The 253,683-nt window shown below is 46.9% G+C and overlaps 1 protein-coding gene and 1 long non-coding RNA gene across 2 annotated transcripts; both read left to right on the top strand.

Annotated features, from left to right (window-relative positions):
• Nucleotides 1-25,507: 25,507 nt before the first annotated feature.
• On the top strand, nt 25,508-246,313 carry LOC307208946. The gene is made up of 3 exons (XR_013835271.1): nt 25,508-25,638; nt 210,671-210,957; nt 246,056-246,313. It is a non-coding gene; the product is annotated as an uncharacterized lncRNA (long non-coding RNA).
• LOC307204011 (hemojuvelin-like) lies at nt 152,384-161,935 on the top strand. The gene is made up of 4 exons (XM_079955313.1): nt 152,384-152,905; nt 153,445-153,611; nt 156,555-157,057; nt 159,394-161,935. The coding sequence occupies exons 2-4, from the start codon at nt 153,518-153,520 to the stop codon at nt 160,009-160,011; spliced, it is 1,215 nt and encodes a 404-aa protein (XP_079811439.1). The 5' UTR covers nt 152,384-152,905; nt 153,445-153,517; the 3' UTR covers nt 160,012-161,935.
• Nucleotides 246,314-253,683: the final 7,370 nt, after the last annotated feature.

Below are 253,683 nucleotides of genomic sequence, written 5' to 3'. Positions count from 1 at the left end.
CCATAACTGAATATTTATGGCAGCAGCGACTGGTTGCCGTTCCTTGATTAAACTGAAAACCCTTCACTCACTTTATATAAATGTTTACTTGTCGGGGACTAAAAATTGTCTTTAAACAAACTTGAAATCAAATTACGGTAGGATTTTTTTTTTTTTTAATGGGGTGGGGGTCGTGTTTCGAAAAGGGACTGGTGGAAAAGAGTGAGTTCGATTATGTGCATGCAAACTGGCCACTGAGCTGCAGTTTATTTCAGTCACGCCGGCTTGATAGAGCCTACACATTCAGGTGCAGTCTACATCTGAACAAATTCCCAGGCCCCACAAATGGCCCAGAGATGCATTCTAAATAAAAGCACATATTCTACTCATGTAAAAACACCAGGCAGGCCCCACAAATAACCCAGAGATGCATTTTAAATAAAAGGACACATTCTACTCATGTCAAAACACGCCGATTCCTTGACTGTCTGCGGGCCGGATTGAGAAGGCGATTCGGCCGGATCCAGCCCCCGGGCCTTCGTTTGCCTACCCATGCACTAAGTAATATAACCACACAATAAAATTCAAAACAGCAACCATTAATTGATTGCGCCCTTATTCAAAATACCATTTAAAGCTATAGGTTCCCAGAAAAAACTAACTTATAGGCACGAGTGTGTGACACACAGATATAAATATATGCTGGGATCTAATCTTCTAGCTAAAAAAAAGAATCTACAGGAAAGAAAATTGTGTGGAAATTGTTTTTACGCATTCTTACTAATGAAACGATAAGGGCGAAGGAAAATCATAGCATAAAATATTTGCATATATGAGTACATGCACAAGCACCTACGGTAACGAATTTGTATGAGAATCAATAGCCGTTACCAAGAATTGACAACATTGTGACAACTCAGAACCACAGATACAAACAAACTTGATTCAAGAAAATAGCTCTGAAAGCGATAAATTAAAGAATGAATCTAGCATCAGAACAGTGTAATTTGTACATTTACCGGTACATTTGTAGGCCTTTGAGAAATATGTGGAATAGAAAAAGGTAATCAAGGACTATTAATGACAGAGAAACTATAGGGTGTTGATGACAAACATAATTTATTCTAAATATTATTTCAGATTCCCTCCTTTCCTTTCCTCTATTTTCTGTTGCATCTGTCTTCTTTCTCCCTGCCAGCTGGTCCCCATCGCATTTTCTTGTAATAAAATAATCAAATTAAAACACAATGAAGCCACAATTAAAATGACACTTGAAACCCATCAGACAATACAGTGGTACCTTGGTTCTCAAACGCCAAAACCCTGGAAGTAAGCGTTCTGATTTTTGAACGTTTTTCGGAAGCTGAACGTCAGATGTGGCTGTTGGCTATTGTTTCTGGGGCGCCTGCACCAATCAGAAAATGTGCCTTGGTTTTTGAACATATTGGAAGTCAAACGGACTTCTGGAACAGATTAAGTTTGGCGCTTTTGTTTTTGCTATTTATTTTGCGTTTTTGTTTTTGAGGCTTCTTCGGTTAATTTGTATTTGTGACTGTGTGGAACCCAGTTCAGCTATTGATTGATTGATTGTGTGACTGCGGAAATGGATAAAAGCCCCCCATCCAAACAATGACTATAATCAGTGCAGGCCAATTCTGAATCCACACGTCCTTCCACAGTGGGGACGTTGGTTTCTGGGCGGGAGTTGATCACGGTGTGGATTTGCCAAGCGTGCCTTCCTCTTAGCACGTTTCTCCCTTGCGTCCTGAGTTCGAGTGTCTTCAAAGCCCATGACACCTTTGGTCAAGGCTGTTCTCCAACTGGAGCGCTCGCAGGCCAGTGTTTCCCAGTTGTCAGTGTTTATACTACATTTTTTAAAGATTTGCCTTGAGACAGTCTTTAAACCTCCTTTGTTGACCACCAGCATTACGCTTTCCATTTTTAAGTTTGGAATAGAGTACCGGTAGTTGCTTTGGAAGACGAGAATCAGGGGCTTATTTATGACGAATTAAAAAAAAATTTGAGATACACCTTCCCCAAAAAGCCGGAAGCCTTCCTTTTAGGGATGGTTGGGAAGGAGATTAGGCAAGAGGACCAAACCATGTTCCAATACGCAACGGTAGCCGCCAGGATATTGCTAGTGAAAAACTGGAAAACCCCTAATATTCCAACCATCAGAGACTGGCAATCCAAATTATTTGAGTATATAGAGCTAGCAAGGATGACACAGAAGATCAGGCATCAGAAAAATGGAAAATTTATTAATGACTGGAGTAAATTCCTTACATATATGGAAACAAATTTAGGAAACATTAAAATCACAGTAGGCGATATATAAAGTCTGAGAGGTGTAAACAAAGGAGATAAAAAACACCCCGCAGGAAGATAGTGTGGGACTACAACTCAAGCCGTTTCTGAAGGGAAGTCAATCACTGTTAGGGGATGGGTGGGTGTTCTTTTTTTTTTCCCTCTTCTTTTTCTTTTTTGTATTTGTTGGAGGGTTTGCACCTGTGTCTTCGTTACTTTTTGTCTGTTTTTTGTATGTATTGTAATATTGCTGCTAGGAATCTGTTTCGAAAATGTAAAACCAATAAAATTTTTTTTTTTAAAAAAAGGAAGACGAGAATCAGGCATCTGCACAACATGACCAGTCCAGCGAAGTTGACTGCTTCTTCCAGTACACTGGTATTAGTTCACCTGTCTTCCCAAGTGATGTGTAAAATTTTTGGGAGACACCATTGATGAAATCTTTCGAGGAGTTGGAGATGATATTTATAAGTGGTCCATGTTTCACAAGCAGACAGTAAGATTGGTAGCTTTGTAAACAAGCGTTTTGGTTTCCCTGCGAATGTCCCAGTCAAATTGGGAGTTTCCTGTATAAGTATTCTTAGAAAGTCATTGGGGAGAAGAGGGCATTGCCCTGCCATCTTCAACCTGCCCTCTGCCAGCTCCTCACTTACCTGTTCATGGCCAGTCTAGGAGTGGCCCCTCCATTTCTCCTCTGTAGCCTCCATGCTGCCCTTGCAGATTCAGGAAGGAGAAAACCGGAATTAGTTAGCTGTGGTGCGCCTCATTGCCTCTGGTGCCCCCTGCTGCTGGGCTCCCTGCCTTCTGCCCTGTTAGTCCCAGAGGGCACAGCAGCCACCTTTCAAATCACCCCCCATCATTCTGCCTGGACACCAAGGACCAGTGCTGAGGGCCTTTTGGCAGTTCCTTCCCTGTAAGAAGCAAAGCTACAGGGAACCAGGCAGAGGGCCTTCTCGGTAGTGGCGCCCGCACTGTGAAACGCCCTCCCACGAGATGTCAAAGAGATAAACAACTACCTGACATTTAGAAGACATCTGAAGGCAGCCCTGTTCAGGGAAGTTTTTAATGTATGACATTTTAATGTTTTTTAATCTTTGTTGGAAGCCGCCCAGAGTGGCTGGGGAAACCTGGCCAGATGCGCGGGGTACAAATAATAAAAGAGTCCCATGGACTGCACGAAGATCAAACCTCTCCATTCTGAAGGAAATCAGCCCTGACTGCTCACTGGAAGGACAGATCCTGAAGCTGAGGCTCCCAGACTTTGGCCACCTCATGAGAAGAGATGACTCCCTGGAAAAGACCTTGATGCTGGGAAAGATGGAGGGCACAAGGAGAAGGGGATGACAGAGGACGAGATGGTGGGACAGTGTTCTCCAAGATACAAACATGAGTCTGACCAAACTGCGGGAGGCAGTGGAAGACAGGAGTGCCTGGTGTGCTCTGGTCCAGGGGGTCATGAGGAGTCAGACACGACTAAACGACTAAACAACAACAACAACATTACAGTGGTGCCTCGCAAGACGAAATTAATCCGTTCCGTGAGGCTCTTCGTATAGCGGTTTTTTCATCTTGCGAAGCAAGCCCATTGACAGCTTAGAGGATTAGCGCTATTAGCGGTTTAGCGGCTTTTAGCGATCAGCTGTTAAGCGGCTTATCAGCGGATCAGCTGATCAGCGGATCAGCTGATAAGCGGCTTAACAGCTTAGGAAAAGGGGGAAAAAAGGGAAAAAAACCCACAGGAACTCGCAAGACATTTTCGTCTTGCGAAGCAAGCCCATAGGGAAATTCGTTTTGCGAAGCGCCTCCAAAACGGAAAACCCTTTTGTTCTTCTTCCAGTGACTTCCGGTGACTGGGAACCAGAGCTGGAGAAGGTGTTGCTGCTCATCGGGGCCCCTGGGTGGCCACCATGAGGACAGGGTACAGGGCTAGATGGGCTCTTTGGCCTCATTCCACAAGGCACTGCTTGGGTTCTTATGCGGGAAAGCGTGTTACAGGCCGGCTTTGAGCTCCCGCAGCTCCACAGTCAAGTGGGGTATGACTGATGCTTGTCTGAGCTGATTAGGAAGGCTCGTCTGACAGAACATTTGTTGGTTTAATTGCCTGCAGGAAGATTAATCTGACTCTGAAGGAGACATTGACTTGAAATATTGTTATTTGCTTGTTTTCTCTCACAAATCTCACTTGGAAGAGATTTAGGTCCCCCCCCCTCCCCGAGCTTAATCTCCAGGTCACAGGTGGGCAACTCCTTGTCTGCATCCAGGTGGCTGACGTGATGGAGGAAGCTTTCGGAGGACTAAATCAGAAAAGATCAAAACCAGGCTTTCCCAACCTGGTGCCTTCCAGTTGTTTTGGTCTAGAGACTGATCTAAATCTTGAGAGTGATGGGTTTTGAGGACTGCTGGTACCAAGCGATGCACACATCAATTCTTGCAGTTCCCACATCTATAAGGTACTGATCTGTTATCAATAATTATGTTCCAAATCATCGTGTTCTAAATAATAGTTGCAAAATTGCAATCGGAATGCAGCTGCAATATATTGATCAGCGTTCAGAAAACCAAGAAGATATATCACCCTTATTGTGAACATTGGCTGCTCCTAATAGAGCCCATAAGGCTTGCAGTTGCACCAAGCCGTCCTGGGATGGGATGGTCCTTTCTGAAGAATCAAGGGGGGACCACGAACTGCAACACAAGAAACACAGCCATCCTGGGTAGCAGCCACTGAAAGTTTTGCCTTCTATGAATTTGTACAAGTAGCCAGGCATCATCACACTCAGAATGTACATATGTCGAGATGCTGAAAACTCTGCATTAAAGATTCCTGCAGAGTCTCCAGTCTTCTAGAATATCAACAGATGCACCTTTTCCTTTTTTAAAAAAGAACACTTGGCAAATGCATTCATCACCATCATGGTTTTACACACTGCCATTGGCGAAGCAGCCAGATGCCGGGAGGAAGGCTTCGGGGAAACGGTTCAGGTTCGAAAGGAGGAGCGGAAACGTGCCTCTGTTGCCCCACTCTAAAGTGCTTTGTATTTTTCTTAGAATCCTAGAATTGCAGATTTGGAAGGGGTCCCGGGGGTCATCTAGTCCAAAAGCTTTAAAGGCAGAGGACCAGCAGTGAAAGCCAAATTTGATTACTTTTTTTAAAAAAGAACTACCACGAAGAAGAAAAGCGTGCTGGAATCAAATAGTCTTTATTAACGAATGAAAACCAGCAAGGAAGGAGGCCATTTGTCATATGGCAGGATTTTTTTTAGACACCCCATATATGATTTTAAAATAAATAAATAAACGGCCTGCGATGCCCATAAGTGAACGCTGCAATTTCCTGTACGTGTAAGAGCAGAGCAAGAGTTTCCAGTTAACTGTTAATATTTCTAATGGCATTAATAGCGAATGTTTCAGAGGGGGAGGAAGGGAGAAGCCATATTTCAGGATTATAAAGAACCAGACAGTTGTTAGATTCCTTTTATAGGAGTGGGCTGGTTACAGATATCCTCTATTATGCGTACGGTTTCCTGGGGCAAGGCAGGGAGGGCGCAACTTTCATCCGCAATGAGCCAATTTCTCCTTCATGGTGGTGACATGCCGGTTTGAAAGCGAGATCCTGTACCGTTACGAAAACCAGAGCGAGCCCCCTTCCCATCTTTGGCATTAACTTCCTTGATCCATAATTTATGGGTTAGCAGTCGGATTGTCATTTCTGATGGAAAGTTGAATAAAGTGGAACAGATTAGATCACAGCTCTTACCTGTTGGGTTGAGCACAATGCGGTGTCGAGGACTGCCAGCCGACGGAGGAATTTTCCGAGGAAATAGGTAATCACTTGCTTTTCAACAGAACCGCCTTGTCCCTTCTCTTGTCTTCTGAGAAAGGCATTTGGATGAAATTTCTGCATAGAGAAAAAGCTTTGTTTCCCCTGCTCCAGAGGGAAGGACCCAAACGGATGGGTTCAAATGGCCAGGAAGGAGATTCTGACTCAACATCAGGAAGAATCTTAGAAATGAACAATTGGAAGGGACCCCAAGGGTCATCCAGTCTAACCCGCTGCCATGACACTGAGAGCGTAGTGTCGGAACACGCCTGGGGGGCACCCACAGCCCCAGGACTGAGACAAACCTCTCCGGGCGTCTTCCTTGTGGAGCATAGCACAGGACGTTCATAAATCTTCAGTCCTGGCACGTAGCAGGGACACATATCCAGAGATATGTGAACACTCAAACAGCAGAGTAAAGCAGGAACGCTGTGGCTTTGAGGTGTGGCATTCTAAGTCATTTATTAAGCGATGTATACAGGACAAAGCAATCATGGCATCCTCTCATATCTTCTCTGTTATGTACTGAAGTTTTCACCCTGGGCCAGCAGGGGGATACTGTAGATAGTTTTCACTCAGGTCCACATATGCAAATAAGGGATTGAAAGTGACGTTCAGTGATTGAATAGTTACAGAAAGTTGTTACTGTTGCATTGTAGTTGAGCTCTATATAAGCAAGCTGGCTGAACCCTTCAGCCAGTTCTGTTCTGGCCTGTGAATAAACAAGAGCTGTATGAAGAATCGCTGAGCCGTCTAATATGTTCACCCACAACTTAGCATTCTCCGAGAGACAGAACAAAGTATAAAAGTACAATACAGCGGAAGAGTAATAATAATAATAATAATAATAATAATAATAATAATAATTATTTATCTCTACCCAGCCCATCTGGTTGGGTTTCCCCAGCCACTCTGGGCAGCTTCCAACAAAGACCAAAAATACACTAAAATGTCACACATTAAAAACTTCCCTGAAGACTTCAGATGTGTTCTGAATGTCAGGTAGTTGTTTATCTCTTTGACATCTGCTGGGAGGGTGTTCCACAGGGCGGGCGCCACCACCGAGAAGGCCCTCTGCCTGGTTCCCTGTAGCTTTGCTTCTCGCAGGGAGGGAACCTCCAGAAGGCCCTCAGTGCTGGACCTCAGTGTCCAGGCAGAACGATGGGGGTGGAGACGCTCCTTCAGGTCTACTGGGCAGAGGCCGTTTAGGGCTTTCAAGGTCAAGACCAACACTTTGAATTGTGCTTGGAAACGTACTGGGAGGCAATGTAGGTCTTTCAAGACCGGTGTTATGTGGTCTCCAGCACCTCCAGCAATGGCAGAATGAATATGCTGATACGTAGTAGTGTCAGCAGGCTCAGAAACCCGTTCAGAGTCAGGGGCCGAACTAGGGTTCAAAAGGGAGCCAGGCCCAGCTGCTTTTGGGCAGGCAGCCCTGGCCTTTATTTGTCACCTGCGTCAAGTGTGTGCCCAGGAAACATCTCTTTCCGGGCAGATGTTCCACAGATGCTGTCTGGGGGGGGAATGGGTTCCTTTCCCCATCCGCAGTGGCCAGAGCAGATTGTTTTATGATTTTTACCAGGCATGGGCAAGTAAGGGAGTCCTGCTGATATGGACTCTGGGAGATGAGACGTTATTCATCATAATTAAGGTGCCCGAGCTGCTGGTCAGACGCCTGGCTAAGCGATTACACAACTGAGACATGAAGCTGTCTCTGCAGCTACTGAGACTCCAGAAATGGTTGGGATGCAGCGCCTGAATACATGAAGCCAGATGGGATGCAAGGATTGGAGCAGCGAGACTCAGGAGTGATGACGGAAGCCAGCTTAGGAGTACTGCAGGCTTGTCTTTCCGTGCAAAGGAAATTTAAGCATTAGCAGAGTGCATTCCCCTTTACACAATGGATAGCTGGTTGCAGGCTCGTGTGAGCCTCTCACTATTATATAATTCAATCTGTCTCAGATTGAATTGTACGTTCCTGGTAAGTTCTCTTGCACCCCTCTTAAAAGAATAAAGATGCCACCATCTTATTCAAAGATAATAAAAGAAGTTTACTCACACCAGTTCACAGTTGGATACTTGAAGGCAGAATTAGTCACAAATATGTACATGTGGATCTACCCCATATGGGGGAATCATCCCAGTGCTTCTTCCAGCTGAGAGCTAGCAGAGCAGTCCTAGCTAGAAGCTGGTCAAAGAAAGAAGGAAGTCAAAAAGAGGAAGGTGTGCTGCGTGACTCGTCGTACCGGAGTGGTATCTATTTATCTACTTGCACTTTGATGTGCTTTCGAACTGCTAGGTTGGCAGGAGCAGGGACCGAGCAACGGGAGCTCACCCCGTCATTGCGGGGATTCGAACCGCTGACCTTCTGATCGGCAAGTCCTAGGCTCTGTGGTTTAACCGACAGCGCCACCTGCGGCCCCTAATTGGATACTAGACCCAAGATTTTAAAGAAATGTGGACTAAAGTTGCTTCTGGGGCCCCTCTGGGATTAGGGACCCTGAAATTTAAGCCTTGTTAGTTGCAAAGGAGATCTGCTCTGGAGTAAGGGACATTGTCAAAGTTCAAGGACCCCCTCCAGCCGAGAGAATGTATCTCCAGGAGGACATGGAGCTGTGCCAGTGAGGGGCAATGGTCTTTGGGGATGGGGGGCGGCAGAGTATGGTCAAGGGAAAGTCCTGGGGGGGGGGGGGCGCAAGAGGAGATGCCTAGCTCCTGCACACAGGGTGTGCCTTACAGTCAGTGCCAGATTTACGTATAAGCTAAGCAAGCTATAGCTTAGGGCCCACTCTCTTGGGGCCCCCCCAAAAAATTAAAAGAAAAAAAAACCTTGGATGTACATTTCCAAAATATAGGATAAAAAACAAATGAAATAAAACCTACATGCAGCAACAGTGTTTTGTGTTGTGCGGGCTCCTAGGATGTAAGTCATGGGCCCCGCCTGCTAGCCTGCTCCCTAAAATATCACTGGTTTGCTCCTTTCTATATAAAGGGTGTCTACATAAAATATGTATTTTATGATAAAAGACATATTTTGTTATGTGCAAATGGCTCTAGATACCTATTAGGTCCATAAATTACCATATAGGCAAACTCCGGCCCTCCAGATGTTTGGGACTACAATTCCCACCATCCCTGATCACTGGTCCTGTCAGCTAGGGATGATGGGAATTGTAGTCCCAAACATCTGGAGGGCTGGAGTTTGCCTCTGCCTGAAGTATAGCATATATTCAACACAAGAAGAAGAAGAAGAGTTTGGATTTGATATCCCGCCTTTCACTCCCCTTCAGGAGTCTCAAAGCAGCTAACAATCTCCTTTCCCTTCCTTCCCCACAACAAACACTCTGTGAGGTGAGTGGGGCTGAGAGACTTCAGAGAAGTGTGACTGGCCCAAGGTCACCCAGCAGCTGCAGGTGGAGGAGCGGAGACGCGAACCCGGTTCCCTAGATTACGAGACTACCGCTCTGAACCACTACACCACACTGGTGACAATTTGTTGTTGACAAAGGACAGCTGTGGAAACTTTGTCAGGCTGCATCAAGAACAGGAGTCTCCTGTCTGTTTCCGGGATAAATGCGTGTCATTTGGATCAGGGCCCCGCTGGAAGTTTTGTCGTACAGACCTACGCGGGTAACTTTAAAGATGCATAAATTACGACCGCACGGTCCCCTCCTGTGGACTCGAAAAATCAATCTTTATCGCTGGATATCTTTATAGCTTTGCTTAATTTATTGCGGAGCTCGAAGAACATCGCACTGGAGACGAGGGTTTTCTGAGCCCAGCTTCCTCAAGCGAAGCAAGGACATGAGTTTATGCCACCGACTGACCTCACCCCCAGGAATTGCACCAGGGGGAGGAGGACAGAGGGAGAGGGGTGGGGGTAGGGCCTGGTCTTGCCCTCCGCTGCTGCTGCTGCTGCTGTTCCTCCTCCAGGTCAGAGGGAAATGGAGTAGTCAGGTCCTTCTGCCTGTGATTTTACTACGTGCCTCCCATCGACCTGGCTATTAACCTCATCATTTATTCTAATAAGGTTTTTTACGCCCACACTTTCTGGCAAGAGGCTAAGCCTTGCTGAATCGCAGGAGGCCAAAGAAATATGAACTGCGGGCAGCCGAAATCTGCTTTGTCTCCACTGCACCGAGGCCCTCCTGCCTCTTCCTGCTTCTGCAGCAAGCGGCTGCTGTTAAGTTGTGGGTGAACATATCAGACGGCACAGTGATTCTTCAAACAGCTCTTGTTTATTCAGAGGCCAGAACAGAACTGACTGAAGGGCTCACTCAGCCTGCTTATATAGAGCTCCAGTACAACGTTACTGTAGCAACTTTCTAAAACTATCCAATCACTGAATGTCACTTTCGATCCTTCATTTGCATAACTATCTACAGTATCTCCCTGCTGGCCCAGGGTGAGAACTTCAGTACATACCGGTAACAACTGCAACCATCTTGGACATCACTTCTGTGCTTCTCCCTTGCTGACACCCGGCCAAGTTGAGTTGAGTCTGAGCTAAGGTTACCAGATTCTTTTCAAAGAATCCGGGGATCCTTTTTTTTTTGAAAAGAGAAAAAATAATGTTATTTTTAAAAAATCTTTTTTAATAAAAAAATTAAGAAGTAATATCTTCTCTTTTTTTTTTTATAAAGATTTTTATTAATTTCCAATTTTTTAACAGAAACAAAAAACAACAAAAAACAGACAAACAAAAAACTCATATTTTCATAACCTTATTTTCATAACCCTCTTTTCCCGGACTTCCCCATACCTTTCCCTTTTTGCATCCTTAGTTTAGTACCATTATTCAGCAACCTATCTTGCCCAATTAAATATAAATTTGTCCTCTTTCTCTATTCCACCCTAAATTTTAAACCCAATTATCGCTGCAATTCTACGTCTTCTTTTCCCTCAGCATTTTAACACTCCTCAGTTTTATAATAATTCTTAAGATACATCTTAAATTTCTTCCAATCTCCTTCCACGGTCTCTTTCTCTTGGTCGCGGATTCTGCCGGTCATTTCTGCCAGTCCCATAAAGTCAATCACTTTCGCCTGCCATTCCTCCAGCGTGGGTAGCTCTTGTGTCTTCCAATACTTTGCTAGAAGAATCCTTGCTGCCGTAGTAGCGTACAAAAAGAAATTCTTATCCTTCTTCGGCACCAACTGGCCGACCATACCCAAGAGAAATGCCTCTGGTTTCTTGTTAAAGGTGCACTTAAGCACTTTCTTAATTTCATTATAAATCATTTCCCAGAAGGCCTTAATCTTTGGGCAGGTCCACCAAAGGTGGAAAAAGGTACCCTCAGTCTCTTTACATTTCCAGCATTTGTTATTGGGCAAATGATAAATCTTCGCAAGCTTGACTGGGGTCATGTACCACCTATAAATCATTTTCATAATGTTTTCTCGTAAGGCATTGCATGCCGCAAATTTAATACCTGTGGTCCATAACTGCTCCCAGTCAGCAAACATAATGTCATGACCTATGTCCTGTGCCCATTTAACCATAGCAGACTTCACTGTCTCATCTATTGTATTCCACTTCAACAGCAAGTTGTACATTCTTGATAAATTCTTAGTATTGGGTTCTAACAATTCTGTTTCCAATTTCGATTTCTCCACCTGGAAACCAATTTTCCTGTCTTGTTTGAAAGCCTCCATTATTTGAAAATAATGGAGCCAATCTCGTACCTTGGACTTTATTTTCTCATAACTTTGTAATTTAAATTCACCACCTTCTTGTTCTAAAATCTCAGAGTATTTCGGCCAATTGGTTGTCATATTAAGTTTCTTTACTTCCTTAGCCTCCATAGGTGAAAGCCACCTGGGAGTTCTGTTTTCCAATAAATCTTTATACCGTATCCATACATTATATAGTGCTTTCCTGACAATATGATTTTTGAAACCCTTATACACTTTAACCTTGTCATACCAGATATATGCATGCCAACCAAAATTATTATCAAATCCTTCCAAATCTAGAATGTCTGCATTTTCAAGAAGTAGCCAATCTTTTAACCAGCAGAAAGCTGCCGATTCATAGTAAAGTCTTAAGTCCGGCAGGGCAAACCCCCCTCTTTCTTTAGAGTCGGTAAGTATCTTAAACTTAATTCTGGGCTTTTTGCCCTGCCAGACAAATTTAGATATGTCTTTCTGCCACTTCTTGAAACAGTCCAGTTTATCAACAATTTGTAATGTCTGAAACAAAAATAACATTCTAGGCAATACATTCATTTTGATCACAGCAATTCGACCTAACAAGGAAAGCTTCAGGTTTGACCATATTTCTAAATCTTTCTTTATCTCAGTCCAGCACTTGTCATAGTTGTCCTTAAATAAGTTCACATTCTTAGATGTCATGTTAATCCCCAGGTATTTTACACTCTTTGCCACCACTAACCCAGTTTCCTCTTGGAATCTTTCCCTTTCAACATTTGTTAAGTTCTTTTCCAGTACCTTGGTTTTTTGTTTATTCAACTTAAATCCTGCGACCTGGCCAAATACTTGAATTAATTCCAAAGCTCTTTTGGTACTAGTGTCTGGCTCTTGCAAGGTCAGTACTAAATCATCTGCAAAAGCCTTTAATTTGTAATGTCTAGCTCCGACCTGAATCCCTTTTACCAGCTGATCTCCCCTAATCATATTTAACAGGACCTCCAGGACCGATATAAAAAGTAATGGGGATATTGGGCACCCCTGACGTGTCCCTTTTTCTATAGGTAATTCATCCATAACCACATTATTAACAATTAACTTCGCCTTTTGCTCAGAATAAATTGCACTTATACCATTTTCAAACCTTTGGCCTACCCCCATCCCATGGAGATTCTTTTTCATAAATTTCCAAGATATATTGTCAAAGGCTTTCTCCGCGTCCACAAAAATTAAAACTGCCTTCGTATTAATGTTCACTGTCAGCATTTCTATAATGTCAATTATATTCCTTACATTAGTAGATATATGCCTACCCGGGAGAAAGCCTGCCTGGTCTTTATGAATCTCCTCCACCAGCACCTTCTTTAATCTTTTTGCCAAAATGTCTGCAAAAATTTTGTAATCCACATTAAGTAGTGATATAGGGCGGTAGTTTTTGATCTGTTTTTTATCAACCTCAGTCTTTGGTATAAGTGTGATGAAGGCTTCTTTCCACGTCTCAGGTGCCCTTTTCCCCTCTAATATCTCGTTACAAACCTCCTTAAGTGGCTGGATTATCCAGTCTTTCAAGGCTTTGTAATATCTGGAGGTTAGTCCATCTGGCCCTGGAGATTTCCCCAGTTGCATGTTTTGAATGGCACCCTCAATTTCTTGTTCAGTTATTTTCTCATTTAAAAACGCCATACTTTGTTGCGAAATTTTTTGTAATCCATATTTCTTAAGAAATTCTTCAATGTCTCTTTCGTTTTCCGGCCCTTGTGCATACAATCTTCTGAAATAGCTCTGAAAACAGTTGCTGATCTCATTTGGTTTCGAAATATTCTTTCCATCTACCTCCAAGCTTGTAACTGTGTTCAATTTCAGTCTCTTCTTCAATTGCCATGACAGGAGTTTCCCACATTTATCTGCCGATTCAAATGTCTTTTGTCTCATTCGTTTAATTTTCCATTCAATCTCCTGGTTCATCAATTCCATATATTGCTTCTGGTACAATTTGATTTGTCTCAAGATCTCATGTGACTTTGGGTTAGATCTCAATTTCTTTTCACTGTCTTTTATCTTTTCCAAAATTTTATCTTTCTTCTCCTGTTGTTTCCTCCTTTTCAAGGAATTCTGCTGTATCAAGAAACCCCTCATCACGGCCTTGCTTGCGTCCCAGATCACTCGTTTCTCCACTTCTGTCCTTAGATTTATCTCAAAATAGTCCTTCAAAGTCTTTTGGGCCTTTTGGTACACCTCTGGGTCTTTAAATAGGGTGTCATTCATTCTCCATCTGAAGGAGCCAGCTGTTGTTGTTTTCATTTCCATCTTTACTGCATTATGGTCGGAGCATGTCTTTGGGCAGATTTCCACTTTCTTTATCTTAGGAGCCATCCCACTAGTAATCCATATTTGATCTATTCTTGTCCAGGTCATCTGTGATTCTGAAAAGAATGTTCCCTCCCTCTCGAGGGGGTTTCTTGTTCTCCAAATGTCGATCAGGTCCAAGTTGTCAGTCATTTCAAAAAAAGTCTTAGGTAGTCTCCCGTCCTTGGAGATCACCTGTCTTTGTGCTTTGTCCATATTTGTAGAGATGACCCCGTTCATATCGCCTAATAAGATCACCTTATAATCCAGATAGTTTGTTAATGTCTCATGTAATTTCTTATAAAATTCTGCCTTCCCTTCATTTGGTGCATAAATTCCAAATATCAAGATTTTTTCTCCTTGAATCTGTATCTCAATTGCCAAGATTCTGCCCTGTTCATCTTTGAAAATCTGTCTTGGAGCCAATTTCTCTTTTGCGTATATCACCACTCCTCTTTTCTTAACTTTATCTGATGAGATAAATTCTTGTCCCAATCTTTTATTTATAAGTAATCTTCTCTGTGCTCTTGTCACGTGAGTTTCTTGTAAACAAATCAGATCCAATTGTTCTTTCTTCAAAATGTAAAAGACCTCACACCTTTTTCTGGGAAGGTTCAGTCCATTACAGTTCCAAGTTAAAATTCTCAGAGACATTGTTGGTTAGTTACCTCCAACTGCACCCTGCAGCTGTTCTTCGTCCGTTGGTGATTTGAGTCCAAATGTCAAATTCCCCAAGTCTGTGTCTGCAGTTGAGTTGAGGACCCCTTTCACCAGGTCTTCTCCGTGTTTATGTAGGAACTGTTCTTTATCTTGTGCAGTTTTTATCTTGACTTTCTTTCCTCTGAAGTTGAAGGACAAACCCTGTGGAAATTCCCACCTGAAAGGTATGTTGTTCTTCTTCAGCAGGTCCACCAAAGTCTTGAACTGAGTTCTCACCTCCAAAATATATTTTGGGATATCCCTGTAGATTTGCACAGAGACGTTTTGAATCTGGAGTGTTTTCTGGTAATGCAAACTAAGTATCTTGTCTCTCTCCTCTTTCGACCTCAATGTAATCAGGCAATCCCTTGGAATCTTCCTGCCTTGCCTTCTACCCAATCTGAAGGCGGTTGTAATCTCAAATTCTGTTCCCTCTAGGTTTTCCTGCCAAAAGTCTGAAATTTCTTTTGTGAGAAAGTCCACTAGGTTGTCCCCTTCACTCTCAGGAACCAACCTAAGTCTTAAATTCTTCTCCTTACGCTGCATGTCCCATAAAGAGAGGGTCGCCTCATGCTGGTCAAGCCTCCTACAAACAGGAACTAAATTTTCCTGTGTGGATTCCGCGGTAGATTTAGCCTCTTCTGCAATTTTCCTTATTGTGGCGTTCTCCTCTACCAATTGTTGTATAATCTGTGTGTTAGACGTTACGCTCTTCGTGTTTAAATCCAATTTTGCCGTTAGGTCTGCCAGTTGCTTAGTATTTTCTGTACTCTGTTTGTTCAATCTTTCTAGAGATTCATTTATCTTCAATAATGCCTGCGTCACTGACTCCATGAATGCACTTATTCCCTTTTCCTGTCCACCTGGGCCTGTTGGCAATAGTCCTGATAAGGAGCCCCTTTTCTTATGTGCTGCTTTAGACTTGGATCTTGTTGCTATCTCATCTCCAGGGCCGCTCATGTCCCAAGGTCGTTCTCACAGGAACAGGTTTGAATGGAAAAATCCAGTGACTTTATTGTTAACAATCGTGTTGCAACTGTTACTTCCAGCCCTCTAGAGGGAGCTAAGATCTTCAATATAGCAAAGAAACAATGAATCCAAAAACCCTCAGAGGGAAAAGTTACTAAAAAACTTCTCTCAGTCTTTTTAGTTGCAACCGTATAATTTTTACAAAGTCTCAATAGATTGTATCAAATAAAGTCTCCTCTTTGCAATGTCTTTGACAGCTCCCTGTCAAAGTGTTTCACTCAGGCAGTCCGTTCCCAGAGACAGAGTCTGCGGTAGATTGTCCCTTAAAAAGTTTCCCTGCAGGTTTCCTTTCTTTTTCACCCCCCCCCCCGTTCCTGCTCCCTAGGGGGGGGGGCTTAAGTCAATGCTGGGGTTAATCCTTTTTTTAAAAAATTTTCCTTAAAAGATGTCAATTGCAGCTTGCCAAGTCCGTTGCTTTAACAGTCATGCAATCTGGGGAAGGCAGACTTCCTTTGTTTACCGTCCCCACTTTCGGCCAAATTTTTAAAGAAGTTAAATTTAAAGTCCCGAAAGGGTTGCCAATCCTACTCACGTGAATCTCTTTCAGTCCAAATAACAGGAAGAAGTCGGCGCTCTCCGCTAATGGTGATGCGGCTTCACTCCACGAGCTGGGTAGCGACTCTCAGCTCTGCGCTCCCCCGATGCTCCTCCGGAGTCTTTAAAAAGGCTCTTTCGCAGTAAAAGGGGGCGCAAACGATGCCCACCGAGTCTCCTTGCTCACAGGCTTCCGCGCCTGTGATTTTAGGGGTCCCCGCTTCGCCGTAGCGGTCAGACCCGAACTCGCGGAGCAGCTCTCTCTCCGGAGAACGGAGAGCGAGCCGCCATTAGCGCCGGCGCCAACCGGAAGTCAAGAAGTAATATCTTCTCTTCTGGGTCTCCTCCGTCACGTGGACTTCCTCTAGGCCCTGGCCTGATCTCTTGGAGTGCTGTCTGCTGTGGAGTAGGCTTGGGTTGGGCCTGGGATCGGCCACGTGTCCTTGCCCTCCTGGCGCTCTCCTACCTCTCTTCCTCAACTGCGGCGGTGGCAGCAGCGTGGCAAGGTCGGGGCAAGGTAGTCCAAGCGGGAGATACCTAGAGCATGCACCACTTTGGCGAGACAGTCTGTGGGCAGGGAGGGTCTTAGCCTGCGTACCAGATGGAGCTGGTAAACAGCTGCCCTGGACACAGAATTGACCTGCGCCTCCATGGACATCTGTGAGTCCAAAATGACTCCCAGGCTGCGCACCTGGTCCTTCAGGGGCACAGTGACCCCATTCAGGACCAGGGAGTCCTCCACACCTGCCCGCCTTCTGTCCCCCCAAAACAGTACTTCTGTCTTGTCAGGATTCATCCTCAATCTGTTAGCTGCCATCCATCCTCCAACCGCCTCCAGACACTCACACAGGACCTTCACCGCCTTCACTGGTTCCAATTTGAAAGAGAGGTAGAGCTGGGTATCATCTGCATACTGATGAACACCCAGCCCAAACCTCCTGATGATCTCTCCCAGCGGCTCCATATAGATGTTAAAAAGCATGGGGGAGAGGACAGAACCCTGAGGCACCCCACAAGTGAGAGCCCAGGGGTCTGAACACTCATCCCCCACCACCACTTTCTGAACACGGCCCAGGAGGAAGGAGCGGAACCACTGTATGACAGTGCCCCCAGCTCCCCTGTGTGTGTTCTTTTTTTTTGCAGGGTGGGGGAAAACGTGCTTCCAATGTTCTGATGTGTACGGGGTTTATGCAGCCTTAGAGTATTCAAGGAGGAAACCAGCTTTAAGAAATATGAAGGGCCATTGATCCTCTACTCCATTGATCCTGCATTTTTGCTCACTAAAATTTATCACTCCGTGTGAAGGACGGCAGCTGATCTAAAACTTCAAATGAAGCATTTGGCATGGAGGGTTGCCAAATTTACACCCACGACTGGTGTTGGGCTTTTAAATTTACTCGTATTGAGAAAATACACTTAGGTATAAACTCAAATATTGACCGGGAGTTCACATAGACATGGGGGAACATATCCCATCTACAGGGAGAAATATAATTAATGGGATCATTAATTGAAAGGTTCAGGCTGACTGTTCCGTACGAGTTTGCTTTGCAGTGCTGACAGCGAGGGAGAAAGCAAATGGATTTCACTGTATTCAGGGGGAAGGAAGAGAAAGAGGAAAGTTCTCAGAAAGGCAAATATTGCACAAAAGCCATGAAGGATGGGCTGGGTGGAAATCAGGGCCAGATTTAGGTTTGATGAGGCCCTCAGCTACTGGGACGCAGGTGGCGCTGTGGGTTAAAGCCTCAGCGCCTAGGACTTGCCGATCGAAAGGTCGGCGGTTCGAATCCCTGCGGCGGGGTGCGCTCCCGTTGCTCGGTCCCAGCGCCTGCCAACCTAGCAGTTCGAAAGCACCTCCGGGTGCAAGTAGATAAATAGGGACCGCTTACCAGCGGGAAGGTAAACAGCGTTTCCGTGTGCGGCTCTGGCTCGCCAGAGCAGCGATGTCACGCTGGCCACGTGACCCGGAAGTGTCTCCGGACAGCACTGGCCCCTGGCCTCTTAAGTGAGATGGGCGCACAACCCCAGAGTCTGTCAAGACTGGCCCGTACGGGCAGGGGTACCTTTACCTTTACCTTTACCTCAGCTACTGAAGGTAATGGGGCCCTTTATATGCCCAGCTGTCCTTTGTCTACAACAAATGGTCGCTGTTTTTTGTGTTGAATATATGCTATATGGTCACTTATGGACCTAATAGGTATCTAAAGCCATTTCCACTTAACAAAATACGTATTTTATCGAAGGAATTGTTGAACTGAAATACAGTTAAGAAGAAGAATATTAATAGTGAAATACAATTAAGAAGTACAATTAAGAAGGAACGCGGGTGGCGCTGTGGGTTAAACCACAGAGCCTAGGACTTGCCGATCAGAAGGTCGGCGGTTCGAATCCCCGCAATGATGGGGTGAGCTGCCGTTGCTCGGTCCCTGCTCCTGCCAACCTAGTAGTTCGAAAGCACGTCAAAGTGCAAGTAGATAAATAGGTACCGCTCTGGCGGGAAGGTCAACGGCGTTTCCGTGCGCTGCTCTGGTTCGCCAGAAGCGGCTTAGTCATGCTGGCCACATGACCCGGAAGCTGTACTCCGGCTCCCTCGGCCAATAAAGCGAGATGAGCGCCGCAACCCCAAAGTCGGCCACGACTGGACGTAACGGTCAGGGGTCCCTTTACCTTTACCTTTACAATTAAGAAGTAGTATACTGTATTTATAGTGAAATAATGATTAAGCTCAAACTTCAAATGATTTTTTATTCATAACAAAATAATGCAAACACATTGGCATTTGGCAATAACAAAAGTTCCTTTAGAAACACAATTTACAAAGACTCATAATCTAGTCTCTAGAAACTTGCTATAACATGAAATAATAATAGCAAACCAGTGATATTTTAGGGAGCAGGCTAGCAGGCAGGGCCCATGACTTACATCATAGGAGCCTACACAACACAAAACACTGTTGCTGTATGCAGGTTTTATTTGTTTTATATCTTATATTTTGGAAATGTACATCCAGTTGTTTTTCCCCCTTTAACTTTTTTTGGGGGGCCCCAAGAGAGTGGGGGCCCTAAGCTAGAGCTTGTCTAGCTTATACGTAAATGTGGCACTGCAAATATTGCACACCAGGCATGAAGGATGGGCTGGCGGGAAATAAACAAAGAACAAATAAATAAATCGGTGCTGGGGTGCCCCCACAATTGCCAGGCCTGGGGAGGTTGTGTGGATGCCTCTCCAGCTATGGCCGCTGGCTGCGGACCGCCTGAGATGTCACAAAAGGACATGGTGGCTGAGGGGAGAAGCTGACTCCACAATCTTCCTGTGAGAAATGAAATAGCTAATCCTAAATCTTTGGGGAAAGACCAATTTAGCTCAGTGTTGGTGCAGCTGCCTTGCATGCAAAAGGTCCCAGATTCAAATCCTGGTGCCACTGCTGGTCAGTGTAGACAGAAACTGAGCTATATGGATTTGTGGTCTGACAGCTTCTTATCATAGCTGTCAACGTTTCCCTTTTTTTAAAGGGAAAATCCCTTATTCCGAATAGGATTCCTCGCAAGAAAAGGGAAAAGTTGACAGCTATGCTTCCTATGTTTCTGTGACTGTCCTTCTAAAGCTGCTTTCCTTGCCCTTCGCTAACAAGCATTCGCACAAGACACAAGCAGATCCGCTTTTTAGCATCACACGTGAGGAAGGTATCCTATAGGGTTTATGTCCTCTAAAGAACCGCGCCTTCCTTCCCCATATGCGCCATTGGGGGTCAGAAATTATTGGCAGACTTTGGAGCAGGAGTCAGCAAACTTTTTCAGCAGGGGGCCGGTCCATTGTCCCTCAGACCTTGTGGGGGCCCGACTATATTTTGAAGAATAAAATAAAAATGAACGAATTCCTATGCCCCACAAATAACCCAGAGATGCATTTTTAAATAAAAGGAGACATTCTACTCATGTAAAAACACGCTGATTCCTGAACCATCCATGGGCTGGATTTAGAAGGCGATGGGGCCAGATCCGGCCCTCGGGACATAGTTTGCCTACCCATGCTTTGGAGCATGTTGAAGCATCTCTGCTGACAATGGGCTGGTAATGTGGAGACGCAGGATCCTTGTAAAATGCCTAGGCAAAAATTTGGACCCATTCACCCGGGCAATAAAGTGTTTGCCGCAGAATCCCCCCCTCCCCACGCCGGCGTTATTATTCCTCAGGCCCTCAGCCTTTCAAAAACAGATCACCGTTGCTGCGCTTAAAACTCCTGTTAGGAAACCAAATCAATTCCAAATGGCCCGAACAAGCGCAGGCTCTCGAGTAAATGAGACGTCACTGAAATGACAAGTGCCCATTAACGTCAGTGGTCACTACTAATCCGGGATAATAGAAATGTCAAATTCAATTTATTTTCAAGGAACGAACTATTTAAAGCTACCATGGACACATTCACCGTGATTTGGGTTTCTTTTGCTTTTTTCCCAAATCTCTCTCTCCAGAGCGGCGGTTCTCAGCCTGTGGGTCCCCAGATGTTGTTGGACTACAACTCCCATCATCCCTGAGCTCTGTCCTTGCTAGCCAGGGGTGATGGGAGTTGTAGTTCAGCAACATCTGGCGACCCACAGGTTGAGAAAGGCTGTTCCAGAGCAAACATGAGATGGGTTTTGAGCATGGGTAGGCAAACTAAGGCCCAGGGGCCGGATGGATCTGGCTTGTGGACAGTCCGGGAATCACTGCATGCATCAGCGTGGAGAAATTCACTTGCAGGTTTCTTCTCAAATAGCTCAACAGAGCAGAACAGCAGGATCCCCCATTGGATCTGGTCCCGACCCCTTTTACGGATGGAGGTTTTTGCCATTTGCAAACCCACCAGGCGGCAGACGGGGAGGATGTGCTAGATCAAATTAACGGCGCCATATTTTTTGGCCAAACTGCACGGCAGACTGATTCCTGCCTTTATCTCCCAGTTTCTTTCCTGTGAGCCTGGAAGAATTAATGCTGCCTAATAATGCATAAGGCAGCTTCTTTTCATCTCCCCGCAGATATACGGCCATTCAAATGCCTAATTTCCCCATAAAATTCCAGTGGCAGCTGACGAACAGGGGGCCAGCTTTGAATTAATCAGATGTCGAGAAAAAGGAGAGCTCGGGTGGGCGAGTATGGAGGTGTCTGCAGCGATGGTCTTGTCGCAAATCAGCTCACATCCATGCCATATACATTTAAAAGCATGTTGATTTCTCCCAAAGACCTCTGGGAACTGTAGTTCACTCCCCTGTTGTTGTTTAGTCGTTTAGTCGTGTCCGACTCTTCGTGACCCCCTGGACCAGAGCACGCCAGGCCCTCCTGTCTTCCACTGCCTCCTGCAGTTTGGTCAAACTCATGCTGGTAGACAGGCGAACTAATACCGGTGTACTGGAAGAAGCAAAGATTGCCAGTGTTGAAGCAATGATTCTTCAACATGAACTTTGTTGGACTGGTCATGTTGTGTGGATGCCTGATGAACATCTTCCAAAGCAACTACTCTATTCCGAAATGGAAAGCGTCAAGCTGGTGGTCAACAAAAGAGGTTTAAAGACTGTGTCAAGGGAAATCTTTTTAAAAAGTAGTATGAACACTGACAAATGGGAAACACTGGCCTGTGAGCGCTCCAGTTGGAGAACAGCCTTGACCAAAGGTGTCATGGGCTTTGAAGACACTCGAACTCAGGACGCAAAAGCAAAATGTGCTAAGAGGAAGGCACACTTGGCAAATCCACACCATGATGAGCTCCCGCCCGGAAACCAATGTCCCCACTGTGGAAGGATGTGTGGATCCAGAAATGGCCTCCACAGTCACTTACGGACTCATTGTTAAAACTGTGTTTATGGAAGACAATCTTATTCGGCTACGAGGGATCGCCGCCAAAGAAGAAGAAGATACTGCTGCAAATAAAACGTTTTAAGCGTGTTGTAAAGGGCAAAAGGACTGCGTTGGGACGCAGGTGGCGCTGTGGGTTAAAGCCTCAGCGCCTAGGGCTTGCCGATCGAAAGGTTGGCGGTTCGAATCCCTGCGGCGGGGTGCGCTCCCGCTGCTCGGTCCCAGCGCCTGCCAACCTAGCAGTTCGAAAGCACCTCCGGGTGCAAGTAGATAAATAGGGACCGCTTACCAGCGGGAAGGTAAACGGCGTTTCCGTGTGCGGCTCTGGCTCTGGCTCTGGCCAGAGCAGCGATGTCACGCTGGCCACGTGACCCGGAAGTGTCTCCGGACAGCGCTGGCCCCCGGCCTCTTAAGTGAGATGAGCGCACAACCCCAGAGTCTGTCAAGACTGGCCCGTATGGGCAGGGGTACCTTTACCTTTACTTTAAAGGGCAATATACAAATTTGATACTAAATGGCAATGGTGAGCTATGGCAAATTCAATATGTTTTTCACAGTTTTTAAAGCAAAGTGTTTTCACAGCGTTTTTTTATGTGTGTGTAGGTTTCACCATAGTCTCAAGTGTCCTCAGGAGCATTTTCATTAGAACATATACTATATAGGTAAAAATATACATCATCTTAGGTGTTAAACCTCTACCCAACCACCTTCGGCCACCTGAGCACTACATCATCATCATCATCATCATCATCATCATTATTATTTATATGCCGCCCTATACCTAGAGGTCTCAGCACACATCACCATCTCTCATCTGACCACAGTCCTTGAAATTCAACTTATTCAACCCATTTTTTTACTGTGTGTGTCAGAACTCTCCTTGTACCTTATCTGGAGTTGTTTTTCACTTTAACATCCAGCCATTCCTTTCCCCTTTCACTGATCCTTGCCTGTCTTGTTTATTGGGTCGCATTCTTGCATATGTGACACGGGCCTTCCTGATAATGAGTCTAACAATTGTCAATAGTCACCCACTTAAGCTGGAAAATTTTCATCTTATTGGACAAAAAACAGTGTAATTGGGGACCAAAACATCGTCCAGATCTACAGAAAGACCTAATAATAATAATAATAATAATAATAATAATAATATATTATTATTTATACCCCAGCCACCCTGGGCTGCTTCCAACAAAATATTAAAATACAGTGTTCTGTTAAACATTAAAAGCTTCCCTAAACAGGGCTGCCTTCAGATGTCTTCTAAAAGTCTGGTAGTTGTTCTTCTCTTTGACATCTGATGGGAGGGCGTTCCACAGGGCGGGTGCCACCACCGAGAAGGCCCTCTGCCTGGTTCCTACTACTTCGAGAAATTCAAACAAAATTGGAAAGGTTTTTAAAAGGCAGCTGCAATCAGTCCTAACAGAATGAATGGTGACGTTTTCATTTTGTTCTTTCCTCCCAATCTTGTTCATTCCTTATGCCACCTGCGAGTAAGATTTCCACGATAAATGTTAAAGTGTTGCATAACCGCAGCCCCCGCCGCCACGAAGAATCGTGGCCCATCTCCTGCAAAAGGGCAAGGCTGGCATTTTTATGATTCCCGTAACGTGCAGCTGCGGAAGGGAGGAAGGTCCCTGCCTTTGCATCTGGACTGAATAGGGAGAAACATTTCCATAATCACCACCTTCATAGCTGTTTATTATTGCTCACACACCCCATAAAGAAAGGTATTTCAGCATTAAAAAGGAAAATGCAGAAAAGAGAGCAGAAAACCCCGGGGAATACGTTCGAAGGCGCTATATACTGGTGCCAGGACATGATGGCAATTAAAGTAATTTTTGAAAAGAAACTTTATTCGTACAGAAAGAATTGCAGATCAATACGGCAGAGTTTCTTTTACGGGGAAAAGGTGTAATTGAAGATGCTAAACCCTCTCCCTGCTGCTTACCTTCCCGAAGCATCCCAGCCAACTTGGCTGCAGGGAATGGTACCCAACTGAGAAGGAACATCAGGGGGGAGATCGTAGGGAGATAAACTGTGCCAGGGCCTCCTGGTTCAGGCATGCAAATTTGTCTTTTTTTTCCAAAAATGGGAGGGAGAGAGAAGGTTCTGTGTCTCCATTTGCAGACTCTGTGGGCATGCAGAGAAGGGAAAGGGGGGCGCGCGCGCTAAGGGGCTCCTGCAGAACTTCATAAAAGTAGGAGGATCATTTAACTAAACACAAAACACAGCAACAGCAGCATGAAATCCAGTCTTTAAAAATTAAGGAGCACAGATTTTTATTTTATTTTAAAAAACACCCCCATCGTTTACCGCTTCACAGTAGGCTCTGAAAATGCCTAGGTGAATTGCGTTTCGGAATAGCTCAGTCGGTTAGAGGATAACACACCAAGAGAAACAACTATATGACTTTTAGAAGACATCTGAAGCACGCCCCGTTCAGGGAAGTTTTTAACGGTTGATGTTTTATTGTGTTTTTAATGTTCTGTTGGGGGCTGCGCAGAGTGGCTGGGGAAACCCAGTCAGATGGGCTGCATGTAATAATAATAATAATAATAATAATAATAATAATAATAATAGTAATAATAATAATAGTCGTCGCTGGTTTGATCCCTGTATGAGAAGACAGCTGCATATTCCTGCACTGCAGGGGGTAGAACCAGATGACCCTCTGGGTCCCTTCTAACTCTATAATTCTATGAATAAGAATGTCTTTGGCACCCGAATGGCATCACAGTTGGTGCCAGGCGACCCCCCCCCCTTTTAGGAGAGCATTCCATGAAGAAGATCTCATGGCCAAGAAGGGTGTTCTGAACAACCTCCAGAGGAGGAGAAGCCTCAGAGCATGGGTAGGAAAACTAAGGCCCGGGGGCCGGATCTGGCCCAGTTGCCTTCTGGATCCAGCCCACAGATGGTCCGGGAATTGCCGCGTGAATCGGCGTGGATCTGATCGTTCGGGCTGCGCCAGCGCGTGCGTTCAGCAGCGCCTCCTCCCTCCCTCCTCCTGGCTTCTCCCTGCCCTGCCTAGAGGTGTTGCAGGAACCCCCCCCCCAATCATTCAGTTTGTACAAACACAACACACACACTCACACATTACATTTCTGTTTCTGTTATAAATTCATAGTAAATCAACCGTACATTGGATTTACATCGGTCCACTTTTATTTTGCTCCATGAAGGAAGGACTATCAAAGGGGGATGGTTTGATACAGGACGGCCATAATCCCTTAACTGTACCAACACGTACTCAGGAGCCCTACCCAGTTGGCATGGCAACCTTGATGGTCCCAGACAGAAGACAAAGGACTTGCATATGGGAGTGGATTCAACATGGACTGGAACAAAGGATAATGATCCGATCTTCCCTCTGGGGGCAGGAAACTGCCAGCTCCCCTTTGTCCTCTGGAAATGACTCATGGGGAGGGGGAAAGGAGGAACCAGCCAGGTGACAAGATACTCAGGTTACCTCCACAACTCCTCCCTCAACCCCTCCTTGTTGTGATGTGTCAATGATGTAGTCATGATGTAGTTGTGATGTAGTTCTAGGGGTGTAGCTTGGGGGATTAGTAGCTAATAAAAGTTGGGGTCTTCTTTTGTTCGGGGCTTCCATTTTGCTTCATCTTGTGGGTGGGAGTCCTGTCGTGACAGTTTCCAATAAAGGCCAAGCCTACAGGCTGCTGTTTTGCTCCAAATTGTCCTGGTTGGTGTCTTTGTCTTTTGCCCAAGGGAGCCCTTGGATTCCTCCGTTAACAGAGGTGAGCAGAAGGGGGCTGGGCTTTCTTGGTAATAGCAGCAGCAGCGTTAGCGCTCAAGCGGCCGCCATTGCAAGCAGGCTCAATTCGGGCTTTGTTGCTGCCAGTCCCTCTCCAGAGCCCTTTCACGCACCACTCATTGTCCCCGTCAAGAGACAGACTGAATTAGGGATGGAAAGATTTAGCCATTGTATTTTTCTCAATTTCTCATTTTTCACGTTTCTGATTCAATTTTCCACATTTCTGCAGCAAATTGCAGATTTTTCTTTAAAAACCCCACAGAAATGTTCTTTTGCATTTTAGTGTGAATTTTTATGAGTTTTTGTCTAACATAAATATTTTTGCAAGCAATTTCTCCTAGTATAATGCATTCCTGTTTATTGTTTTCACTAATACATTCATTCTGACGCACACCTTTCCCTGAGAGATGCAGTTTTGTAAACACTGGTTGGTTGGAGAACCGAATCACTAAATTTGGTGAGCTGTGAATTTCCAAGGATAGCTGCGTTTCAGCTCTCGTATTGTTTCAGAAAGTGAAAACCTGCTAGATGTGCCCTTAAATGCAATGGTATCAAATCCCTCCCCCAGTCCTAATCGGAAGGGGGCTGTGGAGTTAAAAATGCAGCAACTGCTTCCTAAAACACGACAGTTTTTCACCAAGAGGTGATCATCACCGTAGGTGGCGATTGAAGCTTATTAAATTCAATTTGCCTCGTAACAAACTCGTCTGCAGCTGTCTGAAGCTGCTGGGTTCCATCCTGCTGGGATGCTTGAAAGCTCCGTTCCCTCAGATGTGTTGGCTGGTTTTGCCTCGTCCAGCTCCTTATTTCAAGCTGCGTTGGCCCTCTGGAAGGATCAGAGGCGGCTTTGAACTGAAAAGATTATGAGAAGTCAGTGGGGACAAATGAAGTCCTAGTCAAATGTACCTCTGGTTTCACCTCTATCCCCGTCTTCAAACGGGTGGGATATAAAAGCCCTCACCCAGCACAAGAGCAGCTTTTGATATCTGCCAAGTTATTGCAACAGTAAGTAACACCAAAGCATAGCCCTACCGTGGGAAAGGACCACAGAATAAGAGGGTTGAAAGGGGTCCCAAGAATCATCTTCTCCAAGAATCACAGCTGAAGAATTCCTGGCAAATGGCTATCCAACCTCCAAGGAAGGAGAGTCTACCACCTTCCAAGGTCATCCATTCCACTTTCAAACAGATCTTCCCGTCAGAAAGTTCTCGCCGATTTTTAACTTGGAATCTCCTTTCCTGAAACTTGAAGTCCAGACCCTGCCCTCTGGAGCAGTAGATAGCAGGTTTGCTCCATCTTCCATGTGACAGCCCTTGAGATACTTGAAAATATCTCAAGATATCTCCTGAGATATCTCCTCTTTTCCAGGCTTGAACATCCCCATCTCTCAAAACTGTTCCACATAAGGCTTAGTTTCCAGACCCTTGATCATCTTGGTCGCCCTCCTCTGCACATGTTCCAGCTTGTCAACATCCTTCTCAAATTGTGGTGCCCAGAATTGGACGCGGTATTCCAGGTGTGGTCTGACCAAGGCAGAAGAGAGTGGCACTATTACTTCCCTTGATCTGGACACTAGACTTCTGTTGATGCAGCCCAGAATAGCATTATCTTCCTTTTTCTGCTGCATCACCCGATTGACTCACTGTTGCCTCAGGCCAGGTGTCACGGTCCGGTTTACGGGTGGTCGAAGTCCTGGCGGAGGACGTCGGGACTGGGGGCAAGATGGCGGGGTGGGAGCAGGAACGAGAGTCTGGAAGCCAGGAGAAAGGAAGTCAAGAGTCTGAGGGTCAGAGAGCCTGGAGTCAAGAAGCCAGGGGTCCGAGGATCAAGAAGCAAGGAATCACAAAGTCAAGGGTCTGAGGAACAAGAAGCAGGGAATGAAGAAGTCAGGGGTCCGAGGATCAGGAAGCAAGGAGTCACAAAGTCAAGGGTCCAGGGATCAAGAAGCAGGAAGCCAAACGCAGCAAGGCAGGAAGCGTGTTACTGTGGCAAAGAGCTGAAAGGAAAATGCTGACCTTATATCCCTTCCCAGCTCTTGCCACCAGGTGCAGTGAGTTACCAAGCGGCCTCACCTGTGCGGCCACACCTTGCCTCTCCAGAACAAACTTAGGAAGGCCCCACTCCTGCAAAGACCTATTGGTCACAGGGCATGGCTCCTGCACGCACTCCTGACACCAGGCCTGTCCCAAACTTGTATTTTCTCCCTCTGACCACACCAGAATCTGCTCAGCAGCTATAATATTCATTTATTCAGACACCAAGGTCACACCTACCTGCACCGAATTGTCCATTGAATGGTGCTATTCCTTCCCTTGATCTGGACACTAGACTATATTCTGTGACTCTGGGATGAATCTAGCTGCCGGTGTGTCTTTTCCTAGAACCCATGGGGAACATTTCAGATTGCCCCCGCGTGGGCACTGGAAGAAGATTGTGTGGGTCTTTGGATGACGAATGGCCAGGTTTTCTTTTTTGAGGGGGGCGGATTCAAGCTACTGTGTAGTTCGGAATAAACAGCCCCCTTGTTGCCAGCAATGAGAAGCATTTGATGATGCTGACATCTTGCTCCTTTGCTGGGGCTGCCTGTTTCCCTCTGGGCCCCAGAAGGCTGGGAGATGGATGACTTGCCTTTCAGCAGAAAGAATAAAGCACATGGAGGAATGAAATTAAAAACAGCAACACCACCCCCTCACCTTTTTGGGATTATTGAAATAGACCTGCAGCTCCGATGGAAGCATTCGTTTAGTACACACAAAGGGTTGAACCGAAGAGCGTCTCTGCTGGAGAAATCTAGCTCAGCATCCTGCACCCACAGCAGCCAACCAGATAAAACAATAGAATAATAGAACTGCATCCAGACCAACCCCCTGCAATGCTAAAGAATCCCTGGCAGGTGGCTATCCAACCTCAGCTTAAAATCCTCTCATGCAAATCGCTGCCAAAAGGTGGAGAGCAGAATACAAGATCGGAAAAATGAGAAACAGAGGGAAACTAACAGGCAGATTTCACTCATCCCTAGTTACGTGGTTCACATGAACACTGTCATGGTCCGGTCTACGGGTGATTGAAGTCCTGGCTGAGGACATCGGGACTGGGGGCAAGATGGTGGGGTGGGAGCAGGAATGAGAGTCCAGAAGCCAGGGGTCCGAGGGTCAGGAAGGAGGGAGTCACAAAGTCAAGGGTCTGAGGGTCAGGAAGCAAGGAGTCAGAAAGTCAGGGGTCTGAGGATCAGGAAGCAAGAAGCCAAACACAGCAAGGCAGGAAACGTGTTGCTGTGGCAAAGAGCCGAAGGGAAATGCTGACCTTATATCCCTTCCGGCTCTTGCCACCAGGTGCTGTGACTTACGAATCGGCCTCACTTGTGCGGCCGCGCCTTGCCTCTCCAGAACAAACTTAGGAAGGCCCCAGTCCTGTGAAGCCCTACTGGTCACAGGGCCTGGCTCCTCCACGCGCACCTGACAAACTCATCCCAATATTTACAAAACCTTAAGCATTGACTCGCCGTGACCCAGTGATCTCTTGGCAGCTATGCCTCTCTCCATAATCAGTCACTGCTTCTGCGGTCTCTTTGAACCTGCAAAGAGGAAAGTCCCCTTTTCGAAGCCCCAGCACTCGTATCTCAATGCAGAATGGCCATGTGCCTTTATTAAAGCCATTTTCCCCAATACGAGAAGCGTGAGTTTTGAATCATGGGTGGGTATTGGTTGGTGGCTTGTTCCAGAGCGTGCAAACTACCGTATTTTTCACTCTATAACACGCACCCGACCATAACACGCACGTAGTTTTTAGAGGAGGAAAATCCGTAGGCATGCCACCCGTAGGCATTCCCTCCATAACACGCACAGACATTTCCCCTTACTTTCTAGGAGGAAAAAAGTGAGTGTTATGGTGCAAAAAATACAGTAAATAGGTCCTCTTTAAAATGCAATTTGCACCAAAATTCTTCCCCATCGTTAATAAGAAATAATTTCAACCAACATCAGAGTTGTGTGGGATTTGAACCCTTGTCTCTCGCCTTCCACAACAGGCTGCTAGCCCCTATGAATTGTGGGTCAACACGGGAAAAATATGGCCCAACTTTTCCACCGGCGGTTGTTTGCTGCTGCAGTGTGACTCCTTTTATTATTGCTGTGTTGTGAGGCTCTTTGCTTCGCACGCTGAGAATCCGTAAAAAGAGCAGAGGCCTGTTTGCGTCTGCGCCAGCTGCAAGTCCGGTCTAAGTGTGATAAATGGAAAAAGACACGAGGAACCATAGGCTCGAACCAGAATTGATCACCCATATCTGTCCCTGCTCCTCTCCCAAACCCTGCCCAGATGCTTCCTATTTATAACGAGTTCCGAGCGCAGAGGAAAATGGGCTTGTATGAATTCATTTCGCACGCACGCTGAGACAGATCTATTTGGGAAGCCACCACAACTGCGGCCGCCACCGCATTAAATCTGAGAATTCACAAGCTGCATTCGAGCTGTGGATAATTAGGCTCCCGACAACAGCCTGAGAACCAGGAGGCTGTTCCTGGATGCCAGCGAGTAAATCAGGAAAAAGCCCCCAGACATTGTGGAAACGGCGATGGCTGCAAGCCGCTTAACTCCCGAAGCTTCCAGCTGTAATGAGATTTCGGTCCCCAGTACAAGATCCCATTTTGCTGGTATCTAATACATTATCAGCGAAATAAGATGTATAAGGGTGGGAATGACGGGTGGTGAAAATGCTCCCCTGCTGAAGGCCGATTCCCCTCTCGTTTGCTGGAATCGCCCCAAATGACAACTTTGGGGATGGAGGGACATGGAACATATACAGATGTAGATATCTATATAACTGAGGGCTGGAAAAGGCGATGGGGCAGATGTCCAGGATTTGCAGAAGAAGCGGAATGACGTTAACCCTGTGTGCCCATATGGAAATGACTAATTGTGGCCGAATATTTGTCATGTGCCCCGTGGAGATCTCTTGGCAGAACTGGTAATGTTGGAGGCGGGAGGATAGCTAAAGTTCTAATTGGGGCAGGTGAATCTGCCAATTTCCTGTTTCTTTCACTAATATATGCATTTAGATGCACACTTTATGCATTTCCATGGATGTTACTTGGGTGGAGAACCGCATTACAAAATTCAGAGAAATGTAACTTGTGAGAGTTTGGGTACGTTTCATTCTAAGTATTGTTTTTGGGAAGTGCGAAGGTCGGCCTTTTGACATAAACTGAGCCATATTTGTCCCCCATTCCTTGTTCTGACCCACACACCATTCATGTTTTTATTCACCGAATGCTCTTCGTGGTTTCAGAAAAGGAGTCTGTCACAGACCTACTTGGAGATGGAACTCTCTGCATGCAAATGGGTGCTTAATAAATAATAATAATAATAATAATAATAATAATAATAATAATAATAATTTTATATGCCACCCATCTGACTGGGTCGCCCCAGCCACTCTGGGCAGCTTCCAACAAATTATAAAACCACACTAAAACACCAAACATCACAAGAAGAATGGATAATGGATAATGAAGATGATGGACTATGCGGAAATGGCAAGGCTGACTGGGAAGATCAGGCACCGAGAGGATAACAAATTTAATAGAGAATGCCATAACTTTATAGAATATATTAGGGAAGTTTTTAATGTGTGACATTTTAATGTATTTTTAATCTTTGTTGGAAGCCGCCCAGAGTGGCTGGGGAAACCCAGCCAGATGGGTAGGGTGCAAATAATAAATTGTTGTTGTTGTTGTTGTTGTTGTTGTTGTTATTATTTTAAAGACTGTAAAACACTGTAAAAATTTAAAAACGCTAGCAGGATTGATAAAGCACTTGTAATTTAAAACGACAAAGGATAAAATTGAAGTGTAATAATTTAGATAAATGCAATTAGATGCAGTAAAAAAGGAAGATCAATTTTGGAAGCCAAGGGAGGGGTGGGGGGGAAGTCTGGGGGTTCAGGGAACCCCATAAATGTACTGATATGGATTATGGTTTAATGTAAACGTGTGTGTGTGTGTGTGTGTGTGTGTGTGTGTGTGTAAAAAATTGTTGTTTTGAAACTTGAAAATAAAAATTAAAACAAAACGTTAAACAACTAGTACTGAGATCACCCAATTTAATTTAGCCAATTTTAAAAGAGTCACAAAGGAGTCACATTTCCATCTTTTGTATTTGCCTCAAATGCATAGCTGTCAACGTTTCTCTTTTTTTAAGGGAAATTCCCTTATTCCGGATAGGATTCCTCGCAAGAAAAGGGAAAAGTTGACAGCTATGCTCAAATGTCCCACTTTGAATCGGACACCCATAATTTCAGAAGCCACCTTGGCTTCTGATTGATTCCCAAGATGTCCTCTTTTGGCTCCTGGCAGAGCACGGCCCCAAAAGAGGCCCATTTTTTTGGCTGTGCTCTTGCACGAGTCGCGTGACTTGCACAGGAGTTCGGCCCCAAAAGACGCGCATCCCGATTTTCCTCCATGGACTGTTGGAGGGTCTGCTTGTGGAGAGGCTGTGTGGGGGGAGGCGGGTGCAGAAAATCAAAGACTGCCTTGGAAGAGAAGCTTGTCAAAGGGTTATAAAATGCAGCATCCTACGGAGAAAAAAGGTAGAGATTTCTCCCCTTCTCTTCTAATAGTATTTGTTTGTTTGGCAAATTTATGGACCTCTAAACATTAGCAAACGTCACGGCAGTCTACAAGAATGCAATAAATAAGACAGATAAAACACAGTTTTCCAAAAGGAATTTGAAACGGCCTGTGAGTCAACTCATTCCTCCAAGAAAAACCGGTGTGATAGCCTGGGACTTGGGCTCAGACTCGGAACCAGAGGAGACTCATTCCACACTGGATCCTTTGCCTCAGACATCATCTGAACCAAGTCTGGGGCCTGATCCCGAAGAGTCCCAGTCTGCACAGGTTCCTCTGCAACAAGCACCAGCTGGGCCAAGTCAGGGGCCTGAGCCTGCCCTGGCTCCAGATGCAGGGACCACCTCCTTGCCTCCAGCTGGGCCATCACTTACAGCTGCTCCACTATCGGTTGGGTCAGGAGAGGCTGAGGCGGCCTCTGGGTCTAGTAACCCACCGACGTCTCCCGAGCTGCAGAGACTGAGGTCTGAGAGAAGGAGAGACATGAGGACTCGCAGGAGGAGTGCTCACCTTCAGGCGAAACAGGGAGGTGAGTCACCGGGGGATCCGGAACGGCCGCTACCCCAACAGAGATGCTGGACCCTGCCCCAGGTTGCGGGAGCAACATTGCTGTATGCTAGATCCTGCCTGAGACCCTGTACCTGTCCTTGTCTGGTTTCCTGCCTCATGTCTTGCCTTGGCCCTTCGGACTGACTCCTAGCAGAACCTTCAGATTCTGGTCTGCTCCTGGACCGCATTCCACGGGTTATCCCCGGGCCCAGCACAACCGGTAGAAATATGAGAGTTTTCAGCATCTAACAATATGTGCAATATGTGTCAGAACCTCTCTAGCACATGGAAGCTGGCAAGTTTGCCACATCCTGGCGGTTATTGGCTTTTGGAGGTAGGCTTTTTCACTCAACACACCTGTGTTGCAGAAGACCCTCTCTACTGAAATACAAGAGGCCCCAAGACTGCTGGTTCAACTGCTGTTTTAACTGTTAATCTGGGTTTTTGTTTTTTTTAAATTGCATTTTATTTATTTGTTAACATTCTTATATTACATCGGTAAATGTTATGTTGTGGGTGAACATATCAGACGACACAGCGATTCTTCCCAAGCAGCTCTTTATTTGTAAGCTGGAACAGAACTGAACTGAGGAGCTCAGCCAGCCTGCTTATATAGAGGTCCAGAACAACGTAACTGTAGCAACTGAACATCACTTTCGATCCTTCATTTGCATACAAACTATCCAATCACTAAACGTCACTTTCGATCCTTCATTTGCATAACTATCTACAGTATCCCCCGGCTGGCCCAGGGTGAGAACTTCAGTACATAACAGTAAACATTGTCATATTACATTACAGCACATACTATAATATTATTTCCAACATGTATACAAAAATTACGGTATATATAAATTTTATATACAGTGGTGCCTCGCAAGATGAAATTAATCCGTTCCGCGAGTCTCTTCGTCTTGCGGTTTTTTCGTCTTGTGAAGCACGGCTATTAGCGGCTTAGCGGCTATTAACGGCTTAGTGGCTTTAAGAAAAAGGAAACAAACTTGCAAGAACTCGCAAGACGTTGCGGAACGACTCAAAAAATGGAAAACTCTTTCGTCTTGTGCGTTTTTCGTCTTGCGAGGTACCACTGTACCTAGAAAGAAAATGAAACAAAAAAAAAGAACATTCCTATATCAATATGTTCTCTTAGTCTTATTTCTCAACTCATTCTCACTCCAACGTCAATCAAATGCTAACATAGATAGTGAACCTTGACTGTTATGCTGTTTTAAGACTTATGTAGTATAAACACTGACAACTGGGAGTCACTTGTCTGCGAGCGCTCCAGTTGGAGAACAGCCTTGACCAAAGGTGTCATGGGCTTTGAAGACACTCGAACGCAGGACGAAAGGGAGAAATGTGCTAAGAGGAAGGCACGCTTGGCAAACCCTCACCATGATCAACTCCCGCCCGGAAACCAATGTCCCCACTGTGGAAGGACATGTGGATCCAGAATTGGCCTCCACGGTCACTTACAGACTCATTGTTAAAACCGTGTTTATGGAAGACAATCTTACGTGGCTACGAGGGATAGAAGAAGAAGCTGTTTTAAGAATCACCTGGTGGATCAGGCCCATCAAGTCCAGCATCCTGTTCTAACAGTGGCCGAACAGATGCGTGTGGGAAACCAGCAAGCACTATTTATGCACAACCTCATCTCCTGTGGTTTCTAGGCCACTGGCTTTAAGGGGCTTGCATGTTGCACATTCCAATTGGGGTTTTTTGTTATAACATTTTGATGGAATAGTTTTATTCTGCATTTTAATTACACATGGCTATGTTTTCTCTCATTTCATAAAATTTATGTGCAGCTTGATTGTAAAAATAAAATAAAAATCAGAGCAGTTTACTTCCGAGCAAGAGCCTCCTTCTGCAGGTGATGGGTGGGAGCCACGAAGCAGAAATGCTTCTGTGTTTTTTCTGGGTTGGGGAGTCAGGATGAGCTTAAGAACGTAATCTAAAAACCATTCTGCAAGCGCAAGGCCAGCCATCTCAGACCTGGTGCCTCGCAGATGTTTCAGACTACATTTCCCATCATGAATGTGCTGGCTGGGGATGATGGGAGTTGTAGTCCCACACTCCCAGAGGGTGCCACGCTGGGGAAGACTGTGCATTGCCCCCTCCATGGCAACCCTGCCGCTGCAACTGTGGCAGAGCCATGCGCTGGGTGCTCTCCTCCTTGCACTCCGGCATCTCATTCTGCCGGGGTACTGATCCCCTGCAGCCTTTCGTGATGGCTTTCTACAATTAGATTTTAGGAGGTGAAGTAAATGGAGGCAATCTGCCCCGAGTGTGATGAAGCTTAATGACAGCGCTGCAAGGAACACGGCTTCCTTCCGTTAATAGTCGCACCGGGCATAATGTGCTGCTTTTGCATGCGGCAAGAAGATGCTCTCTGAGCTGGTTTAATATACCTGCGAACCCTCCAGGCCACGACAGAGAAGCAACCAGGGGGGAAAATGCAAGAGTATTTTGGTGGGATGCGAAGAGAGATAATAAACTTGCATTAACATTCAGCAAACGTAGCTACGTGTATGTACAGCTCTGTAGTATTGCAAAGTGCTCTTTGGTGATGTAAAGCGCCCCTGGACGGTTAAGTCCAGTTGAAGGCGACTGTGGGGTTGCGGCCCTCATCTCGCTTTCAGGCCGAGGGAGCCGGCGTTTGTCCACAGACAGCTTTCTGGGTCATGTGGTCAGCAGGACTAAACCGCTTCTGGCACAACAGGACACTGTGACGGAAACCAGAGCACATGGAAACGCTGTTTACCTCCCTGCTGGAGCAGTACCTATTTATCTACTTGCACTGGTGTGCTTTTGAACTGCTAGGTTGGCAGAAGCTGGGACAGAGCAACAGGAGCTCACCCCATTGTGCGGATTTTAACTGCTGATCTTCTGATCGGCAAGCCCAAGAGGCTCAGTGGTTTAGACCACAGCGCCACCCACATCCCCTGCAAAACACTCACACAACCAACCAACCTTCCAGGATTTTGCCTAATCTGGCATTTGATGGGAACAAGAGCCTCAGCAATGGACTCTGATCTTTAGTGGCCACTCCCAGCAACTGAAATGTGTGCCACATCATCGCATGCTGCTGCTTTACCTCTGACACCCTGGCCCTTTGGCGGTGACTGCGCCAGGGCCTGTGTTTCCGCTGCAGGGCTTCTGCGACTGTGGATGTGCTTCCCGGTGCATCTGTGGCTGCAGCAGGCCCTGAAAGAGTCTCCGCGATGGAGGTGTAGCCCTGGCCCAGTCGCCACATGCAACGTTGCACCATCACATCATGATACTGGGTCACTTCCCACTGGGCGCCCACAGTCTGGGGCCAAAGCCAGCGATGCTGACTGCATGGATATAAGATTAGGGGGGCACCTGGCTTAGTAGCAGTACATGGAGAAAGGATCTAGGGGTCTCAGAGGACCACAGGCTTAACGCTGTTACCCTACAAAGTGGGTCTGGAAATACGCCGGTTCTCTTTAGTCATATAAAGACAACAGCGTCGTGGAAAGAATTCACAATTATTGTAGGCTGCAGAAAGAATAAATGATCCAGAGGAATTCTCCCATTTCTGGACCCTAACACTTTTATAACATTCTCTTTATGTGGTTAGCTTGGGAACGATCACTTTCAGCAACATGACTGGATAACAGAACGCGTGGACAGCTTGTGGCACTGTGGTCTAATCCACTGAGCTTCTTGGGCTTGCTGATCAGAAGGCTAACAGTTCGAATCCCCACGACGGGGTGAGCTCCCGTTGCTCTGTCCCAGCTCCTGCCAACCTAGCAGTTCGAAAGCACACAGTGCAAGTAGATAAATAGGTACCACTGTGGCGGGAAGGTAAACAGCGTTTCCGTGCACTCTGGCTTCCATCATGGTGTCCCATTGTGCCAGAACTGTGGATCCAGAACTGACCTCTATAGTCACTTACAGACTCTCTGTTAAGACCGTATTCATGGAAGGCCAGCTTACTCGGCTACGAGGGATCGCCAAAGAGAAGAAGCATGAGCCTACAACGTCCATTAAGCAGGGAGTGCGTAAGGTTTGGGGATGTGGTGCCCTCCCTAACAACATGAACACAGGAGGGATCACAGTGGTGTTGTGTCTCAGGGAAAGAGGTTTGGATCATTCAAATCCTTTTACATCACAGTCCCCTATAAATACATTTAAACACAGAGCAAAATATAATGCAATATGTCCTTCCATCCATTTTAGCTTTTTTATCTATCCAAAGGACAGAGGCTGGTCCGGTGTTTCCTGTAACTTCAAAGCCCTGTAACTTCAAAGTCCCTTGGGGAAAGCGCAGCAGCGAACGAGATGAAATGTCCAAATTATAGAAAGGACTTTTGTGTGTGATTGCTGGGAATATATAGGATATTGTTTTCTGCTCCCTGATTCCCCCAAACAATAGCAAGATTCAGGTGTGACCTTTCAACAGATTAGATTCTTTGGGATGAGGAGCAGTGGAAGTGAGTCCTGGCTTTTATTTTATTTTTTTAAGTTCAATCCAAGTGCACTCCTTCCCCTGCAACGCAGGAATCTCAGCTAAATCTCACCCATGACAGATGGCCATCCAACCTCTGCTTAGAAACCCCCAAGGAAGGAGAGTCCTCAACCTCCTGAGGGAGACCATTCCACTGTCAAATGGCTCCTACTGTCAGAAAGGTCTTTGTCATGTTTAGTCAGAATCTTCTCTCTTGCAACTTGAAGCCATTGGTTCGGGTCCTACGCTCCAGATCAGGAGAAAACAAGATTGTTCCATCTTCCATGGGGCTGCCCTTGAGATATTTGAAGATGGTTCTCATATCTCCTCTTCTCCAGGCTAAGCATACCTCAACTGTTCCTCATAAGGCTTGGTTTCCTGACCCTTGATCGTCTTGGTCGCTCTCTTCACACTTCCCAGCTTAGGATAGCATTAGCTTGTTTTGCCGCTGCATCACACTATTGACTCATGTTGCAACCTGGCTGTCATTACCTGGGACCCAGGTGAATGTCATGACTTAAGACTCACTGGAGTCAACAGAGCAGGGAGACATTTCTGAGCATACATTGCTCTTGTACATTTCTTTCACCGCACTAATATTTCTGCTTTGAATCAGTTTCTACTGAACAATAGCTTACTTTTTTGGCGATCCCTCGTAGTTGAGTAAGATTGTCTTCCATAAACACAGTTTTAACAAGGAGTCCGTAAGTGACTGCGGAGGCCAATTCTGGATCCACACATCCTTCCACAGTGGGGACATTGGTTTCTGGAGTTGATTAGTGTGCATTTGCCAAGCATGCCTTCCTCTTAGCACGTTTCTCCCTTGCATCCTGAGTTCGAGTGTCTTCAAAGCCCATGACACCTTTGGTAAAGGCTGTTCTCCAACTGGAGCGTTCGCAGACCAGTGTTTCCCAGTTGTCGGTGTTTATACTACATTTTTTAAGATTTGCCTTGAGAGAGTCTGTAAACCTCTTTTGTTGACCACCAGCATTACGCTTTCAACTTTTAAGTTTGGAAGAGAGTAGTTGATTTGGAAGACGATCATCGGGCATCCGCACAACATGACCAGTCCAACGAAGTCGATGTTGAAGAATCATTGCTTTGACACGGGTGATACTTGCTTCTTCCAGTACACTGGCATTAGTTTGCCTGTCTTCCCAAGTGATGTGCAAACTCATGCTGCAATCCTGTGCACACACCATACTTACTCTGAAGGAGGACTGGGCTACTAACATTCCTCCTGAAATGGCTGCCTTGTCACCCCCCCCCCAGCAAGGGCTATTTAGTGAGCACACTCTGCCCCGTGGAGATAACACACCAGCCTTTCCAGAAGTTTCTCTAGCAGTAAATGTGCACAGATGATAGCAGCCTGGTGATAAACTCCTCCTCTGGCTTTATGCACAACCACTTGTACAGTCTTCCCAAACCTGGCGCCTGCCAGGTGTCCTGGACTACAACTCCCATCAACCCTAGTTTCCGTTCAAAGCATACGGAGGGGGTCAGGTTTGGAAAGTCTGCTTTAGAATGTGCCCCAGGGTGAAGGCTCTGCTCAGAACTTATGAGGAGCATTTGGAAGCTGGGTCTGGGGAGGTCAATTCCCCAAACCGCCTGTGCATTTACACACCACAGATATATTCTCTCAACAGGACTCATGTGAAACAGAGATGCTAACCAGTTTGGAAACCACTTTCCTGGGCTGAGACCCTACCTGCCTGCAGACTGTCTCGCCAGAGTGGTGCATGCTCTAGTTATCTCCCGCTTGGACTACTGCCATGTGCTCTATGTGGGGCTACCTTTGAAGGTGACCCGGAAACTGCAATTAATCCAGAATGCGGCAGCTAGATTGGAGACTGGGAGTGGCCAGTCCTCTGGGGTGTTAGCCACCCCTCCCAGTTTGGTGTCATCTGCCTTGGGTTACAGACGCTTCAGGTTACAAACGCTTCAGCTTACAGACTACGCTAACCCAGAAATAGTACCTCGGGTTAAGAACTTTGCTTCAGGATGTGAACAGAAATTTCACAGCGGCAGTGGGAGGCCCCATAAGCTAAAGTGGTGCTTCAGGTTAAGAACAGTTTCAGGTTAAGAACTGACCTCCAGAACGAATTAAGTTCTTAACCCGAGGTACCAGTGTAATTTGTTTTTCTGACTGTGTGGAACCCAGTTCAGCTACTGATTGATTGATTGATCATTTGATTGTGTGACTGCAGAAATGGATAAAAGCCCCCCATCCAAACAATGACCGTCATCAGTGCAGGTAAGAAATAAAAATATTTTTTAAAAAAAATCATCTACAATACTGTCTTATTTATTTTATAGTACAGTACATTGATTATTGCTTTCATTTTATGGATCAGTGGTCTCGTTAGATAGTAAAATTCGTGTTAAATTGCTGTTTTATGGGTTGTTTTTAAAAGTCTGGAACGGATTAATCCGTTTTGCATTACTTTCTATGGGAAAGCTCACCTTGGTTTTGGAATGCTTTGGTTTTGGAACGGATTTCCAGAACAGATTAAGTGTGAGAATCAAGGTACCACTGTACCTAGACCAGGGCAGTCTAACTTTTCATACCAAGTGGGCTGCAAGAATACTTTGACCTGGAACCCACAAGCCATGCACAGGTAACAGTATTCCAGGTGTGTTCTGACCAAGGCAGAAGAGAGTGGCACTATTACTTCCCTTGATGCAGCCTAGAATAGCATTCGCTTTTTTTGCTGCTGCATCACACTGTGGACTCATGTTAAGTCTGTGGTCCACCAAGACCCCTAGATCCTTTTCACGTGTACTACTAGTAAGCCAGGGGACGCGGGTGGCACTGTGGTCTAAACCAAAGAGCCTAGGGCCTGGCGATCAGAAGGTCAACAGTTCGAATCACCACGACGGGGTGAGCTCCCGTTGCTCGGTCCCTGCTCCTGCCAACCTAGCAATTCGAAAGCTCACCAGTGCAAGTAGATAAACGGGTAGCGCTCCAGCGGGAAGGTAAATGGCGTTTCCGTGCACTGCTCTGGTTCACCAGAAGTGGCTTAGTTATGCTGGCCACATGACCCGGAAGCTGTCTGCAGACAAACGCTGGCTCCCCCGGCTTGTAAAGCGAGATGAGCGCACAACCCCAGAGTCGTGCATGACTGGACCTAACGCTCAGGGGTCCCTTTTCCTTTTCCTTTACCTTACTAGTAAGTCCCCCAATTTGTATCTGTGCAGCTGATTCTTCCTGCCTAAGTGTAGGAAAGGATCTGGAAGCCAAGCCTGATGAGGAACAGTTGAAGGAGTTGGGTATGTTTAGCCTGCATAAGAAGAGACTGAGAGGAGATATGTGAGCCATCTTCAAATGTCTGAAGGGCCATCACATGGAATATGGAGCAAGCTTGGGTTTTTTTTCCTGCTCTGGAGGGTAGGACTCGAACCCATGGCTTCAAGTTACAGGAAAGGAGTTTCCAACCAAACATCAGGAAGGACTTTGGGGCAGTAAGAGCTGTTCAACAGTGGAATGGTCTCCCTCTGGAGATTGTGGGCTCTCCTTCCTTGGAGATTTTTAAGCAGTGATTGGATGGCCATCTGTCTGGGATTATTTAGTTGAGATTCGTGTACAGTGGTACCTCAGGTTAAGTACTTAATTCGTTCTGGAGGTCCGTTCTTAACCTGAAACTGTTTTTAACCTGAAGCACCACTCTAGCTTATGGGGCCTCCTGTTGTCGCCGTGCCGCCGGAGCACGATTTCTGTTCTTACGCTGAAGCAAAGTTCTTAACCTGAAGCACTATTTATGGGTTGGCGGAGTCTGTAACCTGAAGTGTATGTAACCCGAGGTACCACTGTATTGAAGTGGGCTGGACTTGATGACCCTCAAGGTCCCTTGCAGCTCTACAATTCAATGATTCTAAGAAAAATACAAAGCACTTTAGGAGAATAGAGGCAGATTTCAGCCTCCTCCATGCTGAATCCAATCCAAAGCTGTGACTAATGGAGAAGCAAGATTGTTTGGGGTGTGAATTCTGAGCTGCTCCATCTTCCGCTCAGGTTGTGTATACGTGTGTAAATAAAAGGATATCTCTTAAAAACACCCTTTTCTCCACTGACCTTTGCAAGGAAACCGAACCTGGGTAAGTGCCTTGCGAATCCCTGGAGTCTCTCCCAGCTCAGAGATTGGGCTGGAGTGTAACAGTATTTAGCTTTCTGGAAACCCTTCTCCTTGCATTTCAGATTACAGCCGAAATGCCGTGTCTGTGGCTAAGATGGAGTAACTCGCAGTTTTAGAGTACATTTCCAGGGTGCGCAGGCTGTCATATCCTTCTGTCTCTCTCCCGCCTCCCCAAATCTGCTTAGCATGAATGACTGAATTATTATCTCTTCTGTACAGTATTTAATAGACTTCTGGGCCCTTCTGTTCCCCAAGCTAAAGATACGTCTTTCAAATGGGAAAAGAAGAAGAAGAAATCAGCTAGAGGCTTTCAAGCAGTTTGAGTCTTTCATCTCTCTGTTAAATATGTAGACTGTTTTTTTTCCCCGTAAGAGAGACATGCACAATGCAGGCTCATTGCGGCTTTTAAAGCAGGGAAATTCGGAAGATGCTACCTTGCCACTAGGGACGCAGGTGGCGCTGTGGGTTAAACCACAGAGCCTAGGACTTGCCGATCAGAAGGTCGGTGGTTCGAATCCCTGCGACGGGGTGAGCTCCCGTTGTTCGGTCCCAGCTCCTGCCAACCAAGCAGTTTGAAAGCACGTCAAAGTGCAAGTAGATAAATAGGTAGCACTCCGGTGGGAAGGTAAACGGCGTTTCTGTGCGCTGCTCTGGTTTGCCAGAAGCGGCTTAGTCATGCTGCCACATGACCCAGAAGCTGTCTGCGGACAAACACCAGCTCCCTTGGCCAATAAAGTGAGATGAGCGCCGCAACCCCAGAGTAGGTCACGACTGGACCTAATGGTCAGGGGTCCCTTTATCTTTTTTACCTTGCCACTTGACTACTGTAGGTTTGTGAGCTGAAGAAAGTGGCCAAACACACCCATAAATGCCACCACCCTTACATTTGGGATGCGGAAAGGACCAAGCAGTAGCTGCTCTGCTGACAGGACCCAGGTATATGGTAGACCAGGGATCACCAAACTTACCGTGCCTCGGGCCGGTGTCTCCAGCACCGATCGCACGGTGGGCCGGAGGGCAGGGACGTGCGTGCCCATACACGTGCACACATGCTATTTCCGGTGCATTTCCGTGTCGGAGGAGCACCGGAAATAGCTTGTGTGCATGTGCACGGAACTCCTCCGACCCGGATGTGCACCGGAAATAATGCTTGCGCATGCGCACAAGCTGTTTCTGGTGCTCCTCTGCCGCGCAGCACAGTGCTGGTAAGAGCGGGCGGTGGCAGCAGCAGGGGGCACCGCGGGCCGGATAAACGAGTCCCTTGGGCCTTATCCGGCCTATGGGCCTTAGTTTGGGGACCCCTGTGGTAGACCCATAAATCATTGGGGGATTCGGGAACCAAGGACCATTAGGAGGCGCAGGTCAATTCTGTGTCCGGGGCAGCTGTTTACCAGCTCCATCTGGTACACAGGATGAGACCCTCTCTGCCCGCAGACTGTCTTGCCAGAGTGGTGCATGCTCTGGTTATCTCTCACTTGGACTACTGCAATGCGCTCTACGTGGGGCTACCTTTGAAGATGACCCAGAAACTACAACTAATCCAGAATGCGGCAGCCAGACTGGTGACTGGGAGCGGCCGCCGAGACCACATTGAAAGACCTACATTGGCTCCCAGTACGTTTCTGAGCACAGTTCAAAGTGTTGGTGCTGACCTTTAAAGCCCTAAAGGGCCTCAGCCCAGTATGCCAGAAGGCGCGTCTCCACCCCCATCGTTCTGCTGGGACACTGAGGTCCAGCACCGAGGGCCTTCTGGCGGTTCCCTCATTGCAAGAAGTGAGGTTACAGGGAACCAGGCAGAGGGCCTTCTCAGTAGTGGCACCTGCCCTGTGGAACGCCCTCCCACCAATGTCAAAGAGAAAAACAACTACCAAACTTTTAGAAGACATCTGAAGGCAAGTGCAGAACTGGACCAACCTGACAGCCAGTTTTGTCCCCCTCTCGCCCCATCCCGAATCTCTTGCCATTTTGCAACTTGCTGAGTTCTCTGTCCATTTCAGCTTCCTCCCTTCCTCCTTGAAGGCAAACACACAGGAAAAATATACGCAACATTTGTCACCTTCCCTATCCAAAATGTTATTTGAAGAAAGAAGCAGAAGCCTTGCTGCGCCTCAAACTTTATCTGAATTCTACCTGAATTTCAATTAGTGGAAATTAATTAAATCTAATTTCATCTACTTGAGTGAAATGCAATATCTTTTGAATATAATAGTTTATCCGAGGAGACGCAAGGCTCATTTAATTAAAAAACGCTTAAAAGGAAGTGAGTTTCAAAGAGTGACGAGGCAGGACATGCGGTCTCGTTTACGTCGATGGGGAAATGGAGGTCTTGAAGCCACGAAACATCTGTCTTGGAAGCTGGCCTTGAGAAACGCTGTCTACGAATCTCTGCCTGTGATTGAGAAGAGCCATCGGGCAGAAGTCACGTGTCTGATGGGGGGAAATAAAAACCATGTCTATAGGGGGAGGGGGCTGTCCAGTGGGAGCGATCGGCTGGTGAATCTCTGGATGATTTGCGGAAGATTGCTTCTTCCCATTGTGCAGAGTCAAATTCTCTCCCCTAGGGAAGCAGCGATGGCCATCAACTAGGATGGATTTATAGGAGGATTAGACAAATTCATGGAAGAGGACAAGGCTGAGGCCCTTGTATTTATGGGACCAACAGCATCTTAAAAAGCAGAGACATCACCTTGCCAACAAAGGTCCATATAGTTCTTTTTTTTTTATATAATGATTTTTATTCGTTTTTCAAACAGATAACAAAAGCAATACAAAACAATATAATTTCCAACTCATCGTTTCATACCCTTCTTTCTTTTGACTTCCCCATACCTCCCCATCCCTGCATCCTTGTTTAATGGTTCTTTAGCAACCCTTAGGTCCATTATCTTAATTCCCTTTCATAAAAGTTCCTTTAGTTTTTTTGATTACTGCTGCAATTTCTTTACCTCTTACCCCCTGACATCTTAACATTCCTCAATTTTACAATTGTTTTTAAGATATATTTTAAATTTCTTCCAGTCCTCTTCCACTGTCTCTTTCCCCTGGTCACGGATTCTGCCCGTCATCTCGGCCAGTCCCATAAAGTCAATCACCTTTGTTTGCCATTCTTCCAGAGTAGGTAGTTCTTGCGTCTTCCAATACTTTGCCAGTAGAATTCTTGTTGCTGTAGTGGCGTACATAAAAAAAATCCTATCCTTCCTTAACACCACTTGGCCAACCATGCCCAAAAGGAAAGCCTCTGGTTTCTTAGGAAAAGTCCACTTAAGGACCTTCTTAATTTCATTATAGATCATTTCCCAGAAAGCTTTAACCTTTGGGCAGGTCCACCAAAGGTGGTAGAAAGTGCCTTCAGTCTCATTACATTTCCAACACTTATTATTAGGCAAATGGTAAATTTTTGCAAGCTTGACTGGGGTCATGTACCACCGATAAATCATTTTCATAATATTTTCTTTTAAAGCATTACATGCAGTAAATTTGATACCGGTGGTCCATAACTGTTCCCAGTCAGCAAACATAATATCGTGACCAATATCTTGTGCCCATTTAATCATTGCTGATTTCACCGTTTCATCCTGTGTATTCCATTTCAACAGCAAGTTGTACATTTTTGATAAGTTCTTAGTATTGGATTCCAACAGTTCTGTTTCTAATTTTGACTTCTCTTTCTGAAATCCTATTTTCCTGTCCTGTTTAAATGTCTCATTTATCTGATGGTAATGCAACCAATCTCGAACCTTAGGCTTTAGTTTCTCATAACTCTGCAGTTTCACCCTTTCACCATCATATTCTAAAATCTCATAATATTTTGGCCATTTAGAGTCCATATTAAGCTTTTTAACTTCCCTAGCTTCCATTGGTGACACCCACCTGGGGGTTTTACTTTCCAGCAGATCTTTATATCTAATCCAAACATTATACAATGCTTTCCTTACAATATGGTTTTTAAAACTTTTATACACCTTTACCTTGTCATACCATAAGTATGCATGCCACCCAAAGTTATTGTCGTACCCTTCCAGGTCCAAAATGTCAGTGTTCTCAAGAAGTAGCCAGTGTTTTAACCAGCAGAAAGCTGCCGATTCATAATAAAGTCTTAAGTCCGGCAGGGCAAACCCCCCTCTATCCTTTGCATCAGTTAAGATCTTGAATTTAATTCTGGGCTTTTTGCCCTGCCAGACAAATTTTGATATATCTTTCTGCCACTTCTTGAAACAGTCCATCTTGTCCAAAATCTGCAACGTCTGGAATAAAAACAGCATTCTAGGCAATACATTCATCTTAATAGTAGCAATTCGGCCTAACAAGGAAAGTTTCAACCTTGACCATATTTCCAGATCCTTCTTTACCTCTGCCCAACTTTTTTCATAATTATCCTTAAATAGGTTCACATTCTTGGTTGTCAAGTTTAACCCCAGGTATTTTACCCTTTTTGTTATTTCCAGGCCTGTTTCATTCTGAAAACTCTCTCTTTCTTCCATTGTTAAATTTTTTTCCAACACTTTCGTTTTTTGTTTGTTCAATTTAAAACCTGCTACTCGACCAAATATTTCAATTAGTTCTAATACTCTTTTAGTACTAGTGTCTGGCTGTTGCAAGGTCAGTACTAGATCATCTGCAAATGCTCTTAACTTGTAATGTCTAACTCCGACCTGAACTCCTTTAACCAACTGGTCCTTTCTAATCATGTTTAACAAAACCTCCAGGACTGATATAAAAAGCAAAGGGGATATTGGGCATCCCTGCCGTGTACCTTTTTCTATGGGTATTTCTTCTGTTACCACATTGTTTACAATTAACTTGGCCTTTTGTTGGGAATATATTGCACCTATACCGTTTTCAAAACCTTGACCTACCCCCATCCCTTGGAGATTCTTTTTCATAAAAGTCCAACAGATATTGTCAAAGGCTTTCTCCGCATCTACAAAAATCAAAACTGCTTTCCTGTTAATGTCAACATCTAACAACTCCAAAATGTCTATAATGTTCCTCACATTGTCTGACATATATCTCCCTGGGAGAAAGCCTGTTTGGTCCTTATGAATCTCATCTATCAACACTCTTTTCAATCTTTTTGCCAAAATGTCTGCAAAAATTTTGTAATCCACATTGAGTAAAGATATAGGGCGGTAGTTTCTAACCTGGTTCTTCTCAGCTTCTGTCTTCGGTATAAGTGAGATGAAAGCCTCTTTCCACGATTCAGGTGCCTTTTTCCCCTTCAGGATTTCATTGCAAACTTCCTTCAATGGTTGTATCAAGCATTCTTTCAGCATTTTGTAGTATTTAGCCGTCAGGCCGTCTGGTCCTGGTGATTTTCCCAATTTCATATTTTGGATGGCACCCTCTATTTCTTGTTCTGTTATTTCCTCATTTAGAGTCCTTTTACTTTGTTCTGGAATTTTTGGTAAGCCGTATTTTCTGATGAATTCTTCTATTTCTTGTTCATTAATTGGCCCTTGTGCATACAATTTCTTGAAAAAGCTTTGAAAGCAATTGTTTATCTCATTAGGTTTGTGGATAATTTTTCCATCCATTTCTAGACTGGTTACCGTGTTCATTTTCTGCCTTTTTTTCAATTGCCATGACAGAAGTTTCCCACATTTGTCCGCTGATTCGAAGGTTCTTTGTCTAATTTGCTTTATCTTCCATTCTATTTGTTGGTTCATGAGCTCCATGTACTGCATCTGATAAAACTTTATTTCTCTCAGAATCTCATGAGACTTTGGTTTAGACCTCAATTTCTTCTCTCCTTCTTTTATTTTTTCTAGGATTTTTTCCTTCCTCTCATTTTGTTGCTTCCTCTTTATAGAGTTCTGTTGAATTAGGAAACCTCGCATCACGGCTTTGCTTGTGTCCCAGATTATTCTTTTCTCCACATCTGTTTTCCTGTTAATCTCAAAATAATCTTTTAATGTTTTAAGGGCCTTCTTGTGGGTCTCTTCATCCTTAAATAGGGTGTCATTCATTCTCCATCTAAAGGATCCAGTTGTTGTTAGTTTCATCTCCATCTTCACCGCATTATGGTCGGAGCAAGTTTTTGGGCATATTTCTACTTTTTTTGTTCTTGACGCCAGACTGCTAGAAATCCAAATTTGGTCTATTCTTGTCCATGTCATTTTTGCCTCGGAGAAGAAAGTTCCCTCTCTCTCTAGAGGATTCCTTATTCTCCAAATATCAATCAAGTCCATAGTTTCAGTCATTTCAAAAAAGATCTTTGGTAGTCTCCCTTCTTTTGAGATCACTTGTCTCTGTGCCTTATCCATGTTTGTTGAGACAACTCCGTTCATATCCCCCATCATTACGATTTTATAGTCTATGAAATCAACTAGTGTCTCATGCAACTTCTTAAAGAATTCGGCCTTCCCCTCATTTGGGGCATATACTCCAACAATCAAAATTTTTTCTCCTTGAATTTGTATTTCAATTGCCAGGTATCTTCCTTGTTCATCTTTAAATATCAATTTTGGGGCCAATTTTTCCTTTGCATAGATCACCACACCTCTTTTCTTCACTTTGTCTGATGAAATAAATTCTTGACCAAGTCTCTTATTTGTCAATAATTTCCTGTGTATCCTGGCAATATGGGTTTCTTGCAAACATATTATGTCTAATTGTTCTCTCTTCAAAATGTGAAAAACTTGTCGTCTTTTCCGAGGGAGGTTCAAGCCATTACAGTTCCAACTAAGAAGTTGCAGAGACATTTTGTATTTAAGTAGCTGTTCCTCCAACTGCTCCAAGCTTCTGTTCTTCCTCCGATGGTGGTGGTAGAAGTCCAAATGATAGATTTGCTATATCAGGTGGTTCTTTCTCCTCTGCAGTTCCTTTCTGCAAATCCTCCAGGTATCTCTCCAAAAATTGTTCTTTGTCCTGAATTGTTTTTATTTTGATCTTTCTTCCTTTAAAGTTAAAGGATAGTCCTTGTGGGAACTCCCATCTGAATGGTATGGTATTTTTCTTCAACAGATCTGCTAGGCTCTTATAGTAGGTTCTCACCTCTAAAATATATTTGGGAATGTCCTTAAAAATCTGTATTTGACAGTTTTGGATCACCAGTGCCTTTTGATAATGCAAGTTCAATATTTTATCTCTTTCTTCTTTTGATCTCAGTGTAATTAGACAATCCCTTGGTTTCTTGTCCTGCCTCCTGCCCAGCCGGAAGGCTGTTGTTATCTCAAATTCATCATCTTCCGCCCATTCCTCATGCCAAAAGGCTGCAAAGTTCTCTGTAAGGAATTCCACAAGGTTTTCCCCTTCCCCTTCAGGAACCAGTCTAAGTTTTAAATTCTTCTCTTTCCTCTGAAGTTCCAATAAGGAGAGGGCTGCATCATGCTCATTGACTTTTTTAATAATAGGCCCAAACTTTTCCCTTGTCTCCTCAGCCGTGGTTTTTGCACTTTCTGCAATCTTTCGTGTTTCAGAGCTCTCCTGGATTAATCTATTTATAGAATCTGTGTTAGACTTTACACTAGCTGTATTAACATCTAGTCTTGTTGTCAATTCTGTTAATTTTTTGGAGTTCTCTGTCGATAGCTTTGTCAATGCTTCCAGAGATTGATTTATTTTAAGGAGTGCCTGTGTCATAGGATCCATAGAAGCTGCTGTTTTTTCCTGTGCAGCTGGTACAGTTCCTGATATGGAGCCCCTTTTCTTGTGGGATTGTTTTGCTTTAAGCCTTGTTACTATCTCTTCTGTAGGGCCACTCATATCCTCAAGGTCGTTTTCACAGAGTTAGTTTCCAAGTGGAAAATCCCACTGTTACTTCTCCTTATGCAACAGTTTCACTTAAGACCCTCTAGAGGGAGCATTCAATTGTATCCAAATGGCAAGAAAAAAAACAAAGAAGCAGGAAAGTATAACAGTAGCCATTAGTGATGTATGGAAGTGAGAGCTGGACCATAAAGAAGGCTGATCGCCGAAGAATTGATGCTTTTGAATTATGGTGCTGGAGGAGACTCTTGAGAGTCCCATGGACTGCAAGAAGATCCAACCTCTCCATTCTGAAGGAAATCAGCCCTGAGTGCTCACTGGAAGGACAGATTGTGAAGCTGAGGCTCCAGTACTTTGGCCACCTCATGAGAAGAGAAGACTCCCTGGAGAAGACCCTGATGTTGGGAAAGATGGAGGGCACAAGGAGAAAGGGGCGACAGAGGACGAGATGGTTGGACAGTGTTTTCGAGGTTACCAGCATGAGTCTGACCAAGCTGCGGGGGGCAGTGGAGGACAGGAGTGCCTGGCGTTCTCTGGTCCATGGGGTCACGAAGAGTCGGACACGACTAAACGACTAAACAACAACAACAACAAGCCATTAATCTCCAATGTCCAAACCACAAAGTCTCTGTCTTCTATGTAGCCAAAATGCAACAGGGTAAAATCTAAGGTCCAGTAACTTTGTTACAAACAAGCCCCCACTTTAAAGAGTTTGACAGTTCATATCCCGGTGTCTTGTTTGGGCAGCCCGTCCTGGGGGGGTTTGACAGTGGAAGGTCTTATTTTCCCAATAAATTTCCAGCAGGTTAACAATGTCCCAATCCCTTCCCCCCTTCTCCTGCCTGTCGGGGGGGGGAAATTTAGTCCGATGTCAGTTTGACAGCTTAAAAAAAAAAAGAAAAGTTCCCTTCAAATGCAGCTTGATTTTTCGTTGCTTTGTTTCTCCTGCAGCTCTGGGGAGGCAGACTTCCTTAATTTATGCCTTTCCCGTTTTCAGCCAAATTTCTTATTTTAATGTCCCGTCAATTTCCGATCTTACTCACGGGTGTTGTAGTCAATTTCCAGTTACAGGAAGGAATCGGCGCTCTCCGTTCATGGCGACGCGGCTTCACTCCGCTAGCTGGGTGACGACTCTCAGCACCGCGCTTACCCCGATGCCGCTCAGAAGCCTTAAAAAAGGCTCCTTCACAGTGCCGGGGGGCGCAAAAGGTGCCCACCGAATCTCCTTTGTTCACAGGCTCCGCGCCTGTGATTTTAGGGGTCCCCCGCTTGCCGTAGCGGGTAAGACCCGAACTAGCGAAGCAGTCCTGCCTCGGAGCTCGAGGCTCGGACCGCCATTAAACGCTGGCGCCGACCGGAAGTCCCCAAAGGTCCGTATAGTTCAAGCCATGGTTTTCCCAGTAGTGATGTATGGAAGCGAGAGCTGGACCATCAAGAAGGCTGATCGCCGAAGAATGCATGCTTTTGAATTGTGGTGCTGGAGAAGACTCTTGAGAGTCCCATGGACTGCAAGAAGATCAAACCTCTCCATTCTGAAGGAAATCAGCCCTGAGTGCTCACTGGAAGGACAGATCCTGAAGCTGAGGCTCCAAGACTTTGGCCACCTCATGAGAAGAGAAGACTCCCTGGAAAAGACCCTGATGTTGGGAAAGATGGAGGGCACAAGGAGAAGGGGACGACAGAGGACGAGATGGTGGGACAGTGTTCTCGAAGCTACCAGCATGAGTTTGACCAAACTGCAGGAGGCAGTGGAAGACAGGAGTGCTTGGCGTCCTCTGGTCCAGGGGATCACAAAGAATCAGACACGACTAAACAACTAAACAACAACAACTCTCCTGGTATGTCCTGCAGAGGACCTTAAGGTCCATGAACAACCATAGTTTAGAGATCCCGGGCCCTAAGGAAGTCAGATTGTATCTTCCACCAGGGCCAGGGCCTTCTCAGTGGTGGCTCCGACCTGGTGGAATGCTCTGTCCCATGAGACCAGGGCCTTGCAGGATTTAACTTCCTTCCACAGGTCCTGTAAGACAGAGCTATTACGCCTGGCTTTCAATTCCCCCACCCTCTCTTCTGTCCACCCAGGTAAAAGCGTTTGAGGTGTGAAGGAGGGCCAAGGAGGGGTGTGGCCTGGGGAGAGGTCTGAGGGCCAGATGGAGAGGTCCAGAGGTCCACATTCAGCCCCCAGGCCCCAAATTCCTCACCAAGGAGTCTGTTCTCAAGGAAGGTTGCTCAGAGCATATTTATGCCTGAAGGTAAACAGGTTTCCGTAGAGACCTGGACTTTGGAACATCAATAACGTTTGTTTCAGCTGAAAGGAATCATCATATAATTTCAGATTTGTGGCGTAGTAGTAAAGATTGAAAGGTAGGAACCTATTGTAGAGTGGGGTGCTCTTTTCTGCATATTATTGGCGAGCATTTTGGGTTTTTGCTGCTATTATTTTTAATTTTTGCCTTCACACTCCTAATGATAGTTTAATCAGAAATGCGAACCATCTTGTAAAAAATATAATAATAATATTTATTATTTATATCCTGCCCATCTGGCTGGGTTTCCCCAGCCACTCTGGGTGGCTCCCAACGGAATATTAAAAACACGATAAAACATCAAATATTAAAAACTTCCCTAAACACTAGATTGAAGTATGAACCTCAGAAAAGAACAGAAAAGAATTATCCAGGCTCCTCAATCACCTTCCTCATTCTCAGACTTCCTGTGTGCTAATTTCATGCCTGCTTCAATGTATGTGTTCATATACTGGAAGTCGCTTTGGGTTACCTTGGTTAAAAAAATGATGACCATTAAATGTAATTAATAATAATTTCTCACAAAGAAACTTGAAAGCCTTGTTATCGCCGTGTTCCCTAACCGGAGCAAGAAGGCTAAGTCAATTACCTAGGCCTCCCTGGAGATCTACAGCACTGGTTTCCACATCCCAGCGTCTCCGTTGACAACCTTTATCGCTTTATATTGTTTCTTTAGATCTGTGAAATCCCACTTTCCTCAGCCTGGGCCTCTCTCGCTCTGATGCACAAAGCATTCCTGAAATAGCTCCCCACTCCTTTAAAATAAATAAACTGGCAGCTTTTGAAAGGAAAAGCTTCATTTGGGGAGCACTGTTATTTTTACCACTCCCCTAACCGTGTCAGAATTCAGTTGCAGATTTATTTCCTTTTCAAGGTGTGGGGTATATACACACACACACACACACACACACAGTCATACCTCATGTTACGTTTTTTCAGGTTGCGACCCAGAAGTACCAGAACAAAGGGTTACTTCCAGGTTTCGCTGCTCGCACATGCGCACAAGCGCCAAATCGTGCTTTGCACATGTGCACAAGTGCCAAATCGTGCTTTGCACATGCGCACAAGCGCCAAATCGTGCTTTGCACATGCGCACAAGCGCCAAATCGCGCCTCACACCTGCACAGATATGGCACTTCAGGCTGCGGGCTTTTCATGTTGCGAACGGGCCTCCGGCACGGATCCCATTCGCAACCAGAGGTACCACTGTATATACACACACCCTCCCGCAAGGTGTTCCGAGTGGAATGATGATTCTCCTGCATCAGACAGAAGAAGGAAAACCCTCCCCACCTTCTCTCAAGTAGCATTTAGGAACCTTGCTCAGAAACAGCGCTGCAAACAGTTTAGCAGCGCTTGTGGGACTCTGGAATCCAGAAGGTGGTGCTGTTCCTTCACTTTTGCTCCAGAGCCGCGCTGCTCTGGACTGACCAGGCAGGTGAGAGCCCAGGGTTGGGTTCTTGTTCCATTGCATTTTACTTTGCTGACCAGGCAGCGGCTGAGTCAGACCACCAGGCTCTGGAATAATAATAATAATAATAATAATAATAATAATAATATTTATACCCCACCCATCTGGCTGGGTTTCCACAGCCACTCCGGGCAGCTTCCAGCAAAATATTAAAGTACAATAATTCATGAAATATTAAAAGCTTCCCTGAACAGGGCTGCCTTCAGATGTCTTCTAAAAGTCAGATAGTCGTTTGTTTCCTTGACATCACAGTGAGGGAACCGCCAGAAGGCCCTCAGAGCTGGATCTCAGTGTCCAGGCTGGATGATGGGGGTGGAGACTCTCCTTCAGGTATCCTGGGCCGAGGCCGTTTAGAGCTTTAAACGTCAGCATCAACACTTTGAATTGTTCTCGGAAACATACTGGGAGCCAATGTAGGTCTTTCAAGACCGGTGTTATGTGGTCTTGGTGGCTGCTCCCAGTTACCAGTCTAGCTGCTGCATTCTGGAATAGTTGTAGCTTCCAGGTCAACTTCAAAGGTAGCCCCACATGGAGCGCATTGCAGTAGTCCAACAAGAGCATGCACCACTCTGGTGAGACAGTCTGCAGGCAGGGAGGGTCTCATCCTGTGCACCAGATGGAGCTGGTAGACAGCCACCCTGGACACAGAATTGCCCTGTGCCTCCATGGACAGCTGTGAGTCCAAAATGACTCCCAGGCTGCGCACCTGGTCCTTCAGGGGCACAGCTGCCCCATTCAGGACCAGGGAGTCCTCCACACCTGCCCGCCTCCTGTTCCCCCAAAACAGTACTTCTGTCTTGTCAGGATTCAACCTCAATCCGTTAGCCACCATCCAACCTCCTCCAGATGCTCTCCTTTCGTGTGGTGTTCCTTCCATTGGTTCCCACCCTCGCCGCTGGCACTCAGCGCTCATCTGTGGCTCCTAGAATCTACCATAGAGGGCCTCATCTACCTGGGAAGGGAGCCCGTCTAGGAGAAGGAAAGCTCTGACCCTCAATCTCTGCAGCCTTGCAGGATATCTTTGGGGGAAGAAAACGCTCGGGAGTGCACCCTACACAAAACTGGAGCGGAGTCCCTAAGGCAGTTGGATGGTGCCTTGTTCACCTCCTTCCTTTGGAACACATTTGCCAGGCTGAGGGGGGGTGTGTGTGTTGTCGTCTGGGTGGCCCAGGACCTGCAGACACACAGCCCAGGCTTGCACCCACAGGTGCCAGCAGCCACATTCTGGGAATGGCTTCATCTGGCTGGCTAAACTGGGCGAAGACAGGCTCCAGCGGACGTTGCTGCCGGGACCAAGAGTTGGGTCTGGCGGTCAAGAAGGCAGTTTTTGCTCCCTAGGGAGGCTTGCTTGGTGCCTTCATTACATATCTATAGGTGCCAGGCAAAAACATTCCTCTTCTCCACGGCCTATGGCTAATTAAACAATCTATGGCAGTGAGAGATTTCACTTTCATGGGCTCCATGGTCGCTGCAGATGGTGACAGCAGCCACGAATAATAATAATAATAATAATAATAATAATAATAATAATTTATTATTTGTACCCCGCCCATCTGGCTGGGTTTCCCCAGCCACTCTGGGCGGCTTCCATAAAAACCAAAAATACACTAAAATATCACAGATTAAAAACTTCCCTGAACAGGACTGCCTTAAGATGTCTACTGAATGTCAGGTAGTTATTTATCGCTTTGACATCTGATGGGAGGGCATTCCACAGGGCAGGCGCCACTACCGAGAAGGCCCTCTGCCTGGTTCCCTGTAGCTTTGCTTCTCTCAATGAGGGAACCGCCAGAAGGCCCTCGGCGCTGGACCTCAGCGTCCGGGCAGAACGATGGGGGTGGAGACGCTCCTTCAGGTATACTGGGCCGAGGCCGTTTAGGGCTTTAAAGGTCAACACCAGCACTTTGAATTGTGCTCGGAAACGTACTGGGAGCCAATGTAGGTCTTTCAAGACCGGTGTTATGTGGTCTCGGTGGCCGCCCCCAGTCACCAGTCTAGCTGCCGCATTCTGGATTAGTTGTAGTTTCCGAGTCACCCTCAAAGGTAGCCCCACGTAGAGCGCATTGCAGTAGTCCAAGCGGGAGATAACCAGAGCATGCACCACTCTGGCGATACAGTCCGCGGGCAGGTAGGGTCTCAGCCTGCGTACCAGGTGGAGTTGGTAGACAGCTGCCCTGGATACAGAATTGACCTGCACCTCCATGGATAGCTGTGAGTCCAAAATGACTCCCAGGCTGCGCACCTGGTCCTTCAGGGGCACAGTTACCCTATTCAGGACCGGGGAGTCCTCCACACCAGCTCGCCCCCTGTCCCCCAAAAACAATACTTCTGTCTTGTCAGGATTCAACCTCAATCCATTAGCCGCCATCCATCCTCCAACCGCCTCCAGGCACTCACACAGGACCTTCACTGCCTTCACTGGTTCTGATTTGAAAGAGAGGTAGAGCTGGATATCGTCTGCATATTGATGGACACCCAACCCAAACCCCCTGATGATCTCTCCCAGCGGCTTCATATAGATGTTAAAAAGCATGGGGGAGAGGATGGAACCCTGAGGCACCCCACAAGTGAGGGCCCAGGGTCTGAACACTCATCCCCCACCACCACTTTCTGAACACGGCCCAGGAGGAAGGAGCGAAACCACTGTATAACAGTGCCCCCGGCTCCCAGCCCCTCTAGACGGTCCAGAAGGATGTTATTGTATCAAAGGCCGCTGAGAGATCCAGCAGAACTAGGAAACAACTCTCACCTTTGTCCCTAGCTCGCCGGAGATCATCAACCAGCGCGACCAAGGCAGTTTCAGTCCCATGATGAGGCCTGAATCCCGATTGGAAGGGATCCAAATGGTCCGCATCCTCCAGGCGTGCCTGGAGTTGTTCAGCAACCACGCGCTCAATCACCTTGCCCAAGAATGGAAGATTTGAGACTGGGCGATAGTTGGCCATACTGGCCGGGTCTAAAGATGGTTTTTTAAGAAGCGGTTTAATGACCGCCTCTTTCAGCGGATCTGGGAATGTTCCCTCACAGAGGGAAGCATTCACCACCCCGCAGAGCCCATCGCCCAGCCCTTCCCGGCTTGCTTTTATTAGCCAGGATGGGCAAGGATCCAGGAGACAGGTGGTTGGTTTCACGCGTCCAAGCAGCCTGTCCACATCCTCGGGGGTAACGGATTGAAATTGATTCCATGCAACTTGACCAGACAGAGCTCTAGCACTCTCCCGCCCCAGCCCTGCTCCCACGGTGGTGTCTAGCTCCTTCCGAATATGAGTGATTTTATCTGCAAAAAACTTTGCAAAATCGTTGCAGGAGATCTTTGGGTCTTTACAAGGCCCCGATGGTAAACGTGGTTCCATTAAATTACGAACCACCTGAAAGAGTCTCCTGCTACTATTTTCTGCAGATGCAATAGAGGCGGTGAAGAAAGTCTTCTTTGCCGTCGCTATTGCCACTTGGTAGGCTCGACGATGAGCTCTAACCTGTGTCCGGTCAGATTCGGAGTGAGTTTTTTGCCACCGACGCTCTAGCCGTCTCAGTGATTCATCGCCCTCAGCTCCGAAGAAAACCACGGAGCTGTCCGGGCTCCATGCAGTCGGAGAGGGCGCATCGGAGCCAGACAGTCGATAGCCCTGGTTAACTCCTCATTCCAGCGGGCCACCAGGGAATCAGCTGAAAGGCCATCAACATGGGATAAAGCATCCCCTACCACTCTCTGGAAACCATTTGGATCCATTAAGTGGCGGGGGCAGACCATCCGAATTGGTCCCACCTCCCTGCAGAGGGGAAGGGTTGCGGAGAAGTCCAGTTGCACCAGGAAGTGATCTGACCATGGCACTTCTTTTGTTTCACTTTTACTTAGTGTCAGATCACCCACGTCACTAGAGGTGAACACCAGGTCTAAGGCATGTCCATGACTATGAGTTGGGCCAAACTTATTCAGGGACAGCCCCATGGAGGCCATGCTTTCCACGAAGTCCCGAGCAGCCCCTTGTAAGGTCGTGTCGGCATGGATGTTAAAATCCCCTAGGACAACCAAACTAGGTGTCTCCAGGAGAAAATCCGCCACGACCTGAAGCAGCTCAGACAGGGAATCCTTGGTGCAGCGGGGAGGTCAGTACACCAAAAGGAATCCTGTACTGCCCCTATTGCCCAACTTCCAGAACATGCACTCAGAAAACTGGATCTTCCCAGTAGGACGCCTGGTGCAAGCTAGTGACTTCCTAAAAATCACTGCAACCCCCCCTCCCCGCCCACATGACCTGGGTTGCTGTGCGTAAGAGAAACCTGGTGGGCAAGCAGCGGCAAGGACAGGCCCATCTGCTTCCTCCAACCAGGTCTCTGTCACACATGCCAGGTCAAATCCTCCATCCACAATCAGGTCGTGGACGGCAGTGGTTTTATTCATCATTGACCTGGCATTGCACAGCAACACCTTCAGGTCATGTAGGTTTCCCCTGTTGATTCCAGTATCCATCCGGTCAAGGCCAGACCCGGAGGCAGGGATAGTCTTCAAACAACGACTAAACCTGCCTCCTCGGTAATGACATGGTCTGGTCTTAGCGTAACTCCGCCTCCTGCCCATGATCACCGAGATCGGATGTCCCAGTGCTTCCCCCCCGTGGAACTTGTCCCAGCCATCATGTTGGCTGGGGCCCCACTCCCAGGCAGCCCTGATCCCGCCCCTTAAAAACAAAACACAAACTATACAGAACCAATAAAACAACAACAACAACAAAAAGAAACAGAGCAATTATACTAAAATTAATCCCCAACTAAATATCCATCCCACCCACCCCAAACAATGGAAAAAAGGAAAAAAAAGAAATAAAAATTTAAATTGCCACCGACTGCTTGAGGACATTTTAAAGCACACTTCCCAACTTCCCACCCTTCCCAAAAAGTTTGTTCCAAATAAGGGCCTGGGCCACGCCCCCTGGGCCAGCTGGAAAAGGCCCTGGAAGGGAGCAGGCCCTGCAGTCCTCACCCAGCCGATGGTCCGAGGCCTCAGTGCAGCAGGAGTCCCTTTGTAGCCGGGAGAGAGGGCCTGGGCCACGCCCCCTGGGCCAGTTGGAAATTAAAAGACGCCTGCTTCTTGGGAGAAAAGCAATGACAAACCTAGACAGCATCTTAAAAAGACATCACCTTGCCAACAAAGGTCCATATAGTTAAAGCTATGGTTTTCCCAGTAGTGATGTATGGAAGTGAGAGCTGGACCATAAAGAAGGCTGATGACCGAAGAACTGATGCTTTTGAATTATGGTCCTGGAGGAGACTCTTGAGAGTCCTATGGACTGCAAGAAGATCAAACCTCTCCATTCTGAAGGAAATCAGCCCTGAGTGCTCACGGGAAGAACAGATCCTGAAGCTGAGGCTCCCAGACTTTGGCCACCTCATGAGAAGAGAAGACTCCCTGGAAAAGACCCTGATGTTGGGAAAGATGGAGGGCACAAGGAGAAGGGGATGACAGAGGACGAGATGGTGGGACAGTGTTCTCGAAGCTACCAGCATGAGTTTGACCAAACTGTGGGAGGCAGTGGAAGACAGGAGTGCCTGGCGTGCTCTGGTCCAGGGGGTCACGAAGAGCCAGACACGACTAAACAACTCAACAACAACAATATGGCCTTTTAAACTGCGTGTGGAGGAAGGGTTGTGGTTTTCGTTTGTTACTATGGTATGCATTTTTGTGCTTTCATATGGCAAGCCGTCCTGTGATCTTCTGATACAGGGCAGTATAAATTTAATTCATCATCATAACTTGCCAATTTCTGAAGTTCCAAGACCAGAGCCTCTCTGTCTCCTGAGTGTGTTCTGGGCTCCTGGACGTATTGCGTCCTACAGTTGCCAACCGTCGAGCAAATAGCCTGAGATCCAATTTCCGTTCCTTGTCTCTCCGGCGAGAGCCACTTTTCAGTCTAAGCCCTGCCGCTGGAACGCTACAGGGAACCACATTTCCAATTTCATACCTCATTTCACCTGGATTCCTTTTTCCAGGGCAAACTTTTGGGTTACGTGCGTGTAAACCACAGTTATCTCTATCAAATGCTGCTTGTGCAACAACCCAGGGGAGGCGTCGCGGATTCGCCACGTCGCTTTCTGGAGCGCGTGTTTTCACTTTTGATGAATTGGAGCACCCCAGGCCTGGGAGGGACCGGAAGGCGGTAGAGCCCAGGCCAGGGGCTGCCAATTCTTGCTTGAAACAGCGATGCTGGAGTACCCACTGGAGACTTCTGAACTCCCCCTTTCTAGACAAATCAGTGCCAAGAAAGCACTCTTTCCAGGAATAACGCTAGCAGAGGACTGAGGAGAAAGCCCTTAACAGCCTGGGGCCAGTTTACCTACGAGATCGACTTGCCCCACATGTGTTCACTCGACCACTTCGACTGGCACACCTGGCACTCTTACTGATGTCACTGAACGCCTGCACTGCATTTGCTAGGACTCAGCCATTTACAGTGGTGCCTCGCAAGACGAAAAGAATCCGTTCCGCGATTCTCTTCATCTAGCGTTTTTTTCGTCTTGCGAAGCAAGCCCATTGACGGCTTAGCGGATTAGCGCTATTAGCAGTTTAGCGGCTTTTAGCGGCTTTTAGCGGCTTTTAGTGGCTTATCGGATAAGCGGATAAGCGGCTTAGCGGCTTAGAAAAAGGGGGGGAAAGGGGGGGGGGAAACGCAGGAACTCGCAAGACATTTTCGTCTTGCGAAGCAAGCCCATAGGAAATTCGTTTTGTGAAGCACCTCCAAAACGGAAAACTCTTTCGTCTAGCGGGTTTTCCGTCTTGCGAGGCGTTCGTCTTGCGGGGCACCACTGTAGTGTGGCAGCACCTATACTCTGGAACTCCTTGCCTCATGATATTGGGCAGGCAACTTCACTGCCGTCTTCTTGGAGGCCGCTGAAGACCTTCTTTAGATGAGCTCATTCTTTTTTTAAAAAAATATTTTTATTGGTTTTTTCACAATTTTATACGTTTTAACTTAACCATATCAAACATTAAAATAAAAGGTTCTTTTGAACCTTCGGACCTCCTTCTCCCCCTCCATGGGTTCCATATTTAAGATTAAATTTACTCCATCTTTTACCATTGTCCATCTGTTATATATCCATAGTTATCATAATTGATTCCACATTAAGGTAAAGGTAAAGGGACCCCTGACCATTAGGTCCAGTCATGGCCGACTCTGGGGTTGCGGCGCTCATCTCGCTTTATTGGCCAAGGGAGCCGGCGTACAGCTTCCGGGTCATGTGGCCAGCATGACTAAGCCGCTTCTGGCGAACCAGAGCAGCGCACGGAAACGCCGTTTATCTTCCCGCCGGAGCGGTACCTATTTATCTACTTGCACTTTGATGTGCTTTTGAACTGCTAGGTGTCATTGAAAGTGGTCTTTTCAATAAATTAAAAATTTACTCCAGTCTTTTAGAAATACTTGATCTTCTTGGTTTTGGATCTTCCCTGCCATCTCTGCATACTCCATCAGTTTCCTCTGCCATTCTTCTTTTGTTGGTACTTCTCCTTCCTTCCATCTCTGGGCTAGTAGCATTCTCACTGCCGTTGTTGCATTAATGAAGAATCTTTTATCTTCTCTTGGTATCTCTTCGACTATTATTCCTAACAAAAAGGCTTCTGGGGTTTTTTTTAAAAAACAAATGTGTTTTTAAACATTTTCTTTATTTCTTTTATATCATCTCCCAGAAAGCCTTTACCAGTGTACATGTCCACCACATGTGTTGAAAAGTACCTTCCTTCCCTTTACATTTCCAACATAAATTTGAGCTTAGACAAGCTCAGCTTTTATGGTTTTATCTTTCTTCGTAAACCGCTTTGAGGTTTTCCCCTACAATCAAGCTGCGTATAAATCTCCTGAAACAAACAAGTACCGTATTTTTCGTCCCATAGGACGCTCCGTCCCATAGGACGCACCTAGTTTTTTGGGGGGGAAATAAAGGAAATTTCCCCCCCTTTATTTCCCCCCCAAAACCAGGTCGGGGAAACCGAAACAGGTTGAGGAACAGTGGGATGGCGGCGCTGCACCTCCCTGCTGTCCCCCGAGTTTGTGGGGCTGGCCGATGCCTGCCTGGCGCGCGTGATGCTCTGCTTCAGTGCGCCCTGCCCGCAGGGCGGCAGGCTGCTATCTGCAGCGAGGGGAGCCCTGCGGGGAACTCCTGCAGGGCTCCCCATGCTGCGGATGTCTGCCCGGCGCAAGGGGCGCTCTGCTTCAGGGCACCCTGCACGCCGGGCGGCAGGCTGCTATCCGCAGCGTGGGGAGCCCTGTGGGGAACTCCCGCAGGGCTGCCTAGGCTGCGGATGTGTTTCCGAAGCGCCGGGCGCTCTGCTTTAAGCGGCCCGGCGCTCCGGGAAGCAGGCTGCTATCTACAGCCTAGACAGCCTAGGCTGCGGATGTCTTCCTGAAGCCTGGAGAGCCAGAGGGGTCGGTGCGCACCGACCCCTCGCTCTCCAAGCTTCAGCGAAAGCCTGCATTCGCCCCATAGGACGCACCCAGATTTCCCCTTCATTTTTGGAGGGGAAAAAGTGCGTCCTATAGGGCGAAAAATACGGAAAGTGAATAATAGTCTTCTCCCGCCGACCTGGGAGGGCAGTAGTTCAACACCCAAAAACCAGCCTCGCATGCAGAAGGTATGAGGTTCAATCTCCAGTGCCATCTCCACTGGGAAAGAACCCTGTTTGAAAGCCTGGACAGTGGCTGCCAATCAGTGTAGACATTATTGAACTAGAGGACAGGGAGAAGAGGTTTCTGGGGTTGCCAACTCTGGTGCAAACTTTTGTTGTCAAGCTGGAACAGCCAAAGGGCGTCTGAGGTCAGGAAGACCCTGTCTGTGCAAGCTTTTGCCTACATCTCCTCAAGGGATTATTTTGGCCTTAAATCCCTCTGTCTGCGGATGGGGAGCTGTGTGTCTTGAAAACTTGCCCATTTGTTGCTCCCGTTCATTCCTGTACTGCAGGGGGCTGAGGGGGCTGGGCTGGATGACTCCTGGGGCCCCTCCCAACTCTACAGTTCTGCAGTTCTATGAACCTGCCAGCTATTGACTGGTAAATAAAGAGGCTCAAGTAACGGCAGTTGAGTGTCTGAGTGTGTACATAGCATTTGAATTCTGGGCTCCAATGCCAAAATCCTTTGTTTTCCAAATTGGATGCATTAAAAAACAACAACTGGCACATGACATCTAACTAAATGTGTATCATTTACCATTAATCGCAAGGTGGTTAGGTTGGTCTCAACTAGGGCCAGGGCCTTTTCAGTACTGGCCCCGACTTGGTGGAACGCTCTGTCACAAGAGACCAGGGCCCTGCGGGACTTGACATCTTTCCGCAGGGCCTGCAAGACAGAGCTGTTCCACCTGGCCTTTGGTTTGGCTCAGTCTGACCCTTATGTTTCCCTCCCCTTATCGTTTTGATTTATGGGCTACTTTTAAAATGAGGCTGCATTTTAAATTGTATTTTAACCTGGATTTTAACCTGGATTTTTTTTCCTATTATGTTTTTATTGTAATTTTATTGGTGTTAGCTGCCCTGATCCCGGTGGGGTATAAATAAAATTTATTATTATTATTATTATTATTATTATTATTATTGAATCATAGAATTGCAGAGCTGAAAGGAACCCCAAGGGTCATCTAGCCCAACCCCCTCCAATGCAGGGATCTCAGCTAAAGCATCCATGGCATTCCAACATTCCAACATTCATTCCAACATCTGCTTAGAACCTCAAAGGAAGGAGAGTCCATCAGCTCCCAAGGGAGACCACTGTCGAACGGCTCCTCCTGTCAGAAATTTCTTCTTGATGTTGAGTCGGAATCTCCTTCCTTGTACCTTGAAGCCATTGGTTCGGGTCCTACTCTCCAGATCAGCAGAAAACAAGCTTGTTCCTTTTCCATGGGGGCAGCCGTTCAGATATTTGAAGATGGCTACCCTATCAGTCTCCTCTTTTCCAGGCTTAAACACCCCCAACTCCTTCAACCGTTCCTCATCAGGCTTGGTTTCCAGACCCTCGATCATCTTGGAGTGTGGTGTCCAGAATTGGACCCAGTATTCCAAGTGTGGTATGACCAAGGCAGAATAGAGTGGGATTGTGACTTCCCTTGATCTGGGGATGCGGGTGGTGCTGTGGGTTAAACCACAGAGCCTAGGACTTGCTGATCAGAAGGTCGGCAGGTTCGAATCCCCACGACGGGGTGAGCTTCCATTGCTCGGTCCCTGCTCCTGCCTACCTAGCAGTTTGAAAGGACATCAAAGAGCAAGCAGATAAATAGGTACCACTCCGGCGGGAAGATAAACAACGTTTCCGTGCACTGCTCTGGCTCTCCAGAAGCGGCTCAGTCTTGCTGGCCACATGACCCAGAAGCTGTGCGCCGGCTCCCTCGGCCAATAAAGCGAGATGAGCGCCGCAACCCCAGAGACAATCATGACTGAACCTAAAGGTCAGGGGTCCCTTTACCTTTACCTATGACTTCCCTTGATCTGGACACTAGACCTCTCTTGATGCAGCCTGGAATAGCATAAACTTTTTTATCTACCTATATGTTTTCTGCATCTAGGGAACGATGCTACGGTACAGTTGGTGCTGACCTTGAAAGCCCTAAACAGCCTCGGTCATGGATACCTGAAGGAGCGTCTCCACCCCCACTGTTCAGCCCGGACACTGAGGTCCAGCGCCGAGGGCCTTCTGGCGGTTCCAGACAGAGGGCCTTGGTGGTGGCACCCGCCCTGTGGAATGCCCTCCCTTCAGACGTGAAGGAAATAAGCAGCTATCTTCTTTCTAAAAGACATCTGAAGGCAGCCCTGTTTAGGGAAGTTTTTAATATTTAAAGCTGTATTGTTTTTAACACTTGATTGGGAGCTGCCCAGAGTGGCTGGGGAAACTCAGCCAGATGGGTGGGGTATAAATAATAAATTATTATTATTATATTATTATTACTCCAAGGAATGGGATTCTGGTTAGTCTTGCTATGGAGTGGCAATTACCTGGTGGTGCTGATGGCCGACTTACCCACTGGTAGCGCCAGTGCTACGGAACGTCCTCCCTGCTGAAATTCGAGAGGCCCCGACTCCATTGACATTCCACCGGCTTCCGAAGTTGCACCTGTTTCCACAGGCGCTCCCTTGTTCTCTCTTCACCCGAGTCTCCTGTTCTTATTGCTGCCTTGTTGTAATGGGATTGCTTTATCGCGCATTTTAATTATGGATGTTTATTTTTTAATGTTTGAAGGGGATTGCTTTATGGAGGATGTTAATCATGGGCATTGATACTTTAGCATTTGTGCAACTGGCTTTTATATTTTGCAAGGTGATTTTTGCATTCAGAGGACTGTATATGAATTAAATGCTGCTAATAAACCATGTGCTTCTGTTCGCCTCTGTGTGCTCTCTGAGGGCCGGTGAACCCACTCAGCTGGGGATCAAACACCTCTGGTGGAGAGATGCGCACTCATCATGCGCCACCTATGACTTAAGATTACCATATTGGCACATGGCAGGGGTTCTGCACTGGCCTATTTGTACCGATGTAGGTGCAATTCCAGGGACGCAGGTAGCGCTGTGGGTTAAACCACAGAGCCTAGGACTTCTTGATCAGAAGGTCGGTGGTTCGAATCCTGGTGTCGGGGTTTGCTCCTGTTGCTCGGTCCCTGCTCCTGCCAAACTAGCAGTTCGAAAAGCATGTCAAAGTACAAGTAGATAAATAGGTACCGCTCCAGCGGGAAGGTAAATGGTGTTTCCGTGCACTGCTCTGGTTCGCCAGAAGCAGCTTAGTCATGCTGGCCACATGACCTGGAAGCTGTACGCCGGCTCCCTCGGCCAATAAAGCGAGATGAGCGCTGCAACCCCAGACTCGGCCACGACTGGACCTAAATGGTCAAAGGCCTGGAAACGATGCCTTATGAGGAACGGCTAAGGGAGCTGGGCATGTTTAGCCTGGAGAAGAGGAGGTTAAGGGGTAATATGATAGCCATGTTCAAATATATAAAAGGATGTCACATAGAGGAGGGAGAAAGGTTGTTTTCTGCTGCTCCAGAGAAGCGGACACGGAGCAATGGTTCCAAACTACAAGAAAAAAGATTCCACCTAAACATTAGGAAGAACTTCCTGACAGTAAGAGCTGTTCGGCAGTGGAATTTGCTGCCAAGGAGTGTGGTGGAGTCTCCTTCTTTGGAGGTCTTTAAGCAGAGGCTTGACAACCATATGTCAGGAGTGCTCTGATGGTGTTTCCTGCTTGGCAGGGGGTTGGACTCGATGGCCCTTGTGGTCTCTTCCAACTCTATGATTCTATGATTCTATGATTCTAATGGTCAGGGGTTCCTTTACCTTTACCTTTAAAGAAAAGCAGGAGATTCCAGAATCAAATCGGAAAGTGGAACGTCTTCTGTAAATCCACAACTGCCCCTGGAAAATAGGGACATTTGGAGAGTCTGTATTAGAAAATACAGTGGTACCCTCGGCCAGTAAGGTGAGATGAGCGCCGCAACCCCAGAGCCGGTCACAACTGGACTTAATGCTCAGGGGTCCCTTTATCTTTACTAGGTGCAATTCCTGTGATCCTTCTCCCTCATAACAAAAGAGGAGTGGAGCATGGAAGGCTATGTGTTTGGCTTGGTCGTGCATGACTTTTGTTTGCATAGCTTTCCTCCCAAAACATAGAATCATAGAACTGTAGAGTTGGAAGGGTGTGATGGCCTGGGACTCGAGCTCGGAACCAGAGGAGTCTTGGTCTGCACTGGATCCTCTGCCTCAGGTGGCATCTGAACTGAGTCTGGGGCCTGATTCTGAAGAGTCTCAGTCTGCACAGGTTCCCCTGCAACAAACCCCAGCTTGGCCTGATCCTGCCCTGGCTCCAGATGTGGGGAGGACCTCATCGCCTCCAGCTGGGCCATCACTTACAGCTGCTCCACTACTGGTTGGGTCAGGGGAGGCTGAGGTGGCCTCTGGGTCTAGTAACCCACCAACGTCTCCCGAGCTGCAGAGACGAAGGTCTGAGAGAAGGAGAGACCTGAGGACTCGCAGGAGGAGTGCTCACCTTCAGGCGAAATAGGGAGGTGAGTCACTGGGGGATCAGGACCGTCCGCTACCCTGACAAAGATAAAAGACTGTCGGACCTCGCCCCAGGTTGCGGGAGCAACATTGCTGCTTGCTGCAACCTGCCTGAGATCCTGTGCCTGACCTATCCTGGTTTCCTGCCTCGTGTCCTGCCTTGGCCCTGTTGGACTGACTCCTCGTGGAATCCTTGGATTCAGGACCGGACCTGGACCGCGTTTCACAGGTTAACCCCCAGGCCCAGCACAAAGGGGCACCCAAGGGCCATCTACTCCAACCCTCTGTAATGAATGCAGGAAACACAGCCAGTGGTGGAGCTGCATGCTCTGGCACCAGGGGTGGAGAGTGGGTGGGGTCATGGTGTGCCTCTGGGGCTCATGATGCGCTGCCTGCAGGGTGTGGCACCCAGTGTGGGGGGCATCCGCGATAGCAGCCCACCGGGATCGTCTTAAATTAGTGTTGCTGATTCTTCCTATTGATAATTTTGTTGTTTTCCTCCCCCTCTTTCTTTTTCCTTTCTCCTCCTGTGTTGAACTCCTATTTGGGGACTTCCCTGGCTTTTTTCTGGCCCATGTAGGACCAGTCTGGATAGTTAGCCTTGGCAAAGATTTGATGTTTTCATCCCCCCAAAAGTTTTTGATTTGAGTTTCCATTGAAATGAGGCTGCATTTTAATGTTTTAAAGTTGATTTTTAATCTTGTTTTTTAAGTTGTATTTCAATCAATTTGTTTTATATCAGTTGTTAGCCGCCCTGAGCCTGGTCTTGGCTGGGGAAGGTGGGGTATAAATAATTTATTATTATTATTATTATTATTATTATTATTATTATTATTTTATCTTTTCCATAAACTGTATTGAGGGCTGTTGTCTTTTTAAAAAATTAAGTGCTGTATGAATTTTACAAAACCAAACCAAACAAAAAACCACTTTCTAAGGGAGACGAGTGCCCTTTCCCTGATTGCACAACTGTCCGCGCCTCCCCAGTCCTCTGCCTCTGTTTTCCAGTGAAGGAGCCACCCCGACTTCTAGGGGAGAGACAGAGAGTGGCTTCTTTATAGCAGAGATGCTTGGTTTCCAAGCTCCTGCCAATTCTCTGAAAAAGATCCTCTTCTTCCCTTCCCCAACCCATTGGCCTGAAACGCTCACATTTTACTGGCCTGAATCTTCTAAAATAAAAAAGACTATCGTCTTCCTCCGTTCCGTGTTTTGCCAATTCCCTCCCCACATTTTCACGCTGTGTTAACTATATTCCAGGATTGTCAATCGATTAGCAGATTAATCATCTGCTGCATTACCAATTAAAGATTAGATTAAATTTCAAATAGGCTTGCGGGTGATCAAAAGCTCAGCTATTGCAGCTGCTGCCATCGAAGATGGTAAAGGGAGTGTGCTGTGAACCAAGTTGCGATGTCTTTTCCCTTCTCGAAATTTTTGTGGGTGGGTGGGGGCAGAATGGGGAGAGAGTGTCAGGGGTCTGGATTTGGGAAGATTTTTCCAAAACCTCTGTGCCCTTGTGAAAGTTTGCCGACGTAAATTGCTCCCCAGCAGTCCCTGGGCTTCATGGGCTTAAGCTCTTTGATGGGTACATCTGCTGGGATTGGGGCCTCAGGGTCATCATGGACCTGATCCACAATGGGCCCCTGGGTGCTTTCATTGGCTACAATGCAATGGATAGTTTGACTCTGTAAGGTAATTCAGTGCCAAAGGCTTGAAGAATCACATTGTTGGGGGTTTGGGTGTTCATCAGTATGCGGATGATACCCAGCTCTACATCTCTTTTAAATCAAAATAAAAAAAATCCTTCCAGTAGCACCTTAGAGACCAACTAAGTGTGTTATTGGCATGAGCTTTTGTGTGCATGCACACTTCTTCAGATACACTGAAACAGAAGTCACCAGAACCTTATATATAGTGAGAGGGTGGGGAGGGGTATTACTCAGAAGGGTGGTGAGAATTGGCTGATAGGTGTGGTAAACCTGTTGACAGACTGCAATTGGTCTTACAGGAAAAAGCAAGGGGTGAGATGGCTAAAAATAGCTTTATCATGTATAATGAGATAAGAATCCAATGTCTCTATTCAGACCAGGTCTCTCCATGGTTTTAAGTTTGGTAATAAGTTGCAATTCAGCAACTTCTCTTTCCAGTCTATTTCTGAAATTCTTTTGTAATAAGACAGATACTTTGAGATCTTGTATAGAATGTCCTGGGAGACTGAAGTGTTCTCCTACTGGTTTCCCTGTCTTGTGATTCCTGATAACAGATTTATGTCCATTTATCCTTTGGCGAGGGATGCAGGTGGCGCTGTGGGTTAAACCACAGAGCCTAGGACTTACCGATCAGAAGGTCGGCAGTTCAAATCCCCGCAACGGGGTGAGCTCCTGCCAACCTAGCAGTTTGAAAGCACATCAAAGTGCAAGTAGGTTAATAGGTACCGCTCCGGCGGGAAGGTAAACGGTGTTTCCGTGTGCTGCTCTGGTTCGCCAGAAGCAGCTTAGTCATGCTGGCCACATGACCCAGAAGCTGTACGCCGGCTCCCTTGGCCAATAAACCGAGATGAGCGCCGCAACCCCAGAGTCAGCCACGGCTGGACCTAATGGTCAGGGTTCCCTTTACCTTTACCTTATCCTTTGGCGTAGGGTTTGGCCTGTTTGTCCAATATAGAGAGCTGAAGGGCACTGCTGGCATTTGATGGCATACACAATGTTAGAAGATGAGCAATTAAATAGTCCTGAGATGGTATATTGGATGTTGTTGGGGCCAGTGATGGTGCCTGGGTGTCTGTGGCAGCAAAGTTGGCATCTGGGTTTATTGCAGGTTCTGGTGCCAGTGTCCATGTTAAGTCTGGTTGTTGTATTATTGTGGGTGAGGAGTTGTTTAAGATTGGGTGGCTGTCTGTAGGCGATGAAAGGTCTTCCTCCCAGAGCTTGAGAAAGAGAACTATCATTGTCTAGGAGAGGTTGTAGATCTCTGATGTGGTGTTGAACTGTTTTAACTTGGGAGCTGTATGTGATTACTAGCGGTGTTCTGTTATTTTCTTTTTGGGGTCTGTCTTGCAGAAAGTTCTCTGGGTACCAGTCTGGCTCTGTTGATCTGTTGTTTAACTTCATCAGGCAGACAGAACCAGTGAAGGCGGTGAAGGTCCTGTGTGAGTGCCTGGAGGCGGCTGGAGGATGGATGATGGCTAACGAATTGAGGTTGAATCACAGTCACTTACGGAATCATTGTTAAGACCGTATACATGGAAGACAATCTCACTCGGCTACAAGGGATTGCCAAAGAAGAAGAAGACTAGCTCTCCCTCTGCAGCTGGAGTCAGTGATGCTTCTGAATGCCAGTTTTGGGGATAGCTCCGCTGGCAAAGCAGGAGACGCTAGATTTCAGGGTGGCTGGGCAAAAGATTCCTGCATTTCAGGGGGTTGGAATAGATGACCCTCAGGGTGCCCCAACTCTACAATTCTAGGAAGTATGTTCACATGTGGTGGGGGTGTAAATGTGGGAATGTTCAGAGACGCAGCAGAGGATATATTGTTTGATCATATCCTTTTCCAACTTGTGTTAACAACTTCACAATTTAGCAGAGTAACATTCCCCTTTTTAAACTTGCAGCGGATGCATTTGCTCAGGCTCGCTAAAGCCTCCATAATAACTCTTCTGGTATTTCCCCCTTATTCCCTCATAAAAGATAAGACACGACACAGTCTTCTATAAAAGTATAAAAAGATTTTACTTACTCACATTCTGTTCACAATCGGATCCCAGAAGGCAGACTTAGCTTAGAAAAGTAACATACGCCTGGAAACTATCTCATAAGGAGACAGTCCCTTTGTCCTCTCTGGGCTGGGGCCCAAGAGAGCATCTTTGGCTAAGCAGATGTTGCTTCTTTGATGCATGTAGTCAGAGAGAGAGAGATGGCTGCCCTACTCTGTGCTTTTGTCGTTACCTGCACAGGTGAGGCCATGCCCACCTCTAGTCACATGCAGAGGAAGTCTGTCCCAGCCCAGAAGGAAACAGGAAGTTTACCTGCTGGCTGGACAAACATTCCTCCCCATGTGTAAACATGTTCATTCTAGGAATGTTGTACTTGACTACTCTTGTGTTTCACATCCCACATGAACCAGCCAGGCTCTTCTTACATTCTTAAGTAGCATTCAGAAGCATACAGTCTCCAACCAAGAAGGAAGAGCATTCAGGGTTCATAGCGGCTCAGAAATGCCCATTCAGAGTAGACACAGTTAGGATAGTAGCCTTACTAAGGAGTAAGTCCCATGAACACAGTGGGACTTGAGCTGTGTACACAACATACATTTAAAGCACATCATTTCCCCCCAAAGATTCCCAAGAATTGCATTTTGCTACAAAGGTGCTGGGAATTGTAGTTCTGTTGGGGTAAATTACAATTTCCAAGATTCTTGGGGGAGGGTGTGGCTGTTAGATATGCAGTCTTACTTCTCAGTAAACAGGCATAGGGATGTCAAGCTGGGTCTGAAAGGCTGGGGCAGTAATTATCCTTTATCTACCTATTTAAATAAAAAAGATTAAAAATTGCCCAGTAGCACCTACCTGTACCTATTTAAATGTTCTTTTAATCCCACTCTTCCACTACAAAAGGCTGCCAGAATAGCTTCCAAATAACAATGACAAAAAGACAGTCCCTCCCCTCAGGCCTTTAGTCTGAAAAGACACGACACGAAAGGAAGATGGATCGGGATGGAAGAGGAGGTACACAAACTCACGTTCCAGTCCGTACTTACAGGTGATGCCTGACATTTGTTTGAGGATTTGTCGTTTCAGCTCTAAATTGATCTTAAATTGAGTGTGTGATGTATCGTTGCTCACGCCGTGCTTTTAGGACGGGACAGGCGATCGATGGGTAATATGATAAAAGACCTTCGTGACCTCAGTTTAAAGCACCCCCTACCCTCCGCTTTCAACCGAATCTCCGTTTGAGCAGAATAATAATGCCAGCAGAGCTATAAATCGTGGAATCGACAAAGCCTTTGCAGGGACGGAGCTCCAGAACAGCTACAATTAATTAGCCAGATATAAAAGTTATGAGATTATACAATTAAGTAGACACACAATTAATTAGCCAGATATAAAACTATTAACACAACAGATATCTGCTCATGTTCTTAAGCCAGGACTGTGTCCCTCCCAAGGAAAGGGAGGCCATTCCTCTCTGAGCAAGGCTGCTGTCGTCAACTGGTATCCACAGCTATAAGAAGAGTTCCTTGTCTGGATCAGGCCAGTGGCCCGTCTAGTTCAGCATCCTATTTTTTTATTTTTTCAAAAAAGATTCTTTTATTTTGGCAAAGTAATAATAATAAATAAATAAGAATCAAAATGTACACCCCAACACTGAGACCATTCCATTGTAACTATGCAACCTCCCAAAATTTCAACACCTCTTGCCATAGTTTGACCCCTTTCCGTTTCAACAGCACAAATTCTACAAACACCCTCAAAATCATTTCTCCTGCATATTCCCCATCTTACCTTAATGGCACATGTTAATTAATAGCTATATCCCACACCTCTTTATACCATTCTTCCATTTTATATCCTGCTTGCCCCTTACACTTCCTGCCTATAATAATTCATGCAGCTGTCAATAAATTTGTGATCAAATCCTTCCTAGGCTGCGAACCTTCCACCCCATCTTAAATTTCTAATAACGCCACCTCTGGATTTTCGGTCAGCTTTAACCCAGTGATTTCTGTCATCTCCTTAAACACCCTTTGCCAAAGAATGTGTACATGTTTACTGTGGGATGTGAAACACAAGAGCAGTCAAGTACAACATTCCTAGAGTGAACATGTTTGCACATGGGGAGGAATGTTTGTCCAGCCAGCAGGTAAACTTCTTGTTTCCTTCTGGGCTAGGACAGACTTCCTCTGCATGGGACTAGAGGTGGGCGTGGCCTCACCTGTGCAGGTAATGACAAAAGGGCAGGGCAGCCATCTCGCTCTTTTTTTGACTATGTGCCATAGCTGTTAACTTTTCCATTTCCTTGCGAGGAGTCCTGTTTGGAATAAGGGAATTTCCCTTTTAAAAAGGGAAACGTTGACAGCTATGCTACATGCATCAAAGAAGCAACATCTGCTTAGCCAAAAATGCTCCAGCCAAGAAAGGACAAAGGGACTGTCTTCTTATAGGATAGTTTCCAGGTGTATGTAACTTTTCTAAGCTAAGTCTGCCTTCTGGGATCCGATTGTGAACAGAATGTGAGTAAGTAAAATCTTTTTATACTTTTATAGAAGACTGTGTCATGTCTTATCTTTTATGAGGGAATAAGGGGGAAATACCAGAAGAGTTATTATGGAGGCTTTAGCGAGCCTGAGCAAATGCATCCGCTGCAAGTTTAAAAAGGGGAATGTTACTCTGCTAAATTGTGAACTTGTTTGCACAAGTTGGAAAGGCTGTAATCAAATAATATACAGTGGTGCCTCGCAAGACGAAATTAATTCGTTCCGTGAGTTTTTTCATCTTGCAATTTTTTCGTCTTGCGAAGCACGGACTTTGGAAAAGCTTCAAAAATCACCAAAGTCTTCAAAAACCTCAAAAAAGGCTACCACACCGCGTGCTATGAGTTGCTCCTCAAAGTGAATGCACGGTTTTAAGAAAAAGGAAACAAACTTGCAAGACAAAGGAAACAAATTTGCAAGACGTTTTCGTCTTGCGAAGCAAGCCCATAGGGAAATCCGTCTTGCAAAGCAACTCAAAAAATGAAAAACTCTTTCGTTTTGCGAGTTTTTTGTCTTACGAGGCATTCGTCTTGCGAGGTACCACTGTATCCTCTCCTGCATCCCTGAACATTCCCACAGATCAGACCACTGGCCCATCTCGTCCAGCATCCTTTTCCTCTCCTCCTTCATGAACTTGTCTGATTCTCTTTTAAAGCCATCCAAGTTGGCAGCCATCCCTGTCTCCTGTGGCAGAGAGTTCCATAGTTTAACGATGCAGGAGGTTTTCACATCTATGCCTGTCCATCACTGACATGCAGCCCTGCAGAGGTCTGCCAAGAGGGAAACATGGCTCTGCCTTATGTTCTTACCCTCTCTTGACGTCCCTCTGGGGCACCATTGTGTTGCTGGGGGTTGGGCTAGATGACCCTTGGGGTCCCTCCCAGTGCTACAGTTCTGTGTTTCCGCTGGCAGGGGAAGACTTTCCTGCTCCAACGGGCTTTGGGGAACTGTCTGCCTTTAATGAAAGGCCTGGTGCCGTGCTGTTTGTATTATTTGTATGGTTTTAAAAGGCAGGGTATAAATAAATAAATAAATAATAATAATAATAATAATAATAATAATAATATGGGTGGAATCTTCACACATATAAAAAAACGCTGTGAAAATGCTTTTTAAAAAACGTTTTGAAAAATATGTTGCATTGGGCTTAGCTCACTGTCGCCATCTAGTGCCACATTTGTACGCTGCACTTTGCAACACATTTAAAAGATTTTATTTGCAGCTGTTTATCTCTTTCTCATGTAAAATGCACCTCAGTCCAGCTTCATGGGGAACTGTCTATGAGCATGTTAGCTCCAACCAGTCACCTAAATTGACTTTTAATTCCTGTGAGAGCATATACAGTACAGTGGTACCTCTACTTATGTGCACCTCTGGTTACATAGCCTTCGGGATACGCATGCGACAAACCCGGAAGTGCTTTTCCAGGTTTCGCCCAGTGCGCATGTGCAGAAGCGCTCTAGCGCACCGTACGCATGTGCAGGACAGGCACCTCCGATTGCAAAAACCTCGGGATCCGACTGGAGCTCCGGAACAGATCCTGTCCGCAACCGGAGGTACCACTGTATAACAATTGTAATGAACGTTTTCTAAGCGTATTAAACAGTAAAATTCAGATTCATTCATAAGAAATTACAAAGAAATTACAAAGAAATTACAAAACACAGTTGTATAGAAAAGAGAGAAAAAGAATAGAGAAAGAACAACTAAAAAGACCCCTTTATCACATTTATAATGTGCATATCTCATCAATTATCCACGCATAGAAAGGCATATTCCGTCAGCTCTCACCTCTCCAGTGTGGTGTAGTGGTTAAGAGTGGTGGACTCATAATCTGGGGAACCGGGTTCGCGTCTCCGCTCCTCCACATACAGCTGCTGGATGACCTTGGGCCAGTCACACTTCTCTGAAGTCTCTCAGCCCCATTCACCCCACAGAGTGTTTGTTGTGAGGGAGGAAGGGAAAGGAGAACACAAAATGAGAGCCAGTGTGGTGTAGTGGTTAAGAGTGGTGGACTCGTAATCTGGGGAACCGGGTTCGCGTCTCCGCTCCTCCACATGCAGCTGCTGGGTGACCTTGGGCCAGTCACACTTCTCTGAAGTCTCTCAGCCCCACTCACCTCACAGAGTGTTTGTTGTGGGGGAGGAAGGGAAAGGAGAATGTGAGCCGCTTTAAGACTCCTTAAAGGGAGTGAAAGGCGGGATATCAAATCCAAACTCCTCCTCCTCTTCTTCTTCTTCTTCTTCTTCTTCTTCTTCTTCTTCTTCTTCTTCTTCTTCTCCCGGTTTCACACCCTGAGAGATCCATCCTTCCAGGCTCTCTCGGACCCTGGCATACTGGAGCTGGCTTCAGGCGGACAATTATTCCTGGCTGCAACTATTCCAGTGCCAGAAACGCAGCCTCACCACTAGTATAATAATAATTATTTATTATTTATTCTTTATACCTTGCCCATCTGGCTGGGTTTCCCCATCCCAAAAAGCTGTTGCACTTCAGTCCCCGGCTTCAGGGAGCTTCCCCATCTCTGGAGAAAACTTGCTAATCCAGTACGCCGACCCTTCAAGGTTGCACGGCACCGGGATGAGGACATGGTGGCTTTTTGCAGCTCGCTAACAGGGTGTCATGGGATGTGGGTGGTGCTGTGGGTTAAACCACTGAGCCTCTCGGACTTGCTGATCAGAAGGTCGGCGGTTCGAATCCCTGCGACGGGGTGAGCTCCCGTTGCTTGGTCCCTACTCCTGCCAACCTAGCAGTTCAAAAGCATGTAGAAGTGCAAGTAGATAAATAGGTACCACTCTGGCGGGAAGGTAAATGGCGTTTCCGTGTGCTGCTCTGGTTCGCCAGAAGCGGCTTAGTCATGGTGGCCACATGACCCGGAAGCTGTACGCCGGCTCCCTCGGCCAGTAAAGCGAGATTAGCACCACAACCCCAGAGTCGTCCATGACTGGACTTAAGGGTCAGGGGTCCCTTTACCTTTACCTAACAGGGTGGTTAAAGCTATGGTTTTCCCAGTAGTGATGTATGGAAGTGAGAGCTGGACCATCAAGAAGGCTGATCGCTGAAGAATTCTGGTGCTGGAGGAGACTCTTGAGAGTCCCACGGGCTGCAAGAAGATCCAACCTCTCCATTCGGAAGGAAATCAACCCTGAGTGCTCACTGGAAGGACAGATCCTGAATCTGAGGTGCCAATACTTTGGCCACCTCATGAGAAGAGAAGAGTCCTTGGAAAAGACCCTGATGTTGGGAAAGATGGAGGGCACAAGGAGAAGGGGACGACAGAGGACAAGATGGTGGGACAGTGTTCTTGAAGCTACCAGCATGAGTTTGAACAAACTGCGGGAGGCAGTGGAAGACAGGAGGGCCTGGCGTGCTCTGGTCCAGGGGGTCACAAAGAGTTGGACACGACTAAACAACTAAACAACAACAACAGGGTGGTGGTTGAAGAAGGTGGCAGCTTTTTCCTCCCTGTTTAAGGCAGGGAAGAAAGGCCAAGTCCTGTTTTTCATGAGCTGGCAGGTCCTGTAAGCCAGCGTTGTACGGGAGACAAATCCAGCCGGTGGGAGTGTTTGGACCTCCCTTGCAGAAATCCCCGTGCGGGGCTTGCACACTCCAGCTGGCAAGGAAATATATGTGCATTGCAGGAACTACAGTCTCGGCAAACCAAGTATAATAGGATCTCTGCAGGAAAAAGACGGTGAGGAAAGAATAACATTTCTGGGTTTTTCAGGGAGGAAGACCCCAAGGCGGCTGTTTGGTTTCAGCGCTGGGTGTAAAACCGGTGTCCTTGCAGGATCTCCTGGGATGCTTAATTCTCTACCTGGGTAATGACCTCCCTGCTGAAAAGGAAGAGGGGCTGCTGCTCAGTGGGTAGAGCGCAGGCCTTTTGGGGAGAAGGTCCATCAAGACATCAAGTTGCAGGAGAGCCCAGTGGGGTGAAGTCGTTGGAGCGGCAGACTAGGACCTGGGAGACCAGGGTTCAAATTCACACTCACTGGGGACGGACGGACGGACGGACGGACGGACGTTGGGCCTCCCAGCCTAGCCTACCTCACAGGGTTGTTGTGAGGATTAAATGAGATGGGGGAGAACTCTGTACGCCTCCTTGAGCTGCTTATAGGGAAAAAGATGGATATAGATATAATCCTCTGCAACAACCTTGCAAGGTAGGCTGGGACACATGGACTGCATACCCTCCAACATTTCTCTGATGAAAATAGGGACACCCTATTCAATAACAATAACAATAACAATAACAATAACAACAACAACAACAACAACAATACAGTCATACCTCATGTTACGTCCGCTTCATGTTACGTTCTTTCAGGTTACGTCCTGCGGCGACCTGGAAGTACCAGAAAGGGTTACTTCTGGGTTTCGCCGCTTGCGCATGTGCAGAAGCACAAAATGACATCACACGCATGCGCAGAAGTGGCGAATCACAACCCGCACATGCGCAGATGTGCTGCTGTGGGTTACACTCTTTTCATATTGTGAATGGGCCTCCAGAATGGATCCTGTTCGCAACCAGAGGTACTGTAATCACTGTAACATACTATATCCCCAGCTTCCAACATATATAAAAACATAATAAAATATTAAATATTAAAAAACTTCCCAATACAGTAGTACCTTGCGTTAAGTACTTAATTCGTTCCAGAGTTCCGTTCTTAACCTGAAACTGTTCTTAACCTGAGGTACCACTTTAGCTAATGGGGCCTCCCACTGCCGCCACGCCGCCGGAGCACGATTTCTGTTCTCATTCTGAAGCAAAGTTCTTAACCCAAGGTAATATTTCTGGGTTAGCAGAGTCTGTAACCTGAAGCGTCTGTAACCTGAAGCGTATGTAACCCGAGGTGCCACTGTACAGGGCTGCCTTCAGATGGCTCGGAGGTCAGATAATTCCATACCCTCCAGCAATTCTCCAGTGAAAATAGGGACGTCCTAAGGAAAAGCAGGACTTTCTGGGATCAAATCAGAAAGTGGGACGGCTTCTGTAAATTGGAGACAGTCCCTGGAAAATAGGGACACTTGGAGGGTCTGGGGCTGGCCCCAGGTCACCCAGTGAGCTTTGTGGCTGAGCAGTGATCTGAACCTTGCTCTCCTGGGACCTGGTCCAGCACTCTAACCACTAGGCCACACTGGCTCTGATGGTGCTTCCCTGTTTGTGAGCTCTTCCACAGAGCCGGCGCAGATTGCTCCCTTCACCACACAGACCCACGAAGTGCCAGCGTTTGCATGCCCACCAGGCAGCTAAATGAGGGATTGGCACATGCCGTTTCAGTAATCGCGTTCGGAAAGTACTGTGGCAGAATGAGGAGGGTGTCTTCTTCTTCCTCTTGCCTCCAGTGCCACGTAAACCGTCTCAGTTTCGGAGCACAATTCAAAGTGTTGGTGCTGGCCTTTAAAGCCCTAAATGGCCTCTGCCCAGTAGACCTGAAGGAGCGTCTCCACCCCCATCGTTCAGCCCGGACACTGATGTCCAGCACCGAGGGCCTTCTAGCGGTTACCTCCCTGCAAGATGTGATGTTACAGGGAACCAGGGCCTTCTCGGTGGTGGCGCCCGCCCTGTGAAACGCCCTCCCTTCAGATGTGAAGGAAATAAGCAGCTATCCTATCTTGAAAAGACATCTGAAGGCAGCCCTGTTCAGGGAAGTTTTCAATATTTAATGCTGTACTGTTTTTAACATTTGATTGGGAGCCGCCCAGAGTGGCTGGGGAAACTCAGCCAGATGGGCGGGGTATAAATAATAAATTATTGTTATTGTTATTGTTATTATTATTACTCCCACCACCTGCCCAGGTGACCCTGTTGCCACCCCTCCCCCCCCCAATTCCTGAGCCTTTCTGCTCTCAGTCCAGTGTACACGGCGCATGGGCTCCGTCCATGAGCAGAGGAGATGAAAGAGCTGAGAAGCATCACCCCCCCGCTCTCCGGGTGAGTATGAAGCCATCAGTGTCATTTGTTGGACGGCGACAGTTGGAGGCAGAGCAAAATGAGCTCCTGCCACAGCGGTGACAAAATGCGTTCCAGAGGCCAGGCAGGCGAGTGCTCCCGTTTTGCACGGCTAAATCCTCGCCTCTGAGAGCCGCTAGAAGACCACGGAGGCCAGGCTCCCAGGTTTAAAGGATGCCACCCAATGTGTATTTCTTGGCAACTCATATTCAGAAGCACACTGTCTCCGATAGGGAGGGAAAGCACGTCCATCGTAGCTGGGAGTCCTTGGCAGTTTTGTTCTCCATGAATGTAAGAAGCGAAGAGCCTGAAAGGAGCCCTGTGAAATAAAAAAAAAAAGTAAGGATATATATTAAATGTTCATAACCTGAAACCATTTTGTCCCTCCCAAATTGACCTCAAATATTTCTCTGCAAGGTTGAAGGAAAATGGAAAAGCTTCCCCATTGTCTTTTTGTTCACAAATCCTGTCTTCAGGGTATGTCTGTGTATGAATAGGGTGAGCCTGTGACCTGGCTCAGGAACTAAGTATTTATCATTACAATAGACTGACCAGGCTCCCCAGGTAATTCAATCAAGTGACCATTAACAGGTAACCTGCCCGGAAGGAGATAAACAACGCACTCAGATTTCTGTTGTAGACCGCCTTTTCTGTGATGTAGTTTTGATGTGTCTGGGGGGTGGTCTTGGACTCCAGGGCGGGCAATTTAAAATGTCTATATAAGGGCAGGCACACCTTTGTTCTGGGTCCTCCTCCTTTCCTGCGTGTGAGGGGGGCACCCTGTTGCAACAGCTTTAGTAAAGATCAGGCTTACTAGCTGCTTTGCTTCTCAATATTCTCTGGTTGGCCTCTGTTATTTTCTCTGACCGATGGAGAACCTGCAAAGGACTCTATAAGGGCTCTTGTGTCCCCCATAAGGGAATAAGGGCAGATTTTTGTTTATTACACCTGCATCCTGTTTCTTCTGCAGCCACTGGGAAACCCATAAGCAGGACAGAAACACACACACAACAGCGCTCAGCCCACTTGGGAGTGCCAGGAACCAGAACAGGTGGATATCATCTTACGCTGATTTCGTGGGGGCACCCAGTGCCGGATTTACGTATAAGCTAAACAAGCTACAGCTTAGGGCCCCACTCTCTTGGGGGCCCCCAAAAAATTTAAAGGAAAAAAAAAAAAACTGGAGGTACATTTCCAAAATATAAGATAAAAAACAAATAAAATAAAACCTACATCCAGCAACAGTGTTTTGTGTTGTGTAGGCTCCTATGATGTACAGTGGTGCCCCGCAAGACGAACGCCTCGCAAGACGGAAAACCCGCTAGACGAAAGGGTTTTCCGTTTTGGAGGCGCTTCACAAAACGAATTTCCCTATGGGCTTGCTTCGCAAGACGAAAATGTCTTGCAAGTTCCTGCGGGATTTTTTTCCCTTCCCCCCCCCTTTTCCTAAGCCGCTAAGCCGCTTATCAGCTGATCCGCTGATAAGCCGCTTAACAGCTGATCGCTAAAAGCCGCTAAACCGCTAATAGCGCTAATCCGCTAAGCTGTCAATGGGCTTGCTTTGCAAGCCGAAAAAACTGCTATACGAAGAGCCTCACGGAACAGATTAATTTCGTCTTGCGAGGCACCACTGTACCATATTTTTCGCTCTATAGGACGCACTAGACCATAGGAGGGGGAGAACAGGGGGGGAAAAATTCTTCCCCCTCTCTGCTCAGTGCCCCTTCAGCGAAGCGGCAGGAGAAATGGAGCCCCTTCCATTTCTCCTCCCGCTTGGCTGAAGGGGCGCTGCGCAGCCCTCCCTCTCTGCTGAAGTCAGGAGAGTCTTGCTCGCCCGTCTTCAGCAAAAGGAACCCGAAGCCTTTGGAGCACAGTGTGAGGTCCCGCTGTGCTCCAAAGGCTTCAGGTGGCTATCCCTGAAGCCTGGAGAGTGAGAGGGTCGGTGCACACTGACACCTCTCGCTCTCCAGGCTTCAGTGAAAGCAACGCGAAGCCTCCGGAGCGCAGAGGGAGTGCTACCTCTGCGCTTTGGAGGCTTTGCGTTGCTATTGCTGAAGCCAAGGAGCCTGCATTCGCTCCATAGGACACACACCCATTTCCCCTTCATTTTTGGAGGGGGAAAAGTGCGTCCTATAGAGCGAAAAATATGGTAAGTCATGGGCCCTGCCTGCTAGCCTGCTCCCTCAAATATCACTGGTTTGCTCATTTCAGCGGTCCCTTGGTTCTCAAAGTTGATAAAGTACATATTTTGTTATGTGCAAATGGAAGCTCCTGCAGCCAATTGGAAGGCATGGAAGCCGCGCTGGACATTCGGCTTCCAAAAATAGTTCACAAACCGGAACAGACACTTCCGAGTTTGTGGCGTCCGGGAGCCAAAACCCTCGAGGAGTAAGCTATTTGAAAACCGAGGTACGACAGGAGCTGCAATAGCCAGAAAAGTAATCCCTACATGCCAAGACATTGGAAGATACTGCCCAAGATATTTCAGGAAGTACAGTGGTACCTTGGGTTACATACGCTTCAGGTTACATACGCTTCAGGTTAGAGACTCCACTAACCCAGAAATAGTGCTTCAGGTTAAGAACTTTGCTTCAGGATGAGAACAGAAATCGTGCTCCGGCAGCGCGATGGCAGTGGGAGGCCCCATTAGCTAAAGTGGTGCTTCAGGTTAAGAACAGTTTCAGGTTAAGAACGGACCTCCAGAACGAATTAAGTACTTAACCCGAGGTACCACTGTACACGTTGGGGCGAACGAACCTTGCATACCTCCAGCCAGCAGAGGGCAGAGCTGAAACAAATCACCTGTCCAGGAAAATACCACCCATGATTTCCTATTATCATCATCACTATTTTTATTATTAATTAAACTTGCATACCGCTCTTCATCTGAAGATCCCAGGGTGGTTCGCGACATAAAAATACAAAAAGATAATGCAAAATACATAAAACAAAACCAAGCTATTTTTACCCTTGATAAATGTGGATGAACTGTAAGCCAACCAATTTTATTTTTCAAACGTATTAGTACACACCCTTTGTTTGTTTGTTTATTGCACTTATGCCCTACTTTTCCTTTAATTTCTTTTAGATTTTTATTAGTTGCAAACACATAAATACATCAAATGTACATAAATGAAACTAAAAAGAAAAGTAAAGAGTAGAAAAAAGTAAAGAGTAGAAAAAAGAGAGCAGAAACGTAACTAAGAATAAAAATAGAAAAATAGATAACAAACTTCAAAAAAATTAATATTTTCATATCAACTTCTACACAGGGAGTTCAAGCCTTTTCAAAGCAGCTTTGGCTTGGCTCCTTCATTCGTATCTTGACTTCCTGCTATTGATGAACGTACTTAGTAAATCAGTTTTTCCCAGATAACTGTATTCAAATGGTAAATCTTGGAGAGACAGTCTAACTTCTCCTCAAGGAGCCCAAGGTGGCGTACAAAGGTCTCCTCCTCTCCATTTTATCCCCACAGCAGGTGGGGTGAGGTTAGGGTTGCCATACGTCAGGGTTTACCAGGACATTGTTGGTTTCTGCTCTCTTCACTGTGCAGCGAAAGGCTTGTCACAAGACAATGTTTACATTCCACAGACAGCATTGCTGTTGTGTTTCCCACGGGAAAAGGGAGACTGGATGTGACGTACACTGGTTTCCTGTTTTTCACTGTTCTCACTCAGTGTGATTCTCTCTGTGCTTCAGAGGAGAGAGGATGCATTTTCTGCTCCGGCAGAGTCAAGATGCTTTTCTGTAATCTACCAGCTTTGAAATGTAAATAAAGCAACTTAGAGTATGAGCATGTATTCCTCATCATTCCGCTGTGCACTGGACACTGCAAATCAACATTTTGGTTATGGGCCCAGAAGAACGACGCAGTCATCTGATGCCGGCAAAAGGATCGGAATGCAAAGGGACGGATCGGACGGTATCTCTGCGCGTCAAGATGATTGATGAGGTATGTGCTACTGCTCCGGGCAGCCTGCCAGCATCTAATTAATGGCTTTATGGCTGGACTTTGAACTTTTATGTCCGTTTGCCGGGAACAGGCAGCGGCTATGCTGGGGAAATCGAAAGTAACTCTTGAAAGTGCTTTTGGGCTGAAGCAGCTGCAGATAACAGTGACGCAGCATGATTTAGGGCAGCAGAGAGAAAGCACTTTTGAACTTGCCTTTGGAATGAGGCTTGAAGCAGCAGAGATGCAGCTTGTATAAAGCAGCTTGTTTAAAGCAGCAGAGATGATGCAGAAGGCTAATGCCAGAGTCATGATGGCCCTTCAGGATGCTTGTGGGATTCCCAAGCTCAATAAGAAGAACTATGCGGACTGGGTTCTCTATGCAGAGGCTATTCTGCGGAAAGAGGGTCTGTTTGAAGTTATTACAGACACCCCCCCAGCTCCAATTACAGATGCATGGAAAGCTAAGGATTCCAAGGCAAGGGGAACTCTTACATTGATAGTATCCCCAGAAGAGCTCTGTCTATTGCGTGATAAGACCTCAGCCAGAGAAATTTGGGACAGAAGCTGGATCTACTATGCATTACTTTAACAAGCTGCATAAGATGGCTAGCTGCAGAAGGCTGGCTGATGCAAATGGGGAATCTGATGCCAATCAGCCACATGCTCAGCTCAGAGTAGCTTGTGATACTGCCATGATTCAGAATGAAGCAGATTGCCAGGGTGATAGCTGCATGGGTAAGGGGGAGTCTTCACAGACGTCATCCCAGAGTGCAGTGGAACCACCAGATGGCGCCAAAGCTTTGAAGGCAGTGAAATGCTACTCGTGTGGACGTCTAGGCCATATGAAGAGGGAATGCAAATATCCCAGGGCCAAGACAGAGCAGCGCAGCGAAAGCTCATCGCGTGGAAAAGGCCAGAGCAAAGGCAGAGGTCCAGTGTCCAGGACAACGCAGCACAAAGCAATGGTCTCACGCTTCACTCCAAAAGTTGCAGAGGTCCAGAAGACGTCTAGATCTTTCTTCGTTGTTGATTCAGCGGCAACGCACCACATGTGCAACGATAAGCGACTGTTCGTGTCTTTTACACCGCAGGAAGGTGCGATTCACCAGGCGGATGACCACACAATCCCCAGTAAAGGCTACGGAACTGTTGTTCTTCACAGTTTGGACTTATCGATACAGAATGTACTTTATGTGCCGGATGCCAAACATAATCTGCTCAGCGTTGGACAGATGAATGAGCGGAATATTGACGTTTCCTTTAAGAACAAAAGGTGCATCATCACAAAGAAAAATGATTATGTATTGTATGCTGAATATGTTGATCGTTTATATGTTTTGTATTATGATGATGTTATGCAGGATGACACTTGTTGCATTGCAGGTTCTAACGAAAGTTTGCATGCAGAATGTATTCACGGTTTTCATCGAATATTTGGTCATTTGGGTTTTGAGGCAGTATCTAAAATGCCTGCCTTGGTTGAAGGTATGACTATTAAACCCTGCAGGTACCACATGAAGTGCAAGGCATGCGCAGCAAACAAGGTGAAAATGGCTGCGAAAGGTAAGGTGTCTAGTAGGCAAGCTACAGAACCATACCAAATTATTCATGCTGATTTGGTTGGGCCACTAGCGCCCTCTTTGGGAGGAAATAGGTACTTCATGGTTCTCATTGATGCATTTTCCAGGTATATTTATGTGTACAATCTCAAGCAGAAATCAGAGGCTTTTCCTAGGTTCAAGGAATTCTGTGCTTGGTTGGAAAATGTGCATGGTAAGAAGGTAAAGACTCTTTTCAGTGATCGCGGAGGGGAATTCACTTCTCAGCAGTTTGAAGCTTTTCTGACTGAGAAAGGAATCCAACACGATTTGTCTAGTCCTCGCTCACCATGGCAGAATGGACTTGCAGAACGAGCAAATCAAACATTGCTTCAAGGGTTAAAAACCTTGCTACATGATGCAAATCTTCCAGAGAGTTATTGGGCCGAAGCTCTCTCATGTTTCACTTACAGTTATAATCGCAGGTTATCTTCAGCGATTGGTTGTACCCCCTATGAGAAGATGTTTGGCAAAAAGCCATACATCAAACACATGAGAATTTTTGGTTCTGACATGTGGGTTCACTCACCACAAAACTCCAAGTTAGACAAGCGTGGTTTGCATGGTATCTTTCTAGGTTATGAGAAAGGTTCTTACAGAATAAGGATGACTGACTCTAAGACTATTAAGCTCACAAGAAGTGTTGAGTACAATGCCAAGTGGGGGGAGAATGTGGGAATTTTCCAATGTTACCCTGATGACAGTGATGAGACTGAGGATAGTCAAAAGCAACCACAGCAACCCACACCCACTGATGAAAGTTCTGATTCTGAGTCTGAAACTGAATCGGGTGATTCAGAGGATTTCAAGAGTGCGAAAGCCTCTATGCGACCCTCTGAAAGCTCTGATCAAGAATTGGAGGAACCATTGTTCACAATAGGTCACTTTTCTCCTAAGAAGGAAGAGGAGAGTGTTGAAGACCTAAGGCTAATTCGCAGGTCACAAAGAGCCACAAAAGGCAGACCTCCAAAGAGACTTGCTGATGAGTTTGCTAAGATAGCAGTAACAGCTGTTAAAAGCTCCAAGAAGGTATTTGAATCTTCAAGTTTCCAAGAAATCCAGGGTTTGGATTCAAAGGAAGCTGAGCCATGGTTAAATGCCATGAAGGCTGAGCTTGATTCCTTGGAAAGGAACAAAACATGGGAACTTGTTCCAGTAGTTCCAGGAATGAAACTGCTTGGAAGCAAATGGGTCTTCAAAGCGAAGACTGATCAAAATGGCAAGATAGTCAGACACAAAGCCAGATTGGTAGCCAGAGGTTTTGCACAGGTACCAGGTGAAGACTATCACGAAACCTACTCACCCACAGTGAGGTATGAGAGCATTAGGCTTATGCTCAAGCTAGCTGCAGAGGAGAATCTACACATTAGTCACCACGATGTGAATACAGCTTTTCTGTACGGATCTCTAGATGAATCACTTTATATGCTTCCACCTGATGGCGTACAGGTAAAACAGGGATTTGTTTGTGCTCTGAAAAAGTCCCTTTATGGTCTCAAACAAAGTGCACGGTGTTGGCACACAAAACTCACTGAAGTATTGTTTTCTCTAGGTTTTCAGCAAGGTAAAGCTGATCCATGTGTATTTGTCAAAGAGGAGGGGCAAAAGAAACTGTATTGTTTGTTTTATGTTGATGATCTTTTATTCTTTTGGGAAGATGTCACAATGTACAATAACGCCCTAGCTCAACTGAAAGAGCACTTTGACATGAAAGATCTTGGTGAGGTAAACAACTACCTATCTCTTGAAATAGAGAGAGATCAAGATGGTAACATTCTAGTACACCAGTCACGGAAAATTGCTGATGTGTTAGGCAAACTAAACCTGATGGATGCTAACCCTGTAGACACACCGATGACAACAGGTTATCAGGTAGATGACATTGAAGAAGGATTTTCTGACACCACACTGTACAGAAGTGTGCTAGGCAAGCTAAACTTCATTGCCAGATGTTCAAGACCTGACATTGCTGTTAGCTGTAATTTGCTAAGCAGACAAGTCAACAATCCTACTGTTAAGGATTGGAAAGCTCTGAAACGCATAGCGCGGTATTTGAAAGACACTATGCATTACAAACTGAGATTTAACAATCAGAAGTCTGGTGGTCTTGAGATATTTGCAGATGCAAGTTTTGGAAGTGACACTACAGACAGGAAAAGCACGTCTGGAGTTTGCTATATGTACAATCAGGGTCTATTTGATTGGTCATGCAAGAAGCAAACAACAGTTAGCTTAAGTACTTGTGAAGCTGAACTGAATGCACTGTCTTATTCACTTAAGGATTGTGAATGGTTGTTACAATTGTGCAAAGACATGAAAATTCCTGTCAAATGTCCAATCCAGGTTTACCAGGACAACAAAGCATGTTTGGCTTTGCTGAATTCTGAAGGTTGTAAGCAAAGCACGAAGCACTTGCAGTTGAAGTTGCAACATGCTAGGGAACGTATTCAAAAGGGACTCGTAACGGTGTCCTATATGCCAGGTAATGAAATTCCTGCTGATGTATTGTCCAAGATTGTATCAAGGGATCAACACTGTACCTATGTGCAGAAGTTGGGTTTGTACTGATATTGTACGAACACGCTGCCCAGTGGTGTTCACAGAAAGGGGGAGGATGTTGGTTTCTGCTCTCTTCACTGTGCAGCGAAAGGCTTGTCACAAGACAATGTTTACATTCCACAGACAGCATTGCTGTTGTGTTTCCCACGGGAAAGGGAGGCTGGATGTGACGTACACTGGTTTCCTGTTTTTCACTGTTCTCACTCAGTGTGATTCTCTCTGTGCTTCAGAGGAGAGAGGATGCATTTTCTGCTCCGGCAGAGTCAAGATGCTTTTCTGTAATCTACCAGCTTTGAAATGTAAATAAAGCAACTTAGAGTATGAGCATGTATTCCTCATCATTCCGCTGTGCACTGGACACTGCAAATCAACAGACATGTCCTCTTTTTTGTGGCCGACATGGCTGTCAGGGTGGATTTTTACATTTTACCAGAAATGTCTGGGGTTTTTGTGTGTGTGTGTGGGGGGGGGGGGAGAGGTTGAGGTTTTTTTTGTGGGGGGACGGACACGGCGCATACTCGGGAGGGTGACAACTGAACTGCTGTGCCCCCAGAAGTGGAAGCCCCAGTGTCGTGGAGAGGAGAGCGTGCGGAGGAGATCGGAAGATCAGGTAGGTCCTGCCTCCGCCACCAGTGATGCTGCCAGGCCTGTATGCCTCTTTCCCCATGTTGCGGCTGCTGCCAGCCGGGCACACGGCCTCCCCATCCCCTACCTCCCGCCCCAGGCACCGGCAAATGTGTCCTCTCTTTTGGTCTTCAGAATATGGCACCCCTAGGGTGAGGTGGGTTAGGTTAAGAAGCAGAGACTGGCCCAGTGTCACTTAGTGAGTTTTATGGCTGAAGCAGAGATTCGAACCCTGATCTCCCAGGTCCTAGTGTGACGGGATAAACACTGCACCACTCTGCCTAGTAGCCATCATGGCTAGTAACTGTTAGAATTCCTGCTCCGTGATTGCAGTCATGGGATTGTTGTCTATCACATGACAGTGTATGTTTTCATTCCACTGTGTGGGAAGTGACGGAGACAGGATGTGTGTGTTCCTGTGTTCCGTGAAGTGGGACTATTGTCCTTTGTTCTTTTTCTCTCTGCTGTCGGATGCTAGAGAGAGAGGAAGCCATGTTGCAGTGCTCCGTGTGTGTTGATATGTAAATAAAGTAGATTAGCCAAAATGCTGAGTTGCTGAGGTCTGTCACACAAACTGCGAACACTCTGCAGATCCCTAAGTCTGCTGATGTCTGTTGGCATCAGTCGCTGTGATGTTCGGGCAGAAGAAAGCTTTTGAAGCTCCCGAACGATCGACCAGGAGGGAGAGAACATGCTAGTTGGGCAGGTGTCTCTGCCAGGGTTCTACTCAAGTGTAGGACGAGCTCCTGACAGTAACAGTTGATGGCCTTTTCCTCCACAAATTTGTATTCTTCCCCCCTCCCCAGTGTCATATAATAACTTTTACTCCTCTTGTGGAGTAAAATTCCTTTGCAAGGAACTGGCTGGTTACACACAACCTTTCCTCCCTTCTTACCATCCTTTTTCTATGAGCTCACATTCCTACTTGCGTATGAACCCGAGAGGGAAAAAAATCTGTAATTAGCAGCATATAGTAATTTCTCTTCTGGCATAATTGGAAGGCTTACCATTTAAGGATAACACATAAAAGTACTCTATTATACGGCTCATTTGCTCGAAAATGATTGCAAATCTAACAATGTTATCAAATGTTATAGTTATCTCTGTGTGCGCGGGCATCCAAAGAAATATATTTTTATTCTTTTGGAGGAAGATACGGTCCTCTTTTTAATTGCCACCACTAAATCTTATAATTATATCAGTTTTTAGTTATGGCAAGTTGTTCAGGATGGGCAAGTGGTCAGCCAGTAATTGATAGACAGGCAATTCTGGAAAATGTCCGGCTGTGGCAATTTGGTCTCAATGATGATATACTGAAATCCGACAGATGCTGGGGCTGAATCATCTCGGAATCTTTTAATAAAAGTTGTATCATGACGTGTCTGCATTTTACATCTCCCCAAATAAACCCACTTCTGTGCCGAAACGAGGGTGACAAATTCTGTGCATTTGAAAATACATAAAAACTAAGGTTCAGCAAATGGGTACTTCCTTCACTTTGGGATTGCAGCTGCTGTTGGTCATACTCTGAGTAGACCCATTGAAATTAATGGATGTGACGAGTGTAGGTCCATTAATTTAAGATCTCAGTAGATCTTAGTTGGAGGCAGCCCTTTGTCTTTACAACATTATAGATAACTCAATTAAACCGTTGCCTGAACTGAGTTTGCTTTATCAAAGCAAAAACAAACAGCACAGCTAATTTTGCATGCTAAGTAATACTGTAGTCATTAACCACTTTCCTAGGAGTAAGGTCCGTTGAACTCAGTGGGGCTTAGTTTGCTGTAGACATGCATAGAACTAGAGTCTAAGAGAGCATGGGCTGCTGAATAACTCACATATATCATAAGAACATTGAAGGATGACGAAATCCAGAGTTCCAAGCAATTCCATAATTGTTCTTCCACTCACAAAAATATTGAAAATAGCATGATGAAACAGTCAGTGCTCATTGCTTAGTGAATAAACCGATATCTGAATAAGCCATATCATCATCATCACCACCAGCAAGCCATACTAAAGAATCATGTGAACTAACCCCAGATTCTGATTTTAACTTGGAAAGCAGCTGAGGTCATGCAAGAAACTCTTGCTTTATTTGGCAATTCAGGTTGTGCAAAGTTTGGAATCGTGGAATAGTCAAGTTGGAAGGGACCCTGAGGATCTCAGACCTCACCTGGAGTACTGTGTCCAGTTCTGGGCACCACAGTTCAAGAAGGACACTGACAAACTGGAACGTGTCCAGAGGAGGGCAACCAAAATGGTCAAAGGCCTGGAAACGATGCCTTATGAGGAACGGATAAGGGAGCTGGGCATGTTTAGCCTGGAGAAGAGGAGGTTAAGGGGTGATATGATAGCCATGTTCCAATATATAAAAGGATGTCACATAGAGGAGGGAGAAAGGTTGTTTTCTGCTGCTCCAGAGAAGCGGACACGGAGCAATGGTTCCAAACTACAAGAAAAAAGATTCCACCTAAACATTAGGAAGAACTTCCTGACAGTAAGAGCTGTTTGACAGTGGAATTTGCTGCCAAGGAGTGTGGTGGAGTCTCCTTCTTTGGAGGTCTTTAAGCAGAGGCTTGACAACCATATGTCAGGAGTGCTCTGATGGTGTTTCCTGCTTGGCAGGGGGTTGGACTCGATGGCACTTGTGGTCTCTTCCAACTCTATGATTCTATGATTCTATGATCATCTAGTGCAACCCCTTGCAATCTCCTTCCCTTAAAGGTAAAGGGACCCCTGACCATTAGGTCCAGTTGTGACCGACTCTGGGGTTGCGGTACTCATCTCGCTTTACTGGCTGAGGGAGCCGGTGTTTGTCCGCAGACAGCTTCCGGGTCATGTGGCCAGCATGACTAAGCCGCTTCTGGCTAACCAGAGCAGCGTACGGAAACACCGTTTACCTTCCCACCGGAGTGGTACCTATTTATCTACTTGCACTTTGACGTGCTTTTGAACTGCTAGGTTGGCAGGAGCAGGGACTGAGCAACGAGAGCTCAATCCGCCGACCTTCTGATCGGCAAGTCCTAGGCTTTGTGGTTTAACCCACAGCGCCACCCGCGTCCCTCCACTTCCCTTAAAGGTAAAGGTAAAGGGACCCATGACCATTAGGTCCAGTCGTGACTGACTCATCAGTAAGTTTCTGGAGGCAGCAACTGACCAGCTGTGCAGCGTGGTTGAGAAGGAACCTGCTGGGCTTGTGAGAAAATTCCATTTGACGCCGGGGAATGTAAAGAATTCGTTTTTAAAAAACAAGCAGCAACGCCTTCTGCTTTTGAAAATAATGGAGCTGGGTACATATTTTCCCTGCCTCTTCCAGCCAATTTAAATTTACCAAAGCGCGCAATAATTTCTGTGGGCAGGAAGTGCAAAACTTGTACGGCTTATCGACTCTCTTAGATGCAGCGGCCCGGGGACCGCGACTCAAAGCTCCGGCGTGCGCCGAACACATGTCCCCGGAGACGTTGTTGTCGATGCATAAGCCGTAACCTAAAATATTGACTTTGTAAAGTAATTGAATCCCAGAGACATGTTTCAGATGGAAAGCACCCGGCAAATGATTACGCGGGCGGAGAAGAATGCCGAGCCCAAAGGCTTGCGCAAAAGGTAATGGGATTTGCAGCAGGATCCGCTCCTATCAGCTGCTCTGATCGCGAGGGAGAGAAAATATGCCAGGAAGAAGCCCAGTTCAACTTCCACTTGCTTAGATTATTAACAGGTGTGGCAGAGGGCCTGTCCCCTGGAATACTTCGTCTTCCTGGTTTCCAGCACAAACGTAAGGAGAGCCTGCTGGATGAGGTCAGAGGGGGCTCATCTGGTGCAGATGACCCAAGGGTCTCAAGACCAAGCCTTAGGAGAAACGTTTGAGGGAACTGGATATGTTTAGCCTGGAGGGGACTATATCAAATATCTCAAGGGCTGTCACATGGAAGAGGGAACTGTAGGGATGATCACAGGGTGGGGAGTGGGGTCCGGAAGGAGCTCACTCCCCACCTGCAGGCAGCCACAGTTTGCCTGCACGCATGACCTTGGGGTGTGGGGCACAATCCCCCTCACAGACAAAGCCACAGCTATCTGAGCATCTTGTTCTCTGTCTAACCTTTTGTGGTCTCATTAGTCTGCGGTGTCCTGTCTGTGACCTTTGTCTCTGAGACCTTTGTCTCCTTCGTCATACACTGTGCAAGGGGGAAATGACGCGGTGGAAACAGGTGCCGAAATAACTTTGTACCACCCCATGATCTTGGGACCGGAAGATGTGTAAAGGTCACAGTCCAAAATGTATCTGCCTGGTTTGCATATTTGTGTCAATAAAAGGAAGCTCTACAGGGCTGGCCAGCAGCTTGCTTGCAGCCCACCTGTGCGCAGCTCACCTGCATTATCAACTCTTGCCTCATGTCCATCACTTCAGGGAACAAACTTGTTTTCTCCTCCTCTGGAGCATAGGACTTCAACCAATGGTTCAAATCCAACTGTTTTCACTGCTCTGTGTTAGTTTTGTTACACTATGAGTGTTTTAATACATGGTTTTAATTTCATAGTCAGCAAAGAATGAGAGCATTTGGCAAATTAAGTGCTCCAAATTATTGCATGCTGGTGATAATCACAATGATTATATGTATATATTATTTTGATTTTATTCTGTGAACCGCCCTGAGACCTCTTGGTATAGGGCGGTATATAAATTCAATAAAATAATAATAATAATAATAATAATAATAATAATAATAATAATGGTTCAAGTTGCAAGAAAGGAGATGCTGACTAAACATCAGAGAGAACTTTCTGACAGCAGTAACAACAACAATAACAATAGTTTTATTATTTGTATGCCTCCCACCTGCCTGGGTTGCTTCAGGCATTCTGGGCGGCTCCCAACAGAATATAGAAAACACGATAAAACATCAGACATTAAAAATTTCCCTAAACAGGGCTGCCTTCAGATGTTCAACTCGGAAGATGGTGGACTCTCCTTCACTGGAGGACGTTAAACAGAGGTTGGATGGTCACCCATGTATCATCAGCACTGGGGACCACACCTTTGAGGTTGGGGGTGATTTTGTCTACCTACGCTCCACCATAGCCAACAGACTTTCCATCGACGCTGAGCTGGACAAGTGTAGTGGCAAGAGTGCTACAGCCATGGTTTTCCTCTCCAAAAGGAGAGGAGAGAATGTGATGCTAATGTCCAGTACCATGATGAAGATCTACCAGGCTTGTGTGTTGAGCTTGCTGCTTTATAGCACAGGTGGCGCTGTGGTCTAAACCACTGAGCCTCTTGGGCTTGCTGATTGGAAGGTTGGCGGTTCGAATCCCCACAGCGGAGTGAGCTCCTGTTGCTCTGTCCCAGCTCCTGCCAACCTAGCAGTTCAAAAGCATGCCAGTGCAAGTAGATAAATAGGTACCGCTGTGGCGGGAAGGTAAACGGCATTTACATGTGCTCTGGTTTCCATCACGGTGTTCCGTTGCACCAGAAGCGGTTTAGTCCTGCTGGCCACCTGACCCAGAAAGCTGTTCTGTTTGCAGTGTCCCGTGCACAGCGGAATGATGAGGAATACGTGCACATACTCTATATTATTTTATTTACACTTCAAAGCTGGTAGATTACAGAAAAACATCTTGCCTCTGCCGGAGCAGAGAAAGCATCCTCTCTCCTCTAAAGCACGGAGAGAAGCACTGACTGAGAACAGTGAAAAACAGGAAACCAGTGTACGTCACATCCAGTCTCCTTTCCCGTGAGAAACTCCAACAGCAACTCTGACTGGAATGTAAACATTGCCTCGTGACAAGCACTTCGCTGCACAGTGAAGAGAGCAGAAACCAACAAAAGCTGCCTGTGGACCAACGTCGGCTCCCTTGGCCTGAAAGCGAGACGAGTGCCGCAACCCCATAGCCACCCTTAACTGGACTTAACCGCCCAGGGGTCCTTTACCTTTTTACCTTTATGGAAGTGAGTCGTGGGCAACTTACAAGTGTCAGGTGCGAGGCCTCACCCCCTTCCACATGCGCTGCGTCAGGAAGATTTTGGGCATCACATGGCAGGACAGAATCCCAAACCAATATGTGTTCTCCCATGCCCACATTCCTTCGCACTCCTGTCTCAGTGACGTCTACACTGGCTTCGTCATGCCCACGGAAGATGGCAGGACCCTCAAGGATGTTCTCCATGGGGAAATGGCTTCTGGCGCCAGGCCCATTGGCAACTCTGCACTGCAAAATGGGACATGAAGGCCGGCCGCACTCCCCTTGTCATGTGGGAATCCCTTGCAGATGACAGGAGACAGTCAGGTTGTGAATCCACAGCAGGGACCCGGAGGAGGAGGAATGACCGCTGGGAGGAGCGCAGAGAGAAGGAACGCCCTGGTCCATCTGCAGCAGCACAACTGGACGCCTTCCTCTGCCCCGGCTGCAACAAAACATGTCTCTCCAGTATCGGTCTCTACAGCCACAGCAGGCGCTGTAACTCCCTGATGGTTTGACCTAACCTCCGAAGGTGGACTCTTCCATTGTCTCTTAACACAGACAGTTAATTCTATTTTTCGAGCTGCCAAAATGTCTTGGGCCAGCCCTGAAGCACAGCATAGCATTCCTTCAACAACTGAAGCTTTTTCGGGGGCTTTGTTTCAAGAATGCATTGGGTGCGGGAGGGGAATGGGCACGTGGGGGGGGGGGAGGAAAGCAAAGCAACCACTGGAGAGCTCCCAGCCAGCCGTCCAAGCGCTTGACTGCGTCGCCTCATTAGCTCTGATGAATGTTTTGTGCAAGAGCCCTGGCTTGTCAGAAGCCAGCCGTGGGTGCCTGGTGACAGCCATCCTGGAACAGTTTTGGCTCGCGGCATCAGAAAGATGGTCCTTCTGAAGGCAGACAGGTGTGGGGTGCTCCCATCTCTGGCCAGGCGGGCAGGAGGGAGACGACTGGGAGGCTGGGAGATCACCGGGACATTTCATTTTTAGCCGGGAGCTGTCAGTGGTGCACCTTGCTTGCTAACTCCTCCGTCAAATAGGCTCTGATCAGGATCCAACCCCCAGAAAGTCACGTACTGAAAGCAGCAGCCCGTTCATCTTCTTCCCTAGTGGATAAGCCATATGGCCATTTAGCTGCTCCCTAGCGGCTCTTGGCTTGCCTTTGCTTCATCCGTGGTCAAGTACGATGATGATGATTGATGATGTGTGTTTCAAACTGAATTTCTGTTTGATGAGGCCAGTGTCACCTATGCAAGGGTGAAGCCTGACCACAAAACTGGCAAGAACCGGTTAAGGAAGAGTTAAGGTAAGGCAGCTGCATGTTAAGGTGAAAAACAACTCCAGGTAAGGTATAAGGTTCTAACACATGGGTAGGCAAACTAAGGCTTGGGGGCCGGATGCGGCCCAGTCGCCTTCTAAATCCGACCCAGGGATGGTCCAGGAATCAGTGTGTTTTTACATGAGTAGAATGTGTCCTTTTATTTAAAATGTATCTCTGGGTTATTTGTGGGGCATAGGAATTCCTTCATATATTTTTTTTCCAAAATATAGTCTGGCCCCCCACAAAGTCTGAGGGACAGTGGACTGAACCCCCTGCTGAAAAAGTTTGCTGACCTGTATCTAACACTTACAGTGGTCCTTTGGTTCTCAAACACCTTGGTACTCAAACAACTTGGAACCCAAACACTGCAAACCCAGAAGTGTTTGCGAACTTCTTTTGGAAGCTGAACGTGCTCCGTTTTGAGTGCCACACTTCCGTTTTGAGTGTTAATGCTAAGGTCTGTCTGTTTTTGCTATTTATTTTGGCGGCTCTTTTTTGTTTTGTTTTTGTGACTGCGTGGAACCCAGTTCAGCCACCGACTGATTGATTGTGTGACTGCAATACATTGTTTATTGCTTTCGTTTTATGGATCAGTGGTCCCGTTAGATAGCAGAATTCATGTTAAATTGCTGTTTTAGGGGTTGTTTTTTAAAGCCTGGAATGGATGACCGCATTATGCATTCCTTTCTATGGGAAAGGGCGTCTTGGTTTTGGAACGCTTTGTGTTTTGGAACGGACTTCCGGAACGGATTAAGTTTGAGAACCAAGGTACCACTGTACAGTGGAAAATAGGTTGAGAAAGTGTTTCCAAGGACTGTGGTTGGGCGAGAGATGGGGTTGAGCTGCGGGGGGGGGGGGGGGAGGTGGTTGAGCCAAGGGTCAGTAGCAGAGATGATGTGCAGTTTGAGTATCACATGTGTGTCCTTAATGCTCTCGCATACTCTTTGAACCTGGTTCTGTAATACCTTACTGAATAAAGTCTGGCCGATTGAGATTGCTCAGTTGGTAAAGCATGAGACTTGATCTCAGGGCTGTGGGTTCGAGCCCCACATTGAGCAAAAGATTCCTGCAGGGGGTCAGATTGGATGACCCCCGGGGTCACTTCCAACTCTACAGCTCTACGATTAGGAATTTGGCCTGAGCCTCCCTATTTATTTATTTATTTATTTATTTATTTATTTCACAAAATTTATGCACTTGATTGTAAGAAACCTCAAGGTGGTTTACAATACAAGGTTGTGATGGCCTGGGATTCGGACTCGGAGGCTGAACCTGAGGGATCCCAGCCTGCACAGGAGTCCCTGCCTGCAGAACCAGCAGAGCCGGGGCTGGGGCCTGAGCCTGAAGGGTCCTCACCTGTGCTGGATCCTCAGGTGCAGGCACCAGCTGAGTCTGCTCTGGCTCCTGAGGTGATGGAGGACCCATTGCCTGCATGTGCTCCACTCTCAGCCCCATCAGAAGAAGCTGAGGTTGCCTCTGGGTCCAGCCTCTCTTGAGCTGCAGAGGCTCAGGGCAGAGAGGCGGAGGGAACTAAGTTCCCGCAGGAGGAGGGCTCGCCTCCAGGCCAGGAGAGGAGAGACACCTGAGGATTGGGGCCACCCTATGCCTCGGGAAGTGAGAGCTGGACCATAAAGAAGGCTGATTGCTGAAGAATTGATGCTTTTGAATTATGGTGCTGGAGGAGACTCTTGAGAGTCCCATGGACTGCAAGAAGATCAAACCTCTCCATTCTGAAGGAAATCAGCCCTGAGTGCTCACTGGAAGGACAGATCCTGAAGCTGAGGCTCCAGTACTTTGGCCACCTCATGAGAAGAGAAGACTCCCTGGAGAAGACCCTGATGTTGGGAAAGATGGAGGGCACAAGGAGAAGGGGGCGACAGAGGACGAGATGGTTGGATAGTGTTTTCGAGGTTACCAGCATGAGTCTGACCAAGCTGCGGGGGGCAGTGGAGGACAGGAGGGCCTGGCGTTCTCTGGTCCATGGGGTCACGAAGAGTCGGACACGACTAAACCACTAAACAACAACAATGCCTCGGGGCAGATAAAAGCCGGCCAGCCCCAGTCCCAGGTTGCGGGAGCAACATCGTTGGTTGCCAGTTCCTGCCTGAACCCTGTCCTGCTATTCTGTCGGAGCTCCTGACCTCACCCAACTACCTGCCCTGTATCCAGCTTCAACTTTTATGGACAGCCTCCATACTGCACCCTCGACCTCGGACTGGACTCGGACCTCGCCTCTCGGTTAGCCCACGGGACCAGCACAAAGGTGAAGCGATAAAATTGGGGGGAAAATTACAACCCTCTTTAAAAACATGCAGTAGCCAGAATTCTAAAACAGATTAAAATGACGTCAGCTTCCTGAGGTGTTGTTGTTGTTGTTGTTTAGTCGTTTAGTCGTGTCCGCCTCTTCGTGACCCCCTGGACCAGAGCACACCAGGCACTCCTGTCTTCCACTGCTTCCCGCATTTTGGTCAAACTCATGCTGGTAGCTTCGAGAACACTGTCCAACCATCTGGTGCTCTGTCATCCCCTTCTCCTTGTGCCCTCCATCTTTCCCAACATCAGGGTCTTTTCCAGGGAGTCTTCTCTTCTCATGAGGTGGCCAAAGTCTTGGAGCCTCAGCTTCAGGATCTGTCCTTCCAGGGAGCACTCAGGGCTGATTTCCTTCCGAATGGATAGGTTTGATCTTCTTGCAGTCCATAGGACTCTCAAGAGTCTCCTCCAGCACCAGAATTCAAAAGCATCAATACTCTGGGTAGGCTTGTCTAAACCAGAATGTTTTTAGCCAGTGCTGAAAAGAACACAGTGAAGACCCCTGCTTGACAACAAGAGGCAGGGAGTTCCACAGTTTAGGTGCTGCCACACTAAATGACCGGGTATTAGAAATGCGGAACCGGGTGTCATGTGAGACCTCTGGGGGGCTCCAGGTTTGTGAAAGCTGCTGCAGCCATTAAATGAGCGCAAAGTTCCCCGGTTTGATGTCCCATCACATCTTTCCATTTTGATAAAGCCCCCGTTACTCACGAATTGAAGGAGGCCCCAATTATATCATTATTTCAGATGATTCACTTTTAAGCGCACACTTGCTAATTGTTACCTTGTTCATATTAGGATGACTGTTTTCCATGGGAAAATGTTAATCACTTTGCTCTTTAGATTTTTTTTTTAAACTTCTTTTACATAACGTTATAATGAGCACCAAGAAAACCATCAAGGCTCCATCAACGCCGTGACTTCCCATCCCGGCGTTTCCATGGCAACGGGATATAGTTCCCCATCTACTTTACCTGTCCTTAGAATGAAACGAGAGGGGGGGGGAGGAGGAAATGGTGAGTTTCTCAGTCCAGATATGTGAAGAATGAAAGCTGACTGCTGAACGGCAGAATCAAAACTGTGCTCCATGCTGCTGGAGGAATCGATTTTCTCCCTGGGCCTGGCAAGAAGGGCAGGGCAGTTTGTGCTGGGAAAGTTTTTCCTACAAAGACAAGTTGGCGTTTCCAGCAGGGAAGTGTGACAGCAGAGATCCTTCAGTTTGTCATTTAAGGGTTAAATCTGTTCTCTGTAAGACAGCTACCCAAGAAGGCGATGGAGGCGTTGCTTGGGAAGTTGGCCTTCTCAGCAGGGCCAGCCCTTGTTGGAAGTGCGACAGCAGAGATCCTTCAGTTTGTCATTTAAGGGTTAAATCTGTTCTCCATAAGCCAGCTACCCAAGAAGGCGATGGAGGCGTTGCTTGGGAAGTGGCCTTCTCAGCAGGGCCAGCCTTTGTTGGAAGTGCGACAGCAGAGATCATGCAGTTTGTAGTCCAAAACACCTGGAACATGCGAGGCTGGCAAAGGCAACTGGGTAACCCAGGAGCCATGGTCCAGGTCTGGTCCAGAATCCGTAGGCTCCGCTAGGAGTCAGTCTGACAGGGTCAAGGCAGGACGCGAGGCAGGAAACCAGGCAAGGACAGGTACAGGATCTCAGGCAGGGTCTGGCATACAGCAATGTTGCTCCCGCAACCTGGGGTGGGGTCCTACAGCCTTTTATCTTTGTCGGGGTAGTGGCCGGTCCTGATCCCCCGGCGACTCACCTCCCTGTTTCACCCAAAGACGAGCACTCCTCCTGCAAGTACTCAGGTCTCTCCTTCTCTTAGACCTCAGTCTCTGCAGCTCGGGAGACGTCGGCGGGTAACTAGACCCAGAGGCCGCCTCAGCCTCCCCTGACCCAACTGGCAGTGGAGCAGCTGTAAGCGATGCCCCAGCTGAAGGCAAGGAGATCATCCCCGCATCTGGAGCCAGGGCAGGCTCAGGCCCCTGACTCGGCCCAGCTGGTGCTTGTTGCAGGGGAACCTGTGCAGACTGGGGCTCTTCAGGATCAGGCCCCAGACTTGGTTCAGGTGCCGCCTGAGGCAAAGGATCCGGTGCAGACTGAGACTCCTCTGGTTCCAAGTCCGAGCCCGAGTCCCAGGCTATCACAGTTACAAAGCTCATGGAGACCCATAGTTTTGGTACTAAGCTGTTCAGCAGAACCATGGAAGGAACAGTAGTCCATTCCTTGACTTGGACTATTGGTCCAGGTAGCTCACCATTGTCCACACGGATTTGGGAGCAGTTCTCTAGGATTTGGGGCAGGGGAAGATGATGGGGATTAAAAGTGGAACTTCCTACATGCCAAGGAGATGTTCTGTCGCTGAGCTGCTGCTCTTTCCCATTGCATGTAGAAGTAGCCGGGTGCCACCTCCACCATTGTAAAGAAGTGAATCTTTCTGCCAAGAAAACCAACATGTCACAATGGAAGATGCAGCCAGCTTGTTTTCTAGTGCATTTGACCCAAACCAATGGGTTCAACTTGACACGAAAGGAGATTCTGACTGGACTTTTTGATGGTAGGAGCTGTTCGACCATGGAATGGTCTCCTTTGGAAAGTGGCGGACTCTCCTTCATGGGAGGTTTTTAAGCAGAAGTTGGATGGCCACTCATTGTCAGGAACATCCTTGGAGACATCAGCACACTTAGGATCAGCAGAGTGTTAGCACTCAGCGTGACAGACTCAGTAGCACAGCAATATTGGCTAAACTACTTTATTTACAAGGGACGTGGGTGGCGCTGTGGGTTAAACCACAGAGCCTAGGACTTGTCGATCAGAAGGTCGGCGGTTCGAATTCCTGCGATGGAGTGAGCTCCCGTTGCTCGGTCCCTGCTCCTGCCAACCTAGCAGTTCGAAAGCACGTCAAAGTACAAGTAGATAAATAGGTACTGCTCCGGCGGGAAGGTAAACGGCGTTTCCGTGCGCTCTGGTTTCCATCATGGTGTTCTGTTGTGCCAGAAGTGGTTTAGTCCTGCTGGCCACATGACCCAGAAAGCTGTCTGTGGACAAACGCCGGCTCCCTTGGCCTGAAAGCAAGATGAGCGCCGCAACCCCATAGTTGCCTTTGACTGGACTTAACTGTCCAGGGGTCCTTCACCTTTACCTTTTACTATACCTGATCCCAGTTTTAATAGTGTTTATGCCTTCAGGGATAGACTGGTGCACAAATATAAGATGTATTACTAGTAGTACACGTGAAAAGGATCTAGGGGTCTTTGTGGACCACAAGCTGAACATGAGTCCACAGTGTGATGCAGCAGCCAAAAAAAAGCTAACACTATTCTAGGCTGCATCAACAGAAATCTAGAGTCCAGATCAAGGGAAGTACCGTATTTTTCGCTCTATAACACGCACCTGACCATAACAAGCACGTAGTTTTTAGAGGAGGAAAATCCGTAGGCATGCCACCCGTAGGCATTCCCTCCATAACAAGCACAGACATTTCCCCTTACTTTTTAGGAGGAAAAAAGTGAGTGTTATGGTGCAAAAAATATGGTAATAGTCACACCCTATTCAGCCTCGGTCAGACCACACCTGGAATACTGTGTCCAGTTCTGGGCAGCACAATTTAAGAAGGATGTTGACAAGCAGGAACATGAGCAGAGGAGGGAAACCAAGATGATCAAGGGTCTGGAAACCAAGCCTGATGAGGAATGGTTGAAGGAGCCGAGCATGTTTAGCCAGGGGAAGAGGAGACTGAGAGGAGATAGGATGGCCATCTTCAAATATCTTAAGGGCTGTCACATGGAAGAGGGAACAAGCTTGTTTTCTCCTGTTTTGGAGGGTAGGACTCGAACCCATGGCTTCAAGTTACAAGAAAGGAGATTCTGACTAAGCATACAGAAAAACTTTCTGCCAGGAAGAGCTGTTTGACAGTGGAACAGACTCCAGAGATGGTGGGCTCTTCTTCCTTGGAGGTTTTAAAGCAAAGGTTGAATGGCCATCTGTCAGGGATTCCTTAGCTGTGATTCCAGAATTGTAGGGACTTGGAGTAGAAGACCGATGGGGGAGACCTTCCAACTCTAAAATTCCATGTAAACAGGAAAAACCAGGGGAGAAATTTCACCACAGGCTTCAGAAATCGATCCCAACGCAGAGCTTACAGACACCATGCATCCCTTTGGCCAGGAACAAGCCATGTTGTCTAACAACCAGCCATGCCAAAGAGGCTTGTTTCTACTGAAAGAACAAAAGGTGGGAGGAATTAGCAAACAAAGTTGAGTTTACTGGAGTTTTCTTTTTGCCTTTCTCTCCATCTGTGCCTCTCTCATATTTCACCGCTCCCCGGTGGCAAAATGTCAGCTTATTATATTTGAGGAAGGGGTTGGCAGGGAGCAAGCAATCCCCCCGGACAGCTCTTCCGTGTTTAATATTATGATTATGACTGGGACCACCAACATTCCAGATGGAAAGACAGCTTGGCACAGGCTGCAAGGCTTCAGCGACGCCTTCTGTTCCTTCCCTGCTTTTGCCAGTAAGGATTATATCTGTGGACAAGCTGGATGTACCTCACCAAGAGCAGAATATCTAATTGAATCAGCTCTTTCCAAGTTGGTTTTGATGAATATATATAACTTTTCACCATTTGTTTAGGGTTGGCAAACAACGCGTGGCGCCATCTTGGGTGAGGGCATGCCAAGCCACTTGCCGCAACTCCTGAGCAGTGGGTGTTGGGAAGCTGAACGTTGAGTTAGAATCACAGAAACGTAGAACCGGAGAATTGGAAGGGATACCCAAAGGCCATCTAGTCTGACCCCAGCCTTCAGTGCTCAGCGAATATTGGTGTTTCGCAACTTTCTGACTTGTTGCAGGACCTTAGCCAGACCCAGCAGAGTATATGCAGAGTTCACGAAAGCAATCGGTTGCAGGCAGGATGGACGAAGCAGGAACCAGTAATTTGTACTTATAGGTGGGCAGTAGCAGGGACCGAGCAACGGGAGCTCACCCTGTCGCAGGGATTCGAACCGCCGACCTTCTGATCACCAAGCCCAAGAGGCTCAGTGGTTTAGACCACAGCGTCACCCGTGTCCCTAGGGATCATGTATAACTTCCCCCATAGCAGCCGGTCTGCAAATTCCTATCTTGAATCCATGAATGCAAATCGATCTCTGCAGGCACCGCTTCCCGTTAGCTTATTTTATTTGCAATGGTTAATTTGCTGTATTAGTATGTCATCCTCTTTTTATTTCAACAGGCCCCGCGTTCCCGTTAGAAAGTTCTGGTGTGGATTTAGCGTTTGAAGAGGGCGGCATTGACTTTCTCGGCCTCTTGGGAAGATGGCTCAGATAATAGATGCCGAGGCACTTTGAGTATCTGAAACCAGATATAAAAATGTTAAGTGTTGTGATCGCATTAGGCTCTCTGCCTTGAGCGAGTTCTCTTGCACGCACGCCTTTTTATTTTATTCCTCTTCAAATTAGCCATGAGGTTCCTGTCTCATCTCTGGTGCAGATTTGAGAGTGCCGGCAGCACAGCCTGATCCCTGTTATCTGGAGGCAGCAAAACTGCTGAATTTTCATGATGCCTTATAGACTTTGTCTTCATTACCACTTACTCCGATTCCAGAGCGCTCCCACCGCTGGTATTTAACGCCAAGGATACATCCTTACATATCTGAAAGAATTCAATCTTATATACTTTGGAACTCCCTGCCACTTGACACCACACAGGTGCCTTCACTGTACCCTTTTTGGTGCTTGGCAAAAATATATTTTTGTTTAGACAAGCCTGCCTAGATACTTAGAATACTGCTGTGTATTTTAATTTATTTTTAGCTCCACCAGACATCCAGCTCATCTTCATTCTGAGGTTCTTGCCTGGTTGGGAATGACGTTGGTGTGGGATCCTCAGCCAGCGTTCAGCCTTGCTGCATTTATAGAGGAGGTTTCGAAAGATAACGCAGCAAAGTCAAGACAATTATGCCATTTCATGCTTCAGAGCGATTAAAACCTCCCAGTAATAGCCTGACTGTTTTTCATGGCATCTTATTGTCTGGTGTTGTTTTCCATTTGGGTTTATTTTTAAAGGTGATTTCACACTTCCCTGTGTCTCTCCCATTATCTTCTCATAGAGAGTTTCCTTTCCTGGCTGTATTATACAACTCTCTAATGCCCTCCACAAAGGTACCTGGATGTTTAGTTGTTCGGCGCACTTGAAGCCACAGCACAGAGTCTTATGAGGCCGATCATCACCCTTGGTTTTGTAACGTGATAAAGGTGGAAAATGAGGCTCATTCTCAGCTAGAGGTTGAACCCAAGATTTCCCGCTCCAAGCCCCAAATATTCTCAGTTAAACCCCATGACCCGAACATGCCTGCTTCACTAGGAAGGAAGGCCCTGACCCCAGGCTTACAATCTAAAAGACATGGCACACAAGGAAAAGGGGGTTGGACTAGATGATCCTCAGGGATCCCTTCCCATTCCCCGGTTCTATGATTGTACGAAAACCTTCCTAAAGAGCTCTTTTCGTACATCTTCCATATTCCTGATGCTAAAAGCTGCGCAGATGGCGTTCTATGCATTTCTGCTGGCCGGGAGATACCATTTTTTTTTGCACTATAAGACTCACTTTTTCCCTCCTAAAAAGTAAGGGGAAATGTGTGTGCGTCTTATGGAGTGAATGCGGGCTGCGCAGCTATCCCAGAAGCCAGAACAGCAAGAGGGATTGCTGCTTTCACTGCGCAGCGATCCCTCTTGCTGTTCTGGCTCCTGAGATTCAGAATATTTTTTTTCTTGTTTTCCTCCTCCAAAAACTAGGTGTGTCTTGTGGTCTGGTGCATTTTATAGAGCGAAAAATACGGTAATTTCTGGTTCCCCAGTCTTGCGTTTGCAGGCCTTCCCAAAAGTGTGGTTTCTTCGCTGAGCGCAGAAGGCTGGCTTCTGTGGATACAGTACTTCGTCTAAAGATGCTCAGCTCTCTTCACCACACGAAACGTATTCAGCTTGTGCACAGGGTTGGGGGATTGCAGAAAACCCGCAGCTAAGGCTCTACAGCTACGTCAGGCCACAGGTCCCTGCCTGTCCAAATGCACACGAGGAAAACAGGGCAGCAGCATCATTAAAACAAGCGCCGACTCTTTCCCTGTCAGAAACTCTTCTTATTACAACAAAACTGGCTTATGGGAGGTGAGGTTCCATCCCTGCCCTTTCTTCCGGAGCTCACCCAGCTAATAGGAGATTATTATTATTATTTGTTAAAATTCATTTTGTTGTGTACTCTGGGCACACTGCGCAGGGCAAGCCTTTTGTTGCGTGCGCTTCTGGGTGCAGAATTCATAACACGGAGAGTGGGAAATTTCTTCTGCTTTATTAGTATTTTAGAGGCCTTCGTTTTGACCTGCAAATCTCCCTTTGGCTCGCAGAGATTCTTCCTCGCTCGGCTGAAAGGGGGGAAAACTGCACAGGGACATAGAGAGCTGTTGTTGGCCTCCATCTATATTAGTGTAGTCGGCACAGACTGGCAGGGGCTGTCCGGGGTATCATGCAGGGGACGCTGCCTGTTGTACCTGGAGCTACTCTCGGGGACCTTCTGCATTTAAAGCAGGTGCTCTACTGAGGCATCTAATCATAAGCCTGCATTTTTATCAAAGCTTATATTTTTGATTAAGGCCTGTATTTTAAAATGAGCTTAAAGATTTTCAAATGTTCATGCCAGGCAGAAGACCAGCTGCCTAAGAACCTTGGCAAAATGTTTATTCTCCTGGACAAGGGGGCCCCCTGATTTATAGAAGAAAACAATTCTCAAAGTCGTAAAAAGGGAATTACAGGCTGACAGCCAAGGTTACACTGACCCTACATATTACAGAAGATAAAAAAGAGATAAACATAATTAAGAGTGGGTAAATAGTAAAATAAAACCATGTGCCTCCCATTAAACTTGAGCCATATTTTCCTAAGGTTGAAAGGTCAAGAGCAGTGAAAAAGGCAACTGGCTTGGCTGGAGAAGATAGGTTTCTTCCTATCTTATTTTGAGGCTGGAAACTGTTCCTTCCTTTTTTACTTTGAAAAGGTTTATTCTTCTAAAAAGCTATCTATGTTATGTATTAAATATATTGGCTTAAATGTAATTATGCAAAGGATTTAGAAGCTAAGAAATGTTAAATCCTTATGCTAGATTCTTATTTCATATAGTTGGAAGAGATCACAGGGGCCATCAGCCACCAGCCCAGCCCCCCTGCCAAGCAGGAAACTTCATTAGAGCACACATATGGTTGTCAGGCCTTTGTTTAAAGACCTCCAAGAGAAGGAGATCTTTCAATGATGATGTGAACTCAAGATCCTTGACATCTGTTTAAGATAAAAATTTAAGATTAACCATTTGTTTTGGAGGGCAATAGGGCGAGGAGGGCAAGAGGTGAGCTGGTAATTAAGGTTCCTTGTTGAGACACATGTAAGATATATTACTACTTATTTGTCATTTATAGATAGAAGAATATATAGCTTTTTGTTTCCCATAAAAGGGCAAAAGGAAATGGGTGTATCTTTTGTGATTGGTTCTAGCAAACAGCCAATAGGAATTTCAACCAGGCTGATTGGACAGAGGCAGCCAAAGGAGGAGCAAGGGGGCTGGATTAAGGAAATATAAGTGCTGGCCAGAATGGCAGGAGGCCAGGCCAGAGCTTGGTAACCATATACCACTGTGCCTCTCATTTATTTGTCTGACAAATAAATTATTATTTTAATTTCTCTATTGCTGCGTTGAATATTTCATTCCAGCTAAGCGTTAACCACAAGCAGGGTGCTACACTACCTGTGAGTTTTGATTTCCCCCCCAAAGTAATTTATTATAGAATCATAGAATCACCACCCCCTTGCAAGGCAGGAATCACAGTGGTATGGCTTACCACTACACCTGGGAAGGTAGCCCATCTCGGAGAAGGAAAACTCTGAACCTAAATCTCTGCTGCCTTGCAGGATATATTCAGGAGAAGAAAAGGCTATGAAGTAAAAAAAAAAAAAAAAAAAAGTAGTATAAACACCGACAACTGGGAAACACTGGCCTGCGACAGCTCCAGTTGGAGAGCAGCCTTGACCAAAGGTGTCCCGGGCTTTGAAGACACTCGAACTCAGGACGCAAGGGAGAAATGTGCTAAGAGGAAGGCACGATTGGCAAACCCTCACCGTGATCAACTCCTGCCCGGAAACCAATGTCCCCACTGTGGAAGGACGTGGGGATCCAGAACTGGCCTCCGCAGTCACTTAGGGACTCATTGTTAAAACCGTTTTTATGGAAGACAATGTGACTTGGCTACGAGGGATCGCAGAAGAAGAAGAAGAAGAAGAAGAAGAAGAAGAAGAAGAAGAAGAAGAAGAAGATCCTACACAAATACAGAGTGGAGTCCCTAAGATGGTTGGATGGTGCTTTTTATGCCTCCTTCCAGCAGCTCCATTGGGATGCGGGTGGCGCTGTGGGTTAAACCACAGAGCCTAGGACTTGCTGACCAGAAGGTCGGCGGTTCGAATCCCTACAACTGGGTGAGCTCCTGTTGCTCGGTCCCAGCTCCTGCCAACCTAGCAGTTTGAAAGCACGTCAAAGTGCAAATAGATAAATAGGTACTGCTCCGGCGGAAGGTAAACGGCGTTTCCGTGCACTACTCTGCTGGCCACATGACCCGGAAGCTGTCTGCGGACAAACGCCAGCTCCCTCAGCCTATAGCGTGAGATGAGCACCACAACCCTAGAGTTGTCCACGACTGGACCTAACGGTCCAGGGTACCTTTACCTTTTACCAGCAGCTCCTGCAGCCAAGTTGGTGACAAATGTCTTGCTCTGCTTTCCTTTGGACCACATCAGCCAGGCTGAGAGGTGGGTCTTGTCATCTGGGCAGCCCAGGAGCTCCAGACACACTGGCCAGGCTTGTCCCCAGAAGAGGTCACTTTGGTGCTGCTAATGCAGCAAAAACAACACAGGAGGCAGCAGTTACAGGTTTTCAGTGTCTGCAGCCACAGCAGGTGCTGTGATTCCCCAGTGGCTTGACTTCATCCCTTGCCATTTGATATTTAATATTGGATGCCATTTGATGTTTGCTCAGTGCCAAGGATGTGCCTTCTAACATCGCTACCAAAAATATGTACAAAAACCAAATTCCTTCTATTGCAACTCCTGCTGTGACCGACGTCTCATTTGCTGTTCCACCTGATTCAAGGCATGTAGGCTTCTTCGTTTTGTTTTTTTAAATAAACCTGGTCAGTTGTGACCAGGTTAAACCACAGAGCCTAGGGCTTGCTGATCAGAAGGTCGGCGGTTCGAATCCCCGTGATGGGGTTAGCTCCCGTTGCTCGGTCCCTGCTCCTGCCAACCTAGCAGTTCGAAAGCACGTCAATGTGCAAGGAGATAAATAGGTACCGCTCCAGCGGAAGGTAAACAGCGTTTTCATGCGCTGCCCTGGTTCGCCAGAAGCAGCTTAGTCCTGCTGGCCACATGACCCGGAAGCTGTACTCCGGCTCCCTCGGCCAATAAAGCGAGATGAGCGCCGCAACCCCAGAGTTGGCCACAACTGGTCAGGATTTGGTGCACAAATTTCTTTCAGGAATGAGCACTTGCTGACGGTGGAACGAGAGGACCCCGGGGGTGCGGAGATGTGTGTGTGAAGAAGGTGCAAAGCGAGATGGTTCCCTGTTGCGTGTCGAGACCCCGAAGCAACCCCCTTGATGGGAAATAACACACACAAGGACACAGATATTAGGTTAATATTATTGGGCAAATTTTGGCCACAACTTTATTGATTACAGAATGTGAGCGGTATTGGCTTAGGCATTGAATGGACTATAGCTGACTCCTGCCTGATGCGCAGGAAGTCCGGTAAGGGTAAACCACCGGAAGGGGGTGCCCCGTTGATGCAGACCAACTCGAGCTCCCCCTGGTGTTCCTGTCGGGGGTCGTGTCATGGCCCTAGCCCCCGCCCCAGGCTTTGGACAAGATCCACGCCCACGGATTCCTTTAACAGAATACCCTTAATCTTGGAGGGGCAGGTGATGGCCACACCTCCCCTCCCCCACACAAGGTCAAACAATGCCTAACCGCAACCCTAACAAAGTTGTGACGATTGCTACAAGGTAGGCGAAAACCAAATGGACTGTGCCAATTTGCCAAGTGGAAAAATTCCTACCAGGCCCCTCAACGGCGACCAACCGAGGTCCATAGCAAGGCCAATGACTAAAACCTGCAAAATAGGGAAGGAGGGTGGGAGATTGAGGAAGTGAGCCAAAGAGGAAGCCCTCTGCTTAAATGGTCCCGGCCACACCCCCCGAGCAGTGGATTGGCTGGCCGGTCACTGACGCAGCCGGGATTCCCCGGGCAACACGGGACTACGTCCCCCGCCCCCGGAGGAGAGTGGGTGGCCACGCGGTCCACCGCAACTCCTCCCCATGGAGAAGTGGAGTGGATCTGCCTGGTGATTTCTGCGGGAACTTCCTTCAATGATCCCGTCAGAGATCCTTCAGCATTGCAAGGGGGGTTGGACTAGATGGCCTTTGGGTTCCCTTCCAACTCCACAGTTCTCTGATTCTGCGACCCCATGCCTGTGCTCGGTTGGAAGAATCGGTTCTGTTTCCAAATCTGGATCAAAGCAGACAAATCCGACGTGCTCATTCGTTCTGGAATCAGGAGATAGGGAGCAACGCTTGCCTTCCCTGCCAGCTCCTCCACTCTCATGTTCCCTTTTGTTTTCTGCCGGCTCTGCTTGCTGTTGTGATAGATTTTGAAGGGATCTGAGGAATGGCACTGTTGTGCAAAAAAAAATTAGCATAAAGTGTGTCTTTAAAAGAGGAAGGCGGGGGCCAGCTCAGAGCAACGATTTGTTCCACAGCTCTGGAGGTCCAGAATGGTTTCTTCTCTAACGACAGGATGGATGACAGATGGAAAGCTTATCTTCCTTGTTTGTTTTGGGGTGGGGGGATTATTTATGGTTCTTGACATAAGCAGAATCCCCGTCATTTGCCATTTCATCCTGCCAACCCTTACAGCTGCAGCGCCCAGGACCCGGTGCGAGATGGAAGTGTCACTGAGCCAACTGGGAACATGGACCACGGCGCTATTAAGTTTAAAATACATGTAGATGCCCAGTTGCCAAGAAAATTCAACACAGTCACACCCGAAAGAGGAAACTCACCCCCCCCCCCGCAAAGGAGGGGATTGATGAAAAGGAAGCTGAAAGGCGAAGTCAAGAAGATCAAATCACTCAAAGACGCTTGGGAGTTGTTTGAGGACGCAATATTAGAAGCTGAATCAAGCGTGTCTACCACAGATCGCGCCAGGAGGGTGCCAGAATGGTTAAGAAGCAGAGTCAAATAAGCTATTTGAAGCCAGGTGGTTTCCTTCAAAAAACCCCTGAAGTATTGCCCGAAAGAAGAGAACGAAAAGGAATGCAAGGAAGCAGCCAAGGAAGGTACACGTCTGATAGTTAACTCTCTATCGGCAAGAAAAGCACTTGCAAGAGCTCCGGATACACACTTGCGCATGCTTCTAGACTCTAGGCAGCTGTCCACAGGTCTAGGCTCTGCAGAGCAGTTGCAGGAAAAGGGAGACCCTGCCCTCTTCTGGCTTCTGTAACTTTCTCTGACAGATTGTGCACCTGAGACATCACCTTGCCAACAAAGGTCCATATAGTAAAAGCTATGGTTTTCCCAGTAGTGATGTATGGAAGTGAGAGCTGGACCATAAAGAAGGCTGATCGTCGAAGAATTGATGCTTTTGAATTCTGGCGCTGGAGGAGACTCTTGAGAGTCCCATGGACTGCAAGAAGATCAAACCTCTCCATTCTGAAGGAAATCAGCCCTGAGTGCTCACTGGAAGGACAGATCATGAAGCTGAGGCTCCAATACTTTGGCCACCTCATGAGAAGAGAAGACTCCCTGGAAAAGACCCTGATGTTGGGAAAAATGGAGGGCACAAGGAGAAGGGGACGACGGAGGACGAGATGGTTGGACAGTGTTCTCGAAGCTACCAGCATGAGTTTGACCAAACTGCGGGAGGCAGTGGAAGACAGGAGTGCCTGGCGTGCTCTGGTCCAGGGGGTCACGAAGAGTCGGACATGACAAAACAACTAAACAACAACAACCTGAGACTTCCCCTGCATGGACATCACGCTTCAAGTCCCTCCTGGTTCTAGGAGGCAGTGGGGCAGGTGAAGATGGGGATTGTGAGTCTACTGACCCGTCTGTCACCTGAACAGCCTCTTATTCTTCTGTCACATCTTGCACACCTTCCTCCATCTTGGACTCCCCTGACCCCAAAGATCATCGAGCCCCTTTTCTGGGCGCCTCTCCTGGACCCCTGCCTCTGCCCCACACTGTTTGGAGTACCGCCACTCCCTGCCGCTATGGCAAAAAAAATAAAGCAAGGGGTGCTACAAATGACCTTGAGGAACACGTTGCTGAAAACATTAAGACCAATGGTAAGACATTTTTGAAATAGTAGCATGAAACCGTCCAGGGAGGTGGTTGGACCTTTGGAAGACAAGGGAGTCAATAGGAGTTGTAAAACAGGAGAAGGAGATTTTTGGAGAAGCTGGATGAATTCTTTGCATCTGACTTCTCAAGAGATTCCGGTTCCTGAACAAACGTTGGCAGGAAGAATGAGGCACTGAGGCAGATCGTGGAGATGACGTTCCATGTGTGGGAATGTTCAGGGGGGCAGGCGAGGATATATTGTTTATTAATATCCTTCCTAACTTGCGCTAGCAAGTCCCTTTACTTAGCAGAGTTTACATTCCCCTTTTTTACATGCACAGCAGATAGCTGGTTGCAGGTTCGTTTGAGTCCCTCACAATTATACAATTCAATCTGTCTTAGATTGAATTGTACATTCCTGGTAAGTTCCCTTGAATCCCTCTTAAAAGAATAAAGACGCCACAATCTCATTCAATAGACAATAAAAGAAGTTTACTTACATCAGTTCACAGTTGGATTCCTGAAGGCAGACTTAGTCACAAATATGTACATGTGGATCGACCCCATATGGGGGAATAATCCCAGTGCTAGCTGAGAGCTAGCAGAGCAGTCCTAGCTAGAAGCTGGTCAAATGAAGAAGGAAGTAAAAAAGAGAGAGAGAGTGCTGTGTGACTCGTCCTTTTGTTACCTGGACAGGTAAGGTCACGCCCACCTTTAGTCACATGCAAAGGAAGGATGCTCCAGCCAGGAGGAACAGGAAGTTTCGACTGGCTGGACCAAACATTCCCCTGCATGTCCACTCTAGGAAAACAAGGAATGTTGTACTTGACTGCTCTCAGTGGACTGCATCCCACACAATGCCTAATAGATGAAATAAAAACTGATAATTTGCCGGGTCTGGATGCACCCGCCCAAGAGATCTCCAAGACCATGTGCTTCCTTTCTCTTCCCCCCTCTCCCAGTCACATCACAAATCACAGCCATCCATTATGGAATACATTTGGGCCTCACTTGGCCCACGTCCCATCATGCCTTTCGCCATGAGCCAAAGAAGGACATTCATCACTCGCAAACCCCGACAACGTCGTTGTCTCCTAAGTGCACCTTCTAATGGGGGTGGGAAAAGGGGGATTAATGAATGTTTCACCACAATGTGTCTGTTTATAAAGAAATTATGTACTGCAAAATTAGGTAACGTGCAGTGAAATGTATCGCCTAATGGCCAGGCTGACGTTTTAAGTGATCAGTAAATCACATAAATATTAAGACCTTTCCAAAAAGGAGATAATAAAGAAAGGCATTTGGAAACAGGAGCCACTGCTACTACTTACAATTACCCACCAAATAAAACAGTTTTATAGGAAGTGTAACTTTAATCGGCATGTAGAACAGACAGGCCATCAAACACGGAGAGTTGAGGGTGGGTGGGGAAGGAAAGGCCAATAATTTATTTTCTGAAAAGGGGAAGGAAAGGGCATTTAAAGCCATTTCTGTAAGGTCAAGAAAAGTTTTTCCTTTTTTTAACAACAAAAAAAGAAGTAAATTTTGTTGTCTTGTTCCTCAGATTCTCTGGAGCAGTAAACATGAGTTAGTTCCGCTGAAACACTCGCAGGCTGAAGTAGCAAAATCTCAGCTGGATCCCTAGACGGCAGTAAACTAGCCTTCTGTACCAAGCTTAGGGGTGATTTATGGCAACCGCTTTGAAATATTTCCAGTCGCACTTTGCAAACATTCTCCAGCACCTTCATATATTAAGTCGGCGGCAGACGTGGAGATGTGCTTCTTCCTTTGCAGAGCAGAGGGACTGCAGAGAAGGTGGCAGGTCTAATGTGGAGATCTACACAGGGAAATAGCAGATCTCTCAAGAGACTCAAGAGAGGCAGCAGCAAAGTAGACTACAGTCCATAAAAACTGCTGCCATCATAAAACTATTACTCTTTCAGATCCAAGCCTAACAAGAGATGCTTTGTGGTTGGAAAGGTGGAAGAGCTTAGTGGTCCCAACTCTGCGCGCACTTACCTGGAAGTAAGCTCCGTTGATCTCGGGGTGTGGGTCTGTTTGGACTTCAGGACTCTTGAGTTGAGAAATGCACTTGCTAAGAGGTCTGGGCCACTGTCCCTGTAATAAATAATAAATAATATATATTTTTTAATACCCCGCCCTTCCCGGTTCAGAAAACCGGGCTCAGGGTGGCTAACAACAAATTTAAAACAATTTTTGATGCAGCAAAAAACAGCATAAAATACAGTGTAAAATGTGGATAGCAATAAATTCAGAATTCAAAAATCAATTTAGGGGGAATAATCCATTCAATAAACATTAGATGATCACCAGGGCTAGCTGGCTAAATTAGTCCTGTTTGGGCCAGCGAGGAGACCAGGGGCACAGCTAGAGCTTAGAGACTCTGCAGTTTAGAAAAGAGACAACAACAAGAAGAAGAACCTAAGAAGAACCTGGTGGATGAGACCAGTGGCCCATCTAGTCCAACATCCTGTTCTCACAGTGACCTAGAATAATAGAATCATAGAATTGTAGAGTGGGAAGGGACCCCAAGAATCATCTAATCCAACCCCTTGCAACGCAGGAATTGCAAGAAAAGCATCCATGACAGATGGCCACCCAACCTCTGCTTGAAAATCCCCAAGGAAGGAGAGTCCACCACCTCCCGAGGGAGACCGTTCCACTGTCCAACAGCTCTGATGGTCAGAAAGTTCTTTCTGATGTTTATTTGGAATCTCCTTTCCTGAGAGCCAATATGGTGTAGTGGTTAAGAGCGGTGGACTCGTAATCTGGTGAACTGGGTTCGCGTCTCCGCTCCTCCACATGCAGCTGCTGGGTGACCTTGGGCCAGTCACACTTCTTTGAAGTCTCTCGGCCTCACTCACCCCACAGAGTGTTTGTTGTGGGGGAGGAAGGGAAAGGAGAATGTTAGCCGCTTTGAGACTCCTTTGGGTAGTGATAAAGCGGGATATCAAATCCAAACTCCTCCTCTTCCTCTTCCTCTTCCTCTTCCTCTTCCTCTTCCTCTTCCTCTTCTTCTGTAACTTGAAGCCAATGGTTCAAGTCCTCCCCTCCAGGAGAAAACAAGCTTGCTCCATCTTCCATGTGACAGCCCTTGAGATATCTGAAGATGGCTGTCTGTGGGAAACCCACCAGCAGAACCTTCTCTCCTCCTGTGGTTTCCAGTAACTGGAATTCAAAAACACTGCGGCCCACAACTGGGGAGGAAGAGCATCACGGCCAGTCCACCCATGGGGCAAGGAGACGGAACTGACCTACAGGGGCAGCAGATTCTGGGGAAGATCTTTCTTTCCCCCTTGTTCCTGATGTACATCTTCCTTCGCCCATTCTTCCTTGGCTGGGGAAATGGCTGATTTCCCAATCTTGGTTGGGTGCTGTGACTGCTGTGACCAGGATACTGGACTGAATTGTGCTGGGCCTGGGGGTAACCCGAGAACCACGGTCCAGGTCCGGTCCCGAATCCAAGGGTTCCGTGAGGAGACAGTCCGACAGAGCCAAGGCAGGACACGAGGCAGTAAACCAGGCTAGGTCAGACACTGGGTCTCAGGCAGGTTCTAACAAACAGCGACGTTGCTCCTGCAACCTGGGGCGGGGTCCGACAGCCTTTTATCTTTGTCGGGGTAACGGCTGGTTCTGATCCCCCAGCGACTCACCTTCCTGTTTCGCCTGAAGGCGAGCACTCCTCCTGCGAGTCCTCAGGTCTCTCCTTCTCTCAGACCTCAGTCTCTGCAGCCCAGGAGACATTGGTGGGTTACTAGACCCAGAGGCCGCCTCAGCCTCCCCTGACCCAACTGGTAGTGGAGCAGCTGTAAGTGATGGCCCAGCTGGAGGCAATGAGGTCATCCCCACATCTGGAGCCAGGGCAGGCTCAGGCCCCTGACTTGGCCCAGCTGGTGTTTGTTGCAGGGGAACCTGTGCAGACTGAGACTCTTCAGAATCAGGCCCCAGACTCGGTTCAGATGCTGCCTGAGGCAGAGGATCCAGTGCGGACTGAGACTCCTCTGGTTCCGAGTCCGAGTCCCAGGCCATCACATGAATGATCCAGCGGGCTCTCCCTTGGTTCTTCTGATCCTGCACTTCTGAATTTGCTTCTGCACTTCCGCAGGGGCGCCCACGATCTGCCTCGCCACCTCAGTCCCTGAGAGGTCCAGCTTGGCCTGCCTATGAGCTCCGGCGGCCAGTGCAGTTGTGCCCCTTTGCGCCTCGCCCACGAAAATTCCTGCCGCCAGACCGAGAAGCCCAATGCGCGTCCTCATCTGCGATTCTGTCTGCGGCCTGCCAAGACGGAGCAAAAATAGAAACTGACCCCGCGATGCTAATGAAGGAACTCTTCAGACCAAGATGGTAACTTATGCTAATTAGTGCTGACTGCTTGTCAGCCGTCAGGCTAACGACTCCCCCTAAAAGGTCAGGGAGTTTGCCCTTTTCTCTCGGTGGATTAAAATTAAATAACGCCGCCACAGAGCACTGCGGTCGGCAGGGGAGAGCAGGCGACAGGCTGCCCATAGCAATGGGAACGTCTCACTCTCTTTTTCTCCGGAAAACGGCTCGTTTCTGGCCAGGCAGGTTAAACTTTTGGACATTTTTCACCCAGCCAAGGGGGCTGCTCCTCTTCCTTTTCCCCCAAACGGAATCCCAAATAGATGTGAGAGTTTTTTTTCTCTCTTTTCTTCGGATGTGTAAGACAAAGGCCCAGATCCAAAGAGAGCAAGGTAGGGGGAGGACGTTAGGCCGCCTTTGGTGGGGTTTACAGAATGGTGGGTGGGGCCAGAGGTGAGAATGGGCGGAGCAACGCATGTCATTCTTTTTTTTTTTTGCATATAATTTTTATTAATCAACATCAGCAAACAAAACAAAACAAAATACATTAATTTCACATCGTTTTCATAACTTATTTCTCTTTTGGACTTCCCTCAGCTGTTCCGTAAATCATCCATAGTCATAATTTTAATTACACATTTCTCAAATTTATATTGACATTATTTATCTCTTTTTTCCTATTCCCTTTAGACAATATTTCTTGCTTTTTTACAGTGCTTCTTTAAATCCCTTAAGCGTCATCTGTCCTTCACTTAAATATTCCAGATATTCCACAAATTTCCCCCAGTCCTCGATGAACTTTGGTCTTTTAAGTATCTAATCTTCCCTGTCAATTTATCTAACTCTGCGTAATCTAACAATTTCATTCTCCACTCTTCCACGGTCGGTATTTCTTGTTGTTTCCATTTCTGGGCCAGTAACACTCTTGCGGCTGTGATTGCATATCGAAAGAATTTGCAGTCTTTCCTTTTTATCTCATTTCCTACTATTCCCAACAAAAAGACTTCTGGCTTCTTTATAAATGTGTATTTTAAGATCTTCTTTAACTCATTGTATATTTTCTCCCAGAAGTCTTTCACTTTCTTACATTCCCACCACATGTGGTAGAAAGTACCCTCTTTATCCCTACATTTCCAACACCTATTGCATGTCTTGTACATTTTTGCCAGTTTTACCGGTGTCATATACCATCTATAGAACATCTTCATCATATTTTCTTTTAACGTCATACAAGCAGTGAATTTTAGACCCTCCCATAGTTTCTCCCAGTCCTCAAATTGTATATTATGACCCACATCCCTGGCCCAGCTAATCATCACCGACTTAACTTCTTCATCTTCCAAATTCCAGTCTAACAACAGCCTATACATTTTAGATAAATTTTTACCATCATTATCTATAACCTCACTTTGAAATTTCGATTCCTTATCTGTAAAACCTCGTTCTTTGCCATCTTTCTTAAACATCTCATTTGTTTGGAAGTAGTGCATCCAATCATATACATGTTCTTTTACCTGCTCATACGGTTTTATTTTCCACTTTCCTCCTTCTTTAAATAACAATTGACCATATGTTATCCATTTACTTCTCATATTAGTTCTCCTTACACTCATGACTTCTAGAGGTGATAACCAACGTGGTGTTCTAGGTTCTAATAGGTTTTTATACCTGTCCCATACCTCAATTAAAGGACCCCGGAAGATGTGGTTCTCAAAGCCTTTATGGACTCTCCTTTTCTCATGCCATAAATAGGCATGCCATCCAAATCTATTGTCGAACCCCTCTAGATCCAACAATTCGTTATTCTCTAGTTTAATCCACTCTTTCACCCAGCAAAGACATGATGCCTCATAATACAGTTTCAAATCTGGCAGGGCAAAGCCTCCTCTTTCCTTTATATCTGTTAGCAATTTAAATTGAATTCTCGGCTTTTTGCCCTGCCAGATGTATCTTGAAATCGCTCTTTGCCACTCTTTAAAAATCTTACTCCCCTTAATTATAGGGATAAAAATAATATCTTTGGAAGCACATTCATTTTAATTGTAGAGATCCTTCCCCAGAGTGACAATTTCAGTTTTCCCCACACCTCTAGGTCCTTTTTTATTTCCTTCCAAACTGGTTCATAGTTATTTTTATATAAATCTATATTTTTGGGAGTTATCCATATACCCAAAATATACGCATGTCATTCTTACCTTTGTTGCCTAGGCGGCATCCCAGCCCCGCCAAAGTTGGTTTTCTGCACACATCCAATCACATCTCTCCATCCTCCACTGAGGCAAGCCAGAGGGTTTCTTCTGTTTGGCGTGATTCCTGCATTGCAGGGGCGGCTGGGTTGGACTAGATGATGCTTTGGGGTCCCTCCCAATTCTACAATTCTATGATTATCCCAATTGAAGGACATGCTTTAGCCAGGACAGTGAATGAATGAATGAATGAATGAATGAATGAATGAATGAATGATTTTTTATTTGCGTCAGCCATCGGCCATAGCAATAAAGCAACAGTACGATATACAAAGAATAGAAATAAAAAGTCAATTATATAAAATACATTTTAGGGTTTTGAATCAATACAGTGGTACCTCAGGTTAAGTACTTAATTTGTTCCAGAGGTCCGTTCTTAACCTGAAACTGGTCTTAACCTGAAGCACCACTTTAGCTAATGGGGCCTCCTGCTGTCGCCGTGCCGCTGCTGTGCGATTTCTGTTCTCATCCTGAAGCAAAGTTCTTAACCCGAGGTACTATTTCTGGGTTAGCAGAGTCTGTAACCTGAAGTGTCTGTAACCCGAGATACCACTGTAGTCAAACAGTGGACCTTATTCTGATTGCCCCAGCTAAAAACCTTGCAGCCTTTGCTGTCACCTGCTCATCTTGATCTGCCAAGAGAAAGGACAATGTGGCAGTGGCTGGGTGACCCGGAATGGACAATGAAAGAGGGGCGATAATCTCATTCCTCAAGTCTTTATAAAGAGGGCAAGCCAGAAAGACATGCTTTAGCCAGGACAAAGAACTTGAGGAGGGTGCAGAGCAGGTGTGCTGATCCCGTGGGCTAACCGAGAGGCGAGGTCCGAGTCCAGTCCGAGGTCAAAGGTGCAGTATGGAGGCAGTCCATAAAAGTTGAAGCTGGATGCAGGGCAGGGAGTCGGGTGAGGTCAGGAGCTCCGGTAGAATAGCAGGACAGCGTACAGGCAGGAACTGACAACCAACGATGTTGCTCCCGCAACTTGGGACTGGGGCTGGCTGGCTTTTATCTGCCCCGAGGCATTGGGTGGCCCCGATCCTCTGGTGACTCGCCTCTCCTGGCCTGGAGGCAAGCACTCCTCCTGCGGGAACTTAGTTCCCTCCACCTCTCTGCCCTAAGCCTCTGCAGCTCAGAGGCTGGAGGGTTCCTGGACCCAGAGGCAACCTCAGCTTCCTCTGACGGGGCTGAGAGTGGAGCACCTGCAGGCAATGGGTCCTCCATCACCTCAGGAGCCAGAGCAGACTCAGCTGGTGCCTGCACCTGAGGATCCAGCACAGGTGAGGACCCTTCAGGCTCAGGCCCCAGCCCCGGCTGAGCTGGATCTGGAGGCAGGGAATCCTGTGCAGGCTGGGATCCCTCAGGTTCAGCCTCCGAGTCTGAATCCCAGGCCATCACACCAGGTCTCACGAGGGGGCCACAGCAGCTTGGAGGGGATGCTCCTATCCACAGATGCCCTCCCCACTGGTTCAACATTTGAGCATCAGTGCCTCTGTTGATGCCCTTTGGGGTTGCATCCTGCCTCCATAGGAACATAGAAAGCTGCCTTCTTCTGAGTGAGATTGTTGGTCCACCCAACACTGTATTGCCACACAGACTGCCAGCAGTTTCCAGCATCTGAGATGGGGTTCTCTACCTGGAGATGCCGCCTGGGGCTGCTCTACCCACTGGGCCCTCATCCACACTTCCCTTTTGCCCCGTTGCCAAGGACATAGTGTTGGAATGCCCTGCTTTCATGCCTTCTTAAGTTGCTTTCCTTTCTGCAGGAGGTCTTGATCTTTTGCGGAGAAAAGTCTGGCTCACACCAGATTTCCAGTCATTCAGACTTTATTCAGCAATACACTGCAGGACAGAGTTCAAAGACTCTGCAAGAGCGTTAATGCTAGAAAATACACTATATAGAATAAATATACCCAATCTTCAGTGGCGTAGCGTGGGGGGTGCAGGGGGGGCCAGCCGCACCGGGCGCAACATTTTTTGGGGGGGGGGGCAGGCTTGCACTCGCAGCTCTCTGCCCCTACCTGGCTCACTCACTCTCTCTCACTGCAGTGCTGGCTGTGCGAATCCGATTCGAGCTGCCGGGTCGCCGCCCACTGTGGAGGGGGAGGGTGCCAGGCGTGCGTTGCGGTGCGGAGCGGAGAGAGAGCAAGGGAGGGACTATCTGGGGGAGGGACAGTGCAGCGGCTGCCCAGCGCAGCGCTGAGCGCGGGAGAGAACCACACCCGACCAGCCCAGGCAGCAGCAAGAAGAAGCTGGCAGTGGCGGCAGGTTAGGGGTCAGGGGCGCAAATTACTTGCCTTGCCCCGGGTGCTGACAACCCACACTACGCCGCTGCCAATCTTAGCTGTTCATCCTCTACCCAACCACTTTCTGCCACCGTACTCTCTCTCATCCTGCTACAGTCCTTGAAATGCAATTTACTCAACTTTTTTTCTTTTTTACCATACACCCAGAACCCTCATCATACATTATATGGAGTTGTTTTTTTTTGCTATAACAGGCAGCCATGAATTTCCTCTTTAACTGGTTCTTACCAGTTTTGTGGTCAGGTCCTATTCTTGCTTACATGACATCAGTGCTTTTTTCCCGGGGGGACGCCGGGGTATGCATACCCCTAAACATTTTGTGAATCTAAGTTTGGCCTCATTGAGGGGCAGTATTTCAATATGAGTAGAAAATAAGAGTACCCCTAATTTAAAAAAAAAAAAATTAAGGAAAAAGGCACTGCATGACATTACCGAGCACAATTCAAAGTGTTGGTGCTGACCTTGAAAGCCCTAAATGGCCTTGGTCCTGTATACCTGAAGGAGCGTCTCCACCCCCATCGTTCTGCCCGGACACTCATTGCGAGAAGTGAGGTTATAGGGAACCAGACAGAGGGCCTTCTCAGTAGTGGCACCCTGTAGCTATCTTATCTTTAAAAGACATCTGAAGGCAGCCCTGTTTACGGAAGTTTTTAATATTTAATGCTGTATTGTTTTTAACACTTGATTGGGAGCCACCCAGAGTGGCTGGGGAAACTCAGCCAGATGGGCGGGGTATAAATAATAAATTATTATTATTATTATTATTATTATTATTATTATTACATTAAAAATGGATTTACAGTGGTACCTCAGGTTACAGACGCTTCAGGTTACAGACTCTGCTAACCCCCAAAATAGTACCTCGGGTTAAGAACTTTGCTTCAGGATGAGAACAGAAATCGTGCTCTGGCGTGGTGCTTCAGGTTAAGTGGTGCTTCAGGTTAAGAACAGTTTCAGGTTAAGAACGGACCTCCAGAACGAATTAAGTTCTTAACCCAAGTTACCACTGTAACACAAATTCCACCTCACTTTCTTACACAAGACCTCCCAAATCTGCAGCCCAGATTTGCAGGGTTGAGACCAAACCCCATTTGCAAATAGCAGCCTCCCAGAAACTGTGATTCCTGCTTTTCAAAGGGCTTGGACTAGATGATCCTTAGGGACCCCCCAAGCACCTGCCAAATCCTTCAAGGATCCTGGCCCCAAGCTGTTGTCGCTGCTGTTGCCAAAGAGAGGCCTCCTTCAGCAAACTTCTGTGTATTTTCTGGTTTAGAGAGAGAGACTCTCACTCACAAGAGTGCTTTCTCAGAGAATCAAAGACATGTCGTAGTCGTAAATCCGATTCCTGATGAAAGGAGGAGGAGGGGGAAGGCTTCTAAATATTGTTCTAGCCTTGTTTCATCTTGGGATGCGTGTGTGCCTTTCCCCTCTTCGCTTCCTTCCTTTTTGCAAGTGGCCTGGGAGCATCGCAGCAAACAAGAGAGTGTCTTTAGGGGAAAACAATCGACGAGGAGCAAAATAAGTGGCGATACTTCAGGGAACAACAAAGTATCTCCTAAAAGGCTTGAGAAAGGAGAGGAGTAATGGATGGTTCCATTTGAGCCTAATGTTATTTCTGGATGTCTTTTATAATGTGTTATTTACTGCGTAGTTTAGAGCTGACAGAAAATAAACAGCATTTGCAACATAATGTCTTTAGAGCTGCAACGCCATTGCTCATTCCCCTTGCCTGTCAGGATCCGGTTCCAGCCGACATCCGTCAAAGTCTTCCGTGGTGAAGACTATTATATATATATATATATATATATATATATATATATATATATATAAATTATCTGCTTCTCTCTTTTTTTTAATTTTCAAAAGAGCATCTTAAAGTTCAACAGCTCTCACGGTGGTTTCACAACTGCACGGCGACGTGCAAATTCACGGAGGGTAAGACCTGGTCACAACTGCCGTCTTGTGCTACCTTCAAGTTTGGAGAACGTATAACCTTGTTGTTATTTAATATATGATTTAATGCTGAAAAAAGGCACCTAAGTGGTTTATAAAGTCTACAAACCAGCCACGCTAAAATTCATAAATATCCCCAGTGCTATTTTACAAGAAAAAAAGGTTGCTGGAACTCACCAAGAACACCTCCCTCGTTCTCCTTCACCTGAGAGGTGCTGGAACTGACTTTTGGAAAGTTCTGAGTGGAAAAAAGCCTGAAAATTCCAATTCCAATTCTTTTTTTTAATTTTCTTTTTTTTAAAAAAATATCTTTATTAATTTAAAATAAATACAATTATGAAAAACAGACGTACATACAAGTAAACAAACATACAATCAATCAATCAAACAAACAAACAAACAAATAACAGAAGAATTAAACAAACCACCACACTATAAGATATAAGAAGATTAATATAATTATTATCATATATACTCCTGGTATTGAACACAATTATAAAACTTATAGAGAATAAATTTAAAACTGACTTCCAATTAATCTCACAGTACTTTGTCTATCCATTACCTTATACCTTATATTTCTTATATAATTTATTTTTACCTCCCTACAAATTTGTTGTTGTTTAGTCATTTAGTCATGTCTGACTCTTTGTGACCCCATGGACCAGAGCACGCCAGGCACTCCTGTCTTCCACTGCCCCCCGCAGTTTGGTCAAACTCATGCTGGTAGCTTCGAGAACACTGTCCCACCATCTCGTCCTCTGTCGTCCCCTTCTCCTTGTTCCCTCCATCTTTCCCAACATCAGGGTCTTTTCCAGGGAGTCTTCTCTTCTCATGAGGTGGCCAAAGTCTTGGAGCTACAGCTTCAGGATCTGTCCTTCCAGTGAGCATTCAGGGCTGATTTCCTTCAGAATGGAGAGGTTGGATCTTCTTGCAGTCCATGGTTCTTTTCTCCCAAGAAGCAGGCGTCTTTTAATTTTGTGGCTGCTGTCACCATCTGAAGTGATCATGGAGCCCAAGAAAGTAAAATCTCAAACTGCCTCCATTTCTTCCCCTTCTATTTGCTAGGAGGTGATGGGCCCAGTGGCCATGATCTTCGTTTTTTTGATGTTGAGCTTCAAACCATATTTTGCGCTCTCCTCTTTCACCCTCGTTAAAAGGTTTGTCTTTGTCCATGGAGTTTTCTTGGCAGGGATACTTGCCGGTTCCTGCTCCAGGGGGATCACATTTGGTCAAAACTCTCCACTATGACCTGTCCATCTTGGGTGCCCTTCTTGGCATAGTTCATAGCTTCTCTGAGTTATTCAAGCCCCATCGCCACAGCAAGGCAGTGCTACAATACAGGGATCAGTCTAATTCTGCCAAGATGTTTCCTTTTATTCCATAGTTTTCTAAATATTCTTTAAAGATTCTCCAACCCTTATAGACTTTTTGACTATTCTTTTGAAGGAGAGTCTTCTTGGCACCGGCCCTTTGTAATTGCCAGGCTGAGCCCCTTTCATAATTCTTTCCTGGGTCTCTGCTCTCAACAAGATTAGAGAACTGCATTTAGTTTCATTTCAGCCACCGGCATCAATATTTATTAGCAATTCATTTAGGCTTTTAATGCTCTGCGCATTTTGAATGTTATGGCCGGGATCTGTATTTATTGCTTTGGCTGGACCGGGAAAAACGTTTTTATGCAGAGGCCGCTGCAGAAGGAACAGCAGTGAATGTCAGCCAGGCCATTCTGGGGGTTTCTGGGGCAGAACCAGTACCTTGAATTGTCTCCAGAAGAGAATGAGAAACCAGTGCAAAAGACGGAACAAAACCTTGTGGTGTGTGATATCCACAATGCCGTGTGTGGGGTTCTTGGTCCAAGTTTTTCTCTGGTTTGGTGCTAAGAATTACTCATCCACTGAAAAGAAACTTCCACAGCACCCACTTTTAAAGTCATTTTTAGTCATTGAGACGCCTGCCTCTTGGGAGAAAAGCAATGACAAACCTAGACAGCATCTTAAAAAGCAGAGACATCACCTTGCCAACAAAGGTACGTATAATAAAAGCTATGGTTTTCCCAGTAGTGATGAATGGAAGTGAGAGCTGGACCATAAAGAAGGCTGATCGCCAAAGAATGGATGCTTCTTGAGAGTCCCATGGACTGCAAGAAGATCCAACCTCTCCATTCTGAAGGAAATCAGCCCTGAGTGCTCACTGGAAGGACAGATCATGAAGCTCAGGCTCCAAGACTTTGGCCACCTCATGAGAAGAGAAGACTCCCTGGAAAAGACGCTGATGTTGGGAAAGATGGAGGGCACAAGGAGAAGGGGACGGCAGAGGACGAGATGGTTGGATAGTGTTCTCGAAGCTACCAGCATGAGTTTGACCAAACTGCGGGAGGCAGTGGAAGACAGGAGTGCCTGGTGTGCTCTGGTCCAGGGGGTCATGAAGAGTCGGACAAGACTAAACGACTAAACAACAACAACAACACCTTGCAAGGGGTTAGACTAGATGAATGTAGTGGGTCCCTTCCAACTCTACCATTCTACGATTCTGTGTTATAGAACCACCAAGTATCACGAAATAGTGCACGATATTTCCTGCCATTTTTCTGCCGGCCACGGTGTGCAGAAAGAGAACGATCTTGACCCCTGTTTGGCAGACTTCTGCAAAGTTTATTTAGTAGTACAGTGGAGTGTGTCTGTACATATGTATTTATGCCACGTTATCAGTGACACGTTTTGCAGGTTGAGGTGAACTGTGGGTTGCAAAGCGAATTATTTGCAAGCACGGGATCGCTTGTCCTGGACAGTGGCCTTTAATATTTCTGACTGGATTTCCTTCTGGTGAATTAGTGGGGCTTGTTGATAGGATCTGAGCCATATTTTACTGGCCCCTGCTCTCTGCTTCAAAAATTCTTCGGCTTAGCTGGTATCTTTCGACTACGAAGGGGAAGGTCACTGGCGATGTTTTACATTTATAAAATATGAGAGTAGGCAACAGGAGTGAGCAAGACTCGCTTCCCTTAATGTGCTTGGAGTAACTATTAAGAGCAATGTCACGCTTGTTCCTCTGTAATTGATGCTTATAAATCATTTCTTATTTTGTCAATTGGGCTTTTTCAGGTCCAAAGCAAACTGCCTGCCTTTTTGTCCAACGTATGTGCCTGGCTTTTTAAATCAGCACCAGAACAGCAGACACCTTCTTTACTAACAAAACAAAAAAAATTAAAAAGGTTTTAAACAATTGTTTATAATAGAATCAAAAGCGTTTTGAGAGATCCCCCTTCTCTTCCTGGGCTGCCTGCCTCTTTGTGTCGAGCAGCTGCTTCCGATCAAAGAGGTTTGGCAGGCTTCTGAAGCAAGACGAAAACCTGGCGAACCTGTACGCCAGCTGAAAAAATGGGACGGTGCATTTGGTGAGCCACAACCATTTAATTTTTTTAAAAGCAACTTCATTGTCTGAACCAATAGCCACCTGTCTCCAGCCTTGATTCAGACTGTTAAAGGGAAGAATGCAGGAAAATAAAACAAATGTTGGAGCCCCTAAACACACACACACACACACACACACACACACCTGTTTTACACTGACTAAGAACCACTGGATATGGAACAATTGATTGGTTCAAAATTGGGAAAGGAGTACGACAAGGCTGTATATTGTCTCCCTGCTTATTTAACTTATATGCAGAATTCATCATGCGAAAGGCTGGGCTGGATGAATCCCTAGCCGGAATTAAGATTGCCGGAAGAAATATCAACAACCTCAGATATGTAGATGACACAACCTTGATGGCAGAAAGTGAGGAGGAATTAAAGACAAACCTTTTAATGAGGGTGAAAGAGGAGAGCGCAAAATATGGTCTGAAGCTCAACACCAAAAAAACACACGAAGATCATGGCCACTGGTCCCATCACCTGCTGGCAAATAGAAGGGGAGGAAATGGAGGCAGTGAGAGATTTTACTTTCTTGGGCTCCGTGATCACTGCAGATGGTGACAGCAGCCATGAAATTAAAAGATGCCTGCTTCTTGGGAGAAAAGCAATGACAAACCTAGACAGCATCTTAAAAAGTAGCCAACAAAGGTCTGTATAGTAAAAGCTATGGTTTTCCCAGTAGTGATGTATGGAAGTGAGAGCTGGACCATCAAGAAGGCTGATCGCCAAAGAATTGATGCTTTTGAATTCTGGTGCTGGAGGAGACTCTTGAGAGTCCCATGGACTGCAAGAAGATCAAACCTCTCCATTCTGAAGGAAATCAGCCCTGAGTGCTCACTGGAAGGACAGATTGTGAAGCTGAGGCTCCAATACTTTGGCCACCTCATGAGAAGAGAAGACTCCCTGGAAAAGACCCTGATGTTGGGAAAGATGGAGGGCACAAGGAGAAGGGGGTGACAGAGGACGAGATGGTGGGACAGTGTTCTCGAAGCTACCAGCATGAGTTTGACCAAACTGCGGTGGGCAGTGGAAGACAGGAGTGCCTGGCGTGCTCTGGTCCAGGGGGTCACAAAGAGTCGGACACGACTAAATGACTAAACGACCAAACAACAACAAAAAACCACTGGTCCATCTAACACAGTATTGCCTGCTCTGACTGGCATCAGCTCTCCAGGATTTCAGATGGGATACATCACCAGCCTTACCTGAACCTGGGACTGTCTGCATGCAAGGTAGATGTTGCGCAGTTGAGCTATGGCCTTTCCCAAACATATATAGGGCAAAAGTGCCATAGAACAGCAACAGAGCATGTGTTTTGCATGCAGAAACTCCCTGATAGGATCTCCAGGCTGGGAAGATCCACAGTCAGAAACCTTGGACAGAGGGCTTGGTTTCCTTGGGATGAAGGTCAGTGGAGACCGTGATATCTTTAGGAGTTATTGTCCAGTAGCACCTTAGAGACCAACTAAGTGTGTTCTGGGTATGAGCTTTCATGTGCATGCATGCTTCTTCAGATACCATGAAAATGAGATACAGAAGTAGAATCAGTCGTACCAACAGGCTAAGAAACAGTTTCTATCCATGGGCTGTTAGGCTGCTGAACGGAAAATAATATAGTGCAACTGACTTTCGGGGTTGGTGTGTTGTGCGACAAGCACACAGCATGCAATGAGATTGAGTGTTTGTGGGGAGAGGAAGGAGGCGGTAGGTTGTACATTGACAATAAAGGTTTTACAGTGGTACCTCGGGTTACAGACGCTTCAGGTTACAGACTCCGCTAACCCAGAAATAGTACCTTGGGTTAAGAACTTTGCTTCAGGATGAGAACAGAAATCGTGCGGCGGTGGCAGTGGGAGGCCTCATTAGCTAAAGTGCTACCTCAGGTTAAGAACAGTTTCAGGTTAAGAACGGACCTCTGGAACGAATTGAGTTCTTAACCCGAGGTACCACTGTGTGTATGTATTTATTCTGCATCAGACCAACACAGCTAAGTACCTGAATTTAGGAGATATGTTTATTTGCGCATACGTACAACCTGAGCCTAGGATGGAGAAACTCACAGCAGGAACACCCCAACAGACCTTGCCTGTCTACTAGGTTCCCACGGAGATCCTCAAGCCGTGGCCTTGGGTTCAGCAAACAGCCATGCAAGCCTCGGGGTCTTCAGTTTCCAGCATCACCATATCTTCACAGGGAAGATGGAACAAGCTGAACCAAGGGCATCAAGTTACAAGAAAGGTGGTTTTGATGAACTCCCATGGAAGGTGGTGGACTCTCCTTCCTTGGAGGCTGTTAAGCAGAGGTTGGGTGGCCATCTGTCATGGATGCTTTAGTTGAGATTCCTGCATTGCAGGGGGCTGGACTAGATGACCCTCGGGGTCCCTTCCAACTCTCTAATTTTATGATTCTATGATCAGCCAGAGCTCTCTCTCTCACAGTCCCCCTTGGCCTATTGTTCTCTATCCTAGGATGATGTGGCATCCAGACAGGTGTGGTGGGAAAAGGCCAAGCCATCTGTCTCTAGGACAACAGCGCAACTTATTTCATCATCATCATCATCATCATCATCATCATCATCATCATAATTTATTATTTATACCCCGCCCATCTGGCTGGATTTCCCCAGCCACTCTGGGCGGCTTCCAACAAAGATTAAAAATACATTAAAATGTCACACATTAAAAACTTCCCTGAACAGGGCTGCCTTCAGATGTCTTCTAAATGTCAGGTAGTTGTAGATTTCCTTGACATCTGCTGGGAGGGCGTTCCACAGGGCGGGCGCCACTACCGAGAAGGCCCTCTGCCTGGTTCCCTGTAACTTGGCTTCTCGCAGGGAGGGAACCGCCAGAAGGCCCTTGGCGCTGGACCTTAGTGTCTGGGCAGAACGATGGGGGTGGAGACGCTCCTTCAGGTATACTGGACCGAGGTAATGTAAAAATGTAAACGGCAGTACTCAACTGGACAGCTAGGGCAATTATCTTAGAAAGAAACTGGTCTGGCCAGTTCAGCAGGTTTCATTTAGGGAGCCCAACCTCACAGATAGAGGATCACAGGCCGGGAAATGGCCCACAGGGAGCATCCAGACTGACCCCCCCCCAACATATAACAGTTTCTATTGAGGAATATCACTTTGTGGCATAATGGCAAGATTCCCTAATTAATTGGCCAGTCGCCCCACGAATAGTTGTCCAAGGCATCTTCTGACGCTGATCAGCTGAGCTCTCTTGTTGACACCAAAGGGAGGGAAGGTGTCTCTATGCTTCGCAGTCGTAAAAGGCGCCAGAGATTCTGGAAAAGGACAGGTGCTTTGGCGAGCAATCAGCCCCTGAGCTCCCACCCCTTTTCACAGTCGCCCGGCTGTACTTTAAAACTCAACGGCATCTCATTTTGTCGCGTAATGGAGAAGACTGTTTTCCAGGCTTAATGTATGACTCGAGGTGTCACAAAGAAAAATGGCCCGGGAGATTCGCGCGGTGCATAATGATGCTCCCGTTTTTAATGTTCCATAACTACATAAAAGAGAAGCCTGGGAAAGATATTTAAGATGTAACATTACGGACAGCCTCATTTAATTCCTCTCTCTCCATCTTTGTTCTTTAGATTGCATCATGGCCACCGATTCTCGCACAATGATGAGATTTGGGAGGGGAGGATGGGGGAGGGAGGGGGGGAGAGAAAGGGAGAGCGCTGGATCTCTGGCGGAAAATACTGCTGCAGAAACAGAAAATAATATTTTCATAATTACGGTGCCCCAGGAGCCTCTGACAGCTGCCGCTTTATCTTTGTCTCGTCTGTTATGGAGTGGAGTGAGAAAGCTTTTGCTGGCAATGGGTGAAGCCGTGGTCATCACCCCAACACTGGGCTGACACTCGGTTCTGCTGGAACGGGGAGTGATGAGCTAGGAAACGGGAGGCCAAAAAATAAAATAAAATAAAAAATAAAGCCTCCAACCAGCTGCTGTGTTAGGGCAGAAACAATTCCTCATTTCCAGATTTATTAGAGGATGATCACAGCTTCTCCACGGGTATTGGAACTGGAATCCTGGAGGGGTCTCTGCTGCTAGAAGGAGCTCGTGATTGTATCTTCTCAGCAGAACCAGCCGGGGAAGAGGAAGGCGAGGCAGATGCCCTCAAGACACAGGGAGTCCATCGTGGAAAGCAAAGAGGACTGGCTGCCGTGCAGAACTGTTTTTGGAACCGGCAGTAACTTGCTTTTCAGGGCTTCCACAATTCTTTCCACCTTCAGTTCTGTGGATGTGTCCAATCCCCTAGGAAGGTCAGATATTTTTTTAAAGGAACCAGGCAGGATAAGGTGGTGGGAGCAATGGCCACAGCAAAACAAAGCAGCATTTGCAGAATGGCTATCCCCAGAGGAGGGACGCAAGTGGCGCTGTGGGTTAAAGCACAGAACCTAGGGCTTGCTGATCGGAAGGTCGGCAGTTTGAATCCCTGCAGCGGGGTGAGCTCCCGTTGTTCAGTCCCTGCTCCTGCCAGCCTAGCAGTTTGAAATCATGTCAAATGCAAGTAGATAAATAGGTACCGCTCCAGTGGGAAGGTCAACGGCATTTCCGTGCGCTGCTCTGGTTCGCCAGAAGCAGCTCAGTCCTGCTGGCCACATGACCCGGAAGCTGTACGCCGGCTCCCTCGGCCAATAAAGCGAGATGAGCGCCAACCCCAGAGTCGTCCACGACTGGACCTAATGGTCAGGGGTCCCTTTACCTTTATCTATCCCCAGAGGAGAAGCCACGTTAGTTTGCTCATAAGAACGTAAGAGGAGCCTGCTGGATGAGGCCAGTGGCCCATTTAGTCCAGCCTCTGGTTCTCACAGTGCAGAACAACGGAAGAGACCTCTCCCCTCCTGGGCTTTCCAGCCTCTGGTATTCAGAAGCACTGCTGCCTCAAATGGTGGAGCCAGAGAACAGGAACAGGGGGGAAATGCTTCTGTATGTGGTGGAAGAAGGCATGGGTCTGGGGCTTGCAAGACCTGAGCCTGTTTCCTCCTTAAGGCCATTGAAATATACTCAGAGTTGAGAGTGGATTTCATGCTCTTTATTCAGCTCATAGTGGTGAGGAGGAATGGAAGTTCCCCCACAATATGTGCTTTATATACATTATTTACACAATGGGCCCCACGTGATTGGCTAATTCCGGGATTCTCCTGTAGGCCAATCAGGTTGTGGATTCCCTTCCACCTGCAGCTGGATTGGGTGGCTCCTGTGGACCAATCAGACTGCTGCATTCTGGATCCTATTGTTCTAGGACCAATCAGACTGCTGCATTCTGGATCCTATTGTTCTAGGACCAATCAGACTGCTGCATTCTGGATCCTATTCAACTCAGTACATAATAGCCATGTATCGCTTAGAGTGTTAAAAACAACAACAAGGCAGTGCAATTGCCTTTTCTTACCAAACAGAGTTTTGAGCAGACTTTTTCCCTAATCACCATGTTAAGGCTTGATTTTTCTTCCACACTGTGAAAATCTCACATATAAATGCATTACATCAGGGAAGATCGCTTAGCTAAAACGTGGGCGTTTGGGAAGATAGTGTTCAGAAATGGCTACAGAGTGATAGAATAGTAGAGTTGGAAGGGACCCTGAGGATCATCTAGCCCAACCCCCGCAATGCAGGAATATCAACTGTAGCATCCCTGACAGATGGCCATCTAACCTCTGTTTAAAAACCTCTGGCGGAGAGCCCAGCTTCTCCAAAGGAGATTGTTCCACTGTTGAACAGCTCTTACTGCCAGAAAGTTCTTCCTAATGTTTAGTTGGAATCTCCTTTCTTGTAGTAGGAGAAAACAAGCTTGTCCCCTCTTCCAGGTGTTACGGAAATTATGGGTGGGGGGCACATCTTTAAAGTTGTTAAATGTTACAAATATTATGCCTGAATGTATCCCTTCAACTTGACAGCTCAGGGAAGTTAGGTAAGGGTAAAGGTACCCCTGCCCGTACGGGCCAGTCTTGACAGACTCTGGGGTTGTGCGCCCATCTCACTTAAGAGGCCAGGGGCCAGCGCTGTCTGGAGACACTTCCGGGTCACGTGGCCAGCATGACGAAGCTGCTCTGGCCAGAGCCAGAGCCAGAGCCAGAGCCGCACACGGAAACGCCGTTTACCTTCCCGCTGGTAAGCGGTCCCTATTTATCTACTTGCACCCGGAGGTGCTTTCGAACTGCTAGGTTGGCAGGCGCTGGGACCGAGCAGCGGGAGCGCACCCCGCCGCAGGGATTTGAACCGCCGACCTTTTGATCGGCAAGCCCTAGGCGCTGAGGCTTTAACCCACAGCGCCACCTCTTTAAAAAATAATATAAAATCCACTCCTTTGCCAGTTTCCTCCATTCCAAAGCTATTTCCCCCTTGACTCCAGGAAGTGCCCAGAGGAGACAATTGCTGAGCTGATTGTTGGCCAAGGAAAGCCTAATCCCATCCCCAGACTTGCCAAGGGGTCCAGACATGCAAAGGAAGTTCTATTGCATTTTGGGTGGTGGGACTTCAGAGGTCTTTGCCTCTGCTAATCTTATACCTGGGTCTTGCCCTGCCATGTCTGCTTATGCTCATCTTGTACCAAGGACTTGTCTGGACATGTTTGCCAAAGTTAACCCCTCCCCTTTTGTGACATGTCAGTGATGTAGCAATGATGCTGTACGAACTGTATTCTGGGATATGGTGGGGAAGTTTTAAAAGTCATTGTCACCCCGTCCTCGGGGTTCAAGATTCCTCTTTGAACCTGTTGTGCAATAAACCTTGGTCTATAGCTATTTGCTCCGGTTGGGGGCTGGACTCCTTCCTTTATTCCGCAGGGACCCGTGGGCTCTGCCCGACAGCTGGGGGACTGAGCAGCCTTGCACCTAGATTTTTCCATAACACATGGGACAGTCCTTCAGATATTTGAAGATGGCTTTCATAACTCCTCTCAGTCTCCTCTTTTCCAGGCTAAACATACTCAGCTCCTTCAACCATTCCTCATCAGGCTTGGTTTCCAGACCCTTGATCATCTTGGTTTCCCTCCTCTGCTCATGTTCCAGCTTGTCAACATCCTTCATAAATTGTGGTGCCCAGAAGTGGACACAGTATTCCAGGTGTGGTCTGACCGAGGCTGAATAGGGTGTGACTATAGCTGAAGAAACTGAAATTGACCAATTCTATGAAGACTTACAACACCTTATAGAAGTGACACCAAAGAAGGATGTTCTTCTCATTATAGGGGATTGGAATGCTAAAGTAGGGAGTAAAGAGATAAAAGGAACAACTGGCAAATTTGGCCTTAGAGATCAAAACGAAGCAGGGCAAAGGCTAATAGAGTTCTGCCAAGAGAACAAGCTGGTCATCACAAACACGCTTTTCCAACAACACAAGAGACGACTCTACACATGGACATCACCAGATGGGCAGCATCGAAATCAGATTGATTATATTTTCTGCAGCCAAAGATGGAGAAGCTCTATACAGTCAGCAAAAACAAGACCTGGAGCTGACTGTGGCTCAGATCATCAGCTTCTTATAGCAAAATTCAAACTTAAACTGAAGAAAGTAGGAAAAACCACTGGGCCGGTAAGATACAATCTGAATCAAATCCCTTATGAATACACAGTGGAAGTGAGGAACAGGTTTAAGGATTTAGATTTGGTGGTCAGAGTGCCTGAAGAACTATGGATGGAGGCTCGTAACATTATACAGGAGGCAGCAACGAAAACCATCCCAATGAAAAGGAAATGCAAGAAAGCAAAGTGGCTGTCCAATGAGGCCTTACAAATAGCGGGAGAGAGAAGGCAAGCAAAATACGAGGGAGATAGTGAAAGATACAGGAAATTGAATGCAGATTTCCAAAGAATAGCAAGGAGAGACAAGAAGGCCTTCTTAAACGAGCAGTGCAAAGAAATAGAGGAAAGCAATAGAATGGGAAGAACCAGAGATCTGTTCAAGAAAATTGGAGATATGAAAGGAACATTTCGTACAAAGATTTCCATAATAAAAGACAAAAGTGGAAAGGACCTAACAGAAGCAGAAGACATCAAGAAGAGGTGGCAAGAATACACAGAGGAATTATACCAGAAAGAAACGGATGTCTCATATACCCCAGGTAGTGTGGTTGCTGACCTTGAGCCAGACATCCTGGAGAGTGAAGTCAAATGGGCCTTAGAAAGCACTGCAAATAACAAGGCCAGTGGAAGTGATGGTATTCCAGCTGAACTATTTAAAATTTTAAAAGATGATGCTGTTAAGGTGCTACACTCAATATGCCAGCAAGTTTGGAAAACTCAGCAGTGGCCAGAAGATTGGAGAAGATCAGTCTACATCCCAATCCCAAAGAAGGGCAGTGCCAAAGAATGCTCCAACTACCGCACAATTGCACTCATTTCTCACGCTAGCAAGGTTATGCTTAAAATTCTACAAGGAAGGCTCAAGCAGTATGTGGACCGAGAACTCCCAGAAGTGCAAGCTGGATTTAGAAGAGGCAGAGGAACCAGAGACCAAATTGCAAACATGTGCTGGATTATGGAGAAAGCTAGAGAGTTCAAGAAAGACATTTACTTCTGCTTCATTGACTATGCAAAAGCCTTTGACTGTGTTGACCATGGCAAACTATGGCAAGTTCTTAAAGAAATGGGAGTGCCTGATCACCTCATCTGTCTCCTGAGAAATCTCTATGTGGGACAAGAAGCTACAGTTAGAACTGGATATGGAACAACTGATTGGTTCAAAATTGGGAAAGGAGTACGGCAAGGCTGTATATTGTCTCCCTGCTTATTTAACTTATATGCAGAATTCATCATGCGAAAGGCTGGGCTGGATGAATCCCTAGCCGGAATTAAGATTGCCGGAAGAAATATCAACAACCTCAGATATGCAGATGACACAACCTTGATGGCAGAAAGTGAGGAGGAATTAAAGAACCTTTTATTGAGGGTTAAAGAGGAGAGTGCAAAATATGATCTGAAGCTCAACATCAAAAAAACGAAGATCATGGCCACTGGTCCCATCATCACCTGGCAAATAGAAGGGGAAGAAATGGAAGCAGTGAGAGATTTTACTTTCTTGGGCTCCATGATCACTGCAGATGGTGACAGCAGCCACGAAATTAAAAGACGCCTGCTTCTTGGGAGAAGGGCAATGACAGGCCTAGACAGCATCTTGAGAAGTAGAGACATCACCTTGCCAACAAAGGTTCGTATAGTTAAAGCTATGGTTTTCCCAGTAGTGATGTATGGAAGTGAGAGCTGGACCATAAAGAAGGCTGATCGCCGAAGAATTGATGCTTTTGAATTATGGTGCTCTTGAGAGTCCCATGGACTGCAAAAAGATCAAACCTCTCCATTCTAAATGAAATCAGCCCTGAGTGCTCACTGGAAGGACAGATTGTGAAGCTGAGGCTCCAGTACTTTGGCCACCTCATGAGAAGAGAAGACTCCCTGGAGAAGACCCTGATGTTGGGAAAGATGGGGGGGTACAAGGAGAAGGGGGCGACAGAGGATGAGATGGTTGGATAGTGTTTTCGAGGTTACCAGCATGAGTCTGACCAAACTGCGGGAGGCAGTGGAAGACAGGAGTGCCTGGCGTGCTCTGGTCCAGGGGGTCACGAAGAGTCGGACACGACTAAACGACTAAACAACAACATATCTGGACTCTAGATTTCTGTTGATGCAGCCTAGAATAGTGTTAGCTTTTTTTGGCAGCTGCATCACACTGTGGACTCATGTTCAGCTTGTGGTCCACAAAGACCCCTAGATCCTTTTCACATGTACTACTAGTAATACAGGTGACCCCTCATCTTATATTTGTGCACCAGTCTATCCCTGCAGGTGTAAACACTATTAAAACTGGGACTATGTATAGTAAAAGGTAAAGGTGAAGGACCCCTGGACAGTTAAGTCCAGTCAATGGCGACTATGGGGTTGCGGCACACATCTCACTTTCAGGCCAAGGGAGCCGGCGTTTGTCCACAGACAGCTTTGTGGGTCATGTGGCCAGCAGGACTAAACCGCTTCTGGCACAATGGGACACCGTGATGGAAACCAGAGTGCATGGAAACACCATTTACCTTCCTGCCGCAGTGGTACCTATTTATCTACTTGCCCTGGTGTGCTTTCGAACTGCTAGGTTGGCAGGAGCTGGGACAGAGCAACGGGAGCTCATCCCTTCACAGGGATTTGAACCACTGACCTTCTGATCAGCAAGCCCAAGAGGCTCAGTGGTTAGACCATTTGTTTTCCAGACCCTTGACCATTTTAGTCACCCTGCTCTGCAAACCTTCCAGCTTGTCAACCTCCTTCTTAAATTGTGGTGCCCAGAACTGGACACAGTATTCCAAGTGTGGTCTGACCAAGGTACTATTACTTCCCTATATATATCACGGATATATCGGAAGAAATTTTTGCACTGCATTTTTTAAAAAAATTGTAAAGTGATGCGGAATTTGAGGAAGCAGAACTTAATATTGGAAAAATGGGAAGCTGAGAGAAGCCAACAGATTCACCCATCCATTTCAGAGGAGGACGTAGTAACACTGATCAATGTTTTACTCTGAAACATATCATAAGGGAATATACGAAGAGCACTAAGAATAATCTTTATGCAGCCTCCATTGATCTTTCTGCTGCTTTGGATTCTATTAATCGAAACAGACTGTGGGAGAGATTACACATTGCCAACATCGACGGTAGACTTCTGTTATTGATTCAAAAACTGCATCAACAGAGAAAAGCAGATGAGGGGAGGTTTAAGTGGTGGCATTAATGATGCCTTTAAAACGTCTCGAGGAGTGAAGCCAGGTTGCATTCTGGCTCCCACTCTTTTTAACCTTTATATTCAAAGCAAGGACCCAGTCTCCAGGAATTACATCCCCTCCAACATTCCTCAGATGAACATAGAGGCATTTCTTGTGGGATGTGATCCATGAGAGGCAGTCAAGTACAACATTCCTTGTAATGCTAGAGAAGACATGCGAGGGAATTTTTGATCCAGCCAGTCGGAACTTCCTGTTCCTCCTGGCTGGAGCATCCTTCCTTTTGTATGTGATGGAAGGTGGGCGTGACCTCACCTGTCCAGGTAACAAAAGGACGAGTCACGCAGCACACCTCTCTCTTTTTCACTCCCTTCTTTGTTTGATCAGCTTCTAGCTAGGACTGCTCTGCTAGATCTCAGCTAGCAGAAGCACTGGGATTATTCCCCCATATGAGGTAGATCCACATGTACATATTTGTGACTAAGTCTGCTTTGAGGAATCCAACTGTGAACTGATGTGAGTAAACTTATTTAATTGACTTTGAATAAGATGGTGGCGTCTTTATTCTTTTGAGAGGGATTCAAGGGAACTTATAAGGAACTACAGTGGTACCTCGGGTTATATACACTTCAGGTTACATACGCTTCAGGTTACAGACTCTGCTAACCCAGAAATATTACCTCGGGTTAAGAACTTTGCTTCAGGATGAGAACAGAAATTGTGCTCTGGTGGTGCGGCAGCAGCAGGAGGCCCCATTAACTAAAGTGGTGCTTCAGGTTAAGTACAGTTTCAGGTTAAGAACGGACCTCCAGAACAAATTAAGTACTTAAGCTGAGGTACCACTGTATACGATTCAATCTAAGACAGACTGAATTGTATAATAGTGAGAGGCTCACACGAGCCTGCAACCAGCTATCTGCTGTGCATGAAAAGGGGAATGTAACTGCTACATAAAGGAACTTGCTAGCGCAAGTTAGGAAGGATATTAATAAGCAATATATCCTCTCCAGCCACCCTGAACATTCCCACATTTCTCACTCCCCCCATCTGAAGCCCCTTGACACCCCTCTTTTGTTCCTTCCCTGCAGAGCATTTCCTATCAGACGAAGCGCAAGTGCCACCACCCCATGACCAATGGGACACAGCACAAACGCCCTCCACTGTCCTAAGAAAACCCCCTGATCCCGATTTGATTTGATTTATTCTCTGGTAGATTTACAAAAAGAAAAACCCACACCAATAAACTTTAGAAGGGGGTAAGATTAGACACAGATGCACCATGCATTTTTTTAAAAAATGTTTTTATTAACAATTTCAACATAACAAATTATCAAAACATATTATATTCATTATTTCCCCCCTTTCCCCCCTTCAAAAGAGACTCCCCTCAGCTCCTCTTTCTGATTTCTCAGCACATATTATTCTCTGCCTGTTATCAAATTATACATATCCTTACATTATCTATCTACCATGTTATCAACCAATAAATTTGTGTATGTTTATTCAAAACCTGCCAAGGAGTCCAATTCGTTTTGTTGTCTTTTTAGATAAATTGTAAAAAGCTCCCATTCTTCCTTAAAGTCACAGTTGTCCTCGTCCTGCAATTTGTATCTCAATTTAGCCAGCTCTGCGTAACAAAGCATTTTTCTTTTTAACCCCCCCCAAAAAAAACTCCTTGCACTCTGCTCTGCTCCCCCTTTCTTCCCACCCAGGGCAGTCTTGCCCTCTGCTTGCCCCTCAGAGTTGGCGCATCACCCGGGGCAGGGTCTCAGCCATGGCAGCAAACTCTCCTTCTCCTTGGCTGCTCTCTAGCAGCTGCTACAAGCTGCCCAAGGGAGGAGGCTGGCAGCAGAGGCCAGGGAGAGGCAACAGGGTGCTGCCTTGCAGCTGAGGCGTCCACAAAGTAAAGGAAGAATTGAACTCTGATTAATAAGAATACACACAGAGGCTTGAACCAGCAAGACTCTGGGAAGGGTGCGTACAATCATGTCTGCCTCCACCCTCCGGCCCAGGTCATAGAATCATGGAATTCTAGAATCATAGAGTTGGAAGTGTTACGGCAAAATCTGGGTGCGAGGCTGCTCTGCCACCCAGCTCATCGGACTAAGTCCGTGGGTCCCTGCGGAGGAAAATGAGCTCAGCCGGAGACAGGAGCAAGCAGCAGAAGATCCAAGTTTATTGCGCAACAGGTTCAAGGCGAGATTGAACAGTGAGAATGGGGCGACATAAACTTTTAAAAGTTCCCTCCAAGTCCCAGAATACAGTGCAGAAAACGTCACGAATACATCACAAGAGGTGGGATTACACAGATCAGCACTTCAGGAAAGTGGGTGGGGGTTTACACAGATCATCACTTCAGTAAGGTAGGGGTTGCATAGATCAGCACTTCAGTAAGGTAGGGGTTGCATAGAGTAAAGAGATATGCATAAACGTTTCCTGAGTACAGGTGATGGCAAGACAATGGCACAGATATGCATCGCCCGTCATTGCCCGGAGGAAGGGCTTGACTGGACCATCTGACAGGATTAAGGTTTTCCTGGGTACGTGACCTGTCGGTTCGAGGATTATGGCGCTGAGGGTAGCATCATGGAGTCCGGAGGGAATCGAGTAGAATGACGTTAAAATGGAGAAGATCGGAGCTTTGGCTGATTTTATATTATTTTCTGAAGTTTTCGGCTTCTTGCCGGTCAAGTGTATATTGTATATTAAAAGCGGAAACAAATGGATACAATGTAACAAGACTTTGACAGTTTTACGAGGTCGCTAGTTTCGGTTCCATTGTTCTCGCAGTGGGGAGCCGTCAACAGCTTGTCAGGAGGTTAAATGAGCCGTGCAAGAACTCTCTGGGCTAGCTCCTGCAAGGGAATGCATGCTCTTGATTGGCTGAGGCGCAGCCATTTTAGTCAATGGAGAAAACAGTACGAAACGGTCTACTCGTATTAGAAATAGGGCGAGAGTTAGGCTTAAGAAGAAAGGGCTTATTTCGCCCATGTATAGGAGGGAAGAATATAATTTTATAAAGTTAAGGGGTATAGTGTGGTGCTTGTGCAGCAGTGTGAGGTTTCAGGAGCTGGGCGCCGTCGAGGTCATCGCCTCGGGCCCCCTTTCAAAGAGGAGGAGGTGAGGAAAGGTGCCCCCCCTCCTTCCGTATCAGAAGAGACCACAAGGGCCATCGAGTCCAACCCCCTGCCAAGCAGGAAACACCATCAGAGCACTCCTGACATATGGTTGTCAAGCCTCTGCTTAAAGGCCTCCAAAGAAGGAGACTCCACCACACTCCTTGGCAGCAAATTCCACTGTCAAACAGCTCTTACTGTCAGGAAGTTCTTCCTAATGTTTAGGTGGAATCTTCTTTCTTGTAGTTTGGAGCCATTGCTCCGTGTCCGTTTCTCTGGAGCAGCAGAAAACAACCTTTCTCCCTCCTCTATGTGACATCCTTTTATATATTGGAACATGGCTATCATATCACCCCTTAACCTCCTCTTCTCCAGGCTAAGGGAGGAGGCTGGCAGCAGAGGCCAGGGAGAGGCAACAGGGTGCTGCCTTGCAGCTGAGGCGTTCACAAAGTAAAGGAAGAATTGAACTCTGATTAATAAGAATACACACAGAGGCTTGAACCAGCAAGACTCTGGGAAGGGTGCGTATAATCATGTCTGCCTCCACCCTCTGGCCCAGGTCGTTTTATTCACAAAAGAACTTTTTACAGAGTGTTCGTAAGAACCAATCAGATTTCTTCTGAGCATTTCAACAAACCCACGCGGGGGGGGGGAGGGGCAAAGTAAAACTACCAAAACTAATTAGGCACGGGGTAAACAAAGAACAAAACTACAAAGAAGAGCATTTGGCAACCCTGGAGGTGATAAACAAGCAATATACATGATAAGAAGGATAGCCAGGGGGACAGCGATCATTATCACCTTCATGTGAGATCTGTTTCCTGGCCCTAAGATTAACATCCTAAGATTAACATATTAGAAAGCTACTTCGAAGAAGCTTGCCCACTATCTTTGATGACCCAGGATGCCTGCCTGGGACAACGGACAGTGTACGTGACCTGTGAAGCAAGAGAGATGGAACAGGGATGCAGAGGTGTGGATTGATCAAGAATCATATCAAAATAGTTTAAACCCAGTCAACGCATGCTTTCATTGCTGACACAGACGGCTTACTCTATATTTGTTATCATTCCTCATAGCAATCCCACCTGATCACTACATCAGCCTCTACTGCTGCTGCCACCTTCGCTGGGGACAAGCACCGTCTCACCCTCCTGCTGGTGGGTGAAATAGGGTGAAATGGGAAGCCAGGAGTGTCCCTGGGCTATCAGGACACTTGGAAGGTGTGCAATTAGGAATAGAAAGATCTCAATCTTGACGTGTGCAGATGAGTCAGGGCTCCACTCTCTGCTCTGACTGCGCCTCAAAATCCCCCTCACTTCGAGGGGCATGCAAGGTCAGGATCCGTCATTTGGAGTCAGCATGGAGCCCCTGGGCAGGGCAGGCCTGGTACGACTGCTAAGCGTCTGGCGTTCTGTCTCTGCCTGGGCAACTCAGAAGGGTCATGGGCTGGAGAAATGAGCATGCTGCATTTGAGCTTGGAGACATCTGTCATGACTCATAGCCCTAGAGAGGCTTCTCTTCCTCCTCCACGAGGCTGTCTAAACCCCGAATAAATCCCTTCCGTGCCCCCTTTGCCACTTGGCAAGCCCATTTCCTGGCCAGAAGAACCCAATGAGAAGATCCTGAATGGGGTAACTGTGCCCCTGAAGGACCAGGTGCGCAGCCTGGGAGTCATTCTGGACTCACAGCTGTCCATGGAGGCACAGGTCAATTCTGTGCCCAGGGCAGCTGTTTATCAGCTCCATCTGGTACGCAGGATGAGACCCTATCTGCCCGCAAACTCTCTTGCCAGAGTGGTGCATGCTCTGGTTATCTCCTGCTTGGACTACTGCAGTAAAATTAAAGATAAAGGACCCCTGGATGGTTAAGTCCAGTCAAAGGCGACTATGGGGTTGCAGCGCTCATCTCACTTTCAGGTCGAGGGGGCCGGTGTTTGGAATGTGCTCTATGTGGGGCTACCTTTGAAGGCGACCCAGAAACTGCAACTAATCCAGAATGCGGCAGCTAGACTGGTGACTGAGAGCGACTGCCGAAACCATATAACACCTGGCTCCCAGTATGTTTCTGAGCACAATTCAAAGTGTTGGTGCTGACCTTTAAAGCCCTAAAAGGCCTCAGCCCAGGATACCTGAAGCAGCGTCTCCACCCCTATCGTTCAGCCTGGACACTGAGGTCCAGCGCCGAGGGCCTTTTGGCAGTTCCTTCACTGCGAGAAGTGAGGTTACAGGGAACCAGACAGAGGGCCTTCTGAGTAGTGGCGCCTGCCGTGTGGAACGCCCTCCCACCAGATGTCAAGGAAATAAATAACTATCTGACTTTCTGAAGACATCTGAAGGCAGCCCTGTTTAGGGAAGTTTTTAATGTTTGATGTTTTATCATGTTTTTAATATTCTGCTGGAAGCCACCTAGAGTGGCTGGCTGGGGAAAGCCAGCCAGATGGGTGGGGAATAAATAAATTATTATTATTATTATTATTAGCCTGGCTTTCTGTCCCTGCCTAGGCAACTGAGAAGAGTCTTGGGCTGGAGAAATGAGCATGCTGCATTTGAGCTTGGAGACATCTGTCATGACTCATAGCCCTAGAGAGGCTTCTCTTCCTCCTCCATAAGGCTGTCTAAACCCCGAATAAATCCCTTCCGTGCCCCCTTTGCCACTTGGCAAGCCCCCTTTCTGGCGCAGCATGAGCTGCTGTTATTTGGGTCCCGGCCAGCCCCAATTGACATCTCCCTTGTTGGAGTTTAGCAAGCGGCAATTAAAATACATTACCGTATTTTTAGGGACGCAGGTGGCGCTGTGGGTTAAACCAATGAGCCTCTTGGGCTTGTCGAACAGTTTGAATCCCCGCGACAGGGTGAGCTCCCGTTGCTCGGTCCCAGCTCCTGCCAACCTAGCAGTTTGAAAGCACGCCAGTGCAAGTAGATAAATAGGTACCACTCCGGCGGGAAGGTAAACGGCGTTTCCGTGTGCTGCTCTGGTTTGCCAGAAGCGGTGTAGTCATGCTGGCCACATGACCCGGAAGCTGTACCCTGGCTCGCTCGGCCAATAAAGCGAGATGAGCGACTCAACCCCATAGTCAGCCATGACTGGACCTAATAATGGTCAGGGGTCCTTTACTGTATTTTTCCGTCTATAAAACGCCCCCATGTATATGATACCCCCTATTTTGGGGGACTCTGATTTAAGAAAATGGGGGAAGATCTATCCTTGTATAAGACACCCCCAAATTTTGGACATTATTTCTAAGGGCGAAAACCTAGTCTTATACACGGAAAAATACCGTATTTAAAATCAGGTTATGTTCATGGCAGCTGTTGAGGAAAGTTGGAGAGTCTCTTTCTTACTTGCTGGGCTTTTATTTCACCCAACCTGCCTCCCTCACCACACACACAACGACACACACACACACACTTGCCGATGGCACTGGGAAGCTCAGAGCAAGACTCTGTGAGGAAATGCCTCTCCACCAAGCAGATGGCTTTGTGGAAATACTGAATTTGGGGAGAAAACATCATTTTGCTGCAAAGGACCCTGTGCCTGTCCGTTCCAGCTGTGGCCGGGTGAGTGCAGGGTGTTTAATGGACTCATCCTTCACCAGCAGCTGCCTTTCCCATACAGAGCCCTAATGAGGTGTTATTTAACTCCAGCAGAAAATGGGCCATTGCAGCCGCAAACAGCTAAGGCTGCTTGTTGCCGGAGTTAATTGCTTCTCTTTGACGGTTCCTATAATCACGGCCTGCTTTGGAGGCTATTAAAAAAGGGGTGAAGAGAGGCTGGGAACCACCCCGATCCTGTTCATTTTGCACAAGGCTATGAAAATTGGGAAGACGCCTGCTTCTTGGGAGAAAAGCAATGACAAACCTAGACAGCATCGTAAAAAGCAGAGACATCACCTTGTCGACAAAGGTCCGTATAGTTAAAGCTATGGTTTTCCCAGTAGTGATGTATGGAAGTGAGAGCTGGACCATAAAGAAGGCTAATGGCCAGAGAATTTGTGCTTTTGAATTCTGGTGCTGGAGGAGACTCTGGAGAGTCCCATGGACTGCAAGAAGATCAAACCTATCCATTCTTAAGGAAATCAGCCCTGAGTGCTCCCTGGAAGGACAGATCCTGAAAAGGCTCCAGTACTTTGAGCACCTCATGAGAAGAGAAGACTCCCTACAAAAGACCCTGATGTTGGGAAAGATGGAGGGCACAAGGAGAAGGGGACGACAGAGGATGAGATGGTTGGATACTGTTCTTGAAGCTACCAGCATGAGTTTGACCAAACTGCGGGAGGCAGTGGAAGACAGGAGTGCCTGGCGTGCTCTAGTCCATGGGGTCACGAAGAGTCGGACACGACTAAATGACTAAACAACAACAACAACTTTAGCTAGCAAGTTCTTTCACATTCCCCTTTTAAACACACAGCAGGTAGCTGGCTGCAGGCTTGTGTAAGCCTCTCACTATTAGGTTCCTGGTAAATCCCCTTATATCCCTCTTCAAAGAAGAAACATGCCACAATATTGTGTAAAGAATATAAAAGAAGTTTACTCACATCATCAGCTCACAGTTGGATCCCTGAAGGCAAACTTGGTTACAAAGTATATACATGTGGAACTATCCCGTACGGGAATAATCCCAGTGTCCTCTGTTGGCTGGAAGCATCTCTAGCTAAAAGCTGCTCCAACGATGGAAGAAGTCAAAAAGAGAGAGTGCTGTGTGCCTTGTCCTTTTTGTTACCTGGACAGGTAAGTTCACTCCCATCTCTAGTGACATGGAAAGGAAGTATGACTCCCAGCCAGGAGGAAACAGAAAGTTTTTGACTGGCTGGACCAAAATTCCCTCACATGTCCACTCTAGGAAAACAAGGAATGTTGTACTTGACTGCTACTTATGTATCACACCCCACAGTCTTATATTATTAAGTCCATATTAAGTCATCATTCAGTTGCCATAGGAATTTAACACAGGATGGAAGGATGAATTGTGCCTGTATGGATTCTATACTGCCCTGAGATCTTTTGATAAAGGGTGGTATATAAATTGGATTAATAAAAATAAAAATATAAGCCTGCCCTTCACCAAATGGTCTCAAGGGCGCATTACTAAAACATCACAGGCAAAGCAAGTACAAATTATATGACAAGCTGATTATTTTATTTAATTTTACTTATATCCTGGCTTTCTCCCGCTGTGGGACCCAAGGAGGCTCACGGCGTAAATCAAAACAGATAATTAAAGCTGAAACACACACAAGAAATATAAATAAAACCCCCCACAATTAATTAAGCAAAATCCTATTAAAAACAGCGCTGGAAACCATTGGAAATCATTTTTATTTATTTAGTTATAAAAGTATTTCTAGGCTGCTATTTCATTAAAAAAACACAGCCACTTGCAACCAATAAATACATAAAACCATATCATAAAAACCATATTAAAAAGTTAAAAACAGACATCAGTTAACCATTGTTGAAAAGTGTGCTGATTGCCTGCATAGGCCTGGCGGAAGAGGAATTTTTCAGCAGGTTTAAAAGTTTCCAGTGTTTCAGAGTTGGCGCAGAAGGTGACTGCTGAATCTCTAGTGGCAGAGAGTTCCACAGGGCTGGACCAATGACACCAAAGGCTCGGTTTCTCATTGCTATCAAATGAGCCTCACCAGCTTGGGGAATGACCAACGGTGCTGCTCCAGATGATCTCGGCCAGGCATAGGCAAACTTGGCCCTCCAGATGTTTTTGGGACTACAACTCCCATCATCCCTAGCTAACAGGACCAGTGATCAGGGATGATGGGAGTTGTAGTCCCAAAACATCTGGAGGGCTGAGTTTGCCTATGTCTGATCTCAGTGACTGAGCTGGGACAGAAAAGTTAAAACATTTAAACACCCCCCAACACCCCCCAAACCATAAAAGCAAGTGGTTGTGTGACCCAAAGACCCCTCCAATTGTGATGGAGTTCTAGCAAGGATGTCCCTCCCAGATCGTAGGTTCTCCAGGAGTGTCCCCACAACTGGTACCCCAGAGAGGGCTGGCCCTGGACAAGGGATGGAGCCTGTCTGAGATGGGTGGGTGAGTTTTCAGAGGAAGCAATAATAAAAATAATATTTATTATTTATACCCCGCCCATCTGGCTTGGTTTCCCCAGCCACTCTGGGCGGCTTCCAACAAAATATTAAAATACAATAGTCTGTTAAACATTAAAAGCTTCCCTAAACAGGGCTGCCTTCAGATGTCTTCTAAAAGTCTGGTAGTTGTTCTTCTCTTTGACATCTGGTGGGAGGGCGTTCCACAGGGCGGGTGCCACCACCGAGAAGGCCCTCTGCCTGGTTCCCTGTAGCTTGGCATCTCGCAGGGAGGGAACCGCCAGAAGGCCCTCGGAGCTGGACCTCAGCGTCCAGGCAGAATGATGGGGGGTGGAGACGCACCTTCAGGTAGCTCCACTTCCTTTCCATTTGCTCATTTCGTTTACTCTTCTGTCAATTTTATTCCTCCTTGGCAGCCACTTCAGCTCTGGAAGAAGGTGAACCCCTTTACTGATCTGTTACGGTAAAACCTGGGTGCGAGGCTGCTCTGCCACCCAGCTCGTCGGACTAAGTCCGCGGGTCCCTGCGGAGGAAAATGAGCTCAGCCGGAGACAGGAGCAAGCTGCAGAAGATCCAAGTTTATTGCGCAACAGGTTCAAGGCGAGATTGAACAGCAAGAAAGGGGTGACATGAACTTTTGAAACTCCCCTCCATGTCCCAGAATACAGTGCAAAATACATCCCAGTTACATCATGAATACATTAAGAAGAGGTTGGGTTACACAGGATTAACATATGGAGGAGGGAGGGGGGAATATGCAGAGCTGGAGATATGCGCAGATAAGCACATCCTGAGTACCGGTGATGAGAAGACAATGGTCCATGTACTGGCATTGCCCGGAGGAAAGGCATGGCAGAGTGATTTGACAGGATTAGGGTCTTGACACCTTGCTTGAGGGATTATGGAAGACAGGGGAGGTGTCATGGAGTCCTAGAGAAATTGAGCAAATTGGCACGTTGATTTTCTATGAATTTTATAGATTTTAGTCCCTTTTGACATTGACATTTGGAAATAAATGGATATACTGTAGCGAAGAAGAAGGTAAAGAAGACATGCCCCCCCTTCCGTATCAGATCACTCGAGGAATGGTCTGGGAGAATGATTCTCTGACATCAGCTTTGTTGGACTGGCCATGTTGTGCGGATGCCTGATGATCGTTGTTATGTACTGAGTTGAATAGGATCCAAATTGCAGCAGTCTGATTGGTCCTAGAACAATAGGATCCAGAATGCAGCAGTCTGATTGGTCCTAGAACAATAGGATCCAGAATGCAGCAGTCTGATTGGTCCACAGGAGCCACCCAATCCAGCTCCAGGTGGAAGTGAATCCGCAACCTGATTGGCCTACAGGAGAATCCTGGAATTAGCCAATCATGTGGGGCCCATTGTGTAAATAATGTATATAAAGCAGACATTCTGGGGGAACTTCCATTCCTCCTCACCACTATGAGCTGAATAAAGAGCATGAAATCTACTCTCGACTCTGAGTATATTTCAATCGTCTTCCAAAGCAACTACTCTATTCCAAACTTAAAAATGAAAGCCATAATGCTGGCGGTCAACAGGTATTGCAGCTCTGCGAAGGGTAAACTACAGTTCCCATGATGCTTTTGGGGGTGGGCTGGGGGATGTGCTTGGAACGTACCCAACCATAGTCTTTAAGGTCGCATTTGCCCAATGCAAAATACCACGCCTTTCCTTTTCTGGACAAACCTCTTTGCTCACGGAGGAGGTGAACGAGCTGCTTTCCCCCTGCAATAATGACGACGACGACGACGATAATAATAATAATAGTAATACTTTATTATTACAACCTGTGTACAATGAAATTAAACGAGCTCTGGAGTCACAATTCCTTGGGAAAGGGTTGCCTGTCGCCTCTCCCCGTCCTCTCAGCCTTTGGATCAGGCCCAAGGCCGAAGCCAATCGCGGCAGCTTTGCAAGCTACCTGGTGCCTCCACCCCTGCTGGGCGCTGACGTGCTCCGCTGCCGTTCAATTAGGCTGGGATGAAGTGGGCAGGTGGCTGGCTGCGCCAACTGCTTGCCATGCCCTTGCAGAACTGCCGTGGCGGAAACACCTTCTCTGGTCTTGCATAGCCGGGCAATGAAGGTCGGCTGTTGGGCAAGAGGTCAGTGTCCTTGCCATGCTCCTCTGAAATAATATTTTATTAATTTCCCAAAAAGAACAAAAGTAAAATAGCAACAATACAGATTCATAACCAAACCTAATAAAACTGACTTCCCCCTAGTCCCTTCCTTGGTTCCATTATTTATCAACATACCGCATGTCCATTGTAAATTAAAAAAACACATTGGTATTACTTATTGCCCATTCATAATGTCATTACAAGTAGTTCTAGAATCCTGCTAGTGTATTAACCTATGTACATTGCTTCTGTATATATGCAATGAAGTCCTTCCAAACATCTTTAAATTCATTGTCATCAATTCCTCTTAGTTTCATTGTCAATTTTGCCATTTCAGCATATTCCATTAGTTTAACTTGCCAATCTTCTTTTGATGCAACCCTTTCTTCTTTCTAATAGTGTGCTAACAGCATTCCTGTGGCCGTTTTTGCATAATTGTATAAGTCCTTTTGTAATCCTGGTATAAAGGTAAAGGCAAAGGGACCCCTGACCATTAGGTCCAGTCGTGGCCGACTCTGGGGTTGCGGCGCTCATCTCGCTTTACTGGCCAAGGGAGCCGGCGTACAGCTTCCGGGTCATGTGGCCAGCAGGACTAAGCCACTTCTGGCGAACCAGAGCAGCGCACGGAAACGCCGTTTACCTTCCCGCCGGAGCGGTACCTATTTATCTACTTGCACTTAACGTGCTTTCAAACTGCTAGGCTGGCAGGAGCAGAGACTGAACAACGGGAGCTCACCCCGTCGTGGGGATTCAAACCGCCGACCTTCTGATCGGCAAGTCCTAGGCTCTGTGGTTTAACCCACAGCGCCACCCGTGTCCCTAATCCTGGTATATCCACTCCTGTAATACCTAGTAGGAAAGCTTCCAGTTTTTTTTTAAACAAAAATTATTTTAAACGTCTTCTTTGTTTCATTATAAATCATTCCCCAATATTTCTTGACGATTTTACAATCCCACCATCCTTGCCACGCTCCTTATGGGTTCACCACCTCCCAGGGGCTTTTCTTCCCCGTAACCTCTCAGAGATAGCAAACAGGCCAAGCTCACCCAGTGGGTTTCATTGCTGTCTGAATCCGAGTGCCACAAAACAGGATGGCAGAGATGAGGACAAAGGCCTTTGGGCTTCACCCTCCACCTTCCTGTCTCTCCGTCTTTCCCTTTATTTGCCCCTGCCCGCCCTTGAGAGGACAGCAGAGCTGGCGATGGCTCTGACGGAATGTGCTTGAGATCCGGTGGGGCACAGTGGTGAGACTGTGGGACTAGCCCCTGGGAGAGGCCAGGGTTCAAATCCTACCGCAGCCATAAAGTTCAGTGGGTGACTTTGGACCAGTCACTGTCTCTCAGCTAAATCTACCTGTCAGAAGAGCCTGCTGGATCAGGCCAATGGCCCATCTAGTCCAGCATCCTGTTCTCACAGTGGCCAACCAGATACTTGGGGAAGCCAGCAAGCAGGATTCGAATACAGGAGCAACTCTCGGCTCTTGCAGTTTCCAGCAACTGGCGTTCAGAAGATTGGCTACTGAACCCCTCCCTGCTAATTCTAGATTGCTCATGAGCAAGAAAGAAAAAGCACAACTCCCACTACTGATCTGTGGGGGAACTCCACTTTCTATAGCTCTCCATTTGGAGAAATGTCCATTTATTCCTAGGGACACGGGTGGTGCTGTGGTCTAAACTACAAAGCCTAGGGCTTGCCGATCAGAAGGTTGGCGGTTTGAATCCCCGCGACGGGGTGAGCTCCCGTTCTTCGGTCCCTGCTCCTGCCCACCTAGCAGTTCAAAAGCAAGTACCACTCCGGCGGGAAGGTAAACGGCGTTTCCGTGCACTGCTCTGGTTCGCCAGAAGCAGCTTAGTCATGCTGGCCACGTGACCTGGAAGCTGTCTGCGGACAAAGACTGGCTCCCTCTGCCTATAGAGCAAGATGAGCGCTGCAACCCTAGAGTCGTCTGCGACTGGACCTAACGGTCAGGGGTACATTTACCTTTACCATTTATTCCTACACTCTGCTTCCTGCTTCTTCAGCCAGTTCCTGTTCCGGAAGAAGTCCTTTCCTCTTATTTTTATGATTTTTAATATGCCATCTTGAATTTATGAGCACTTCGCAAGCATGATGATTTCAAACGAGTAAGGTAAAAAATAAAAAGGTAAAAGACCCCTGGGCAGTTAGGTCCAGTCTATGGGACCTATGGGGACTGAAGGCGACTATGGGGTTGCGGCACTCATCTCGCTTCAGGCCGAGGGAGCCGGTGTTTGTCCACAGACAGCTTTCCAGGTCATGTGGCCAGCAGGACTAAACAATTTCTGTCCCAACTGGACACCAAGACGGAAAGCAGAGTGCATGGAAACGCCATTTACCTTCCCGTCGCAGTGGTACCTATTTATCTACTTGCACTGGCGTGCTTTCGAACTGCTAGGCTGGCAGAAGTGAAGAGTTCCTCAGCCATGGTGATATATGAAATGGGATACCCCAACATTTATTTTGGGGTTCAGGGTTAATGGGCACATGGATTTTCCTTTCTTTTTAGCATTATGAACTTTTGAGCAAATAGGTAAAAGTTAAAGGTAAAGGACCCCTGGACGGTTCAGTTGCCGTTGCTGTAGGAAGTATTGCTGCTGTGTTCTAAGTGCACAGGGATAGACTTCAGGTCTCCGTGGAGTGCTGAAAGAAACTCTTCATATGCTCAGAGGTACTTTTTTCTAGATATAATGCTGCTTTGTGTTGTTATATTTAAAAATTGGGGTTGGCTTTTCCAGCCCAACTCCCCATCAACAGACTCTGTGTCCCCTAAGTCAATTACTGGTCACAGAAGAATGGATGGAGGCAGGAATCAGTTGAAGCAAGGCAAATCTTTATTTTTCTGTTGCAACAGAGTCCCGCCCCCCCTTGCAAGGGGCTGAGGACCCAGAACAAAGGTGTGCAAGAACTTTTAAAGACTAGACATTTCCCAACCCCTTATCCAAAGACCACCCAAAAAAGCATCATCCATCCATCACAGAAAGACGTGGTCCCCAACAGAAATTTGAGAGTGAGTGTCTTGTCTCCTGTCTGATAAGTTACCTGATAAATAATGGCCACTGATTGCATTACTTGGGCTGTCTGGCCCTTTCTTTGAGATGGTAAATACTTCAGTTCTGGAATTCAGGTCACAGGCCCACCCTAGAAAACTATTGGGAAAGGTTTCTCCAATATCTTTCCTTCTCCAGAGGAAATATTTGGAGTCATTAGGAGAGCCTGGATGGCTTTGGGCATCATTCTGTGTGCTAAATTAAAGTGTAATTTTCTCAGGGACTATTTCCTAAATTTTGAAGGGGGAATGACTGCTTTTCTGTGGAGTGTGTCTCCCTGTCTGCTTTGTGTATGCACCCTAAAATTATTATAGCAGCACCTTCGGCTTTAAGGAAGGGTGGGGCCAAGGATGAGAAGAGTTGGGCCAAGCCTGCACGGCTGAAAGGTCTAAGTCTCTGCAGGAGAGGCACCCAGTTTCATTTTCACTACTGGCCCTCCACAAGTGGTGATTCCTGAGGTGCAGTTGCCTGGGGCGTATTATTCTGGCCTTCCTCTTCTTCCTTGCTGCCTGCGAGATGCTGCTCTAAAGCGCGGCTCCTCTTTGCACTTTATAAAAGCGCTTCCAGCAGAATTTATGGTAAATCTGAAACTTTTTGAAAGATGGGCCAGGGGGCTGTGAGCTTCCTGGGGCCTACAGGCTAGTTAAAAGTTTGGTGTTGGCTGTTCCTTCTCTTTGCCTTCAGCAAATCTCCCCATCTCCTTCAAGTATTTGGCTGGAAGGGAAGGGACTTGGACCAGGTAGCTGGTCTTGTCTGGTGGGATGGGTTAGGTATGGTTTACATTGGTACAGTGGTCCCTTGGTTCTCAAACGCCTTGGTACTCAAACAACTTGGAACCCAAACACTGCAAAACTGGAAGTGTTTCAGTTTGTGAACTTTTTTCGGAAGCCGAATCTGCTCTATTTTAAGTGTTATGCTTCCAGTTTGAGTGCCACACTTCCGTTTTGAGTGTTACACTGAGGTCTGTCTGTTTTTGCTATTTATTTTGCGTTTTTGCGGCTCTTTTTTTGGTGACTGTGTGGAACCCAGTTCAGCTACTGATTGATTGATTGTGTGACTGCAGTGCATTGTTTATTGCTTTCGTTTTATGGATCCATGGTCTCATTAGATAGTAAAATTCATGTTAAATTGCTGTTTTAGAGGTTGTTTTTAAAAGTCTGGAATTGGTTTAATCTATTTTGCATGGGAAAGCGCACCTTGGTTTTGGAACGCTTTGGTTTTGGAACGGATTTCCGGAACGGATTAAGTTTGAGAACGAAGGTACCGCTGTACCTTGCGGGTTTGGGATTCGAGAGCTTTTAGAGTGTGCTCAAGCAAGCCTTTTAAAGGAGAGAGAGCGCCTCAGTGGGGTTTTTCTTTTTTGCTTGCTTTGTTTATTAAATTCAAGCCCCTTTTCTCCTCCAGACTGAAGCTCCCCTGCTGCTCTCCATAATTTCTGAAGGTGGAGTCTCTCCTCTTTACAGTTAGCTGAGAATAGCTTTCATGGTGTTAACCGCTTACTTTCTTTGGTCTTGCGTATTTGGGGCAGGAAGCTGCTCAAAAACAGTGTGGACTAGTAACTTTTGAAGCCTTGTTTGCAGAGGCCAATTTAGAGCTGGAAAGGAGCCACAAAGACTAGGTAATTTAAAGCTGTCTCTAAACATCCTCAATCCAGTCACAGGTGGCTGTGATTTGTAGTGGAAGAATGGCAATGGGGGGAGACTGCATAAGAAGCCTTTTCCTGTTTGGCTGTCTTCCTGCTCCAGACGCCATCTTCTGCCTATTTCCCTGCTCCGATTCCCTTCTCTCCTGCCTTCTGTTCCACCTCGCAGGGGTGTGTGTGTCTAGCTGAAGGTCCAGTCAGCCCCTTGCTTTGAAATCGGAGATGTTTGTTGCTTTCGAGGCTGGTTTCGGGCAGAAAAGCTCACCAGGGGCCAGAAAATGAGCAGGGCCAGTGACCTCTGGGTTGTTGCCTCTTCTGACCTCGGCATGCAGTTGATTCACCTCCGGCGATTGCTGGAACAGCTGATCTACACGATGCGGCTCATACATGCTCAGTGGCAGATCATCTGTCTAGCAAGCACAAGGTCCCAGATTCAAGAGATGCCTGCTTCAAATTTGGGAGAGATGCTGCCGACCTGTGTAGGCAATATAAGGCAGCTTCCTATGTCATTTACTGTGGAAGAATAGCCACAATAAAAAAGGTTGCACCTGTGAACGAGACCTCTCGCAACCATGTTTTCCTCGACTTTTATTTCAGAAATCAGAAAATCTGTTAGCCGCCATCCATCCTCCAGCCGCCTCCAGACACTCACACAGGACCTTCACTGCCCTCACTGGTTCTGATTTAAAAGAGAGGTACATGCATTTCCAAGGACAATTCAAAGTGCTATTTATGATCTCTAAAGCTTGGGCCCAGGCTACCTGAAAAATCTCTCCCTTTACAATCCTGCCCAGCTGTTAAGCTCCTTCTCTTGTTCCCGTCAACATTGGAGGCACAAATGGTAGTGAGCTGAGACAGAGCCTTTTCGGTGGCCACTCCCAGATTGTGAAATTCCCTCCCAAGAAAGATTGGACTGGCCCCCTCTTTGCTATCCTTCTACTGGCAGGCCAATACCTTCCTGTTCAGGCAGGCAGGTATTTGGAAACGAAGGGGAAGATGATGATGACCACCATCTGGAAGCGGCCATGCCTAACTTGCCGGCCAAAGCCTTTATCTCATCATCGACTGTCTTTGGCTCCCAGGCCGGGTGGGGCAGAGGGTGCCTTGGGCGATCGAGTGGTTGATCATTAGCTCCCACTGCAGGTTCGGAAGCAGGGACAAAGTTTGTGTGCCGTTGTTTGCCGACTTTTGCAAAAGGTCACACCGATATGTGTGTCCCAGCAGGATGGGGACACGCACAGCTTACCACAAAGTCAGCGACGGAGCCTGAGAAGAGAGGGAAAGGTCTTCCAGAGAAGTGAAAGCCAAAAGAGGAAGATCTTTCTTGCTGACGGTTGGTCCACCCTGGGGCAAGGAAGCCAAAGGAGGACAGAGCAGGGAGCCTCTGAAATGAGATGGAAAATGGAGGGGACAAGTGTTATTGCAGCGGTGATGGGAGTTGGCCAGCCTGAATTGGGTCACCGGTCACCTGGCTGGTCCGCTCTCTCCTCCGATGGATATTAGAGGTGTGACAGGGGCTGATGGTGGTCTTCCAAAGGGAACCCCCCACTTCAGAAGGTTTGGAACCGTGCCTTGGGCCACCAGAGAGGGCCCATAGGATTATGAATCGTAGCGCTGCAAGGGACCCTGAGGGATATCTGGTCCAACCCCTTGCAATGCAGGAATTGCAGGTAAAGTATCTCTGACAGGTGGACACCCAACCTCTGTATGAAAACCTCCAGTGAACTGAAGGGGGTCTTCTGCTGTCCTGTGAAGCAAAGGTCTCAATTTTCCCCCAGTGCTTTTCTGGGAAACAGTCCAGCAAAGATACTTCCCAGGTAAGCCCTGCCTTCATAGAGGCCTGACTGGACGAGATTTACAGCATGGTCCAAATCTGAAGGAAGCCCCAGTGAACCTACTCCCAGATATGGGAGAACAGGATGCTGCGTGATGGACCGTCGGCGTGATCCATAAGGCTCTTCCTGTACATTCTTGGGGGATCGGAGCTCTTTGTTTCCAAGACGTCAGAAACTATTGTCACAGAACTTTGTGAGGTGGGGGGAAGCAACATTCACCGTGAAGGCACGTGACTTGGTTTTTTGGGTTATTGTTTAAAGGGGAAAGAGTCAGTCGGATCTGGACCATGCATGCAGGAGAGCGCAGAGTACACGCAGGATGGGACCTTGCCAATTTATGGGCTGTAGATCTCTTGACTGTTCTTTCCTTCCAGTGAACCAGCATGGGAGGAGAACGGTGAGGAGAGGGTTGGGTGACCATTGTGCGTCGTCTGTGATTGGATCAGGATGCGGGGATCTGCCTGCTGCCAGAGGCCTCCGCGCCCAGCAAATGCTGGCGCCATCATTAAAGTGTTCATCGTCCTCCTGTTCTGCAGACACGGTAAGGGGATTGGCGCTTGGGTCATTCGTCAGAGAAAGTTGCAGCTTTGGTGAGCATGGGAAGAAAGAAAGAAAGAAAGAAAGAAAGGGAGGAAGAAAGAAAGAAAGGGAGGAAGGGAGGTTGGGGCTTGGCTTGGGAGGGCCCATTTGTATCCTCAGTTGTAAGCAGGTCTACTCGGGCCCAAGGTCCTCTGAGTAAAGGTAAAGGTAAAGGTACCCCTGCCCGTACGGGCCAGTCTTGAAAGACTCTGGGGTTGTGCGCCCATCTCACTTAAGAGGCCAGGGGCCAGCGCTGTCCGGAGACACTTCCGGGTCACGTGGCCAGCGTGACATCGCTGCTCTGGCCAGAGCCAGAGCCAGAGCCGCACACGGAAACGCCGTTTACCTTCCCGCTAGTAAGCGGTCCCTATTTATCTACTTGCACCCGGAGGTGCTTTCGAACTGCTAGGTTGGCAGGCGCTGGGACCGAGCAGCGGGAGCGCACCCCGCCGCAGGGATTCGAACCGCCGACCTTTCGATCGGCAAGCCCTAGGCGCTGAGGCTTTAACCCACAGCGCCACCTGTGTCCCTCGTCCTCTGAGTAAGTGTGCCTAAAAATGCCATCTTGAACATAATAATAATAATTTATTATCATTTATACCCCGCCCATCTGGCTGGGTTTCCCCAGCCACTCTGGGCTGCTTCCAACAAAACACTAAAATATAATAACCTATTAAACATTAGAAGCTTCCCTAAACAGGGCTGCCTTCAGATGTCTTCTAAAAGTTTGGTAGTTATTTTTCTCTTTGACATCTGAAGGGAGGGCATTCCACAGGGCAGGCGCCACCACCGAGAAGGCCCTCTGCCTGGTTCCCTGTAACTTGGCTTCTCACAGGAAGGGAACTGCCAGAAGGCCCTCGGAGCTGGACCTCAGTGTCCGGGCAGAATGATGGGGGTGGAGACACTCCTTCAGATATACTGGACCGAGGCCGTTCCCCGCTTCTCAATCCCAGAAGTTTGGTGGCGGGCTACAGCTGCTTAATGGTGAAAGAATATTACTCTGTGCATGCCCAGAGATCACCCACCCAACCTCAGGCCGAACCATTGCCGTATTTCAATGCTTAAGAACGTTACCACATCATTTCATGTTTCATAGATGTAGAATACAATCCTGTGGCTGGAGAGGAGATATTGTTGTTTTTTGTACTTTTCAGATTTATGCATTTCACTGATTTTACAATCTTTGACATTCCAAAACTTCACTTCCTTCCCCCTCTTTCTGCGGTTCCTTAAATTTATTTTTAATATCTTCTACATATCCAAATTAACTTAATTTGCTCATATATTCATCTTCTTTAAATATATACTCCTATGAAACTGCAGGTTGTTACAATAATCCTGCCAATGTTTTTAACCATTTACAGTTTATCTATATATATCCAATAAACCATTTCCATTCTTTTATAAAATAAACCATTTCCATTCTTTTATAAAAAAGTTTGTTTTCTTGATTTCTTATTCTTCCGTTAAGTTTCGCCATTTCTGCATACAGTGGACGCTTGGGTTGCGAACGTGATCTGAGAGGGAGGCACATTCGCAACCCGCAGCGTTCGCAACCTGCGACCCGCGCGTCTGCACACACGCGGATCGTGATTTGGTGCTTCTGCGCATGCGCAAAGCACTATTTAGCGCTTCTGCGCATGTGCAAGCACTGAAACCCAGAAGTAACCATTCCAGTACTTCTGGGTTCGGCGCGGTGCGCAACCCATAACCGCACAACCCGAAGCGTCTGTAAACCTGAAATATGACTGTTTTCCTCAAGTTTTTGTATCCATTCTTCCTTTGCTGGAACTTCTTCTTCCTTCTGTTGTTGGACAAGTAACATTCTTGCTGCTGTAGTCGCGTACATTAATAAGTTTCTTTTTCTTTTTTCTTTTTAAAAGATGATCTTTATTGGTTTTTTATAATTACATACAGTGGTGCCTCACAAGACGAAAAGAATCCGTTCCGCAATTCTCTTTGTCTAGCGGTTTTTTCGTCTTGCGAAGCAAGCCCATTGACGGCTTAGCGGATTAGCGCTATTAGCGGCTTTTAGCGGCTTATCGGCTTATCGGATCAGCTGATAAGCGCCTTAGCAGCTTAGAAAAAGGGGGGGGGAGGAAAAAAACCCCGCAGGAACTCGCAAGACATTTTCGTCTTGCGAAGCAAGCCCATAGGGAAATTCGTTTTGCGAAGCGCCTCCAAAACGGAAAACCCTTTCGTCTAGCGGGTTTTCTGTCTTGCGAGGCGTTCGTCTTGCGGGGCACCACTGTACTTGTCAGTATATGGAAACATCACCGCTGCAGACAGCCAGATTGTTGACACAACATGATGTCCTTATCTCTGGGAAAGAATTTCCCAGGACGTTCACAGGCTGGATAAGTCTTTGTGAAGTGTGTAACTTAAAACCTTCCGAGTGCGCATGTGCAGGAAGTTTGTCAGACTTGCTGGAAGAACTGAACTGAAAGGACGTGTTTTTCTCTAGTGCTCTAATGTCAGGAATAAACATGTAAATAGATTTTTGACTTATTTTCTTTCCCCTGCGGAAGCAGGAGGGAGGGGGTTGTGCATTTTGCCCATGCTTGGGAAAATGTCGCCTATCAAAATCTCCCTGGTCTGTCTGGATATCAGCCAGAGGAGGTTACCGGTAAGCAAGCTCTGAGGACAGTGAGAGGGGCCAGCCTCTATGGAGGGGGCTTGCAAAACAACAATTCAATGACATGAATAAGTTTCTATAGAGTTTAGGTAGTTCTGTCCCTGTAAATCCCAAGAGAAAAGCTTCTGGTTTTTTACAAACTTTATTTTAAACATCCATTTCATTTCATTTCCCAGTGAAATTGGGGAGGTGATTGTTGGCAGGTAGAGCGGAGAAGGTTGTGATGATGTGGCACTGATTTTCTTCTCTCTCCTGCCCCCCATCGTGCAGCTGACTCGCAGTGCAAGATCTTGCGCTGCAACTCCCAGTATCTGGCCGCCACGGAGAACCTGGACGACTCGGACGCGACGGCTGCTCGCTGCGACGCTTTGCGCGCCTACTCCAGCTGCACGCGCCGGACGGCTCGCACCTGCCGCGGGAACCTGGCGTACCACTCTGCTGTGTACGGCATCGAAGACCTCATGATCCAGAACAACTGCTCCAGGGAGGGACCCACTTCCTTGCCCCAGCCGCCCCAGCCGCCCCCCGACCACCAGGGCTTCACCTCCCTGGACATCTGCGACTATGAGAAGAGCTTTGCCCGCAAGCACGGGCGGGCCCCCGCGTACCAGCACTGCGCCGCCTTCGGGGACCCCCACGTGCGCACCTTCAGGGACCAGTTCCACACCTGCCGGGTGGAGGGTTCCTGGCCGCTCCTGGACAACAACTACCTCTATGTGCAGGCCACCAGCTCTCCCGTCGTGAAAGGGTCAAATGCTACTGCCATCAGCAAGGTAACAACCGATCATTCGAAAAGCTGCTCATCAGCTTTTTGATTGGCTTATGCCGGTGGTTCAAGAGGGCGCTGTAGTCCCACAATATCTATTGAGGGCAGCATGTTGGGTCCCTAATACAGTCATACCTTGGGTTAAATATGCTTCAGGTTGAGCGTTTTCAGGTTATGCTCCGCGGCGACCTGGAAGTAACGAAACACGTTGCTTCCGGGTTTTGCTGCTCGCGCATGCACAGACACCCAAAATGACATCATGCGCATGTGCAGAAGTGGCGAATCGCAACCCGCACAGTCGCACAGTTGCAGGTTGCATTCTACTCAGGATGCAAACGGGGCTCCGGAATGGATCCCGTTCGCATCCAGAGGTACCACTGTAATAATAATAATAATAATAATAATAATAATAATAATAATAATAAATGTCTAGGTGGCTTCCAACAGAATCTGAAGGCAGCCCTGTTTAGGGAAGTTTTTTCCGTTTGATATTTTATTGTGTTTTTAATCTCCTGTTGGGAGCCGCCCAAAATGGCTGGGGAGGCCGGCCAGATGGGCAGGGTATGTATGAATAGAATAGAATAGAATAGAAAATATAAAAAACTTGACATTAAAAACTTCCCAATACAGGCCTGCCCTCAGATGTCTTCAGAAAATTGTGTAGATGGACCAGATATAATTATTATTATTATTATTATTGTTGTTTTGTTGTTGTTGTTGTTGTTGTTATTATTATTATTGACATCTGTTGGGAAAGCGTTCTACAAGGTGGGCATCAGTGCTGAGAAAGCCTTCTCCCTGGTTCCCTGTAACCTCACATCTCCCAGTGAGGGAACCTCCAGAAGGCCCTCAGAGCTGGACCTCAGTGTTCAGACTAAGTGATGGGGGTGGAGACGCTCCTTCAGGTATACAGGGCCGAGGCCGTTTAGGGCAGTGGTCAGCAACCTTTTCCAGCCATGGGCCGGTCCACCGTCCCTCAGACCATGCGGTGGGCCGGACTATATTTTTTGGGGAAAATGAACGAATTCCTATGCCCCACAAATAACCCAGAGATGCATTTTAAATAAAAGCACACATTCTACTCATGTAAAAACACACTGATCCCTGGACCGTCCGCGGGCCGGATTGAGAAGGTGATTGGGCCGGATCTGGCCCCCGGGCCTTCGGTTGCCTACCTCAGATTTAGGGCTTTGAAGGTCAGCACCAACACTTTGAATTGTGCTCTTAAACGTCCTGGGAGCCAATGTAGTTCTTTCAGGACCGGTGTTATATGGTCCCAGTGGCTGCTCCCAGTCACCAGCCTAGCTGCCACCTTCTGGATTAGTTGTAGCTTCTGAGTCACCTTCAAATGTAGCCCCACATACTTCCACCTTAATTCACAGGCTTGAATCAGACTGGAAATCACCTGTAGCAGGAGTGGCTAACCAGCGGCCCTACAGCTGTTGCTGAACACCATGTCCCAACCACCCCAACAGCCAGCATAGCCTGTGGTCAGGGATGTTGGTAGCTGTGGTCCAGCAACAACCGGAGGACAGCAAGTTCCCCACCTGCAGGAGCACACTGGGAAGTGTGATTTCCCATGCTTCCCAGGTCAAACAGTTGGCACGGGAGCCATTGGAAAGCACAACTCCCATTGATCCCCGTGATGATGTTGATTACAAGCCCTGCTTCCCCCAAAACAAAATTTGGGCACAGATCTGGTTAAAGCTCTGAAGACAAGCCAGTAAATTTGAAGAAGGCAAGGCACTATCTGGGCTACTTCTGATAACAGAGGGATCTGGAAAAGTGGTGAGCAACTGTGAGGCAAGGATGGGTTTGCACCCAGAAGCCAATTTCTTCCTGCTTTTGCTTCTCCAATTCCTTCTGGTGGACAGCAGTCCTGCTTCCTTCCTCAGAATAAACAGGTCTCGAGGGTCCTCAGATGCCTGGGGTTTCCCTTTTGCTGCGCTTTAATCTTTTAAACGCAGGTGGCACTGTGGGCTAAACCACAGAGCCTAGGGCTTGCCGATCAGAAGGTCAGCAGTTTGAATCCCCTTGACGGAATGAGCTCCCGTTGCTCAGTCCCTGCTCCTGCCAACCTAGCAGTTCGAAAGCATGTCAAAGTGCAAGTAGATTAATAGGTACCGCTCCGGCGGGAAGGTAAACGGCATTTCCGTGCACTGCTCTGGTTCGCCAGAAGCGGCTTAGTCATGCTGGCCACATGACCCGGAAGCTCTATGTCGGCTCCCTCGGCCAATAAAGCGAGATGAGCGCTGCAACCCCAGAGTCGACCATGACTGGACCTAATGTCCAGGGGTCCTTTTACCTTTACCTTTAAGCTTTTAAGATCTCTGTTCTTTTCAGCTCACCGTCATTTTTAAGAACATGAAGGAGTGCATCGACGAGAAGGTCTACCAAGCGGAAATAGACAACCTGCCAGTGTCTTTTGTGGATGGTTCCGTGAATGGTGGAGCGAGGCCCGGGGGGAGCAGCCTGGTCATCTACGAGCGCACGCCCGGGCGGCATGTGGAGATCCGAGCAGCGCACGTTGGCACCACAATTGCCGTGCGCCAGGTGGGCAGGCAGCTGTCCTTCTCCATCCGGGCGGCCGAGGAGGTGGCTCTCTCCTTCACGGACGAGCAAGATTTGCAGCTCTGCGTGGGAGGTTGCCCGCCCAGCCAGCGCATCTCTCGAAGCAAGGGCGTCGGCAGCGGTGCCCTCGAGAAGGCTCGTCTGCTGTGCAAGGAGAGGCTGCCCGTCGAAGATGTCTACTTCCAGGCTTGTGTCTTTGACGTGGTGACTTCGGGGGATGCCAGCTTCATTCTGGCTGCCCGCGGGGCGCTGGAAGACGGCGAATCGTACCACCCGGATGTCAAGAAACTCCACATCTTCCATATCGACAGGGCTATGTGCCCCTGCAGCTCGCCTCTCCTCATTTTCACGTCCGTCATTTTAGTCTGTCACATACACTTTTATTGGTGACTATTTATATTTTGTAATGCCAAGGGATCAGGAGATGTGGCTGGCTTCTCATAAAGGCCTCAGCAAGCAAAGCCAGGGCCTTAGAAGAATTGAGGAATGGGCTCCCCCAGCTCATGTTGGAACGTTGGTGCCCCTGGGAAAGCTCTCCCGCTAGTCCTTGCTACCCTCTTTGTGTCTTGCCAACCACCTCCTTAAGGCCTGGGTGCTTTGTGGCATCCTTTGGAGCATCCGTTGCCACTGGGATCCATGGGAATTCTAGTTTCCCATGGATCCCGGAATTAAAATTCTTTGGCACAGGATGCATGGGAAACTTCAGTTCCCATGCATCCCAGTGAAAATGACGATCATGAGCCCTGCTCCCATGGAAACAACATGTTGGCACATCACTGGTTGAAACGCTGACGACTCTGAGGCTGAAGACAAGTGTGGAGTAGCAACTGATAAGTTTCAGGAACTGGGCTGAAACAATGAAAGTTGGACTCTCAGAGAATGTACCTTTTTTTTTTTAAAAAGGGAGAGGATGGGTTGGGAGAAACAAAGCAACAAGTGCTGGGCATACTCAGGTAACCTTAGAAACCATGGCAATCTACCCAACACTGTAAGCTGTCATTCCTTGGAAACACTTCCTCCCAAAAAACAATTATGGGTTATTTAATTCCTTCTGAAAACTGGTATCCATAGCTTGCTATGCAAATCTCTCTCACACAAATGCTGGTCACTTTAAGCACCCCTCCCCGTGCCAGTGTTTTGGGTAAACTACTCTGGGGCTGAGTATCTGCCAGGAGTCATTCATAACCAAACATGAAACCAGAAACTCCTCAAATATCAAAGGCAGGGGTGGGGCGCTTGTGGCCAATGGGATGTTGGTCTAACAGGATCTGGAGGGCAAGAGATATTCCCTGCAAGGGATACTTCGATGCCATAACTTGGAAGGCATGGACCCTCAACTCATCAAGTCCCAAACGAACCCTGCTGTTCTCCCAAAGTCTGTCCGTTTGTTTTCAGGCAAATCTGTTTTCTGCCACTTTTCATGATTCGGGATCTGGAGAGTGAGGTTTAAATGATGCACTGCAATGGTTCTGTTAAGGCTGGAGAGACAGCACTTCTTAAGAGAGCTGGGAGAATCTTGTGGTTGACTTAAAGAATGTCAGTGAAAAAGTTCACATATTTAATATATTAAAGTTGACGACGTTTTGTTTGATAGTTGTATCGCTTAGTGGTCATCCCTTTCCCATGGAGGCTGCTTGTGTGAGCCACATGGAACGCTTGCTGTGGAGCAGTGCTTTAGTAACTGCTTTTCCAGTAACTGCTTTTCACTGCTGCCTAAGACCCCATTTAAACCACCCATTTAAAGCCCCATGATATCACTTCAAGCAGCCAAGCAGAGAATCGTGGGAGGTGTAGTTTGTTAAGATTGCTGAGAAGAGTTTGGGAACCTTCCTGTTCCCCTTGCAGAGCTACAATTCCCCGAGTTGTTTAACCACCGGTCTCTCTCTCCATCGGTTACTCTGGGAATTGTAGCACTGGGAGGGGGCTAGGGGGTTGCCTAACAATTCCCAGCACGCTTAGCAAACTACAGCTCCCAGGATTATTTGGGGACAGTCGTGTTATGATGCTTTGGATAGATGGTGGGAATGGGGCATAAACTTCTGGAGGCTGGAAAAAGGCTGCTACAACTTAAAGCTGTAGTACCTTTCCAGGCACTGAAAGGGGGGAAACCTACATTTCTTAGCACCAAAATGGAAAACTGAGAGCGATGGCAAATGGAGGAGGGTCTGTGATGAACCAAAACCCTGTTCTCCCCCTCCATGTCTCTGCCTCAGAAACCCGACTCGGTTCCCGTCAGTTTCAGCTTCTGAACTCCACGCCTGCTGATCGGTATTGTTCTGCAAAGGGTTTGACATTAAAATAATTTAATTCTGAAGGCCTCGTCTCTCGTCGTGCTTTATTATTTATTTTACAGATTCATAAACTGCTTCACAGCCAGGAGCCATCAAAGTAAGATAAAATGAGATAAAGCACAAAAGATACAGACTCTAAAAACAAAATAATTTCTACAGTTCTGCCATTACTATCTCATAAAATGACTGGGCCACAATTTTGGGGAAAGCATAGCGTGGAGGAAGGGGGGAGAGAGGGGAAAGTTTTCCCCCTCCTCTTGTTTTCCTTTTTCTTTTGATTATGTATTTTGCATTTTTATATTGTGATTTTATCTTGTGAACTGCCCTGAGACTGTGGGTGTAGGGCGGGATACAAATAATAATAATAAATAAATAAATAAATAAATAAATAAATAAATAAATAGTGACACCAGAACTTGTGGGAGTCCAATGAAGCTGAATGATGGAGGATTTGGGACTGGGAAATGAGTGAACTTCTTCACACAACACATTGTTAAACTGTGGAACTCCCTCCCACCAACTCCTGCAGTGATGACCACCAACTTTGATGGCTTTAAAATAGGATTAGATAAAGTCCTGGAGGAAGAGAGGGCTATGCTCTGCCTCCACTGTTTATGTCTTCCTTGCATTCATATCCTCCAAGGAGTTCAAGGTGGCACAGCAGGCTCTCCTGTCCCTCAGTTAATTGTTGTTGTTTAGTTGTTCAGTCGTGTCCGACTCTTCGTGACCCCATGGACCAGAGCACGCCAGGCCCTCCTGTCTTCCACTGCCTCCCGCAGTTTGGTCAAACTCATGCTGGTAGCTTCGAGAACACTGTCCCACCATCTTGTCCTCTGTCGTCCCCTTCTCCTTGTGCCCTCTATCTTTCCCAACATCAGGGTCTTTTCCAGGGAGTCTTCTCATGAGGTGGCCAAAGTCTTGAAGCCTCAGCTTCAGGATCTGTCCTTCTATCCTCAGTTAATACCCTACAACAACCCTGCGAGGTAAGTTACGCTGTGCAGATGCCTGATTATCATCTTCCAAAGCAACTATTCTGACCTTAAAAATTGAAAGCGTAATGCTGGTGGTCAACAAAAGAGGTTTACAGACTCTCTCAAGGCAAATCTTAAAAAATGTAGTATAAACACCGACAATTGGGAAACACTGGCCTGTGAGTGCTCCAGTTGGAGAACAGCCTTGACCAAAGGTGTCATGGGCTTTAAAGACACTCGAACTCAGGACGCAAGGGAGAAACGTTCTAAGAGGAAGGCACGCTTGGCAAATCCACACCATGATCAACTCTCGTCCAGAAACCAATGTCCCCACTGTGGAATGACATGTGGATCCAGAATTGGCCTCTGCAGTCACTTACGGACTCATTGTTAAAGCCGCCTTTATAGAAGACAATCTTACTCAGCTACAAGGGATCGCCAAAGAAGAAGAAGTTAATACAACAAGCCTGCGAGGTAGGTTAGGCTGAGAGGCAGTGACTGGCTCAAGGTCACCCAGCGAGCTGCATGGCTGAGTTGGGATTCGAAGCCTGGTCTCTCCCAGGTTCCAGTTTGACGCTGTAACCACAACACCAAACTGGAGGCAGCAATACGGTACTTCTGAATACCAGTTGCTGGCATCCCTCAGGAGCTGAATTTGCTGCGAGATTGAAGGCTTGTGCATTCGCCCTTTCTCCCCTTTGTGTGTTTGCGTGTGCGTGTTTTATATTACTATTATTTCCAACCCTCTCCCTTTCTAACTCAGTTGACAGATTAATTTCTGACTTTGTTAAATCCAGAGAAATGAGACGTCTCCGCCACCAGGTGACCTTTGCTGAACAAATGTAGCAGCTTGAGAGGGCAATTTAGAAACCCTGTTCAAACACGATATTTGGATATGATCAAGGCCTTTCTGTGAAATTACAGATTTAACGCTCCCCTTGCTGCTAAATGGAATTCGGAGGAAAATATATCGCGCTGCGTTAGGGAGCTGCTCTGACAGGTGTCACCGGACATTTGTAATTACCCTGTCCCCGCCTCCATTGTGGTTTTGTGATCTGTTTTCGCACCGTATTTTGGGAGACAAAATGCATGGAGCTGGCGTTGGAGGGGGGCGGGCTTTGTGGTGTTTCTGGGGAACCATAGATAACGTTGCAGGATGAAGAATGAAAAAGGATGACATGGAATTTCTGTCTGGTTCCTTGTCAGTGTCAGAAACGCCAGAATGCAATAAGGTACAGGGAGGGTTCTGGCAAGGACAGTGAAATGGGCTGAGTAAGTTGTATTTTGTGGGACACGGGTGGTGCTGTGGTCTAAACCACAGAGCCTAGGACTTGCCAATCGAAAGGTTGGTGGTTCGACGAGGTGGCCGCGACGAGGTGAGCTCCCGTTGCTCGGTCCCTGCTCCTGCCAACCTAGCAGTTCGAAAGTACGTCAAAGTGCAAGTAGATAAATAGGTACTGCTCCGGCGGAAAGGTAAACAGCGTTTCCGTGCGCTGCTCTGGTTCGCCAGGAGCGGCTTAGTCATGCCGGCCACATGACCCGGAAGCTGTATGCCGGCTCCCTTGGCTAGTAAAGCGAGATGAGCGCTGCAACCCCAGAGTCGGTCACGACTGGTGACCTCCTGTAGCTCGGTCCCTGCTCCTGCCAACCTAGCAGTTTGAAAGCACGTCAAAGTGCAAGTAGATAAATAGGTGGCGGGAAGGTAAACAGCGTTTCTGTGCACTACTCTGGTTCGCCAGAAGTGGGTTAGTCCTGCTGACCACATGACCTGGAAAAACTGTCTGAAGAAAAACGCCAGCTCCCTTGGCCAGTAAAGTGAGATGAATGCTGCAACCCCAGACTTGTCCACGACTGGACTTAACTGTCAGGGGTACCTTTACCTTTTTTTAAGTTGTATTTAAGGACTGTGGTTGGATGAGAGATTGCTCGGAGGTTGAACAGCTAAGGTGATATATCTTTTGCCTCTACAGTCTGCGTCTTAATGGCAATGCTCTCACAGAGTCTATGTCCAGAATTGCATTGCTGTATGACTGGTTGGAAATTTGGTGTGAGTCTCTGTACTTGGACGCCTTAAGGGGAGGTTCCCAGACAGGGAACATGAAAAAACATCAACAACACCACATGCCTATGACATATTTTCTATTCTGGGATGAGTGTGGAATGCTTTTTAGGAAACAGTTTTATTCACTCAAAATGTGTAGCCTCCATATTTTTTTTTATGTAATGCAATCTACAGCTAAGGTTCCCAAACTGTGGTCCTAGGCCCACCAATGATCCATGAGCTTTGTTTAGGTGGTCTACAGTGTGTCTGTGAAGAAGAGTGGGCACAGTGTATCAAATAATCGTAGAATTGTAGAATTGTAAAGTTGGAAGGGATTCCCAAAGGTCATCTAGTCCAATCCAGGAATCTCAGCTAAAGCATCCAAACTTGGCTGAAAAACCTCCATGGGCGACTCTTTCACTGTTGGACAGCTCTTACTGTCGGAAAGTTTTTCCGTATGTTTCATTGGAATCTCCTCTCTTGTAACTTGAAGCCATGGGTTCGAGTCCTACCCTCCAAAGCAGGAGAAAACAAGCTTGCTCCATCTCCCATGTGTCAGCTCATAAGATATTTGAAGATGCTCTCCTATCTCCTCCCAGTGTCCTCTTTTCCAGGCTAAACATACTCAGCTCTTCAACCGTTCCTCATCAGGCTTGGTTTCCAGACCCTTGGTTCATTTTTTTACCCATTGGGTAAATTGCATCTTTACTTATTATTATTTTATATTCCACGGAGTTCAAATTGCAATGCAATAAAATCCTATACAAGAAATGAAAGAAAGAATAACGATGCAATCAAAACCAGGCACGCAATGCCCACCCACCCCTTGCAAGAATTTGAGTGTTTTGTGTGGCAGTTCCTGAGAGTGCTCTATCGCTAAGCTGCGTCTCCAAGTTTTAATGGGGGAAAACTAACAATTCAATTCCCTACCTGTAGTGACTACAGTACAGCGGTACCTCGGTCTAAGAACAATCCCAGAGCTCAGAAACGGCTTGCGCTAATGGAATTCTCTGTTGCAAAATGCACTCAGAACAAGGGGAGCTTCGAACACAGTCCCTGTCCTACTTGACCACCTGCATGGGTGGGGAATAATAATAATAATAATAATAATAATAATAATAATAATAATAATAATAATAATAATAATGGCAGCAGGTGCTCTCCCACTGAGCTATGTCCCTCCCCTACCATAGAAAGCAAGCTTCACCGGCCAGACTTCAGCCTGCCAGGCTGCTCTTAAGTTCCCCAAGAGAATGAGGATCCCTCCAAAGGGGTTTTCATATTCTCTTGAGAGCCAGTGTGGTGCAGTGGTTCAGAGTGGTGGACTCGTAATCTGGTGAACCGGGTTCGCTTCCCCACTCCTCCACATGCAGCTGCTGGGTGACCTTGGGCCAGTCACACTTCTCTGAAGTCTCTCAGCCCCACTCACCCCACAGAATGTTTGTTGTGGGGGAGGAAGGGAAAGGAGAATGTTAGTCGCTTTGAGACTCCTTAAAGGGAGTGAAAGGTGGGATATCAAATCCAAACTCTCCTCCTCCTCCTCCTCCTCCTCCTCCTCCTCCTCCTCTTCTTCTTCTTCTTCTTCTTCTTCTACTTCTTCTTCTTCTTCTTCTTCTTCTTCTTCTTCTTCTTCTTCTTCTTCCTGCACTTTGGAACTCTCTGCCTATTGAGATCAAGCAGACGCCTCTTTCTGGCGCCCACTGAAAACATTCTTGTCAAGGTAAGCCCAGATGCTTAGAAAACAGAGGCAATTTTAATCTGCTTTAGCGTTTTGACTTTTGTATGTTTTAAAGTAGAATTGAAAAGTCTTTTCTTGGTTCAGTTGTTTTATCTTTTTGTAAACCGCTTTGAGGTCTTTCTTAACAATCAAGTGGCATATACATTTTTATGACACGAATAATGAAATCGCAGTGCCGCAGGTAGGTCGAGGCTTAGCCCAGCGCACTCCCAGCTGACTCCACATAAATGTTACAGAACAGTGGCAATTCTGTTAGTGGTAGGAGAAGAAAACATACCTCGATTGCTTGCAAACTTTTCCGAGCCGGCTGCTGCAAGCCTGGCTTATTCCTATATCGTTTCAGCCAGATTTTTCCATTTATGGGGGGGGGGAGGGAGAGAGGAGGGGGAGCCACTTAATTAAACATATTCTGAAGCCCACAGCTGTATAATTTTTTTCGGTTGTTATTTAATTGCCTGAAATAAACCCCCTTTTGTGCATGTTGGTAATAAGCTATTTGCTTTGAGAAACGGAGCTCTCTGGCAGATGGCGGCAAGGAGCTTCTGGCTGGGAGACAGTCGACTTTTTTATTTTTTAAATTAAAAAGAGAGAGAAAGAGAGTAAGGAACATTATGTCACCAAACTACTCTTGCCAGGTATCCTGAAAGCAGCAGACCTTTGGAGCCATCGGAGATGGGAGTGCCCAGGTGGGGCATCGCCTAGGCCAGGGGTCAGCAAACTTTTTCAGCAGGGGGCCGGTCCACTGTCCCTCAGACCTTGTGGGGGGCCGTACTATATTTTATTTGGGGGGAAATCAACAAATTCCTATGTCCCACAAATAACCCAGAAATGCATTTTAAATAAAAGGACACATTCTGCTCATGTAAAAACATACTGATTCCCGGACCATCTGCGGGCTGGATTTAGAAGGCGATTGGGCTGGATCCGGCCCCCGGGCCTTAGGTTGCCTACACATGGCCTTTGTTGTTGTTGTTTAGTTGTTTAGTCATGTCTGATTCTTCATGATCCCCTGGACCAGAGCACTCCAGGCATTCCTGTCTTCCACTGCCTCCCACAGTTTGGTCAAACTAATGCTGGTAGCTTCAAGAACACCATCCAACCATCTCGTCCTCTGTCGTCCCCTTCTCTTTGTGCCCTCAATCTTTCCCAGCATCAGGGTCTTTTCCAGGGAGTCTTCTCTTCTCATGAGGTGGCCAAAGTCTTGGAGCCTCAGCTTCACGATCTGTCCTTCCAGTGAGCACTCAGGGCTGATTTCCTTCAGAATGGAGAGGTTTGTTCTTCTTGCAGTCCATTGGACTCTCAAGAGTCTCCTCCAGCACCAGAATTCAAAAACATCCATTCTTTGGCGATCAGCCTTCTTTATGGTCCAGCTCTCACTTCCATACATCACTAACCCATGGCCTAGGCAGCCCTAAAGAAACTTTGGGACTCATTGCCCCCCTCAAAGGTAAGCTGTGCTGAGGAAAAACTCTGGGCATATGTCCGTATTATTGCACGTCATCCCAGTCTCTGAGCAGAGCGAGATTCCAGGCGTTCCAGGCTTTCGCTTGGGGTTGAAGTTTTCCTTTGGGAATAAGGCACAGCAGAGACTGTGGAGTCTAATTTAGATTTATTTATGCACATATACAACCTGAGCCTATGATGGAGGGTCTTGTTTCTCCCATAGCTGCAGCCTTGAATCCTAGCCGAAAGCAAATGCTGTACAATGCCTCTGCCTTTTCGGGCCTGTAAGCTGGAATAACGACTATTTTCATTATTAAAAGATCACAAACAGATGTAGTGCTCTCATTGCACCACAATGGCTGGTTCCTGCTGGACGTTTCTACTGAACATCTGTGGCCTCCCCCTGTTTCTCTTGACACGTGTACCAGTGTATGTCAGAATATTGCAACCGCTGTTGCCAGTCTCCCTCTACAGTGGTACTTTGGTTCTCAAACTTAATCCGTTCCGGACGTCCGTTCCAAAACCAAAGTATCCAAAACCAAGGTGGTAGTGGCGCCCGCCCTGTGGAACGCCCTTCCAGCAGATGTCAAAGCGATAAACAACTACCTGACATTCAGAAGACATCTTAAGGCAGCCCTGTTCAGGGAAGTTTTTAACGTGTGATATTTCACTGTATTTTTGGTTTCTATGGAAGCCGCCCAGAGTGGCTGGGGAGGCCCAGCCAGATGGGCGGGGTATAAATAATAAATTATTATTATTATTATTATTATTATTATTATTATTATTAGGTACGTTTTCCCATAGAGAGTAATGCAAAACAGATTATGTTCCAGACATTTTAAAACAACCCCTAAAACAGCAATTTAACATGAATTTTACTATCTAATGAGACCATTGAACCATAAAATGAAAGCAATAAACAATGTACTGCAGTCACAATCAATCAATCAATCAATCAATCAATCAATCAGCAGCTGAACTGGGTTCCACACAGTCACCCAAAAAAGAGCCGCAAAAACAAAAACGCAAAATAAATAGCAAAAACAGACAGACCTCAGCGTAACACTCAAAATGGAAGTGTGGCACTCAAATTGGAAGCGTAACACTAAAAACGGAGCACATTCAGCTTCTGAAAAAAGTTTGCAAACCAGAACACTTAACTTCCGGGTTTGCTGTTGTCAGGGGTTCAGGAGCAGAGGCACAGGGGAGAGAGGAAATGGAGAGCGAAGGGGAGGAATCTGAGGGCAGCGTAGGGGAGTATGAGAGTGGCCCGAGAGATTCCATGAGCTTCTCCAGCGATTCAGAAGATTCCCAGAGGGGGGCGCCGACGGCCAAGGCAAGGGGGGTCCCAGGGGGGACACACCAGAAGCAAGGGGCCAGCGGGGACTCCCAAAGCAGCAGCGAGAGATCAGGACCAGCTCCTCCACCAGAGCGTAGTGGGGGGGAAGAGTCCCATGTATCAGGACCAGCTTCTCCTCCAGCAGGGAGAGAAGACGAATCAGGGCTGGCCACGCCTCCATCGCAGAGTGAGGGAACGGAGAGGAGGTCAGGTCCAGCTAGCCTCTCCGAAGGGGGAAGCAGTGACAGGAGCAGTGTAACGGTCAGGAGGAAGGTTGCCGGCTGGGCGCGCGCGCCAAGTTCGAATGTACAGGCGCGCGGCACAGCAGGTAACCTGGATTGGGAACCAGGTCCTAAAGCCCGCCGGAGGGAGGGGGAAGACTCAGGGGACTCAGCGTCAGAAGAGTCTAGAAAGGGCAAGGACAGGCGGACCCAGAGGAGGAAAGAGCAAAGGAAGAGGTGGAGCAAGGCTAGAGTCTTAAACTGGTGTCTGGGGGGTGGAGACTCAGACGGAGCTTCAGCGGTCTAGGGTTTAAGACGTAGGGCTGCACGCCGCGGCTTTGAAATCGAAACTGCGTTTCAATAAAGACTTTTGTATATAACAACGGACTGGCGTTGGTCCTTTGTGAGCTGGGACCTCGGGCAGCCCTGACAGCTGTGTTTGGGTTCCAAGTTGTTTAAGTACCAAGGCATTTGAGAACCAAGGGACCCCTGCATTAGCTTTGGGCAGGGGTTGACAAACTAAGGTAAGGCCCAGAGGCCGGATCAGGCCTAATTGCCTTCAGGATCCGGCCCATGGACTGTCCATGGATCGGCGTGGGGATTCTGATTGTTTGGGCTGGGCCATTTCTCTCCCTCACATGCATCGCAGCACCGCCTCCTCCCTCCCTCCTCCTGGCTTCTCCTTGCCCTGCCTAGAGGAGGAAGGGGGCTGGGCTGAGCTGGCTGAACGCCATTTTGAGCAGCCCCTCTCTGGAGGCAGCCCTTTTGCGCCGCTCATCTTCCCTCCACCACCGCCGCCCTGGTGCTCCTGTGGGCCAGAGAGCGGAGCGGACGAACTCTCTCTGCCTACCCATGAGAAGCAATAAACAAGAATATTAATTGTGTGAATAAGTGTCGCCTATGTGCTGCATGGGTTGCACAATCATCATTAACAACACAAGTTGTATTTCTTCAGCGTTACCCACCAGAAGCAGCAGCAGTGGTGGTGGTGGTGGCAGCCCCTGGGAAGGTAATGGGGGTGGCTGGGGGTGGGGAGAACTACTTGCCCCCCTCACCTCTTCTTCCAGCTCCCCCCCCCCACGGCGCCACTTCTCCAGCCTGCCACAAGGTCTGAGGGACAGTGGACCAGCCCGCGGCAAAAATTTTTTGCCAGCTCTTGGCTTTGGGGTATTCCACCCCCCCCAATCCTGCCCTCTCATCCAGATCTTATCCAGATATCACACACTCACGATTTCACTTCTTCCTGATTTCATCAGGTACATTCAGCAATGAGCAATGTTTGTGCTCTGCAACATCTGCATTGCAAAACCTGCCCTTTCCTGTTTCTGCCAGTGGCTATGAATCATGTTCCGTTTAACTTTTCAGTTCGCAGAGCCTGATGGGTGTGAGTGTGTCTCAGGGTCCCACACTGAACATCTGTGATACTAAAATAACATCATGGCTGTCGGCTTTTAACAATCCCAGTAATCTTCCATTGCCAGCTTATTATGCCCCGTTACCTAGGCCAGCCTAATTTCAGCTAAATCCGTTTACAATTCAGCCTTTTCTCCCTTGCTATAAGCATTTTAAAGCGACAGTCATTTAAAGCACCTTGATAATGGACAAGCTGACTATGGATCTTATTTCCCTCTCTTTATAACCCTTTCCCTGCCCCTGCCTGGTGTGAGCTCCTATCTGGTGGCTGGGCGAGGGCTGGGTGAGTTTACTCTGCCCCTGTCTGAGGTGCTTGTGCTCAAACCTGCTCCGGGCACCAGCAAACACTGCTACGCCCCTGTCCTGAGAACATCAAGTTGCTTGACTAGACTGGTCTCCTTTGGCCTGATCCTGCAGGCAGGCTCACCTGATGTTCTTATGCACTGACTCAGCTCAGAAACGCATGAAGGGGCTGTGACAGGAATTTTGAGGTCTTAGATATATGTTAAATGTTCATAAGTGTACCAACCAAGCCCATACATAGATCAGCACAGGAAGAACGACCTGGAACCATTTTGATTCCCAAACTGACCAAATGTTTTCTCTGCAAGGTCAAAGGGAAATGGAAAAGCCTCCCCATTGTCTTTTCCTTCACAAATCCTGTCTTGAGGGTATGTCTCTGTTTGAATAGGGTGTGAGCCTGTGACCTGGCCCAGGAACTAAATATTTATCACTACAAAAGACTGGCCAGGCTCCCCAGGCAATCCAATCAACTAACCTGCCAGACAGGAGATAAACAACAACAGGAGAAAAACAATATTCAAATTTCTGTTTTAGACCGCCTTTTCTGTGATGTAGGTGTGATGTATCTGAGGGGTGGTCTTAGGTTATACCCCTTCTGTGATGTATGTATGATGTTTCTGGGGGTGGTCTTGCTCTACAGGGTGGGAATTTCAAAAGTCTTTATAAGGCCTTGCGTGCCATTGTTCTGGGTTCCCCCTCCTTTCCTGCGTGTGAGGGGAGCCCCCTGTTGCAACAGATCAATAAAGATCAGGCTTACGAGCTGCTTTGCTTCTCAATATTCTCTGGTTGGCCTCTGTTATTTTCTCCTACCAATAGGGAACCTACGTAAGGACTCTATATGGGCTCTTGGATACCCCATAAGGGAAAAAAGGGCAGATTTTTGTTTACAACAGGGCCCAGAGGAGGGTGGGAGCAAATGCTACCCAAAAGAAAGGGTGCTGTGCAAAGGTGCTGAAATCAGATCTTTAGCAGGAGGCTGCAGAGACAGAGCCTTGTTTTCCTTCGATGTTTTGAAAGGCTTTTGCTTGCACTGAATGACAGGCTTTTGAAAGCTTCTTAGAAAAGAGAGGCTTAGTTGCAGAGAGCGAATGTTAGCTGGAGCATTCTGGAAGGCATCCTCTGCCGCTGGAACGAGACAGCATCAGCCTATCAATCAGCACGACTGAACCTGCATCTCACTGATCACAGAACCTTTTGTTACGGAAAAATCTAGGTGCAAGGCTGCTCAGTCCCCCAGCTGGTCGGGCAGAGCCCGTGGGTCCCTGCAGAATAAAGGAAGGAGTCCAGCCACCAAATAGCTGTAGACCAAAGTTTATTGCGCGACAGGTCCAAAGAGGAATTTTTAACCCTGAGGAGGGGGTGACAAGGACTTTTAAAACTTTCCCACCATATCCCAGAATACAGTTCGTACAGCATCATTGCTACATCACTGACATGTCACAAAAGGGGAGGGGTAAACGGGTGGCGCTGTGGGTTAAACCACAGAGCCTAGGACTTGCCGATCAGAAGGTCGGCGGTTCGAATCCCCGCGACGGGGTGAGCTCCCGTTGCTTGGTCCCTGCTCCTGCCAATCTAGCAGTTCGAAAGCACGTGAAAGTGCAAGTAGATAAATAGGTACCACTCTGGCGGAAAGGTAAATGGCGTTTCCATGCACTGCTCTGGTTCGCCAGAAGTGGCTTAGTCATGCTGGCCACATGACTCGGAAGCTGTATGCCGGCTCCCTCGGCCTATAGAGCAAGATGAGCGCCGCAACCCCAGAGTCGGCCACGACTGGACCTAATGGTCAGGGGTCCCTTTACCCTTTACCTTTAGACAGGGGTTACACTAGTTCAACCTTGGCAAACATGTCCAGACAAGTCCTTGGTACAAGATTAGCAGGGCAAGACCCAGGTATAAGATTAGCAGAGGCAAAGACCTCTGAAATCCCACCACCCAAAGTACAATAGAACTTCCTTTGCATTTCTGGATCCCTTGGCAAGTCTGGAGAGCCAGTGTGGTGTAGTGGTTAAGAGCGGTAGACTCATAATCTGGGGAACCGGGTTCGCGTCTCCGCTCCTCCACATGCAGCTGCTGGGTGACCTTGGGCCAGTCACACTTCTCTGAAGTCTCTCAGCCCCACTCACCTCACAGAGTGTTTGTTGTGGGGGAGGAAGGGAAAGGAGATTGTTAGCCGCTTTGAGACTCCTTAAAGGGAGTGAAAGGCGGGATATCAAATCCAAACTCTTCTTCTTCTTCTTCTTCTTCTTCTGGTGATGGGATTAGGCTTTCCTTGGCCAACAATCAGCTCAGCAATTGTCACCTCTGGGCACTTCCGGGAGTCCTTTTTCAAAGGGGAAATAGCTTTGGAATGGAGGAAACTGGAAAAGGAGTAGATTTTATATTATTTTTAAAGCTAGGTAACTTCCCTGAGCTGTCAAGTTGAAAGATACATTCAGGCATAATATTTGTAACATTTAACAACTTTAAAGATGTGCCCCCTCCGTAATTTCTGTAACACTTTAAAGATACCCAGCAGAGACTTTTCCTTAGCAGCAGAGAGAGAGAGGCAGTTGGAAGAGAGGGTGTTTGCAAAGGGAAGGATGCAGCCCAGGGCACAGAATAGCACCCCCAGCTCAGGCCTTATACCGGAACAGACCAGCCCCAGTATTGTCTGCACGACTGGCAGCTGCTTTCTCAGGTCTCGGCCAGAGATGGGCCTTTCTCCTTCATGCAGCATATACCGTATTTTTCGCTCTATAGGACACACCAGACGATAAAACACACCTAGTTTGGGGGGGGAGGAAACAAACAAAAAAAAAAAATTATGAATCCCAGAAGCCAGAACAGCAAGAGGGATCTGGCTTCTGGGATAGCCTCTTGCTGTTCTGGCTTCTGGGGTAGCCGCTGAAGCCTCTCCCGGGCAGCGGGGTGAAGGCTCCCACTGCCCAGAAGAGGCTGCGTGCGGGTAGGCTGCCCTCTGTACCTTCCCCCATCTCCTGCAAAAACCGTGTGCTCTTTAAAGGGAGCGCAGTTCTTGGGGGGGTTTCTGGGAGGTGGGGGAAGGGACAGAGTCGCACGCTCTGTCCCTTCCCCCCACTTCCTGCAAGAGCCGTGCGAAGCCTCCGCAGGACAGCTGCCCTATGGAGGCTTCGCGGGGCTATCCAAAAGCCAGAATAGCTAGAGGGAGCACTGCGCAGCGCTCCGTCTCGCTGTTCTGGCTTCTGGGACAGCCCGTGAAGCCTCCGAGGGCAGCGGGATGAAGGCTGTCCCGCTGTCCTGCGGTGACTTCGCACAGCTAAGCCCTAAGCTAGAAGAGTGAGACGGAGCACTGCGCAGCAATCCCTCTCCCTGTTCTGGCTTCTGGCTTAGCCGCGCAGCCTGCATTCGCTCCATAAGACGCTGTCAGAGCTGACAGACGCACACACTTTTCCCCTTACTTTTTAGGAGGGAAAAAGTGTGTCTTATAGAGCGAAAAATACGGTAGTTCAGTTGGAACTCACTCCCACAGGAAGGACTTACGTTCTTTAGCAGCCGATGCTGCGGCTGTTGCAATTTGGTGGGTCCTCCTTAGCCACTCATCCAGAAACTTTGCCCTGGTAGTCCCAGGGAGAATTCTGGCAAGGGCTGCGGGTAATGATTCTTCTCCAGTGTCAAGTTTACTCTCGCTGTCAGGAGTGAGTTGCTGGGCAAAACAGCAACTGTGAGAACATTCACACCTTATTTTATTTTATTTTATTTTATTTTATTTTATTTTATTTTATTTTATTTTATTTTATTTTATTTTATTTTATTTTATTTTATTATTTTGAGCCTTCCTTAAGCTTGCTTTAAAAAAAAATAGTTTTATTGATTTTCTTTTCTCATAACAAATATCCAATATCATTACTTAAGATTCATTTCCCAATTTTCCCCCTCCCCAACTTCCATTTCTGGTTTATTACATCAAATGTTACATTCTGCTGTTTGTACATAATACTATGTTATCACCTGTTATATTTCTTGTTCTCTGTAAATAAAATTGTATATGTTTATTTAAATTCTTCCAACAAGTCCATGTTTGTTTGTTTTTTGTTTCTACAAATAAGTTGTAAATGGTTCCATTCTTTTCCAAAGTTACTATTGTCCTTTTCACGCAGTTTATCCGTTAACTTTGCTAACTCTGCATAGTTCATCAGCTTTTCTTGTCATTGTTCTTTTGACGGTGATTCTCCAGTCTTCCAATTCTGTGCTATTAAAATTCTTGCTGCTGTTACAGCATACATAAATAATGTCCAATTTTCTTTTGGCAATTCTTGTCCTAAAATACCCAACAGAAAGGCTTCTGTTTTTTTAACAAAGTTTATTTTGAACATTTCCCATTTTTTTATGATCTTGCAATCCCACCACATATGGTAACATGTACCTTCCCCTTCTTTACATCTCCAACAATTCATTTGTTCTTTTTTATACATTTTTGCCAGTTTTAATGGTGTAATATACCACCTGTACATCATTCTCATGTAATTCTCTTTCAACAACATGCAATCCGTAAATTTCAAGTTCACTTTCCAAAGCCTTATCCAATCCTCAAATTGTATGTTGTGACCTAAATCCTGTGCCCACTTAAACATTGCTGATTTGACATCCTCATCTTTAGTTTCCCGTTCCATGACACCTTTATTTTGAGCTTCCAGTCCCTTTTCTGTGTGTGACGTCCAGTGAAGCTGAATGCTGCAAGATTCAGGACAGATTAAAGGCGAGACATCTCCATGCAGTGCATCATTTAAAGCCCTTCACGGCCTAGGATCCTCATACCTAGGACCGCCTCTCCCGGTATGCCCCGCGGAGGACCTTAAGGTCCATAAATAGGAACACCCTAGTGGTCCCAGGCCCTAAGGAAGTCAGATTAGCCTCAACCAGAGCCAGGGCCTTTTCAGCACTGGCTCCAGCCTGGTGGAACACTCTGTGTCATGAGACCAGGGCCCTGCAGGATCTGATTTCTTTCCGCAGGACCTGTAAGACAGAGTTGTTCTGCCTGGCCTTTGGCTTGGGATCAACTTGATTCCCTCCCCCTCTTTCCTTTTTCCTTTCTCCTTCTGTGTTGGAACTCCTATTTGAGGACTTCCCTGGCTTTTTTCTGGCCCACATAGGACCAGTCTGGATAGTTGGCCTTGGTGAAGATTTGACGTTTCCCCCCAAAAAAACAGTTTTTGATTTGAGTTTCTACTGAAATGAGGCTGCATTTTAAGCTGTATTTTAATAAATTGTTTTAATACCTGATGTTAGCTGCCCTGAGCCCGGTCTTGGCCGGGGAGGGCAGGGTATAAATTATTATTGTTGTTGTTGTTGTTGTTGTTGCTATCATCATCATCAACAACAACAACCTAATAATAATAATAATAATAATAATAATAATAATAATAATAATTTATTATTTGTACCCCGCCCATTGTTGGTTTCTGCTCTCTTCACTGTGCAGCGAAGTGCTTGTCACGAGACAGGTGTTTACATTCCACAGTCTGTGCTGTTGGGTTTTCCCACGGGAAAGGAGACTGGATGTGACGTACACTGGTTTCCTGTTTTTCTCAGTTCTCTCCGTGCTTCAGAGGAGAGAGGAAGCTTCTCTGCTTGCAGCAGAAGCAAGATGCATGTATGTAATCTCTCAGCTTTGAAGTGTAAATAAAGTAATGTAGAGTATGTGGCACGTACTGCTCATCATTCCGCTGTGCTCAGGACTCTGCAAAATCAACACCCATCTGGCTGGGTTTCCCCAGCCACTCTGGGCGGCTTCCACAGAGACCAAAAATACACTAAAATGTCACACATTAAAAACTTCCCTGAACAGGGCTGCCTTAAGATGTCTTCTGAATGTCAGGTAGTTGTTTATCTCTTTGACATCTGGTGGGAGGGCGTTCCACAGGGAGGGCGCCACCACCGAGAAGGCCCTCTGCCTGGTTCCCTGTAGCTTTGCTTCTCGCAGTGAGGGAACCGCCAGAAGGCCCTCGGAGCTGGACCTCAGTGTCTGGGCAGAACGATGGGGGTGGAGATGCTCCTTCAGGTATACTGGGATGAGGCCGTTTAGGGCTTTTAAGGTCAACACCAACACTTTGAATTGTGCTTGGAAATGTACTGGGAGCCAAAGTAGATCTTTCAAGACTGGTGTTATGTGGTCTAGGCGGCCGCCCCCAGTCACCAGTCTAACTCACACCCACAGGATGCAGGTATGGCCACCAACTTGGACGGCTTTAAAAGAGGATTAGACAAATTGATGGAGGAGGAGAGGGCAGTTGATGGCAACTGGTCAGGATGGCTCTGCTCCACAGTCGGAGGCAGCAATGTGTCTTGATTACCTGTTGCTGGAAAAAACAGGAGGGGAGAGTTCCTCTGGTTCTGGAGTTCTCCTTCCCACAAGCATCTGGTTGGCTACTGGGAGAACAGGATTGCTCCCTTCCCACTTACGATCCCGTCTTCTATTCACATCATCCTAAGTGTCTTTTTGCTATTCTAGCTTCAATTTCCGCCAGTGCCATCAATTACACATGTCCTTTGGTCCACTCTCAAGCACTGAATATGCATCAGCTCATAATTCAGCAATTTGGAGAGATGCAGACCACCCTCGGGCTCATTCTGAGCCTGTCCCTTTGACATCCCGGCATCCTTATAGAATCTGGGCATGGATGAACTATCTCCGGAACTGATTACATTCCTCAAACTATAATGCTGCTGACTTTTCTCCATTTCCCCCTTCCCTCAGCAGTTTTCCTGGGAAAGTCTTCACCTCCCTCTTTGGTTGGGGAAATGATGAAACTCGGGTCACCCTCGATCTTGGACAACCCTGGCTGCAACTCCTCCTTTTGCTTTGCTATGTTTAGATTGGAGAGGATGGAGGATGGAGAGGGAATATGGCAGTATTGTTAACAAAAATTGCCCTTTCCCCTTATGGGGGTATCCAAGAGCCCATATAAAGTCCTTACATAGGTTCCCTATTGGTAGGAGAAAATAACAGAGGCCAACCAGAGAATATTGAGAAGCAAAGCAGCTAGTAAGCCTGATCTTTATTGATCTGTTGCAACAGGGTGCTCCCCTCACCCGCAGGAGAGGAAGAGGAAACCCCGAAAAATGGCACACAATTCCTTATAAAGACTTTTGAAATTGCCACCCTGTAGATCAAGACCACCCCCAGAAACATCATGCATACATCACAGAAGGGGTGTAACCTAAGACCACCCCTCAGATACATCACACCTACATCACAGAAAAGGCGGTCTAAAACAGAAATTTGAATTTTGTTTTTCTCCTGTTGTTGTTTATCTCCTGTCTGGCAGGTTACTTGATTGGATATCCTGGGTAGCCTGGCCAGTCTTTTGTAATGATAAATACTTAGTTCCTGGGCCAGGTCACAGGCTCACACCCTTAAATGTGCCCTTAAGACAGGATTTGTGAGGAAAGAGACAATGGGGAGGTTCCCCATTTGACCTTGTAGAGAAAACATTTGCTCAGTTTAGGAATCAAAATGGTTCCAGGTTGGTCTTCCTGTGCTGATCTATGTACGTCCTTGGTTGGTACACTTATGAACATTACTATATATCTATATCTATATACCTATTACAGCAGCCACCTTCATATATCCAAAGGCGCTTTCACATTAAAATGCAAAAGGAATGAAATCCCTTCCCCATTCCTCATTGGAGGCTCAATTCATGCTTGGGTGGGCGTCCATGGGCAAGGACTAGTAGCTTCTGGGCGTGGGTCTTGGTGATCTTATAGCTCCTCCAAGCAGTGCCAGATTTACATATAAGCTAGACAAGCTTAGGGCCCACTCTCTTGCCCCCCCCCCCAATTTCACTATTAATATACTTCTTCTTAATTGTATTTCAGTTCAACAATTACTTTGATAAAATACATATTTTGTTATGTGCAAATGGCTTGAGATACCTATTAGGTCCATAAACGACCATACAGCATATCTTCCACACAAAAAACAGCGACCATTTGTTGTTGACAAAGGACAGCTGGACATAGAAAGGGCCCCATTACCTTCAGTAGCTGAGGGCCTCATCCAACCTAAAACCGGCCCTGCCTCCAAGCCAGAAGAGAAGTAAGCATGCCTCTCCTGGTCTGCCCTGCGGAGGACTTTAAGGTCCACAAATGACAACACCTTGGAGGTCCCAAGTCGCAAGGTGGTTAGATTGGTCTCAACTAGGGCCAGGGCCTTTTCAGTACTGGCCCCAACTCTGTCACAAGAAACCAGGGCCCTGTGGGATGTGACATCTTTCTGCAGGGCCTGCAAGACAGAGCTGTTCTGCCGGGCCTTTGGTTTGGACTCAGTCTGACCCTTATATTTCCCTCCCCTTATGGTTTTGATCTATTGTTGTTGTTGTTTAGTCATTTAGTCGTGTCCGACGCTTCGTGACCCCCTGGACCAGAGCACGCCAGGCACTCCTGTCTTCCACTGCCTCCCGCAGTTTGGTCAGACTCATGTTTGTAGCTTCGAGAACACTGTCCCACCATCTCGTCCTCTGTCGTCCCCTTCTCCTTGTGCCCTCCATCTTTCCCAACATCAGGGTCTTTTCCAGGGAGTCTTCTCTTCTCATGAGGTGGCCAAAGTATTGAAGCCTCAGCTTCACGATCTGTCCTTCCAGTGAGCACTCAGGGCTGATTTCCTTAAGAATGGATACGTTTGATCTTCTTGCAGTCCATGGGACTCTCAAGAGTCTCCTCCAGCACCATAATTCAAAAGCATCAATTCTTCGGCGATCAGCCTTCTTGATGGTCCAGCTCTCACTTCCATACATCACTAGTTTTGATCTATGGGCTACTTTTAAAATGAGGCTGCATTTTAAACTGTATTTTTAACCTGTATTTTTTTTTTTATAAAAAAAAAACAGGTTAATGCCTGTAATTTTACTGGCATTAGTCACCCTGAGCCCAGCTCTGGCTGGGGAGGGCGAGGTATAAATAAAAATTTATTATTATTATCATGTGGGGGAGAGGGTAGAAGGGGAAGAAAGACAGGCAGAGATATATATATATATATATATATATATATATATATATATATACACACACCGTATTTTTCCCTCTATAACACGCAGATTTTTTCTCCTAAAAAGGAAGGGGAAATGTCTGTGCGTGTTATAGAGCGAATGTGTGGTCCCTGGAGCCGAAAAAGCAGGCAAAAATCAAATCGTGCGTCTCCTAGAAGGGAAACCTGAAAAGAGGAAGTGGCTGCTTTCCTGCATTCTGCCTCAGGGTCTTACTGCCCACCCTCCTCTGTTTCCTTGCTGTGTTTGCTCAAACGGAACAAAGAGCAGGGAAAGCCCCTCCCCTCCAGGCAAGCAGAGGGGAAAGTGTCGTCTCTGTGCTCCGGTACTGCTGGGGGAGAGGGAGAGAGAGGGGGGAGGGAGAGAGAGAGAGAGGGAGGGAGAGAGAGAGAGGGAGAGAGAGAGAGATGGCTGGCTTGGGTGGGGGGAAACTTTTGCCTTTCTTTCCTCCCTCCGTTAAATCCCTCTCCTGCATTCTTAGCCAGCTGCTTCTCTGCACACCCCTCTCATGTCCCTTCTTTGTTTTTCCTTCGCTCCCCACTTAAAATGTGGTTACAAAGCATAGATCCACATGGATCCTCAGGATCTTTGCATTGGGTCACCCCAAATTCACCATCAGATCACATAGCATGTCCATGGCTACAGCCTGCCCCCCCAAAATCACGCACCCACTGTTGCCTGGGGCTGCAATGGTGCAAAAACGTGGTTAAAAAGCATGGATCCACATGGATCCTCAGGATCTTTGCATTGGGTCACCCCAAATTCACCATCAAATCACATAGCATGTCCATGGCTACAGCCTGCACCAAAAAAATCACACACCCACTGTTGCCTGGGGCTGCAATGGTGCAAAAACGTGGTTACAAAGCATGGATCCACAGGAATTCTCAGGATTTTTGCATTGGGTCACCCCAAATTCACCATCAGATCACATGTCTGTGGCCACAGCATGAAGCCCAAAAATGATACATCCACTGTTTCATTCAGAATGTTTTTCCCCTTGTTTTCCTCCTCTAAAAACGATGTGCGTCAGGTGCGTGTTATAGAGCGAAAAATACGGTATATATATATATATATCCCTCCTCTCTTAAAATCCACCTTGATCCTTGATTGCACATCTTTACTTTAAAGAAATCCTAGGGAAATTGAGATGTCTTGCAGGAGTGATGCCTGCAACTTCCATCCAAGAGCATTAATGGCCTGGTGGTCTGGTGCAAAGAGCAAACCATCCATCTGACCTTCGCTAAAAGCCCATTTAGTGGAGGAGAAGGACCTTCGGGAAGACGGCCAAAGTGATTTCAGAGAGGGCTGCTTTTGAGAGAGGCGAACTTGGAGCTAAAGGGGTCACCTTCACTTCTCCTTGCAGCCAGGATCAAGCCATGCCACCGGTCCCTATGGCATGCAGGGTTCCCTCCCCCACAAAAAAACCCTTTCCCCCTTGTGTTGCATTCTCACAGATCACTGTACTCCTGCAGGGGAGGGCCTCCTGCAGAAACTTGCCCTTTGAAACCCCTACAGAGAGGAGCGCAGAGAGAAGGAACGCCCTTTTGCATCTGCATCGCCACCACCGGACACCTTCACCTGCCCCGACTACAACAAAACATGTCTCTCCCTTGTTGCTGTTGAGTTGTTTAGTCGTGTCCGACTCTTCGTGACCCCCTGGACCAGAGCAGGCCAGGCACTCCTGTCTTCCACTGCCTCCCTCAGTTTAGTCAAACTCATGCTGGTAGCTTCGAGAACACTGTCCAACCATCTCGTCCTCTGTCATCCCCTTCTCCTTGTGCCCTCCATCTTTCCCAACATCAGGGTCTTTTCCAGGGAGTCTCTTCTCTTCTCATGAGGTGGCCAAAGTATTGGAGCCTTAGCTTCACTATCTGTCCTTCCAGTGAGCACCCAGGGCTGATTTCCTTCAGAATGGATAGGCTTGATCTTCTTGCAGTCCATGGGACTCTCAAGAGTCTCCTCCAGCACCATAATTCAAAAGCATCCATTCTTCAGCGATCAGCCTTCTTTATGGTCCAGCTCTTCCTTCCATACATCACTACTGGGAAAACCATAGCTTTAACTATATGGACCTTTGTTGGCAAGGTGATGTCTCTGCTTTTTAAGATGCTGTCTAGGTTTGTCATTGCTTTTCTCTCAAGAAGCAGGCATCTTTTAATTTCGTGACTGCTGTCACCATCTGCAGGGATCATGGAACCCAAGAAAGTAAAATCTCTCACTGCCTCCATTTCTTCCCCTTCTATTTGCCAGGAGGTGATGGGACCAGTGGCCATGATCTTCGTTTTTTTGATGTTGAGCTTCAGACCATATTTTGCACTCTCCTCTTTCACCCTCAATAAAAGGTTCTTTAATTCCTCCTCACTTTCTGCCATCAAGGTTGTGTCATCTGCATATCTGAGGTCTCTCCCTTATCGGTCCACCTATCAGCCAATCACCCATTCCTACCACCGTTCTGAGTAATACCCCTCCCCACCCTCTCACTATCTATAAGGGTCTGGTGACTTCTGTTTCAGTGTATCTGAAGAAGTGTGCATGCACACGAAAGCTCATGCCAATAACAAACTTAGCTGGTCTCTAAGGTGCTACTTGAAGGAATTTTTATTTTTTATTTTGTTTCAGCAGGTCCTGTAACTCTTCAATGATTTGACTTCACCTCCGATGGTGCATTCCTCCATGGTCTCTCAAGACAGATGGGAGACAACAAGGAAATCTTTCCCCTTGACAGGCACCATCTCCTTTGCGTTTTTGGTGCCTGATGAAGACCTTCCTCTTCCAACAAGCCTTTTAAGCAGGGATCTTTCGCAGTCTGCATCTGTATCGGAACTTTTAAAAAAGCTCTTTTTTTAAACGCTTGTGTGTTTTGTGACCTGGGCTCCTTTGGGAGGAAGGGTGGGATATAAAGTTAAGCAGCAACAGCAGCAGCAACACTTTATTTTTTTGGTAATTCTTTAAACATCTGTACACAACACTGGAAATACAATAACACAGACTGAAACAGTTTTCCAAGATAAATCTGGATACTTCTCATGAGTGAGCTGTTTATATAAGAAGAAATGGGCACTAAAACAATTGTGTGTTTTCATCAAGACGTTTTTGTAAAGTAATAAATAAATCACAAAGCGACGAAGAAATGCAGAAAACTGCATTTAAGTTTGGAAGAACCAGGAACCCAAATTGCCAGATTTAGGCACCTGGGGGTTGCCAGGTGAGGAGTATTCCAACCTCTGAGATTTCTTTTTTTTATTATTCTTTTTATTCATTTTCTGTAATCAAACAACAACATAAAGGGAAAATAAATACAAAAAATAGCCCACACATACCAAAGAAAAAGGCAAACATCACCCAAAGCAAACACCTAAAGGTAAAGGTAAAGGTACCCCTGCCCGTACGGGCCAGTCTTGACAGACTCTGGGGTTGTGCGCCCATCTCACTTAAGAGGCCAGGGGCCAGCGCTGTCCGGAGACACTTCCGGGTCACGTGGCCAGCGTGACATCGCTGCTCTGGCGAGCCAGAGCCGCACACGGAAACGCCGTTTACCTTCCCGCTGGTAAGCGGTCCCTATTTATCTACTTGCACCCGGAGGTGCTTTCGAACTGCTAGGTTGGCAGGCGCTGGGACCGAGCAGCGGGAGCGCACCCCACTGCAGGGATTCGAACCGCCGACCTTTCGATCGGCAAGCCCTAGGCGCTGAGGCTTTAACCCACAGCGCCACCTGCGTCCCTTAAGCAAACACCTACACCAACCAAAAAAACAGACATAAAATAACAACAGATAACAATTGACTTCCCTCCCTCTCGGTTTTGGATTATGTGAAAATTAGAACCATTCTGCAGTTTTTCCTTTTATAACGTCTACACGTCACAAGAGTTATATTAAACCTACTGTAATTTTTATATCTCTAGAATTTGTTTCCATATATGTTTTGAATTTAGACCAATCGTCAATAAACTTTATGCCTTTTTTCTGTCTGATGATCTGTGTCATTTTTGCCAAATCCATATACTCAAACAATTTAATTTGCAGTTACAGATAGGTAGCCGTGTTGGTCTGCCATAGTCAAAACAAAATAATAAAAAAAATTTCCTTCCAGTAGCACCTTAAAGACCAACTAAGTTAGTTCTTGGTATGAGCTTTCGTGTGCATGCACACTTCTTCAGATACACTGAAACAGTGGGTAGGGGTATTACTCAGAAGGGTGGTGGGATTGGGTGATTGGCAGATAGCTGTGATGAGCCTGTTGACGACTCTTAACGACTGCAATAGGTCTTACAGGAAAAAGCAAGGGGTGAGAAGGTGAAAAATTGAATTTGCAGTCTTTGACGGTCGGGATATTTGGGGATTTCCAATTTTGTGCTAACAAAATCCTGGCAGCTACAATTGCATATTGAAACATTATATCATCTTCTTTCTTGATCTCCTCTCCAATCATTCCCAGAAGGAGAGCTTCGGGCTTTTTGGCAAAGGTGTATTTAAGTATTTTCTTTAGTTCATTGTAGATGGAATCCCAAAATTTTTTAACTTCTTCACAACCTCTGAGATTTCAAAGCCCACACCTGACACCTAGGGGCAGCCCCTGGAGAGCTCAGGGAAGTTGCACCTGGTGATGTCATGGGGTAAGTCTTGGAGATTGATTGGGATGGGGGAGTGAAGGAGGGCAGGACCACCCCCCTCATGTCGGTGCTACAATTTGCAGCCAGTTCTGACTGAAACTTGCAAGCTGCATGCACAATCATCTATCTATCATCTAGCTTATCTGTCTATTTGTCATCTAGATTCAGGTAGGTAGTCGTGTTGGTCTGATGCAGTCGAAATAAAAAATCGTCCAGTAGCACCATAGAGACCAACTAAGTTTGTTCTGAGTATACGTTTTGTGTGCATGCACACTTCTTCCTGTAGCACCTTAAAGGGACCCCTGACCATTAGGTCCAGTCGCGGATGACTCTGGGGTTGTGGTGCTCATCTCGCTTTATTGGCCGAGGGAACCGGCGTACAGCTTCCGGGTCATGTGGCCAGCATGAGTAAGCCGCTTCTGGCGAACCAGAGCAGTGCACGGAAACGCAGTTTACCTTCCCGCCGGAGTGGTACCTATTTATCTACTTGCACTTTGATGTGCTTTCGAACTGCTAGGTGAGCAGGAGCTGGGACCAAGCAACGGGAGCTCACCCCGTCGCGGGGATTCGAACTGCCGACCTTCTGATCAGCAAGCCCTAGGCTCTGTGGTTTAGACCACAGCGCCACCCGCGTCCCCTGTAGCACCTTAGAGACCAACTAAGTTTGGTTTGGGTATAAGCTTTTGCGTGCTTTTCCAGTAGCACCTTAGAGACTAACTAAGTTTGTTCTGGGTACAGTGGTACCCAGCGGGTTAAATACGCTTCAGGTTACATACGCTTCAGGTTACAGACTCCACTAACCCAGAAATAGTACCTCGGGTTAAGAACTTTGCTTCAGGATGAGAACAGAAATCGCGCGGCGGCAGTGTGGCAGCAGTGGGAGGCCCCATTAGCTAAAGTGGTGCTTCAGGTTAAGAACAGTTTCAGGTTAAGAATGGACCTCTGGAATGAATTAAGTAGGTAACCAGAGGTACCACTGTATAAGCTTTTGTGTGCATGCACACTTCTTCAGGTATCTGAAGAAGTGTGCATCCACACGAAAGCTTATACCCAGAACAAACTTAAAGGTAAAGGTAAAGGTACCCCTGCCCGTACGGGCCAGTCTTGACAGACTCTGGGGTTGTGCGCCCATCTCACTTAAGAGGCCAGGGGCCAGCGCTGTCCGGAGACACTTCTGGGTCACGTGGCCAGCGTGACATCGCTGCTCTGGCGAGCCAGAGCCGCACACGGAAACGCCGTTTACCTTCCCGCTGGTAAGCGGTCCCTATTTATCTACTTGCACCCGGAGGTGCTTTCGAACTGCTAGATTGGCAGGCGCTGGGACCGAGCAGCGGGAGCGCACCCCGCCGCAGGGATTCGAACTGCCGACCTTTCGATCGGCAAGCCCTAGGCGCTGAGGCTTTAACCCACAGCGCCACCTGCGTCCCCATTCCAGAACAAACTTACTTGGTCTTTAAGGTGCTACTGGACAATTGTCTGTCATCTGTCTGTCTATCACACACACACAATGATTATTAAAGGCCCTCTTGCCCACCTGGAGATTTAAGCCCCCCCCCCACCTGCCACCTGGAGGGGGCCAAGCAAACCTGCAGGCTTCATCTCAGTCGTGGAGGTCTGGCAACCTGCAGCTCTGACATGCCCTGAGCTGCAATGAATACAGCAAGGTGCAGGCGGGGCTGTGTATGAACAATTTGGGGTTCATGGTGCCTGCATTTCTTGACACTGCTTTCCAGAACTTTCTCCTGCAGGGTGGAATGTATCATGGAAATTTTGGGGGGTGCTTTTTTTGGGGGGGGGTGTCTTTTAACGAGCACCATCTCAAGCCATCACCCTCAATTTGATCACCGATCTCTTATTGCATTCCCCTTTCCCAAATGTACTGCGCCAAAGAATAGCATAGAGATTGCTGCTGGGGGTTCCCGTTCCTCTGAAAATATTAAAAAAATTGTAATGTAAATGATCTGGCATCCGCGGCCAAAATCACTTTGGAGCGCAGGGAAGGTAATCAATTCAAGCATTCAAGCCGTCAGTCCTTTGTCAAGTCGCATTGGAACCTCAGCCATCCAGAGAAATTCATTCCTTCATGAGAAATCCGGGAGAAAAATGCTAGGAGATGTGTAAGGCTCTGAAAAAGAAAGTGCATGTATGTGTGAGAGTGTTGGTGTGTGAGAGAGAGGGGAGGGGGACCAAGGAGAGATAGCCGGTTCTTCATTTCCTGAGTTCTCAGAACAATCAGCAACTGAAACAGGATAAAATCTTCAAAGTCTTCTCATCTAGGAAAAGGAGCGTCTTCATAAATATTTGACTGCTGTGGGAGAGTGAGATACTTTTGCTTATATTTCTGTTTTGATGCAACAAATTGGCGGCAGAGGGAGATGACACAGCACAGAGGCACCCAAAGACTTGACAAGCCGTCTGATCAAAATGAAGGGTTAATAATTCAGAGGCGAGCCAAGTTTAGAAAACTGACACGGCAGAAGGGTAGGAAATTAGGCACGGCATGAAGAAAGCGACTGCTGCAGAGAAAAGTTTTCATCCCTCTAGAACTCCCGGACCTCCAATGAAGCTGAATGCTGGAAGATTCAGGGCAGATGGAAGAAAGGACTTTAAACTGTGGAACTCACTTCCACAGGAAAGGGGAGAGGTCCATCAGTGGCTATGTGGCTGGGGGCAGCGGTGCTTCTGAATGCCACTCACTGGAAACCACAGGAGGGGAGAAAGTTATCTTGTGCTCAGATCCTGTTTGCTGGTTTCCTATAATGGGAATCTGGCCAGCCTCTGGAAGAACAGGATGCTGGACTGGAGGGACCATTGGTCTTATTAAGTTCTTGTGAATTTTTTGAGGGGATATTTGCTAAGACCTTACATGGGCAACATGGGAGGTACCAAGAGGGACACTGGTGCCCACGTGCGCCACGCTGGCGACCCTAGGAATACTGCAAAATGCCTTGTATCTCCAGTGCCTCCTTCCAAAGGCTGGGTGTTATGGACTGTGACAACAGTGGCTAGAATCATAGAATGAATATGATGATATGCACAGAAGTGGAAGGAATAGAATGTTGCAACGAAAAAGGAGTGGCTCTTGAAAGTAATGGGCGATGCAGAAATGGCAAATCTGACTGCAAAATTCAAAACGATGAGCTTTACACAGAAGAAAGGAGGCCTTTTGTGGACTATTTTTTTAAATAAAAAAAAACAAGGTCAAATGAAATCACTGGCAGGATTCGAGATAAAAGCAGAGGAAGAAAAACGACAGAATAATTGTAACAGAGAAACTTTCTGTTATAGATAAAGATATAATGCGGTATTTGATGTATTTGATTTGAAGGTCGTTGCAAAAATGTGTGGGAAATGTTATAAAAATTATATACAAAGGGCGGCTGCTGGGACACCCCAACGCTCAGAGAATTGCGTTAGGATGCCCTCCAAAACCAGTTCCGTTTCCACTGTGATGGGCTTGTGAAAGTTCCCTCGCAGCCCCTCAGGTATCTGTGTGTCCACTCGGCCTGCCTCTCTGCCGTCGCTCCCCGGAGTACAATTCATCGCAGTTAGCGATAACGAGACATTTCTGTCTGAAAGCAGAAAATGACTTGCCATCTTGCACCTGACAATATCTGTTTAGCTCGGCCGCGAATGTGAGCCGCTTCTGTCATATCAGCAAGAATGTCATTTTCCCTGACAACGTACACCGAAAACAATAATTTCAATTATGCCAGGGAAGGCAGCGGGGGCCGACAAACAGCTGTCAATCTGCCCCAGGTGCAAATTGGCTTTGGGTGACATCATAATTAGGAGCTGTTCAATAACGGCATGAGAAAGGCTGGCAAATGTTGCTTACGGTACAGGTCAGGACTTGGCTGACATCCTGCAGCTGCTTTTAAAGCATCTATGGTGGATTTGCAGTCACACTCAGTGACTGGGGTGACCCCCCCCCTTGCCCCCATGCCAGCGGATGAGAAAGACAGAGGCGTGAGCACATGGCTGTGGCTCCCCGTGAGCAGAAAATGTGTTGCTGTTGCTTGCAGAGAGTGCCTGGTGATGCCTTGGAATTTACAGAAACACCAACCTATTGCAATTTTTAAATGGCATAACAGTGGCATGGTGCTAGGGCCCTGGGTGCTAAATTTTGAGGAGGTGAACCACATGCCCCTACGCAGGTGCCAGCTTCCACGGGGATCCCTGCCCTCCTCAGACCCATGGTGACCGGGCACAGAGGGAGGGAGGGAGGCGGAAGAACCAGTTAAGGTGGTGAGCGTCCTGTGTAAGTGTCTGGAGGAGGTTGGAGGATGGATGGTGGCTAACAAATTGAGGTTGAATCCTGACAAGACAGGAGTACTGTTTTGGGGGGACAATGGGCGAGCAGGTGTGGAGGACTCTCTGGTCCTGAATGGGGTAACTGTGCCCCTGAAAGACCAGGTGCTCAGCCTGAGAGTCATTTTGGACTCACAGCTGTCCATGGAGGCGCAGGTCAATTCTATGTCCAGGGCGGCTGTCTACCAGCTCCATCTGGTACGCAGGCTGAGACCCTACCTGCCTGTGGACTGTCTTGCCAGAGTGGAGCATGCTTTGGTTATCTCACGCTTGGACTACTGCCATGCACGCTACGTGGGGCTACCTTTGAAGGTGACCCAGAAACTACAACTAATCCAGAATGTGGCAGCAAGACTGGTGACTGGGAGTGGCTGCCGGGACCACATAACACCGGTCATTGAATTGTGCTCCCAGTACGTTTCCGAGCACAATTCAAAGTGTGGGTGCTGACCTTTAAAACCCTAAATAGCCTCAGCCCAGTGTACCTGAAGGAGTGTCTCCACCCCCATTGTTCAGCCCAGACACTGAGGTCCAGCTCCGAGGGCCTTCTGGCGATTCCCTCCCTGTGAGAAGGGTAGTTACAGGGAAGCAGGCAGAAAGCTTTCTTGGTGGTGGCGCACACCCTGTGGAACACCCTCCCAGCAGATGTCAAGGCAATAAACAACTATTTTACTTTTAAAAGACAACTGAAGGCGGCCCTGTTTAGGGAAGTTTTTAGTGTTTGATGTTTTCTTGTATTTTTAATATTCTGTTGAAAGCTGCCCATAGTGGCTAGGGAATCCAGCCAGATGGGTGGGGTATAAATAATAAATCATTACTATTATTATTATGATATGCAGATGACACAACCTGGATGACAGAAAGTGAGGAGGAATTAAAGAACCTTTTATTGAGGGTGAAAGAGGAGAGTGCAAAATATGGTCTGAAGCTCAACATCAAAAAAACAAAGATCATGGCCACTGGTCCCATCACCGAAGCAGTGAGAGATTTTACTTTCTTGGGCTCCATGATCACTGCAGATGGTGACAGCAGCCATGAAATAAAAGATGCCTGCTTCTTGGGAGAAAAGCAATGACAAACCTAGACAGCATCTTAAAAAGCAGAGACATCACCTTGCCAACAAAAGTCCATATAGTTAAAGCCATGGTTTTCCCAGTAGTGATGTATGGAAGTGAGAGCTGGACCATAAAGAAGGCTGATGGGCGAAGAATTGATGCTTTTGAATTCTGGTGCTGGAGGAGACTCTTTGAGAGTCCCATGGACTGCAAGAAGATCAAACCTCTCCATTCTGAAGGAAATCAGCCCTGAGTGCTCACTGGAAGGACAGATCCTGAAGCTGAGGCTCCAATACTTTGGCCACCTCATGAGAAGAGAAGACTCCCTGGAAAAGACCCTGATGTTGGGAAAGATGGAGGGCACAAGGAGAAGGAGACGACAGAGGACGAGATGGTTTGATAATGTTCTCGAAGCTACCAGCATGAGTTTGACCAAACTGTGGGAGGCAGTGGAAGACAGGAGTGCCTGGTGTGCTCTGGTCCAGGGGGTCACGAAGAGTTGGACATGACTAAATGACTAAACAACAACAAGATTTAGATAAGCAAGGGGCATTGTCAGAGTTCCAGGACTCATTTCAACCAGGCAATAAACTCTTGAGGGCCAGGAAGAGATGTGCCCGGAGGAGGATTCCAAGGGCCAGCATGAGAGGCCTGGAGGGCCACATTCACCCCCTGGGTATGAGGTTCCTTACCCCTGATGTAAAGAGACAGACAGATCCCCAAACCCCATGTCTGCTTCTGCAAAGATTTGGGTTGTGTGGTTTTTCCTTTCCTTGCTCTCGGGATTAGCGGTTTAACTCCATGGGATTTATCACCGAGTGCGAAGTTATTAGCATCACACTTGGCCTCGGAAGGTGTCCTCGCCCCCTTCCCATTCCCCCACAGCTTTAGTTGGGAGCTTTAGCGAAATCCTCTTTGGAGATCAGCTTGGAGGGTCCTCCTGCCTCAATCTTCTCCACCCACTGAATGCAGAGGCTTCATGGCTCCAGCAACAGAAATCTTAGCGTTGCACAGAAGTTTGATCTTTGATTCCCACTTGCCGGGGAGGAGAGAGTTCTGCTCTTGTACTTGAATCCTGGACTAGATGGGACCACTCTTGCCTGACCCCGCAGACAGGCTCCTCTTACGTACTTATGAAGCTGCAGTCTCTAAAAATAAGGAGGAGAAAAACCCCACTCAGTGCTGAATTAATTAAACCATGGCAACCCACCTGTCACAACAATACTGTGATGTCATGTGAATGACAGGTGGGTTATCTGACCCACCTGTGAGAAACTCCATTGTGCCCTTAATGCCTGCAACATGCTCCCTGTGCTCCCTCACTGCCTGTCAGCTGGTTTCCATTGAACCTCTCTTTTAGCAGTAGTTTTAACGGAAATGCTTCGTCCTCCAGGAGCAAGATTAATAAGTATCAGGAAAGACTTTCTGACAGTAAGAGCTGTTTGACAGCGGAATGGTCTCCTTCGGAAGGTGGTGGACTCTCCTTCCTGTGGGATGTGAAACACAAGAGCAGTCAAGTACAACATTCCTAGAGTGAACATGTTTGCACATGGGGAGGAATGTTTGTCTAGCCAGCAGGTAAACTTTCTGTTTCCTTCTGGGCTGGGACAGACTTCCTCTGCATGTGACTAGAGGTGGGCGTGGCCTCACCTGTGCAGGTAACGACAAAAGCACAGGGCAGGGCAGCCATCTCTCTCTCTTTGACTAAATGCATTAAAGAAGCAACATCTGCTTAGCCAAAGATGCTCTCTTGGGCTCCAGCCAAGAGAGGACAAAGGGACCTTATGAGATAGTCTCCTTATGAGATAGTTTCCAGGTGTATGTTACTTTTCTAAGCTAAGTCTGCCTTCTGGGATCCGACTGTGAACAGAATGTGAGTAAACTCTTTTATACTTTTATAGAAGACTGTGTCGTGTCTTATCTTTTATGAGGGAATAAGGGGGAAATACCAGAACAGTTGTTATAGAGGCTTTAGCGAGCCTGAGCAAACGCATCCGCTGTGAGTTTAAAAAGGGGAATATTACTCTGCTAAACTGTGAACTTGTTTACACAAGTTGGAAAGGCTATAATCAAACAATATATCCTCTCCAGCATCCCTGAACATTCCCACACTTCCTTGGAGGCTTTTAAGCAGAGGTTGGATGCTTCATGAATTGCAGGGGGTTGGACTAGATGAAATTGGGTGTCCCTTCCAACTCTACCATTCTATGGTTCTATGGGCTTCTTGTATCAGGAGCGGGCTTTGAGCTTTGAAATTTCAGAGCACCCTGCACAGCACCAAAATTCAATGCCCCCCTTGCCTCTCACCTTCTGCTGTTGCAGTGTTCCTACGTTACCCTCTTGGCTCGGCACCCGGTGTTTGTGAGCCAGTGGTGCTCCCTTAAACTCACCTCTTCTTGGATGTATCGGTGCCTGATCAATCGTATTGACTAGCTCTGAGCACGACACATCCTAACCCAGAGTGGGCTGTGCTTCTTTTCTTTAAAAGCAGATTATAAATTATTCCCGACTCTTCTTCCTGCCAGTGGTTTTGGACTATTAAGCTGCTAATTTCCATTTGGCACGGGACGCTATATGCTCACTGCCTAGTTCCTAGTCTCCAAAACCAATGTAGTCTTCATTAACTCGAATGAGGATATATTAACCCAGATGGAGGCAATAAGATAGTCTTTCGCAGCTAATTGGCTCTTTAAAACCACCCCGTCGTGGGGCTGCCTCTGCCTTGGGGACATAACGACGGCGCTTTAGTTCCTAATGAATGTGCAGCCGTGTTAATTGTTATCTATAGTACAGGGCGCATCCTGCCTTTCCCTACTGCGGAGCCCAGTCCCAAATGCATCAGGACGGATCTCGCACTGGGAGCGACCAGCTCTAATTGTTGCGGCTTCACAGCTGTACTGATGGGTGTTCTGCTTTGTACTGGTGGAAAAGGAGCATAATTGCAGAGGCACAAAATGTTGTGCTCACCACTTCTAGGGCTTGTTCCACAACAAAGAAAGGAAGAGGGAGATTTGTTAGGGGAACGACTCAGCTTGGTTGATACAGCATTCTCAAGCAGATTTTGCCCTCTCCTACTCGCCTGCTTTTTCCTCTCTGCATTCGCTTGCAACAGTCAGTGGAGGGTCTACATTTTTGGGGTTCCCAAAGCTTGAACTGTCATGGGGGTCCCTTCGCAACCAGCAATGAGGTCTGGGTAACTGCTGTTATCTTCTTCAATGGGGTTGTTTGCAGCAATCTTTACAAAACCTGTGCTATTGGCTCTCAGACTTTGGGATTGTTGAAATATTTGTTGTTGTTGTTTAGTCATTGAGTCGTGTCCGACTCTTCGTGACCCCCTGGACCAGGGCACGTCAGACACTCCTGTCTTCCACTGCCCCCCGCAGTTTGGTCAAACTCATCCTGGTAGCTTTGAGAACACTGTCCCCCCATCTTGTCCTCTGTTGTCCCCTTCTCCTTGTGCCCTCCATCTTTCCCAACATCAGGGTCTTTTCCAGGGAGTCTTCTCTTTTCATGAGGTGGCCAAAGTCTTGGAGCCTCAGCTTCAGGATCTGTCCTTCCAGTGAGCACTCAGGGCTGATTTCCTTCAGAATGGATAGGTTTGATCTTCTTGCAGTCCATGGGACTCAGGAAATTAATCAATTTGCTTCGTGCCACTCAAATTGAGTCTACCAGACCTCAAATTTTTAAGCAAATGTACACTAAAGTCGCCACTGGGATCCCTCCAGGATGAAGGACCCTCAAGCTTAAGTTTCATTAATTTCCTAGTAGATCCAGCCCATGTGAGTGTAAAAGAGGCTTAGGCATGTAGCTGTTGGAATCTCTGTTCGATCGAGCTGATAAGGCTCATCTTTGGAATCACCTCCCGACGATTAATTGACGACCTGATCCTTCGATAAGGCCTCAGGCACGTCGTCCCAGCAGAGCATCAAAACAGCGTGCAGAAGGATGAGATAGTATGAGCTACATTGCTATGCTTTATTTTCTAGCTATGCAGAGAGCAAAGAAATATACATCTACTCCCTGTGAGAGCAGAGAGCGACTGAACAAAGGAACAGAGGAAACAGGAAACCACACTAACGTCACATCCTGTCTCCTTTCCCATGAGACTTGAAGGTCTCTGGAATGTAAACAGAGTCCTGTGACTCCACACAGCTGCTCAGTGATAAGAACAGAAGCTAACAGTATTAAGTTGCTATGCGCTGAGTCTGGCCACTAGCCCATCAAGGTTGGTGTTGCCTACACTGGCTGGCAGCAGCTTTTGAGGGTTTCAGGCTTTCCCCAAGATTACCTGGAGATGATATTGGGGACTGAACTACTGCAGTCAAAGCAGATCGTCTGCCACTGACCAAGAACATTTACTGCAAAGGAGAATGTTACTCCCCTATTAAAACATCTTCACTGGTTACTGGTTCATTTCTGGGCATGATTCAAAGTGCTGTTTATGTGGAATTGTGGTCAAATTAAAGGAGCCTTGGAAGGGGAAGGAGGGAAGTCATTGAATGTATTAGTATAATGAAAGATCTTAATGTGGTAATGTATACAGTGGAACCTCAATTGTTGAAAGCTTCGGAAGTTGAACATTTCAACTTTCAACCGCCGATGACCCGGAAGTGAATGCTTCAGCTTTTGAACGCGCTTCAGAAGTCAAACGGCTTCCAAAGGGTGTTTCTCCATTTTTTCAATGGATTTTGCTGATTGTCCATTGAGCCTCAGTCGTTGAACGTTTCGGAAGTTGAACGGTCTTCTGGATTACGTTTGACAACCAAGGTTGCGACCATCTTTCTCACAGGGACAGGTCACCGTGCTGTGGACTCACAGCTTAGAGCTGAGAGCACCGGATTCACTTGCACAATAATACAGTCGTTGCACAGCAGAGTTTTGCAGAGTCTTGCAGAGTATAAACCACTCGGAGAGCAGCTCTGTAAAGTATCTTCCTTTTATTCTGTAACTACAACTATGATACAAAACTATATACAGAGCTAAATATTCTGAGCATAAATCAATGCTACTTTGAGTGCCTGCAGCTGCTCTTAGCAGCAACCTTATCTCTAAACACGATCTCTAGCACTCTCTCTCCGATACACTGACTGACTCTCTCTCACACGCTCAGATGTGGTGCTGGGCAGAATAAGTAGATAGCAGGACACGCCTCCTCCTCTCTGGAGAGTCAGCAGAGACCTCAGGAGATTCTTGGATATGGGAGGGGTGAAATCTCCTCATCCTCCCCCATTTCATCCGACCATTCAAGAATCTTTAACATAACTGCAATTTGCGCACACACTCCAAAAGTTGTTCTCTGCTTACAACCTTGGTAACATATTTGCAGGTATCTCTCTTCCCCCTTATCTAAGACACTTTATCACATCATTAAACAGTTACTGCAATCACTCTGTGTCCATTAGGAAAGAGTTAAAACATAAACCTCAACTTGTAACTCACACAAAATACACATTGTGAATACACAAATGAATAAGCAGCTTCTGGAAAAATCTTCACACACATTTCTTTCTCTCAGATACAAATTGACATTTCTAATTAGGCAGATTTGAACAAACCACTTTAAACACATGCTTGCTCCTTCAATCCTGATCCTTCAAATGTCAGGTAAGGAAATAAATGAAGCGTTTTGTGCTACTACTCTCAGCACACTTCATGCTAGGTTTAAAAACCCCACCAGAGTTGCATGTGACCGCAGCCTTAGCGAACTCTTCAGAAAACCTTTTCGGCGGTACACCCTTGGTTGTTCTCTCGGATCTGCGCAAAACTCTTTGATCCTCTTGTTCTGGTGCTTCCTCCTCTTTGGGAGAATGGGGAGCTAAAGTGTATGAAGCTGCTAAGTCTGAATCAGCGTCAGACTCACCTGAGGCTTTTGGGCTCTGATAATCTGTGCCATCATCTGGAACTACATTGGCATCAGAATTATCAATCACATCAGAACTTGCCTCCCTCTTAACTTTCTTTGCCCCTTTTGCACCATCATCACAAATGGGATGGCACTGAAAAACGCCAACTCTGTCCCATTGTGGGTTGTCGTCAATACTCCTGGTCAGCCTTATGGTTTTCGTGTCTGTGATCAGGACATGATAAGACCCTTTCTCATATCCTAGGAAAACACCATGTTCTCCACGCTTACTCAGTTTGTCACCCTGCGAGGTGTGCACCCAAACCTCCAACCCAAAAATTTTAAAGTGCTTCACACATGGCTTCCTTCCGTGAAGCATCTCATATGGGGTGCAATTTACTGCGGACTGGTACCTCCTGTTATACACGTGACAGAAAAACGAAAGAGCTTCGGCCCAAAAAGGATTGGGCAGCCCCGAATCATGTAACAATGTTCTAATTCCTTGCTGCAGGGTCTGGTTCATTCTCTCACATAAACCATTCTGCCAGGGCGATCTGGGCATGGCCGTCCTATGCTCAATGCCCTGTTCAGAAAGAAAAGCCTCAAACTCTTCTGAACAAAACTCTCCACCCCTGTCAGTGAAAATACAACGTACATTCTCATTATGTACATTCCTGAGCCATTTACAAAACTGACGAAACTTGGTAAAAGCTTCAGACTTTTTCTGCAGCATATAGACCCAAACATATTTCGAATAGGAGTCTATCAGAACCATGAAAAACTTTGAATTGCCTCTAGAGAGCGCTAGAGGCCCCACTAAGTCTGCATGAATGACTTCGTATGGTTTCTTGGCCTCTCTCCCAGACTCTGTACCTTTGGGAACTTGCTTTGCCTTACTCTCAGCACAAGAAACACATTTCATGTGGTAGGGACATTCTTTCAGCTTCATACCCTGAACCATATCAGGCATTTTTGCCACAGCCTGGAAATTCAAATGACCATAAACACGATGGTAATAATGAATACATTGGTCATGTAACTTCTCATTCTTTTCAACAGATAAATTGCAACACTGTCAGTTGCTTCTGCAGTACCTGTACCTGTAACAAAAGGCAATTGGTACAGACCATTTACACATTTTGCATATAGAATGAGCTTGCCATCTCGACGAATTTCACAGCGAGATTTAGCAAACACCACCTTAAAACCCTGATGATCTAGCTGGGAAACACTCAACAAATTGTCCTGAATATCAGGCGCATACAGGACATTCTTAATAGTTGCATTCAGGCTCTTTAAGAACACAGTTCCCTTAGCCAAACTCGTGAGAACTGTCCCATCTGCTTGATGAATTTCTTTCTCTTGCTTCTCAAGCTGAACAAAGAGATCCTTATCTTTGGCTACGTGGTTGGTACAGCCAGAGTCGATCACAAAGAAACTCCGCCCACGTTGATTGGAACAGCAAGAGATCAAGGCCTTTGAAGTAGCAGGTGCTTGGGGATTTCGTCCTCCTCCCCCTCTGCCTCTGAAGTTTCCCTTCTTCTTTGAAGATTTCTTGCAGCATTGAAAACTCAAATGGCCTTGTGCTCCACACGAAAAGCACCGCCTCAACTTTAGTGCTTTAACAGCAGCAGTTTCACTTTCACTTTCCCCTGCTGAAGACTCAGGCACATTTTCAAGCACATTTTTAACAGCACAGTCCCGGCTTTCTCTAACAGCCTGTCTGCGATCCCACTCATTCAAGAGCACGCTAGACACATAATCTTCTGTTAGCCGGTCACCAGGCATTGTAGAAATCTGGGCAGCTACTCCATCATAAGACTCATCTAGGCTATTTATCATCAGCATTGTAAACACAGCCTCTGAAATAGCCAGGTCTCGCTGAACAAGGTCCTGTCTGAGACGCTTTAACTGAGATAGATGGCTAGGCAAATCACCACCTTTCTCCAACTGCAACCTGCACAGCTTCTTGAAGAAAATCACACTGGAACCAGCATTTTGTCTCAGATGCATATCTCTCAACTTATGCCAAACAGCTTGTGCAGTCTCTTGACCCTCTAAGTTCACCAGCAAGTGGTCTGAAACACTCAAAACAATTGTCCCTCGGGCTTTCATATCTGCAGCATGCCACTCAGCCCAATCATCATCATCCTTATCTGGAGGGTCATCTTCTATCGTGTGAAATAGCTTTTCCCTCTGTAAAAGTGCTTTCATCTTTACTTGCCAAACTGCAAAGTTTTCAGGCGTCAGGAGGGGAAAGGACAGAGCCATCTGGCTAGAATGTGCACAGGCCATGTCTGCTATTACTTAGAGCAAGACACTTCCCTCGTGCAACACAGATAAAGCCTTGGACTTCTTCAGCCACTCTCTCTCCCACTCAGAGCGCAATTAACAGGCAAACAGGGATGCTATCTTCTTTCTTTGGCAGTCAGCAACATACCTCCATAAATCAAGCAGCAGCAACAACAACAGCGGCAGCTGGAACACTCTGCTCCAAAACAGCTCTGCTTCTAGGCACCACAAATCAGTCCAGCATGCAGCCTCCGTTCCACCGTCCAGCAATCAGCAACAGAAACCTCTGGCGACTGGGACGACTGGGATGACTGGAACAACGACTGGTCAGACGACTGGGCCCATAACCGATGTCAGCATCGCCCTTGAGCCAGTGCACCAACTGGACTCATGCACTACAACCCCACTGGGCTAGGCGAGCTGGGTAGCACTGCCAGCGACCACCTTTCTCACAGGGACAGGTCACCGTGCTGTGGACTCACAGCTTAGAGCTGAGAGCACCGGATTCACTTGCACAATAATACAGTCGTTGCACAGCAGAGTTTGCAACGACTGTATTATTGTGCAAGTGAATCCGGTGCTCTCAGCTCTAAGCTGTGAGTCCACAGCACGGTGACCTGTCCCTGTGAGAAAGGTGGTCGCTGGCAGTGCTAACCCAGCTCGCCTAGCCCAGTTGGGGTTGTAGTGCATGAGTCCAGTTGGTGCACTGGCTCAAGGGCGATGCTGACACCACTGTATTAGAAAATCTTTTAATAAAAATTATTCACCACAGTGAAAAAAGCAAAACAAAGACTTATAAAGCCCTTTATGGCTTGGGCCCTGGAAACCTGAATGTTTGTATCTCCCTATATGAACCTGCCCAGGTGCTAAGATCCTTCCTGTCAGCTTTGGAGACATGATTGGTGTTGGCACGAGAGGCCCTTTTGATCATAACAGCTAAATGGTACCTCCAGAATGCAGGAGCCTTAAACAGACCTGGCCCTGATCCAGTTGGGCTCTTCTCATAATCTTCTGTGGTGCTGGAGACCACAGGAGGAGACAGTGCTCTTGTCCTTGCTGGTTTCTCACAGGTAACAACTGATTGGTTCAAAATTGGGAAAGGAGTACGACATGGCTGTATATTGTCTCCCTGCTTATTTAACTTATATGCAGAATTCATCATGCGAAAGGCTGGGCTGGATGAATCCCAAGCCGGAATTAAGATTGCCGGAAGAAATACCAACAACCTCAGATATGCAGATGACACAACCTTGATGGCAGAAAGTGAGGCGGAATTAAAGAACCTTTTAATGAGGGTGAAAGAGGAGAGTGCAAAATATGGTGTGAAGCTCAACATCAAAAAAACGAAGATCATGGCCACTGGTTCCATCACCTCCTGGCAAATAGAAGGGGAAGAAATGGAGGCAGTGAGAGATTTTACTTTCTTGGGCTCCATGATCACTGCTGATGGTGACAACAGTCATGAAATTAAAGGACGCCTGCTTCTTGGGAGAAAGGCGATGACAAACCTAGACAGCGTCTTAAAAAGCAGAGACATCACCTTGTCAACAAAGATCCGTATAGTTAAAGCCATGGTTTTCCCAGTAGTGATGTATGGAAGTGAGAGCTAGACCATCAAGAAGGCTGATCGCCAAAGAATGGATGCTTTTGAATTCTGGTGCTGGAGGAGACTCTTGAGAGTCCCATGGACTGCAAGAAGATCAAACCTCTCCATTCTGAAGGAAATCAGCCCTGAGTGCTCACTGGAAGAACAAATCCTGAAGCTGAGGCTCCCAGACTTTGGCCACCTCATGAGAAGAGAAGACCCCCTGGAAAAGACCCTGATGTTGGGAAAGATGGAGGCACAAGGAGAAGGGGACGACAGAGGATGAGATGGTGGGATAGTGTTCTTGAAGCTACCAGCATGAGTTTGACCAAACTGCGGGAGGCAGTGGAAGACAGGAGGGCCTGGCGTGCTCTCATAGAATCATAGAGTTGGAAGAGACCACAAGGGCCATCGAGTCCAACCCCCTGCCAAGCAGGAAACACCATCAGAGCACTCCTGACATATGGTTGTCAAGCCTCTGCTTAAAGACCTCCAAAGAAGGAGACTCCACCACACTCCTTGGCAGCAAATTCCACTGTCAAACAGCTCTTACTGTCAGGAAGTTCTTCCTAATGTTTAGGTGGAATCTTCTTTCTTGTAGTTTGGAGCCATTGCTCCGTGTCCGCTTCTCTGGAGCAGCAGAAAACAACCTTTCTCCCTCCTCTATGTGACATCCTTTTATATATTGGAACATGGCTATCATATCACCCCTTAACCTCCTCTTCTCCAGGCTAAACATGCCCAGCTCCCTTAGCCGTTCCTCATAAGGCATCGTTTCCAGGCCTTTGACCATTTTGGTTGCCCTCCTCTGGACACGTTCCAGTTTGTCAGTGTCCTTCTTGAACTGGACACAGTACTCCAGGTGAGGTCTGACCAGAGCAGAATACAGTGGCACTATTACTTCCCTTGATCTAGATGCTATACTCCTATTGATGCAGCCCAGAATTGCATTGGCTTTTTTAGCTGCCGCGTCACACTGTTGGCTCATGTCAAGTTTGTGGTCAACCAAGACTCCTAGATCCTTTTCACATGTACGTGCAATACTTTACATTTCTCCCTGTTAAAATTCATCTTGTTTGTTTTGGCCCAGTTCTCTAATCTGTCAAAGTCGTTTTGAAGTGTAATCCTGTCCTCTGGTGTGTTAGCCACCCCTCCCAGTTTGGTGTCATCTGCAAATTTGTCCAGGGGGTTACGAAGAGTCGGACACGACTAAACGATTAAACAACAACAAACCTGGTTGGCCACTGTGGGGCCAGGATGTTGGAAGGAGATGGACCAGTGGCCTCATCCAGCCCATTCTTCTTATGTTCTTATGGGAAGAGGATCCTGGAGCCGATAGACCACTGGCCTCATCCATCAAACCCTTCTTATGTTCTTATGCCTGTTCCTTTCTCTCCCTGCCCCCCCATCCCCTCTTGCCCATCTCACCGTTCTCTTCCTAAAAATAAAATAAAACATTAATAGATTTTCAAAAGAGCATTTTTAAAAGCCCAGGCTTTGTTCCTGCCGCGCTGCCCGTCCCCAGGTGAGCAATGGCGCTCTGATGATGGAGGCTGCAAATCCATCATCCTTCCATGACACTCGGATGATGTATGCCACAAAGGCATCACTGGGAGAGCAGCCTGCTGATCAGTGGGGCTTTGATGATGTATTTGTGTAAACGCTCATCAAAAGGTCATTGCCCTGATGATGCATTGCTTGGTGCCATCGCTGAGCCAGGCATGCCAAAAGCAAATAAAGGATGTGGCTTGGGGAAATGGCTGCAAGCTGGATTTTCCTTCGCATGAAGGGAGTCAGGTGTGCTGGGCCGGGGGTAAACCTGAGCGACGTGGTCCAGGTCCGGTCCCAAATCCAAGGGTTGCACGAAGAGTCAGTCTGACAGGGTCAAGGCAGGAAACCAGGCTAGGTCAGGCACAGGGTCACAGGCAGGTTCTAGCAAACAGCAATGTTGCTCCCACAACCTGGTGTGGGGTCCAACAGCCTTTTATCTCTGTCGGGGTAATGGCTGGTCCTGATCCCCTGGTGATTCACCTCCTTGTTTTGCCCAAAGGCGAGCACTCCTTCTGCGAGTACTCAGGTCTCTCCTTCTCTCAGACCTCAGTCTCTGCAGCTCAGGAGACATCGGTGGGTTACTAGACCCAGAGGCCGCCTCAGCCTCTCCTGACCCAACCGGTAGTGGAGCAGCTGCAAGTGATGGCCCAGCTGAAGGCAAGGAGATCATCCCCGCATCTGGAGCCAGGGCAGGCTCAGGCCCCTGACTTGGCCCATCTGGTGCTTGTTGCAGGGGAACCTGTGCAGACTGGGGCTCTTCAGGATCAGGCCCCAGACTTGGTTTGCGGACTGAGACTACTCTGGTTCCGAGTCTGAGCTGGAGTCCCAGGCCATCACACCAGAATACCAAACCCCCCACACCCCTGTCCCTGGGAGCAGGGCATCTTCTACCTTGACCTGGTGGCCCCCCAGATGGCTTGGACTATGAGCAGAAAGAACGGCCATGTTGATGGGAGGTGAAGTCAGAATAACATAAGAAGAGTCTGCTGGATTAGACCAATGGCCCATCTTTTAGAAGACATCTGAAGGCAGCCCTATTTAGGGAAGCTTTTAATGTTTGATGGACTATTGTATTTTAATATTTTTTTGGAAGCCGCCCAGAGTGGCTGGGGAGGCCCAGCCAGATGGGCGGGGTATAAATAACAAATTCTTCTTCTTCTTCTTCTTCTTGTTGTTGTTGTTGTTGTTGTTCTTCTTCTTCTTCTTCTTCTTCTTCTTCTTCTTCTTCTTCTTCTTCTTCTTCTTCTTCATCTTCTTCTTCTTCAGCATCCTGATCTCACAGTGACTGTCTGGTTTCCTTCACAGTGTCCCGTTGTGCTAGAAGCAATTTAGTCCTGCTGGCCACAAGACCCAGAAAAGCTGTCTGTGGACAAATGCCGGCTCCCTCGGCCTGAAAGCAAGATGAGCGCCGCAACCTCATAGTTGCCTTTGACTGGACTTAACCGTCCAGGCATCCTTTACCTTTTACCTTTTACCTTACCTTTACCTTTACCTGTATGTGGAGGTTGTCGGCGTCCCTTCGAACTCTACAATTCTATGATCCTGTGATTTCAAAAAGCCTGGAAATGGGAGCCAAAGGCTGATGCCTTAAGTGGCTTGCCCCATGATCAGCAATGACATTATCAGAGGCAAATAATAATAATAATAATAATAATAATAATAATTCTTCATAAACTGATAAAGAAATTGATGGATTTGCCCATCCCTGGGAGGAATAGTTGCTCTGCATGTTGGCGTAAAGTTTGGTGGCTAGACTGCTGATGGAAACAAGTTGCACCATTGTTAAAATATCTGCACTGGCTGCTCATCTGCTACTGATTCAGGTTCAAGGTCCTTGTATTAATTTACAAAGCCCTGAGCAACTCAGTTTCAGGGTCCCTCAAGGAACACCTGAATTCTTCCGTCCCAGAAGGATCACGAAGACCATCAGCAGGAGCATTGCTATTTGCTGCGGCTCATTTGACGACGAGTCTTATTATTGCAAAGATCTTCCAAGCTGTTCTCCTACACATGCCTGGAAAACTACAGAAGACCTGCGTTCAGACCCATCCCTTCCTCTTGAACCACCTGATAAATGGTCCTTCCTGCAAAGAAAAGCCCCTGAACCTGGCTCACCAACAAACAATGCAGAGGCAAATACAATACAATGCATTAAGAAGCAAACTAAAACTTCACTTTTCAAGGGGATTAAAAATGCATTCATTTTCCTGCCCCAAAGAGCAGCAGATTATTCTCCACAAAACTATTAAGAGGGAGCAAGAGAAAGTAAGGAGGACCAGCTTGCCCCATAGCTCCAACACTCACTCTCCTCTGTAGCAAGCAAACCATGGCTCCTGACTTGGCTGGACTCCCGAACTGACGGTAGCACATGACCTGAAAGTGTTGCTGTGCAATGCCAGGTCAATGATGAATAAAACCACTGCCATCCACGACCTGATTGTGGATGGAGGATTTGACCTGGCATGTGTGACAGAGACCTGGTTGGAGGAAGCAGATGGGCCTGTCCTTGCCGCTGCCTGCCCACCAGGTTTCTCTTACGCACAGCAACCCAGGTCATGTGGGCGGGGAGGGGGGGTTGCAGTGATTTTTAGGAAGTCATTAGTCTGCACCAGGCGTCCTATTGGGAAGACCCAGTTTTCTGAGTGCATGTTCTGGAAGTTGGGCAATAGGGGCAGTACAGGATTCCTACTGGTGTACCGACTTCCCCGCTGCACCAAGGATTCCCTGCCCGAGCTGCTTCAGGTCGTGGCGGATATGCTCCTGGAGACACCTAGCTTGGTTGTCCTGGAGGATTTTAACATCCATGCCGACACGACCTTACAAGGGGCCGCTCGGGACTTCATGGAAAGCATGGCCTCCATGGGGCTGTCCCTGAATAAGTCTGGCCCAACTCATAGCCACAGACATGCCTTAGACTTGGTGTTTACCTCTACGGATGTTGGTGATCTGACATTAACTAAAAGCGAAACAAAAGAAGTGCCATGGTCAGATCACTTCCTGGTGCAACTGGACTTCTCCGCAACCCTTCCCCTCCGCAGGGAGGTGGGACCGATTCGGATGGTCCGCCCCCGCCACTTAATGGATCCAATTGGCTTCCAGAGAGTGGTAGGGGATGCTTTATCCCAAGTTGATGGCCTTTCAGCTGATTCCCTGGTGGCACGCTGGAATGCGGAGTTAACCAGGGCTATTGACTGTCTGGCTCCGAAGCGCCCTCTCCGATTGCATGGAGCCCGGACAGCCCCGTGGTTTTCCCCGGAGCTGAGGGTGATGAAACAATCGTTGAGACGGCTAGAGCGCCGGTGGCGGAAAACTCATTCTGAATCAGACCGGACACGGGTTAGAGCTCAACGTCGAGCCTACCAAGTGGCAATGGCGACGGCGAAGAGGGCCTTCTTTGCCGCCTCCATTGCATCTGCAGAAAACAGCAGCAGGAGACTTTTTCAGGTGGTTCGCAGTTTATCGGAACCACCTGTACCACCGGGGCCTGGTAGGGACCCCAAGATCTCCTGCAATGCTTTTGCAAAGTTTTTTGCAGATAAAATCGCTCAGATTCAGAAGGAGGTAGACTCCACAGTGGGAGCAGGGCCAGGGCGGGAGAGTGCTAGAGTTCTGTCTGGTCCTGTTATATGGGATCAATTCCAATCTGTTACCTTCGAGGATGTGGACAGGCTGCTTGGACGAGTGAAACCGACCACCTGTCTCCTTGATCCTTGCCCATCCTGGCTGATAAAAGCGAGCCGGGAAGGGCTGGGCGATGGGCTTTGCGGGGTGGTGAATGCTTCCCTCTGTGAGGGAGCCTTCCCAGACCCGCTGAAAGAGGCGGTCATTAAACCGCTTCTTAAAAAAACATCTTTAGACCCGGCCAATTTGGCCAACTATCGCCCAGTCTCAAATCTGCCATTATTGGGCAAGGTGATTGAGTGGGTGGTTGCTGAACAACTCCAGGCACGCCTGGAGGAAACGGACCATTTAGATCCCTTCCAATCGGGATTCAGGCCTCACCATGGGACTGAAACTGCCTTGGTCGCGCTGGTTGATGATCTCCGGCGGGCTAGGGACAAAGGTGAGAGCTGTTTCCTAGTTCTGCTGGATCTCTCAGCGGCCTTTGACACCATCGACCATAACATCCTTCTGGACCGTCTAGAGGGGCTGGGAGCTGGGGGCACTGTTATACAGTGGTTTCGCTCCTTTCTCCTGGGCCGTGTTCAGAAAGTGGTGGTGGGGGATGAGTGTTCAGACCCTTGGGCCCTCACTTGTGGGGTACCTCAGGGTTCTGTCCTCTCCCCCATGCTTTTTAACATCTATATGAAGCCGCTGGGAGAGATCATCAGAGGGTTTGGACTGGGTGTTCATCAGTATGCAGATGACACCCAGCTCTACCTCTCCTTTAAATCAGAACCAGTGAAGGCGGTGAAGGTCCTGTGTGAGTGCCTGGAGGCGGTTGGAGGTTGGATGGCGGCTAACAGATTGAGGTTGAATCCTGACAAGACAGTAGTACTGTTTTTGGGGGACAGGAGGCGGGCAGGTGTGGAGGATTCCCTGGTCCTGAATGGGGTAACTGTGCCCCTGAAGGACCAGGTGCGCAGCCTAGGAGTCATTTTGGACTCACAGCTGTCCATGGAGGCGCAGGTTAACTCTGTGTCCAGGACAGCTGTCTACCAGCTCCACCTGGTACGCAGGCTAAGACCCTACCTCCCCGCGGACTGTCTCGCCAGAGTGGTGCATGCTCTGGTTATCTCACGCTTGGACTACTGCAACGCGCTCTACGTGGGGCTACCTTTGAAGGTGACCCGGAAACTGCAATTAATCCAGAATGCGGCAGCTAGACTGGTGACTGGGAGTGGCCGCTGGGACCACATAACACCGGTTCTGAGAGATCTGCACTGGCTCCCAGTACGTTTCCGAGCACGATTCAAAGTGTTGGTGCTGACCTTTAAAGCCCTAAACGGCCTCGGTCCTGTATACCTGAAGGAGCATCTCCACCCCCATCGTTCAGCCCGGACACTGAGATCCAGCGCCGAGGGCCTTCTGGCAGTTCCCTCATTGCGAGGAGTGAGGCTACAGGGAACCAGACAGAGGGCCTTCTCGGTAGTGGCACCCGCCCTGTGGAACGCCCTCCCATCAGATGTCAAAGAGATAAAGAATTACCTGACATTCAGAAGACATCTTAAGGCAGCCCTGTTCAGGGAAGTTTTTAATATGTAATGCTGTACTGTTTTTAACACTGATTGGGAGCCGCCCAGAGTGGCTGGGGAAGCTCAGCCAGATGGGCGGGGTATAAATAATAAATTATTATTATTATTATTGACACTCTCCCCACCAAGTGACACTTCAGAATGCTTAATAGAGTATTTAATCTCACATCGGAGCTGGTTGCACCTATTATAGAATCTCAGACACAATTCAAAGACATTCAAGAAAATTTACTACGGACAGAGAGCTCAGAGGGAAGCGGCTGTGTGTCTCTGCATACTAACTAGGGGCGTATATTCAAGACACCTCAAAAGGGGTGAGGGAGCCGAGTCGGGGGGAAAGAACCCTGAGCTGCAGCTTGTAATGGGGGTATGCTGGACTGGAAACTTTCTTTGGTTCGTTTCAAGGGTAAAAGTAAAAAGGTAAAGGACCCCTGGAAAGTTACGTCCAGTCAAAGGGGTGTGGCGCTTATCTCGCTTTTCAGGCCAAGGGAGCCGGCGCTTGCCTATTGACAGCTTTTCTGGGTCATGTGGCCAGCATGACTAAACCACTTCTGGTGCAACAGGACACTGTGTCAGAGTGCATGGTAATGCCATTTACCTTCCCACTGCAGTGGTACCTATTTATCTACTTGCACTTTGATGTGCTTTTGAACTGCTAGGTGGGCTTAAAAGAGGATCTTAAAAGGGACCCCTGACCGTTAGGTCCAGTGTGACCGACTCTGGGGTTGCGGCGCTCATCTTGCTTTACTGGCCAAGGGAGCCAGCGTACAGCTTCTGGGTCATGTGGCCAGTAGGACTAAGCCGCTTCTGGCGAACCAGAGCAGCGCACGGAAACGCCGTTTACCTTCCCGCCAGAGTGGTATCTATTTATCTACTTGCACTTTGACATGCTTTCAAACTGCTAGGTTGGTAGGAGCAGGGACCGAGCAACGGGAGCTCACCCTGTCATGGGGATTCGAACCGCTGACCTTCTGATCGGCAAGTCTTAGGCTCTGTGGTTTAGCCCAGAGCGCCACCTGTGTCCCTTGGCCACCAAGCTAGATGGCCTTAAAAGAGGATTAGGCAAATTCATGGAGGAAAAGGCTGCCAGTGGCTACTAGCCACAATGGCTATGCTCAGCCTCGATAGAAACACTTTCAAATAGCTGTTGCTGGAGACCAGAGGAGGAGAGAGGGCTCTTGCGCTTGGGTCCACTTTGATGGCTTCCCACAGTCATCTTCTTGTTTTTTTTTTATAATAATATTTATTGAGTTTTACAGAAAAAAAGATTCACAAAAACAGAAAAAAACACGTACACACATAAAAAGAAACAAAACCAAAACTTAAAAAGACAAATTAAAAATCCCTTTTTCAAATATCATGCCATTCATTAACTTATTTTCATGACTTCCTCACATCTCCCTTTTTTGTATCCCATTTAAAAATTTAAACAGCAAATTCATATCTTCTTAATTTTACCCTTAGTTAATTATCCTCACGAATTTTAACTCCCACAGTCATCTTCTTGGCCACTGTGAGAGTGTTTGAAAGTGGGCTTAGATTTGGCTTTCAGTGTCTCTGCAGGAGAGCAGATCATTTTTAGCCCTTCCCAGTGCATTTTCAAAATACCATTTTCTTATTGTGGTCGGATGAAATGACCTGCCAGCCGACGTCCTTTCAGAGTTTTATGAGTGAGTCAGAGATGAACTCATATCTCTGGGGTCCAAGTCCTACATCATAACCACTGGCCCACGTTCTCACCCTTGAACTTCTGAAGAGTCCTCTCTCTGTGTGGAACTCATGCCTTGATTGAGATTCCTGACCATAGTTGATCCCAGCACTTTTATTTATGTTCAGGATTTTTGGTGGTGGTGGAAGGAGAGCTTGAAAGAATACTCTGGATGCGCATCCAGTTTGACAAGAACTAAAAGACAGCTGCATGCTTTAGTTCAGTGTTTCCCAACCTTGTGCCTCCAGCTGTTTTTGAACTACAACTCCCATCATCCCTGACTAGCAAGACCAGTGGCAAGGGATGATGGGAATTGTAGTCCAAAAACAGCTGGAGGCACAAGGTTGGGAAACACTGCTTTAGTTGAGATTTCTGCATTGCAGGGGGGTGGACTAGATGACCCTTGGGGTCCCTTCCAACTCTATGATTCTATGATCAGGACAACCTGTCAGGAGTTCAGCCTACACTCGAGTAGGACCCTGGCAGAGACACATGCCCGACTGGCATGTTCTCTCCCTCCTGGTTGATCGTTCAGGAGCTTCATGAACTTTCTTCATCCCAAACATCACAGCGACCGATGCCAACAGACACCAGCACACTTAGGGATCCACAGAGTTTGCGCACCTTGTGTGACAGACCTCAGCAACTCAGCATGTTGGCTAGCAGTCACGAAATTAAAAGATGCCTGCTTCTTGGGAGAAAAGCACTGACAAACCTAGACAGCATCTTTAAAAGCAGAGACATCACCTTGCCGACAAAGGTCCGTATAGTTCAAGCTATGGTTTTCCCAGTAGTGATGTATGGAAGTGAGAGCTGGACCATTAAGAAGACTGATCGCTGAAGAATTGATACTTTTGAATTCTGGTGCTGGAGGAGACTCTTGAGAGTCCCATGGACTGCAATAAGATCAAACCTCTCCATTCTGAAGGAAATCAGCCCTGAGTGCTCACTGGAAGGACAGATCCTGAAGCTGAGGCTCCAATACTTTGGCCACCTCATGAGAAGAGAAGACTCCCTGGAAAAGACCCTGATGTTGGGAAAGATGGAGGGCACAAGGAGAAGGGGACGACAGAGGACAAGTTGGTGGGACAGTGTTCTCAAAGCTACCAGCATGACTTTGACCAAACTGCGGGAGGCAGTGGAAGCCAGGAGGGCCTGGCGTGCTCTGGTCCATGGAGTTATGAAGAGTCGGACATGACTAAATGACTAAACAATAACAACAACAACAACTTTATTTCCATATAAACACACACGGAGCACTGCAACATGGCTCCCTCTCTCTCTAGCATCAGACAGCAAAGAGAAAAAAGAACAAAGGACAATAGTCCCACTTCACGGAACACAGGAACACAAACATCCTGTCTCCGTCACTTCCCACTCTGTGGAGTCAAAACATACACCATCATGTGATAGACAAAAACGCCATGACTGCAATCATGGAGCAGGAATTCTAACACAACCTGTCTCTGTTTTGGATTGGGTTGCAAAGTACAATTACCACTGATCGGTGTTGTTATTGCTTAAAAGATGACACTTATATATTCTGGCTGAGAGGGTTTTTGCAGTATATGTAAGAGTTTCTTATAATGTTTTAAGGAATATATGGCCCATTAAGATTCCTTGCAGAAATACATATATTGTGGTGCCCAATTGCACTCATTCTTGTGAGCAAATGAACATATGAAAGAATGCCAGTATTGTATATTGTAGCAGGAAACCCCCCCATCATTCAGTTTGTACAAACTTCACACATACTCACACTCACACACTACATACGCCACGCTTCTGTTATAAATTCATAGAAAAATCAACCCTACATCGGATTTGCACTGTTCCACTTTTATTTTACTCTATGAAGGAAAGACTACAAAATGGGGAAGGTTTGATACAGGCCAGCCATAATCCCTTCACCATCCCAGCACATCCACAGGAGCCCTGCCCAGTTGATATGCCAACCCTGATGGTCCTAGACAGAAGACAATCAAGATCACAAAGAACTTGCATATGGGAGTGGATTCAGCATGGACTGAAACAAAGGACAATGATCAGATCTTCCCTCTGGGGGCAGGAAACTGCCAACTCCCCTTTGTCCTCTGGAAATGACTCATGGGGAGGGGGAGAAGGGAACCAGCCAGGTGACAGGACACTCAGGTTACCACCGCAACTCCTCCCTCAACCCCTCCTTTCTGTAATGTATGCATGATGTTTCTGGGGGTGGGCTTGACCTAGAGGATGGGAATTTCAAAAGTTTTTATAAGGACTTGCACACCATTTTTCTGTGTCTTTCCTCTCTCCTGCAAGTGAGGGGAGCACCCTGTTGCAACAGTTCAGTAACGGCCAAGCCTACAGGCTGCTGTTTTGCTCCAAGTTATCCTGGTTGGTGTCTTTGTTTTTGTCCAAGGGAGCCCTCAGATTTTTTCCAGTAACAATATGCAGCCTCAGGATCACACAACCCATGATGCAGTGAGACTGCGAGTGAGATATGTGCAAAACCACACAAGGCTTTTAAAAATCAAGGCCAGCACTATGTAATAGTGAAAAAATGGCACAGGGAACGAAATGTGATGGCCTGGGATTCAGACTCGGAGGCTGAACCTGAGGAATCCCAGCCTGCACAGGAGTCCCCGCCTCCAGAACCAGCTGAGCCAGGGCTGGGGCCTGAGACTTAAGGGTCCTCACCTGTGCTGGATCCTCAGGTGCAGGCACCAGTTGAGTCTGCTCTGGCTCCTGAGGTGATGGAGGACCCATTGCCTGCAGGTGCTCCATTCTCAGCCCCGTCAGAGGAAGCTGAGGTTGCCTCTGGGTCCAGGAACCCTCCAGCCTCTCCTGAACTGCAGAGGCTCAGGGCAGAGAGGCGGAGGGAACTAAGTTCCTGCAGGAGGAGTGCTCGTCTCCAGGCCAGGAGAGGCAAGTCACCTGTGGACCGGGGCTGCCCTATGCCTCAGGGCAGATAAAAGCCAGCCAGCCCCAGTCCCAGGTTGCGGGAGCAACATTGTTGGTAGCCTGTTCCTGCCTGTATGCTGTCCTGCTGGAGCTCCTGGCCTCACCCGACTCCCTGCCTTGGACCCAGCTTCAGCTTTGACGGACAGCCTCCATACTGCACCCTCGACCTCGGACTAGACTCGGACCTTGCCTCACGGTTAACCCACGGGACCAGCACATGAAATGACATAAAATTTAAATATGCAAACTGAAGATTGACAACAGAGTTTTACTTGGGTTTGGTTTTTTTGTATGCAGGAAGGTCCAAACTTATTAGAGAGCTAAGAATTAGAAACCACACCTTGAATCTAGAATACGCCGAGAAGTGCCCATTTGTTCCCTGGCCAAGTTGCTGCTCCACTTCTGCTCTTTTGCTAATGACTGAGCATGTAGCGAGAAGAGGCAAAGGCAAAGTGGATATTCTGGAAGGTTAATTTGACATTCCCAGTCTCACGTTGTTAAAAATGAAAAGGAGAAAAAGATCCATGGCTTTTGACATTTAACAAAGGGTTTGCAGTTACCCAGAGCATCAAAAGCAGACTCCTAATGGGAAAATGTAATTTGGACACTGAGAAATAAAACTTTAAACAACAGCTTGCAAATGCTGATGGAACCTAATGGCCCCATGTGGCCCACAAAGGGCGGGGGGGGGGCAGGAAAGGATCTTGAGATGGAGTTGAGGTTAAAAAGGCGCATTATAAAACCATGTGCCTTTGGCAGGGTGATGAGGAACTGCTCTGTGAACAAACTCCATCAAAAGATAAAGAGAACTGAATCCCCGTCCCAAAATGCCTTGATTTGATTTCACAGAATCATAGAATTGTAGAGCTGCAAGGGAACCCCAGGGGTCATCCAGTCCAACCCCCTGCTGTGCAGGAATCTCAGCTCAAGCATCCCTGACAGATGGGCTGGATCCAGCCTCTGCTTAGAAACCTCCAAGGAAAGAGAGTCCATCACCTCCTGAGGGAGACTGTTCCACTGTCAAACAGCTCTTAATATCAGAAAGCTCTTCTGGGTGTTAAGTCAGTCTAAGAAATCACAGCATCTTTTTTCTAAGTGCTCATGGACCGACTGCTGAATGATCTGTTTTAAGACCTTTCCTGGTATCATAATAATAATAAATAATAAGCAAGAGCCGGGCTTAGGGCGGCTAACACCAAGAAAATCACAGTAAAAACATAATGGGGGGGGGGGACCAATTTAAAATACAGGTTAAAATGCAATTTAAAATGCAGCCTCATTTTAAAAGTAGCCCATAGATCAAAACCATAAGGGAAGGGAAACATAATGGTCCAAACCAAAGGCCAGGTGGAACAGCTCTGTCTTGCAGGCCCTGTGGAAATATGTCAAGCCCCGCAGAGCCCTGGTCTCTTGTGACAGAGCGTTCCACCAAGACGGGGCCAGTACTGAAAAGGCCCTGGCCCTAGTTGAGACCAATCTAACCCCCTTGCGACTTGGGACCTCCAAAGTGTTGTCATTTGTGGACCTTAAGGTCCTCCGCGGGGCAGACCAGGAGAGGCGGTACGTGGGTCCTAGGCCGCGTCAATAGTTACCAATGTCAACTGGTCAGTAGTTACCTGGGTCTTCTTCTCCCCCTCTCCCACTTTTGGAAACAATGTTTTCTCGCCTCCAGTCCGCAGGGTCCTCATCTCTTCTCCAAGAATTCTAAAAAATTATAGGTAGAAGCTCTGAGATTACACCCAAAAGCTTCTTTTTGGTTGGCTGGAGAACTGCGTTGCAAAATCCACAGAAGTGTGAATTTCAAAGAATAGCTGTGCTTCAGTCTGTGTATTGGCTCAGGAAGTGTGAATGAGGCAGCTTTTCGTTAAGGTGCAAACAAAATCCCATTTCTGCTGCATCCCTACTCCTGTTAGGGTGTCTGGCAGTCATGTCTTTCTTGAGGATATTAGAAGCCGTTTGGCCAAGGGTGTAGATCCTGTGAAAGTACCATTTTTGAAGCCAGGTGTTGCTGAACACCCATGATCACCCCGGCCAGTATGGCCAATGGTCAGGGATGATGGGAGTTGCGTGGCGAGTTCCCGCCCCCCCAGTGGAAATAAAAACACATGACACAATTATTTAAGGTTAATGGGCTAAATAAGGCCACAACTTTATTGGTTACAGGTGATGAGTGGTTTTGGCTTAGGCATTGGTCCTAACTGACTATATCCGACTCCAGCCCATCCGCTTGAAGTCTGGGAAGGGTTAACCACCAGTAAGGGGGGGGGGGTGTCCTGCTGATGCACATCAACTAGGAACTCCCCCGGGGTCACTGATAGGGGGCGTGGCTTAGGCTCCCACCTCCATAGGCTTCAGACAGGGCCATGCCCCCCGGAATCCTTTACCGGACTACCCTTCAATATGTGGGGCAGGTGATGGCGCTTCCTCCCCTCTTCCATCTACAGAGCAATACCAATGCCTAACCGCCAATACCTAAGAAGTTGTGACGATTTGCTGCTAGGTAGGTGAAAAATCAAGCGGTTGGTGCTAATTTGCCAAGTGGAAAAATTCCTACCAGGCCCCTCAACGGCGACCAACCAAGGCCCATAGCAAGGTCAAAGACGAAAACCTTAAAGGGCGGGAAGGTGGGAAAAACAGGAACAGCTGGAGGCGGCAAAAGAGGGAGATCCCCAGCGTTAATAGGGCAGGCCACGCCCCCCGAGCCAGCCGATTGGCTGTCCAGGGGATGATGTGCCTGGGGATTCCCTCAATCATGCGGAGGCTGAGAGCCAGCCGCCGTGTGCGTGGTGGAGGCGTGAAGTGGCTTTGGAGAATGTCTGGAAGTCACCAGATTGGGAAAGGCTGGTGTGGGAAGATAGAGACCAGCTTGACCCCAGCAACTGAAATGTTTCATGCCGGGTGGCAATGGTAGGGTGTCTAACTCTAAATGCCTCCCTTTTGTGACAGCTCTTACACATCCTTTCCTCTCGAAGCCCAGGGTTTAATTCATGCTGCGGAGTTCCTTTTGATGCAGAAGCAAGGCTCGTTCACAGTGTGTTCAGAACAGGTCTCTCCTGCAGGTAAACAATTCTTCTAAGGACTTTTTTTGCACACGATGAAAGCAAATCACCCTCCCGTATGACAGCTGCACTGCCCTTCCTACAGATTAAAAGGCTTTGACAATCTGCTGGCAATGAAGGGAATCTCTAAATGTTTATAGGACCCGACTTGAAAGCAGGAATTCCTGATGAGACGGCATTAGATGCAGGAGCTGACTTGGGTAATATGGCGCTCTGAGCATGGACAACATTTGTCACCCTCCCCAAATATTTATGATTTTCACAATAATTCATTTTGGTACAATAGCTTTTCAATGGATTTTCTCAGTAGGTACCCATATAAATTTAGGTCCCCCCCATTAATATGATTGTTTTGTGCCCCCTCGGCTCAGGGCCCAGTGTGTGGGAACTGCCTGCAGTACCCTAAATCTGGTGCTGTTAGATGTAACCCACAAACAAGAGGGCTTTTTTTCGGTTTCCTGTGTGTGTCCGTGTATTGCCTTTAATACTTTGACAGGTGAAACATATCCCTCCCTTTTCTGGAAATAAGGGGCATAGCTTAACAGGTGGTGTAAAAGGATAAGAACATAAGAAGAGTCTGCTGGATTAGGCCAATGGCCAATCTCACCCAGCATCCTGTTGTCCAAGTGGCCATTCAGATGCCCCAAATTGGAAAGATTGTCTTCAATGAACACGGTCTTAACAGTGTGTCCGTAAGTGACTGTGGAGGCCAATTCTGGATCCACACGTCCTTCCACAGTTGGGACATTGGTTTCCAGGCAGGAGTTGATCCCGGTGAGGGTTTGCCAAGCGTGCCTTCCTCTTAGCACATTTCTCCCTTGCGTCCTGAGTTGAAGTGTCTTCAAAACCCACGACACCTTTGGTCAAGGCTGTTCTTCAACTGGAGCACTTGCAAGCCAGTGATTCCCACTTGTTGGTGTTTATACTACATTTTAAAAGATTTGCCTTGAGAGGACTTTAAACCTCTTTTGTTGTCCACCAGCATTACGCTTTCCATTCTTAAATTGGGAATAGAGTAGTTCCTTTGGAAGACGATAATCAGGCATCCAAACCACATGACCAGTCCCACAAAATTGATGTTGAAGAAGCCCCTGGCCTTATCCTTCATTAGATGGTTCCATCAGAGTCAATGGAGTTACATCCAGGATTATACATTTTATACGCCCATAAAATGCCTTTCTTTTCAAGGTTGCTAGCCTAAATATTTGCACGGGTTCTTATTCACTTCTAGGCACAGATCAAGAAGGTGGTTCTTAACTTTAGTACATAAGAGGAACACTGCTGATTGCAGTAAAGGTAAAGGGAACCCTGACCATTAGGTCCAGTCACGGACGACTCTGGGGTTGCGGCGCTCATCTTGCTTTACTGGCCGAGGGAGCCATCGTTTGTCCGCAGACAGCTTCTGGGTCATGTGGCCAGCATGACTAAGCTGCTTCTGGCAAACCAGAGCATCACACGGAAATGGCATTTACCTTCCCGCCGGAGCGGTATCTATTTATCTGCTTGCACTTTGACGTGCTTTTGAACTGCTAGGTTGGCAGGAGCTGGGACTGAGCAACGGGAGCTCACCCTGTCACGGGGATTCAAACCGCCAACCTTCTGATCGGCAAGCCCTAGGCTCTGTGTTGTTTTTTTTTATAATTTTTATTAAAGATTTTTTAAATACAACAAACAAAATAAAACATACAGAAATGTCATGTGTCATAACATATTTTCTGATCCTCCTTGGACTTCCTCACATCTCCCGCTCCTACGTTCCAAATTTATAAAAATTAAACCAGCAATTTCTCACCTTATCCCCACCTTAAAATCCCTTTTTACAATGTTATATCTTAAATTTTAGATATGTTTATTTCCTCTTCAGTGCATTAAGATTAACCCAATAATTATCTAAAAATTTAGTTTTTTCATAAATTTAACTTATCTTCATAATTCACTTCATTTGTTTCCATGGTGCCCAATTGTTTATGATCAAACATCCTGCTTAACATTCATACAATTTACAATACTTTTGCAAATAAATCTTAAATTTTCTCCAATCTTCTTCCACCGTCTCCTCTCCCAGGTCTCGGATTCTGCCCGTCATCTCGGCCAGTTCCATATAGTCCATCAGTTGCATCTGCCACTCTTCCAGTGTGGGTAGATCTTGAGTTTTCCAATGCTTGGCAACGAGTATCCTTGCTGTTGTTGTTGCATACATAAAAAATGTTCGATCCTTCTTTAGTACCCCTTGGACAACAATACCCAAAAGGAAGGCCTCTGGTTTCTTAAGGAAGGTATACTTAAATACCTTTTTCAGCTCATTATATATCATTTCCCAGAAAGCCTTCACTTTAGGGCAAGTCCACCAAAGGTGAAAGAACGTTCCTTCATTTTCCTTACATTTCCAACACTTATTATCAGACAAGTGGTATATTTTTGCAAGTTTGACTGGGGTCATGTACCATCTGTATATCATTTTCATTACATTTTCTTTCAAAGCATTACATGCAGTGAAATTCAGCCCAAACCTAGGCTCTGTGGTTTAACCCACAGCGCCACCCGCATCCTGTTGATTGCAGTATTCACACATATATACAACCTGCTCACATTAACACCCAAAGGAGATCCCATAGTTGGTCTCTAAGGTGCTACTGGAAGGAATTTTTTTATTTTGTTTCGACTACGGCAGACCAACATGGCTACCTACCTGTAACTAGAACTTCTCCCATAGTTACAGCCTTGGACTCAGGCAGAAATCAAGCATGGCTCTCCCTCTCAGGCTTCTGTCTGCAGCCTGCTTCTTGCTCTCTACTCTGGCTTTTGTCTTTTGATCTACCAGCCAATTGGGGGAGGGGGCACCACCCTTTTGCCTTCTGGCACAGAGCCACTTCCTTTGTTGCCCCATCGACGCATACTTAGCCCATTACCAAGAAACTCACCTGGCTATTCCAACAATTGAATCCTTGCTGGATGCAGGAATTAGCAGGGACTCAGGCATACAACCTAAACCTCACCCCACCGCCAAAAAACCCATGCAACAGTATTTTCCAGGTGCAAGAGATGAGCTTTATTTTCTTTTTTCCCCAGGAGTTATGTTTGTGATCTGGGATAAAAACTATATTTCCTGCTGGCTTTTATCAACACGTTCTTAGCTGCTTCATGGAGATCAGCAAATCATTTTCCTTTGTAAAGTTTTAGCTTAGTGGGTAACACAAAGCAGATGGCTCTTTGAATGTGGAAGGAGGGAGAGAGTTCTCAGGAAGGTCCTAAATGCCAGATAAATGGCAAGGAAGGTTTACAATCAGATTAAGAGAATACATTACAGTCGGGGTGGGCGTAAACAGAGATATTAAATGGAACTTCTAATTTGGATCACCCCTGTGGAGAGGAAGATGGGGTCTCTCCCCCTTTGACAGCCTCAGGTAGCTCGCCTGCCCCCCCCCTTTTTAAGACCCACCTGCACATTTGGAGAAGAAAACGTGCATTGACTCCCCAGAAACTTTAAAGCACAATTCTACGAATAGCAAAGGACATGCTTTATAAATCATAGAGTCACAGAGTTGTAACCCCCTACAATGCAGCAATATGCAGCTGTCCCTTGATCCTGCAACCTTGGTGTTACCAGCACCACGCTCTAATGGTCCAACCAACTGAGCTATCCAGCTGATGGATGCAGAATGACCAAGGTAACATTTCCCCAGTTCTCGGCATCTCCAGTGAAACGACCTCAGAGAGCCGGCTAGATTTCTCTCATGTGGGGAAATTTTCAAAAACAGCCCAGAAACTGATGCCCCTCAGGTGTGTTGATGGAGAAGAGGGATGTAGAATTTCTATTGGGCTCATCATCAGTGAGGTCAATGTCAAGTACAGTGGTACCTTGGGTTAAGTACTTAATTCGTTCCGGAGGTCCGTTCTTAACCTGAAACTGTTCTTAACCTGAAGCACCACTTTAGCTAATGGGGCCTCCCACTGTTGCCGCACCGCTGGAGCACGATTTCTGTTCTCATCCTGAAGCAAAGTTCTTAACCTGAAGCACTATTTCTGGGTTAGCGGAGTCTGTAACCTGAAGCGTATGTAACCTGAGGTACCACTGTATCGGGGGGAACATTTTAGGGAAACACCTGCTGACGTGTGTATTTGCTCTGGAAATGTGCTTAGATGGAAATACGTCCTGTTCAGGGTGGTTTCACTACTGTTTCCATTTGTTGACTTCTGCTAATAAAAGGAGCCTCAGCAGAGCTAGTCAGCAGCTTGCTTGGAGCACGCTTGCCAGCTTGCTCCTTCACAGCTCACCTGCATCCAACTTCCCCACGTCTCCGTTACTCCTACACTCCCTCCCAGGAGGTGCCGTTAACATTTGAGCAGAAGGCAAAAACAAACTCAGCTTCATCTATGCAGAGCAAGGATGTACCTTGTGAGCTCTTCCATCACTCCAGGGCCTCGTGTGCAGCTTCAAAAGGAGGTTGCCATACCTCACAGCCCCACAGGGACGACTGAGCATCATTGACTGCTGCCTTTGTAGAAACTTTGTCAAGAAGAGTTTGGATTTGATATCCTGCTTTATCACTACCCTTGAGGAGTTTCAAAGTGGCTAACATTCTCCTTTCCCTTCCTTCCCCACAACAAACACTCTGTGAGGTGAGTGGGGCTGAGAGACTTCAGAGAAGTGTGACTGGCCCAAGGTCACCCAGCAGCTGCATGTGGAGGAGCGGGGAATTGAACCCAGATCACCAGATTACGAGTCCACCGCTCTTAACCACTACACCACATTGGTTCTCAAGAAGAAAAAGGCTGGATATGAGAGAAGGGAGAGGGGTACTGAGTCTCCTCCATGGGGGTGAGGGCTACTGCTATCCACTGAAAGGATAAACCAGGCACCCCCAACCTTCGGCCCTCCAGATGTTTTGGGACTACAATGTTGGAGTTCATAGACTACGTGCAGCTTGGCAAGCGAGCAATTAGTGTTTTGACTACAAGCTAGGGAGACAGAGCATAGGAGAAATTAGCCTGGAAATAAGAGGACCTAGTAACAGCTCGGTGATTGGCTGAGGTCTCTCATATAGGCAGCATGACCTATGACATTGTTTGGCTAGTTTGGAGTATTCTGGAGTGCTTAGAGAGTGATGAAGTTTGTGTCTGTATATAGTAACTTGTATATAGCTTGTGAGTTTACAGCCGTACAATTATACCTCGAGTTGAATGTGTTTCGGGTTGAGCGCGTTCGAGTTGCACTCCGCGGCAACCCGGAAGTAACGGAGCGCGTTACTTCTGGGTTTCGCCCCTCGCGCATGCGCAGATGCTCAAAATGATGTCATGTGCATGTGCGGGATGCGAACGCGACCTGCACACATGCAGACGCGCCATCATGTCTTGTGTTCCGTTTGGGATGCGAACGGGGCTCCGGAACAGATCCCGTTCGTATCCCGAGGTACCACTGTATATAATAAACTACAAAATCAAGTTACTAGTTGTCAGCTTTGTTCCTGATCGTCACCCTGACTCAGCAGTCTTGATTGTTGCCCAGGGAAAGCTGCACTACTCTGCTACGTTGTGCATCATTGAAGAAGTTCAGAGGTGAAGAGACAGGTCTTAGTAGCCTGCAAAAGGACTTCAGAAAGTGCTCACAGGCTTTGGGGTTTTAACATACAGTTCCCATCATTCCTGACAACTGGTCCTGTTAGCTAGGAATCAGGGGAGTTGTAAGCCAAAACATCTGGAGGGCTGCAGGTTGGGGATGCCTGGGATAAACTCTGGTGGAGGTGAACTGACTCTGCAATTCCTCTGTTTGCATTCTTATTTTTTGCATCGGGCAGAAATGCATATATTGCATGAAACTGCATGAAAAATGTCATGTGGGTTGTTTTTTTTTTTAAATTACAGACTGATGCAGAAACGGAGAGAAGCAAATGTAGAGCTCCTTCCACTCCAGGTATTCCTATATTAAGACTTGCTACTACCTGTAGCAACAGTAGCGCTAATAGCAGTGGCTAATGGTAGCAGCAACGTTGCTCTGTTTAGGAGAAAGAAGGCACACTCTCTCAATGTAGCCCCTATACAGCTCAGCCCGCAGCGAAACAGTGTGATGATGATAATTGCACAACTGTGGAATTATGAGCCTAATGATAATAACCTAATGATAATTAGCATTTTTGTGTGGTGTTGATTAATCATAGGACTTTCCCTGCGTGTGAAGACAGGCTCCAGCACATTGAGCAGTCGGGATCCATAGTGGGCGCAACAGTCAAGAAGGCAGTTTCCTCATGAGCTGGAGAGGGAAGTGAGGGGAGATTGGGCTTGTCCCCCTGGGAAGGGAGCCCATCTAGTCCATGGGCCATTGGCCTGATCCAGCAGACTCTTCTTATGTTCTACCACTGAGTTTTGGCCCTTCCCCAACAGGTCCCAGAACTGACTCCTCGCTGTAACAGCCTTACTAGCACTCTGTATGTTAGCAGAAAGAAAAAAAAAAGGTCCCTTCTTCAGCAAGGAAGACTGTTCACAATTGTCAGGCATCCCTGAGCTGAGGAGCAAAGTTCATTTTCCGAAGCAGAGAGGTTCAACTGCCTCCTGCAGTTTGGTCAAACTCATGCTGGTAGCTTCGAGAACACCGTCCAGCCATCTCGTCCTCTGTCGTCCCCTTCTCCTTGTGCCCTCCATCTTTCCCAACATCAGGTTTTTTTTCCAGGGAGTCTTCTCTTCTCATGAGGAGGCCAAAGTCTTGGAGCCTCAGCTTCAGGATCTGTCCTTCCAGTGAGCACTCAGGGCTGATTTCCTTCAGAATGGAGAGGTTTGATCTTCTTGCAGTCCGTGGGACTCTCAAGAGTCTCTTCCAGCACCATAATTCAAAAGCATCCATTCTTTGGCGATCAGCCTTCTTTATGGTCTAGCTCTCACTTCCATACATCACTACTGGGAAAACCATAGCTTTAACCATACAGACCTTTGTTGGCAAGGTGATGTCTCTGCTTTTTAAGATGCTGTCTAGGTTTGTCATTGCTTTTCTCCCAAGAAGCAGGAGTCTTTTAATTTCGTGACTGATGTCACCATCTGCAGTGAACAAGCCTTAGCCTTACGAAGCCCCATTTATAGGTCAAAGCTATGCATGACTTTATAGGACATAACCGCCAGTCTCCTGGCACAGGGAGACTTTCCGCCAACTTCCTCCAGCCTCCCACTGGAAACATTTAACTTCCGAAAGTTGTTGGAGTGATAGAGAGCTGGCAATGTTTTTATGACACCTTCACTCACATTGTATTAAGCGCCGGCTTTTTAGAAGTTTCTCTGGCGACAGTCATGCAAATCCTGCAAGACAGGAATGGATGTGGAAATGATTTCCTGCGTCGGAAGATAAGCTGGGAAAACGATGCGTTCCTCTGAAATATTGTAGTTCCTCTGTGTCTGAAACTTCAGACCCTGGGAGGGGAAAGTGGAGCCTGAAGTGAAAAGCAGATTAAAGCTATTAATTTTCCCTTCATTATTCCGGAATTTGTATCCTTCCAGGTCATCGCAAGTGCTTAGCTATTCCACGCAGGAGTTCTGCGATGGTATCCCAGCTCTCAGAAAGGTCTGAAAAATAAGATGCATGTAAACAGCTAGCCTGGGCAATACTTGGGCCAGCAGAGACTCTCTGTCAGGGACTGGCTGGATTTGGGGGAGAGGATTTGGTTCTGGGGTCCTGGTGGTGGGAAACCAGCTACACCCCAGAGGAGGGGAAGATCTGGGAAGTGCTGCAGGCAGGGATCTTGGAGGAGGATGAAGAGGAGGACTCAGGGAATTTCACCAGTACAGGGCAGAGGTGTAAAGGTAAAGGTAAAGGAGCCCTGGACAGTTAAGTCCAGTCAAAGGTGACTATGGGGTTGTGGCGCTCAGCTCGCTTTCAGGCCAGGGGAGCCAGCGTTCGTCCACAGACAGTTTTCCGGGTCATGTGGTCAGCAGGACTAAACCACTTCTGGTGCAACGGAACATCGTGACGGAAACCAGAGCACACGGAAATGCCGTTTACCTTCCCGCCGCAGTGGTACCTGTTCATCTACTTGTGCTGGTGTGCTTTTGAACTGCTAGGTTGGCAGGAGCTGAGACAGAGCAATGGGAGCTCCACCCCATCACAAGGATTCAAAGCGCCAACCTTCTGATCTGCAAGCCCACCCACGTCCCTGTTAGGATATAGTTCCATTCCACCTTTAGAACAGGCATGTACAGTTGTTGTATGTCACATGTCTGTTTACTTGCAGCAGAGTCTGCTGGGAACTTTCGTTGTATATAGCTTTTGCCTATGCTGTTTGCTTGGACATGAAGGGAAGCAGACATGTTTTTTCCTTTGTCCTGATGCTGAATAAATGCTTGTAAATATGCTTATATATGCCTCTGTCCGCTACTTCCATTGCAAAGAGTTCTTATCTCTGCTGGCTTGTGTGCTCAGTCTCTAAAGGTTTCTGAGGCTTGAGTCGCAGTTTTGATGCTGTTCCGAGAACCGGAGTTCACCCGGTTGCCAGTCGGTGTGCTGGAGCCAGCTGGGGGCCTGCCAAATGCCGCCATCTCCCCGGGCGCATCCCAACAGTCCCTACAGGGCAAACACAGGGATCGGACCACAGAGCCCCCTTGAGAGCTTCTCTGCTGACAGCCTGCAAGACCTCAAACCCCGCTCCCAGAACAAGGCATCTATTGCATCTTACTGAGCAGAGAGCCAGGCAGAAAGAGAGAGGGTCCCTTGGGGTTTGCCATAGGCAGAAGAAGGGGCCTGACACAGAGGGATAGAGAGTGGAGGGGGAGTGGCAAGCCAGTCCGGGCAACAGCTTCATCTAGACAGGAGCAACCCTTAGAAGTCTCCGTGTGTTCTCTGATCTACTTCATCAATAAAGAAACAGACTGCAGGTAATAATAATAATAAATTATTTATACCCCGCCCATCTGGCTGGGTTTCCCCAGCCACTCTGGCCAGCTCCCTACAGAATATTAAAAACACGATAAAACATCAAACATTAACTTCCCTAATCAAGGCTGCCTTCAGATGTTTTCTAAAAGTCAGATAGTTGTTTATTTCCTTGACATCTGGTGGGAGGGCATTCCACAGGGTGGGTGCCACCACCGAGAAGGTCCTCTGCCTGGTCCCCTGTAACCTCACTTCTTGCAATGAGGGAACCACCCTCAGAGCTGGACCTCAGTGTCCGGGCAGAATGATGGGGGTGGAGACGCTCCATCAGGTATACTGGGCCGACGCTGTTTAGGGCTTTCAAGGTCAGCACCAACACTTTGAATTGTGCTTGGAAACGTCCTGGAAGCCAATGTTGCCGGTGTCATTTCCTGATCTGTGAATGACCTGCTCTCCTTGTCGGCTCCTTGACTCTCTCCTGCTGCATGGAGAAATCCTTTCTTACCTGTTGTGGCATTTGGATGTTTCTCAGATCCTGCGATCCCACACTGTGACTCTACTTGCCTGGAGATGCTGTAGGAGATTGGATCGGGGACCTTCTGGAGAGGGTGCATGAATAAACACATGTGGAATTGACATGAATGAAGATACACCAATCCCTCCATCCCTATTGGATGTGCTTTCAAGCACAGCAATTTTTCAAACGACTCCTCCCACCCCCATTTTTATAGACAGCTCAGAACCGGTAAATAGTTCTTACTGGTAAATCTCTGGCAAATCTCTGATTTGGGCTGGGTGTTCATCAGTATGCAGATGATACCCAGCTCTACCTCTCTTTTAAATCAGAACCAATGAAGGCAGTGAAGGTCCTGTGTGAGCACCTGGAGGTGGTTGGAGGATGGATGGCGGCTAACAGATTGAGGTCGAATCCTGACAAGACAGAAGTACTGTTTTTGGGGGACAGGGGGCGGGCGGGTATGGGGGACTCCCTGGTCCTGAATGGGGTAACTGTGCCCCTGAAGGACCAGGTGAGCAGCCTGGGAGTCATTTTGGACTCACAGCTGTCCATGGAGGCACAGGTCAAATCTGTGTCCAGGGCAGCTGTCTACCAGCTCCACCTGGTACGCAGGCTGAGACCCTACCTGCCTGCGGACTGTCTCGCCAGAGTGGTGCATGCTCTGCTTATCTCCCTCTCCCAGATGGGCGGGGTATAAATAATAAATTATTATTATTATTATCAAGAGGTTGTGGGCTCCGCTTCAGGGCAAATGCATCACAAGTTGAGTTTCTCGCGCCAAGATTTATTGGTTGGTTGCCACTAGAAGCGACGCAGGTGGCGCTGTGGGTTAAAGCCTCAGCGCCTAGGGCTTGCCGATCGAAAGGTCGGCGGTTCGAATCCCTGCGGCGGGGTGCGCTCCCGCTGCTCAGTCCCAGCGCCTGCCAACCTAGCAGCTCGAAAGCACCTCCGGGTGCAAGTAGATAAATAGGGACCGCTTACCAGCGGGAAGGTAAACGGCGTTTCCGTGTGCGGCTCTGGCTCGCCAGAGCAGCGATGTCACGCTGGCCACGTGACCCGGAAGTGTCTCCGGACAGCGCTGGCCCCTGGCCTCTTGAGTGAGATGGGCGCACAACCCCAGAGTCTGTCAAGACTGGCCCGTACGGGCAGGGGTACCTTTACCTTTACCTTACCTTGCCACTAGAAACGCCTCTGGATTCAGCAGCCCCTGTGCAAGGAGAGAATCAGAGGTCGACCCCAGGGTACAGATTACATATCCGCCTGCTCTTTGTTGCTGGTGCCTCCCTCCAGGGGGATTTCTTTCAACATGTTGCAGTGTTTAATTAAGAGTCTGACAAAGGAGCCCCTTTCAAACGCATGACTCACATCTTTGCAGGCAGAACCCCCTATTCTAATCAGGGAGGGCTTGCTCCCTCTTCCATGATAGGCTCTCATTCAAATCCATGGATCTGAGGGTTGTTTTGGAAAGCTGCCTTTTCAAATGCAAACGCCAGAGCATTTTGCCTGTTCCCTCTGGGGTCATCATTATGATTTACTTTGCAAAGTGCTGTTCATATGGATGTTGAAAGGTGATTTATGGAAATATCCTGTAGATCTTGGGGTTCAGCTCCCTGACCCACCTTTAAAGGTAAGGGGACCCCTGACCATTAGGTCTAGTTGTGGCCGACTCTGGGGTTGCGGCGCTCATCTTGCTTTATTGGCCGAGGGAGCCGGCGTACAGCTTCCGGGTCATGTGGCCAGCATGACTAAGCCGCTTCTGGCAAACCAGAGCAGCGCACAGAAACACTGTTTACCTTCCCGGCGGAGTGGTCCCTATTTATCTACTTGCACCTTGATGTGCTTTTGAACTGCTAGGTTGGCAGGAGCTGGGACCGAGCAACAGGAGCTCACCGCATCACGGGGATTCGAACCGCTGACCTTCTGATCGGCAAGTTCTAGGCTCTGTGGTTTAACCCACAGCACCACCCACGTCCTGACTCACCTTTAGCCCTTACCTAAAACAGGGAATTGACTCCCTTTGAAGATGATGGTGGACTCCCCTCCCTTGGAGGTTTTTATCTAGAGTACCCACATTAAATTGTTTTGTCATGCCAAGCCTAATGCAATATATGAAGGGCTGTCCCAGTATACCTGAAGGAGCGTCTCCTCCCCATCATTCAGCCCGGACACTGAGGTCCAGCTCCGAGGGCCTTCTGGCGGTTCCCTCACTGCAAGAGGCCAAGTTACAGAGAACCAGGCAGAGGGCCTTCTCGGTAGTGGCGCCCGCCCTGTGGAACGCCCTTCCATCAGATGTCAAGGCAATAAACATCTACCTGACATTCAGAAGACATCTGAAGGCAGCCCTGTTCAGGGAAGTTTTAATATGTGACATTTTAATGTATCTTTCATCTTTGTTAGAAGCCGCCCAGAGTGGCTGGGGAAACCCAACCAGATGGGCAGGGTACAAATAATAAATTATTATTATTATTATTATTATTATTATTATTATTATTATGTCCCATGGAAGAGGGAGCAAGCTTGATTTCTCCTGCTCTGGAAGTTAGGGCTCGAACCAATGGATTCAAGTTACAAGACAGGAGAGATTGTGAGTAAACATTAGGAAGAACTGTCTGATAGTGGGGCAACTGGTTGGCCACAGAACAGGATGCAGGTGTAATAAATAATATCTGCCCTTCTTCCCTTATAGGGTATCCGAGCCCGTATAGAGTCTTTAAGTGGGTTCCCTATCGGTAGGAGAAAATAACAGAGGCCAACCAGAGAATATTGAGAAGCAAAGCAGCTAATAAGCCAGATCTTTATTAAAGCTGTTGCAACAGGGTGCTCCCCTCACACACAGGAGGACCCAGAACAAAGGTGTGTCCGTCCTTATATAGACATTTTAAATTGCCCACCCTGGAGTCCAAGACCACCCCCCAGATACATCATACCTACATCACAGAAAAGGCGGTCTACAACAGAAATCTGAGTGCATTGTTTATCTCCTGTCTGGCAGGTTACCTGTTAATGGTCACTTGATCAGATTACCTGGGGAGCCTGGTCAGTCTTTTGTAATGATAAATACTTACCGTAATTCCTGAGCCAGGTCACAGGCTCACCTTATTCATACACAGATATACCCTTCAGACAGGATTTGTGGATGAAAAGACAATGGGGAGGCTTTTCCATTTTCCTTCGACCTTGCAGAGAACTATATGAGGTCAATTTGGGAGGGACAAAATGGTTCCAGGACTTTTTCTGTGGGGTTTCAGACATGTGGTTTATATATACAGTTATGAATATCTGTCTGTCTATCTATCTATCTATCTATCTATCTATCTATCTATCTATCTATCTATCATCTATCTATCTATCTATCTATCTATCTATCTATCTATCTATCATCATCATCTATCTATCTAATCTATCATCTATCTATATCTATCTATCTATCTATCTATCTATCTATCTATCTATCTATCTATCTATCTATCTATCATCTATATCTATGACCTTAAGATTCTTATAACAATACTAAGAGCTGTTCAGCAGTGGAACAGACTCCCAGGAGAGGTGGTGGACTCTCCTTCCTTGGAGGTTTCTAAGCAGAGGTTGGATGTCCATCTGTCATGGATGCTTTAGCTGAGATTTCTGCATTGCAGGGGGTTGGGCTAGATGACCCTCGGGGTCCCTCTCAACTCTAAAATTCCAAGATTCTATTTGAATGACCACCCAAATTCCCCAAATTCTCTAATCTGAATGTCAAAAAGGCTGATGAGTGGGGAGGTTTCGCCTAATGCTATAATGATATTTAACATCTCACATAGCTATTTATCAGATTTTCCATGAGTCTGAGAGGCATAATGAGAGTTTTATAGATTGGTGTGGCAAATTAACAACTGCTGGGCCTCTTTGATATTTCTCACCCAGCTGGAGAAAACTTGGGCTTAAAAAAAAGGAAAGAAAAGTGTTGGTTTGTTTTTTTAAACTATTTCCTCTCCCCCAATGTCCGGCTGGGTATTGTAGGATGAAGCAGAAATAGATGATTAGCTGAGTCTAATAGCTCACATATTTTTTTTCCATTGGATTTGTTTTGAATACCCATATGTGCAAATTAAATGAGGAGTGGACTGTTCATTTTCATCGAGCAAATGGCAGGCGACACACAGCGAAAGCCACTGCTGAGTGGAGGGACAGCTTTTTGGGAAAATCATTGCTGGATCCCAGTGTTTGCTTGTCTTGATTTTGGAAGAAAACAAGTAAAGCCATGCTTTTGAACTGCTAGGTTGGCAGGAGCTGGGACCAAGCAACAGGAACTCACCCGATTCGAATCACCAACCTTCTGATCGGCAAGCTCTAGGCTCTGTGGTTCAGACTACAGCACCACCCACGTCCCTAGTAGCCACCAATAGTCCTTTCCTCCATGAATTTGTCCGTCCTCGTGGCCAACTCTGCCTCTTGCGGGAACAAGCGATATCTATATGAGAAAGCGATTCAATGTGGGTCACCTTGTTTCAAGTTAGGGTGGCATCTTCTACACCACCTTTCCCCTGTTCAGTATAATTGGTTTAATTCACCCTGAAATGTGTGAATTCACACTAAATGTGTATCGCTGAAAAGGGCTTAACATGGGAAAATTCCACTGAGCTTTATCTGAGTTGATAATTGATGATCATTGTTTTCTGCTAGCCAACATGTGAGTGTTTAACCTTAGATCACATGAGAGGTATTGAATTACAAATTTGCCATCTTGGAAGGGTGGTGACTAGAGTTTTCTTTTTGTTTCCCAGGCTCTGTGAGAGTGAGGATGTACACGAAGCTTTCCAGGTAAACTGCCTAAGGCAGGATGCAGATTGTGGGGAGAGCCAGACCTCTGCTTCTAGGACTGTTGGAATTAGTTCATATTTTCTAAGATGCTGAGCCTATGCCTTGGACTGGCATATGTCCTGTGGAACTGTTTGGATGTATCATTTGATGTTTCTGTTTTGTTTTGAAGACAGTTCTGCAAGTAAAGTTTTGAGTAATATCTAAGGGGTCTGGGAAATGCTTCGTTTCCAAAATTGCAAGGATAAAACTGATTATGAAAAATATATTTACCAGTTATCAAAACATTCAAACATCCACAACTAAAATGTATAATAATAATAATAATTTATTATTTGTACCCCGCCCATCTGGCGGGGTTTTCCCAGCCACTCTGGGCGACTTCCACAGAGACCAAAAATACACTAAAATGTCACACATTAAAAACTTCCCTAAACAGGGCTGCCTTAAGATGTCTTCTGAATGTCAGGTAGTTGTTTATGGCTTTGACATCTGATGGGAGGGCGTTCCACAGGGCGGGTGCCACTACCGAGAAGGCCCTCTGCCTGGTTCCCTGTAGCTTTGCTTCTCACAATGAGGGAACCACCAGAAGGCCCTAAAACAGAGCAACAATTAAAACAGGAGGTTCAGGTCAGAAGATTGGGGTTTGCATCTACAGTGGTACCTCGGGTTAAGTATTTAATTCATTCCGGAGGACTCTTCTTAACCTGAAACTGTTCTTAAACTGAAGCACCACTTTAGCTAATGGGGCCTCCCGCTGCCACCGCGCCGCCAGAGCATGATTTCTGTTCTCATCCTGATGCAAAGTTCTTAACCCGAGGTACTATTTCTGGGTTAGCGGAGTCTGTAACCTGAAGCGTCTGTAACCTGAAGCGTATGTAACCCAAGGTACCACTGTATTCAAACCATACCAATGATTACAGTTAAAACAGCACAGCACCAGTCTTTCTCAAAGCCTGTTAGAACAAGAAAGTCTTTGCCAGCGGATTGACAGAAAGGAGGGAACCAGTCTGGCTTCTTTACGGAGCGAGTCCCAAAGTTTGGGAGGAGCCACCGAGACGGCTTCTCCCCTTGCCTGTTTTAGCTTTACAACGACCCTGTGAGGTAGGTTAGGCTGACAGATTGTGACTGCCTCAATATCACTCAACGAGCTTCGTGGCTGAGTTGGCATTTGAATTCAGTCCAACAATCTAGCCACCAGGTGGTGAGCAGTGTCATCTCAAATTACCTATAATAAAATGTAACAAAAAGACCCCATATCTGTTAATAACAAAAAAAGAGGCAGCTTGAAAGCTGAAAAGTAAACTGAAACTGAGCCTCAAGAGGCCAAATGCCTTTAAAGAAGAGAAATCTTTGCCCAAAGGGTCTCTCTCTCTCTGTGTGAGAAGGCTCTAGCTGATTTTAAGTGGTCTCCAAAGACATTTTCATTTTCATTAGGCTGTTTAAAGGACAAAATGAATTTATTTGGTCTTAAATCTCTTTACTGGCTTCTATTTTTCCATTTTATTTCTGGCTGTTTTGAGGCGGCATCGTTGTGTCAGGGTACATTTCCCCCAGAAATGCAGTGGTAGAAATTCCTGCAGTTTGATGCATAAGGCAAGATTCTCTTTGCTGACGGTTCAAGAGTCCAGATGTGGCTACAAAAAAAGGACTCTGTCCCATGTGCCAAGCAAACACAACTCAGTGGTTGGTGGGATGCAGAGAAGGACCTCCAGAGCAAACCTTAATTGGTGAGCAGATTTGTGTGGGAGAAGGAAGCATTCTTGAAGAAAGTATCCTAGCCCACAGAACCACAGAACTGTAGTTGCAAGGGACCCAAGGGTCCTGTATCCTGTAACCCCTGCAATGTAGGAATCACATCTAATTTGTCAATTGCATGGAAAATTCCCTTCTCTCCTGACACTAGAACTCGTGGACCTCCAATGAAGCTGGAAGATTCAGATAAACATGCAGCACTTCTTCTTCTTCTTCCTCCTCCTCCTCCTCTTCCTCCTCCTCCTCCTCCTCCTCCTCCTCCTCCTGTTCTTCTTCCTCTTCCTCTTCCTCTTCTTCTTCTTCTTCTTCCTCTTCTTCTTCTTCTTCTTCTTCTTCTTCTTCTTCTTCTTCTTCTTCTTCTTCTTCTTCTTTGCTCTTCTTCAGTCTTCTTCTTCGCTGCTCTTCTTCTTCTTCTTCTTCTTCTTCTTCTTCTTCTTCTTCGCTGCTCTTCTTCTTCGCTGCTCTTCTTTTTCGCTGCTCTTCTTCTTCGCTGCTCTTCTTCTTCTTCTCCTCCTCCTCCTCCTTCTTCTTCTCTGCTCTTCTTCTTTGCTGCTCTTCTTCTTCTTCGCTGCTCTTCTTCTTCGCTGCTCTTCTTCTTCTTCTTCTTCTTCTTCTTCTTCTTCTTCTTCTTCGCTGCTCTTCTTCTTCTTCTTCGCTGCTCTTCTTCTTCTTCTTCTTCTTCGCTGCTCTTCTTCTTCTTCTTCTTCTTCTTCTTCTTCTTCTTCTTCTTCTTCGCTGCTCTTCTTCTTCTTCGCTGCTCTTCTTCTTCTTCTTCTTCTTCTTCGCTGCTCTCCTCCTCCTCCTCCTCCTCCTCCTCCTCCTCCGCTCTTCATCTGAGGATCACAGGGTGGTTTACAATATAAAAACACAAAAATGCAAATCATGCTAACAAAGAAAAACAGTACCCCCCCGCCACAGTTTAAAAGGCCAGAGATTGTTTAATCAACCAAAGGCCTAGGAGAAGAGGAATGTTTTTGCCTGGCACCTTAAGATATGTTGAGGATTGAGCTGTGATTCCTGCATTGCAGGGGGTTGAATAAGATGGCCCTCCAGGTCCCTTCCGACTCTACAATTCTATGATACTACGGACCTTGCTTCCACTCTGTTCTGGCTCCTGGATGCCCTCCACTCAGACACAGAGATGTAATCACCGGAGCAAGAATTCCCATTTTTCAAACTGAGCCCAAAGACAGGTGCAGACCCTATGATGAAATCCGGCTTTTGGCATCTCCGATTGCAAGCAGGAGTCATTTGCTTGACATTCATCTTTAAATAAAGGCAATCAGCTCTCTGCATTTACACTCAGGTAGCCTTTTGACACCTGGTTGGCATCCAAGCCCCCCTCCTCGCCCCACCCGCTCCAGCACTGCAATGCCCTCCTCATCTCCCTGCGGATTTCTTTCTTGTCTCCTTTTTCCTCTGCTGGTACAAAATTGCAGCAGAGGGCACAGGAGACAAGGACCTGTGTGGCATAATTCTTAGAGTGGTTTTGCAGAGATTTCCTCTTGGTGAAGTGTTTGAGGATCATGTTCACCAGTGCATCTCTCTGCCTTGTCTGTGGTTTGGGGTTCATTGAGGACCTAGATTTACTTGCCATGAATTAACCTCCACCAGTTGTTGTTTTTAATTCATAGAATTGTAGGGTTGGAAGGGACCCCAAAAGTCATCTAAACCAACTCCCTTCATTACAGGAATCTTAACTGAAGAATCCCTGGCAGACGCCAATCCTACCCCTTTTGAAAATCTTCCACTGATGCAGAGTCCACCGACTTCTGAGGTCATCCATTCCACTGTGAAACATCATCAGAAAGTTCTTCCAAATATTTAGTCGGAACATCCTTCCTCGTCATTTGAATCTACCCCCTGGAGCAAGAGAAAACAGGCTTGCTCCCTCCTCCATGTGAAAGTCCTTTATATTAGTGGTGTCCCAACTTTTTTGAAAGAGGGCCGGATTTGATGAAGTGAAGGGCCATTAGGGCCGACCAAAGTTATTGAGCTTTTTTTAGGGTTGAAGTTGTTGAGGGTGGATTTTACCCCAGGAAATAAACTGCCGTAGGGGCTGGATTAAACCGACTGGCGGGCCGTATTAGGCCCCCAAAATGGACTTTGGACATGCCTGCTTTAGATAATTGACGATGGCTGTTGTATCCTCTCAGTCTCCTCTTTCCCAGGCTAAACATACGCAAGTCATACACACATACACAGGGATGTGTGCTAAGTCCCTACCTGTATTCATTGTATACATACAATTGGGTATCATCTGACCCGTCTACTGCAATTATTAAGTTTGCAGATGACACCGCCATAATGGGTTTAATAACAGGTGGAGACGAATCAGGGGAGGGGAGGTCCAAAAAATATCTACATGGTGCCTAGGGAACAACTTGCACCTTAATATCAGCAAGCCAAAGGAGATGGTGTTGGACTTTCAGAGGAAGAGAGGAGAACTAGCCCCACTGTACATCGGGGAGGGCTGTGTGGAGAGAGTCTCTTCCTTTAAATTCCTAGGAGTTTATCTCAGTGAAGACCTTACTTGGAAAATCAATACAACCCAGGTGGTTAAGAAAGCCCAACAGAGACTCTATCTCCTCAGAATATTGTGTAAGAATGATGTCAATCAACATTTGATGATCTCTTTCTACCGGTCAACAATAGAAAGTGTCCTTTCATACTGCATCATGGTGTGGTACGCTGGTTTGACATCAATGGATAGGAAGTGCCTACAGAGGGTGATAAATACAGCACAGGATATTATGGGATGTCCCGTGAATCCGCTGGATGAAATAGTGGAAGAACGTTGCCTCAGGAGAGTGAGGAAAATTCTCAGGGATGATTCACACCCTGGCCAGCACTTTCTTGATCTCCTGCCCTCTGGCAGAAGATATAGAAGCAGGATTAGTCGCACCAACAGGGTAAAGAACAGCTTCTATCCGTGGGCTGTTAGGCTGCTGAATGAAAAGATAACAGCAGGGCAATGGACTTTCGGGTTTTGTTGGGTGTAAACAAGGGGAATTAAGACTAAGAGAGCTGAGTGGGGGGGTGCTTATTTAACCTCATTGTATACAAGTGCCAATAAAGTATTTCAGTTCCCTCAACCGTTCCTCATAAGGCTTGGCTTCTAGACCCTTGATTATCTCGGTTGCCCTCCTCTGCCCACGTTTCAGCTTGTCAACATCCAACCTAAATTGTGGTGCTGTGAACTGGACACAGTATTCCAGGTGTGGTCTGACACACCTGGAAGAAGAGAGTGGGACTATGACTTCCCTTGATCTGGAAATTAGACTTCTGTTGACGCAGCCTAGAAGAGCATTAGCCATTCTTGCTGCTGCATCACACTGTGGACTCACGTTAAGCTTGAAAGGCCATGATTCATGCTGACTGCCCCTTCCTTCCTTATGAATGCAAAGTGCCAAGAAGAAGCCCTAGACAGGAGCAAGGACCAAAAACTGTGACTCTGACATACCACAGTTGTTTGCTTTCCTCTGTTCTGGCCCCTCCCCATGCAATGCTGTTCTTGATTATTCCGACTGTTTTTGCCCAGAAAGCCGGAACGTTCCCTCCAGGGGCAGCATTAAGCCTGAAGCCTCCTTCACAGAACGGAGCTGGGAGCAAATAAATTGGAAGACCGAGTTATGCAAATGGTATCAAAAGCCCAGTTTGGGATCTGCATGTTATTCAGTTCCAACTCTCCCCCCCACTCCCCCAGTCTTTCAAGGCATCTCTCAAACATTTATTCCTGTCCTCGGGGCAAACTCAGAAGATAATGGACAGAAATGTCAGAGAGAATGAGGAGGAATGATGAGGTTCCCCAGCAGAATAAATAGCATTTTTGCAGACAGAGGAAATGCATTTCCAGAGGTTACTGAAGGAGCAGAAGGGAAGAAAGGGGTCAGTCTACTCCCAGGACAGACACTCTGGGTAGGGTAGGCATGGCAGAGACTCTCAAGTAGGCTCCCCCGACACTCTCTTGCTGCCTGTCTACCCCAGAGTTGTTGTTGTTGTTTAGTCGTTGAGTCATTTCCGACTCTTCGTGACCCCCCTGGACCAGAGCACACCAGGCACTCCTGTCTTCCACTGCCTCCTGCAGTTTGGTCAAACTCATGCTGATAGCTTCGAGAACACTGTCCCACCATCTCGTCCTCTGTCGTCCCCTTCTCCTTGTGCCTCCCATCTTTCCCAACATCAGGGTCTTTTCCAGGGAGTCTTCTCTTCTCATGAGGTGCCCAAAGTCTTGGAGCCTCAGCTTCAGGATCTGTCCTTCCAGTCAGCACTCAGGGCTGATTTCCTTCAGAATGGAGAGGTTTGATCTTCTTGCAGTCCATGGGACTCTCAAGAGTCTCCTCCAGCACCATAAATCAAAAGCATCAATTCTTCGGCGATCAGCCTTCTTTATGGTCCAGCTCTCACTTCCATACATCACTATTGGGAAAACCGTAGCTTTAACTATACGGACCTTTGTTGGCAAGGTGATGTCTCTGCTTTTTAAGATGCTGTCTAGGTTTGTCATTGACCCCAGAGTAGAGGGATGTAATGATTCATAGTGATATCACAATACCATTATACAAATCTATGCTGCCTTGCAATCATATTTGGAATAGTCTGTCGTGTACGGTTCTCGTCTCCTCCACTCAAAAAGGATATTCTAGAGTTGGAGAAGGTTCTGATAGTTCAAGGGGATGGACAGACTGCTCTGCAAGGAAATGTTATAGTGCTTGGGACTTTTTAGATTAGAGGGAAGGCAAGTAAGTGGTGATATGATAGTAAAGGTAAAGGGTAAAAGGACCCCTGACCATTAGGTCCAGTCACGGACGACTCTGGGGTTACGGCGCTCATATGACTTTATTGGCTGAGGGAGCCGGCGTACAGCTTCCGGGTCATGTGGCCAGCAGGACTAAGCCACTTCTGGTGAACCAGAGCAGCGCACAGAAACACTGTTTACCTTCCCGCCAGAGCGGTACCTATTTATCTACTTGCACTGGTGTGCTTTCGAACTGCTAGGTTGGCAGGAGCAGGGACCGAGCAACAGGAGCTCACCCCGTTGCGGGGATTCGAACCACCAACCTTCTGATCGGCAAGTCCTAGGCTCTGTGGTTTAACTCACAGCGCCACCCGCATCCAGTGATATGATACAAGTTTATAAAGTTATACCTGGCATGAAGAAAGTAGACTGACAAACTTTCTCTCACTCTCTCCCAGTGCTCCCCCCCCACTAAAAAATGTTTAGAGGTATTCTCATTTTGACTCAAGTAAACCACCATTTTGTAGTTCAAATCAGGGGAAATAAATACAGTAAATGGACAAAAGTACAAAGATCCACAAAATGTTTAGGGGTACGCGTACCCCTGCATACCCCCCAGAAAAAAAGCACTGCTCTCTCCTAACACTGGAACTCATGGACATTGAAGGAATCTGCATGTTGGAAGACTCAGGACAGATAAATAATGCATAGTTATATAATTCTAACTATATGCATGCAATTGTCATCTTTTTCGGTGATCCCTCGTAGCCGAGTAAGATTGTCTTCCATGAGCACGGTCTTAACAGGTGAATGTAGAGTTGGAAGGGACCGAAAACAGTGCAGGAATCACAGCTAAAGAATTCTAAGCTCTGTTGAAAAAAGAAAAACCATCCATGAAGTGTGCAAGGCACACCATTCCACTGTTGAACAGCTCCAGAAGGTTTTTCCTAAGGTCTAGTCGGAATCTCTATTCTTGTAATTTGAACCCATTGGTTCAGGTCCTACGCCTTGGAACAGCCAAAAGAAAGCTTGCTCCATCTTCCATGGGATGGCCCTTTAGATGTTCGAAGTGTGCTGGACCAGACCAATGGCTCATCTAGTCCAACATCGTGTTTTCTCTGTCCAGATTCATCTGGGCAGCCCATAAACAGAAGCTGAGTGCAAGAGGACTCTGCCAACCTTGCTCTCTCAATGTTCGGATTATCAATATAAGATTTAGAACGCAGGATGGGTTGGTAGTGTTTTGTGTGCCACTTATGTGTTGCTTACTTCATACTGGTCTACTATGAGAATTGGCAGCAGAGGTTCACTTCTTCAGAACCTGTGATTCCCAGCAACTGGGAAACACAAACTGCTTCTGTTTCCCAAGGTCAAAAGGCTCATTCATGTTTCCCAAGGTCAAAAGGCTCCATTCAGAAGCCAAAGTGTAACACTTTGAGAACAGAAATCTATTTGAAGGTCCATTTTTCATGGCTCACAGATGCTGTCATCAGAATCAAAGTTTCTGCAGCAAAGAGCAACCACTGAGCAGATAAACTGAGTTGAAGAGAAGTTTTGTTTTTAAGGGAGGAAAAAGTCTATTTGCCACCTCCATAATGATGAGGCATTTGCATAAGATCAAACAAGGATCTCTCCTATTAGCTGATAAATAACTCCATTGCTGGAGACCTTGGGGGGGATGCGTGTTTGCATTTTATGCTAATGAGCCTCCCATATCTTGGGGCCCTTGCTAAAGGGCGTTGGGGGGGGTGTCACAACAATGAAATATTTTCATAATTAAATCCTGGGAAGATTTATCGCATTGGATCCTTTTGATTTGTCTCCCAGACTGTCCCATTTGGCGATCCCCGGCGCAACCTAATTTACGAAAACGTTGCCAATTACAATTACTTTCATCTAAAACAAGAGAATCAAATCACTGTGAATAAAATAGCCAGGGGTTGTGTGGAGGTGAAGTTCACGGACGTGACTTGGGTTATTAACGGGCAGCTCTGAAGTTCAGGTGAGGGGGAATTGCCACGGTGAAGAGAAAGCAGCTTTTTCGACAGCAAGGCACACATTTCCCTAATTTGCAGAGGCCTCTCCATCTCTTAAGGATGTCCACGGCCCCTCTGAGAGAATCTGCTGCACTTACCAGAGCGCTTCACAATTCCTCAGATGTGATCTCCTGGGAGAAATGCTCTGAATCGGCTTCTTCTAAGGAAACATAAGAACACAAGCAAAAGCCTGCTGAGTCAGGCTAAAGTCCTATCTAGTCCAACATCCTGTTCTCACAGTGGCCAAACAAATGCCCAGTGGGAAACCAGTAAGCAGCATTCAAGCACAAAGGCAGCCCTCTCCCCTCCTGCGTTTTCCAGCAACTGGTGTTCAGATGCATTGCTGTGTCTTACCTTGGTGGTAGCGCATAGCCATCCTGGCTAGCAACCCTTACGTCTTCCATGAATTTGTCTAATCCTCTTTTAAAACCATCCAAGCTGGTGGCCATTACTGCCTCCTGTGGCAGAGAGTTCCACATGGCGCAGGGGGTTGGGGAGAGTCCTTTCTACTGTTGAACAGCTCCTTTCGTGCATTTGAATCCACTGGTTTGAGTCCTGCCCTTCGGAGCAGCAGGAAACAGCCCTTTAGGTGTCTGAAGAGGGCTCTCATATCTCCTCTCAGTCTCCTCTTTTCCAGGCCAATTCCCTCAGCCATTCCTCATCAGACTTGGTTTCCAGACCCTTGATCCTCTTGGTTGCCCTCCTCTGCCCACCTTCCAGCTTGTTAACATCCTCCTTAAATTGTGGTGCACAGAACTGGACATGGGACTCCAGGTGTGGTCTGCCCAAGGCAGAATAGAGTGTCCCATTGAACTTCTTGGAGAAAAAGGTGAGATATAAATGCAATCTATCTATCTATCTATCTATCTATCTATCTATCTATCTATCTATCTATGAGAGATTTCAGGTGTTGTTGCACAAAGACTGGGTCAGATTTTCTTATGCAAGCTGCATGCACAGTCCTCTTCTTCTTCTTCTTCTTCTTCCTCCTCCTCCTCCTCCTCCTCTTCTTTGGACTCACATCTACCTGGACATTTAAGAAGAAGAAGAAGAAGAGTTTGGATTTGATATCCCGCCTTTCACTCCCCTTCAGGAGTCTCAAAGTGGCTCACAATCTCCTTTCCCTTCCTCCCCCACAACAAACACTCTGTGAGGTGAGTGGGGCTGAGAGGCTTCAAAGAAGTGTGACTGGCCCAAGGTCACCCAGCAGCTGCATGTGGAGGAGTGGGGAAGCGAACCCAGATCACCAGATTACGAGACTACCGCTCTTAACCACTACACCACACTGGCATCTGGAGGGTGGCAGGCAAACCTGGAGACCTGGAAGGCTAGCCAGCCTAAGACCCATTGACATTAAGCTAGTTGTGGACTTAATTTAGTAGTGGCTGCTATATTTAGTGGGTTTACTGTGAGTAGGGTTGTTATTGGCTACACTCTATTCTGCTGCCCAATGAACATACCCTGTACTCCAGAATGAATCTGCTAAACTGGGTCTATTTCTTTTTTTCCCCTCTCTCCCTCCCAATCCCTCCCAATAGCATGTTAAGCCAACTTTCCCCAATGGCCTATTCTCTCTCTCTCTCTCTCTCTCTCTCTCTCTCTCTCTCTCTCTCTCTCTCTCTTTAATACAGTATAAAATTGCTCTTCTTTGCTTTTAAAGACCTTGAGCTGCAGGAAGAAAAGGGGGAAAATTAAATGCATTTAGTGAGCAGATGTAATCCTATTTGAGAAGAACCCTTTTGTATAATTGGCCTTGCAAACTTTCACTTAGCGGAAAGGCTGCTCTGTCAATGATTCCGCCTCCTCCCCTTTCCAATGGGATCAGGGTCAGACTCTGTCAAAGGCAGCAGCTTCCTCCCTGTGTTCTGCAAGCAGGAGCTGTTTGCCACCACACAGAGGTTGGATGGCAATTTGTCATGGATGCTTTAGCTGAGATTCCTGCATCCTCCATCGATGACCCTCAGGGTCCCTCCCAAATCTACAGTTCTATGATTCTACTGTGCACTGCCCTTACGCTGCACAGCTGAGATCACGTGTGTCAGCATCAAAGAAGCAAATACATCAGCATTTCCTCTCCAACTGGGTGTCCGGGGAGGAATCTATCTCCAACCCAGCCAGGCAGGTGGAGCCAAGGTTATGTTTAGATTCAAGGTTATTGAAAAAGCCACTTCCGAGCTAGGGAGGAGGTGGGGTTGTGGGCTCACACCCCTCCCCACGCTCGCGGGGGCTGCAGCAACCGCGACACCAGGGAATCCTTGGACGTGTCAGGGCCAGCCAATCGGCTGGGCCGGGGGGGCGTGGCCTCACGCATTTAGGTCTGGCACAGCCAAGGGTCTTCCTCTTTGCCATGCCGCAGCCAGACAGGTTTTTCCCTTCCCTCCCACCCGTTAGGTTAGGCTCTCTGACGTTGCTATGAACTTCGGTTGGTCGCCATTTAGGGGCCTGGTAGGAATTTTTCCATTTGGCAGATTGGCTCCAGCCACTTGGTTTTCACCTACCTTGTAGCAAATCGTCACAACTCCGTGGTATCGGCGGTTAGGCATTGGTAGGGGTATTGTTCTATTGTTATGCAGATGAAGGGGGGGGAAGGAAGCGTCATCACCTTCCCCCAATCATAAGGGTAGTCCGGTAAAGGATTCCAGGGGGCGTCGCCTTGTCCTAAGCCTATGGAGATGTGGGCCCACGGCACCCCCAAGCGGTAACTCCGGGGGGAGCTCTTAGTTGACGTGCCTCAGCAGGACTCCCCCTACTGGTGGTTAACTCTCACCGGTCTTCAAGCAAGCGGGCTGAAGCCGGTTAGTTGTTAGGACCAATGCCTAAGCCAATACCGCTCAATTCCTGTAATCAATAAAGTTGTGGCCTAATTTGACCCATTAACTCAAACTCTTGTGTCTTGTGTCTTTATTTCTGAGGGGGGGGGGAGGCGGGAATTCGCCACGCAATGACCTTTAACCAGCACCCCCTCCTCTCATTGCCTGTTTATCTATCACATAAGGGAGAGAGGGAGGGATGTTCAGCCTGGACAAGAGAAGACAGCCGGGAGATTGAATAGCCAGCTTCAGCTATCTGAAGGGCTGTCACATGGAAGATGGAGCAAGCTTGCTTTCTGCCACTCCAGAGGGTAGGACCCGAACCGATGGATTCAAAATGCAAGAGAGGAGATTCTGACTAAACATCAGGAAGAACTTTCTGATGGTGAGAGCTGTTCACCAGTCGAGCAGACTCCCTCAGAAGGCTCTCCTTCCTTGGGGGTTTTAAACAGAGGGACATAGAGTGCGGCAGTTAGACTGGTGACTGGGAGAGGCCGCCGAGACCATATTACACCAGTCCTGAAAGAAATACATTGGCTTCCAGGACATTTCCAAGCACAATTCCAAGTGTTGGTGCTGACCTTGAAAGCCCTAAAGGGCCTAGTATACCTGAAGGAGCATCTCCACTCCCATCATTCAGCCCAGACACTGAGGTCCAGCTCCGAGGGCCTTCTGGCGGTTCCCTCATTGTGAGAAGTGAGGTTACAGGGAACCAGGCAGAGGGCCTTCTCGGTAGTGGTGCCCGCCGTCCCATCAGATGTCAAGGAAATAAACAGCTATCTGACTTTTAGAAGACATCTGAAGGCAGCCCTATTTAGGGACATTTTTAATGTTTGATGTTTTATAGTGCTTTTAATATTCTGTTTGGAACTGCCTAGAGTGGCTGGAGAAACCCAGCCAAATGGGCAGGGTAAAGGTAAAGGTAAAGGGACCCCTGACCATTAGGTCCAGTCGTGACCGACTCTGGGGTTGTGGCGCTCATCTTGCTTTATTGGCCGAGGGAGCCGGTGTACAGCTTCCGGGTCATGTGGCCAGCATGACTAAGCCGCTTCTGGCGAACCAGAGCAGCGCACGGAAATGCCGTTTACCTTCCCGCCACAGCGGTACCTACTTATCTACTTGCACTGGTGTGCTTTCAAACTGCTAGGTTGGCAGGAGCAGGGACCGAACAACAGGAGCTCACCCCGTCGCAGGGATTTGAACTGCCGACATTCCGATTGGCAAGTCCTAGGCTCTGTGGTTTAACCCACAGCACCACCCATGTCCCTTAAATGGGCAGGGTAGAAATAATTTATTTATTTATTTATTTAGTTAGTTAGTTATTTGCTGCCTTGAGTCTCTTGAGGTGCTGGAGAATGAACTTGGGAGCTTGTGCTTGCAAAACAGATACTGAACTACGGCTGTTCCCTGAGGCAGCCATCAGGGGTGATTTCACTGTAATTTCCACATTGCAGGGGGTTGGACTAGATGACCCCTGGAGCCCCTTTCAACTCTATACATCTGCGATTCTATAACCCCAAGTGGAAAATGGAAACTGAATATACGTACTTTTATGAGAGAGCGTGAGAGAAGACACTGATTCTGTGCAACATTGATCTCTGTGCAGCTTAGGCAGTTTACAACATTCCATCTGTCACACTTTAGTGTGACCAAGATGCCAAGCAGTTAATGGACCCACAAGGGCCGCTCATTGGGAGCATTGATGCAGCAGGATGGGGACGGGGATCCACTAAATCTACTATTTAGGAGCCCAACCCTCACTGAGAGCATTCAACCATCCTGGAGAAGAAGAAGAACAGTGTGACGCGGCAGCTAAAAAAGCCAATGCAATTCTGGGCTGCATCAATAGGCGTATAGCATCTAGATCAAGGGAAGTAATAGTGCCACTGTATTCTGCTCTGGTCAGACCTCACCTGGAGTACTGTGTCCAGTTCTGGGCACCACAGTTCAAGAAGGACACTGACAAACTGGAACGTGTCCAGAGGAGGGCAACCAAAATGGTCAAAGGCCTGGAAACGACGCCTTATGAGGAACGGCTAAGGGAGCTGGGCATGTTTAGCCTGGAGAAGAGGAGGTTAAGGGGTGATATGATAGCCATGTTCAAATATATAAAAGGATGTCACATAGAGGAGGGAGAAAGGTTGTTTTCTGCTGCTCCAGAGAAGCGGACACGGAGCAATGGTTCCAAACTACAAGAAAGAAGATTCCACCTAAACATTAGGAAGAACTTCCTGACAGTAAGAGCTGTTCGACAGTGGAATTTGCTGCCAAGGAATGTGGTGGAGTCTCCTTCTTTGGAGGTCTTTAAGCAGAGGCTTGACAACCATATGTCAGGAGTGCTCTGATGGTGTTTCCTGCTTGGCAGAGGGTTGGCCCTCGATGGCCCTTGTGGTCTCTTCCAACTCTATGATTCTAAGAAGACTGGAATAAGGCTCAGGGTGGTGGCAAGGTATTCATCACAAGCTGACGCCACTGAGTTTCAGCAATCTAACATGCATGGTCTTCCCCCATTCATCCTGCGCAATTAAAAACCCAGCGAGCAATTTACATTTATTGTGCAGGGATCATTAGAGTAATCAAAGCCTGTTCACAGATGTAAGTAATGCTGTTTTAATGGGATTTGGCTGTCAAGCGAACACCTTTCTTCACGTCCCTGTCAGGAGAGAAATAGAAACTTTTGCGGAACTTTCATGTGGGATCTGACTGGTGCAGCTGGAACAGCTGTGCGGCCAAGATCCAGAGCAACTTTTGCCAACCTCTGGATCCCATCAGCCCCAGCTGTAGTTCAGAACATCTGGAGGGCAGCAGGTTGACAAAAGCTGATTTTGATAGAATCATAGAATTGGAAGGGGTCCACAAGGGGCATCTAGTCCAACCCCTGAAACGCAGGAATCAAAGCTGAAGAATTCCTGACAGATGGACACCAAACCTCTGTTGAAAAACCCCCAAGGAAGGATAGCCTACCACCTTTCATCTCAGTGTCAAACAACTCTTAGTGTCATTAAGTTCTTCCTAATGTTGGGTCAGAGCTTCCTTTCTTGCAATTTGAATCCATTGCTCACTCCTTCTTTCTTCTTCTCCTTTGGTGGTCCCTCACAGCCAAGTAAGATTGTCTTGCATGAACACGCTCTTCTTCTTCTTCCTCCTCCTCCTCCTCCTCCTCCTCCTCCTGTCTCGCCAGAGTGGTGCATGCTCTAGTTATCTCCCGCTTGGACTACTGCAATGCGCTCTACGTGGGACTACCTTTGAAGGTGACTTGGAAACTACAACTAATCCAGAATGCGGCAGCCAGACTGGTGACTGGGAGAGGCTGCCGAGACCATATAACACTGGTCTTGAAAGACCTACACTGGCTCCCAGTATGCTTCCGAGCACAATTCAAAGTGTTGGTGCTGACCTTGAAAGCCCTAAACGGCCTCGGTCCAGTATACCTGAAGGAGCGTCTCCACCCCCATTGTTCTGCCCGGACACCGATGTCCAGCACCAAGGGCCTTCTGGTGGTTCCCTCACTGTGAGAAGCAAAGCTATAGGGAACCAGATAGAGGGCCTTTTCGGTAGTGGCACCTGCCCTGTGGAATGCCCTCCTTCAAGGCAATAAACAACTATTTTACTTTTAAAAGACAACTGAAGGTGGCCCTGTTTAGGGAAGTTTTTTATGTATGACGTTGTATTGTTTTTAATATTCGGTTGGAGTCCGCCCAGAGTGGCTGGGAAAACCCAGCCAGATGGGCAGGGTATAAATAATAAATTCTTCTTCTTCTTCTTCTCCTCCTCCTCCTCCTCCTCCTCCTCCTCCTCCTCCTCCTCCTCCTCCTCCTCCTTCTTCATCTTCTTCCTCCTCCTCCTCCTCCTCCTCCTCCTCCTTGGTGATCACTTGTAGCCGAGTCAGATTGTCTTCCATAAACACTGTTTTAACAATGAGTACGTTGGGATGGGTTTTTGGAAGACACCTGTGCGTGAATTTGTTTTATGTGTGTAGATCAGTGCATGCTGACCAACGCACACTCTTCACAGTAAGGCTCTGTTCCGATGGCATGAGCAGTCACGACGGCCGGTAGATTCTTATCTGCTGAAGCCTTCATCTGCCTTCACAGCCATTGTAACACACTGCTTGTTATCATCTGCCTGTTCTGCCTTTGAGGACTTCTTGGATCATTCTTTGTCTAGCTCATGGGTAGGTAAACTAAGGCCCAGGGGCCGGATCCGGCCCAATCACCTTCTAAATCTGGCCCATGGACGGTCCAGGAATCAGCTTGTTTTTACATGAGTAGAATGTGTCCTTTTATTTAAAATGCATCTCTGGGTTATTTGTGGGGCCTGCCTGGTGTTTTTACATGAGTAGAATGTAAACGCATCTCTGGGTTATTTGTGGGGCATAGGAATTCATTCAGTTTCCTGCCCAAAATATCGTCCGACCCCCCACAAGGTCTAAGGGGACAGTTGACCAGCCCCCTGCTGAAAAAGTTTGCTGACCCCTTGTCTAGCTCCTACCCTTTGATCTTACCGCTTTGGGTGACCCTGCTGGGAGTATGAGAATCCCAACAGCTTCACTCACAAGGGTCATGGGAGCTTGCTAGCCTACTCACCAGAACAAGGTGATGATCCAGCGAGTGAAAAAAATAACAGTGAGTCTGTAAGTGACTGTGGAGGGCAATTCTGGCTCCTTTCATTCTTCTCCAGTGGGGACAGAGGTTTCTGGGTGAGGGTTTAGCCATCATCCACGTGACAGCACTTTGGATATTTGAAGATGGCTCTCGAATCACCTCTCAGTCTTCTCTTTTCCAGGCAAAATTTGCCCAATTCTCTCAATCTGCAGAGGTTGAATGGCCACCGGCCAGGGATTCTTAAGCTGTGATTCTTTCATCGCAGGGGGTTGGACTAGATTATTCTCGGGATCCCTTCTGACACTACAACTCCTCCTTTTTGAATTAGGCTGAATCGTCTTAGCTTGTGCTGACACAAATTAAAGAGGGACCCTGCCGTCTATTGATTCTGCCAACACTTGGACAATTTGCTCCCCACCCGCCCCTGTTCTTTCCCGAAGTCATCTTTAAAGACTTTACTTTTTATTAAACTAAATGCTGCCAGTTAACTACAATCTTTGTTTTTATAGACTCGGGAGAACAAGATCCAACATAAATTAATCATGACTTAATTGAGTGAACTAATTCTGGTTCTCTCCAGTCCACTGCACCGCAATATCCTTGTCTTCCCAGTGCTGTAACTGAGGGCTAAACTGTGCACGACTCTCACAGCCTCCACTCTTATCTCCGGAACACAAAGGAATTCAAGTTTTAATTTCCCCCAGAATTAAATCTGGAGGGACAGGACAACAACACGCCCACATTTTCTTGGTTAGGAAGGCAAAACCCTTTGGAAAGTCTTGGAAATCAAGATTGGAAATGACATCCACCCTGGTCTGGTCTCCTGGGTTTCTCCAGGACGGATGACGAATCTTTCAAGCTCAGTTTCTCATTTTACTGAGGCCCAGTCTGTTTAGACCAGGGTTTCCTGAACTTGGTTCTCTGGCTGTTTTTGGACTACAACTCCCATCACCCCTAGCTAGCAAGGCCAGTGGTCAGAGATGATAGGAGTTGTAGTCCCAAAACAGTTTGAGGCCCAAGGTTGAGAAACCCTGGTGTAGACAATGCTGAGCTGGAGGGACCAATGTCCAGACACTATTCTACTATCTCCATTTGTTTGTCCCTTTTCCCCTGACAAAAAGTGCACGTTTCCCCTAATAAACACATTTTTGCAAGAGTTTTCCCCTGTGCGATGCATTTTTGTGTGTGTTACTTTCACTCATATTTGTATTTATTTTGCATTTCTATGCACACTTTCCCCTAACATTTTTTTTTAAAAAAATGTTTAATCATTTTTTTTTATACAAACATCAACCGCAAAAGGCACATACAACAAAAACCATAATAACAATAATAACACAATTTGACAATTCAGATTTGAATACACTGATATACCTACGACTATCCATTCTGAAGGAAATCAGCCCTGAGTGCTCACTGGAAGGACAGATCCTGAAGCTGAGGCTCCAAGACTTTGGCCACCTCATGAGAAGAGAAGACTCCCTGGAAAAGACCCTGATGTTGGGAAAGATGGAGGGCACAAGGAGAAGGGGACGGCAGAGGACGAGATGGTGGGACAGTGTTCTCGAAGCTACCAGCATGAGTCTGACCAAAGTGCGGGAGGCAGTGGAAGACAGGAGTGCCTGGCGTGCTCTGGTCCAGGGGGTCACGAAGAGGCGGACACCACTAAACAACAACCTAAGACTACACCTTTTTTAACATTATTTCCCCACCTCTCTCTCCTCCCCCTACTTCCCACCACTATCCACCTTATCACTTAAATATTCATTCCAGATTTCTTCATATTTATCCATTCTTAATTTGCGTTGACATGCAATTCATTCGTATGTAGCTAATCTGTCCATATTATCAATCCATGTGCTCAGTGGAATCTTTTGTGGCTCTACCAATTAATCAAAACAAGTTTTTTTGCTTCTTGCAAATCTCCCACATTTCCAGAATATAATTTAGAATTAAATTCAGTTCCCCTAAATAACAATTTCTTTTTATTACACTTTCCCCTAAGGTGCACCTCTTTGCTGGGAAAATAGCATTGCAAAATTCGTAGAAGTGTGGATTTTACAGGATTTCGTGCAGTGCTTTGGAAGGTGCATATTGGGCAGTTTTGCTACCTGAAAATCCCCCCCAATGTTTATTCCCCAGTCCATATATATTGATGCAGACTGTCAACTTTTTAATTTAGCAGAAATCCTCCGAACTGCACCAAATACCAGTACTTCCAGTGCTGCGTCAAATGTCCACCCATTCCCACCTTCAGGCTGAAAGCGGTGTTTTCTCGTGGTCCAAAACAGCCCACCAAAAATCCTACAACTGAAGATGGTAGTCAGGTAGCACAACTGAAGAGCTGGAAGAGACCTAAAGGGTCATAAAATCACAAAGTTGTAGAGTTGGAAGGGTCATCTAGTCTAACCCGCCTCTCCTGGTCTGCCCCACAGAGGACCCCAAGGTCCATGAATAACCATAGTTTAGAGGTCCTGGGCCCTAAGGAAGTCTATCCTCCACCAGAGCCAGGGCCTTCTCAGTGATGGCTCCAGCCTGGAGGAATGCTCTGTCCCAGGAGACCAGGGCCCTTCAGGATTTAACCTCCTTCCATCAGGCCTATAAGACAGAGCTATTCCGCCTGGCCTTCAATTTGAATTAGCCTGATCCTGTATTCCCTTTCCCCTTTCCTCTTCTATGAAGAAACCCTTTCTGGGACCCCACATTTAAATTCTTCCCTGGACTCCTTGCTGGCCCAGGAAGGACCAACTTGGCCAGTTAGCCCTGGTGATCATTTTATGTCTACTGACTGGGTCCCCCACCCCCAACCAAATGACCCCTGAATTTTTGAATTTTATTGATATTGATGCTGCATTTTATGTTGTATTTTATGCTGTTTTATGCTGTTTTTAAGTCACATTTTAATCAGTGTTTTATATTTGCTGTTAGCCGCCCGGAGCCCGGTTTTTAAACCGGGAAGGGCGGGATATAAATAAAAATTATTATTATTATTATTATTATTATTATTATTATTATTATTATTATTTCAGGAATCTTGGCTAAAGCATGGACATCTGACCTCTGCTTAAAAACCAGCAAGGTAGGAGAGCCCACTGCCTTCCCAGGGAGTCTGTTCCACTCTCAAAGAGCTCTTACTGCCAGAAAGTTCTTCCTAATCCCATTGTTCCACGGGAGAAGCAATATAGAACTTCTGAAACAATAATGGGATATTACCCTATTTTTTCGTTTATAACATGCCCCCATGTATAAGACGCCCCCTATTTTTGGAGACTAAGAAAATGGGGGGAGATGACTATATTACCAGGGTTTTAAAGCTTTTTGGGGGGAGGATGGCCCAGGGTTGTTGAGTTTGCAATTGCCTGTTTCAATTGCAAGCCAGAAACCAACCGCCCAATTGCTACAGCGGCAGCCAATCCAAGGCAGCCCTGGACACAGCAACCAATCGCCCGCCCAATTAACGCAGGAGCAGCCAATCCAAGGCAGCTCTGGACGCAGCACCCAATCACCTGCCCAATTAATGCCAGAACAGCCAATCCAAGGCAGCCCTGGACACAGCAACCAATCACCCGCCCTGTTAATGCCGGAGCAGCCAATCCAAGGCAGCCCTGGACGCAGCAACCAATCGCCCGCCCTGTTAATGCAAGAGCAGCCAATCCCAGGCAGCCCTGGACGCAGCAACCAATTGCCCACCCAATTAATGCAGGAGCAGCCAATCCAAGGCAGCCCTGGATGCAGCAACCAATCGCCCGCCCTATTAACGCTGGAGCAGCCAATCCAAGGCAGCCCTGGACGCAGCAACCAATCGCCTGTCCTGTTAACGCCGGAGCAGCCAATCCAAGGCAGCCCTAGACGCAGCAACCAATCGCCCGCCCAATTAACGCAGGAGCAGCCAATCCAATTCAGCCCTGGACGCAGCAACCAATCGCCCGCCCAATTAACGCCGGAGCAGCCAATCCAAGGCAGCCCTGGATGCAGCAACCAATCGCCTGCCCTGTTAACGCTGGAGCAGCCAATCCAAGGCAGCCCTGGACGCAGCAACCAATCGCCTGTCCTGTTAACGCCGGAGCAGCCAATCCAAGGCAGCCCTAGACGCAGCAACCAATCGCCCGCCCAATTAACGCAGGAGCAGCCAATCCAATTCAGCCCTGGACGCAGCAACCAATCGCCCGCCCAATTAACGCCGGAGCAGCCAATCCAAGGCAGCCCTGGACGCAGCAACCAATCGCCTGCCCTGTTAACGCCGGAACAGCCAATCCAAGGCAGCGCTGGACACATCCAACCATCACCCACGAAAGTGCAGCTCGCAGATGCAACCACTCACCAGGTCCCGCAATTCAATACCCGTCTATAAGACGAGCCCCGTTTCTTAACATTATTTTTTAGTAAAAAACCCCACTCGTCTTATACATGGAAAAGTACGGTAGCTCTGCCCAATAATAATAAGACATGATGGGGAGCAGCAACGGCTGGGGAAAGATAGACATAACATTTTACAAGGACAAGGGAGGTAAACCAGGGACAGAATAATTGTCACACACAGGAGGAATAAGGGTATAGTTTGAACGTTTCACCTACAGCTTTATAAATCATTTGATGTGTCAAATGACACAAAGTCATTAATATTGCAGTTGTTGTATAAGGGATTGTTATTTTGAATGGAACGTAATTGAGATGAATAAGATTTTGGAATGCAGTAATAAAGAAAATCATCAAGCCATCAATTCCGGCACGCAGGAGGCCACCTAAATTATATAATTTGGCTCTGAATGATTGGGATTAGTAACTGTGTTATATTTTGGCATTGTTATAATGAGGCTACTGTTGGATTATTGTAACTGAAAAATAAAAAAAAAATTATTGTCAAAAAATAGAGAAAGTTCTTCCTATTGTTTAGTCAGAAACTTCTTATTTGTCATTTGCATTCATTGGCTTAGGTCCTCCCCTCCAGAGCGGGGGAAAACAAGCTTGCTCCATCTTCCATCTGATAAACCTTGAGATATTTGAAGATGGGTGTTATGTCTCCTGTCTAGGTTTGTCATTGCTTTTCTCCCAAGAAAAACCTAGACAGCATCTTAAAAAGCAGAGACATCACCTTGCTGACAAAGGTATGTATAGTTAGAGCTCTGGTTTTCCCAGTAGTGATGTATGGAAGTGAGAGCTGGACCATAAAGAAGGCTGATGGCCGAAGAATGGATACTTTTGAATTCTGGTGCTGGAGGAGACTCTTGAGAGTCCCATGGACTGCAAGAAGATCAAATACATCCATTCTTAAGGAAATTAGCCCTGAGTACTCACTGGAAGGACAGATCGTGAAGCTGAGGCTCCCAGACTTTGGCCACCTCATGAGAAGAGAAGACTCCCTGGAAAAGACCCTGATGTTGGGAAAGATGGAGGGCACAAGGAGAAGGGGACGACAGAGGACGAGATGGTTGGACAGTGTTCTCGAAGCTACCAGCATGAGTTTGACCAAACTGCAGGAAGCAGTGGAAGACAGGAGTGCCTGGCGTGCTCTGGTCCAGGGGGTCACGAAGAGTCGGACACGACTAAACGACTAAACAACAACAATTATGTCTCCTCTCAGTCTCCTCTTTTCCAGGCTAAACATACCCATTTCCTTCAACCTTTCCTCATGAGGCTTGGTCTCTAAACCCTTGATCATCTTTGTTACCCTCCTTTGCACACGTTCCAGCTTGTCAACATCCTTCTTAAATTGTGTTGCCCAGAACCGAATGTGACAGTATCATAACAATGTTGCATAAGCTAGTTGGATTTGGCTGTATGTTGGCATGAGTGAGGGCAAAGCTAGCTCATTCAGAGCAAGGGCAGGTTTCTCTGTTGCTTTGAGTGTTTATCCTCTGCTCTGCAGTCCCCAAGGATTCCTAGAGTGCCTCAGAAGAGAAGTTAATATCCCTCACAATAAGAGACTTAATATAAAGAAAAGACATCAGAAAAAGCAAATTGAAAACACAGCAAGCTTGAAGTGCGAGAAGGAAGAGGTCAATACATCTAAAAGGCCTGAGATGATAAAAGGGCTTTCATCTGCTACGTGTTTTTCCAGACTCAGCGCCAAGTCAAATTCTCTGGGGGGGAGAACGCCAGAGATGGACTGGGGACACGACTGGAAAGGAAACGGGAAAGCAAAAGGAATTTGTTAAGTTGTGGGTGAACATATCAGACAACACAGCGATTCTTCAAACAGCTCTTGTTTATTCACAGGCCAGAACAGAACTGAACTGAAGGGTTCAGCCAGCCTGCTTATATAGAGCTCAACTACAAAGCAACAGTAACAACTTTCTGTAACTATCCAATCACTGAACGTCACTTTCAATTCCTTATTTGCATATGTGGACCTGAGTGAAAACTATCTACAGTATCCCCCTGCTGGCCCAGGGTGAGAACTTCAGTACATAACAGAATTAGACCAGGCATAGCCCAAATGGCGTAATCGTTAGTATTTGAAGCCCTTAATGACCAGGGATCAGTTTACCTGCAAGGTAGCCTTATTATTATTATTTTTTTTTATAAATATTTATTGAGATTTTTTTTAAATACCAAATGCAAAAATAATAAACAATATAACATGGATCATAACACATTTTTCAGAACTTCTTTGGACTCCCTCACGTCTCCCACTCCCACTTACATCATTATAAATTTTTTCCAGCAATTTAGCATCTTATTTATATTCTTAAATCTTGTTCAGTTAATTTAATCTAATCTCCAAAAATTTTGTGTTTCCCTCAATCTCACTTATCGTCAAATTCAAATCTAATTCAATGGTAGGCAATTATTTATGATCTAGCATCCTTCTTAGCATTCAACCAAATTACAATACTTTTGTAGATAGATCTTGAATTTCTTCCAATCTTCTTCAACCCTCTCCTCTCCCAGGTCTCGAATTCTGCCAGTCATCTCGGCCAGTTGCATATAGTCCATCAGCTGCATCTGCCACTCTTCCAGTGTGGGTAGATCTTGAGTTTTCCAGCTCTTAGCGATGAGTATCCTTGCTGCCGTTGTTGCATACATAAAAAATGTTCGGTCCTTCTTTAACACCTTCTGGCCGACAATGCCCAGAAGGAAGGCCTCTGGTTTCTTAGTGAAGGTATACTTAAATACCTTTTTCAACTCATTATATATCATTTCCCAAAAGGCCTTCACTCTAGGGCAAGTCCACCAGAGGTGAAAGAATGTTCCTTCGTGTTCTTTACATTTCCAACATTTATTATCAGACAAATGGTATATTTTGGCAAGTTTAACTGGGGTCATGTACCATCTATATATCATTTTCATTACATTTTCCTTCAAAGCATTACATGCAGTGAAGTTCAGCCCAGTGGTCCACAATCTTTCCCAGTCCTCAAACATAATATTATGCCCAATATCCTGAGCCCACTTTATCATAACCGATTTAACCATTTCGTCTTGTGTATTCCATTTTAACAGCAAGTTATACATTCTTGAAAGTACCTTAGTCTTAGGCTCTAACAGTTCTGTTTCCAACTTCGATTTCTCCACCTGGAACCCTAACTTTTTGTCATTTTTAAAGACTTCTTTAATCTGAGCGTAATGTAGCCAGTCTCGCACTTTATCCTTCATTTTCTCCAAACTCTGCAATTTCCAATTATCTCCGTCTTTTTCTAATATTTCCCAATATTTTGGCCATTTGGCCTCCATATTGGGTCTTTTTCGGGCCTTAGCTTCCAGAGGTGAAAGCCACCTCGGAGTTTTGTTTTCCAGTAAGTCTTTGTATTTTGTCCAGACATTAAAAACTGCTTTCCTGACAATATGGTTCTTAAAGACCTTATTGATCTTAACCTTATCGTACCATAGATATGCATGCCAACCAAAAGCATTGTTAAACCCTTCCAAATCCAATACGTCAGTGTCTTCGAGAAGTAGCCAGTCTTTTAGCCAGCAAAAGGCTGCGGCTTCATAGTACAACTTTAAGTCCGGCAGGGCAAAGCCCCCTCTTTCTTTCGCATCAGTTAGTATCTTAAACTTAATTCTGGGCTTTTTGCCCTGCCAGACAAATTTAGATATATCTCTCTGCCACTTCCGGAAGCACTCTGTTTTATCCACAATCTGCAATGTTTGAAACAAAAACAACATCCTTGGCAATACATTCATCTTAACGGCAGCAATTCGGCCTAACAAAGAAAGCTTCAATTTTGTCCAACTATCCAAATCTCTCTTAATTTCAAACCAACATTTTTCATAGTTATCCTTAAATAGACTCAGATTTTTTGCTGTTATGTTTACCCCTAGGTACTTTACTTTTTTGACCACAGTTAGTTCTGTTTCTCTCTGAAACTGTTCCGACTCTACATCTGTCAGATTTTTCCCCAACACCTTAGTTTTCTGTTTATTTAGTTTAAATCCCGCCACCCGACCAAAATCTTGGATCAGTTGTAATACTCTTTTTGTACTAGATTCTGGCTCCTGCAAGGTCAGAACTAGGTCATCTGCAAAAGCTTTGAGTTTATATTGTTTCGCTCCGACCTGAATCCCTTCCACCAACCGGTCCCCTCTAATCATATTCAAGAGCACCTCCAGAACTGATATAAATAACAAAGGGGAAATCGGGCAGCCTTGTCGTGTTCCTTTTTCAATTTTAAACTCTTCAGTGACCACATTGTTTACTATCAATTTAGCCTTTTGTTCTGAATATATTGCATCAATCCCATTCTCAAAACCCCGACCCACTCCCATTTCTTTTAAATTTCCCTTCATAAATTTCCAAGAGATATTATCAAAGGCCTTCTCCGCATCTATAAAGATTAACACTGCTTTTGTGTTTATATCAGTTTGCAAAAGCTCCAAAATGTCAATAATGTTCCTTGTATTGGCGAACATGTGTCTACCTGGGAGAAAGCCTGCCTGGTCTTTATGAATTACTTCGTTTAAAACTTTTTTAAGTCTATTTGCCAAAACGTCTGCAAATATTTTGTAATCCACATTTAAAAGGGAGATGGGACGGTAGTTCTTAAGTTGTGTCTTTTCAGCTTCCGATTTTGGTATCAATGTGATGAAAGCTTCCT

Source organism: Podarcis cretensis (genome assembly GCF_951804945.1).
Source record: "Podarcis cretensis genome assembly, chromosome: 1".
Classification (NCBI taxonomy): domain Eukaryota; kingdom Metazoa; phylum Chordata; class Lepidosauria; order Squamata; family Lacertidae; genus Podarcis; species Podarcis cretensis.
Note: the sequence above shows the minus strand (reverse complement) of the source record. Positions and strands in the feature narration are given on the sequence as shown.

Bases quoted from the DNA above. Each gene is read 5' to 3' on its own strand.
- LOC307204011 (XM_079955313.1), top strand. From the start codon at position 153,518: ATGCGGGGATCTGCCTGCTGCCAGAGGCCTCCGCGCCCAGCAAATGCT. The intron at 153,612-156,554 runs GTAAGGGGATTG...CCCATCGTGCAG, and splicing joins CCTCCTGTTCTGCAGACACG to CTGACTCGCAGTGCAAGATC. The intron at 157,058-159,393 runs GTAACAACCGAT...TGTTCTTTTCAG, and splicing joins ATGCTACTGCCATCAGCAAG to CTCACCGTCATTTTTAAGAA.